The sequence below is a fragment of the Sorex fumeus genome, unplaced genomic scaffold (genome assembly GCF_029834395.1).
Source record: "Sorex fumeus unplaced genomic scaffold, SorFum_2.1 ptg000019l, whole genome shotgun sequence".
In the NCBI taxonomy this organism is placed as follows: Eukaryota; Metazoa; Chordata; class Mammalia; order Eulipotyphla; family Soricidae; genus Sorex; species Sorex fumeus.
Window position 1 is genome coordinate 6,632,671 of NW_026606076.1, and position 243,793 is coordinate 6,876,463.

Consider the following 243,793-nt stretch of genomic DNA (forward strand, 5'->3'; position numbering starts at 1 on the left):
AAGCTCTCACTATTCGCAGATGATATGATACTATACTTAGAGAACCCTATAACCTCCACCAAGAAACTCCTAGAAACAATAGACTTGTATAGTAATGTTGCTGGCTATAAAATCAATACCCAAAAGTCCATGGCTTTCATATGCAAACAGTGAGAGAGAAGAAAAAGATATGAAAAAAAACAATCCCATTCATAATTGTTCCCCAGAAAATCAAGTACCTAGAAATCAGCTTAACTAAGGAAGTAAAGGACCTGTACAAAGAAAACTACAACACGCTACTTCAGGAAATAAAAGAGGACACAAGGAAATGGAAAGATATCCCCTGCTCATGGGTCGAGAGAGTTAACATTGTCAAAATGGCAATACTTCCCAAAGCATTGTACAAATTCAATGCAATGCCTATAAGGATACCTATGCCATTCTTCAAAGAAATGGGGCAAACACTCCTGAAATTCATATGGAACAATAAGCCCCCACGAATAGCTAAAGTAATTCTTGGGAAAAAAGACAATGGGAGGAATCAACCTCCCTAACTTCAAACTCTACTACAAAGCAGTAATAATTAAAACAGCATGGTACTGGAACAAAGGCAGAGTTGCAGACCAATGGAACAGGGTTGAATACACTGACATCTCCCCTCAATCATATGATCATCTAATCTTTATTAAAGGTGCAAGAAATGTGAAGTGTAGTAAGGAAAGCCTCTTTAACAAATGGTGCTGGCAAAACTGAATGGCTACATGTAAAAAAATGGACTCAGAACTCTGCCTAACACCATGTACAAAAGTAAGATCAAAATGGATTAAAGACCTCAACATCAGACCGGAAACCATAAGGTACATTGAAGACAAAGCTGGCAAAACCCTCCATGACGTTGAAGCTAATGATATCTTCAAAGATCTCACACCACTAGCCAAGCAAGTGAAAACAGAGATAGATAAATAGGACTATCTTAAACTAAGAAGCTTCTGCACCTCCAAAGAAACAGTGACCAAAATACAAAGACAGTCTACAGAATGGGAAAGGATATTCGCTGAATACACATCTGACAAGGGGTTGATATCAAGGATATATAAAGTTCTGGTCGAACTCCACAAGAACAAAATATCTAACCCCATAAAAAATGGGGCAATGAAATGAACAGAAACTATCTCAAAGAAGAAATCCGAATGGCAAAAAATCATATGATAAAATGCTCTACATCATTAATCATCAGGGAAATGCAGATCAAAACCACAATGAGATACCATCTCACACCTCAGAGACTGGCCCACATCCAAAAGAACAAAAGCAACTGGTGCTGGCGCCAATGTGGCGAGAAAGGGACATTCCTTCACTGTTGGTGGGAATGCCGACTGATTCAGCCCTTTTGGAAAACAGTATGGACCATTCTCAAGAAATTAGAAATTGAGCTCCCATTTGACCCAGCAATACCACTCCTGGGAATATATCCCAGAGAGGCAAAAATGTATAGTCGAAGTGACATCTGCATTTGTTTGTTCATTGCAGCTCTCTTTACAATAGCTAGAATCTGGAAAAAACCCGAGTGCCCAAGAACAGATGACTGGTTAAAGAAGCTTTGGGACATCTACACAATGGCGTACTATGTAGCTGTTAGAAAAGATGAAGTCATGAATTTTACATACAAGTGGTACCATGTGCAAAGTATCATGCTAAGCAAAATGAGTCAGAAAGAGAGGGATAGACATAAAAAGATTGCATTCATCTGGGGAACATAAAGTAACAAAATAGGAGATTAATACCCAAGAATAGCCAAGATCAGTACCAGGAGGATTACTCCATGTCTTAGAGGCCAGCCGGGCACTCTAGGAAAAAGGGCAGCTCAGATAGAAAAGGGAGCACCAAATAAAGGGTGTTTGGAGGATCCTCCCAGGAGGGGAGATACACGTTGAAAGTAGACTATGGACTGAACATGATTGACACTCAATGCCTCTTTTGCAGACCACAACACCCAAAAGGAGAGAGAGAACAAAAGGGAGTGCCCTGCCACAGAGGCAGGGTGGGATGTGGGGAATGGGGGGTGAGAGGGATACTGGGATTTGTCGGGGTGGAGAATGGGCACTGGTGGTGGGATGGGTACTCGATCATTGTATAACTGAAACCCAAGCACAACAACTTGTAAGTCTACAACTGTACCTCATGGTGTTTCACTAATAAAACAAAGACAAAAATTGATGAGAAAACAAACTGGCAATAACAATAGATATAGAAAATAAATTTATGTGAACATTATTATATTTGATTGCAGCATTTTTAAGACTCTAAGAATCTTTGAAGCTTTTTGTTGCTTCAAGGTGTTTACGTATTTTTAATTTTTATTTAGTCACGTTCTTCTTAACCTTCATCACCAAAACCCATTATATACAAGTTAACATACAGGTGAGTCCAAATGCTGTGACACTGCTAAAGCTGGAGCTCAGGTGATAATCAGCAAGTACCTTTACTTATAGTAATGAAATCACCGGAAGCTTGTCACACGCTACCTGGATTACTTCCTTCTTGGCTGCACTCCTGCAGCCCCCTAACACTCCCAGTCCAAACAAAACTTATCTTCCCTAGGGGCATTCTTCTGAATGTGGGGATAGTTATTAGGGATTGACTCATCCAGTGTGCATTTTATGCTGTCTAAAAGGCTTGAGAGGTTTGCAAAGGCCTTCCCACATTAACGAACTTAAGATTTCTCTCCAGTATATGTTTTCATATGGCTAGTAAGCATTATGGGTTGAGTGAAGATCTTGCGTTTTTCTTAGATATTTAAGACTTCTCTCCACTATGACTTTTAAAATGCATAGTAAGGCTACAGTGTAGAGTGAAGACCTTCCCACATGTCATTTATGTGGCTTCTTTCCAATGTGATTTTTCTTCTGTGTTTAGTAAAACAACAAGTTTGAGTGAAAGACTTCTCACGTTCCTTCTATATATAGAGAGAGTCTGTCTCCAAGATCAATTTTCCTATGATTCTAAGGCTTGAGAGGTTATGTAGGCCTTTCTGCATTGCTGATACATGTAAGTACTCTTTCCATTATGAATATTAATGGGCTGGAGCGATAGCACAGCGGTAGGGCGTTTGCCTTGCACGCAACCAACATGGCCGACCCAAGTTCGATTCATCCGCCCCTCTCGGAGAGCCCGGCAAGCTGCTGAGAGTATCTCGCCCACACGGCAGAGCCTGGCAAGCCACCTGTGATGTATTCGATATGCCAAACACAGTAACAACAAAATCTCCAATGGAGACGTTACTGGGCCCGCTGAGCAAATAGATGAACAACGGGAGGGCCTTTACTTTACTTTACTTTATGAATATTAATGTGTGTAATGAGGAGGAGTAAATGAACGCATTCCCACAGTCCTTACATATATAAGTGATGCCCCGAATTCATCTCAAAGATGGTAAAAGTGATTCGATCCTAACGTTCTCTGCTCCAAATCCCTGGGACAGGCACATGCCCAGAACTGCAAACAGAGCATTGTTGGAACATGAGACTGTGTGACTGAGCAGGCGAGGCTCTAAGAGCAGGAAGGACCAAATAGGAAAAACACATGTCCTGGGGCCTGAGACATTTGTAGCCATCAGGGTACATACATAAGTAGCACATCCTGGTTCCCCTGATGCCTGTCAGGGGTGAATTCAGAGCACAGAGCCAAGAGGAATCCCTGAGTACCTCCATTGTAGCACGAAAATAAACATGAAAGAAAACAAAGCAGCAGGGTGGAGTAACAGGACTCTGGGTCTGTGGACAGCGGTTAGGGCTGGCAATACCGCCATCCCTTATAGTTCCTCAAGAACTGGCAGATGGAAATCCTTCGTACAGATTCAGAAATAACCTGACAATAACTGGGTTTGACCCCTCCCCTTCAACATCTTTCAAAAAAAATCAAACAAATAAGTCTAATCAGCATTGGACCCCTGGCACCCTATATGGCCGGTTCCCCAGTCCTGAGAGGAATGATCCTTGAGCACCACTAATAAGGCCCATTCAAATCAACAAAAAAATAAAACAGTGGCCTCAAACAGAGAGCAGATCAATCAGGCTAGGAACCGGATCCTCCGTCTCCTTCCTGAAACAATCAGAGACTATCGGCCTTGGAAGCCTGTGCTACATGTCACTGCACTGCGTCATCTTCTCACTCTCCTGCCTGAAGATGGTGTGGCAGAGGCCATCTCACCATCTCCTGCCTGTTTTTCCTGTGGACCCACAGGAGGCTCCGTGTAAGGACCTGAGCTGTGGGCACCAGAGGAGCACAACCAGCCCTGGCCCCCACCTGACCAGAAGTCCCTGCATTGGAGCCAGAAAGGTAGTGACCAGCCGGATGTTTGGACACTGGCTCACAGAACCATCCACGGGGAGACACTGCCAGATGTTCCTGTCTCTCAGGGGACAGAGAAGTGTGTTGTGACCCAGCTTCTGTCAGGACAGGAGCGGTTGACACCTACAGGGGAGGAAAACGCTGCGCTGCCCAAGCCCGGGACTCTACCCTGGGAACCACACAGTAATGTCCCTAAGACCAGAGACTAACTCTGAGGCCAGGAGCTCCCACGCAGCTGCAACCCCTGCAGGCCCCAGTGACCACAGCACCATTATTCACTCTGCCGTGGGGCCAGCAACAGGGACAAATCTTCAGCTGCCCTCTTGCAAAGTGGAAGGGACACAGGTCTGGGCGCTCTCTTCCAGGGACAAAGGTCACCTTCCAGGGACAAAGGTTGCCTCAGGCAACCGCAAGCGAATGTTCAAGCTCGCAAAGCAGTGCAGAGATGCGATCAAGGAAGACCTCACAGAGAGAAGAGCAGAAGTACTGGTAGATACAGCAGAAGTCGGGAAAAGTTTGTAATGCCCGCCTGTCCTCCGCCAACTACAAGACCAAGATGACTGCCCTCCGACGTCCTGATGGATCCATCACATCCTCCAGAACGGCAATGGAGAAGATTATCCATGACTTCTACTCAAATCTCTTTGATTGACATGTCCACCTGCTGACATACCAAATTCCACAGGATGGATATGTCATTCCCAATGTTCTCCCTTCTGAAATCCGACACGCCATTTCGTCAGTAAAGAAACAAACAGCACCCGGCCCAGACAAGGTCAGACCTGAACACCTGAAGAACCTGCCATCAGTACTCATCAATACACTGGCTCGGCTCTTCACACGCTACCTGTCTGAATGCAAGGTTCCGTCCCAGTGGAAAACCAGCAGGACTGTACTACTGTACAAGAAGGGAGACATCCATGACATTGGCAACTAATCACCTGATCTGCCTATTGTCTGTCATCTACAAGTTGTTCACTCAAGTCATCCTGAATAGGATTGGCAGAACACTAGATGAAGGACAACCATGCGAGCAAGCCGTGTTCCGAAAAGGATTCAGCACCATCGACCATATCCACATGATAACCAAGCTTATTGAGGTTTCTCAGGAGTTCAAGATGTCATACTGTCTAACATTCATTAATTAAAAGAAGGCCTTTGATTCTGTTGAGACAGAAGTGGTCACTGAAGCTCTAGCCAATCAGGGCAGTCAAACTCAATACATCAAGATCCCTGTAAGTTGTATTACGGATTCACTACCAGGATCTCACCATTCCACAAATAAATAATCATTGATGTCAAGAAAGGGGTTCGGCGGGGTGATACCATTTCACCGAAACTCTTCAGTGCCACCCTCGAGAACATCATGCGACGACTGGAATGGGAAGGAATGGGAGTGAAGATAGATGGTCGACAACTACACCACCTCCGCTTTACTGATGATATTGTTCTAATAACAACCAACATTAGCCAAGTAGCACAAATGCTGGTCGACTGCGACCGTGAGTGTGGAAAGGTCAGACTACAGCTGAATCTTACGAAGACAATGTTTATGAGAAACAGCCTCATTCCTGATGCCCCATTCACTCTCAACGGAACGACCATCTCCGAATGCAACAGCTATGTGTACCTAGGTTGAGAAGTCAACATGACAAATGACCTGGCACCCAAGCTGAGCAGGAGGAAGAGAGTAGCTTGGAACACCTTCAAGAGCCTCGAAGAAATAGCTGAGAGGACAAAGAACCTCCGGCTCCAGGCACATCTCTTTGATTCCACTGTTCTTCCTGCATTAACATACGCCTCAGAGACCTGGGCTCTATGCAAACAGGATGAGAATGCTATTCGGGTCTCCCAAAGAGGAATTGAAAGAGCTATGCTTGGAATGTCATGTTTCACTCAAATGAGAGAAAGAATCCGGAATTCTGACATCCGTCGACAATCAAGAATCAGGGACGCTGTCTCATTTGCCAAGGCATCAAAAATCAGATGGGCTGGTCACGTAATGAGATTTAGAGACGACTGCTGGACTAGAGCTGTTACTGACTGGATTCCACGGGATGTCAAAAGACCGAGTGGCCGCCCAACTACCAGATGATCAGACTTCTTCATCAAGATCATGAACGATCGATTTGAGGCTCTTTGTGTTCCTAGAGTGAACAGACGCCATTGGGCTACACTAGCACGCGACAGGGACAAATGGAGACCTTACTGGCGCCCACTCGAGAAAATGACGATTAACGGGAAGTCAAGTGATCAAGTGAGCTCTGAGAACCATGTAAACAGTGTGTTGTATCACAAATCTATCCAAATAATCAGGGTGTTTACTACGAACCATGATGTTACGTGTATCTAACAACTGGAATTTCTGGAGTGAGTCTACTTTGAAACCATGAATACTTTATCTTGGGGCCTGAAGTGGTAATATAGTGGGTAAGACATTCACCTTACACTTGGCTGACCTAGATTCAGTATATTAGAACATATATACTCTTCCAGGAGCTGGAGGAGATCCTGGCCAAGGGGACTCCCCATGATCACTTGTTCAAACCTGTGACCCCTGCGCCTGGCACATCCCCCGCTGAACCGCCAAAATCCTCTTGGTCCCCTGAAAGCTTTCGCCATACCTCACCTCAGCAACCGTCTTGAAATCCTGAACAGTGGAAAACAACCGCGAAAGTCCCCGCCCCCAGCTGGCGCAGCGCCACCAAAGTGCCAAGATGCGGGGCGCTCACCTGAGGCCACTTGCGTTCTGCCACAAAATCAGCCTCGCAGCTGCCCTCTCAAGCCGGGCGCAAGTTCCTCCTTTACCCATGAGACCAATGGCATTCAGAGCCAGTCAACCACCACTAGAATGGAAAGAATTTCTGAAGGGCCTGTCTATGCCATCATTTCTGCTTCTGCCAGGAGCCTTAAAGGGCCATGGTCCAGATGCAGATACCCTCTGTGTCCACCAGGTGAATCCGTGCTGCAAGGGGGATGGACTGGATAAAGGAGTGGAGAGGCAGCTGCTAGAGTGTTTGCTCATACAGTGGGGGCCTGGGGATAAGCAGAAGACCCCTGATCCTGTACTGGTAGACAAACCTTCAGCACTCTCTTGCAGGGTGGACAAAGACATGCGCCTGTGCACTCTGTTCAGGGGAACAAGGTCACTTCTGGGTCCAGATGAGCCTGAGGCACAGCCGTGCTCTGTCCCGCTGGATCTGGGCCCATCTGAGTCCTGATTTACTCTAATCCCACATCAGCACATCTGCGTGAGTCTCATCCTCTGCTCGCTCCTGTTGTGCAGGAATATATTTGAAAATGGTGCAATCTCCCACGTTTATAGAAAATAAATCCAAATAACCAAGGCATTTATTTACTAAGGACTATAATATGAACTGTGCCTGACATTTGGAACTTCTCAAGACTACTTATACTGTAAATATTCCATTTTGGGGGCGGAGTGGTCTTACACTCAGCTGACCCAAGTACGATACTTGGCCACGCTGGGCCCTGGCTGTAGTGATCCCTGAGCTGAGTCAGAAGTAAGGGCAGATCCCTACAGGGAGTGGTCAAAACTACAGCAACAGCAGGACAATTCTAAGGAAGCAAAGCAAACAAACAAAAAATCATGTGCAACGACAAACTAGCGAGGAACATTTAAATAGTAAAAGAGTGGGTTCTGAAAACTCTGTTTTCTGGCATTTCCATAGTTTCCCAGAATCCTTATTATTCTCTTTTCTTGCTATCACACATTTCCTGTGTGTACAAGTGTGTACGTGTGTGTGTGTGTATGTTTTCCTTGAGCAAGAACAAGCATTACTGAGGGGGTATTCCTAACTCTGCAGTCAGGGTTTCACTTCTGGAAGTTTTGGGGATCACTAGGATGCAGGGGACAGAACCCAAGTTGACTGTGTGCAAGGCAAGTATTTGCTGTACTTATGCTCCACCCCTTCCTACATAAATTTCTTCCAAAAATACCAGGAGTCCTGTACAAAGTCCCCCCCCCACACACACACACATATAAACAAGTATCTTCCTTCAAAAAAAAAGAAAAAAATTAAAAAACAACAAAAATCTTTACCTTCAGTATTTATCCCAATAGCTAAACGTCACCCGCTCAGGAAGAGATGAAGAGTGGAGGATGCTTTGCAACTTGACATGAGGGAGATGAAACTCGTGATCTAAAAAAAAACCCACCAATATGATGGTTGGACAGACAGCGAAGGCTTTAGGGCACTTGCCTTGACCCGGTAAATTCTCCGCATACCTATGTCCCGCAGCAACACCAGCAGGAATCATACCAGAGCTCAGAGCCAGGGAAAGCCCTGAGCATCTCCAGGGATGCCCTCCCCCCCCCCAAAGAACACCCAAACCAAAAATAGCCCCAAGAGAACATGTTCACTGGCAAACCCCAGCCACCTGCAGGTTCACTGCCCCCGAATGACCCGGACCAACAAGGCAGTCAATGAAAATGATGAACAGCAAGGGGACCCTTGCCATGGGGGGGGGTTGGGGGGGCTGTGGTTCTGCCCTTTAAATCTGGAGGTTCTACAGCTACGAGATTAGGGCCAAAACTTCAACATGGGACTGCCGGGAGGGTCGGACAACCAAGCCCCCGGCCCTGTGCGGGTCCCGCACCCCCATGCTCGGCCCCAAGCTCAGCCCCTCCCCCTGCCCACCCACCGCTGCCCCATCATGGAGCTAGAGGCCATCGTGGCTTCAGCGGTGCCCCCCCCAGGGACCACGCACTCGGACCCGCAACATTGGAACCCAGTACGGCCCCCACCGCGCCCCTAAAAGCTCTGCGTCCCCCTAAAGCCTCCACCACGCCTCAGGAAGCCTGGATGTTAGGGAACAAGTGAGAAAACAGCGTGAAGGCATCCCCCACGCTAGCACGTCGCTCACAGTGCAGAGACGGAGAGTTGCCCGTGTCCTGCCCCAAAATTGGCCTTCAAGAACCGCTTCCAGCCAGTTCCAGGCTGTCCTTCACCCACGTAACAATAGTGGGACTGACTGAACGATCTGTCAGCAAGAACACAGGTACCCAGAAGGCCCTGTCTGTGACATCACTTCAGTTCCCACCCGCAGCCTTAAAGGGCCAGGCTACTGGTGCGGAGAGATCCTTTCGGGACACCCAGGGGATACTGTGCTGCAAGGGGCAGGGCTCACAAAAAGGACGGGGAGGCAACTGCTGGGGAGGCCAGTCACACCATGGGACCCTGGGGAGTAAGAAGTGACCTGAGCCTGCACTGATCAGTCAAACATCGACCAATGCACTCACGCACGTGTCCATCAAGAAAAATGAAGCAGGTTGTTTCACTAACTGGCAGGTAGATAGCAAGAGGGGACAGTGAGTTTCTCAGGGAAGTAATAATCCAGATGGGAGTGAAAACAGTGACTCTGAAGCCATCCATGGAGAGGAACAGAACAACACTGAGAGCAGGCACCAGAGATTTGGAGAGAAACTGGAACAGGAGAAAAAGGTGGCTAAGAGTGTCTAGAACACTATAGGTTCAACGCTCTACCCTCTGACACATGGAAGTAGTTGACACCTACCTACAAGAAATGTTCCATGAGGAGGCTTCAGAAACACATTTTCAAATACAAAGTATGGATCAGGTGGAAACAGTACATTGCACTGGACTAGGTCAACTTGATCTCCATACCTGGCATCCCAAATGTTGACTAAGAGTAACCACTAATGAGTGCCAGGTGTGGCTCCCAAATAAAACATATTACCTAAAAATAAAAACTAGCATAAGAACCAATCCCAGAATGGAGGTATACACAGAGTTCAGAGTTAGCGAATCTTACTGATCATTTTATAGCCTTGCTATCTAAGTGGCTTTTAGCATTCGAGTGGCCACTAAATTGTTGGGATTTTAGTGCTTCCAAAAGTAAATGTTTCTGGGGCTGGAGTGATAGTACAGTGGGTAGTGCATTTGTCTTGCACGCGGCCAACCCGGGTTCGATTCCCAGCATCCCATATGGTCGCCTGAGTACCACCAGCGGTAATTCCTGAGTGCAGAGCCAGGAGTAACCCCTGTGCAACCCTCCCCCCAAAAAAGAAAAGTAAATGTTTCTGGTTTCCTTATCTCTAATAGTACTAAAATGAGAAAGGAGTGTGATCCAGGAATGTGACCACCCAGTACTGTCAGTAAGCACAGCTTTATGGAATTGCCTGCTGAGGTAGGGGAAAGCTTGAGTTTCCTCCCATGACTCCACCATTTGTAAAATATTTCACTCCAGGGACCCCTTTTACCCTTTAAAAAAACTGGCACAAGTTCTTCTATGCACAATAAAATGTATTTAAACTGCCTCCCATCCACGCTAATAAAGAAGATTTCCAGGAACATTTTCTTAAGATGATAGTTTTTGGAAATACACATCCTCAATACTGAGTTGAGTCTACAAAAAATAAAAATCCCAGAATACGAGATATGCAAAGATGCAACATTGGAAAAGGTGCTTATCAGATACGCTGACCTGTATTCCAACCTCAGTGCTCCACAACATATGAGAATTCCCCCAGGTATGTAGCTCTGAGCTTAATGCCAGGTGTAGGGCTTGAGCACAGCGCCCTACAATAAAACACCGAAAGGCCTGAAGAATGAAGCTTTGGCTGATTTTTTATTGAAGACGAGTCCGTGTAGCACTGTGGTTGGTCTCTGCCAAAACCCCCCAGAAAACAGGGTTTTTGGTCCATGCCAGGATCAGAGCAAACAATGGTCAAGCAGTGAACCTTGACGTCCAGAGTGAGGGGTGGTTATTTGTTTAACTTACTAAAGAAAAAGAAAACACCAATTGTTGATACAATTGTATATTAAAATCGATGAGACAGGGCTGGAACGATAGTTCAGTGGGTAGGGTAATTGATTTTCATGCGACCTATGAAGGTTCGAATCCCAGCATCCCATATGGTCACCCAAGCACCTCTAGGAATAATTCCTCAGTGCATAGCCAGAAGTACCCACTGTGCATCGCCGGATGTCACCCAAAAGGCAAAAAAAAAATGAATAAAATAAAATTTGAGATAACAAGTTTGCAATATTAATATCAATAGGTGGAGAAAACAAATTCATGTGAACAGTTATATCTGGTTGTAGGGTTGGTAAGATTGCTCATTAATTTTTAAAAGCTTTTGCTGCTCCAAGAGATTTTTCCTATTTATATTTGGTACTTATTTAGTCACATTTCTCCTGGCTTCCATAACCAAGACTGTTATTTACAAGTTAACACACTGTGAAGTTTAAATGCCGGGACACTGGCATAACTATAGCCCTGGTGATAATCACCGAGTAACTTTCCCTTATAGGATGATGTCACGGGAAGCTTGTCATGCTGGATTCTTAGCTTCTGGGCTGCACTTTTGTAGCCCCCTTCTAACCTTCCTGGTCTAAATAAAACTGGTCTTCCCTAGGGGGATTGTTCTGAACATGGGAACAGTTCTTCGGGGTCAACTCACCCCAGGCGCATTTTACAATGACTACAAAGGCTAGAGAGGTACACAGAGGCCTTCCTACATTTACAAACATGAGCTTTCCCTCCAATTTGTATTTTCCTATGGATCATAAGAGTTGAGGGTTGGGTGAAGGCCTTCGCACGTTCCTGACATATGTAAGACTTCTCTCCACTATGAATTTTCCTATGCATACTAAGGCTTGAATGTAGAACAAAGGCCTTTTTAACATGTATGGAGTTTCTCTCTGGTATGAAATTTTCTGTTTAGTAAGACATCAATTTTGAATGAAGGCCTTCCCACAGTCCTTCCATATGTAAGCTGTCTGCCATATGAATTTTTCTGTGATCACTAAGGCTTGAGGACATAATGTAGACCTTCCTGTTGCCTTACATACATAATGTTTCTTTACAGTATGAATGTTCTTATATGTAATAAGGAGTGAGAAGTAAGTGAATGCCTTCCAACAGTCCTTATATATATAAGGATTCTCTTCAGTGTGCGTTTTCCTGTGCTTAGTAAGTTCTGAGTACAAAGTAAAGGTCTTCCCACAGTCCTTACATGAGTAAGGTTTATCTACTGCATGAATTTTCCTATGCACAGAAACCCCTGAGAAGGAAGTAAAGGTCTTCAAACATTCCTTATCCTTACATGAATAAGGTTTCTCTAACTGAATTTTCCTACGCATACCAAGTCTTGAGGTCTTCCCATATTCCTTGGATGAATAGCGTTTCTCTCCTGTATGTATTCTCCTATGTATAATCATGTATGAGGATCGATCTAAGCCTTCACACATTCTTTACATGTCTACAGTTTCTCTCCTGTGTGGATATTCAGATGATCAGACTTGTGTGGCGGCTGACTCAAATTGTGTCCGTGCTGCTAACAGCCCTGGGACTTTTCCCATCTGAAGACTTCCTGCCTGTCTCAGAATCCCCACAGTGATGCAGGCACCACTGCTCACTTGAGACTGTCACAGTGCCCAGGATCAGAGACATTCCACTGAGGCTGGTTGCTTCCCTGGAGAACAGCAGAGGAGCTTTACAATTATTTCTTGATTTCTTGAGGCTCTCCATGTCAAAAAAAAAAAGTCAAACCCTGCAGGTTTGTTGTCTAACATTTCCACCATGGAAATACAATTATTGACACATATATGGCTTTTCCTAGAATGACCAAATAGTTTTGCAAGAAGTTCATGCAAAATTGACAGAAGTGTTGTTATTAACATGTGTCCATTTTTTTCTCAACTCAACAAAGAACACATTACGTGCAAATTATTTCTATACAGAAAAAGGAAGCACCACTTTCAAAAAAATAAAAATACACCCGAGACTGGGTTCAGTTGTAGCTTAGTATGGAGCTCAGGATACATGTACAAAGGCAAGGCTGAGTCCTCACAAAGCTGAGAATGCAGGGGCCATTGAAATCATCTAGCCTAATTGAATCAATGTCAGGATCAATGAGGATTTTGGGTTTTTTTGTTTATGTTTATATGTTGGGACAGTGTCACACGAAACAGTGCTCATAGTGCTTTGCAACTGGCACTTAGAAAGCAGAAATTCTTGACCTAGAGAAAAAGGCATAAAAGTTGGGACGAGAGACAGTAAAGCGGGTAAGGGAATTTGCCTTGCATGTTGCCAACCCAGATCAATCCCTGGCATCCCATATGATCCCCGAGTACCATCAACAGGAATTCCCAACTGCAGAGCCAAAAGTAAATCCTGAGCATCTCCAGATATGGTACACAAGCCAAACCAAAAAAAAATGAAGGGGCTGGAGGAAAAGCAGAGGCGGCACAGCATTTCCTTGCATGTGGCCGACCCAGATTTAATTCCCAGCATCCCATCTGCTCCCCTGAGCATCACCAGGAGTAATTCCTGAGTGCAGAGACAGGAGTAACACCTGTGCATCGCTGAGTGTGACCCAAAACGAAAAAAATAATAAATAAATTGGGCTGGAGCGATAGCACAGCGGTTGGGCATTTGCCTTGCATGCAGCCAACAAGGCCAACCCGAGTTCGATTCCTCCGCCTCTCTCGGAGAGCCTGGCAAGCTACCGAGAGTATCTCGCCTGCACGGCAGAGCCTGGCAAGCTACCTGGGATATATTCGATATGCCAAACACAGTAACAACAAAGTCTCCAATGGAGACATTACTGGGCCCGCTCGATCAAATTGATGAACAACGGGGGAACAGCAAATAAATAAATAAAGATAGAAAGAAAGAAAAGAAAAGAAAAAGTTTCAACTTGCAAACCTCACCCATTCACAGGGAATGAGCCACTGGGTGGCCTTTTCCCACCCCAACAGCCAATCACAGCACAGAGGAGAACTGGGTTTCCTGCTGCAGGGGGTCTGGGGTCCTGCCCTTTGAAGTGAATCTGAAGGTTCTACACTAGTGAAGACAGGGCCAAAGTCTCTGGAAAGAGGCAAACTCAGCCCAGTGCTGGCAGGTTTGAGAGTGCTAAGCCCCGCCCTGTGCAGGTCCCTTAGCCCAGCACCCACCCAGCTCTGAGCCTTTCCCTAGCAGGAGGTGATCCTGGCTAAGGGGACCCTCCCACGATCACTTGCTCACACGTGCGAACCCTGCACTCCGGCACAGCCCCCCTCCACTGCCCAAAGCCTCTGGGTCCCCCTAAAGACTTTTCCATACCTCAGGAACCACCTGAATGTCAGGAACGAGTGAAAAACAAGGGAGAAAGCGCCCCAAAGCTGGCCCAGCTCTGCCACTCACAGTGCAGGCGACTGGGAGGCCGCTAGTATCCTTCCACAAAATGGCGTCGACATTCCCCGTCAAAGGAACCGCCAATTCCTCCTCTACCCACGAGACCAATGGCAGCCTGAGACAGGCAACCACAACTAGAAAAGAAAGGATGCTGAAAGTACCAGTTCTGTGACATCACTTCCGCACGCGCCAGGATCCTTAAAGGGCCATGGTCTAGATGCAGAGACCCTCTGTCCCCATCTAGGTGAATCGGTGCTTTAAGGGGGCTTGACTGGATAAAGTAGTGGAGAGGCAGCTGCTGGAGTGGTGGTTCACACAGTGGGGGCCTGGGGTAAGGACAAGAGCCCAGATCCTGTACCTGTTAGTCAAACATTGAAACAATGCTCTCACAAACAGTCCATCAGGGGAAAAATTAACATGTGGGTTGATTCAAAGTCAAACAGGCAGGTTGGTACAAGGCACCTGACACTGAGTTTCGTGAGAAAGTAATCAAGATGGGGTGAAAGCAGTGAACCTGAAGCCAACCCTGGAGATGCAGAGAAGAACTGGCCTAGCACCAGCCCAAACAACTGGACAGACACTGGAAAGGGGGAAAGCCTGTTAAGACCATAAGAGAGCACTGTCCAGCCAACATGCTACCTCTTGGAAACGCCTGACCAGTGGAATCTTGCCTACAAGAAAAAACAGAGGAGGCAGTTTCAGAAACACACTTTCAAATCCAGAGTATGGACAAGAGAAGTAGTACAGTGGGCTGGGTGCTTGCCTTGTATGTGGTCAATCTGGGTTCAATCATCATAATTCCAAATGGTCCCCTGAGCACCATCAAAGTGAAAATCAAGGACAAAGCTCTGCGCACTGCCAGATATGTACCACCAAAAAACATAGCGATAGCACAGTGGGCAGAGCGTTTCCCTTGCAAGCGGCCAACATAGCGTACCCAAGTTTGATTCCTCCGCCCCTCTCGGAGAGCTAGGCAAGCTACCGAGAGTATCTCGCCTGCACAGCAAAGCCTAGCAAGCTACCTGTGGCGTATTCGATATGCCAAACACAGTAACAAGAAGTCTCAAAATGTGACGTTACTGGGCCTGCTAGAGCAAAATACATGAACAAAGGGACGACAGGTTTTTTTTGACATACATAATATATATATGGAGTAATTGTATAATACATAATGTACGGTAAAGGTCCTCCTGTTGATCATCGATTTGCTCGAGCGGGCCCAGTAACGTCTCCATTGGAGACTTTTGTTGATACTGTGTTTGGCATATCGAATACTCTCGGTAGCTTGCCGGGCTCTCCGAGAGGGGGAGGAATCAAACTCGGGTCGGCCATGTTGGCCGCTTGTAAGGCGAACACCCTACCGCTGTGCTAGGGCTGGAGTGATAGCACAGCGGTAGGGCGTTTGCCTTGCACGCAGCCAACATGGCCGACCCGAGTTCGATTCCCCCGCCCCTCTCAGAGAGCCCGGCAAGCTACCGGGAGTATCTCGCCCGCACGACAGAACCTGGCAAGCTCCCCGTGACGTATTCGATATGCCAAACACAGTAACAACAAAGTCTCCAATGGAGACATTACTGGGCCCGCTCGAGCAAATACATAATGTATATCATAGAAATTAAATATATATCAAATTTATATCTATGTACATGTATGTACACATAAAAACCTAGAGTATATTCCGACCATAAGAATGGAGGATAATAGGCAGCAAACCATTCCGGTCACTTTGGAGCCTTTTATGGCCTTTAAACAGAACTGAATCCTTTTTATCATTGGGGTGACTATGAGATTGATGGAACTTTCCTAATTCCAAATAAAATGCTTATTTTATTTCTCTGATATTATTGAACTGACGAGTAGGATCCAGGAACCGACCAACCTTGTGAGTAATCACAGGAAAATGGAAGGGCCTGCTGGGATGTGGGGAGCCTGGGGGTGCTGGGATGTGGGGAACTGACCCATATTCCCAACATTTGTCAGACATTTGAATCAAGGAGGCCCTTCCATCCTTTCAAACATCTTTCTACACACAGTAAAGTTCATTTAAACTGTTTCGAGTAGGGGTCAAAGAGACAGGACAGCAGGGCGGACATTTCTCTTGCATTACCTTTAACAGGGTCCCAGAGCAACACCAGGAGTAATCCATGAGTATTTCTAAGTGTGACTCAAAAAGACGGCGCATGCCCAGAACTGCAAACAGAGAAGCGAGTGAATGCGGGACTGTGCGACCGAGCAGACAAGGCTCTCCAGAGCAAAAAGGACAAAATAGGGGAAACACATGTCCTGGGATCTGAGCCACCATAGTTGCTAGGGTGAAAACAAGGCCAGCACACCCTAGGGGACCCATGAGTGCATCAGGTGGGAATCCAGAGCACAGAGCCAAGAAGGCCTGGGCACCTCCACTGTTGCACAAAAATAAACAGGAAAGAAAATAAAGCAGCAGTATGGAGTAATAGAACAGAAGGTGGGGCTGTGAACCCAATCTTCCCATATGGTCCCCCAAGCACTGCCAGGTATAACGCCAGAGTGCAGGGCCAAGAATAATTCCCAGAATCACTGGCTGTAGCCCGCCAAATAAAACAAAATACCCAGATGCAAGCGTTTGACCTCCAGCACCCCATATGGTTCCTGAGACATTTCAGGAGTCATCCTTAAGCACTAAGGTATGAGTACTCTTTAATCCGGGTGTGGTTCAAAAGCCAAAAACAACAAAACTGAAACAAACATGGCCACATATAGAAAGAGTTGGGCCCTCCGACAAGGAGGCACAATGCAGGATCCTTCCTGAAACAACTCAGAGACATTTGGCCCATGAAGACTGATCGCTCCTGTCACTGCATCACCTTCTCTTGTCACTCTCCTCCCACCTAGAGATGGGGTGTCTGATGGCATGTCACCATCTTCTCCTGCCTCTGATTTTCCCAAGAATCAGAGACCTGAAGGAGGAGTCAGAGCAGTGAGCACTGGAGAGGAGCACAACCCCCAGCCCTGACCATTCACACCCTCAGGCACTGGCTCACAGACCCGCCTGGGGGATACTGCCTAATGCTTCTGTCTCCCCAGGAGAATCAAAATGGGTTGGCCTCTGTGTTGCCTTTCATGACACAAGCTCTGGGCTTGGTTACAAAGGAGAAAACTCAGTCCTGTCTTGGCTTGAGGACTCCTCCCTGGGTCCCACAGAAGGCTTTCACATGCACAGCCAGAGGCTGACTCAGAGGCCAGATCACATGACTCAGCACACCCAGCAGGCTGGCAGCAGGGCTGCCCCCCACAACCATAGCCCAGAATGTGGCTCGATCATGGGGACAGCCCTTCTCCTCTTAAAATAACCCAATTTCTACACACACACATACACACTCACACACACCCTTTACCCCCAGAACTCACCTCGATAAACAGGGCTCTAGATAGGGCTTTGCAACTTGATGTGAAGGAGAAATTCCTGTTCTGGCAGACAGTAAAACTAGCAAGATACTTTCCTTCTTGACACCACTCAATCCTCTGCATCCCTACGCATCCCTATGGCCCCTAGAGCACTCCAGGAAGAATACTTGAGCCAGGAGCCAGAGTAAGCCCCCAGAGTATCTTCGGACATGCAGAGCCCTCCATTCCCTACACCAAAAATAGCCCCCAAAGGAAACTAAAACCCCTGTCACCTGCGGATCCACTGCTCCGGATGGCCCCATAATACCAGGGAAGCCATTGAAAAAGCCGGGCAGTAACAGGGTCTCTTGGCATTGCGGGAGCTGCGACTCTGCCCAAAGTGAATCTGGAGAGTTTACAGCAGCGAGTCTGGGGCCAAGGTCCCAACGTAGGTCAGCTGGAGGTCAGAATGGCCAAGCCCCTGCCCTCGGCAGGTCCCTAACCACCAAGGCCCACAGCCCCCTTGCTCAGCCCCGTACCCACACGCCGGTGCTCCATCACAGAGCTGGAGGCGATTGTGGCCGCAGGAGTCCCCCAGGATCACTCACTCACATCCTCCTCCCCTGACCCCGTAAAAGATCCACCGCACCTCAGGAACCACCTGGTATCAGGGAACAAGTGAAAAACAAGTGCAAAAGTGCCCCCAAGCTGGCGAGGACCCGCAGCTCAGTGTGGACACGGGGAACTGCCAAGCGCTCACGGGAAATTGTCCCCATTCTGCCACAATGTTGGCCTTCAGAGTCCCACTTTCTCCCAGGGGCCCTACTCTGTCCTTTACCCACGTGAACAATGGCACTGACCCAGTTTCCAGGAATAGAATCACCAGGAAGGGTCCCCTGTGATGTCACTTCTGCTTCCACAAGCAGCCTTAAAGAGCCAGACTCCAGATGTGGAGAGAACCTTTATGCCCATCCAGGTGGATCTGTGGCACAAGGGGGATGGGCTCACATAAAGCGATGGGGGCAGCTGCTGTAATGGCCGGTCACACAGTGAAGGGCTAGTGACAGGTAATAAGTCCTACTGGGCAAATATGAGCCAATGCTCTCACACTCAGTCCATCAGGAAAAAAACAGAGGGGGCTCATTCAAAACAAAAGAGGCAGATAGGGAGCAGGTGGGGCACGGGACAATGAGCTTCTCCAGGAAATCATCCATCAAGGTAGGGTGAAAGCAGTGACTCGAACCCAGCACAAGAGCAGAGAGAAACTGGCCTAGAAACAGCCCAGAGAGCTGGAGAGACGCTGGATCAGGAGCAAAGGCTCGTAAGAACATCAGAGAACACTGTCCAGTCAAAGGTCTATGATTGACAACACGCGAGCAGTGAACACTCATCCACAAGGAAAACCCAGGAGGCAGTTCCCGAACCCTGAGTGGGGCTGGAGAGATAACACAGCAGGTAGGATGTTTGCCTTGCATGCAGCCTGCCTAGGTTTGATTCCCAGCAACCCATAGGGTCCCGTGAGCACTGCCCGGAGGAACTCCTGACTGTAGAGACAGAAGTAATCCCTTTTTATTGCCAGGTGTGACCCAAAAAGCAAAAAAAAAAAATTAGTAGACCCTGAGAAACTCTGGATGTGGTACACAAGCCAAATCAAAACAATGATACTGAAAAAGTGTCATTTGCAAAACCCAGCCTCCAGCAGGGATCAAGCCATCATGTTGTCCTGCCATTTCACGACAGTCAAAGGACACACAACAACAGGGGGGCTGGGGCCCCGCCATTTGAAGTGAATCTGAAGGTTCTACACGAGTGAGTGATGCCAGGGCCAAGTGCTCTGAAACAGGGCAGAGCAAAGTTCCATGCTGGGAGGGTCGGGACAGCCAAGCCCTGCCCTCTGCAGGTCCCGCAGGCCCCAAGCTCAGCCCCTGCGCTCAGCCCTACGCCCACCTGCTGCTGACCATTCATGGAGCTGGAGGTGATGCTGGCCAAAGGGGACCACCATGATCACTCACACACACCACTACCCCTGCCCCCCTAAAGCCTCTGGTTTCCCCTAAAACATCACTCATGCCTCAGGAAATGGCTGATATCAGAAATGAGAGAAACACAAGCACAAAAGGGCCCCCCAAGATGGAGTGGCCCTGGCACTCACAGTGCGAAGAACAGGAGGCACTGGGCTCTCACGGACCCCCACTCACATCCTGACAAAAAATAGGTGTTCACAGTCCCCCTTCCAGAAAGGGCCACCATTTCCTCCTCTACCACCAGACCAATGGCGGCCTGATCAGGCAACCACAATGGGGAGAGAAAAATTATCTGAAGGTCCCTGGCCTGGAACGCCACTTCCACTGCTGCCAGAACCTGAGCCTTAAAGGGCCCTGTTCCAGATGCACAGACCCTTTTTACCCACCCAGATGAATCTGTGATCAAGGGGGATGGACTGAATAAAGGTGTGCAGAGGTGGCTGTGGAGAGTGGTGGGTCACACAGTAGGAGGGTGGGGATAAGAAGACCCCTGATTCTGTACTGCTCAGTCAAACAATGACCTAATGCTCTCACACACAGTCCATCAGGAAAAATGCAGCTGGGATGATCCAAGGTAAAACAGGACGGTTGGTACAATTCACCAGATGCTGAGTTTCTTGGGGGAGTAATTAAGATGGGGTGAAAGCAGTGACTGCAAAACCAGCCCTGGAGATGCAGAGAGGAACTGGCCTAGAAACATCCCAGAGAGCTGGAGAGACACTGGAAAAGGAGGAGAGGCTGGTAAGAACATCAGAGAGCACTGTCTGGTCAACACACTACCCCTTGAAAACACCAAACCAGTGGACTCTTGCCTAAGAGAAACACCGTTTCAGAAGCACAATTTTAAATCTAGACTATGGGGCAAGAGGTTAGTACAGTGGCTTGGGCGCTTACCTTGCATGTGGTCAATTTGGGTTCTACCCTCATAATTCCAAATGGTCCCCTGAGCACCAATGAATTGCAAAGCCAGGAGTAGGCCCTGAGCACTGCCAGGCTGCACCAACAACATCATATATTCCGACCCTAAAAATGGAGGCTAATGGGCAGCAAGCCATTTTGGGCACCTTGGAGCCTTTTTTGTCCTTTAAGCAGATCTGAATCCATTTTATCATTCTGGTGTCTACTACACTGAGGGGACTTCGCTAATTCGAAATACAACACTTAATTTTTTCTGTAATATTATTAAACTTGGTGGAGGGGATCCAGGAATGTGACCAACCTTGTGAGTAATCATAGATAAATGGAACAGCCTGCTGGGATGTGGGGAGCTGACCCATATTCCCGGCATTTGTCAGACATTTGATGCAAGGGGCCTCATTCATCCTTTCATATGTCTTTCTAAAAACAGTATTCTCTGAGTATTTCAAGATATGACCCAAAAATACGGGAAAAAAAGTTCAAAATTTAAAAACGAACTGTTTTCACGGCACTTCATTAAAGAAACTTGCCAGGGCCATTTAACTAAGATAACACTTTCTGAAACATTTATCGTTTATACTTACACAATGCTAAGTATTGTGTTTTGCCTAACCGATGTTGCTGTTGTTCCAAAATTCCAAACGGGTTCAGATCACCGTCTTCTTCGTGCAAAATTCTACCTCACAGAAAGAGGAGAAAAGAATGCAAGGTTTAAGAAGAGGACTCCCATAACGACCACCAACTGGGAGCTCTTTGGCTCTGTTGCGGCAACATGGGAAGATGCCGTCATTGACAACATTGATGAGGAATACGATCGAATGATTCAGCACCTCCATGATTGTACGAGGAATGCCGAGAGAGATAACCACAAAAAAATCCGCCTTTCTTTGAACATTCTTGAACTTATTTGCCAATGTGGCTTGGCACATGCCTCAGGCAACCACAAACGAACATACGAACTGGCAAAACAGTGCAGAGAAGCCATCAAGGATGACCTGAAAAACAGGAGAGCAGCAGTACTGGTAGATGCGGCAGAAGCTAGGAAAAGCATTCGTAATGCCCGCCTGTCCTTCACTAACTACAAAACCAAGATGACTGCCCTCCGACATCATGATGGATCTATCATATCTTCCAGAAGGGCAATGGAGAAGATTATTCATGACTTCTACTCAGATCTCTTTAATAGCCATGTCCACTTGCCCACATACCACATACCACATGATGGATATGTCGTTCCCAATGTTCTCCCTTCCGAAATCCAACATGCCATCTCGTCGGTAAAGAAACAAAGAGCACCTGGCCCAGACAAGATCAGACCTGAACACCTGAAGAACTTACCATCAGTACTCATCAATACATTGGCTCGGCTCTTCACACGCTACCTGTCTGTATGCAAGGTTCCATCCCAATGGAAAACCAGCAGGACTGTACTACTATACAAGAAGGGAGACATCCACGACATTGGCAACTATCATTCAATCTGCCTATTGCCTGTCGTCTACAAACTGTTCACTCGAGTCATCCTGAATAGGATTAGCAGAACACTAGATGAAGGACAACCATGTGAACAAGCCAGATTCCGAAAAGGATTCAGTACCACTGACCATATCCACACGATTACTAAGCTCATTGAGGATTCTCGGGAGTTCAAAATGCCGCTCTGTCTAACGTTCATTGATTTAAAGAAGGCCTTTGATTCTGTTGAGACGGAAGTGGTCATGGAAGCCCTAGCCAATCAGGGCATACAAACTCAATACATCAGGTTCCTTCGTGAGCTCTATTGCGGATTCACTACCAAGATCTCACCATTCTACAAAGAAGTAATCATCCATATCAAGAGAGGGGTTCGGCAGGGTGATACCATTTCACCAAAACTCTTCAGTGCCACCCTCGAGAACATCATGCGACGACTAGAATGGGAAAGCATGGGAGTGAAGATAGATGGTTGGCAACTACACCACCTCCGCTTTGGTGATGACATCATTCTAATAACACCAAACATCAGTCAAGCGGCACAAATGCTGAACAACTTTGACCGAGAATGTGGAAAGGTCGGACTACAGCTGAATCTTACGAAGACAAAGTTTATGAGAAACAGCCTTGTTCCTGATGCTCCATTCGCTTTCAACGGAACCACCATCTCCGAATGCAACAGTTATATATACCTAGGTCGAGAAATCAACATCATGAATGACCTGGCACCTGAGTTGCGCAGGAGGAAAAGAGCGGCTTGGAATGCCTTCAGGAGCGTTGAAGAAATAACTAAGAGGACAAAGAACCTCCAGCTATGAGCACATCTCTTTGATTCCACTGTTCTTCCTGCATTAACATTTGCCTCAGAGACCTGGACCCTACGAAAACAGGATGAGAATATTATTCGGGTCTCTCAAAGAGGAATCGAAAGAGCTATGCTTGGAATATCACGATTCACTCAAATGAGAGATAGAATCCGGAGTTCTGATCTTCATCAACGCTCAAGAATCAGGGACGCTGTCTCATTTGCCAAGGCATCAAAAATCAGATGGGTTGGACACGTAATGAGGTTTATAGACAACCGCTGGACTAGAGCCATTACTGATTGGATTCCACGGGACATCAAAAGATCACGTGGACGCCCACCTACAAGATGGTCAGACTTCTTCGTCAAGAACCGGAATGATCGGTTTGAGGCTCTGCATGTTCCTAGAACGAACAGATACCATTGGGCTACGCTAGCACGCAACCAGGATGAATGGAGAAGTTACTGGCACCCGCTCGAGTAAATCAATGAATAATGGGGATTAAGTGATTAAGTGAAGTGATTAAGACTTACACAATGCTAGCCAGTATCTGAACACATGGGAGGCAGAGATGGCATGGCGGAAGGAATTTGAACACAGCCCACCTAAATTCCAACCACAGTACCCCATAATGATCCTCAGTCCCCCAGGTAGGGATGACTGAGCTGAGAGCGAGGAGTAGAACTCAGCTGGGTGTGGCTCCAAAGAACATGAATCAGGAGGCCCTGAAGAATGAAGATGTGTCTGTTTCTCTGCTATAATCCCCCAAATCAAGGGCCTCAAAGCCAAGTCACAGGGGCTAGAGCGATAGTCCAGGGGGAGCGCTTTTTCCTTGCATGGGGCCAGCCCAGTTTCAATCCCTGCCATCCCACATGGTACCAAGAAACCACCAGGAGTAATTACTGACTGTAGAGGCAGGAGTAACCCCTGAGCATCGCTGGGTGTGAACCACAAAGCAAAAAGAGAGTCAAGCCGGAGTCACTATAAAGAATGAGACAGTGGTGAGTCTTGACAGCCCTGAGCACAGGGGATTTTTTGCCTTTTAATTCACATTGCTCCTGGCTTTCACCAGAAAATCCACAAAGTACATGTTAACATACACATAGAGTTTAAATGCCGGAACCTTTGCATAGACTTTCCCTTATAAACTGACATCCCAAAATGTTTGTTAAAGACTAAAGGATTAGTTCTTTCCTAGCTGCACTTTTGTAGCACAGCATCCCACGGTACAAAGAAAACAGACTTTATCAAAGGGGGGCTGTTTTAACATTAAAAATTGTTATTAGGGCATTGACTTACGTAATATGAATTTTCTGATGTTTCCTAAGACCAGAAATAAACAGAAAAGCCTTCCCACATTCTTGACATATATAAGATTTCACACCAGTGTGAACTGCCCTATGTACATTTAGGCCGGAGGCCTTATGGAAGGCCTTCCCACATTCCTTACAAACAAAAGGTTTCTCTCCAGTGTGAATTCTCACATGACCAGTAAGGGTTGAGGAAGAAACAAAGGCCTTCCCACACTCCTTACAAACATAAGGTCTCTCTCCAGTGTGCTTTTTCATATGTCGAGTAAGACTTGAGGATTCAACAAAGGCCTTCCCACATACCTTGCATCCATAAGGCTTCTCTCCAGTGTGAATTCTCATATGATGAGTAAGACTTGTGGGATAAAGAAAGGCCTTCCCACATTCCTTACAAACATAAGGTCTCTCTCCAGTGTGAATTCTCATATGTCGGATAAGTCTTGAGGATACAAAAAAGGCCTTCCCACACACCTTACAAACATAAGGTCTCTCTCCAGTGTGCCTTCTCATATGCCTATTAAGGCTTGTGGATGCAACAAAGGCCTTTCCACATACCTTACAGCCATAAGGCTTCTCTCCAGTGTGTTTTCTCATATGACAAGTAAGTTGTGAGGGATAACAAAAGGCTTTCCCACATACCTTACATCCATAAGGCTTCTCTCCTTTGTGAATTTTTATATGCCGACTAAGGTTTGAGGAATAAATAAAGGCCTTCCCGCATTCCTTACATCCATAAGGCTTCTCTCCATTGTGAATTCTCATATGCCGAGTAAGGAATGAGGAATAACTAAAGGCCTTCCCACATTCCTTACATATATAAGGCCTCTCTTCAGTATGAGTTTTCATAAGCCCAGTAAGGGTTGAGGATTGAGTGAAGCCCTTTTCACGTGCCTTATCTTTATAAGGTTTCTCTCCAGTATGAATTTTCCTGTGTCTAGAAAAGTGTGACGAGTAAGCAAAGACCTTCCCACATTGCTCACACAAATATGCATTCTCTCCAGTATAAATTCTACAATGTTTTAAGAGGTATGAGGGTCTATTGGAGGCCTTTGCACAGTCCTTACATGTATGTGGTTTCCCTCCTGTGTGGATGTTCATGTCATCACAAAGGGGTGACGCTGGATTCAAACCATGCCCATGCCGCCGACTCTCCTGGGGATTCTCTCCACTGTTTGTTTCAAAGGGAACATCACGGTCCTGGGAACACGGGGAAGCTCCCCCACATTCCTTACTCTTGGACAGCATTAATCCATGGTGACTTTGCTTGTGGGCCTTTCGGTGTGAAGGACTCACTATAAACAGTGCTCCTCTCCCACATTCTAGGGACTGCCCCAATGTTGGGGTTTGTGTCTGTGGAGCGAGAACAACAGACTGTGTGAACCTTTTCCCAGGGGAGGGATTCTTCAGAGTGAGGTTGCTCTCTCCATTCTGATCACCCTCAGAGGCCATCCTGCCTGCCTTGGCATCCCCGTGTGGCTCAGGGCACAAATGCACACTCGAGACTTTTTCACAGTGTGAAGGGTCAGAGACATTCCACTCTGGCTGGCTGCTTCCCTGTAGAACAGCAAACGATTCCAATTATCATTCTATGCCTTAAGACTCTCCATGTTACATGAAACTGGTACCTGCAGATTGGTTTCTAACATTTGCACGACAGCAATGCAATTCGCGACAGGTGGATGGCATTAACATGGACTAACCTAATGTTTCTGTAAGACACACGTGGAAAATTGATGAATGAGAGGCCATTAATTTGTTAAATATTTTTTTCAACTCAATGAACAGGCAGGAATAACTCTCTCCACAGAAAACTGATGCAACAGATTCAAAAGAAAAATAAAACACACTAAACTCTGGGTTCAGTTCTATCTCGCTGTGGAGCAGAGCCCAGAAAGCATTTGTGAAAAAATGCTGCATCCCACACTGCTGAGACTGACCACAGGGGCCATTGAAAATATCTCACCACAGGCAGATTCTTTTCAGGATCAATGACTTTTTCTGTTCTGTATTTTGTTTTCATTTGGGTGAGGGAATACACCATGCAGTGTCAGGGATTATTCCCGGTAGGTCTCTGTGAAACACATGGAGCAATGTGGATGGACCAGTTTAAAAGACCAGCTCCTTTCACGATTACCATTTGTAGATACTTTCAATCAAATGAAAAAGCACGGCATTTACATGAAAGATATTACAATTTTCCTTAGGTTTTGAGCAGAGATGTCAGCACCCAGTGAAGATAAGGGTCCTCGACCTCAAGGATCATACTCTGAATTTCCTTCTGGCCATTCCCGGCCCTGCACTTTAAAAATAACATGCTGGTCCACTGACATTTTCCATTCGTACTATAATATTGATTCCAAACTTGCAAATCTTACCAGCTCACTCATACTCGCTGACTGAGTTCCCAAATCCTGAAGCCATGCTTTGAGTTCTGAAACAAAACACAATATACAATGTAAGAATTATTGAATGAAACATCCTTAACCAGGCAGTACAGCTGGAGGACATCTCTATGGTTCTCACAGTCCAAAGGATCCCACAGAAAAGGGAAGGTCCCTGAGGAACATTGCTGTGAAAAGCTTGGCAATCCTACAAAACATTTTTTTTCTTTTTTGTTTGCTGAACATACGCAGTGATGCTCAGGGAACTATATGGGATGCTGGTTATTGAACCAGGTGGACAGTGTGCAGGACAAGCGCATTTCCTGCATTACTATCACTCAGAGCCAAAATAGCTTTATTATGGCCTCACTTATTAACTAAACAAAAGAGGCAAAATTTTTTGAAAGTATAGCAACATTATAAGCTCTACAAATAGGTTGGTAAGGAAAAGACAGGGGGACCAAGAAGTGAAAATTTCATGGAAATTCTGGAAGAAGAGGAAAAATAATGTAAAAGCCAAGAAATTAAAGCGCAAGATTATTCCATGACAGACAATCCGTGGGAGCAAAGAGCAGCGTGAATAGAACACAGATGCCAAGATCCAAGAACCCAAGGATATCAGGGTCAGCAGCTCGTTTCACATGTGCTCAGGGCACCCACACACTTCCCAGGGCCTGAGCCACGGAGGGTTCTCAGACACTCACCTGCACGCATGACTCTCCTCCCCGGCCTCAGGGTTCCTCCTTCCAGCCAGGAGATCACCGCAGGCTTCACCCCAGAATGCCCTGAACCTCTCAGAGATGGAGCATGGATTAGTGACAAGGAAAACGTGACAAGTAAGCCCCATGTCTCCCTATAAAAATGGAGTCAATTACGGGAAAGGCATGAACAGAATCTGTACTTCTAAAATGCTCCAGATTTGGAGTTATCCAAGAGCTAAGATTCAGGTCTGAATTTAAGAGAATATGGGGCCCCAGAAAACATCACGAATAGTATAGCCCTGGCATTGCAAAGGGCCAACAGGTTTTCCCCCCCAACGGGGGTTTGATCACAACACAGCACATAGTATTTTTTTCTCTAGTTTGGGATCTTCACCCGGGGATGCTCAAGGCTTCTCCATGACTGTGTATTCAGAAATCACCTTTCATAGTGCTTGAGCATCACATGGGATGGTAAGGATATAATGCATGTCCATATCTTGCAAGACAAGCACCGTGCCCACTGTACTGTCACTCAAGGCTCGGCATCACATGCAATGTACTGAGCCTGCATGAACTGATACCTGAGTGCAGTAAACCCCAAAGCTTAACAAATCCAAAGATGGCCAAAGACGACCAAAGCCCCAAATTGGTTATAAAAATAAACATAAAAGGATGCAGACAGACAGCACAGAAGGTCAGGCACTGGCCTTGCTCAAGGTCAATAAAAGTTCAATCCTGGCATTCAGTAGGGTCTCTCGAGTCATCTGCTTGATCCCTGACTGTATACTTCAGAGGCAAACCCTGAGTCCTGTTGAACAGAGAACAACTGGAATTGACCACGAGCCCTGAAATAGAGCAGCATCTTATGGGGTGAGGCCCTAAGAAATAAATGAACTGTGTTTGGTGCGATATGACAGCAGGCAGAACACAGACACTGCACACATGTACAGGATTGGTCCCCAGCAGCACACGATGCCCCGGACCACAACCAGGATGAATAACTGAATCGTCGATTTGCTCGAGCGGGCCCAGTAACGTCTCCATTGGAGATTTTGTTGTTACTGTGTCTGGCATATCGAATACTCTCGGTAGCTTGCCGGGCTCTCCGAGAGGGGCGGAGGAATCGAACTCGGATCGGCCATGTTGGCTGCGTGTAAGGCGAATGCCCTACCGCTGTGCTATCACTCCAGCCCGAATAACTGAATAGTCAGCCAGAAATAATCCCTAAGTGTTTGTAAGTATAACCCCAAACCAAAGCAAAACAAAATAAAAGGGAATACCCTGCCATAGAGGCAGGGTGGACTGGGGGATGGGCGTGGAAGGGATACTGGGATTAGTGGTGGTGGAGAATGGGCACTGGTGGAGAGAAGTGTAATTGATCACTGTATTACTGAAACCCAAGCACAAAAATTTGTAAGTATACAACAGTACCTCAGGGTGTTTCACTAATAAAAATGAAAAAAAAATAAAAATAAACTAAAATAAAATAAAAATAAATTAACTGAAGTTGTGGGCCAGGTGCAATAGTACTAGGATTAAGACAGCAACCTTTTTGGCTGCCAAGCGTGTTCAATCCCCAGCACCCCATGGCCCCTGAGCACCCCCCGGAGTGATCCCTCAGCACAGAGACAAGAATATTCAAGTTGTGCCCCAAATAAAAGCAAAACCAAAATACATAGAAATTATGTGTAGTACAAGAAATAATCAGTGAGCTCAGCATTGGCAGGAACCAGGAACATTTTAGAGAGACTTGAGCGATGGTACAACATGTGGGGAGCTTGCCATGCACGGGGCTAACCTGGGTCGATCCCCAACACTCCAGATTCATTAAAACCCACAAAGAGTGATTCCTATGGACAGAGCTTAGAGTAAGCCCAGAGCATCGCCAGGTGAGCACCAACAAAAAAACCAGGGAAGGAACTAGAGGAACAGCTACTGCATGGCTGTCCTCACCAGGACATTCACAGCTACTGTTGGACACACAGTCACGGCCCAGCACAGGGAGCCCACACCGGTCTGTTCAGACAAGGTCGGCCCCGCACTGCTCTCACCAATGGCTGACAGGTGCTCGTAGGTCTCCAGCATCACGTCCCTGTAGAGCTTTCTCTGAGAGGTATCCAGGCATGTCCACTCCTCTGGGGTGAAGCTCACAGCCACGTCGGAGAAGGTCACCGTGTCCTGAGCCGACATACAAAGAGGGGCAGGAGTCAGGGTCTGTCCCCACCATGTTCCCTGGGCTGTGAAGCCAGGACCCCCAGGCCCTAGAGGGGCTCGGGGTCTGTCCCCTCGGGAAGAACCAGTCTCCACCTGAACTCCTGGCAGACGGGTCCCAACTTCTCTCTAAGACAGCTACGTCTGTAAAAATGTGAGAATGCATTCAGCCAAAGAGAAGGACAACATTGAGGGCGGGACCCACAGATCCCGAAGGAAAAAAAAAAAAACAGGTTCCAAAAAGAGCCGAGATCATCGGGAAGCCCCAGATGGGGTAGGTTTCGCATCCCGCCTCCCCCAGATGGAACCCCGGTGACCAGAAGCCTCTACAACCACAGCTCGAGTATGCAGGAACTAGGACTTTTCCTCAAATCTCCCGGGACTACACCTCCCAGGTAACCTCTGATTCCGGAAGTCACACCCACAGCCCGCCCCCCAGCGCCATATTTACAGCATTCAGCCAAAGAGAAGGACAACATGGAGGGCGGGACCCGCAGATCCCGAAGGAAAAAAAAAAAAACAGGTTCCAAAAAGAGCCGAGATCATCGGGAAGCCCCAGATGGGGTAGGTTTCGCATCCCGCCTCCCCCAGATGGAACCCCGGTGACCAGAAGCCTCTACAACCACAGCTTGAGTATGCAGGAACTAGGACTTTTCCTCAAAACCGCGCGGCCGCTTGTGCGGCCGCACGACATCTCTCTACATACAAAGTGATCCATATATACAAAGTAAACCACCCAACGTCTCTCTCTGAAAATCATAGTTAAGTTTGGAGCACGGCCACAGCCCCAGAAACACAAGGACTTAATGCATAACCCAGCAGCTTGGAGCAGAAAAGTGAATGGGCTATGCGTTAATCCAGGCCATCATGACTGTCCAGAGGGGAAAGGGTGTTGCCCCATTCGCCCTCTCCTCTCTGGAAAGAAAGATGGCGGCCACATGGGAGCCTTGTGGACAGCAGGCATGAGCCTGGGTAGTGGGGGCGACTAAAACCTCATGGGAAGGGGGGCGTTCCGGTCCGTCCTTCACACCCTACCGAGGTCACCAGTTGCCCCCCACGAGCGGCTCTCCAGCACGGCCACAGCCCCAGAAGCACAAGGACTTAATGCAGAACCCAGCAGCTTGGAGCAGAAAAGTGAAAGGACTATGCGTTAATCCAGGCCATCAAGTCTGCCAGAGGGGAAAGGGGGTTGCCCCATTCGCCCTCTCTTCTCTGGAAAGAAGGATGGCAGCCGCATGGGAGCCTTGTGGACAGCAGGTATGAACCGGGGGTGTGGGGGCGACTAAAACCTCATGGGAAGGGGGGCGTTCCGGTCCGTCCTTCACGCCCTACCGAGGTCACCAGTTGCCCCCCGCGAGCGGTTCTTCAGCACGGCCACGGCCCCAGAAGCACAAGGACTTAATGCAGAACCCAGCAGCTTGGAGCAGAAAAGTGAATGGACTATGCGTTAATCCAGGCCATCATGGCTGCCTGGAGGGGAAAGGGTGTTGGTCCCTTCCACCCTCCTCCCTCTGGAAAGAAAGATGGCGGCCACATGGGAGCCTTGTGGACAGCAGGTATGAGCCGGGGCTGTGGGGGCAACTAAAACCTCATGGGAAGGGGGTCGTTCCGGTCCGTCCTTCACGCCCTACCGAGGTCACCAGTTGCCCCCCACGAGCGGTTCTCCAGCATGGCCACAGCCCCAGAAGCACAAGGACTTAATGCAGAACCCGGCAGCTTGGAGCAGAAAAGTAAACGGACTATGCGTTAATCCAGGCCATCAAGTCTGTCGGAGGGGAAAGGGTGTTGCCCCATTCGCCCTCTCTTCTCTGGAAAGAAAGATGGCGGCTGCATGGGAGCCTTGTGGACAGCAGGTATGAGCCGGGGGAGTGGGGGCGACTAAAACCTCATGGGAAGGGGGACGTTCCGGTCCGTCCTTCACGTCCTACTGAGGTCACTAGTTGCCCCCCGCGAGCGGCACTCCAGCATGGCCACGGCCCCAGAAACACAAGGACTTATGCAGAACCCGACAGCTTGGAGCAGAAAAGTGAACGGACTATGCGTTGATCCAGGCCATCAGGTCTGTCTGGAGGGGAAAGGGTGTTGCCCCATTCGCCCTCTCCTCTCTGGAAAGAAAGATGGCAGCCACATGGGAGCCTTGTGGACAGCAGGCATGAGCCGGGGGAGTGGGGGCGACTAAAACGTCATGGGAAGGGGGACGTTCTGGTCCGTCCTTCACGTCCTACTGAGGTCACCAGTTGCCCCCCGCGAGCAGCTCTCCAGCATGGCCACAGCCCCATAAGCACAAGGACTTAATGCAGAACCCGGCAGCTTGGAGCAGAAAAGTGAACGGACTATGCGTTGATCCAGGCCATCAGGTCTGTCCGGAGGGGAAAGGGTGTTGCCCCAGTCGCCTTCTCCTCTCTGGAAAGAAAGATGGCGGCCGCATGGGAGCCTTGTGGACAGCAGGTATGAGCCGGGGGAGTGGGAGCGACTAAAACCTCATGGGAAGGGGGGCGTTTCGGTCCGCCCTTCACGCCCTACCGAGGTCACCAGTTGCCCCCCTATGAGCGGCTCTCCAGCACGGCCACAGCCCCAGAAGCACAAGGACTTAATGCAGAACCCGGCAGCTTGGAGCAGAAAAGTGAAAGGACTATGCGTTAATCCAGGCCATCATGTCTGCCCAGAGGGGAAAGGGTGTTGGTCCCTTCCGCCCTCCTCCCTCTGGAAAGAAAGATGGCGGCCACATGGGAGCCTTGTGGACAGCAGGTATGAGCCGGGGATGTGGGGGCGACTAAAACCTCATGGGAAGGGGGGCGTTCCGGTCCGTCCTTCACGCCCTACCGAGGTCACCAGTTGCCCCCCGCGAGCGGCTCTCCAGCACGGCCACGGCCCCAGAAGCACAAGGACTTAATGCAGAACCCGGCAGCTTGGAGCAGAAAAGTGAATGGACTATGCGTTAATCCAGGCCATCAGGTCTGTCCGGAGGGGAAAGGGTGTTGCCCCAGTCGCCTTCTCCTCTCTGGAAAGAAAGATGGCGGCCGCATGGGAGCCTTGTGGACAGCAGGTATGAGCCGGGGTAGTGGGGGCGACTAAAACCTCATGGGAAGGGGGGCGTTTCGGTCCGCCCTTCACGCCCTACCGAGGCCACCAGTTGCCCCCCACTAGCGGCTCTCCAGCACGGCCACGTCTCCAGTGCACAGAAACCAATTTCTTAACTATCTGACTTTCAGTAGAAATACTTCCAGGTTCAATAAGTAAAATAGCAGAAATCCAAAACCAACATTTAATTCTTGAACCCAACTGTAGAAAGCAAATCACTTCACAATGCTTTTTCAGCATGTCTGATTTGGGGGGGGGGTAAACTCTAAATAATAGTGGTGAATCTTTTATTGAAACAATGAATCTAATCAAAGCAGATAGAGTGTTAACTAGAATTCATCTGCCCCACAGGGACTGGGAGGGGTGGGGGGTGGGGTTTTATTGGGGTTCTTCATGGTAAAAAATAAGTTTTGGTAAAGGGAAATGTGCTTGATATTTGCATGACTGAGACCTAAACCTGAAAGCTTTGTAACCTTTCCCACGGTGATTCAATAAAGAAAAAAAAAAATAATGGACAGGAAGGAGGGTGGTGGAGAACTGGCTCGAGGATATTTGTCAAACTCTGAAGATCTCTTTTCTGTCACTGTGAATATTATATAATTGGCACCTACTCAGTAGATAGCAGGAATATACCTAAGTGCCCCAAAGTGCTTAGGAAGTCTCCCACAACAAAAAATCCAAGATGTCAACAGTGCCAACACTGAGAAACTTTTACTAAGAGACTCTAATTCTTTAGAATTTGATGTGTCAACTGGTATTTTCATCTGACCTATTGATTTGGTTGCTAATTCATAGTCTGTTCAATGATGACCCTTACAATCAATTTGCTATGAAGTTCATCTGGTGAAATTTTTATTTCACAGATATGTAAAGTACAATAATCATTGTTTTATTATCATTTTTATAGTCTCATTTTTATTTCCTATGGAAAGTCCATCCTCATGTATTTACACATTATGCCTGATATTTTTATTTGAATTATTTGATTTTTATAAGACTTCTTTCACAGTTCTTCCTCGCTAATACCACCTCCTGTCACCTTGGGATGTGTTTCTATTGCTTAGTTGCTTTCCAGATTATATATACATTTATATGCCAGACACAGTAACAACAATGAGTATGAGAATCTGTTAAATTTTATTATATGCTAACTAACTAACTATATATATGTGTGTGTATGAGTGAGTGTGTCTAGATTTTATGTCCTTTAAGACACTGTGACTTTTAAAAATTAGGTCATTAATTTGCTTATGGAACTGTTTGATGTTTTGGAGCTTGACTATAGGTCTTGTTAAAGAAGTTTATAAGTATCACTCTATGTTTTTGTAAAAATAGATTTTCCAAAATAAAACTATGAAAAATAAAGTTTTATGGGGTATCTAAAAAAAAAAAAAAAAAAAAAGTGAGAATGCTCTACTAGAAGGTTCCTGAAGGTGGCAGACTTGCACATGAACCCAGGAATTCAACCACTGCTCCTGTGAGCACTCCAGAGAGTACAAACTGAGCATACAATCATTGTGACCCAAGTGAGTAACCCTGCTTTCATCTCAAAACACAAAACATACGCCCCCTGCATCCCACAGCCCATGCTCTAGGGAGAAGGGTACACTCAATGCCCAGCCACCGACTGAAAGCTGTTCATGCACATATGTGCCTGTTGAACTCTGATCATGGTTCAGGGCCACCCCAAATGCCTCTCAAAGTATTTTAAGTCCAACAGCTCTGATGGCCCCAGAGATCCTTTGCTCTGTCTCCCTGGGACCAGCACATGCCCAGAACCGCAAACCGAACAGCCAATGAATGCTGAACTGTGTGATAGACCAGGAGAAGCTCTCCAGAGCGAGAAGGACAAAACAGTGGAAACATGTATCCTGAGGCCCGAGTTCCTTTAGCTGCCAGGGCACAAACAGGGCCAGCGCACCGGGGACCCATGATGCACATCAGGTGGAAATCCAGAGCACAGAGCCAAGAGGAAGCCCTGAGCAACTCCCCTGTCGCACAAAAATAAATACCAAAAAATAAAGCAGCATGACTGTGTAATAGGACAATGGGATGGGGATAGTGGGTAGGGCTGGTGATACCCGCTGTCCCATAGGGTCTCTTAAGCAGTAACAGGCACAATGCCAGAGTGCAGAGCCAAGAGTATAATCCCCAGAATCACTGCGTGTGGCTCCGAAAACAAAACAAAATTCCCAGACACCAGCCTTTGATGCCCAGCACCCCATATGGTCCCTGAGACATGTCAGGAGTCATCCCTGAGCACCAGTAATCTTTGCGATGCTGTGGTCCTAAAGCCAAATACAACAAAGCTGACACAAACGTGGCCTCATACTGCAGAGAGCCAAGTGCTCCGACAAGGTGGCAGGATCCTTCCTGAAGCAACTGAGACAGACAGCCCGGGAAGCCTGACGCTCTTGTCACTTCATCACCTCATTTTGTCACTCCTACCTGGCGTCGGTGTGTCCGACGGCATCTTACCATCTTCTCCTGCCTCTGTTTTTCCCGAGGATCAGAGACCTGGAGGAGAAGTCAGATTTGTGAGCACTGGACAGGAGCAAAACCCCCAAGTTCTGACCAGCCACACCCTCGGGCACTGGCTCACAGTACCGCCTGGAGGACACTGCCTAATGCTTCTGTCTCCCCAGGAGAAGCAAAATGGGTTGGCATCTGTGCTGCCTTTCGCAACACAAGTTCTGGGCTTGGCTACAAGTGAGAAAAGTCGAACCTGCCTTGGTCTGGGGACTCTTTCCGGATCCCACAGAAGGTTCTCACAGGCCCAGCCAGGGACGGACTCTGAGGCCAGGTAATCCCATGCATCCATGCCCCCTTCAGCCACCATTTGGGTTATGATTGCATGGGGGAGCCCCTGTCTTCTTAAAAAAAAAAAAAACAGGGGCTGGAGTGGTCAAACAGTGGGTAAGGAGGTTTGCTTTGCAAGTAGTCGACTTGGGTTCAATTCCCAGCATCCCATATGGTCCCCTGAGCACCACCAGAGTAATTCTTGAGAGCAGAACCAGGAGGAACCCCCTGCATCACCGGTGTGAACCAAAAAGCAAATAAATAAAAATTTCTTAAAACTTTCTACAGGGGCTGAAGTAATAGCACAGTGGGTAGTGTGTTTGCCTTGCACACGGCCAACCCGGATTCAATTCCCAGCATCCCACATGGTCCCCCAAGCACCGCCAGGAGTGCTTCCTGAGTACAGAGCCAGTAGTAACCCCTGAGCATCGGCTGGGTGAGACCCAAAAAGCAAAAATAAATAAATAAAAAACTTTCTACAGACATACACTTTTACCAGCAGTACACGAACACACACAAGCGCGCGCACACACACACATACCCTTTACTCCCCGTACTCACCTCGATAGCCAGGGGTCTGGGCAGGACTTTGCAACTTGATGTGAAGAAGCAGATATTCCTATTCCAACATACAGTAAACCTGTTAGGATGCTTGCGTTGCTGACACTAATCAATCCTCTGCATCCCCACGGCCCCAGAGCACTGCCGGGAATAATATTTGAGGCCAGAGCCAGAGTAAGCCCTCAGGGTATCTCCGGGAATGCAGAGCCCCCCATTCCCCACGCCAAAAATAGCCCCAAAAGGAAATTATCATTTGCAAACCCCGGCCACCTGCAGATCCACCATCCCGCCCTGACCCACGAGGGCAGCCAATGAAAGAGCTGGATGGCAACAGGGTCTCTTGCCTTTGGGGGGCTGCGCTCGGTGCCTCAAAGTGAATCTGGAGATTCTACAGCAGCGAAACTGGGGCAAGGACCCAACATGGGTCTGCTGGAAGGTTCGGGAAGGCTAAGGCCCTGCCCTTGGCAGCTCCTCCACCCCAAGTCCCGCAGCCAACACGTTCAGCTCCGCGCCCACCCGCGGCTGCCCCAAAGCAGAGCTGAAGGCGACCGTGGCCACAGTAGCCCCCAGGATCACGCACTCACACCCGCGACCCCCAAATCTCACTACAACCCCCTATGAACCTCCCAAAGCTCGGCGCCCCCCCCCCCAAAAGACTCCATCATACCTCAGGAACCGCCTGGATATCGGGGAACACAAGAAAAACAAGCGCGAGAGGCTGGGGCGGTCCCGCGGCTCAGTGTGGAGATGGGGAGGCGCGGGGCACTCATGGGAGGCCACACCGGACCTGCAGCAAGACAAAATCGGCCTTCAGAGTCCCCATCCTCACTGGGGCCCTACTTGGTCCTTCACCCACGAGAACAAGGACTCTCTGGCCCGTTTCCAGGAAGAGAAGCACCAGGAAGGGCCCCGCTGTGATGTCACTTCCGGTGCTGCAAGCAGCCTTAAAGGGCCAGACCCCAGATGCGCAGAGAAGTATTATCCCCACCCAGGTGAATCAGTGGCGGGAGGGGGGTGGATTTGAATAAGGAAGTGGAGAGGCAGCTGCTGGAGTCAGCGTGGGAGCTCGGATAAGAAGTCCCCCCTGATGCTTTACTGGTCAGTCAAGTGTAGAGTCAATGCTCTCACACACAAGGCCATCAGGAAAACTGCAACAGGGTTGATCTGGGTAAAACAAGCAGTTAAGGAGTGAGTGGGGTACAGGAAAGTGAGTGTTTCAGGATTGTTAATTTTTTCTGGGGGTTTGATGTGGGCCCGCGAGGTTCTGGGGAACATTAGAAATGCCTAGAATTGAAGCTCATTTGCCACAAGGAAGGCAAGTTTCCATTTTTAAAAAAATTTAAATAAAGGGCTGGAGAGATAGCACAGCGGGCAGGGCGTTTGCCTTGCACGCGGCCAGCCCGGGTTCGATTCCCAGCATCCCATATGGCCCCCTGAGCACCGTCAGGAGTACTCCTGAGTGCAGAGCCAGGAGTAACCCCTGTGCATCACCGTGTGTGACCCAAAAAGAAAAGAAAATTTTAAATAAAAATATTATGTTCGCTCTCTGAGCATGTCAAGTTCTAACCCCCCTCTGTTTATTCTCTGGCTGAACTACTTCATAAAAGTTTCCTGTTATTGTGTACCCCACAACCTGATACCCTAAATTTTTGACGGTGTTCTCCTCCCATTCTGTGAGAATGAGGGATGTGGAAGCAAGATTCATCTCGGTACCCCACTAAGGTTCCTTCCGAAGGAATCTGCCGACAGAGGATGCTCTGATTTCTTTCCTTTTTCATGTTTTGGGGGTCACAGCTGATGATGCTCAGGGGTGACAACTGGCTCTGTACGCAGGAATGACTCTTGGCATAATTGGGGTTTCTCATGGGATACCGGCAAAGGTACCCAAGTCTGCAGAACACAAGACAGGTGCCCTAAGGGCTCTACTACTGCTGCATGCCCCAGGCTGCATGCTTAATCCTTAATTACCCCACACCTAACATGGAAGCAAACCCAAGGGTGGAAATTTTTACGCTGTGGAACCGCCCCACAGCGGCATCTCGTGACGGTTAAGCGGAACTCCCGTTGCCTGAGTTCCCCACCCTTAAGATTTCCAGCCATCGGGTTTGCTCCAATGCTGGGGCTCATTAAGAATCAAACACGCAGCCTGGGACCATAGTGGGATAACAGTGGCCTTGCATCGGTTTGGAGCTCTTGCAGCCCATAGACACCTGCACGCCAACAGAAATATCTAACAATTGGTGGGACCAACCCCTGAGCATTATTTTGTGTGGTCCCCACAAACAGATGCTTGCCGCCCTCCAGAGCCCCCCCCCACACACACACTGACTGACCCCACAAGAGTCTCTGGTTTCTTTATTAGGTGTCCAGAATTTGCTATTCCTAGTGGGTTTTGAAGCAACATAAAGAAACATGGTCTTCGTCCCCTCCCCACCCACCATACTGACTCTCTAGGCAAGTGACACTGGGTTATTGGGGAGAGGGGTCGGTGGCCACAGCAGACGTACTGCGGGCACTCGGGGACCCTACTAATGCCGGGAATTGACCTGTGTTGAGCACAAAGCATTGCCTCCCTCCCATCTTCTATCTCAAAGAACCCCATCTGAAAGGTTTCCTCTCTTGGTCACCCCCATACCTCATCACCCTCCATTTCAATAAAAGTCATTTCTCTGTTCTGTGTGTAGCTGGTGAGGTCGAAGCAAGATTCAGCTCGTTGTTACTCTGGGCCTGAGGTGAAGGAATCCGCTGACAAAGAAACTGAGGTTATGGTTTTCGTTTGCTAGATTCTGGTTGGGGGCCACACCCGGCAATGTTCTGGGATGACTCCTGGCTATTCTTTCCTTAATTACCCCTGTAGGTGTTCAGGGAACTATAGGGGGTGCCTGAGTTCGGACCCGCTTTAACTGCTGCAAGGGGAGCGCTTTTCTACCCACTTTCCTCCTGCTCTATTGCATGAGGTTTGATCGTTAATCATTGAAGCAAAACCCAGATCTGGAAATCTTCCCTGTAAACCCGGTACGCACCTCATCCCCTGCGTCATCACAAGACGGCGCTATGGAATATATTCGTCCCTTCCCAGGGTCCTTTCTCTCAGGAATGTCCACCCCGGCCCTCTCGCCCTTCCAGAACCTACTGAAGCTCCCCAGGACTCTCCAAGCTCTCTGCAGAGAGACCCCTGATCCTTGCCCAACTCTGCAGCCCCCAACACTGCCACACCAGTGCCCTGGCTTTATTTGGGGGAGGTCACAGCAGAACTAAAGGTATGGGGGGTGCAAGGCTTTCTATGGTGTAGGGGAAGGAATCCAGGTTAGCCAGGGGAAGCCAAGAGATTTCTCAGAATTCTGTCTCCTTTTCCTGACCCTTTTTCCCATCATGGTCATCCTCACACATATTCCCCCTCTATACATTTTGCTTTTTGTCGTCACACAGGAAGTTGCACAGGGGTACCGCTGGCTCGCTACTCAGGGATTACTTGTGGCGGTGCTCAGGTGACCATAGGGGATGCTGGGTATCAAACCCGTGTCGACCACGTGCAAGGCAAACACCCAACCTGCTGCACATTTGGAAGGACCCCAAACATTCTCCTACTCCCTGCCAGAGTTTTGGGGATTCCATAGATTTGAGATGTTCAAAACATTGTGCTTGTGGCACTTTTGTGGCAGCCACGAAGTACACTTTCTGCACTCCCCACTCCCTTGGCCAAACAAAAGAGGTTCTACTGAGAGGTCCTGTTCTGACACTGTAAATTTTTATTAGTCATTCAATATGAATTTGACCATGTTTCCAAAGATCAGAGGGAAACAAGAAGGTCTTCCCACATTCTTTACATACATAAAGTTTTGTTGTGTAAGCCTTTTGATACAAGCAGTATCTGAGGATGTAGTATGTGGGTGGAGATGTAAACAATGGTCTCTCCGCATTCTGTACATGTATGTGGTTTCTCCCCAGTGTGAATTCTCCTATGTACTGTAAGCTTTGAGGATCAAGTAAAGGCCTTCACACACTCCCGACATATATAAGGCTTCTCTCCAGAATGAGTTTTCACATGCATAGTGAGGGCTGAGGATTGAGTGGAGGCGATACCAAACACCAACATCTATGAGATTTCTCTCCACTCTGAATTCCCCTATGTGTAATGAGGAGTGACGGGTACCGAAGAGCTTTCCCACAAACCTCACATATAACAAGCTTTTCTCCAGTATGTATTTTCTTGTGCTTAAAAAAGGCTTGAGTGGCTGGAGAGATAGCACATCGGGTAGGGCATTTGCCTTGCTTGAGTCCTACCTTCCCATATTGTCCCTTGAGTACCGCCAGGAGTAACTCCTGAGTGCAGAGCCAGGAGTAACCCCTGTGCATTGCCAGGTGTGACCCAAAAAGCAAAAAAAATAAATAAATAAAATAAATAAAAATAAAAAATAAAAGACTTGAGTAAGAAGCAAAGGGCTTCCCACTGTACTTCCATGCATATGGTTTCTCTCCAGTACTAACTCTGCTATGTATAATAAGGTATTGGGATTGATGGAAGACCTTCCCACATTCTTGACACGTATGTAGTTTCTGTCCTGTGTGGATGTTCACATGGTCACACTGGGGTGATGCTGGACTCAAAGTCTGTCCTTGCTGCTGACATTCCTGGGGATTCTGTCCACCTCTGTGTGTTTCGAAGGAGATGTCAAGGTGTCGAGGACCTGGGAAGGTTCCCCCGCATTCCTTACACTTGGACGGTTTTTACCATGGTGACTTTGCTTATGAGAATGTCAGTGTGAAGGACTCTCTATAAACTGTGACCTCTCCCACTGTCCAGAGGCTTCTCCCCTGGGGCGGTTTGTGTCCATGGACTGAGCTGAACAGTCTCTGAGTAGCTTTTCCCAGGGGAGAGCTTCTTTGCAGCAAGGGTGCTCACTTTCTTCTGGTCACCCAGACAAGACATCCCACCTGTCTTGGCATACTCATGGGGCTGAAGATACAACTGGTCACTTGAGATTCTGTCACAGTGCACATGATCAGACAACACACCCAGGCTCCTGCTTCCCTGAAGAACAGCAGAGAAGGCTTCCAATTACTGTGCTTTGCCTGAGAGTCTCCTTCTCCAGAAAATTCTACATCAGCAGGTTGGTTTCTAACATTTAACCCCCTCGGTTGAAATTCTGACATGTGACTGAATTTTCCAAGCAATGACTGTTTCAATAAGTCGAACGAGCAAACTTGACTGATGCGGGGTCACATAGCTATATAATTTTTTTTCAACTCAATGAAAAGACACAGTAAGTGGAAATAACTCCCTCTGCAGAAAAATGAAGTACCAGTTAGACGGAAAATAAAAGGGACCTGAGACTGGGTTTGATTCTAGCTAAGTGTGGAGCAAAGGATACATGTGCGAAGGCAAAGATGCATCCCCACACACCCAAGACAGACACTGTGAAAACATCTCACCTGAAGCAGATTCCTCTTGAGGATCGATGAGGTTTTTGTTTCTTGTTCTGTTTACTTAGGTGGGGAGAGGGTCACATGGAGCACTGCGCAGGGATTCCTGCTGCTGGGGCTCTAGGGGACATGTGGGGTGCTGGGATGGAGTCCAGGTTCCTTTTCTGGTGCAAAACAAGTGCCCTTCCTAATGAAAAATCAACAGTGCTGCACCATCATGTTCTTTTCAACAATTGCCACTTGACTTTGCTGTCTATCAAATGTAAAATCGCAGTATTACACCTGTATTAAAAAGGTTTTAGGGGGGTCAGTATCATAGCAGAGAGGTAGGGTGTTTGTCTTGCACTTGGCCGACCCAGGTTCAATCCCTGACATCTATATGGTCCCTAATCATAAATAGGAGTAATTACTGAGTGGAGAGCCCAGAGTAACCCTTGAGCATCGCTGGGTGTGACCCTAAAAGCAAAAAGACAAATGAATACAAAGAAGTTTTTTTTTAGGTTTTAGAATTACTGATTTTATGCAGCAACAGCGTTGGGACAATAAGATACCTTACTGTGTGAAGTTAGCCAGAAAAAGAAACACAAACAAAATGATGTCACTCATCTGTGCAATACAGAACACTGGATGCAGAAATGTACTGTAAAGGGTGTGCTTAAATCGTCCCAGATTCCAGTGTTTAGAGACTGTCATAGAGCACAGGACCAGAGACATCCCTTCGAGGCTGGCTGCTTCCCTGGTGAACAGCAGAGGATTCCACTGATTTCTTGATTTCTTGAGAGTCTTCATGTCAAACAAATGTCGAGCCCTGCAGGTTTTCGTGTCTAACATTTCCACCAGGCAAATACAATTACCGACACATGTATGGCTTTTCCTGGAATGACAAAATGTTTTTGCAAGAAGGACATGCAAAATTGACAGAAGTGTTGGTCATGAACGTGTTTCCATTTCTTTCTCAACACAATGAAGAATACATTAAGTGAAAATAATTCCTATACAGAAAATGGAAGCACAAGTTTCAAGCAAATAAAAATGCACCGGAGTCTGGGTTCGGTTGTAGCTCAGTATGGAGCTCGGGATGCATGTACGAAGGCAAGGCTGAATCCCCACAAAGCTGAGAACACAGGGGCCATTGAAGACATCGAACCTAATTGAGTTAATGTCAGGATGAATGAGGTTTTTGGGTTTTTTGTTTGTATTTATTTGTTGGGGGAGTGTCACACGAAACAGTGCTCATAGATCACTCCTACTGGGGCTGTGCGGACCATATTGGGTGCTGGGTATAGAATCTGGTTTCCATGCCTGATCAAAGCAGTGCACTTCTCACTACACTATCACTATGGCCAACAAACCAGTTCTTTTCAACAACGACCACCTGTGCTTACATTCTATAAAAAAAAAAAAAGTATTATTTTGGTATTTAAAAAAAACAGAATGTCTTTAAATCTTAAAACTACTGAGTTTAGCACCCAACGAGGCTAAGAACCTATGACTCTTGGCATAAGGCTGTGGATTTCCTCCCTGCGGTGTCCAGAGTCTGTAGATCTGCTGACAGCAAAGGATGCCAGGTGCCCCCATTCAAGCCACATGCTTGGTCCAATGAAAATCCCACCGGCATAATAACATCTATTCTGAACATGCAAATCTTTCCAGCTCACTTGTAACCGATGATCCTGTGGTACAGCAGCAAAATGTGGTAATACTGAATCCCAAATTTTGGGTTTGAGTTATGAAATCAAACAAAACAGAATGTAAGTTACTCAGTGGATAGCAGAATGAGGCCCAGCAGTTAGCAGACGTCTTGATAGTTCTCACAGTCCAAACAGGCCCGCAGAAAAGGGTAGATCTTTTGGGTGATCACTATGAGGAGCTTGGCATTACCCAAACTAGCTTTTGGGTTTTGTATTTTGACCAGACCGGATAATGAAACCATATGGAATGCAGGGGATCAAAAATCAGTCAGCGGCCTAAAATGCAAGTGCGCTCCCTGCTATTCATGTCCTGATCCAAACTAATTTTGATATGGAACATGAGAGAACAGCAGAGAGACCATGTGCTTAGCTTGAGGCAGACAGGCTCAGGTCTCAGATCCTTGGGTACAATTCCTGAGCGCACGGCCAGGAGTTACACCTGAGACCCACGAGGAGTCATGTATTACTATCGCTGGGCCCAAAACCTAAACGACGATAAACTTCTTAGATACTCAAAACCATATAATGATCCGAAGGCAAAGATAAGCATGGTGTTAGAGAGGGCAGAGGGGGTCCGGATGCTCCAGAAGAGGGGACCCGGAATTGCAGGCTGCACAGCCACCCTGCTGAGGCACATACAGGAAGGCCAAAGGCTGAGATTTCCATGGACTATTCTACATACCTGACAGATAATGAAGATTAACGATAAAGTCAGGAAATTAAAGCGCAGATCATTCCATGATGGATAGTCCAGGGGGGTGAAGGACAGCATGAACTAAGCACAGATGCCTGGATCCAGGAGCTTGAAGCCCTATGGCCTCAAACAGCAGAGAGCCAGGCACTCAGGCTCGGAGCCACATCCCACGTCTCCTTCCTGAAACAACCCAAGACCCGAGAAGCCTGTGCGCTCCTGTCACTGCACTGGGTCATCTTGTCGCTCTCATGCCTGAGGATGGTGTGGCAGAGGGCGCGTCACCACCTCCTGCCTTTGTTTTTCCTGTGCATCAGCAGGAAGCTCCATGGAAAGACCTGAGCCGTGAGCACCAGAGGAGCACAGCTAACCCCGCCCCCCACCTGACCAGAAGTCCCTGCATTGGAGCAAGAAATGTAGTGACTTCATCACTGGCTCACAGACCCATCCGCAGGGATACACTGCCTGATGCTCCTGCCTCTCCAGGGGACAGAGAAGTGGGTTGTGACCAGGCTGCCTGTTGGGACAGGAGCGCTAGTCTCAGCCTACAGGGGAGGAAACTATAGCGCTGCCTGAGCCCTGAGAATAGACTCAGGGCCCTACAGGAAGGTACCTAAGGCCAGAGACTAACTCTTAGGCCAGGAGCTCCCATGCAGAGACGGCCCCTGCAGGTCACAGTGACAACAGGCCCATTAGTGGCTCCGCTGTGGGGCAGTCACAGGAACTCAGGATGGACAAACCTTCAGCTGTCTTCTTGCGGAATGGACGGGGTCATGGGCCTGGGAGCTCTCTTCCAGGGAAAAAGGTCACTTCTGGGCTCGGGTGAGCACCAGACAGTCCTATGTCTGATCTGCTGGACCTAGGCCATCCTGGTCATGATTTACTGTAATCCTGAATCAGCACATAAGCCTCCTCCAGCAGTTGCTCCTGTTTTGCAGGAACAGCTCTGAAAACCATGTAAACAGTGTCTTGTATCACAAAATTATCCAAATCTCCAGGGTGTTTACTATGAGCCATGATTTTATGTGTGTCTGACAACTGGAATTTCTGGATTGGGTCTACTTTTAAACCATGAATATACTATCTTGAGGATTGGTGTGATAATGCAGCAGATAAAACATTCACCTTACAGTTGACTGACCCAGGTTCAATACACTAGCACATATATGGGCTCCTGACCTCTGCCAAAAGTGATCCCTGAGCTCAGAGGTAGGAATAAGCCACAGACAAAGCAGGGTGTTTACAAAAAATACTGCAATTTCAAAAGGTAACTCTAATGGAACGAAACAAGAACAACAAATACTCAAGTGTGAATTTTTTAAAATTCTATTTATTTATTGCTTTTGGGGTCACACCCGGTGATGCACAGGGGTTCCTCCTGGTTCTGCACTCAGGAATTACCCCTGGTGGTGCTCAGGAGACCCTGTGGGATGCTGGGAATCGAAACCAGATCAGCCGTGGGCAAAGCAAACATCCTACCCACTGTGCTATTGCTCCAGCCCCTCAAGTGTGAATTCTGAGGTGCTCTTCCCAGATTGCCAGATGTGAAGAATAGTGAGTCGGTAGGTCCCATGGTCTGAGGTGTTTGGTGTTCCGCTCTCCAGAGAAACAAAGACACAGGGACCACAACAACTGATGGCAGATGGACCAGAGCACAGTGGACCTTTAATTCAGAACCGAATAGCATACTTATAGAACATCTGAGGGAGATCAAGGTACAGGACTGTACGTATTGTGATTTATCATTTACAGATGTCAAGTTTTTCAACATAGGCAATTCTTGGGGGGGTGGGGGGGGGGGATTAACTCAAGGAGATGTTCTGTCTCAGAAATTCACTCGGGGGTTACAAGATCTGTGTTGCTTTGCTCTTTCCCTATTTGTACATATTAAAGAATCAAGTTTACTTCTTATTAATATTTGCAGTTATCTGGATACACACAATAAGAAACATTCCAAAAATTACTTCTCTGGGTCCAGGAACTAATGTTAAAAGATGACGGTGCTTTTTCCACAAATTCCACATGGAGCCCTTAGTCCAGTTACCCCATGGGTTCTGGTCCTTGAGGTCATGATGCCTTGGAAACAAGACCGTACTTTATGATTTCTAGACTGTCCCATATTGAAGCCAATGTAGCTTTGATGCTTGCCCCAGGTCAAACCAGAGATTCTCGATGGGATCCAGTTTTCTGGAGTTAGAAAATACGGTAACTGAAGCCTGAGTCAAATAATTATGATGGATGCCCAGAAGTAAATATATTTTAAAGTCAATTAACCCTCAAATATCAAGCACTTCATATTAACTATTTTCCTTTTTGAAGCAAAGAACGCTGCTGTATAGTAATAGATTATAGTTTATATATGTTAGAGGGGAAAGAGAAATGCAAATAAATGACTACAGATACAAAGACCAGAGTCACCAGAATGTTTGACTATATAAGTTAAAGATAAACTCGGGGGACTGGGAGTGCTCTAAAGAGTACTGTAATCTTCTCTGAGGGGAAGGGAAGTTGGCAATTCACGGACAAAGCCTAAAACACTTAGGGTAAATATCCAACACTCATGTGTAAAGACAAATTCTAGAGTGAAACACTTAAAGCGGGTCCTTAAGCCCCCCTTTCTGTTTTTTTTTCTATGCTGCAGAAATCCATATTTCCTCTTAAATACTAGTAGTCCCTTTCATTGTTCTCACATCGTATGTGTGTGTATGTCTGTGTGTGTCCATGTGTTTCAATTTTGGACCACAACTGGCAGTGCTCAGGGGTTATTGCAGCTCTGGGATCAGGGCTCAGTCCTACTGAGGCTCAGGGACTATGTGAAATAACAGACGTAGATCGAACCTGAGTTGGCCGCTTACAAGGCAAGCACCCTACTGGCTGTACTATTGCTCTGGCCCTTTCTAAGTTAATGATTTCCACTGCATCAGGAGTGACCCTAACCAAGGCTTCCCCAAAACCAAAACACACACCAGAAATCAACTATTTCTCTCTAAAAAAAAGACACATAGGGGCTGGAGAGATAGCACAGCGGGTAGGGTGTTTGCCTTGCACGCGGCCGACCCAGGATCCCAGCATCCCATATGGTCCCCTGAGCACCGCCAGGAGTAACTCCTGAGTGCAGAGCCAAGAAGAACTCTTGTGCATCGCCTGGTGTGACCCAAAAAGCAAAAAAAAAGAAGTTTCACTTGCAAATCTCACCCACACACTTGCTCACACATGCGAACCCTACACCCCGGCACAGGCCCCACTCCACTGCCCGAAGCCTCTAGGTCCCCCTAAAGCCTTTGCCACACCTCAGGAACCGCCTGGATATCAGGAACGAGTGAAAAAGAAGTGCAAAACCGCGCCCCCAGGTGCCCCAGCTCTGTCATTCACAGTGCAGGAGACTGGGAGGCCGCTAGTGTCCTGCCACAAAACCGGACTCCACAATGCCCGTCAAAAGAGCCGTCTATTCCTCTTCTACCCACGACACCAATGGCGGCCTGAGCCAGGCAACCAAGACTAGAATAGAAAGGTTGCTGAAAGTACCAGTTCTGTGACATCACTTCCGCACCCGCCAGGATCCTTAAAGGGCCATGGTCCAAATGCAGAGAGACCCTTTGTGACCATCCAGGTGAATCAGTGCTTTAAGGGGGCTGGACTGGATAAAGTAGTGGAGAGGCAGCTGCTGGAGTGGTGGGTCACACAGTGGGGGATTGGGGTAAGGACAAGAGCCCTGATCCTGTACTGGTTAGTCAAACATTGAAACAATGCTCTCACACACAGTCCATCAGGAAAAACACATGTGGGTTGATTCAAGGTCAAACAGGCAATTTGTACAAGGCACCTGACATTGAGTTTCGTGAGGAACTAATCAAGAATGGGTGAAGCAGTGACTCTGAAGCCAGTCCTGGATCTGCAGAGAGGAACTGGCCTATTGCAACAGACCAGAGAACTGGACAAACACTGGAAAGGGGAAAAGCCTGGTAAGACCATCAGAAAGCACTGTCCAGCCAACACGCTACCTCTTGAAAACACCTGATCAGTGGACTCTTGCCTACAAGAAAAAAACACAGGAGGCAGTTTGAGAAACACAATTTCAAATCCAGAGTATGGACACGAGGGGTAGTACAGTGGCGTGGGCGCTTGCCTCGTATGTGGTCAATCTGGGTTCAACCCTCAGAATTCCAAATGATCCCCTGAGCACCACTGAAATGCAAAGCCAGGAGTAGGCCCTGAACACTGCCCGGTTGCACCAACAGCATCATATATTCCGACCCTAAAAATGGAGGTTTAATGGGCAGCAAGCCATTTCGGTCACCTTGGAGCCTTTACTGTCCTTTAAGCAGATCTGAATCCTTTTTATCATTCTGGTGACTACTACATTGAGGGAACTTTGCTATTTCTAAATACAACACTTAATTTTTTCTGTAATATTATTGAACTTGGGGCAGGGGGATCCACGAACGTGACCAACCTTGTGAGTAATCATAGGTAAATGGAACGGCCTGCTGGGATGTGGGGAGCTGACCCATATTCCCGGCATTTGTCAGACATTTGATTCAAGAGCCCCCGTCGATCCTTTCATATGTCTTTCTACACACTGTAAAGTGCATTTAAACTGTTTCCAATAGGGGCCAAAGAGTAGGTACAATAGACAGGACATTTGCCTTGCACCAGGTTTAACAGGGTTCCCGGAGCACCACCAGGAGTAATCCCTGAGTATTTCAGGGTATGACCCAAAAAGACAGGAAAAACAAAGTTTAAAATTTAAAACACAAACTGTCTTCATGACACTCCACTAAAGAACCTTGCAAGGGGCATTTGAGTAAGATAACACTTTCTGAAACATGTATCGTTTATACTTACACAACGCTAACCAGTACCTGAACACATGGGAGGCAGAGATGGCATGGGAGAAGGAGCTGGTCACACACAGCCCACCTGGATTCCAACCACAGTACCCCATAATGATCCTGAGTCCCCCAGGTAGGGATGACTGAGCTGAGAGCGAGGACTCAGCTGGGTGTGGCTCCAAAGAACATGAAACAGGAGGCCCTGAAGAACGAAGATGTGGCTGTTTCTCTGCTATAATCCCCCAAACCCAGGGCCTCAAAGCCAAGTCACAGGGGCTAGAGCGATAGTCCAGGGGGAGGGCTTTTTCCTTGCATGGGGCCAGCCCAGTTTCAATCCCAGCCATCCCATATGGTCCCCAAGCACTGCCAGGAGTAATTACTGATTGTGGAAGCAGGAGTATCCCTGAGCATCACTGGTGTGAACTAAAAAGAAAAAAAAATGTCTAGACAGAGTCACAACAAAGAATAAGACAATGGTGAGCCTTGACAGCCCTTAGTGAAGGAGATTTTTTTTTGCCTTTTCATTCACATTCCTCCTGGTTTTCACCAGAAAATCCAAAAAGTACATGTTAACATACACATCAAGTTTAAATGCCGGAACCCTGGCATAGACTTTCCCTTATAGACTGATATCACAGAAAGTTTGTTACACACTAAGGGATTATTTCCTTCCTGGCTGGACTTTTGCAGCACTGCATGCCATGGTACAAACACAATAGACTTTACGAAAGGGGCCTGTTTAGACTTTGAAAATTGTTATTAGGGGATTGAGTTATCTACTATGAATTTTCTGATGTTTACTAAGACCAGAAAGAAATACAAAGGCCTTCCCACATTCTTGACATATATAAGATTTCACCCCAGTGTGAACTGCCCTATGTACAATAAGGCCTGAGAGCCGACGAAAGGCCTTCCCGCATTGCTTACAAATAAAAGGTTTCTCTCCAGTGTGAATTCTTACATGATCAATAAGGTTTGAGGAAGAAACAAAGGCCTTCCCACATTCCTTACAAACATAAGGACTCTCTTCAGTGTGATTTCTCATATGCCGAGTAAGGTTTGTGGATTCAACAAAGGCCTTTCCACATACCTTACATCCATAAGGCTTCTCTCCATTGTGAATTCTCAAATGCCGAGTAAGGCTTGCAGATTCAACAAAGGCCTTTCCACACACCTTACATCCATAAGGCTTCTCTCCAGTGTGTTTTCTCATATGACAAGTAAGTTGTGAGGGATAAAAAAAGGCCTCCCCACATACCTTACATCCATAAGGCTTCTCTCCAATGTGAATTCTCATATGATGAGTAAGGCTTGAGGAATAAACGAAGGCCTTCCCACATTCCTTACAAACATAAGGTCTCTCTCCAGTGTGAATTCTCATATGGTAGGTAAGTCTTGAGGATACAACAAAGGTCTTTCCACATACCTCACATCCATAAGGCTTCTCTCCGTTGTGATTTCTCACATGCTGAGTAAGGCTTGCAGATTCAACAAAGGCCTTTTCACATACCTTACGGCCATGAGGCTTCTCTCCATTGTGATTTCTCATATGCCGAGTAACGCTTGCAGATTCAACAAAGACCTTTCCACATACCTTACATCCATAAGGCTTCTCTCCCTTGTGAATTCTCATATGCCGACTAAGGTTTGAGGAATAAAGAAAGGCCTTCCCGCATTCCTTACATATATAAGGCCTCTCTTCAGTATGAGTTTTCTTATGCCCAGTAAGGGTTGAAGATTGAGTGAAGGCCTTTCCACATCCCTTATATTTATGAGGTTTCTCTCCAGTATGATTTTTCCTGTGTCTAGAAAAGTTTGAAGAGTGAGCAAAGACCTTCCCACATTGCTCACACACATATGCTTTCTCTCCAGTATAAATTCTCTGATGTTTTAAGAGATCTGAAGGTCGAGTGAAGGCCTTCGCACAGTCCTTACATGTATGTGGTTTCCGTCCAGTGTCATCACAAAGGGGTAACGCTGGATCCAAACCATGCCCTTGCTGCTGATACTCCTGGGGATTCTGTCCACTGTGGGGTTCTAAGGGAACATCACGGTCCTGGGAACATGGGGAAGCTCCCCCACATTCCTTATTCTTGGACAGGGTCAATCCACGGTGACACTGCTTGTGGACCTTTCGGTGTGAAGGATTCACTATAAACAGTGCTTCTGTCCCACATTCTAGGGTCTCCTCCAATGTTGGGGTTTGTGTCCGGGGACCAAGAACAACAGACTGTGTGAACCTTTTCCCACGGGAGGGATTCTTCAGAGTGAGGTTGCCCTCTCCATTCTGATCACCCTCAGAGGCCATCCTGCCTGTCTTGGCATCCCCATGTGGCTGAGGGCACATATGCACACTTGAGACTTTTTCACAGTGTGAAGGGTCAGAGACATTCCACTCGGGCTGGCTGCTTCCCTGCAGAACAGCAGAGGATTCCAATTATCGTTCTATGCCTTAAGAATCTCCATGTTACATGAAATTGATACCTGCAGATTGGTTTCTAACATTTGCACCACACCAATGCAATTCCCGACCGGTGGATGGCATTCCATGCACTAAACTAATGTTTCTGTAAGATACATGGAAAATTGATGAATGAAGGGCCATTAATTTGTTAAATATTTTTTTCAACTCAATGAACAGGCAGAAATAACTCCCTCCACAGAAAACTGATGCACCAGATTCAAGAGAAAATAAAACATACTAAACTCTGGGTTCAGTTCTAGCTCAATTTGGAGTAGAGCTTGGGATGCATTTGTGAAGAAACATTGCATCCCACACTGGTGAGACTGACCAAACTGCTGAGACTGACCATTGAAAACATCTCACCACAGGCAGATTCTTTTCAGGATCAATGAATTTTTCTATTCTGTAGTTTGTTTTCATTTGGGAGCACGAGTACACCATGCAGTGCTCAGGGATTATTCCTGGTAGGTCTCTGGGAAACACATGGAGCAATGTGGATGGACCGGTTTAAAAAACCAGTTCTTTTCATGATTACCATTTGTAGATACTTTTGATCAAATGAAAAAGCGCGGCATTTACATGAAATATATTACAATTTTCTTTAGGTTGTGAGCAGAGATGTCAGCATCCAGTGAAGACAAGGGTCCTCAACCTCAAGCATCATATTCTGAATTTCCTTCTGGCCATTCCCTGCCCTGCACTTTAAAAATAACATGCTGGTCCACTGATATTTTCCTTTAGTATTATAATATTGATTCCAAACTTTCAAATCTTACCCGCTCACTCATACTCGGTGACTGAGTTCCAAAATCCTGAAGACGTGCTTTGAGTTCTGAAACCAAACACAATATACAATGTAAGAATTCTTCGAATGAAACATCCTTAACCAGGAAGTACAGCTTGAGGACATCTCTATGGTCCTCACAGTCCAAAGTATCCCACAGAAAAGGGGAGGTCCCGCAGAGGATCGCTGTGAGAAGATCGACAATCCTACAAGACATTTTTTTCTTTTTTGTTTGTTGAACATACGCAGTGATGCTCAGGAAACTATATGGGATGCTAGTTATTGAACCAGGTGGACAGTGTGCAGGACAAGCACATTTCCTGCATTACTATCACTCACAGCCAAAATAGTTATATTATGGCCTCACTTATTAACTAAACAAAAGAAGCCAAAAATGTTTTGAAGGTAAGTGACATTATAGGCTATATAGACAGGCTGGTAAGGAATAGACAGGGGGACCAAGGAGTGAGAATTTCATGGACTGCCAGAAGAGGAAAAATAATGTCAAAGCCAAGAAATTAAAGCACAAGATTATTTCATGACAGAAAATGCATGGGAGCAAAGGGCAGCATGAATAGAGCACAGATGCCGAGATCCAAGAACCCAAGGATATCAGGGTCAGCAGAGCGTTTCACATGTGCTCAGGGCACCCACACACTGCCCAGGGCCTGAGCCAGGGAAAGTTCTCAGAATCTCACCTGCACGCATGACTCTCCTCCCCGGTCTCAGGGTTCCTGCTTCCAGCCAGGAGATCACCGCAGGCTTCACCCCAGAATGCCCTGAACCTCACAGAGATGGAGCACGGATGAGTAACAAGGAAAACGTGACAAGCAAACCCCACATATCCCTATAAAAAGAGAGTAAATTACTGGAAAGGCATGAACAGAATCTGCACTTCTAAAATGCTCTAAATTTTGAGTTATTCAAGAGATAAGATTCAGGTCTTATTTAAGAGTGAAATTTGGGGCCCCAGAAAACACCACAAATAGTATAGCTCGGGTCTTAAAGGGGCCAACAGGGGTTTGATCACAGCACAGTACGTAGTATTTTTTTCTGTAGTTTGGGATCCTCACCTGCGGATGCTCAAGGCTTCTCCCTCGCTGTGTACTCAGAAATCACCTTGGGTGTTGCTTGAGGACCATTATGGGATGGTGAGAATAGAACGCATGTCCAGATCTTGCAAGACAAGCACCGTGCCCGCTATACTGTCACTCTTGGTTTGGCATCACATGCAATGTACTGAGCCTGCGTGAACTGATGCCAGAGTGCAGTAAACCCCAAAGCTTAACAAATCCAAAGATGAACAAAGACGACCAAAGCCCCAAATTGGTTATAGAAATAAACATAAAAGGATCTGACAGACAGCACAGAATGTCAGGCACTGGCCTTGCTCAAGGTCAGTAAAAGTTCGATCCTGACTTTCAGTAGGGTCTCTCAAGCCATCAGCTTGATCCCTGACTGTATACTTCAAAGGCAAACCCTGAGTCCTGATGAACCGAGAACCACTGGAAGTGACCACGAGCACTGAAATAGAGCAGCATCTTATGGGTTGAGGCCCTAAGAAATAAATGAAGTGTGCTGGGAGTGATATTACAGCAGACAGGACACTAACACTAACACTACACACACATACAGAATTGATCCCCAGCAGTACACAATGTCCCAGACCACAACTAGGATGAATAAACTGAATACTCAGCCAGAAATAATCCCTAAGTATTTGTAAGGATAACCCCAAAACCAAATCAAAATAAAATAAAAGGGAATGCCCTGCCACAGAGGCAGGGTGGGATGGGGAGATGAGGGGTGGGAGGGATACTGGGATTAGTGGTGGTGGAGAATGGGCACTGGTGGAGGGATGGGTACTCCATCACTGTATAACTGAAATCCAAGCACAAAAATTTGTAAGTCTACAACTGTACCTCATGGTGTTTCATTAATAAAAATTTTAAAAATTAAAATAAAATTAAATAAATAAAAATATTTAACTGAAGTTGTGGGCCTGGTGCAATAGTACCAGGATTAAAACAACAACCTTTGAAGCTACAAAGCATGTTCAATCCTCAGCACCTCATGGCCCCTGAGCACCCCCAGGTGTGATCCCTCAGCAGAGACAAGAATATTCAGCTTGTGCCCCAAATAAAAGCAAAGCAAAACCAAAATACAAAGAAATTATGTGTAGTACAAGAAGTAATCGGAGAATTCAGCAATGGCAGGAACTAGGAACTATTAAGAGGGTCCTAGGTGATGGTTTAGCACATGGGGAGCTTGCCATGCACGGGGCCAATCTGGGTCGATCCCTAATACTCTAGACTCACACAAACCCACAGAGACTGATTCCTATCAAAAGAGCTTAGAGTAAGCCCCGAGCATCGTCAGGTGAGCACCAACAAGAAAACCAGGGAAGGAACTAGAGGAACAGCTATTGCATGGCTGTCCTCACCAGGACACTCAAAGCTACTGTTGGATACAGTCACAGCCCAGCACAGGGAGCCCACACCGGTCTGTCCAGACAAGGTCGGCTCCGCACTGCTCTCACCAATGGCTGACAGGTGCTGGTAGGTCTCCAGCATCACGTCCCTGTAGAGCTTTCTCTGAGAGGCATCCAGGCATGTCCACTCCTCTGGGGTGAAGCTCACAGTCACGTCGGAGAAGGTCACCGTGTCCTGAGCCGACATACAAAGAGGGGCAGGAGTCAGGGCCTGTCCCCACCATGTTCCCTGGGCTGTGAAACCAGGACCCCCAGGCCCTAGAGGGGCTCAGGGTCTGTCCCCTCGGGAAGAACCAGCCTCCACCTGAACTGACAGACGGGTCCCAACTTCTAAGACAGCTGCATCTATGAAAATGTGAGGATGCTCTACTAGAAAGTTCCTGAAGGTGGCAGACTTGCTCCTGACCCCAGGGAATTCAACCACTGCTTCTATGAGCACTCCAGAGAGTAAAAACTGAGCACACTATCAGTGGGACCCAAATGAGTAACCCTGCTTTCAGCTCAAAACACTAAACATACATCCTCTGTATCCCACAGCCTATGCTCTAGGGAGAAGGGGACACTCAATGTCCAGCCACCGACTGAATGCTGTGCATGCACATATGTGCCTGTTGGACTTGATCATGGTTCAGGGCTACCCCAAATGCCTCTCAAAGTGTCTTAAGCCCAACATCTCTGACAGCCTGGGAGATACTTTGCTCTGTCTCCTTGGGACAAGCACATGCCCAGAACTGCAAACAGAGCAGCCAATGAATACTGGACTGTGTGATAGAGCAGGAGAAGTTCTCCACAGCAAGAAGGACAAAATAGTGGAAACACATATCCTGGGGCCAGAGTCACTGTACCTGCCAGGGCACAAACAGGGCCAGAGCACTCGGGGACCCATGATGCACATCAAGGGGGAATCTGGAGCACAGAGCCAAGAGGAAGCCCTGAGCATCTCCCCTGTGGCACAAAAATAAATACAAAAGAAACAAAGCAGCATGATTGTGTAACAGGACAGTGGGTTGGGGACAGTGGGTAGGGCTGGTGATCCCCGCCATCCCATAGTGCAGAGCCAAGAATATAATCCCCAGAATCACTGCGTGTGGCTCCAAAAACAAAAACACCCAGACACCAGCCTTTGATGCCCAGAACCTCATATGGTCCCTGAGTCATCCTTGAGCACCAGTAATCTTTGAGCTGCTGTGGTCCTAAAACCAAATATAACGAAACTGACACATGTGGCTTCAGACAGTAGAGAGCCTGGCACTCCGACAAGGCGGCAGGATCCTTCCTGAAGCAAGTCAGAGACAGACAGCTCGGGAAGCCTGACGCTCCTGTCACTGCATTACCTCATTTTATCACTCCTACCTGGGGTCGCTGTGTCCGATGGCACCTCACCATCTTCTCCTGCCTGTTGTTCCCGAGGATCAGAGACCTGGAGGAAGTCAGAATTGTGAGCACTGAACAGGAGCACAACCCCCAGCCCTGACCACCCACACCCTCGGGCACTGGCTAACAGACCCGCCTGGGGGACACTGCCTAATGCTTCTGTCTGTGCTGCCTTTCACGACACAAGTTCTGGGCTTGGCTACAAGAGAGAAAAGTCGGCCCTGCCTTGGTCTGGGGACTCCTCCCAGATCACACTGAAGGTTCTCACAGGCCCAGCCAGGAAGGACTCTGAGGCCAGGAAATCCCGTGAATCAGCGCCCCTTCTGGCCCCGTGAGAGAGACACATTTTGGGCTATGATTGCAGGGGGGAGCCCCTCTCTTCTTTTAAAAAAAACAGTGGTTAGAGTGGTCGAACAGTAGGTAGGGCAGTTTGCTTTGCAAGTGGTCGACATGGGTTCGATTCCCAGCATCCCATATGGTCCCCTGAGCACCACAGGAGTAATTCTTGAGACAGAACCAGGAGTAACCCCTTGCATCGCCGGGTGTGAACCAAAAAGCAAATAAATAAATTTTTTTTAAACTTTCTACAGGGGCTGGAGCGATTGCACAGTGGGTAGTGTGTTTGCCTTGCACGCAGCCAACCCGGATTCAATTCCCAGCATCCCACATGGTCCCCCAAGCACCGCCAGGAGTGCTTCCAGAGTACAGAGCCAGTAGTAACCCCTCAGCATCGTCTGGGTGAGACCCAAAAAGCAAAAAAATAAATAAAAACTTTGTACAGACATACACTTTTACCAGCAGTACACAAACACACGAACACACACTCCCTTTACCCCCAGTACTCACCTCGATAGCCAGCGATCTGGGTAGAACTTTGCAACTTGATGTCAGGAGGCAGATATTCCTATTCCAACACACAGTAAACCTGTTAGATGCTTGCGTTGCTGACACTAATCAATCCTCTGCATCCCCACGGCCCCCAGAGCAATTCCAGGAATAATATCTGAGGCCAGAACCAGAGTAAGCCCTCAGGGTATCTCTGGGAATGCAGAGCCCCCCACCCCCCATTCCCCACACCAGAAATAGCCCCCAAAGGAAAGTATCACTGGCAAACCCCGGTCACCTGCAGATGCACTGCCCTGGCCTGACCCAGGAGGGCAGCGAATGAAAAAGCTGGACGGCAACAGGGTCTCAAGCCTTTGTGGGGGCGGGGGGGTGGGGGGGCTGCGGCTCTGGCCCTCAAAGTGAATCTGGAGATTCTACAGCAGCGAAACTTGGGAAAGGTCCCAACATGGGTCAGCCGGGAGGGTCGGGATGGCCAAGGCCCCGTCCTCTGCAGGTCCTGCACCCCAAAGCCCGCAGCCCCTGCACTCAACCCCGCGCCCACCCGCGGCTGCCCCAATGCGGAGCTGAAGGTGACCGTGGCCGCAGTGCCCCCCCGGGTCACGCACTCACACCCGCGACCCCCGCATCCCACTAGAGCCCCCGACGAACCTCTCAAAGCTCCTCGCCCCCCAAAAGACACCATCATACCTCAGGATCTGCCTGGATATCGGGGAACACAAGAAAAACAAGCGCGAGAGGCCCCTTGAGCTGGCGCAGTGCCACGACTCACAGCATAGAGATGGGGAGGCTCGGAGCGCTCACGGGAGGTCACCCCCGTCCTGCAACAAGACAAAATCGGCCTTCAGAGTCCCCTTCCTCACTGGGGCCCCATTTTGTCTTTCACCCACATGAACACGGACTCTCTGACTGGTTTCCAGGAAGAGAAGCACCAGGAAGGCCCCGCTGTGATGTCACTTCTGGTGCTGCAAGCAGCCCTAAAGGGCCAGACTCAGATGTGCAGAGAACCATTATCCCCACCCAGGTGTAACAGTGGGGGAAGGGGGATGGATTTGCATAAAGTAGTGGAGAGGCAGCTGCTGGATTGGGGGCTCAGGGAAGAAGTCCGCTGCTGCTTTACTGGCCAGTCAAAAGTGGAACCAATGCTCTCACACACAAGGCCGTCAGGAAAACTAAAACAGAGTTGATCCGGGTAAAACAGGCAGGTAGGGAGTGGGTGGGGCACAGGACAGTGAGTTTCTCCGGGAAGTAACAAATCAAGTTGTGGGTGAAAGCAGTGACTGGGAAGCCAGCCCTGGAGAGGAACTTGCACAACCCAGACAACAGAGAGGAGCCACCTGAGAGCTGGACAGAACCTCGAAGAGGAAGAAAGGCTGCGAAGGGCATCTGAGAGCACTTTACGCATCAATGCTCTACCGCTGACAACACAGGAGCAATGGAAAGTCACTGGCAAGGAAAGTTCGATGGGGGGCTTCCGAAATACATTTCAAACCCAGAGTATGGACCAGGAGTGACCAGTACAGTGGGTTAGCACTCGCACTGAACTCGGTCAACTTGAGTTCCATCCCCGGCACCCCAAATGGTTGCCTGAGCACCGCCAGAAGTGTCAGGTGTGCTTCCAAAACCAAAAATATTACTGAAAGAGCATAAGGATCCATCCTAGAATGGAGGTATATTCTGAGCTTACAGTTAGCAAACTTTTCTGGTGAAAAGGTGTTACTTAGTCTTTTCAACAACCTAAATGATTTATGGTATCATATGACTACTAAATTATTGGGATTTTTTACTACTTCTCAAAGCAAAAAGTTTCAGGCTTTTTTTTCCGCTCTAATATTAGTGAAGTGAGAAGTGCTCTTCTTTAATTTTTTTTTTTTTTTTTGCTTTTTGGGTCACACCTGGCAATGCACAGGGGTTACTCCTGGTTCATGCAGTCAGGAGTTACTCCTGGCGATGCTCAGGGGACTATCTATATGGGATGATGGGAATCGAACCCAAGTAGGCCACATGCAAGGCAAACGCCCTACCCGCTGTTCTATCTCTCCAGCCCCTATTTCATTTTTAGTTTTTTTTTTTAAAGGAAGAATGACGACAGCGTTAAGAAAGCAAATCACAGGCTCATTCCATGGCGAACTCCCCAGAGGCCAGGGAAGAAAACCGATGCAGGAGTGACATCTGCACTTGTTTGTTCATTGAAGCACTGTTTATAATAGCTAGAATCTGGAAAAAACCGAGTGCCTGAGAACAGATGACTGGTTAAAGAAACTTTGGTACATCTATACAGTGGAGTACTATGTAGCTGTTAGAAAAGATGAAGTCATGAAATTTACATACAAATGGTACTACATGGAAAGTATCATGCTAAGCGAAATGAGTCACAAAGAGAGGGACAGACATAGAAAGATTGCATTCATCTGGGGAAAATAAAGTAACAAAATAGGAGACTAACACCCAAGAATAGCCGAGATAAGGACCAGGAGGTTTACTCCATGGCTTGGAGGCCAGCCGCACATGCTAGGGATAAAGGCAGCTCAGATAGAGAAGGGAACACCAAATAAAGCCCATTTCAACATTCTCCAATTCACCCTATAAAGAGCCTGGCCAGGGCTACTCACTTTTTGTGAATATTGTTTAGTGCATATGTATATTTAACAAAGATAAGGATACAAGGTATGTAGAAATGATACAGCAGATAAATTGCTTGCTTGCACATAGTTGACAGAATTCCGAGCCCCCGTAAGGATACCTGTGCCTACCCAGGTATGGATCACTGAGCTCAGAGCCAGCAGTAACACCTAAGTCCTGTGAGGCACGGCTCCCCCAAACCTAACACTGAAGGAAATTCTGAAGAATGAATGTATCCACTTTCATAAGGATTCACTGTAGCATTGTGGTTGATTTCTGCCATAATTCCCGCAAACCAGGGCCTCTGGGCCAAGCCAGAGTAAGAGCAAATAATGACACAGTGGTGAGCCGTGACACTGTGGACATGGGGAGGCTGCTCGTGTCCTACCACAAAATCCGCCTTCAGGGTTCCCCTTCCATGACGTGGCACAAATTTACTTGTCCTTTGCCAAGTGAGGAATAGCGCCCTGATCCCACCCAGTGTCTGCGTCAGGGATGGAAAATGAACCAAGAATACCAGTTTTATGACATCACTTGTTTCCATAAGGTGCCCAAAAAGGCACTGAGAACCTTTTTGCCACCCAGGTGAATCTGTGCTGCGATGGGGAAGGACTCGGATAAAGGAGTGGAGAGGGAGCTTCTCAAGTGGTCGGTCACACAGTGGGGGCCTGGGGGTAAGGAGAAACCCCCTGATCCTGTAGTCGTCACCTAACATTGAACCAACGATATCTAGACTATTACCCGGACCCTTGCCAAGTGATCCCTAACCTCAGAGCCAAGAGTTAACCCTGAGTACAGTCAGTTGTAATGAAAAATATAACAAAAAAGGCAAATTCGACCAAATGGGAGAACAATGATATGCAAAGACAAATTCTAGAGTGAAACATTCAAAGTGTCAAGTAGCTGGTCCTTAAAATCCCCTATTCTTGATATTTCCCTGCTACAGAAACTCAGTTTCTCCGGAATCCCTATTGTTCTTTCTCTGCTTTTGCATCTTTCTTGTGTGTGCGTATATGTATGTGTATATAGGTGTGTCTTTGTGTGATTTTTATTTTGGGGTCACAATTGACAGATTCAGGACTTATTCCTAGCTTGGCACTCAGGGATCACTCTGGTAGGGACCATATGGGATGCAGGGGATGGAACCTGGGTTGATGACATGAATGCTTAAGTGCTTACTCGCTGTACTATGGCTCTGGCCCTAAGAAAATGTGCTCCTAGCACAACCAGGATAATACCTGAGCAAATGTCCTTACCCCGTAAAAACCAAAACTATCTGGCTTAAAACAAACACCACAACCCTTGTTGGATTATCACTTGATCACTTGACTTCCCGTTAATCATCTATTTGATCGAGCGGGCGCCAGAAACGTCTCCATTTGTCCCTGTTGCATGCTAGTGTGGCCCAATGGCGACTATTTGTTTTAGGAACACGAAGAACCTCAAACCAATTGTTCATGATCTTGATGAAGAAGTCTGACCATCTGGTAGGTGGGCGGCCACACGGTCTTTTGATATCCCGTGGAATCCAGTCAGTAACAGCTCTAGTCCAGCGGTCATCTCTAAATCTCATTACGTGACCAGCCCATCTGATTTTTGACGCCTTGGCAAACGAGACAGCGTCCCTGATTCTTGATTGTCTACGGAGGTCAGAACTCTGGATTCTATCTCTCATTTGAGTGAAACATGATATTCCAAGCATAGCTCTTTCAATTCCTGTTTGGGAGACCCGAATACTGTTCTCATCCTGTTTGCGTAGAGCCCAGGTCTCTGAGGCATATGTTAATGCAGGAAGAACAGTGGAACCAAAGAGATGTGCCCGGAGCCAGAGGTTCTTCGTTCTTTTAGCTATTTCTTCGACGCTCTCGAAGGCGTTCCAAGCCACTATCTTCCTTCTGCGCAGCTCGAGTGCCAGGTCATTTGTCATGTTGACTTCTTGACCTAGGTACACATAGCTGTTGCATTCGGAGATGGTCGTTCCATTGAGAGCGAATGGGGCATCAGGAACGAGGCTGTTTCTCATAAACATTGTCTTCGTAAGATTCAGCTGTAGTCCTACCTTTCCACACTCACGGTCGAAGTCGGCCAGCATTTGTGCCGCGTGGCTGATGTTTGGTGTTATTAAAACAATGTCATCAGCAAAGCGGAGGTGGTGTAGTTGCCGACCATCTATCTTCACTCCCATACCTTCCCATTCCAGTCGTTGCATGATTTTCTCGAGGGTGGCACTGAAGAGTTTCGGTGAAATGGTATCACCCTGCCAAACCCCTCTCTTGACATCAATGATTACTTCTTTGTAGAATGGTGAGATCCTGATAGTGAATCTATAACACAGCTCACGGAGGATCCTGATGTATTGAGTCTGAATGCCCTGATTGTCTAGGGCTTCAATGACCGCTTCCGTCTCAACAGAATCAAAGGCCTTCTTTAAATCAATGAACGTTAGACAGAGTGCATCTTGAACTCCCGGAAAACCTCAATGAGCTTGGTTATCATGTGGATATGATTGATGGTCCTGAATCCTTTGCGGAACCCGGCTTACTCGCATGGTTGTCCTTCATCTGGTGTTCTGCCAATCCTATTTAGGATGACTCGAGTGAACAACTTGTAGATGACAGACAATAGGTAGATCGGGTGATAGTTGCCACTGTCATGAATGTCTCCCTTCTTGTACAGTAGTACAGTCCTAATGGTTTTCCATTGGGACAGATCCTTGCATTCAGACAGGTAGCGTGTGAAGAGCCAAGCCAGTGTATTGATGAGTACTGATGGCAGGTTCTTCAGGTGTTCAGGTCTAACCTTGTCTGGGCCGGGTGCTTTTCGTTTCTTTACTGACAAAATGCACATATGCTAGCAGCAGATGCAGCCATTGAGGGCCTCGTGGTACAATCACGAATGATCAAGTGCAACATCATTGGTCTGACCGATACAAGAAGGCACCAATCTCATCACGCCGTTTTCGACACTGGAGAAGAATTGTTCCTCGGAACATGCAATAAAAGAGGTGTCGGAGGCATTGGTGTCCTTGTCAACACAAACTTGGCCATGAGCATAGATTCATTCGAATGCCTAACAAACCGAATCAGACGTTTACATTTGAATAGATGTGGCTCACTGCCGGCAGTGTCTACGCACCAACATCGAATTATGATGAAGGAGAACTTGAGAAGTTCTACATGGAGCTGGAGACGTTCTATAAAGAAGACCACACCTTCTATAAGATCATTGTGGGTGATTTTAATGCCAAGATAGGACCTAGAAGATCAGCCGAAGAACTTCACATCGGGTCCCATGGCCTAGAATGGAACGAACAGGGTGAGAGACTGTCTGAGTTCATCATGTCAACCAAGCCCCTCCATGGTAACTAAAGATTCCAGAAGGCCGAATCTAAACGTTGGACATGGGAGTCTCCCGGTGGATGATTCCACAACGAAATAGACCACATCATATTCAATCGACAGTTTTGCCTGACCGATGTCACTGTTGTCCCAAAATTCCAAAAGGGATCGGACCACCATTTCCTTCATGCAAAATTCTACTTCACAGAGCAGGGAGAAAGGGCTGCAAAGTTTAAAAAGAGAACTCCCAGAACAACCACCAACTGGGAACTCTTTGGCACTATTGCGGCAACATGGGAAGATGCCATTGTTGACAACATTGACGAGGAATACAATCGACTGGTTCAGCACATCCATGATTGTGTGAGGAACGCCAAGAGAGAGATAGCCACAAAACAACGCCTCTCTTCGAAAACTCTTGAGCTTATTCACCAACATGATTTGGCGCATGCCTCAGGCAACCACAAGCGAATGTCCGAGCTCGCAAAACAGTGCAGAGATGTGATCGAGGAAGACCTCAAAGAGAGAAGAGCAGAAGTGCTGGTAGATGCGGCAGAAGCTGGGAAAAATATTCGTGACGCCCACCTGTCCTTCGCCAACTACAAGACCAAGATGACTGCCCTCCGACGTCCTGATGGATCTATCACACATTCCAGAATGGCAATGGAGAAGATTATCCATAACTTCTACTCAAATCTCTTTGATAGCCATATCCACCTGCAGACATACCAAATTCCACAGGATGTATATGTTGTTCCCAATGTTTTCCCTTCCGAAATCCGACACGCCATTTCGTCAGTAAAGAAACGCACAGCACCCAGCCCAGACAAGGTCAGACCTGTTGGATTACAGTTCTGAAAAATTTAGGTTTAACATTGCTTCATCATTTCTCCTCTGCTGCAAGTTGCTTAGGCTTACTGAGTAACACCCATCCCAATACCCCTGAATCAAACCCATTTCCTTAGTATTCATCTTTAACTTCCAGGTGCTCTGCTTCCCCTATGGACTAATCACCCATTTCCCCTCACCAGAACGTGTGAATTGTAAAGTTAGAGTCTTCAGGTAGCTGTGAGCTATCCTGGCATAGAAAAGTGACAGGTAAGCACCGTAACAATGACAAAATGACCCAAACATAAGCAACTGGATAAGGATCCTGCTGGGTTTAGGAAGGACTAACTTGTCCAGAGGAGTGTAGTCTTGGATCTATAGGAAATATTCCCAATAGAGCCACCCTATAAGCTTAATAGAGATCTCTTACTTTGTACATTCAAAATGAACACAAAGATTAAGTTGTCAAGATTGTTTAGATGAATATGAACTAAGCAAAATACGTCCTTAGATGAAATTCCACCCTTGAGCTGATCTTGCAGGGTGAGATTTTTGTCCAAAAAGAAGTTTCCACTGAGGGAAGGGTTTTACATCCATTGATTGTACAACCACACCTCTGTGTATTTGCTACCCCCACTCCTGGGGAATGGGCTGGAGAAATAAAGGCTGTGGGAGGAGGGCAGAGAGAGGAAATGAGGGTCAGTGGGAGACTGGTATAGATATGCAGAAGAATGGGAATGAAGAGCAACTAATCACTGTGAGTTCACGAAGTAAAATGCGGGGGTGCTGTGAAGTGTCGGTGGTCCAGAGCCGCCTCCTCACTTCCCCAGGCTTTCCCAACAGAGAGAAAGACAGACAGATGGGAATCACAGACTGATGGTGAAAACGACCCATTTAATGCAGAGTACCTACCATACATATAGAACATCTGAAGGTGAGGGTTGAGGTAAGGACATGGGTGTGACTGATAATTTACACAGATAAACATTTGGCAGAGAAAATTCTCTTGGGGAAATTAACGCAAGGAGACACTCTTGTCTCCCAGGGACATCTACATTGCTTTTACCTTTTCCCTCTAGTTGTATACGTTATCAACACTTGCAGTTGTTTGGATAAACACAGTAAGAGACAAAGATCCCAATACTTAAATCTCTGGGCTCTGAGAGCAAGTAAGGCTTTTACCTTAAATCCCAGATTAAGTCCTCAGGCCAGTTCAGCTTGTCCTTTCCCATGGGGGTCCTGTCTCTTAAGCTGTAACAGTTTGCATCAAGACCATGCATTTCTACTTTCTAGAATGTCCCATTTGGATGCCAGGGGAGTTTTGCCACTTGTTCCAGGTCCATCCAAGTCCCACGACATGACCCCCCTCTTGGGGCGTTAGGAACTATAGTAACTGAAGCCTAAGTCAATTAATTATGACCAAGCAATTATGCCCAGGAATAGATATATTTCAGAGTCAATCAACTCCCAAAACCTTGGATTGATGGTCTTTCTGTGGTGAACTGATGGTCCCACAAGCACTGCCAGGAGTAATTCCTGAGTGCAGAGCCAGGAGTAATCCCTGAGCATTGCTGGGTGTGACCCAAAAAGAAAAAAAGTGTACTGCAAGTGGAATGGGATCACATAAAGGAGTGGAGAGATGGTGGTTAGAGTGATCGCTCACAAAGTGGGGGTCTGGAAGAAGGAGAAGTCCCCCAATCCTATATTAGCAGTGACTCTATAGCCAGCCCTGGAGATGCAAAGAGGAACTGATCTAGTAACAACCCTGAGAGCCGGAGAGACACTGGAACAGGAGCAAAGGCTTCTACCCCTTAACAACACAAGAGCAGTGGATACTTGCCTACAAGGAAAACTCTAGGAGGCAGTTTCAGAAACAAGATTTCAAACCAAGCCAGGGTCTGGAGTGAGATAGCATAGTAGGCAGGGCGTTTGCTTTGCACGCAGCTGACTTGGGTTCGATTCCCAGCATCCCATGTGGTCCCCTGAGCAACAACAGGAGTAATTCCTGATTGCAGAGCCAGGAGTAACCCCTATGCATCATCAGGTATGACCGAAAAAGAACAACAACAACAAAAAAAAGAGTATGTGGCCAGAAGGGTAGTGCAGTGGGTTGGGCACCTGCCTTGAACTCAGTCAACCTGAGTTCAGTCCCTGACATTCCCCAATGGTGGCATGAGAACCATCAGGAGTATCTCTTAAGAACTGTCAGGTTTCCCCCAAAACAAAAGTATATAAAACAGAGCATATAGACCAACCCCAAGAAAGGAGGGGCTAGCAGGCAGCAAACCACACCGGTCACTCTGCAGCCTGGCTTGGCCTTTTGCACATATCTACATGGTGTTTACCATTCTGGTGAATATTAGATTGTTAGGATTTTACTGCTTCCAAAGTAAAAATCTCAAAACATTTATCCTCAATGTTTGTGTAAATCGAATGGAAACCTGAATACAAGGAGTGCAGATATGCTACAGCAAGTAAAGTGCTTCCTTGCACGCGGCTGACCTGGATACCAAATATGGACAGCACAGCGGGATGTGGCTCCCCGAAATATAACACAAAAGGGTCTGAAGAATGAAGGTTTGGCTGTATATCCGAGGTCAAAAAGTTCTCCGCAGGATCGTGGTTAATCTCTGCCATGATCCCCTGCAAACCAGGACCTCTGAGCCAAGCCAGAGTCACAGCAACGAATGAAACCACGGTGAGCCTTGACAATACTCAGCAAAACGCAATTTTTGTACCTATTTATTTAATTTTTTCCTTGCTTTTTGGGTCATACCTGGCGATGCACAGGGGTTACTCCTGGCTCTGCACTCAGAAATTACCCTTGGTGGTGCTCAGGGTACCATACTGTATGCTGGGAATTGAACCCGGGTCGGCCACGTGCAAGGCAAACGCCCTACCACTGTGCTATTACTCCAGCACCCACCTATTTTTTTTAATTTTTACTAGTGAAACACCATGAAGTACAGTTGTAGACTTACAAATTTTTGTGCCTGGGTTTCAGTTATACAATGATCGAGTACCCATCCTCCCACCAGTGCCCATTCTCAACCACCACTAATCCCAGTATCCCTCCGACCCCCAACCCCCCATCCCACCCTACCTCTGTGGCAGGGCATTCCCTTTTGTTCTCTCTCTCCTGGTTGCTGTGGTTTACAAAAGAGGCATTGAGTGGCAATCATGTTCGGTCTAGAGCCTACTTTCAGCATGCATCTCCCATCCTATAGTTCCCACCTATTTACGTTTTATTTAATTCCTTCCACCTTGCTTTATCACTAAGATTCATTGTTTAACAGTTAACAGAATATGAAATCCAAATGCCAGGGACATTGTCATAGCCATTGTCCAGGTGATAATCAGCAAGTACCTTTCCCTTATGGTATTAATGTCAAAGGAAGCTTTCACACGCACCAGGATTATTTCCTTCCGGACTGTACTTTTGTAGCAATCCCCCCACCCACTTGACAAACCTAAAACTGTTTTACCTAAGGGCCATGTTGTGACCCAGGCCACTGTTATTAGGGAAATGATAATTTACTAAGGCTTGAGGGGAATACGAAAGCCTTCCTATATTCCTTACTCACAGGATTTTTTCCAGTATTAATTCTCTTATGCCTTTAAAGGCTGCAGATGCGAATGATGAACTTCCCATGTTCTTACATATATATGTGTGTGTATATATGTATATATATGTAGATGTGTGTGTATATATATATATATATATATATATATATATATATATATAGTTTCTCCCCAGTGTGAATTCTCCTATGCATAGTAAGGCCTGTGGATCCAGTAAAGGCCTTTCCTTTCCGCACGTTGTAAGGGCTGAGGACAAACTAAAGACCTTCCCACATTCCTTACACTTATGAGGTTTCTCTCCAATGTGAATTTTCCTGTTCAAAAAGATATGCTAATTGCATGAAAATCTTACTGCAGTCCTTACATATGTAAGGCCTCAATCCTCAATAAATTTTTTTTACGTAAAGCAAAGTTTGTGGATTGAGTAAAGATCTTCCCACACCCTAATATGTTGTTTTTCGAGTATGAATTTTCCTATGTTTAAAAAGGAGTTAAGGGGAAGTGAAGGCGTTGCCAAAGTCTTTACAAACATAAGGTTTGTCTCCAGTATGAAATTTTCTGTGCCTCAAAAGGCTTGCAGAATAAGCAAAGGTCTTACCACACTCCTTACATATATGTGGATTCACTGCAGTCTGCGTTCTTGTGGACAAAAAAAGTTTGAGTAGGAAGGGAAGACCCGAGCTGGAGTGACAGCACAGCGGGTAGGGCGTTTGCCTTGCATGCAGTCGACCCATGTTTGATTCCCAGCATCCCATATGGTCCCCTGAGCACTGCCAGGAGTAACTCCTGAGTGCAGAGCCAGGAATGAACCAAAAAGGGAAAAAAAAAGTGAAGACCCTCCCACAGTCGTGACATGAATGTTTCATTCCTGTATAAACTTTCCTATGCTCAGAAAGAACCTGAGAAAAAAATGAAAGGTCTTCCCACCTACCTCACATATATAAGGGTTTCCTCCAATACGAATTTTGTGAAAACTAAGACTTCAGGGATAAGCAAAGGCCTTCCCACATTGCTCATAAATGTAAGTTATCTCTCCAGTGTGAGTTTTCCTGTGCTTCTCAGGCTTGTGGAACAAGCAAAGACTTCCCACTCCATACAAGCATATGGTTTCTCTCCAGTGTGACTTTCCCTGTGCATACTAAGGTGTATGAGTCAGATAAAGGCCTCAACAAATTCCTTACATGCATGCGGACTCTCCAGTATGAAATCTCCTGTGTATAAGGTATGAGGATCCATCGAAGGCCTTCCCACAGTCCTTACACTTAAGCGGTTTCTCTCCTGTGTGAACATTCACATAGTCCCACCGGGGTGATGCTAGACTCAAGAGTTTGTCCTCAGTGCTGACATTCCTGGGAACTCTGTCCACTGTGTGTTTCTAAGGAACGTGATGGTGCTGAGAACATGTGAAGGCTCCCCCACATTCCTTACACATGGACAGGTTCAGTTCACAACGACTGCTTGTGGGTCTGTCAGTGTGAGAGACACACTATAAACAGTATTCCTCTCCCATAGACCAGGGGCTGCTCCACTATGGAGGGGATGTGTCCGCTGATTAAGCTGAACATCCAAGGATCTTTTCCTAGGGAAAGACTTTGTCAGAATGAGTATACTCTCCCCATTTTCAGCACCCTCAGAAGAAAATGGACCTCTCTTAGCATCCCCATGGGGATGGGGGCAAAATTACTCACTTGAGCCTTTATCACAGTGTGCAGAAAGAGACATTCCACCATGGCTGGCTGCTTCCATGTAGAACAGCAGAGAAGGATTCCAATTGTTGCTCTATGCCATAAGAGTTCTCATGTCAAAAGAAATCAAATTCTGCAGGTAGGTAGCTGGTGGGGTATGAGACAATGAGTATCTTGGGGAAGTAATTAATCAAGATGGGGCTGAAAGCAACGACTCTGAAGCCAGCCTTGGGGATTCAGAGACGAACTGACCTAGTAGAAACCCAGAGAGCTGGAGGCACTGGAACAGGAGCAAAGACTGGTAAGAATATCAGAGAGCACACTCCGGGCAACACTCTACCCTTTGACAACACACAAACAGTGGACTCTCAGCTACAAGGAAAACCCCAGGAGACACTTTCACAAACACAATTTAAAACTGAGAGTGGGCTAGTGGGTTGGGTGCTGGCCTTGCACGTATCAATCTGGGTTCCATGTCCAGAATCACAAATGGTCCCCTGAGCACCATCTAATAGATGGATGGAATTTTGCTCCATCCAAACATGTTTCCTTTTTTCCTTCTAAGATTAGTGAAGTGACATGGGTGGGATCCAGGAATGTGACCAACCTTTTGAGTAATCACAGGTAAATGGAATGGCCTGCCATTATGTGGGGAGCTTGGGAGCTGACCCATATTCCCTCTTGTAAAAGATTTCATCATAGATCCCCTTCCATCCTTTCAAATGACATTCTATGCACAGTAAAGTTCATCTAAACTGTCTCCAATTGACACTAGCACAACTGTACATTGGGGAAGGGTATTGCTTGCACACAGCCAACCTGGGTTCAATCACCGTGATCCTACAGAGTCTCCTAGAGCACCAACAGAAATAATACCTGGGTGCGGAGCCAGGAGCAACCCCTGAACATTATCAGGTAGGATCCAAATAGACAATAAATAAATAAATAAATAAATATATTATCCCCCATTCCACCCCATTAAGAAACCTTGCCAGGGCCACTTTCCTAAGATGACACTTTGGAAAATATTTATCCTTTATGCATACACAAACATAACAATAACAGAGATGATACAGGGGATAAGGAGCTAGTCACACGGCCGAATCTGCATACTAAACACAGTACCTCATAATGATCCAGAGTCCCCCAGGTATGGATGCCTGAACTCAGAGCCAGGAGTAGGGCCAGAGAACATCAGTTTCTCCCAGTATGCTTTCTCTTATGACTAGTAAGATCTGAGAAATGAAGGCCTCCCACGAATAAACCTATCCCTGGATTGTGCAGCCGTGAATACAACATCTCATTCCTCACACCACTCATACTCCAAGAGTAGCGTACCACATTTGAAGTGGTTTTAAAGTAGAAGGCAACCAATCTTAGAGGGAAATATATTTTTACAGATATATATATGTGTGTATATATATATATATATATATATTTATAGAGAGAGAGAGAGAGAGAGAGGCACACAAGACTCAAGCCTTATAGTAGGCCCTCCCGTTGATCATCGATTTGCTCGAGCGGGCCCAGTAACGTCTCCATTGGAGACTTTGTTGTTACTGTGTTTGGCATATCGAATACGTCACGGGGAGCTTGCCAGGCTCTGTCGTGCGGGCGAGATACTCTCGGTAGCTTGCCGGGCTCTCCAAGAGGGGCGGAGGAATCGAACTCCGGTCGGCCATGTTGGCTGTGTGCAAGGCATGGCCTCTGGGTGAAGTACAACAATCTTTACACACTCTCCTCTAATCAAAGTTTTTTTGTGCATTTTCAGTGGTTTATTCATAAGAAACAATGCAAAATAAATTATTTCAGTTCTGCTTTGGGGCAGGGGTTGGGGTACAGGATGGAAACATCCAAAATATGGTGGTGGGAAGGTGTAATGGTGGTGAGATTGGGGCTTGAATATTAAATGGAATCAAATATTTGAACTACTTTATAAAAATAAAGTTAAACTTTTTTAAAAAAAAATTTTTTTAAAGGGCTGGAGCGATAGCACAGTGGTAGGGCGTTCGCCTTACAAGCGGCCAACATGGCCGACCCGAGTTCGATTCCTCCGCCCCTCTCGGAGAGCCCGGCAAGCTACCGAGCGTACTCGATATGCCAAACACAGTAACAACAAAGTCTCCAATGGAGACGTTACTGGGCCCGCTCGAGCAAATCGACGATCAACGGGAGGGCCTTTACCTTTTACCTTTACCTTTTTTTAAAAAATCGCAATGATGGGCTTGGACCAAAACACTGAACACAAAAAACCCGACCCCCAGGGCCCATAATCACTAGAGATGAGAAGGGGACACTCCATGTCCAGCAAGCAACTCAAAGTTGTGTGTGGACATTTGCGCCTAGAGGACTCTGAACTCAAGTTCAGGGCTGCCCCAAATTCCTCTCAAAGCAGGCAAAAGTGACCTGACCCCCAACACTTCTGCCAGATCCAAAGATCCTCTGCTCCATCTCCCTGCTACTGGCACATGCCCAGAACTGCACACAAAGCAGTGAGTGAACGTGAGACTGTGCGACTGAGCTGGTGAGGCTCTCCAGAGCAGGAAGCACAAAACAGAGGATACGCAGGTCCTGGGTCCCCAGAGTCACTGTAGCTGACAGGGCACATATGGGGCCATGTAGTCCGGGGGCTCTGATGCCCGTTAGGGATGAATCCAGAGCAGAGAGCAAGAGGAAGCCCTGAGCACCTCCAATATGGCACAAAAATAAATCTGAAAGAAGAGCGGATAGGGCTGGTGACCCTGGCATCCCATATGGTCCCCCAAGCACTTCCAGGGGCAATGCTGGAGCGCAGAGCAAGGAGAAACCCAAAGAATCTCTAGGTGTGTTCTCCAACCTTCCCAAGAAGAACAAAGCCAAATAATTCAGTCTTGGATTTGCAGCACCACACAAAGTACGAGACCTGGCAGAGGTGAATTTTGAGCACTGAGCTGGGAGTACTCCTCAGTGGAGTATGATCCAAACCCAAAGACAACAAAACAAATAAACAAGCACAAAAGCAGCCTCAAAAACAGTAGAGCCAGTGCTCCCTCCTGAAAGAACTCTAGAGACAGTCAGCCCTGAAGGCCTAGGCACTCCTGTAACTGCCTCATATCATTTGTCACTTTCTTCCTCCGTGTGGACGGTGTGTCAGACAGCGCAACATCATCTTCTCCCACCTATAATTCCCGAGAATCAGCAGGAAGCTCCATGCAAAGATCTGTGAGCATGAGAGAGGTGCACAAACCCCAGAGTCCTGACCAGAAGTTTCTGCTTTGGAGTCTGAAATTGCTCTCAGGGAGGGCAGGGCAAGCAGCTGACCTGCTCTCCTATCTCACAGGTCGTAGATCCACTAGAACTGAAAATGTTATGATATTTAAACATATAGTGCAACACAGAAGAATTAGGCCCCGGGCCAGAGTAACAGCATATTGGGGAGGGCACTTGCCTGGAACGCAGCTGACTCTGGTTTAATCCCCCACATCCCATAGGATCCCCCAAGCCCACCTGGAGGGACTCCTGCGTGCAGAGTCAGGTTACTCAGTGCCCAGAGTACTGCTGGCTGTGGCCCCAAAACAAAAACACACAAGTAAAAAGTGTATTGTGTAATTAATCGGAATAAAGAACACAACTTTCTGGACTTTTCCCAGCATAAAAGCATTTTTATGATGGCTACAGAGATAGCACAGATCACAAGGCACTTGTCTGGCACACAGCTGACGAGGGTTCAATATCCATTCACCCGACAGGATCCCCAAACCTACAGCGATCAATGACAACAGAGCCAGGGGTAAACTCCGCAGGGTGTGGCCAACCAAAAATAAATTTAGGTGCCAGAACTACAGTTTGGTAGGGTATGGGCCTTGTACACAGCTGACCTGGGTTCAGTCCCTGGCACCACACTGCGTACCAAAAGCAGCAATCACCGGGTATGACCAGAAAAAAAAAAAGTTTTTGTTCATGAGTTATCATCCACAAGCCAGTTTTGGAGAATGCAGGTCAGACTTGGGCTTTGGAGCCAAGTGGTGCTTGAGGAATCCTGCGTTGTGCAGGAGATTGTACCGTGTGGCAGTCTGTTTGCAAGGCCAGGGCCTGCACTCCTGGCCTATCACTGACCCCAAGAATTCAAAGTCCCCATAAGTACTGTGAACCTTATGAGAAGGATACAGACAGGAAACAGGGATGAGCCCCAGCTGGTGGAGGTCTAGGCAGGGCTGCTGCCACCTGGGGCCTCCCGGTGCAAACCTGACCCAGAAGTGCAAACTGCAATTTCAAAGGTTTGCAGGGGCCAGAAAGAGCACACAGTGAATGGCAGGGCACTTGTCATGCAGGCGACAGACTCAACTTCACATCCGGAATCACCAAGGAGTGATCCCAGAGCACTGCTGGATTTGGCAAAAGCCCACACAGACAATCCCCCTCCTGCCCAAATAAAGGCAAGGAGGAATTTATCTGCCAACAGCAGAGGTGTGAAATCTAGTAATATATTCGCAAGGGTGAGTCCTTTGGGTTTTTTGTTTTGTTTTGGGACCACACCCAGAAGTGCTCAGAGCTTACAGGCCAGGTTTTCAGACTATATTTGTTTGTTTGTTTGATTTTGTTTTTTCCTTTTTGGGCCACTCCTGGCTATGCGCACGGATTACTCCTGGCTCTGCACTCAGGAATTACACCTGGTGGTGCTCAGGGGACCATATGGGATGCTGGAAATCGAACCTGGTGTGGCTGCGTGCAATGCAAATGCCCTACCCACTGTACTATTGCTCCAGCCCCATGGTTTTCAGACTGTATGATTTTACTCCTATGGGTACATGATTTTATAAAAAAAAAAGGGGATACAAAATTACACTTGTGGCTGGAGTGACAGGTCAGTGGGCAGGGCATTTGATTTGCACATGGCTGACCTGGGTTTGGTCCCTGGCATCCCATATGGTTCCCCGAGCACTGCCAGGAGTGATTCCTGAGTGCAGAGGCTGAGTGCAGAGCCAGGAATAACCCCTGAGCATTGCCAGTGTGACCCAAAAAGCAGGGGAAAAAAAAAAAGAAGAAACATTGCATTTATCCCAAATGAAATTTTAAAGTCCATATTTTCTCTCAGAGCCTCCAAGTCCTTCCTTTCCTCCGAACAGCCTCTTGTTCAAAGGACTCAAGAATGTTCACATCTAAGAACTTCCAATTAAGGTATGAACAGAGGGGTAAGAGGGAACACAGCAGACTGAAGCAGACACTGTCCAACTGAAAGCCCAGAGGGCCTTCCCTGGTACCCCTTATCCACTAGTCCCCTGGCAGGGCACAGACCTCAATCACCGCCAGGTATGGTCCCAAATCTCACCTCAACTGCTCCCCAAGTAGTGAGATAGACCCAGGGAGAGGAAATCAGAGGGATAAGCACCTGCTTTACCTTTGGGGGACATGGCATGTCTCCCCCTGCATCCCAGACACACAGACGTCGAGGGGGTGAGTCTCTATCTCCAAGTTTGTAGCAAACAGGGGGGGAAAAAGACAGGAGAAATACCCCAACACCCAAAAAGAAGTTCAAAGAATGCTCGTGTGTCAAGTCAAATTCTGGAGGAGGGTTGCGGCCATACCTAGTGATGCTCAAGGGACCCTATGGCATGTCGGGGATAACCCTGGTCACTGTAAGAAAGACAAATGCCCTCCTGACTATACTACTGACCACCCCTAAGTGCGAGACATACATTTAAAACCTATTGCATCTGGTCCCTGGAAAACCCCTTTCTGCAAGTACTCACTTCAACAGCAGGGCACACCCCTGGTCTGGGAGAGACGGACAGTGAGGGATGCTTGGAATCTTGACAGGTGAGGCAGAAATTCTTTTTTCTGAGGAAATATAATCAAACAGGGTTAGCAAAGATAGTAAGTTGACAGGGCGCTTTTCTTTCAAGCAGCTAAACCGGAGTCAATATGCAACAGTGCATACACTCACCCACCCCATTCACTGCTAAAAATGATGCCTGAGCTCAGAACCAAGAGTACGCCCTGAGCACTGAGTGGTGTTGTGGCCCAAAAAACTACAATAAAATAAATTTTAAAGGGATTGGAGAGATCGTATACCAGGTGAGATGCTTGTCTTGCACTCGTCCAAACCAAGTTTGAATCCTGGCATCCCATATGGTTCCCTGAGCCCAGCCCAGAAATGATCCCTGAGTGCAGAGGGAGGAGAAGTAACTGAGTCTTGGAGTTCTACTCCTCCAGGTAAAATAATTAACTCATTTAAATGAATAAAGGGGTGTGGCCAAGACTAATGCTAAATTGCATTATTAGAGGGGTTAGGGCACACTCTAGAAGTCTCTGTGCTACTTCCTGCTAAGATCACACACTTGCTTGCAAGACCCGCTGTAGCATAGCACAGCCCTGATGCAGCCCCTGCCGATACCCCTCCTCTCAGCCCTGAGTTGTCTTAAAGTTCTGCACCTTGGGGCCTGAGTGACAGCACAGACAAAAGAGCGTTTGTTTCAAGGGCAGGAAACCTGGGTTTAATTCTGGGGATCCCTCATGGTTCCTGGCACCACTAGGAATGCTTGCTCAACGGAGAGCCAGGAGGAACCCACGTGCATCGCTGGGTGTGACCCAAAAAGCAAAAATTTTTTTAAAAAAGACTGAAAAAGTAAAGAGAAGCTCCCCACCTCCCTGTACTCCCAGAACCCACTGAATGCACAAGGAACAAGTGAAAAGCAAAGGCTCTGCCAAATGCTTCTGAGCCTCAAGCACAAAAATGTGCCCTGCCCCTCCCCCCACCCACCCCATCACTGGCCCCCGGCTCTGGGCTCACGCCAGGCTGGTCCCGGGACGCGGTGGGGGGCTGGGATCGAACCCAGCCGGCCGCGTTCCCCCCTTATGCATCTTTCTGAGTTTCTAGTCAGTAAAAACGGCCTTTCCCCCCCCCCCCCTCAAAATCAATTTTTAAATAAGATTTAAAAGCTGCTGCTTTCGGCAGCAGCTCTCCGTGCGTCCCGGGTGAGGGGCCGCCACCCCGGGCCACCGTCCTGGAGCGACCCCGCCGCTTAAAAAGGCGGAGACCGCGGAGGTTCACGCGCTCAGAGCGACCACTGGGGGGGGGGGGGGAGCAGCGGGAAACCGACCGTTTCGGACCCCCCTGCGCCCCTGGGTGCACGCTCACCCGCTCCTCACCTTCCGCACCGAAGCCGCGCCGCCAGCACTTCCGCCCCGACCTCTAAGACGCGCAGGGAATGAGCGTCCCGATTCTGTGACGTCATCGGCAGTGCGCCCAGAGCCTTAAAGGGCCAGGCTTCAAATATTCCTGACCAGGTACCTGCCTGGTCAGAAGGTTCATTTTTCCCCTTTTCTGGGATAGGATCAAGTGATCGGGACATCTGATGTTTGCCAGGTCTGGGATAGATGGAGAGTGACGGACTGAACAGATAGCATGTCGATCAGAAGTCTTTGTTTTGACGAAGGAACTAAAATTCACATACTTTGCAAACAGCCACCCAGACCTTCTCTCTCAGTCCCCACGTTCATTTATATCGCACTGAAAGTCCAGGTCTTGAGTAGCTTCAACTGTTTATTTTCACAATGATAGGAGAGAGCTAAAAATTAAGTGAATCACGTGGCTCAGAAAGGGGTCAGGGTAGCCCAGAAGGGGACTCAGGGATTGGTGATGACTGGGAAGACGTTTGTGTAAGCAGCAATTCCTGTGTCTGTATTTGTGTGTGTTCAGAGCAAAGGGTGCTCTCCAGTTATTCCTTGAGAGCTATGCGCAGCAACTCTTCAAACAGTGCTCAAAGTCTACATAGCAGTGATTCTAAATGGATCAGGCAAATCAACAGGAAGTCCCTTAAATGCTGTGCAGCTAAATAGTCTTTTAATATTTTAGTACTTGATGATTTATTAAGCTATAATTCTTCAAAATTTGAACCAGTGGGCAAGAATAACTGTACAGTAGTTGTGCAGGGGAAAGCCTCTTTTTCAGATATGTTGATCTATTGATCTATTGATTGGCTATGATGATTTGGTGTTTGTTACAGTGACAATATGAAATTTATTTAGTTTACAAGTTTACTTTTTAGCGGAGTTAGTCCATAAACATACTCGATTTCTTGTAACCATTCCACTAGGGTGCCAGATCCACAGAGGGCAAATAGGAACAATAGGTTAGGGTCCCCCCCAAAGTGAGATGGTAAACACATTAATAGCTGATTTCTTTGTGTATTCACTTTTCTTTGTTTGCATAACTATGCTTGCCTCACTATGCTTATATAAATTTACGGGGTACTAGGATGTGGGTCTGGTGAATTTAATTTTGTGGGTGCTTATGAAAAGGATAGGTGCATCAGGATGTGCTTTTCTCTAACCAACAGACTGTGCTTCTCTTGGGAGGCTGCTGCTTTGGCAAGCAGAACAGCCTGCAAGCTTGTGTGAACAAACACTCCAAATTTTGGACTTCATTCGAGATTTGATGGTGTGGGGACCCAATATCCCAAGTCCCTGGGATGTCTGTGAAGGGCGTTCAAAGGACTTGTTAGTGCTGGCAATCTTCTCTCTGGTCCAGAGAGTCAGCTCTGGGATGGTGTAGAAGGCTGGATGCAGCACAACCTCCCCTATATTCAACTTCCCCTATCTTCCCACTACTACACTGTCCTCCCATTGTTCATCGATTTGCTCAAGCAGGCCCAATAATGTCTCCATCCTGAGACTGTGTTGTTACTGTGTTTGGCATATCTAATCCGCCACGGGGAGCTTGCCAGGCTTTGCTGTGCGGGCGAGATACGCTCAGTAGCTTGCCAGGCTCTCCGAGAGGGGCGGAGGAATCGAACTCGGGGCAGCCTCAAGGGCCACGTGCAAGGCAAACGCTCTACCCGCTGTGCTATCGCTCCAGCCCAACTACTACACTATTCTGTTGGAAATATAGCTCTAAACATTCTAGGTTTAACATCGGGATGTCCATTCTCCCTTGTCACAGGGAGTTTAGGTTCATTGGATTACACCCATAACAATGCTCCTGAGGCACTCCCATCCGTCTGTTTCTTGGAATATAGCTCTAAACACTTTAGGTTTAACATTCGTATGTCCTTCTTCCCTTGCCACAGGGAGCTTAGGTTTACCACAGTGCTCCCATTCTTCTGTGTTTCTCTGTAACTTCCTTCTCTGTGCTTTGCTTTCCCAACTGGCCTGTCACCTTTTTCTCCTAATCAGACTCTGTTAATTTGTAAGGTCTAAATCCTCAGAAATCTGAGTGAAAAATTGCTTTTCTCTTCTCCTTATGACCTTGGCATAATTACTTTAGAGTAACACCCTTTTCGTATAGACATAGGAAGATAGTTAATACTCTGTAACTTGGGAGTTAATTGACTCCAAATAATGCTTCATATCTGGGCATCTGCTTTCTCAATCTAAGCCTCAGTTGCCCTTAGTTCCTAGAACCCCAAAGGCAGTGTCACAATGAGGGACGGGATGGACCTAGGGCTAGCTGTGAAGTACCCTGGCATCGAAATGGGCTAGACCAAAGCGCCATATAAATTAAGAGCAAGGTCATGGACAAATTATGTCATGATCCAAAGAGTAACAACTAGATTGGTACCATGCTAGGGTTAAAAAAGACTAATCTGGCCTGAGCACTGTAATCTGAGATCTATAGTAAGATGTCCCCAGCTTAATGTATCTATTACTGTGTCCATATAAAATGACTAATTTTACCAAGGAGTAGAATTAAGATGAATGTTTATATGGTTCCTGGACTAAGGGAAGGAAAAATGCAGCCATAGATGGCATTTCACCTTTAGGTGGGTCTTCTTGCTGAAAGAGTTTGTCCTAGAAGAAGCTTCCTGAGAGAGGGACCATACATCCATTGATTGTATGACCTTGCCTATGTGTAATTGTTACCCCATCCCCCTCATGATTTGGGAGATAACTAAGGCTGTAAGTGTCGGCAAGGGAAAAAAATCAAGAGATAATCTGAGAGGGAAAGTCCAAGAGGAATGAAGGAGATTCATGGAAAGAGAATCAGAGGAGAACTGAGACGAGATTGGAAAAAACTGCAATTGATACCAACCAGCCTGACCCTCATTGCCTCCGTCATCCACCCATGGTCGCCAGCTCTCCAAGGGTGGGGGAAGCAGCCCAAGACCATCAAATTCAGGCGGCGACGGGGAGTGGGGTGGGAGAGAAGAGAGGGGGGGCTTCATATTCATTCGTTTTTTGAAAACACAACAAGAACTGACAAACCAGTTCTTTGAAACAATTACCACTTGTGTTTGCTTTCAATAGAAGAAAAATTAAAGTACTTTATTGATATGAAAAATAATAGAATTTTTTTCAGTTTCAGTACCCAGTAAGGCTAAGTGTCTTTTACTCCCAGGGTAAGACTCTGGATTTCCTCCTTACAGTGTCCAGAAATCACAGATGTAATGGCAGGGAGAGAACCCGGACCCCACACCTTTCAAGTCACATGCTTGCTCCACTGAGGTGTCCCGCTGGGTATAATGATATTCACTTTTGAATGTGTGAATCTTCCCAGCTCACGCATATTCAGTGACCCTATTCCCAAGTCAGATTGCAGCAATGCCAAATCCTGAAGCTGTGGTTTGAGTTCTGAAATAAATCACAGCAAGTCAGGTAAGAATTAGTCGAATGACCCCTGGATGAACAGGCCGAGCAGGTGGATGACATCTCTGTGGTTCTCACAGTCCAAACAGGCCCAGAGTAAAGGGAAGATCCTTTGGGAGTATTGCTGGGAGGAGCTTGGCAATCACACACTAGCCTTTTGGCTTTTCTATTTGACTAGACCCAGGGATATCTGGGGATCATATAGCATACTGCTAATCAAACCCAGTGCAAGGCAAGCACGCTCCCCACTATACTATGACTTCAGCACAAACTAGCTTTATTATGGGCTCACTCAATGACTTTCTAACATAAAAGCGAAAGAATATTTCATAGTGGGTCAGGTGCTTGTGTAGACCAATGGCGTCTGTTTGCTCTAGGAAAACGAAGAGCCTCAAACCGATCATTCAGGGTCTTGACGAAGAAGTATGACCATCTGGTAGGTGGGCAGCCACGCGGTCCTTTGACATCCCGTGGAATCCAGTAGGTAACAGCTCTACTCCAGCGGTCGTCTCTAAATCTCATTACGTGACCAGCCCCTCTGATTTTTGACACCTTGGCAAACGAGACAGCATTCCTGATTTCTTGATTGTCGAAGGAGGTCGGAACTCTGGATTCTTTCTCTCATTTGAGTGAAATGTGATATTCCAAGTATAGCTCTTTCAATTCCTCTTTGGGTGACCCGAATAGCGTTCTCATCCTGTTTGCGTAGGGCTCAGGTCTCTGAGGCGTATGTTAATGCAGGAAGAACAGAGGAATCAAAGAGATGTGTCCGGAGCCAGAGGTTCTTCGTCCTCTTAGCTATTTCTTCGACGCACTTGAAGGCGTTCCAAGCCGCTCTCTTCCTCATGCACAGCTCGCGTATGTGTTCATTTGTCGTGTTGACTTCTTGACCTAGGTACACATAGCTGTTGCATTCAAAGATGGTCATTTCGTTGAGAGTGAATGGGGCGTCAGGAACGAGGCTGTTTCTCATAAACATTGTCTTCATAAGATTCAGCTGTAGTCTGACCTTTCCACACTCACAGTCGAAGTTGGCCAGCATTTTTACCACTTGGCTAATGTTTGGTGTTATTAAAAAGATGTCATCAGCAAAGTGAAGGTGGTGTAGTTGCCGACCATCTATCTTCACTCCAAATCCTTCCCATTCCAGTCATTGCATGATGTTCTCGAGGGTGGCACTGAAGAGTTTCGGTGAAATGGTATCACCCTGCCAAACCCCTCTCTTGACATCAATGATTACTTCTTTGTAGAATGGTGAGATCCTGGTAGTGAATCCGTAATACAGCTCACGGAAGATCTTGATGTATTGAGTTTGAATGCCCTGATTGGCTAGGGCTTCAATGACTGCTTCCATCTCAACAGAATCAAAGGCCTTCTTTAAAGCAATGAACGTTAGACAGAGCGACATCTTGAACTCCCGGGAAACCTCAATGAGCTTGGTTTGCTCAAGCGGGCCCAGTAATGTCTCCATCGTGAGACTTGTTGTTACTGTGTTTGGCATATCAGATACATCACGGGTAGCTTGCCAGGCTTTGCCATGCAGGCGAGATACTCTCGGTAGCTTGCCAGGCTCTCCGAGAGGGGTGGAGGAATCGAACCCGTCTCAGCTGGGCTGGCTGCATGCAAGGCAAATGCCCTACCCACTGTACTATCACTCCATACCACCCTGAACGTGCCAGATCTCATCTGATGAGCTTGGTTATCATTTGGATATGGTCGATGGTGCTGAATCCTTTGCAGAACCTGGCTTGCTCGCATGGTTGTCCTTCATCTAGTTTTCTGCCAATCCTATTCAGGATGACTCGAGTGAACAACTTGTAGATGACAGACAATAGGCAGATTGGGCAATTGTTGTCAATATCATGAATGTCTCCCTTCTTGTATAGTAGTACGGTCCTGCTGGTTTTCCACTGGGATGGAACCTTGCATTCAGAAAGGTAGCGTGTGAAGAGCCGAGCCAGTGTACTGACTCATGTTCTTCAGGTGTTCAGGTCTGACCTTGTCTGGGACAGTTGCTGTTCGTTTCTTTACTGACGAAATGGCATGTCGGATTTCAGAAGGGAGAACATTGGGAACGACATATTCATCCTGTGGAATTTGGTATGTCGGCAGGTTGACATGGCTATCAAAGAGATTTGAGTAGAAGTTATGGATAATCTTCTCCATTGTCCTTCTGGAATATGTAATAGATCCATCAGGACGTCGGAGGGCAGTCATCTTGGTCTTGTAGTTGGCGAAGGACAGGCAGGCGTTATGAATGCTTTTCCCAGCTTCTGCCGCATCTACCAGCACTTCTGCTCATCTCTCTTTGAGGTCTTCCTTGATCGCATCTCTGCACTGCTTTGTGAGCTCAGACATTCGCTTGCAGTTGCCAGAGGCATGCGCAAAGCCATGTTGGCGAATTAGCTCAAGAGTTTTCAAAGACAGGCGTTTTTTTGGTGGCTATCTCTCTCTTGGCGTTCCTCGCACAATCATGGAGGTGCTGAACCAGTGATCGTATTCCTCGTCAATGTTGTCAACAATGGCATCTTCCCATGTTGCCGCAATAGTGCCAAAGAACTCCCAGTTGGTGATCGTTCTGGGAGTTCTCTTCTTAAATTCTGCAGCCCTTTCTCCCTGCTCTGTGAAGTAGAATTTGCACGAAGGATTCCGTGGTCCGATCCTGTTTGGAATTTTGGGACAACAGCGACATTGGTCAGGCAAAACCGTTACAACCCCCACAGAACAAGATAAGCGGAACTCTGAGACCTTGGACTCCAGGCTCAATGGATCCAGGGACAGAGATTCTCTGCTTGCTCCCACCAACCACAGGTGACGAAGGGATTAAAATCAGGAGCCCCACCCTACCCTGCTCTGTCTGCTTCCACCAACCACCAGAGACCCAGGGGTTGGATTGCGCACAGAAGACCCACCCTACCCCTAGAGGTGCCAGATAAATACCTCACAGGCAGACCTCCACTATATCCACTACCTCCACTACCCAGCTGCCGCCACACTCCAGGACACTTTCTGGACCGCGGCCACGCAACACATCAGAAGACACTAAATACCCATCTTCCAGAAATGCCGTACCATATTTGATAAGGTTCAAATATGGTTTGAACCATGGGAAAACCTATAAGGGCGATTAGAGGCCGCCCCAAAAGCCTCTATCCCTCTCGGAGAGCCTGGCAAGCTACCGAGAGTATTTCGCCCGCACAGCAGAGCCTCGCAAGCGATCTGTTGTGTATTTGATATGCCAAAACAAGTAATTACAAAGGGTCTCATTCCCCTGACCCTGAAGGCATCACCAATATGGCAGCATTGAGACGGATGAGAGAAAGGAGAGGCCGATAAAATCTCAAGGCCGAACTAGGCTGCCACAACAAAGGAAGACAAAAATGATCGTCTGTACTTTCAATGCACATATGCTAGCAACAGATGCATCCATCGAGGACCTGATGGTACAAGCGCAAAAGTTCAAGTACAACATCATTGGTCTGACCGAGACAAGAAGGCACCAATCTCATCACGCCGTTTTCGACACTGGAGAAGAATTTTTCCTCGGAACATGTGAAAAGTGTGGAAAGAGAAGTAAAACACAGCAATATATAGGGTTTATTCATGGCGCTGGACTGAGGAAATACTCCTGGCCATGCCTGGGGACCAAATTGGATGTCGAGGATCAAACCAGCAGTGATTCCTGGGTGCAGAACCTGGAGTCACCATGTGAATCACCAGCTGGACCCCAAAATCAAACAAAGCAAAAAAATTAAGTTGGACTCATAATAAATAAGGCCCACAACTGGGGAGATACTCCAGCAAATTGGGGCTCACTTGTAACCTACACACTTAGCATTCTGAATCCCATCCATTCCTCTGGGGTGAAACTCATAGCCACATCGGGGAAAGTCACCAAGTCCTGAACCGACATACACAGGGGACAGGAATGAGGCAATCCCATCCCATACTATGGTGTAGGGCCTGACCACAGCTCCCTCAGGCATAAGACAGAAAAGTGGGAAGAATGAAGAATTGCCTGATTTTTGATTTACAATGGTTCTCGGCAACATTATGGTTGATCTCTGCCATAAACCCCTCCAAAATAGGGCCTCTGGGCCAAGCCAGAATCAGAGCAAAGACTGAGACAATGGTGAACCTTGGCAGTCCAGAGTGAGGGGTGGTTATGTATGTATGTATGTATTTAATTTACTAAATAGAAAAATCCCCAACTGCTAATAAAATTTTAGGATTAAAATTGATGAGCAAACAAACTTGCAATATCAATAGATGTAGAAAACGCTGCCGTCCCTTATGGTTCCTCGAGCACTGGCAGATGGAAATCCTTCGTACAGAACCAGAAATAACCTGAGAATCACTGGGTATGGCCCCTCCCCTTCAACATCTTTCAAAAAACACCAAACAAATAAGTCTAATGGCGTTGGACCCCTGGTACTCCATATGGTCAGTCCCCCAGTCCTGTCAGGAGTGATCCTTGAGCATCATTAATGTGGCCCATTCAAATCAACAACAACAACAAAAATAAAACAGAACAGTGGCTTCAAACAGAGAGCTGATCAATCAGGCCAGGAGCCGGATCCCCCGTCTCCTTCCTGAAACAATCAGAGTCTATCGGCCTGGGAAGCTTGTACTACATGTCACTGCATTGCGTCATCTTCTCACTCTCCTTACTGAAGATGGTGTGGCAGAGGCCATCTCACCATCTCCTGCCTGTTTTTCCTATGGACCAACAGGAGGCTCCGTGCAAGGACCTGAGTGGTGGGCACCAGAGAGGAGCACAACCAGCCCCGGCCCCCTCCTGACCAGAAGTCGCTGCATTGGAGCCAGAAAGGTAGTGACCAGCCAGATGTTTGGACACTGGCTCACAGAACCATCCATGGGGAGACACTGCCAGATGTTCCTGTCTCTCAGGGGACAGAGAAGTGGTTTGTGACTCGGCTGCCTGTCTGGACAAGAGCAGTTGAGGTCTACAGGGGAGGAAACCACAGCGCTGCCCAAGCCCCAGGACTCTACCCTGGGAACCACACAGGAAGGTCCCTAAGGCCAGAGACTAACTCTGAGGCCAGGAGCTCCCGCACAGAAGCAGACCCTGCATGCCCCAGTGACCACGGCACCGTTACTGGCTCTGCTGTGGGAGCAGCCACAAGGACTCAGGTTGGACAAAACTTCAGCTGCCCTCTTGAAGAGTGGATGGGACATGGGCCTAGGCACTCGTTTCCAGGGACCAAGGTTACTTCCAGGCACCTGTAGGCCCCAGACTGTCCCAGCTCTAACCCTCTGGACCTGGACCCATCCTGGTCGTGATTTACTCTAATCCCCCAATCAGCACATGAGCCTCATCCAGCACTAGCTCCTATTTTGCAAGAATCACTCTGAAAACCATGTAAACAGTGTGTTGTATCACAAGACTATCCAAATAACCAGGGTGTTTACTATGAACCATGATGTTACGTGTGTCTAACAAATGGAATTTCTAGAGTGAGTCTACTTTTAAACCATGAATATTATATCTTGGGGCCTGGAATGGTAATACAGCGGGCAAGACATTCACCTTGCACTTGGCTGACCCAGATTCAATATAATATAACATATATGGGCCCCTGACCCTTATAGGAAATGATCCCTGAGTTCAGAGGCAGGAATAAGCCAAGGACAATGAAGGGTGTTTACCAAAAATACTTCAACTTCAAAAGGTAACTCTAATGAAACAAAACAACAACAATGAAAATTTCTCAAGTGTGAATTCTGAGGCGCCCACACCAGGTCTCCAGATGTAAAGAATAGTGAGTTGGTAGGTCACATGTAACATGTTGGGTGTTCTTCTCTCCAAAGAAACAAAGACACAGGAACCAAAACAACTGATGGCCAATGGATAGTGCATAGTCACCCTTTAATTCAGAACCGAATAGCATATTTAGAACATCTGAGGGCGTCTGAGGTACAGAACTACACATATTGTGATCTACCATTGACAGAGGTCAAGCATATCAACAGAGACAATTCTTTGGAGGAATTAACTCAAGGACACATTCTGTCTGATACTATACTGAGAAATTCGCTCAGGGACTATATGCATCTGTGTTGCTTTTCTCTTTCCCTGCTCATACATATTAAACAATTAAGTTTACTTCTTATTAATATTTGAAATTTTCCATACACACAGTAAAGAAACATTCCAAACTTACTTCTCTGGGGTCCAGGAGCTAAGGTTAAAAGCTGGCTGGGATCCAGCTTTCTGGGGCTAGAGACTATGGCAACTGAAGCCTGAGTCAAGTAATTATGACGGATGGCCAGGAGTAAATATATTTTAGAGTCAATTAACTCACAAATATTAAGAGCTTAGCATGAATGGTTTTTCTGTTTTGAAGCAAAGCTCTATAGTGATAGATTATTGATTATATAGGTTACAGCGGAAAGAGAAATGCAAATAAATGGAGATACAAAGTCAAGAGTCACCAGAAGGTTTGACTTTATGATTTAAGGATAGATTAGGAGAGCTCATAAGGGCACTATAACCTTCTCTGGGGGGTGCAAAAGTGGAAATTTACTGATCAAGCCCAAAATACTTAGGGTAAAGACAAACTCTAGAGTGAAACATTTAAAGTGGATCCTTAAGTCACTTTTTCTGTATTTTTCTATTCTGCAGAAATTCATGTTTTCTTGTGAATACTACTCCTCTCTCTCATTGCTCTCACATCTTCTGTGTGTGTATGTGTGTGTATGCATGCCCATGTTTTAATTTTAGACCACAACTGGCAGTTCTCAGGGATTATTGCAGCTCTGGGATCAGGGTTCAGTCCTAGTGGGGCTCAGGGACTATAAAATTACTAGACATAGAAAGACCTGAGTTTGCTGCTTGCAAGGAAAGTACCCTACTTGCTGTACTGTTCTCTGGCACTTTCTAAGTTAATTATTTCCACCAAATCAGCAGTCACCCTGAACAAAGCTTCCCCAACAACACCCCCCCCCCCAGAAATCAACTATTTCTCTTCAAAAAGGAAAACAAAACTTTACACCCAGTACTCACAACAGCTGGGGGTCGTCTGGTCAGGAAGAGATTACATGTGTGGGGTGCTTTGCAACCGGACCTTAGGATGGAGAAATTCTTATGTAGGAAAAATATACAAACGCTGGGACTAGAGACAGTAAAGTGGGTAGGGAACGTGCCTTGCATGCAGCCAACCAAGATCAATTCCCGCCATCCCTTATGGTCCCCGAGTACCACGAGCAGGAATTCCCGACTGCAGAGCCGAAAGTAAACCCTGACCACCTCCAGATGTGGTACATGAGCCGAACAGAAGTAATCATAATGAAAAAGTTTCATTTGCAAACCTCATCCACCTGTAAGGACAGAGACACTGGGTGGCCCCACCCCATCAGGGCAGTCAAACAAAGGACAGAGGACAACTGGATCTCCTGCTGCAGTGGGGCTGGGGCCCTGCCCTTCTAAGTGAATCTGAAGGTGCCACACTAAGGATGCCAGGGCCAAAGGCTCCGGACAGGGCCAAGCACATTCCGGTGCTGGCAGGTTCGGGAGGGCTAAGCCCCGCCCTCTGCAGGTCCCGTAGCCCCAGGCCCACCGGCCTCTGACCCTTCCAGGAACTGGAGGAGATCCTGTCCAAGGGGATCCCACAGGATCACTTGTTCACACCTGCGACCCCTGCGCCTGGCACAGCCCCCACTGCACCACCCAAAGCCTCTGGGTCCCCTGAAAGCTTTTGCCTTACCTCACCTCAGGAACTGCCTGGACATCCTGAACAGTGGAAAACAAGCCCGAAAGCGCCCCCCTAGCTGGCGCAGACCCACCACTCACAGTGCCAAGATGTGGGGCGCCCACCTGAGGCCACTTGCGTTCTGTCACAAAATCGGCCTCACAGTTTCCCTGTCATCCCAGGCGCCGGTTCCTCCTTTACCCAGGAGACCAATGGCGGCCACAGCCAGGCAACCACAACTAGAACAGAAAGGATTTCTGAAGGGCCCATCTATGACATCATTTCTGCTTCCGCCAGGAGCCTTAAAGGGCCATGGTCCAGATGCAGAGACCCTCTGTGCCCACCTAGGTGAATCCGTGCTGCAAGGGGGATGACTGGATAAAGGAGTGGAGAGGCAGCTGCTAGAGTGTTTGCTCACACAGTTGGGGCCTGGGGATAAGGGGAGGACTCTGGATCCTGCACTGGTCAGTCAAACATTGAAACAATGCTCTCACACACAGTCCATCAGGAAAAACACATGTGGGTTGATTCAAAGTCAAACAGGCAGATTGGTACAAGGCACCTGACATTGAGTTGCGTGAGGAAGTCATCAAAATGGGGTGAAAGCAGTGGAAATGGCAGCCTTCTATGACCCTCAGATTACTCCATGGAGCACAGAAAATTCCCTAGAGGCCCAGCCAGGTGCCTCAGGAGTTCCTGAGTACCAGCACCCCCTGCAGGCAGGCAGCAGTGCTGCCCCTGGGAACTATAGCCTGGAATGTGGCTCTGCCATGGGGAAAGACTGGGACGTAGGGTAGACAAACCTTCAGCCACTGTCTTGCAGGGTGGACAAGGACATGCGCCTGTGCACTCTGTCCAGGGGAACAAGGTCACTTCTGGGTCCAGATGAGCCTGAGGCACAGCCGTGCTCTGTCCCGCTGGACCTGGGCCCATCTAAGTCCTGATTTACTCTAATCCTGCATCAGCACATCTGCGTGAGTCTCATCCTATACTCGCTCCTGTTGTGCAGGAATATATTTGAAAATGGTACAATCACCCAGGTTTGTAGAAAATAAATCCAAATAACCAAGGCATTTATTTACTAAGGACCATACTACGAACTGTGCCTGACATTTGGAACTTCTCAAGACTACTCATACTGTAAATATTCTAGTTTGGGGGCGGAGTGGTCTTACACTCAGCTGACCCAAGTACGATACTTGGCCACCCTGGGCCCTGGCTGCAGTGATCCCTGAGCTGAGGTAGAAGTAAGGGCAGAGGACTACAGGGAGTGACCAAAACTACAGCACCAACAGAACAACTGTAAGGAAGCAAAACAAACAAACAAAATCATGTGCAAAGACAAACTAGCGAGGAACATTTAAATAGTAAAAGAGTGTGTTCTGAAAACTCTGTTTTCTGGCATTTCCATAGGTTCCCACAATCCTTATTATTCTCTTTTCTTACAATCACACGTTTCCTGTGTGTACAAGTGTGTATGTGTGTGTGTGTTTTTTTTCTTTGAGCCAGAACAAGCATTGCTCAGGGGGTATTCCTAACTCTGCACTCAGGGTTTCACTTCTGGAAACTTTGGGGATCACTAGCATGCAGGGGACCGAACCCAAGTTGACTGTGTGCAAGGCAAGTATTTGCTGTACTTTTGCTCCGCGCCTTCCTACATAAATTTCTTCCAAAGTACCAGGAGTCCTGTACAAAGTCACACACACACACACACACACACACACACACACACAAATAAACAAGTATTTTCCTTCAAAAAAAAGGAAAAAATTAAAAAAAAAACAACAATATCTTTACCCCCAGTATTTATCCCAATAGCCACGGGTCACCCGCTCAGGAAGAGATGAAGAGTGGAGGGTGCTTTGCAACTTGACATGAGAGAGATGAAACTCATGATCTGAAAAAAAACACCAACATTGTGGTTGGACAGACAATGAAGTCTGTAGGGCACTTGCCTTGACCCGGTAAATTCTCCGCGTACCTATGTCCTGGAGCAACACCAGCAGGAATCATACGTGAGCGCAGAGCCAGAGGAAGCCCTGAGCATCTCCGGGGATGTCCCCTCCCTCCACCCACAAATAACCCCCAAACCAAAAATAGCCCCAAGAGAACATGTTCACTGGCAAACCCCAGCCACCTGCAGGTCCACTGCCCCCGAATAACCCGGACCAACAAGGCAGTCAATGAAAATGATGAACAGCAAGGGGACCCTTGCCATGGGGGGTTGGGGGAGCTGTGGTTCTGCCCTTTAAATCTGGAGGTTCTACAGCTACGAGATTAGGGCCAAAACTTCAACATGGGACTGCTGGGAGGGTCGGGACAGCCAAGCCCCTCACCCTGTGCAGGTTCCGCACCCCCGTGCTCAGTCCCAAGCTCAGTCCCTCCCCCCACCCGCCCACCCGCCACTGCCCCATCATGGAGCTAGAGGCCATCGTGGCCTCAGTGGACCCCCAAGACCACACACTCACACCCGCAACATTGCGCCCCAGTACAGCCCCCACCACGCCCCCCAAACCGCCACGTCCCCCTAAAGCCTCCGCCACGCCTCAGGAACACCTGGATGTCAAGGAACAAGTGAGAAACCAGCGGGAAAGCGTCCCCCACGCTAGCGCGTCGCTCACAGTGCAGAGACGGAGAGTCGCCCCCGTCCTGCCCCAAAATCGGCCTTCAAGAACCGCTTCCAGCCACTTCCATGCCATCCTACACCCATGTTACAATAGTGGGACTGACTGAACCATCTCTGTCAGCAAGAACACAGGTACCAGGAAGGCCCTGTCTGTGACATCACTTCTGTTTCCACCTGCAGCCTTAAAGGGCCAGGCTCCAGTTGCGGAGAGATCCTTTCTGGACACCCAGGGGATCCTGTGCTGCAAGGGGCAGGGCTCACATAAAGGAGGGGGAGGCAACTGCTGGGGAGGCCAGTCACGCCATGGGACTCTGGGGAGTAAGAAGTGCCATGATCCTGCAGTGGTCAGTCAAACATCAAACCAATGCACTCACGCACGTGTCCATCAAGAAAAATGAAGCAGGTTGTTTCACTAACTTGCAGATAGGTAGCAGGGGGGAACAGTGAGATTTTCAGAGAAGCAATAATCCAGATGGGAGTGAAAACAGTGACTCTGAATCCAGCCCTGGAGAGGAACAGAACAACCCTGAGAGCAGCCACCAGAGAGTTGGAGAGAAACTGGAATAAGAGTATCTAGAACACTATAGGTTCAACGCTCTACCCTCTGATAACACACAAGCAGTGGACACCTACCTACAAGGAATGTTACACGGTGAGGCTTCAGAAACACACATTTTCAAAGGCAAAGTATGGATCAGGTGGGAACAGGACATTGCACTGGACTTTGTCAACTTGATCGCCATCCCTGGCATCCCAAATGTTGACTAAGTGTGAAAGAGTGACCCCTAAGAAGTGCCAGGTGTGGTCCCCAAATAAAAATATTATCTAAAAAAATAAAACCTAGCATAGGGACCAATCCCAGAATGGAGGTATACACAGAGTTCAGTTCAGTTAGCAAATCTTACTGATCATTTTATAGCCTTGCTATCTAAGTGGCTTTTAGCATTCGAGTGGCCACTATTGTTGGGATTTTAGTGCTTCCAAAAGTAAATTTTTTTGGTTTCCTTATCTCTAATAGTACTGAAATGAGAAAGGAGTGTGATCCAGGAATGTGACCACCCTATACTGTCAGTAAGCACTGCTGAATGGAATTGCCTGCTTAGATGGAGGAAAGCTTAAGGTCTCTCCCATGGCCCCACCATTTGTAAAATATCTCACTCCAGGGACCCCTTTCACCCTTTCAAAAAACTGATACAAGTTCTTCTATGCACAATAAAAACTGTCTCCCATCCACCTTATGAAAGAAGATTTCCAGGAACATTTTCTTAAGATGATAATTTTTGGAAATACAAATTCTCAATACTGAGTTGAGTCTTCAAAATACAAAAATCCCAGAATACAAGATATGCAAAGATGCAACAGTGGAAAAGGTGCTTGTCAGATACGCCAACCTGTATTCCAACCTCAGTGCTCCACAACATATGAGAATTTTCCCAGGTATGTAGCTCTGAGCTGAGAGCCAGGTGTAAGGCTTGAGCACAGCACCCTATAACACAGAAAGGCCTGAAGAATGAAGGTTTGGCTGATTTATTTTTGCTTCTTGGGTCACACCAGGCGATGCACAGTGGTTACTCCTGGCTCTGCACTCAGGAGTTACTCCTGGCGGTGCTCAGGGGACCATATGGGATTCTGGGAATCGAATCCGGATCGGCCGCGTGTAAAGCAAACACCCTACCTGCTGTGCTATCTCTCCAGCCCTTGATTTTTTATTGAAGACAATTCCCTTCAGCATTGTGGTTGGTCTCTGCCAAAACCCCCCAGAAAACAGGGCTTTTGGGCCATGCCAAGATCAGAGCAAAGAATGGTCCAGCAGAGAACCTTGACGGTCCAGAGTGAGGGGTGGTTATTTATTTCATTTACTAAAGAAAAAGAAAACACCAATTGTTGATACAATTCTATATTAAAATTGATGAGACAGGGCTGGAACGATAGTTCAGTGGGTAGGGCAATTGCCTTCATGCGGCCGACCCAACTTCGATTCCCAGCATCCCAAATGGTCCCCCAAGCACCACTAGGCTCTGTGCATCGCCAGACGTGACACAAAAGGCCAAAACAATAAATAAAACTTATGAGATAGCAAATTTGCAATATTAATATCAATAGGTGGAGAAAACAAATACATATGAACATTGTTATATCTGGTAGTAGGGTTGGTAAGATTGTCTCATTAATTTTTAAAAGCTTTTGTTGCTTCAAGAGGTTTTTCCCATTTCTATTTGGTACTTATTTAGTCACTTTCCTCCTGGCTTCCATCACCAAGACTGTTATTTACAAGTTAACACACATGTGAATTTCAAATTCCAGGACACTGGCATAACAATAGCCGTGGTGATAATCACCGAGTACCTTTCCCATATAGGATGATGTCACGGGAAGCTTTTCATGCTGGATTCTTAGCTTCTGGGCTGCACTTTTGGAGCCCCCCAAACCTCCTGGTCTAAATAAAACGTGTCTTCCCTGGGGGCATTGTTCTGAACTTGGGGATAGTTCTTCGGGGTCAACTCATCCCATGTGCATTTTACAATGACTACAAAGGTTAGAGAGGCACACAAAGGCCTTCCTACATTGACAAACATGAGCTTTCCCTCCAGTATGTATGTATCGTAATGGTTCGTAACCCTACGGATCGTAAGGGTTGAGGGTTGAGTGAAGGCCTTCGCACATTCCTGACATATGTAATACTTCTCTCCACTATGAATTTTCCTATGCATACTAAGGTTTTAATGTAGAGCAAAGGCCTTTTTAACATGTATGGGCTTTCTCTCTGGTATGAAATTTTCTGTTTAGTAAGACATCAACTCTGAATGAAGGCCTTCCCACAGTCCTTCCATATGTAAGCTGTCTGCCATATGAATTTTTCTGTGATCACTAAGGCTTGAGGACATAATGTAGGCCTTCCTGCTTGCCTTACATACATAAGGATTCTTTCCAGTATGAATGCTCTTATATGTAATAAGGAGTGAGAGGTAAGTGAATGCCTTCTAACAGTCCTTACATATATAAGGATTCTCTTCAGTGTGCGTTTTCCTGTGCTTAGTAAGTTCTGAGTACAAAGTAAAGGTCTTCCCACAGTCCTTACATGAGTAAGGTTTCTCTCCTACATGAATTTTCTATGCACAGAAACCACTGAGAAGGAAATAAAGGTCTTCAAACATTCCTTATCCTTACATGAATAAGTTTTCTCTAAATGAATTTTCCTATGCATACCAAGTCTTGAGGTCTTCCCATATTCCTTGGATGAATAGCGTTTCTCTCCTGTATGAATTCTCCTATGTATAATCAGGTATAAGGATCGATCTAAGCCTTCCCACATTCTTTACATGTCTACAGTTTTTCTCCTGTGTGGATATTCAGATGATCACACTTGTGTGGCGGCTGACTCAAATTGTGTCCGTGCTGCTAACAGTCCTGGGACTTTTCCCATCTGAAGACTTCCTGCCTGTAACAGAATCCCCACAGTGATGCAGGCACCACTGCTCACTCGAGACTGTCACAGTGCCCAGGATCAGAGACATTCTACTGAGGCTGGTTGCTTTCCTGGAGAACAGCAGAGGAGGATTCCGATTATTTCTTGATTTCTTGAGGATCTCCATGTCAAAAAAAAAGTCGAACCCTGCAGATTTAATGTCTAACGTTTCCACCATGCAAATACAATCATCGACACATATATGGCTTTTCCTGGAATGACCAAATATTTTTGCAAGAAGGACATGGGAAATTGACACAAGTGTTGTCTTTAACGTGTGTCCATTTTTTTCTCAACTCAATGAAGCACACTTAAGTGGACATAATTTCTATACAGAAAAAGGAAGCACCAGTTTCAAGCAAATAAAAATACATCCGAGTCTGGGTTCGGTTGTAGCTCAATATGGAGGTCGGGATGCATGTATGAAGGCAAGGCTGAGTCCCCACAAAGCTGAGAATGCAGGGGCCATTGAAATCATCTAACCTAGTTGAATCAATCTCAGGATCAATGAGGATTTTTTTTGTTTATGTTTATATGTTGGGACAGTGTCACACGAAACAGTGCTCATAGTTCTTTGCAACTGGCCCTTAGGAAGCAGAAATTCTTGACCTAGAAAAAAAGACATAAAAGTTGGGACGAGAGACAGTAAAGCGGGTAAGGGAATTTGCCTTGCTCGTTGCCAACCCAGATCAATTCCTGACATCCCATATGATCCCCGAGTACCATCAACAGGAATTCCCAACTGCAGAGCCAAAAGTAAACTCTGAGCATCTCCAGATATGGTACACAAGCCAAACCAAAAAAATAATGAAGGGGCTAGAGCAATAGCAGAGCCGGCACAGCATTTGCCTTGTATGTGGCCGACTCAGATTTAATTTCCAGCATCCCATCTGGTCCCCTGCCCCTGGCAGCCCGCTGACCCCCGACTCCTGCCCAGGCACCTGCAGTTCTCCTACGTGGATGCCAACGGTGCCCGGTGAGCCGCTTACAGCTGACCTTCCTGCCCCTCTGAGCCCAGCGCCCCGCGGACCTTCCCCTGCCTGTGCCAGAACTTGGCTGCCTGGCTGGACGCGACCGCGGGGGGGGGCAGGACCGCGTGCTGCACTTGGGGGGCTGCGGGCCAGGAGCTGGGCCCAACCAGATGGCTGCGGTCGCGCTCCAGGCCCCCAGGATGGCTGCTGGGTCCCCGGAGCGGGGAGGGGGTCCTCATGTCAGCGCGCCGTGCCCCTGGCCCACCCTGCCCGCACCCCTGCAGTTCCGGAAGGGCCAGGCTTAGACCCTGCTGGAATTCAGCGCCCCCAGGGACCGGTTGTGCCGCTTCTGGATGTGGCGACCTCCGGCTCCAGACAGCCCGACCAGAAGTTCGGCTTCCAGCTGGGGCCCGTCTGCTTCAGTAGCTGACAGTCTCGGGGGTCGCAGGAGAAGGGCACAGACGGGACGCACCCCCCCCCACCGCCCCGTGCTGAGGCCTCGAACAGCCCTATTTATCTTCTCCTGCAACTGCCTCAAGGTCAGACAAGAGGAATCTCCTTCCTTCTTTAGCCCCGGGGGGACCCCAAACCTCTCCCCTCCTCACTTGGGGGCTCAGCAGAAGCTTAGCCGGAAGTTTAGCACCCCTGCACCCCATACAAAGGACTTCCAGCTCGGAGCTGATACAGACACCCCAAATCTGCCTCCTGTCCTGTCCCCCCCAAAATCTGGTGCTTCCGGACATCCTTGTTGACCACTGGATTCCCTCCTGTTCAAGGTAGACTGCTCGTTGGCTTCCCAAGACATTTGCAGGAGCCGGGCAGATGGGGGGTCCCCGATTGTGGGAACCAAAATTGGATTCCAGAAGGAAGTGGAACCCCCTGGCGGAGCTGTGTGCCCCCCCACCTCAGCCCAACTCCAGACGCTGCCCCACCCCTGCCTCTGACCCTCTCCCCTGAATCATGTAGCCAGATCAGGAGGTGGAGTGGAGTGGGGTGGAGTGGGGTTGGGGGATGACCCGGGACCCCAGTGGTGCTGCCTTCATTCTCGGGGATCCGTGTGTCAAGAGTAGGCCGCCTCTGGTGAGTTCAATTCACTTACACCTGCCAAGTTCTGGAGGGGATGAGAGAATCCAGAATCTTCCGGCCCTGCCCATGCCCTACTGGGCCTTGGGTCAGAGAATAAACTGGTGAACTGTGTTCGGGTGTCCATGCTGCCTGGGGCCCGCCCCACTCACTCTCTGTGTGGAGGCACACCCAGACGCTGCTCCAGAGCCTGCTGCCCAGAGGAAACAGGATGACACAGGAGAGGCTGTGCCTTCCCACAGTGCGATGTCTCCAACCAACTCGGTTCTAAAGATCTCCAGACCCCAGGTCCCCACATCACAGCACCCCACATTGCTGAGGGTGCCATCTTCCGTCCTGAATTTTGGGGTTCCTATACAAATGAGAAGTCCCATGTCTTCTGTTCTCCATGGAGGAAGGTGGCAGGGGCCAGATTATCACTGTTGCACTGTAGCACTGTTCTGCTGTTCATTGATTTGCTCGAACAGGCACCAGTAAACGTCGATTACGCCATGGGTAGCCTGCAAGGCTCTACCCTATGGGTGGGATACTCTGGGTAGCTTGCTGGGCTACTGGAGGAATCAAACCTGGGTCGGCCGCGTGCAAGGCAAATGCCCTACCCGCTGTGCTATCGCTCCAGCCCTTTGTTGATATAAGCCAGCAAAATAAGATTTTACAAAGTTGTTGAAACCTAAGGTGGTCAAATGTTACCATATATTGGTCAAGGCTAGTTCTGCAGCAGGGAGCTAGTATTGTTAGGGAGCGGATCTTAGGTTGCAGATCGAAATCTCCCTTTAACAACATAGAGACACCAGAGACTGCAAACAGCAAGCAGGGTTTACTGTAAGACTGGCTAGCCAGGGTCCAACCACCACGCAGGTCCGGCAGGTTGGGTAAAGACCCCGAGCTTCTTCAAAGGAGATCTTACATAGACCTTCCTTGGCTGTTACAGCAGAGCCCGCGCATTTCATAGCCAATAGATTTGTAATAACTCATACTTTTCTGATCAATCCATTTTAAAGTACATCACTCCTTAGCCTATAGTTTAAAGATCAGCGTTTGCGTCAGTACTTAGGAACATCCTGGTTTTTAAGGCAGTCCTGGATCTTGTGACATGGGTCTTGTGAGAGACATCTGGTTATCTGGTTTGACCCCCACCCTTCTGGTGACTTGCAACACGGGGCACCTGTATCTGAATTCCTTGCCCGGGGGAAGAAAAACCAGTTATTTTGCAATGCGGGTTCCTGTTAAGCTAAGCTAAATTAATTCTGGTGGTCCATTTTGGGCCTGTCCCTCACAGTATCTTCTTATCAGACATGGGGATAGGCTGCCTTAGTGACACACTTCTTTCTGATATCAAACAGTTAATAATATGATCTTGCATTTTCCTGCCTCCTCTGCTTTGCTAATTCTATTTCTTTTGTTACCTGCAAAAAAAAATCTGACTGCAAAATGGTCTGCTGATGCAAATTGCCATTCACTGGCTATCTTTCCCCACATTCTAGCGTATACTCAGGCCACGTGATGTTACAGAGGTCAACAAGACACTCCTTATTTAAACTATCTACCTGAAGGTTCTTCCAATGTTTCAATAAGCAACCCAAAGTAGAATATTTGGGAATTGATGTAGAATTTCCCGTGTCTCCTAAGTGCCAGCAATAACCTATGAAAAGGAAGGAAAAATCCTAAAATAGGATGATTCCTTGGCAAACTTCTCTCCTGGTAATTTCTCCTAAGGTGCTTCGTCCCCTTCTGCCTGAATTGCCGTGGTTCTAAGGAGTTCCAGCGCGGACATGACCACAACTGCACGCTGGCTTATCCTGGGTCAGAAAATCACAAGCCAGGACATCTCCATCAGTGATCTGCCCAATACCCCAGGCGTCCCTGGGGCCTGCCCAAGCGTCCACATGACCACGGCTTGCATGTGGAGCCATATTTAGAGTGCCTTGGGTTTCCAAGAAGCCTTGCTACTTTGAGGGGAGAAGAGAAAAAGCTCTGCTAGTTCTTAGCTTGCTACTAGTTCCATTGCTTCCAGCTGGCTGGCTTTCTTCCTCAAACTTCTTACCTGCCTTTTACACTTTTTTTCCCTTTTTCCCTTGAATTGCCTAGAGCTAAGCCTGCTGGCTGCCTCCATTAGCATGTGAATTGACCTCTAGCTGATCTTCAGTTTAGACTAGACTGGGTGGGGAAAGGATTTTCTGCCTAGGATTTGATCTCTTGCCCTACATTTTCCAGAACCTTCTTACTAGTGGGTTTTCCTCCCGTTCCTCCCATAGTGAAGGGTGACTATGTTAAGGGTTAAGTATGGGGCAATTAAGGATCAAGCAAGCGGCTTCCACAGCTGCAGTGGTAGGAGAGCCTGTGGGTGCTTGTCTTTTGAGTAAGCTGGGTTCGATTCCAGCCTTCCGATCTTTGTGTGATACATAGCTGAATCTCCTTGGGGGGGGGGGGGGTCAGTGGGTTGACCTAGCTTTGTGTATGAACCTCGAGGGGAGCAGAGGATTGAACCTGGCCTCGAACGAGCAAGGCATATGAGGGACAGGCCCCAAATGGACCACCACCTGTACGGGAGGAGTAGAAAGTCCTTTTTTGACCTGTAAGAACAGTTCGGTTGGAAGAGATCGTACTGCGGGAAGGCACCTGAGCTGCCCTGAAAAAGTTTTAGGGTGTGGGCTGTGCACAGCCTCAAACTTTTTCAGGGCAGCTCAGGTAACCCTATATGGAACCCAGGGTGAGCACAGAAGACGACTGTGCCTTCCCGCAGTACCATCGCTTCAAACCGACCTGTTCTTACAGGTCTCCAGCCCCGTCACCCCACACATCAGCGTCCCACATGTCTGACAGTGTACCTTTCTCACTCCTAGGAGAACTTTGGGATTCATATACAAATGGAAAGCCCCAAGTCCTCTGTTTTCCATAAGGAGAATGGCAGAGGCCAGATTCAACTCCAACATCTCCAGAAGTTTGGGGTGAAGGTACCTGCAGTCAGATGAACTTGGGGTGGGTTAGGTAGATCTTTTATTTAAAATGGTAATAATGAGCCTTGGCAGCCGATCTCCTTCCCGGGAAATTCTAAATACACCAATTCTGCTGAGGATTTTTTTTCTTTTTGGGTCACAGCCAACGATGTACAGAGGTTACTCCTGGCTCTGCATTCAGGAATTACTTCTGGAGGTGCTCAGGGGACCATATGGGATGCAGGGAATTGAACCCGGGTCAGGCAGGTGCAAGGCAAATGACTTAACTGCTGTGCTATCGCTCCAGCCCCACTTCTGAGGATTTTTAATTTTTATGGGGGTTTGGTGTGGGCCCGCGAGGATCTGGGGACCATTAGAAATGCCTAGGATTGAACCTCATCTGCCACAAGGAAGGCAAGTTTTCGTTTTTTAAAAATTTAAATTAAAATGTTATGTTCTCTCTCTGAGCAAGGCAAGTTCTAACCCCTCTCTGTTTATTCTCTGGCTGAACTACTTAATGAAAGTTTCCTGTAATTGTCACCCCACAACCTGACACCCCAAATTTCTGACGGTGTTCTCCTCCCATTCTGTGAGAATGAGGGATGTGGAAGCAAAATTCATCTCGGTACCCCATTAAGGTTGCATCCGAAGGAATCTACCGACATCAGATTGCGGATGCTCTGATTTCTTTCCTTTTTTTATGTTTTGGGGGTCACAGTTGACGATGCTCAGAGGTGACTACTGGTTCTGTACTCAGGAATGACTCTTGGCATAATTGGGGGATCTTATGGGATACCGGGGAAGGTACCCAAGTCTGCAGAATGCAAGGCAAGTGCCCTAAGGGCTCTGCAACTGCTCCACGCTCCAGGCTGCATGCTTAATCCTTAATTACCCCACACCTGAGGCATACAATGGCTTTAGCCAGAAGTAAATTTATTTAGTAAAGGAAGAAACGCTCATAGGGTGTTGAATGCATTTGGCTGACCCGGGTTTGATATTGGGCATTCAGTATGATCCTCCATGCCCACCAGAAGTGATTCCTGAGAGTAGAATCAGGAGAATCTCCTGAGCATCAACAGTGTGCCCCAAGAAAGGAAGAAAGAAAGAAAGAAAGAAAGAAAGAAAGAAAGGAAGGAAGGAAGGAAGGAAGGAAGGAAGAAAGAAAGAAAGAAAGAAAGAAAGAAAGAAAGAAAATAAAAAGAATGGAAGGAAGTAGAGAAAGCTATCTGCATGGCTTTCCAAACATTCCAGCCAATCTGAATCACAGACTCGCACGGCCCCTAGAAGCCCACACGGATTTCTCTGGGCATGGGCAGCAGGCCCAGCACCTCTCACCCACGGCCCACAGGTGCTGCAGGTCTTCAGCATCACAGCCCCGTAGAGCTTCCTCTGAGACACATCCAGGCACGTCCACTCCTCTGTAGTGAATCTCATGACCACATTGGGGAAGGTCACCACGCCCTAAGCCGGTACACACAGGGGGTGGGACTGAGACCATCACACCCCATCCTATGGGGCCTGAGGATGTGATACCCCAGCGCCCTCAAGGAGCTCAGGGCCTACCCTACTCCCCACTCCCATTGGAACCAGACTCCACTGACATTTCAGGGTGAAGGAAGCCAGGTCTACTATAATGACACTTATACTAGAAAATTCCTACAGGTACTGGACTTGCACACAGTCACCCCTGGGACAAAGCCAACGAACACTGCTCTGGTGAGCACTGCAGAAAGTAACAACCAAGTACAGACCCAGCAGGACCCAAAACAGAAGCAACACTGGGTTGGACCAAAACACTAGACACCCCCATGCCACACCTCCACATCCCCTGTTCTAGGGATGAGAGGGGACACTCAATGTCCAGTGAGCTACTACTCAAAGCTGTTGTGGATGTAGGACTCCTGGGTTGGCCACATAAGGCAAGCACGCTACTCACTGTTATATGGCTCTGGCGATTTCTAAGTAAATTTCGTCCCAGCACACTAGGAGTGACCCCTGAACAAAGCTCCCCTTCCCCACACTCAAATATCTTCCTTTCAGGAAACAAACACACAAAAAACGTTTACTGATGTAGTCATTCTAAGAGCCAGTATTCCCCAGTGGCTTGGTCAGTGAGGGATAAAGAGAAGGCAATTGGTTGCAATTGAACATGAGAAAGTAGAAATTCTTTTTTTTTGGGGGGGGGGGGAGTAGAAATTCTTGATAAGAAAAAAAAACAATATTGGGTTCGAAATCACCATAAAGCGGCTAGGATGCTTGCCTTGCTGACCCAGGTCAAACCTCCGCATCCCATATGGCCCCAGCAGCACTGCCAGTATAATTCCTGAGCTGCAGAGGCCAGGATTAAGCCTTGCACTTCGAGGAATGTGTTCTCACCACTTCCAACACCCCTGAATAAAAAAAGCTACTGAAACTACTCCAAAGAGCAAATTTTCAGTGGCAAATAACTCTCACTTGTGCGGAACACCCTGATGGCCCTGCCCAAGCATGTGAGCCAATGTAAGTGACACAGGGCAACTGTGACCCATTCCTTTGTGGGGCTGCCGACCTGCCCCTGAACATATCTAGAGTTTCAACAAGTGTTATGTCCAGGCCAAAGTCTCCAAGACAGGGTTGCGTGCAATCCCGAGTAGGCCAAGCCCCCCATCCTCTGCAGGTTCCTTACACCAAGGCCAGCAGCCTCTGCGCTTAGCCACACGCCCACCTTCTGTTGCCTATCACAGACCTGGAGGTGATCATGGCCGCAGGGGCCCCTCAGGATCACACACTCACACCCACAACCCCTATGTCTAGGAACAGGCCCCAATACACCCCTCAAAAGCTCTGCATCACCGTAAAATCTCCGCCACATCTCAGGAACCACATGGATATCCAGAACAAGTAAAAAACAAACGCAGAGGCACTCCTGAAGCTGGTGGGGCCTACTGCTCACAGTTCCAAAACAGGGAGGCACAGGGTGTTCAAGCATCCCAAAACCTAACACAGGAAGGCCTGAAGAATGAAGGTTTTCCTGTTTTTCCACATTCAAATGATTCAGTGCAGCATCGTGGTAGATTTCTGCAATAATTCCCAATAACCAGCACCTCTGGGCCAAGCCAGAGTCAGAGCAAACAATGACACAGTGGTGAGCTGAAACAACTCCAAGCAAAGGGTGTTTTTGTACCTGTTTATTTAGTCAACTTTTTCCTGATTTCCATCGCCAAGACCCATTATTTACAAGTTAAGAGACACGCAAGTCCAGGGGCCGGAGCGATAACACAGCAGGTAGGGTGTTTGCCTTACCCACAGCCGACCCGGGTTTGATCCCTGGTGTCCCATATGGTCCCCCAAGCACTGCCAGTAGTAATTCCTGAGTGCAAGCCAGGAGTAGTAACCCCTGAACATTGCTGGGTGTGACCCAAAAAGCAAAAAAAAAAAAAAAAGAAAAAGAAAAAGGAGACACGTAAGTCCAAGCACCAGGACACTGGCACAGCTGTGGCCCAGGTGAAAATCAGCAGGTACCTTTCACTGATGTGAAGAGAAGGCTGTCCCAAGCAGGCAGGCTTGTTTCCTCTTGGCTGCACACATTTGTAGCACACCTGATCCTCTTGTCCAAAGGAAACTTGCTTTATTGAGCGGGCATGTTCTAACCTTAGGGACTGTTATTAAGGGATCAGATCAGTATGAATTTTTCTGTGTACTAAAGCTGGAGGGGAACATGAAGCCCTTCCCACATTCCTGACATACATAGGGTTTCTCTCCAGTATTCTCATATGCAGAGTAAGGGAAGAGCGCAGAGCAAAGGCCTTCCCACATGTCTGACACTGATGAGGTTTCTCTCCACTGTGAATTCTCCTGTGCTTAGTAAGGTACTGAGATTGACAAAAGGCCTTCCCACATTCCTTGCATATGTACGGTTTCATTCCAGTGTGAATTCGCCTATGTAGACTAAGTTTTGAGGCTCTAGTAAAGGCCTTTCCACATTCCTTACATATATACGGCTTCTCTCCAGTGTGAATCCTCCTATGCACATTAAGTACTGAGCCCATAGAAAAGGCCTTCCCACATTCTTTACATTCAAACGGTTTCTCTCCAGTGTGAATTCTCCTATGTACAGTCAACGGTGAGGATGAAATAAAGGTCTTCCCACAGTCCAGACATACATAAGGCCTCTCTCCAGTATGAATTCTCATATGCAGAGTAAGGTAAGAGCGCAGAGTGAAGGCCTTCCCACAAATGTGACACTGATGAGGTTTCTCTCCACTATGAATTTTCATGTGTGATGTAAGACTTGAGGACAGAGTGAAGGCCTTCCCACATGTATGACACTGATGAGGTTTTTCTCCATTATGCATTTTCATATGTTTAGTAAGGTGTGAGGGGAAAGTGAAGGCCTCCCCACATTTCTGACATAAATAAGGTTTCTCTTCACTATGAATTTTCCTGTGCTTATTAAGATGCCCAGATTGAGAAAAGGTCTTCCCACATTCCTTACAAACATAAGGTTTCTCTCCAGTATGAATTCTTAGATGACGAGTAAGGCCTGAGGAATTAACAAAGGCCTTCCCACATTCCTTACAAACATAAGGTTTCTCTCCACTATGAATTCTTAGATGAAGAGTAAGCTCTGAGCAATAATCAAAGGACTTCCCACATTCCTTGCACATATATGGCTTCTCTCCAGTGTGAATTCTCCTATGTAGAGAAAGTTTTGAGGATTTATTAAAGGCCTTCCCACACTCCTGACATATATATGGTTTTTCTCCAGTATGAATTCTCATATGCACAGTAAGGGAAGAGTTCACAGTGAAGGCCTTCCCACATGTCTGACACTGATGAGGTTTCTCTCCACTATGAATTTTCATATGTGTTGTAAGACCTGAGGACAGAGTGAAGGCCTTCCCACATATATGACACTGATGAGGTTTCTCACCACTATGAATTTTCATATGTTTAGTAAGGTGTGAGGCAAAAGTGAAGGCCCTCCCACACTTCTGACATAAATGAGGTTTCTCTTTACTATGAATTTTCCTGTGCTTATTAAGATGGACAGATTGAGAAAAGGCCTTCCCACATTCCTTACAAACATAAGGTTTCTCTCCAGTATGAATTCTTAGATGACTAGTAAGGCCTGAGGAATTAACAAAGGCCTTCCCACATTCCTTACATTGATAAGGCTTCTCTCCACTATGAATTTTCATATGATTAGTAAGGCAGGAGGGATAAGTGAAGGCCTTCCCACATGTCTGACACTGATGAGGTTTCTCTCCACTATGACGTTTCCTGTGCATAGTAAGGTACCTTGATTGAAAGAAGGCCTTCCCACATTCCTTACAAACATAAGGTCTCTCTCCAGTATGAATTCTCCTATGTATAATAAGATCTGAAGATTGATCGAAGGCCTTCCCACATTCTTCACATACATGTGGTTTCTCTCCTGCATTTATGTGAATATGGTCACAATGGGGTAACCCTTGATTCAAGTTTTGTCCTCGCTGCTGACATTGCTGGAATTTCTGTCCACTGTAGGTTTCTAAAGGAACATCAGGATGCTGAGAACAAGGGAAAGATCCCCCACAATTCTTACACTTGGATGGGGTCAGTACATAGGGAATTTGCTTATGGTTCTGTTGGTGGGAAGGACCAACTATAAACAGTGCCCCTCTCCCAAGGTCTATGGGCTGCGCTACTGGGGGGGATTGGGCTCGAGGTCTGAGCAGAACAGACTGTGTGGAGCTTCTCCCAGGGGAGAGCTTCATTGGAGCGAGGTCACTCTCTTCCTTCCAATCACCCTCAGAGGACATCCCGCCTGTATCGCCATCTCCATATGGATGAAGGCAGGATTGCTCACTCAAGAATTTTTCACAGTGAGCAGGATCAGAGGCATTCCACTGGGGCTGGATGCTTCCCTGTAGAACAGCAGAGAAGGATTCCAATTACTGCTCTATTTCATTGAGTCACTGTTTCTAATATAACTGAGTCGGCAGTCTCATGTTCTGATTCACCATCCTGTGGTATCCTGTGGCCCTCTGGTACTTTCTGGACTGATGAGTGACCCTCATGCCCATTAGACAAATAAATGGGGCCATGGTTGGTTGGGAATCAGGAGCCGTTAATTCTTCTCACAGCATTAAGAGAAATCATGAAGGCTGAGGGGGCAGCAATTACACATAGATGTGGTGGAACAATAACAAAAACAATGTAAAGAAATGTAAAGAAACTTTTTAGGGGAATTCCCTCTAGGACATACACCCAAGGACAGAATATCATCTGGGGGCTCCAGCACTCTAGATTCCTCTTAGGGGATCTGAAAAGCGCGGGATTCCATCTAAGAGTGTATTGCTTTCTCCTTCCTTTTGCCGGTAATCCACTTAAGCAATCATATGAAATCTACTTCTTTACAATATTTCTAGTCATTTTGTGTGAGCAAAGTAAGAAATACAGGCTTTTATCCAGATCCTAGATCAAGCTGAAAGGGTGGCTTTTCCTGGGAACATCTCACTATGTTTCGCACACTACACTTCAAGTCAGGTTACTTTTTCCTCACTCCAACAGGGAGTTTATTCAGTTTTTTTTTTTTCAGTCAGTTTGTTCCATGACCGTGCTCTTAATTTATCATACTTCTTTTGGCGCTTAGGCTGTCCCTTTCTCGAAACCAGAGTAGCTCTGGGCTTGCCAGGATCCATCCAAGTTCCTTGCTACGACCCAGCTTTTGGGGTGTTAGGAACTAAGGGCAACTGAGACTTAAGCCAAGTGCGTATGATAAATATCCAAGAGGAAATATTTTTTGGAGTCAATTAATTCTGTAGGAATTGGGAATGCCGGGTGGGGTGTAACTCAACTAACCTAAGTTCCCTGCGGGGGAGAAAGAATAAACCAATGTGAAACCTCAGAAGCTTAGAACTAAACTCCAACATGGAAGTTGTGCTTTCTGACATTCCCACCACACGAATCCACCATGTGTAGGGATTTTCCATGGAAAGTCATGTTTCTGCAAGGCCTACTTGCAAAACTGACCTATGTGGGGGTCATTAAGTTCTGTAAATTATTTTCATCTCAATGAACAGACATATTAAGTGAAAATAACTCTCTTTGCAGAAAACCGAAGTACCCGTTTCCAGAAAAAATAAGAGATGGAAGTCTGGGTTCAATTCTAGATCAGTGTAGAACCCCAGATGCATGGGCGAAGGCAACGCTGCATTCCACACAGCTGGATGCCTTACAGGGGCCACATAAGGATTCCTCTTTAGCATCAATGACATTTTTGTTCGTTTTGTTTTCTTGTTTGTATTTACTTGGGGGTGGGCCACACCAAGGAGACCTCAGGGCCCAATGCTGCTGGGGATCTGGGGACCATATGTGCTGGAAACCCAGATTCCTATCCCCGGCAAAGCAAGCGTCCTTTCCACTGCATGTTAAGGAGGGTCTACAAACCAGTTCCTTGAAACAATCTAACACTTTCGCTTACTTTCTATCAAATAACAAGCCACAGTATTTCATCAGCGTGAAAAAGAATAGGAATTTCTTTAGTTTTTGAACATGTTGAATTTATCCCCACTGAGGCTATGGGCCCTTTACTCCCAGAATTAGGCTCCGAATTCCTGTCTCTCATATCCAGAGACTGGAAACATGGTGGCAGGATGGAGCCTGAAACCCCACCTTTCTAATCCTATTCTTGGTCCACTGAGCTCTCCAGCCAGCATAAAAAATACTTATTTTACATGTGTGAATCTTACCAGTTCACACTTATTTGATGAGCTCTTTCCCAAATCAAACTGTCGCAGTGCCACATCCTGAAGCTGCGGTTGGAGTTCTGAAATCAAACACAATCCAAAACCTGAGAATTAGTCAAATGCAACATACCTGAACAGGCAGAGCAAGTGGAGGACATCTCTATGGTTTTCATATTCCAAACAGGTTCAGAGAAAAGGGGTTCATTTAGAGGATCACCGTGAGGAGCTTGGCAATCACACACTAACCCTTGGGGCTTTGCTTTTAGACTGGACTCAGGAACACTAGAGGAATCATACAAGATTTTCTTTATTGAAACTAGGTCACCTGAGCGCAAGACAAGTGTCCTCCCCACTGTCCTATAGCGCCGGCCCAATCTAGCGTAGTTATTGGGCTCAACTATTCACAATTTTTTTCTTTTTTAGTCACACCCGGCGATGCTCAGGGGTTACTCCTGGCTCTGCACCAACAAATTACTCCTGGTGGTGCATGGGGGAACAGATAGGATGCTGAGGATTGAACACGGGTGGCTGTGTACAAGGCAAATGCCCTACCCATTGTACTATCTCTCTGGCCCCATAATTTGAACATAAAAGAAAAAAATTTTTTTCTTAGTGGGTTGGAGAAAGAACAGCAGGTATTGCATTTCCCTTCTATTGCATTTGTCTTCTGTGAGGCTGATCCCTGAGCACTGCCACAAGTAACGGGAGGACAGTCAGGAAACTACATTTGACAACCGCTGATGATCCGAGGTCAAATTTAGCTAGACAGAGAGGGCAAAGGGTCACAGACGAGGGTCAAAACGGTCATGAATCCCATGGGCTAGTCTACATGCTTAATAGATGAAGAACAGACAAAGCCAGAAAGCAAAAACAATGACAAAGTCATTCTGTGACTCAAAGTCCAAGGGAGTGAATGGCATAGTGATTGCAGCATAGACACCTGGATTCAGGAGCCCGAATTCCCGGAAACAACTGCATGTTTCACACCTGCTCAAGGCACCCACACACTGGTCAGCCCCTAAGCCATGGAGGGTCCTCAGACACTCACCTGAACACATGCCTCTTCTCCCCAGCCTCTGGGTTCCTACTTCCAGCCAGGAGATCACCGCAGGCTTCACCAGAGAATGCCCTGTCCCCACAGAGACAGAGGCATGGATTAGACAAGGAAAAAGCAACAGGTTAATGGCACATTTCCCTACGAAATGTGGCAAATTCCTCAAAAGTCATGAAACAGAATCTCCATTTTGATATGCTGCAAATTGCTATCAGAGATGTAGGACCCAGGTTTCCATTTAAGAGTGAATAGGAGGGCAAGGAAAATATAGGTGACATGTGTTTGGTCCAAGCACCGTATGTAACTTTATCAGGGTCACACCCAGAGATACTCAGGGGTTACTCCTGATCTGTACTCAGGACCCAGGTGGTTTTCAGTGGCAACATGGGAAGCCAAGGATTGAACCTGCCTCAACTTCCTGCAAGACAAATGCCCTCTCCTCTGTAGTTATTTCTCTGTGCTGGCACCATCTAGAATTTCCTGAGCCCCTCTAAAAGTGAGTGCAGTAAACTCATGAGCAAAATAAACCCCAAAATGGACAGACATTACAATACCATATGGGGTTTCCTGAGCCCCTCTAAAACTGAGTGCAGTAAGCTCATGTGCAAAATAAAACCCAAAAATAGACAAAGATGGCAAGACCCCCAATTTAAAAAATGTTCAAAAATCAACATATCCGGACAGAGTGCAGCAGATGGACCTTTGCCTTGGTCATGGTCAATCCAACTTTGATCCCCAACATCCCATAAGGTTCCCTGATCCAGCCAGGAGTGATCCCTGAAGCAGAGCCCAAGAGCAAACCATGAGTCATGCTAAAGTCTCCCAAGAAATACTGGAAGTGACCCCAAACACTGAAATAGAACAGGACCTGATGGGTAAAATTCTAAGAAATAAACAAACTTGTGTTGAGGGAGATATTACAGCAGGTAGGACACCTGTGCTATGCACAAATAAGGGATTGATCCCCTGCAGCCCAGATGCTCCCAGAGTACAGACAGGAGTAATACCTGACCATTCCCAGATGAAACTCCAAAACCAAACTAAAACAAACTGAAACTCTTGAATTTGATGGCATGGTACAATTATGCTGGGGGGTAATGCTCTGACCATTGAAGTTGGCAACCGGGTGCAATTGTCAGCAGCCCCAGGGTCCCTGAGCATTCCGAGAAATGATCATTTAACACAAAGTCAGGTGGAATGTGTACCTGGCCCCAAAGTCAAACCAAAACAAACACAGTGAAGTTGTGTGTAATACAAGAATCAAATTGATTTAGCACTGGAAGGAACTATTCAGATCATGGACCCTGTTAAACACACAGACCCGGCCACACCCTAGGAGTGCAAGGAGGTCTGTGCTGGCAGGGTGTACCCCATGAGGCTCTCACCGACAGCCTGCAGGTGCTGGTAAGTCTCCAGCATCACTTCCCTGTAGAGCTTTTGCTGAGAGGCATCCAGGGACATCCACTCTTCCTGGGTGAAGTTCACGGCCACATCAGAGAAGGTCACTGTGTCCTGAGCAGACAGACAAAGGAGATGGGAGACAGTGTCAGTCACCACTCTGTTTTCTCAGCCATGAGACGGGCACTAGAGGGACTCAGGACATCTCCCTTCTCCCTTGGGGTAAACCAGCCTCCATGCACATTCCTGGCTGACTGGCCTAGGAAATCAGTCGAAGGCAGCCAGGTCTGCAGCAATGTGAGGGGATTACACTAGAAGGTTTCTGGAGGTGCCAGCCTTACACAGACACCCCATGGCCAAGCCCAGCACCACTGGTCCTGTGAGCACTGCAGAGAGTAAGACCTGACAACATGCCCAGCAGGACCGAAAAGAAGCAACCCTAGGTTGGACCAAAACACTAGACATGACCTGCCCCATGATTCATCTCACATTTCTGTTCTAGGGATGACAAGGGAACACTCAATGTCCAGTCAGAAAGTCAAAGCTATGGATGGACATATATACCGGTAGGACTCTGAAATCACAGTTCAGGGCTGGGCTAAATCCCTCTAGAAGGAGACAAAAGTTACTTGACACCCAATAACTCTGTCGGTCGCAGAGATCTTCTGATCAGTCTCCCTGGGAATGGCACATGCCCGGAACAATATACACAGCAGCATTTGAACCTGAGACTGTGGTGGAGCAGACAAGGCTTTCCAGAGTGGGAAGGATAAAATAGGGGAATCGCAAGTTATGGGGTCTGCAGTCATTACAGGCCCCAGGCACCCTGGGGCCCATGATGCTGGTCAGGTGTGAATCCCAAGTTCTTTCTCTTAGAAGCCCTGAGTACCTCCACTATGACAAGAAAAAAAAATGTGAAAGGAAATAAAACAGAAGGTTGGAGTAACAGTACAGCAGGTATGGAAACAGCGGGTAGGACTGGCAATAACTGTGTCCCATATGGTCCCCCCAAGCACTGCAGGTGCAATGCCAGAGTGGGTAACTCCAAGAATCACAAGGTGTGGCCCCACTCCCTAACCACTACCCTCACCCAACAAAAAAAGCAAAAACTCCAAGACATAAGCTGTAGGATAACACTGTTTTGTCCTTCCTGCATAACCTCAGGTAGTTTAGGTTTATTGGGTTGCTCCCATCACAGTGCTCCCATTCCTGTGTTTATTTCTAACTTCTCTCTTTGTGTTCTGTTGACTTGTAAATATTGTTTTTTCTCTTCTCCCTAGGTCCTTTGCATAGTTTATTCAAAGCAATGTCTTTTTTGTATGGACACAAGAAGACATGCTTTTGTAATGTGACTCTCAGTGATATTTTCCTCCTGGGCATCTGTTCTCTCACCTAAGCCTTAGCTGCCTTTACTTCCTAGTGCCCCCAAAAGCAGGGTCCCAACGAGGGACTGGATGGAACCAGGGAAAGTGGTAAGCTATGTGCTACCCTGGCATCGAGATGGGCCTGGCCAAAGTGCCATAATGCTTAACTATAAGTTAAGAGCTTGGTGATGGACAAATGCGGTCATGATCCAAAAAATAATAACTAGATTTGGACCCTGCTAGGGTTGGGAATGATTAATCTGACCTGAGTGCTGTAGTCTGAGTCTGTGGCAAGATGTTCCCAGGAGAGCTGCCCTACAAGCCTCAATGGTATCTTACTGTGTCCATATAAAAATAACTAGTATTAATCTGTTGATAGTTATTGTTGAGGAAAGGAGAAAAACACCTTAGGAGGTATTTTGCCCTTGGGCAGTCAGGAAGGGCTTTGGAAAACCTTTTAGGGGGTATTCCCTTTGAATTAGGTGGGCCTTCAGGAAGGACTTTCTTGTTGATTTGGCTACCTGACTGGGTGCACTGTCAGCCAGAGTGCAGGGGAGTTGGAGAGGCAAGAGAACTGGAGAGAGCGAGAACAGGGTGGCATGATGGACCGTGGAGAGGCTAGCAAGGGGGAAAGAGAGAGAAGAATGTAGAAGAATAGATGAGCAAGCACGTGGAGAGAGAGAGAGAGCCCAGGCTGCGAGATGGAGCGCGGAGAGATGAGCGGGAGAGACAGAAGGTGACAGGAATGAGAGGAAGTGTGAGACCAGAATAGGAGGTTCAGAGAGACTGGGGCAGTGGCCCGGGCTCCCCCCAAATAGGGGCGACGAGGGGGAGAGCCGTCAGGACACCCCTGGCAGCCCCCAAATATTTTTTACAGTAAGCTTTGGACTGCTGTCGTCCGTCAGATCCTGGAGAGGATTGACAACTGACCACTAAAATGGGAGCCCTACTTGAGAGCCACTAGGTGTCACCCCCAAAGCTAAACACAAAAAACCAAATGAACGTGGACAAAAGTGGCCTCAGGCAGCAAAATCAGGCACATCCCACATCTCCTTCCCGAAATGACTCCCAGACAGTCCACCCTGGAGGCCTGTGTCCTCCTGCCACTGTAGCGCCTTATCGAGTCATTCTCCTCCTACCTGGGGACAGTGTGTCATACGGTGCAACACCATCTTCTCCAGCATGTTATTCTTGAGGATCCCCACCGAGGCTCTGAACAAAGACCTGGAGAAGTCAGAGTCGTGAGCACCAGAGAGGAGCAAAACGCGTATGACCCTGACCGGAAGTCCCTGTATCGGATCCCAAAACGGTCTCTCCGGCCACACCCTTGAGTACCACCTCACAGAAATATCCTAGGAAAACACTGTCAGGTGCTCCTTCCTCTTTAGGGGATGCAGAAGTAGATTCAAATCTGGGGTACACATTGTTCTCAGGGAAGGCAAGGCAAGCAGTAGACCTGCTGTGCTGTCTCTCAGGCCCCTTGGGTCCACTCTAACAGAAAATGCTATAACATCTAAACAGAAATCTAGCAGAACAGACTAATAGTTTCTGGGACCTGAGTGAAAGCACATCAGATATGGCATTTGCTTTGCAGGCAGCTGAATCTAGTTTGATCCCCGCATCCCATAGGGTCCTCCAAGTCCACCAGGAGTGATTCCTGAGCACACAGTCAGAAGTAAGCTAGGAGTACTGCTGGCTGAGACTCAGACAAAAACCAATTTAAAAAGTTCTGTTACTATGTACCAACAATGTAAAATGAATTGAAAAGAAGTTGTGTACTTAGGAGAACCAAGAACATCTAATTTCACAACTTTCTGGACATTAACTAGTGTAAAATTTTTTAATGATACCCACAGACACAGCACGGAGCAAGGGGTGCCTTCTTGGCACATCCCCGACCCAATTTCAATCACCATCACCCCACAGGGTCCTCAAGCAGTGCATACAGGGATCAATGAGCACAGAGCTTGGAGTAACCCGAGAGTATCGCCAGGCATAGCCTCCAATGAAAAATAAGTCACTAAATTTAAAGGCTGGACCTATAGTTTGTTACGGTATTTTCCTTGCGACAGCTAAACTGGGTTCTGTCTCTGGACCACCTAGCTACCAGAAGCAGCAACTACAAGGTATGACCCAAAATCCAACAGAGAAAAAGAAAAAAGGATAACTTATGCGTCAACTCCTCCCAGTCAGTTTTATAGGACCCGGTTTGGGTTTTGAAGCCACAAGTGGCAGAACTTTGGGCCTGTTACTGGCAATATTTGAGGACACTGTGTTGTGCCAGAGATTGTATCGTGGCAGGCTGCTTGCAAGGCCAGGACCTGCACTCCTGGCCTCTCTCTGACCCCAGGAATTCTAATTCTATATAAATCCTGTGAACCTTGTGAGAAGGACACAGACAGGCACGAAGGGAGGCACGGATGAGGCTCAGCTGGTAGAGGCCATCGCAGGGCTGCTGATGCCCAGAAGCTCCCTATGTGACCCTGAGCTGGAAGCACTGGCTGCAAATTCAAAGGTCTGAATTTCCGGAAGGGGCCTGAAAAGAGAGACCAGTGGTCAGGGCACTTCCTGTGCAACAACAGACTCAACTATACACCCTGAATCCCCAAGGAATGATCCCTGAGCACTGCTGGTTTGGCAGACCCCCATCTCCACTGCCAACGGCACCCAGTTAGAGCAAAGATCATCTTATTTGCCAATAGCAGAGGTGTGAAATCCAGTGATTTATTCTCAAGGTTCAGTTCAGAGTTTTGTTTCGTTTTGTTTTTTTAAATAATGTAGGAGTACTGCTATTTGTTCCAGTTCAGAGGTTTGATTTTGTTTTGTGGCCACACCCAGAAGAGCTATGAGGTTATAGGCCAGGTTTTCAAAGACTATATGATTTTACTCAGTTTTTGGTATGTGACTTTGCATAAGAAAAAGGAGAGGAAAATTACACTTGGTCTAAAAGCATCATGGTGACAGCACAGAATTTTGTTCATAGCCTCCAACTCCTTGTCCTCCTGACAAACTCTTATTGAGTATATTCCAGAATGTTTACATCTACATATTTCCAAGAAAGGTAGGAATGAAAGAGTACACCAGGCTGGATTGGATGCTGGCCAGCAGGAAGGCCTGGGGCCTTCCCTGGTATCCACTGTCCACTGTAGCCTGAGCACAGAGCAGTGAGCAGCCCTCAAGCACTGTCAGCTGTGGCCCTAAATCTCACCCCATCTGCTCCTTGAGTAGTGAGATAGACCCAGGGAGAGGAGCTCAGAGGGCTGAGCAACTGATTTACCGCTGGGGATTCAGCATGGCTCCCTTGCATCCAGAGAAGCATGGACAGAGGGGCAGAGCCCTGACCATCTCAAGTTTGTAGCAAAAAGGGCAAAACCAACAACAGCAACAGCAACAATGCACAACAACAACAAAAACAGTCGTGATGACTCTGACAAGAATGTACAACAACAAAGGTAGTTGTGATAACTCCAACCCCCAAAAATGAAGTTCAAAGGATGCTCAAGTGTAAACACAAATTCTGTAATCCTGGAGGTGAGACTTCTTCGTTGGGGGGGGCGGGAGCTGTGTGGTTTGGGCCACACGCGCTCAGAGCAACCTATAAAATGCAGGACAACAAAATGCAAGCGCCCTACCTGCACTCCTAACATTCTAGCTCTTTATTAATTTTTGATAAAGTCTGTTCATTTCTGTGCCACTTCTAGCAATGTTCAGAGGACTCTATGGGGTGCAGGGATCAAACCCAGTTCTGCTAAATGGAAAGCAAAATACCTGCTGTACTATGACTCGGGCCCTTTATTTATTTTCAATTTTTTTGACTTGAGGGACACAGATGGAGATGATAGCTCAGGGTACCTTACAGGCTAGTGAGGAACGAACCCAGGTCAGATAAGAGCAAGACAAACGCCCTCCTGACTAAACCACTGCACAGACCCCTAGATTGAGACATTTAAAACCTATGGCAGCTGGTCCCTGGAAAACCCCTTTCTGCAAGTACTCACCCAAACAGCAGGGGGCGCCCCTGGTCCGGGAGAGATGGACAGTGGGAATGGGATGGTGTTCAACAACTTGGCAGGTGAAGCAGAAATATTTTTTTCTGGGGCAAAATAAAATCATAGAGGGTTAGCAGAGATAGGGCAGCTGATAGGGTGCTTTTCATCAGGCAGCTAAGTCAGGTTCAATTTTCGAAAGCCCATAGGTTCCCCCCTGCACTTCCAGGAATGATGCCTGAGCTCAGATCCAAGAGTAAGCTCTGAGCACTGTGTGCTGTGGCCCAAAAATTACGATTAAAATCACTATCACTATCACCCCGTTGTTCATCGATTTGCTCGAGCTGGCCCAGTAACATCTCCATTCGTCCCTATCACGTGCTAGCCTGATGACATATTGGGGGCTCCTTCAGGATCAAGGGAATGAGGACCATTCATTGTTACTGTTTTTGACATATTGAGTACGCCACGGTTTAGCTTGTCAGGCTCTGCTGTGCAGGTGGGATACTCTTGGTAGCTTGCTGGGCTCTCCGAGAGGGATGGAAGCTTTTGGGGCAGCCTCTAATCACCTTTACAGGTGTTCCTGGTCAGGCATATAGGCGGGTATGATACTCTCAGTAGCATGCCGGGTTCTCTGAGAGTGAGAACTAGAGAATAAGAGGTTGCGCTTCTGGGAGCTTGGTTTTAGAATCTCTGGATCCTGGCCGTTGATGGGGTTACACGGCAGTTGGTGGGTGTAACTATCTAGCTACTGGAAGGTGGGGGAGCTGGGTAGAGGAGGCCCAGTCCCAAACCGAGCAGGCGTGGAGATCTCAGCGCCGGGTCTCGCACACCGGATCAATGTCCAGGATCCAGGGACTAAAACCAGGCTCCCAGAAGAGAACAAAGCAGAGTCTCCTGACCCCGTGCCTGGCTGTCTTCACTGGGGCCCCTTGGAGGAGCGCGGACTGAGTTTCCCTCTCTAGCCTGAGCAGAGCCCCGAGAGCTGAAGACCTCCGGGACCCAGCCAAAGCCATGCTGAGACCACTCTCCACACGCTTGGATGAGGAACCGGCAGAGGAACCCAGGTGTGCGGGACCCGAGGCTGAGATCTCCAAGCCTGCTCGGTTCGGGACTGGGCCTCCTCCACCCACCTCCCCCACCTTCCAGTAGCTAGAGAGTTACACCCACCAACTGCCATGTAACCCCATCAACGGCCAGGATCCAGAGACTCTAAAACCAAGCTCCCAGAAGAGAACAAGGCAGAGTCTCCTGCCCCCGCCCCTGGCTGTTCTCCCCAGGGCCCCTTAGAGGAGGGCGGATTCAGTTCCCCTCTCCGCCCTGAGCAGAGCCCTGACAGCTGAAGACTTCTGGGACCCAGCCAAAGCCATGCTGAGACCACTCTCCACATGCTTCGGCAGAGGAAAACAGGTGTGCGGGACAATTAAAAAATAATAATAAATTCAAATTTTCCTGTACAAAGGCACTGGAGATGTAAAGTGGGTGAGGTGCTCGTCTTGCAAGCATTTGACTCAGGCTTCATTACCAGCATTCCAAAAGTTTCCTGAGCACTGCAAGGAGTGCACCTGAGTGCAGAGGCAGGAGAAGTAAACCCACCCTGATGCATCCCCCACCTCCACTGTGTTCTCTAAAATCTCTGCATCGCCCCAGTAAAAATAAAAATGCTCCACTAAATGATTTTGAGGCCCAACCATGTGAAAAACAGGCCTCCGTCCCCCAGCTTCCAGGGCAGGAGGCTCGTACGTGGGATGGTGTTTGCCTTGCACGCACCTGACCCAGATTGCGCCCCAGTATTCCATAGCATCCCCTGACTACCAACAGGAGATCCCTGAATGCAGAGTCAGGAGTGACCTCAGAATAGCACTGGCCATGGCTCAAAAGAAAGAGCCCTTTTTAAGAAAAGAAAGAAAGTGCCCCCAGGTCCCTTTGATGAGAAAAACTGAAACTTTAGCACCTGACTCTGTAATCAGCCCAAGAAATGAAACGCGGCCAGCAAAGGGCCTGCCGGCTAGACTAGCGTCCCTCGCTTACGCATCTTTCTAAAATAAGTTCTCTTCAGCAAAAACGACCTTGTATCCCCAGAAACCAATGAATAAAGTCTTTCCGCAAAAGCACTAGACGTGACCTTGGGTGAGGGACCGCCATCCCCAGCCACTTTCATGGAGCGACCCCGCCGTGCTTAAGGCAGAGATTGTGGAGGCTGGGGGCCCTTGGAGCGACCACTCGGCGGCCGACGTGGAAAAAAAACCCCGGTCTCCCTAGCACCCTATTCCCTACTGCTCTTCTGTTCTTCACCCAAATGCATTTCAGACCCTAACGCAGAAAACCCTAATGCTTAAGGAAAAGGGCCTGGATTGAGGAAAGTAACCACACTTCAGGTCAGAGCCTAAAAGGGCCAGGCTCCCAGTATTCCAGGTCAGGAATGTTAATGTTTTTCTCCTTGGTAGGGTTGGATCAGGTGACCTGGACATCTGGGGGTCGCCAGGTCCGGGACAGATGGAAGTGAGGGCTGAAGAAATGGCATATGGAGGGGAAAGTTTTGATTTTTTTCACTAAGGGAAGAAAATTCACAACGATTCCTTTATTTATAAAGGAACTGCCAGGAACATGCCTCAGCCCTGACCCACCAACCTCCCACCCCTGCAAAAATTGCACAAAAATCACAGGGCGATAATATTCAGATATTCATAATGGTCTGTGTTTATTTATTCATTTTGGGGGGCCATGTCCAGTAATGCTGAAGATTTATTCCTGACTCTGTGCTCAAGGATCACTCAAGACTGGGCTTAGAGAACTTTCTAGGGTACTAAGATTGGAGCCTGGGTCAGCTACTTTCCCGCTGGACTATCTCTCTGAGACCCGAGATTGTTTGTATCACACCAAACTTCCAGTTCCTGGTGTAGCTTCAACTATTCATGTTCTCATAGTTATAGGAGTGGACTAGAAACTAAGTGAAACACGTGGCCCAGGAAGGGGATCAGGGACTGGTAATGAGTGGGAAAGTATTATATGTTTAAGCAAGATTCCTCTGTGTGTGTGTGTGTGTGTGTGTGTGTGTGTGTGTGTGTGTGTGTTCATAGCCTTTGGTGTTCTCAAGCTACTCTTATCTCTGTGTTCAACAACTCTTCAGTGCTTGAATCGACAGTGCAGTGAATTTGACCGGGATCTAACATGGACCAGACACATGAACAGAAGTCCCTTTACCACTGTACAGATGAGTAGGCTCTTAGTAATTTGGTAGTGGACAGAGTGTCCAGTGAAAATTAAATTATTCAATATTTGAACCTCTCGGAGAGCCCGGCAAGCTACCGAGAGTATTCGATATGCCAGACACAGTAACAACAAAGTCTCCAATGGAGACGTTACTGGGCCCGCTCGAGCAAATCGACGATCAACGGGAGGGCTTTACCTTTACCTTACCTTTTAATATTTGAACCGTGGTCAAGAACAACTGTACAGCAGATGTGCGAGAGAAAGTCTTTTTTTTTTTTCAGAAATGTTGATTATTATTTGGCTATGATGATTTAATGTTTGTTATAGTAATAACATAAAGGTTCGCTGGAGCGATAGCACAGCGGGTAGGGCGTTCGCCTTACAAGCGGCCAACATGGCCGACCCGAGTTCGATTCCTCCACCCCTCTCGGAGAGCCCGGCAAGCTACCGAGAGTATTCGATATGCCAGACACAGTAACAACAAAGTCTCCAATGGAGACGTTACTGGGTCCGCTCGAGCAAATCGACGATCAACGGGAGGGCCTTTACCTTTACCTTTACCTTTTAATTCCCTGAATTAACCCATGAGTATACTGAATTTCTTGTAACTGTTCAACTAGGGCACTAGCTCGACAGAGTGCAAATAGGAACAATAGGTTAGGGTCCCTAAAAGTGAGGTGATTAAAGATCAATAGTTGATTGCTTTGTGTAATCACTTTTTCTCACTTCTAAAACAACGCTTGCTTCCCTATGTTTACATAAATGTACTGGGTGCCAGGATATGGGCCTGCTGAGTTAAAACAAATTCTGTGGGTGCTTACAAAAACAACAAGTATGCCAAGACATGGTTTTTCCTAATCAAAAATCTGTGCTAGTGCTGTGAAGTTGCTGCTCTTGCCTAACAGGACAGCCTGACAGCTGATGTGAATATACTCCTCCAAATTTTATTTTCATGATGGTTCTGGGGTCCTTTGATCTTGACCTCACAAACTTAAAAGATTTCCTACAAACACCCACCAGTACCCCTGAAGAATGGAGGTCTGCCTGATTTTCTAATTTCAAAGGATTTGCTGCAACATCATGGTTAATCTCTGTCATAAACCCCCACAAACCAAACCAGGGTCTGTGAACCAAGCCAGAGTTGGAGAAATGAATGAGACAGTGGTGAGCCTTGACAGCCTGAAGAGAGGGAAGGATTTGGTACCTGTTTATTTAGTTCTCATTTAAGCACCTTCCTCCTGGCTTCTATCACCAAGACCCATTATTTACAAGTTTAACAGACATGTCAAGTCCAAATGCTGGGACAGTGCCATGGCTGCACCCGGGTGATAACAAGGAAGTATCTTTCCCTTATGTGCTGACGTCATGGGAATGATTATTATACCAGAATTATTTCCTTTTTTTTTTTTTTTTGCTTTTCGGGTCACACCCGGCAGTGCACAGAGGTTACTCCTGGCTTATGCACTCAGGAATTAATCCTGGCGGTGCTCAGGGGACCATCTGGGATGCTGGGAATCGAACTCAGGTTGGCTGCATGCAAGGCAAATGCCCTGCCCGCTGTGCTATCGCTCCAGCCCCGGATTATTTCCTTCTTACCTCCACATTGGGGCACCCCCACCTCCTTATACAAACAAACCATGTATTACTGAAGGGGCCTGTTCTTACTTGGGGTTTGGGATAAGGACATCAGTCATCCAGTATGAGTTTAACATTGTCTCCTAAGGCCTGAGTGGAACACAAAGGCCTTCCCACATTCTTGACATTCATAAGATTTCACACTAGTATGCATTTTCATGACTAGTAAGGCATGAGGATTCAATAAAGGCCTTTCCACATTCCTTACATGTATAAGGCTTCTCTCCAGTGTAAATTCTCAGATGCACAGTAAAGCCTGAGTACAGAGGGAAGGCCTTCCCACATGTCTGACACTGATGAGGCTTCTCTCCCCTACGAATTTTCATATGCTAAGTAAGTTATAAGGACAGACTGAAGATTTTCCCACATGTCTGACATGGACGAGGATTTACTCCACTATGAATTTACCTGTGCTTAGTAACCTATAGAGACTGAGAAAAGGCCTTCCCACATCCCTTAAAAACAAAAGGTTTCTCTCCAGTCTGCATTCTCACACGACTTAGTAAAGTTTAAGGAATTAATGAAGGCCTTCCCACACTCCTCACATATACAAGGCTTCTCTCCAGTATGAGTTTTGATAAGCACAGTAACGAATGAGGATCGATTGAACGCCTTTCCACATACCTTACATTGATGATGTTTCTCTCCAGTATGAGTTTTCCTGTGTCTAAAAAGGTATGAGGAGAAAGCAAAGGCATTCCCACATTCCTCAAGCAAATACTATTTTTTCCAGCATGAATTCCCTTTATAATTACCAAGGTCTGAGGGCTAAGTAAAGGCCTTCCCACAGTCCTTACATGCATCTGGTTTCTCTCCTGTGTGGATATTCACTTGGTCACACTGGGGTGGCCCTGGATTAAACTTCTGTCCTAGGTGCAGACAAACCTGGGGATTCTGTCCACTGTGGGTTGCTAAGGGAACATTATGGTGCTGAGAACATGGGGAGGCTCCCCCACAATCCTTACACTTAGATGAGTTCTCTTCATGGTCACTTTGCTTGCAGGGCTGTCAGTGTGAAGGACTCTCCATAAACAGTGCTCCTCTCCCAGTGTAGGGGCTGCCCCACTGAGGGGGTTCATGTCCGTGGACTGAGAACAACTATGAGGAGCTTTTCCCAGGCTTCTTGACAGTGACGTAGCTCTCTCCATTCTGTTTTTAATTTTTTTGGGGGGGTCAACCCAGCGATGCTCAGGGGTTACTCCTGGCTCTGCACTCAGGAATCACTCCTGGTGGTGCTCAGGGGACCATATGGGATGCTGGAAATCGAACCTGGGTTGGCTGAGTGCAAGGCAAATGCAGTACCCACTGTGCTATCGCTCCAGCCCCAGCTCTCTCCATTCTGATCACCCTCAGAAGACATCCAGCCTGTCTCAGCATCCCCAGGGGGCCGAGGTCCCCAGTGCTTACTCGAGACTTTGTTACAGTGCTCCACCTTAAATATCAAATGCCTGGTCCACTGAGCTATCCCGCTTGAATAATAATATTGATTACAAATTTGAGAATCTTACCAGATCACTTGGACTTGGTGACGGAGCTTCTAAATCAAACTGCTGCAGTGACAAATCCTGAAGATGTGATTTGAGTTCTGAAACCAAATAGAATAGGAAATTTAAGAATTTGTCGAATGAAGCAGTGCAGACTGAGGACATCTCTGTAGTTCTCACTCCAAACAGTTCCACAGCAAAGGGAAGATCTGATTAGAGGATCACTGTGAGGAGCTTGGCAACCCCACACTAGCTTTAAGGGTTTTTTTTGTTCTTTTACAAGACCGGTGATGTTCTGGGGACAATTTGGGATGTTGGTTATTGAATCGGGTCTACCGCATGCATGAAGAGCATACACACCTCTGACTACTAAATGTGTTATGGGCTCACTTATTCACTATTTTTTTTGTTTGTTTTTTTATAATTTATTTATTTATTGAATCACTGTGGGAAAAGCTACAGAGCTTTCAGGTTTAGGTCTCAGTAATGCAAATATCAAACACATTTCCATTTACCAATGCTTATTTTTTACCACGAACCCCAATAAAACCCCACCTCCCACCCCTCCCAATGCCTGTGAGGCAGATGAGTTCTAGTTAACACTCTATCTACTTTGACTAGATTCATTGTTTCGATAAAAGATGCACCATTATTATTTAGAATTTACCCCCCGCCCCAAATCAGACATGCTGAAAAAGCGTTGTGAAATGATTTGCTTTCTACAGCTGGATTCAAGAATTAAATGTTGTCGCGGCCGCGCGGTTTTGGATTTCTGCTATTTTACTTATTAACCCTGGAAGTATTTCTACTAAAAGTCAGATAATTAAGAGATTGGTTTCTGTGCTCTGGAGTCGTGGCCATGCCGGAGAGCCACTCATGGGGGGCAACTGGTGACCTCGGTAGGGCGTGAAGGATGGGCCGGAACGCCCCCTTCCCATAAGGTTTTCGTCGCCCCCAGACCCATGGCTCATACCTGCTGTCCACAAGGCTCCCATGCAGCCACTATTTTTTTTTTAAAGGCAAAAAATATTTTGCAGATACATCAACACTGTAGGCTGTGCAGACAAGCTGGTAAGACACAGATGTGGGGACCAAGGACAGTGAATCTTCTTAACTGACAGATTAGGAAAAATAAAGATAAAGCCAAGAAAGCAAAGAGCAGGGTCGGTCTGTGACACAGTCCGGGGGAGCAGAGGGCAGCATGAGCGTAGCACAGACTGGAGCAAAAGGCCCTGAGTGTCACCTGTGCTCAGGATAACCCCACACTGCCTAGGGCCCGAGCCATACACGCCCCTACACACTCGCTTTTCCTCCCTGGCCTCAGGGCTGCTTCTTCCAGCCAGAAGGTCACCGCAGGCTTCACCCCAGAATGCCCTGACCCCATAGAAACTAATGCCCATATCAGTGACAAGGAAAAGGCGACAGGTCAACTTCCATGTGTCCCTAATTTAACCCTGGAAAATACAGAAAAGGAATGAACAAAATCTCCATTTTCCATATGCCCAGATTGGTGTTTATCAGAGATGCAAGTCCCAGGTTTAAGAGATCTATTGAGTCATGCTGAAGACTCCCAAGAATCATTAGGAGTGAACCCACGCAGTGAAAGAGAGCAGTGTCTGATGGGGTGAGGCTGAAGTAATGAACTTCTTCAGCCCAAAGCAAGAGGACAGCAGAAGGGTGTTTGCTTTGCATGTGGCTGAGCTGGATTCAATCTCAGGTATTCCATATGGTCCCCTGAGCACCGCCAGAGGTAATTCCTAAGTACAGAACCAGGAACAATCGCTGAGCGTAACCAGGTATGACCCAAAATGCCAAAAAAAGAAAAAAAAGAAAAGAAAATGAACCTTTGACCAGAGTGTCAGTACAGTGGAGCAGGAACATGCCTGACACACAAATATACATTTCATCCCTGGAATCCATATGATTCTGAGGCACTGCAGGACTGCAGAGAGAAATTCCTAAATATATACTCAGAGTAGACTGAGTACTGCCAGGTATAGTCCCTAAACCAAATAAAAACAAAACAACAAAATAATAAATGAAGTTGCAGGCCTGGTGCAGTAGTACAACGGCTAAGGCACCAGCCTTGTACGCTGCAGGTTAATCCACAGCACCCCCCTGGGCCCCTGAGTACTGCCAGGAGTGATCCTTCAGCACCGAGCCAGGAGGAATGTGGACGCGGGCCCTGAATCAAAACCCAAAGCAAAACCAAAATGAACACACTCAAGTGAAGTGTAGCATGAGAACGATAGTAATTCAGTAATAGAAGGGAACTATTCAGAAGATGCTCAGGCATCAGTCCAGGGCATCGGGCGCTTGCCTAGCAGGTGGCTGACTCGAGTCTATCCCTTGCATCTCATTTGGATCCCAGAGTCCACTAAAGTGTTCCCTGAGTACACAGCCAGGAGTGACCCCTGAGTATCTCCAGGTGTGGCACACTAACAAAAAACAGAAAAAAGAAAAAAAAAAAGGACCAAGAGAAACAGCGGTCCCCACAGCTGTCAAACATCCTGGCTATCAGAATCCTGGCCACTTCTGGACTCCAAGGAGGCTCTGTGGGTCTGGCCCAGCACGGTCGTCCCCACATGGCTCTCAGCGATAGCCCACAGGTGCTGGTAGGTCTCCAGCATCACGTCCCTGTAGAGCTTCCTCTGAGAGGCATAGTGCAGGCACGTCCACTCTTTAGGGATGAAGTTTAAGGCCACGTTGGGGAATGTTCTGAGTCAGGTGCACAGGGGGGCAGTACTAAAGGTCCGTTGTCACCTCACTCTAGGTAGTGAGGACGGGATTCCCCAGGGCCATAGAGGGGCTCAGAGCCAACAGCCTTGGGAGAAAACACTTTACCTGTGCAACTCCGGTGGATGGGCCCAGAGATCACTCTGAGGAAGTTGGATCGGTTAAAATATGAGGACACTAAACTAGAAGGTTCCTGGGAGTGTGGGTCTTACACATAAACACCCTAGGGTCAGTCCCAGCAACACTGTTCCAGTGAGCAGTGTAGAAAGGAATACCTGAGCATAGCCCAGCAGGACCCAAAAAAGCAATGCTGGGTGAGGCCAAAAATACTAAACACACAGGCCCTGCACACCACAACCTGTGATCACTAGGGACGAGAACAGGACACAGTGAGTGACTCAAAGCTGTGCAAGGACACATGTGCCATAGGACTCTGAACTAAGGGTTCAGGGCTGCCCTCAATCCCTCTCAAAGCAGGTAAGTGTCTTAATCTGGAAGACCTCTGCTGGCCCCAGAGATCCTTCACTCCAGTTCCCTGGGACAGGGACATGCCCAGAACAGCACACACAGCAGTGAGAGAACATGAGACTATGTGATTGAGCAGGCAAGGCTCTCCAGAGCAGGAAGGACAAAACAGGGGAAATTCATGTCCTTGGGCCCGAGTCACTGTAGCTGCCAGGGCCCATATGGGGCCAGCACATCCCATAGGCCCCTAAGTCTGTCAGGGTGAATCCAGAGCACAGAGCCAGGAGGAAGTCGTGAGCACCTCCCCTGTGGAACAAAAACAAATAAGAAAAGAACCATAGCAGCAGGATGGAGTAACAGGACAGTGGGTCCAGGGATAGTGGATAGGACCGGCGATCCCCACCATCCCCTCAGTCCCCCAGCACTGCCAGGTGCAATGTCGAGTACAGAGCCAGAAGTGACCCCTGAGAATCACTGGGTGTTACCCTCTCATCACCTCACAAAAAAACAAAAACAAACAAAAAGCCCACAACAAACCTAAATGAATCAGCCTCTTATTCCAGCACATCAAAGGCTTCCCGAGACCTGACAGGAGGAATTCTTGAGCACAGAGCTGCGAGTATACTCCTCAAGCATTCTTGGGTATGGTCCCCAAACTCCAATACAATAAAACAAAGAGGGACAAAAGTGTCCTCAAAGAGCAGAGAATTGGTCAATCCAACCAGTAGCCACATCCCAGGGCTCCTTCTAGAATCAACTCAGAGACAGATGGCCCTGGAAGCCTGTGCACTCCTGTCACTGCATTGCCATCTCGTCGCTCTCCTCCTACCTGGGGATGGTCTGCGAGATGGCACGTTACCATTGTCTCCATCTTCTAATTCCCTAGGATCAGCAGGAAGCTCTGTCCAAAGACCTGGAGGATAAATCCAAGCTGTGAGCATCAGAGATGAGAACCGTCACAGGGCCCTAACCGGAAGTCCCTCCTCGGGCGCCAGAAATGTCCTCCTGGCAGGCCACACCCTTCGGCATGAGCTCAAGACCCTCCCAGAGAAGACACTGCCAGATGCTCCTTTCTCTCCAGGGGATGCAGAAGTGGTTTGGTAACTGGGCTACCCATGGTGAGGACAAGGCAAGCAGCTGAGTTGCTGTCCTATCTCTCAGGTGCCTTGGGTCCACTCTAACGAAAAATACTATAATATCTAAACCAGAATCTAGTGTTACAGATGAAAATTGGTCTGGGAGCCAGAGTGACACATCGGGGAGGGCACTTGTGTATGCGGGTGACTCATGAAGGTGCTTGGGGGACCCTGCACTGTGCCAGAGATTGCCCCATGGCAGGCTTCCTGCAAGGCCAGGGCCTATGATCTGGCCTATCTCTGACCCAGGCATTCAAATTCTATATAAATCCTGTGAAGCCTGTGAGAAGGACACAGACTGGGATGACCAGAGGAGGGGGGTGGCCAGAGATGAGGTCTGGTAGAGGCCATGGTAGGGCTGCTGGGGCTTGACGGCTCCCAGTATGATGCCAGTATGCAGCACAGGCTGCAATTTCAAAGATTTGCAGGGGCCGGAAAGAGAAACCAGTGGGCAGGGCACTTGCCATGTATGCGGCCGACTCAACTTCACATCCTGAATTCCCAAGGGGTGATTCCTGAGTCCTGCTGGGTCTGGCAGAAATCCCCAATGCCCCCCCAAACACACAACCAAATAAAAGTGAAGAGGAAATTATCTGCCAAAGGCAGAAGTGTGAAATCCAGCAGTATATTCTCAAGAGTCAGCCCTTTGTCTTTGTTTTGGGGCCACACCCCGCAGGACTCAGAGCTTACAGGCCAGGCTTTACAGACTGTACAATTTTACTCCTTTGGGTACGTGATTTTGTGTATGAAAGAGGAGGAGAAAAATTACACAGCCTCAGAGAAATCTTCATGGTGAACGTCTGTAATTTTTCTCAGAGCCTCCAACTCCTCCTTTTCCTCCTGACAATATTTCGGTTGAAAGTTTTCCAGAAAGTTCACATCTAAGAACTTACAACGAATGTATCAGTTGAGAGGCAGGAGAAAGTACACCAGGCTGGAGCAGATGCTGGCAGGTGTGGCCCCAAATCCCACCTCATCTGTTCCCCTAGTAGTGAGATAGTCCCAGGGATAGCAGTTCAAAGGGTTAAAGCACGTGCTTTAAGGTACGGGACATGGAATCTCAGAGACACATGGACAGAGGGGCAGAGTCCCTGACCATCTTCAAGTTTATAGCAAAAAGAGGAAACCAGAAAATAAAAGGCAAGAGAGATATTCACAAAGCCCAAAAAAGAAGTTCAAAGATTCTCACTGTCAAGACAAATTCTGGAGTGAGACTTATTTTCTGGGGGAGTTTTATGTCACACCTGTCAGTGTTCAGAGGACCCTATTAAGTGCTGAGGATTGAACCCAGGCAGGCTGCGTGCAAGGCAAGAACCCCACCAACTGCACTATCACTCTAGCCCTTTATATATTTATTTTTAATTTTGGGGGGCGGGGGGTTGCCCACACTGGAGATGCTCAGGGGACCCATGGGATTCAGGGAACCAAACCCTGGTTTGCAGGAAGATAAACGTCCTCCTGGCTGTCGAACTGCACCAGCCTCTAGTGTGAGATATTATTAACCTAGAGCAGCTGGTCCCTGGAAACCCCCTTTCCGAATGAAGTCATTCCAACAGCAGGGGGCGCACCTGGTCTGGGAGAGATGGTCAATGGGTAGGGCTATGACGAGAAACTTAACAGGTGAAGCAAAAAATCTTTCTGCTGTGGAAAAAATTAATAGGGTTGGCAGAGATACTACAGTTGACAGGGTGCTTTTCTTTCCAGCAGTTAAGCCAGGTTCAACTCTCAAGAGCAGATAGGGTCCCTCTGAGCACTGCCAGGAACAATGTTGAGCTCAGATCCTAGACTAAGTCCTGAGCACTAATTGTTGTGAACCAAAATCTACAATTAAAAAATAGTAAATCAGGGACTGGAGCGATAGCACAGCGGGTAGGGCGTTTGCCTTGCACACGGCCAACCTGGGTTCAATCCCCGGCATCCCATATGGTCCCCCAAGCACTGCCAGGAATAATTCCTGAGTGCAGAGCCAGGAGTAACCCCTGTGCATCACTGGGTGTGACCCAAAAAGCAAAAAAAAAAAAAAAAAAGTAAATCAAAAATTTTCTGTGCAAAGAGGCTGCAGACAGTACAGCAGGAAAGGTGCTTATCTTGCAAGCAGAAAAATTGGCAGGGAAACTGAGGCTCCCTCTAGCTCTGACACTTTCTCTTTGATTGTGAGCCTGAGAGATACGTGAGTGGGGAGGTCGCTAGCCTGGCACCCTGACACCCCATGGGGTCCCCGAGCCTTGAACAGGAATCCCTGAGCGCAGAGCCAGGAGTCAGCCCTGAGCACCAATGCGTGTGGGCATCAAACACATATAAGAATAATTTAAAAAGAAAATACTTTCTCTTGTTTGTTCCATTATTTTCGTTGTTTCTGAAACTTCCCAAGTGATCTTTACTCTCTATAGAGCTCGTTTTCTTACCAACCCCGGCTTCTTCTGACCACCCCACTTTTCTTTTTCAGATTTTGGGGTGATCACTCCTGGCTGTGCTTGGAAACCTTGTATGGTCGTGAGGATCGAACCAAGGTCTGCTGTGTGCAAGGCCAGTGCTCTCCCTGTGCACGACTACTGCCCCCCCTTATGCATCTTTCTAAATAAGTTCTCTTCAGTAAAAATTCCATTTCCCTAAAAACAATTAATAAGATAAATCTTTCCAGAGGAGCGCTTGGGGCGTCCCAGGTGAGGGGCCACGACCCCGGTCACCTTCAAGGAGCTACCCCGCCACCCACAAGGTGGAGACCACAGAGGTTCAGGGCGCTCAGAGCAACCACTCGACGGCCGGGAGGAAACCGGGCCTCCAGGACCTCCTGTAAACCCTGGGTACCCCAAAACCCGCTCCATAAGGCTCCCCAAACTCGGAATCACTAGCAGCTGACTGGAACTTCTTCCCAGAAAGCAAAGCCACCATGGGTGGAGGGTGGGGTGGGAAAGACCTGGGTTCCATGATGTCACCTGCATTTGCGGTCACAGCCTTAAAGGGCCAGGGGCCGAGTATTCCTGACCAGGTACTTTTTGGTAAGGAACTAAAAATTTTTTTTTCTGTTTCTTGCTTTCAATCAGGTGAGTAGGACATCTGGGGGTCGCCAAGTCCAAGATAAATGAGAGTGAGGGACTGAACAGTCGGCATATGAAGCAGTAAGTCTTTATGTTTTTATTCAAGGAATAAAATTCACAAAGATTTTTTTGCCAAGAGTCTCCAGGACCAAGCCTCAGCACCATTTTGTCCTTCCCATTATTCCCAAGGATCAGCACTAGACTCAAAACAAAGACCTGGAGGAGAAGTCAGAGCTGCGAGCCAAGAAAGGACAAACCTCTAGCCCTGACCTGGGAAGTCTCTGCCTTGAACCCAGAAATGCCCCCATGGCAGGCAACCTCAGGCACCAGGTCACAACCTCACCTGGGGAGACATTACCAGATGTTCCTTCCTCTCCCAGGGATGCATAACAGGCTGGAATTCAGGCTGTCTGTCAGGACAAGAACACTGGAGTGTACAAGAGAGGAAATTGCAGCCCTGAGACCTGGGACTCCTTCCCGGACCCCACAGGAAGGTCCTTATGTGCCCAGCCAGGGGTTGACTCCTAGGTCAGGAGCTCCTTTGATTAAGCACTCCCTTGAGCTTCAAAAATGCGAGGAGGAGGAGGAGGAGGAGGAGGAGGAGGAGGAGGAGGAGAGGGAGGGGGAGGGGGAGGAGAGTGGGAAGGGGAGGAAGAGGAGGAGGAGGGGGAAGAAGAAGAGGAAGAGGAAGAAGGAGGAGGAAGAGGAGGAGGAAGAGGAGGAGGAGGAGGAGGAGGAGGAGGAGGAGGAGGAAGAAGAAGCCACGGGGACTCAGCATGGACAAACCTTTAGCCTCGTTCTGCTCACACAATTATCGTGTGTGTTTGTGTGTGTTTCAATTTGGGGCAACAACAGGCAGTGCTCAGGGCTTATTCCAAGCTTCACACTGAGGGATCACCCCTAGTGTGGCTTGGAGGACCACTGGAATTCCAGGAATTGAACTTGGATTGGCCTTGTGCAAGTGCCCTCCCCACAATACTACCACTCCTGCCCCTTCTAAATAAATTTCTTTCGAACACATCAGGATTGATCCCTTAACAAATATCGCCCCCCCCCCCCCAAAAAATTATCTTGCTTTAAAAACAACACCTTTACACGTAATATTCACCCCATACATCTGGGGCTTGCCTAGTCAGGGTCAGGGAGTTGATGAAGAATGGAGGGATGCTTTTCAACTTGACTTCAGGGATCAGAAATACTCAGAAAAAAAGATACCAAAGTGGGGCCGGTTAGATAGTTAAGAGTATATGGTGCTTGGGGCAGGAGCGATAGCACAGCGAGTAGAAAGTCTGTCTTATACGTGGCCAACCCAGGTTCAACTTCCAGTAACCCATATGATCCCCTGAACACTGCAAGGAGTAATTCCTGGGGGCAGAACCAGGAGTAAACCTTGAGCATCGCCGGGTGTGACCCAAAGAGCAAAAAACAAAACAAAACAAACAAAAACAAACAACCCCCCCAAAAAAAAGAGGAAACGGTACTTCCCTTATCGATAAAGATCAATTCTCAGCAACCCATATGAAACCACGATCACTGATGGAAATTATTTCTGAGGGTAAAGCCTAGAGCCTGGAGCAAACTCTGAGCACCGATAGGTATGTCACCCGCCCCTCAGAAAAATAACCTCAAATAGTCAGAAAAGTAAATATTCATTTACAAACCTTAGCCACATGCAAGAACCACTTCCCTGGGATGGCCTGCCTCCTTGCAGCAGTCAATGAAAATAACAGGCATCAACTGGGTGTCTCGACATGGGGGAGGCTGAGCAGTTGCCCCTCAAAGTGATCTGGCGGTTCTACATACGCATGTCTACACCAAAAGGTGCAGGACAGAGCCCAGCACAGCCCTATGTTGGGTGAGTTGGGACGTCAAAGAAAGACTCCCTCCATTGGCACGTCTCACACCCCCAGTCCCGCAGCCTGCACCCTCCATGCTCAGCTCTGTGCCCAGGCGACACTGCCCCACTGCGGGGTTGGAAGCGAAGCTGCCCCCAATGATCATGCACTCAGACCTGCGACCCCTGTGCTCGCTAAATCCCCTCACTACATACACCAAAGCTCCACATCCTCCTAAATCCTCCAGAGTAAGTCGGACCCCAGGAACCGCCTGGACGTTGGGGGTGGGAGAGTGAGAAGCAACCACAAGAGTCCCCACAAGTTGGCATATCCCCGTCGGTAACAGTATGGAGACTGGCAACAATACGTCCTGCCACAAATTGGACTTCAGTGTCCCCCTTCCACAGTGCGGTATTACTTTGTCCTTTACACACATGCCCAAAGGTGGCCTGATCCACTTGACATCATCAGGAAGGAAATGTGACCTTGAAGACTCCCGTTTGTGATGTCATCCCATTCACCAAGGAGCCTTAAAGTGCCAGGGCACACAGTTCAGGGCAGCGAGGTACAGAGAAGTACCCTGATCCTTTACTGGTCAAACATTGAACCAATGCTCTCATACACACATCCATCAGGAAAAAGAGTAGCAGGTTGATTCAAGGTAAAATAGGTGAGTAGATTGTGAATGAGTCATGGGACAATGAGCTTCTCCATCAAACAAGACGGGGATGAAAGCAGTGACTCTGAAGCCAGCCCTGAAGATGCAGAGAAGAACTGGCCTAACAGCAACCCAGAGAGCTGGAGAGACACTGGACAGAACAAAAGGCTGATAAAAACATCAGAGAGCACTGTACAGTGAATACTCTACCCCTTGAAAACATGCAAGCAGAGAACTCTCACCTATAAGGAAACCCCAAGATGCAGTTTTAGAAACACGTTTTCAACACAGAGTATGGGGCCAGAGGTTAGTACTGTGGCTTAATGGCTTGTGTTGAACATGGTTTCCCTGAGTTCCATTTCTGGCATCCAGAACAACTCCAGGACAAACTCCTAAAGCTTCCAAGTATGGCATGATTTACATAAAACATACTTCAGGGGGCTGGAGAGATAGCACAGCGGGTAGGGCGTTTGCCTTGCACGCAGTCGACCCAGGTTCGATTCCCAGCATCCCATATGGTCCCCTGAGCACTGCCAGGAGTGATTCCTGAGTGCAGAGCCAGGAGAAACCCCTGTGCATCGCCGGGTGTGATCCAGAAAGCAAAAACAAAAAAAAAACATACTTCAATAAATAAATCCCATGTACAGACCAATCCGAACAATGGAGGCACATAGGAGCTAATATGCACCAAACTATACCAGATCATTTTGCAGACTTCATCTTTTGGACAGATCAAAACCAGTTTTAATCATTGTAGTGTCTAGTGGAGTTGAGATTTTACCCTGCAAAATGCAAATGCTTTGTCTTCTTTATTCCTAATATAACTGAAACGAGGAGGGTGGAATCCAGGAATGTGACCACCCTTATTGTTAGTCATCACAGTTGATGTTATTACCTGCTGAGATGGGAGTTTGGGGCTCTCCCAGGTTTCCACCATTTGTAAAACAATTTGTTCAAGGGGCCCCTTCCATCCTTTCGTAGAACCATCAGAAGTCTTTCTATGTAAAGTCACGTTGATTCCAACTCACTACAATCCACCCTATTAAAGAACACTGGCAAGGCCATTCTCCTATACTTTTCAGAAATATTTATCCTCAGTGCTTAGGTAAATCTAATGAACATCTGAATACAAGGACTGCAGAGCTGATATTGTGGGTAGATGCTTGACTGCACAAGGCTGATCTGAATTCCAAGCTGAGATCCTCATAAGGATACCTGTGTCCTTCCTCGCAGGTATGGATGAGCTCAGAGCCAAGAATACAGCCTGAGGAAAGCAGGTGTGGCTCCACAAACGTAACAGAAGGCCTGAAGAATGGAGGTTGGCCTGTTTTTCCAATTCCAAAGGATTCACTGCAACATCCTGGTTCATCTCTACCATAAAACCTGCAAAGCAGGGTCAAGCCAGAGTCCAATCAAAAAATGAGACAGTGGCATTTCTGACTAGGGGGTGTTCTTTGTACCCATTTACTTAGTTCTTATTTAATTAATTTCCACCTGGATTCCATCACCAAGACCCATTACTTACAAGTTAACACTCACGACAAGTCAGAACGCTGAAGTAAATAATGGTAATCATTACCATGCCAAGGCATGTGTAATCATCAGCAGCTATCTTTCCCTTACAGCACTGGTCATTTTAAACTAATCACATGGTAGCGGGCATATTTCTTTCTCAATTGCACTTTTGCAACTCCCGATCAACCTCGTCCAAGCAAAACTTTTATTTTTTTGAAGGGGGTTGTTCTGACCTTAGGGTTTATTATTAGGGGATGGAGACCTCCAGTATGAATTTTACTGTTTCCTAAGGCTTGAGAGGAACAGGAAGACCTTCCCACATTCTTTACACACTTAAAAAGTTCTCACCACTATATATTTTCATATGACTACTAAGGTCTTAGACCACTCGGCCATGGGGCTAGAGTGATAGCACAGCGGTAGGGCGTTCGCCTTACAAGCGGCCAACATGGCCGACCCGAGTTCGATTCCTCCGCCCCTCTCGGAGAGCCCGGCAAGCTACCGAGAGTATTCGACATGCCAAACACAGTAACAACAAAGTCTCCAATGGAGACGTTACTGGGCCTGCTCGAGCAAATCGACGATCAACGGGAGGGCCTTTACCTTTACCTTACCTTACCTTACTAAGGTCTGGGACTGGAGCCATAGCACAGCGGTAAGACATTTGCCTTGCACACGGCCAAACCGGCCGACCCAGGTTCAATTCCTCCACCCCTCTCGGAGAGCCCAGCAAGCTACCACAAGCTACCGAGAGTATCTCGCCAGCACGGCAAAGCCTGGCAAGCTCCCCGTGATATACTCGATATGCCAAACATAGTAACAAGTCTCACAATGGAGATGTTACTGGGCCCGCTTGAACAAATCGATGAACAATGGGAGGACAGTGCTACATGCTATTAAGGTCTGAGTTCCTGGTGAAGGCCTTCCCACATTCCTTACAAACATAAGGCCTCTTCCAGTTGACAAAACAGTGAAGGCCTTTCCACATGCCTTACATTTATAACATTTCTCTCCAGTGTGAATTTTCCTATGTACAGTTATGTGGGAAGCTGGCCCTTTAACTGACCAAGGCCTAAGTGCCTGTATGGTCATCCTGACCTACGACCCCACAGCAGGCACAGCCTGTGCTATGTATGGTCATCTTGACCTACGTGACCCCGCAACAGGCAAAACCAGTGCTATGTATGGTTATCTTGATGTATGGTTATCCTGAGAGAACATCTGTCATGGCTGTCAGTAATAACAAGAAGTAACTATCTCGTGTCTGGTACGTGATGCATGTAAATTTTATGGACATGGCTCTTTGTGTATCTACCTCATGTCTGGTAAATCATATGGACATGGCCCTTTGTGTAATCACCTCGTGTCTGGTACCAGATACACATAAACCTTGTAATGCATGATAGGTGAAAACAAACCTTCCTAACCATATATGGGCATGACCTTTAGTGTAGCTGCCTCACTAATGGATATATACCCTGATTGCCCCCAATAAAGTCTGTCCCTTTTTCTCTCTTGTTTCTGAGCTGCATTCTGTCTCTTGTGTCTTGTGTTCATTCGGTCGGTCCTTCCCTGCACCTACGGATCCTAGGGCCACCTCCGCGGGCCGGAGTGGTTTTGCGGGCCCTCCGCACAGTTAAGCATGGAGGGTGTGCTAAAGGCCTTTCCACATTCGTGACATACACAAGGCTTCTCTCCAGTATGAGTATTCATATGCCTATTAAGGGATGCCAAACAAATAAAGGCCTTTCCACACACCTTACATTTATAAAGTTTCTTGCCGGTGTGAATTCTGCTACAGAGTAAGCACTGAGGATGGGCTAAAAGCCTCCCCACACTCCCTACACACATAAGGCTTCTCTCCAGAATGAATGTTCCCATAATATGAAAGTCTTGAGGGATAATCAAAGGTCTTCCCACATTCCTTACAGATGAACGGTTTCTCTCCTGTGTGATTTTCCTTGTGCTGAGAAAGGCTTGAGCAATGAGCAAAGGCATTTCCACAGTGCTGACAGGAATAAGTTTTCATTCCTGTATGAATTTCCCCGTGGACACTAAGTTGTGAGGACAGAATAAAGGCTTGTCTACATTCCTCACATACATGAACTCTCCTATGCATAATACTTTTTTTTTTTTTTTTGCTTTTTGGGTCACACCTGGTGATGCACAGGGGTTACTCCTGGCAGTGCTCAGGGGACCATATGGGATGCTGGGAATCGAACCCGGGTCGGCCGAGTGCAAGGCAAACACCCTACCCGCTGTGCTATCTCTCCAGCCCCTGTATAATACATTTTGAGGGGGAAGTGAAAGCCTTCCCATAGTGTATCCACATAAATGGTTTGGACCTTTGAATTATCACACTTAGATGACATCTGATTCAAAGGTTTGTTCTCCCTGGTGACCATCCTGGGAATTCTGTCCACTGTGGGATTCTAAGGGGACATCCCAGTGCCGAGGACATGGGAAGGCTCCCTCACATTCTTTACTCTTGGACGGGGTCAGTTTATGTTGACTTTCCTTGTGAGACTGTCGGCGTGAGGGACTCACTATCAACGGTGCTCCTCTCCCACAGTCCCGGAACTGTCCCCTTTGGGGGTTTTGTGTCCAAAAACTGAGGACAACAGCGGAGCTTTTCCAGGGGAGAGCTTCTTCAGAATGAAGTCTCTCTCCCCATTCTGATCACCCACAGAAGACATCCTGCCTGTCTTCGCATCCCCATGTGGATAAGGGCAGGACTGCTCTCTCAAGACATTGTCACAGAGCACAGGATCAGAGACATTCCAACGGAACTGGCTGCTTCCTGTAGAATGCAGAGGAGGATTCCAATTATTGTTCCATTTCTTGAGTCTCCCTGTCAAAAGAAACTGAGGCCTGCAGGTTCATTTCTAATATTTCCACCACAAGGAATGCAATTCCTGACACGTGGATGGCTTTCACATGGAACGACCCAATGTTTCTACCTAGAGGATGCACAGAATTGAAGAATGTGCAGTCATTAATTTGTTTAAATTTTTTTCAACTGAACGAACAGATAAATAAAATGGACATAAGGCCGTCTGTAGAACACTGAAGAAGTAGTTTCAAACAAAATAATATAAACCCGAGAATGGGTTTGGGTTGTAGCTCAGTGTGGAGCCTGTGATGCATGTGTTAACGCAAGGCTGCAACCCTGCCCCACCTAGAAGGACTACAGGGTTCACGGAAAACAACTCGCCACAAGTGAATCCTCTCTAGGATTAATGAGGGTGTTTTTGGTTTTTTTTTTTGTAGTTTGTTGGATAATACTGGGTTGTTTTTTACTTCTCCCGCAGGGAGCTTAAGGTCTATTGAGCCGCTCCCAAAACAGAGCAACTGAGGCACAACTATAATCCTATATTGCTTTTTCTCTTTCTTTTATGTCATTTGTATGGTTTATTTAGCAATGTCCTATTTGTATAGACACAGGAAGACAACTGATGCTATGCTATGTAACATGCGAGTTAATTGACTCCAAAATAATATTTACTCCTGGGCATCCGTATTTACTTGACCTAAACCTCAGCTGCCCTTTGTTCCTAGCACTCCAAGAGCAGGGTCCCAATGAGTGACTGAGGAACCCAGGGAGCTATCCTGGCATCGAGATGGGCCAGGCCAAGCGCCATAATACTTAACTATAAGAGCATAAGGTAAAGGTAAAGGCCCTCCCGTTGATCGTCGATTTGCTCGAGCGGGCCCAGTAACGTCTCCATTGGAGACTTTGTTGTTACTGTGTCTGGCATATCGAATACTCTCGGTAGCTTGCCGGGCTCTCCGAGAGGGCGGAGGAATCGAACTCGGGTCGGCCATGTTGGCCGCTTGTAAGGCGAACGCCCTACCCGCTGTGCTATCGCTCCAGCCCATAAGAGCATAGTCATGGACAAACTATCATGACCCAAAAGAGGTAACTGAGTAAGGACCCTGCTAGGGTTAGGAAGACTAACCTGAGGACTGTGGTCTGGAATATATACTAAGATGACCCCAGGAAGAACCAAACTCTAAGCTTGATATATCTCTTACTGTGCTCATACAAAATTACATTGCTAGAAATATTAAAAGTAAATGTTCTACAACTATTTAAGTGGTTACCAGCTGAGGGGGCCGGAGCGATAGCACAGCAGGTAGGGCGTTTGCCTTGCACATGGCAAGGCAACCCAGGTTCGCTTCCTCCACCCCTCTTGGAGAGCCCAGCAAGCTACCGAGAATATTCTGCCCGCACAGCAAAGCCTGGCAAGCTATCCGTGACGTATTCGATATGCCAAAACCAGTAACAACAAGTCTCACCAGGAGATGTTCCTGGTGCCTGCTCGAGTAAATCAATGAACAATAGGACAGTGGACAGTGGACTAGCTGTGGAAAGAAGCAAGCAACAAACTCTGGATGGAATCCCGCCCTTGAGCGGATCTCCTCGTAATCTGAAGTGATCTCCTTAGATGAGATTTCTGGAGGAGTGGCCTTACCTCTCTTTGTTGATTTGTGAATGTTGAACCCCACCTTTGTATCCACACCCTACATGATGTCTATATGAACTGTGCTGCAAGGGACTTGGGAGGTCAGGTCAGATGGTTAGGTTGCCACGGTTAGAAGGTTGGGAGAAGTCAGAAGATTATGAGGTTACGAGGTCGCCATGGTCACAGGGTTAGAAGCGGTCAGAAGAAGACAAGATCAGAGACCGAAGACAATGGCAGCAGACTAGAAAGAAAGAGACAGAGAGAGTGAGACAGAGCACAACAGCATGGACAGAAGACAGAGAACTTAAGAGAAGAGCACAGGTGCTGGAGCAATAGCACATCAGGTAGGGCGTCTTCCTTGTACACAGCCAACCCAGGTTCAATTCCAAGCATCCCATATGGTTCCCCAAGCACCACCTGAGTGCCCTGAGCCAGGAGCAATGCCTGTGCAATGCCGAGTGTGACCCAAAAAGGAAAAAAAAGAAAAGAAAAAGAGAAGAGTACAACGCCAAGGTTAGAAGTGCAAGACGGAAGTTAGAAAAGGACAGACTTCCGGGACTGGAGGAGAGACACAGACCTGGAGAGGAGAGGCTGAGACCGGAAATGAAGACCAGAGGAGAGATTACAGAGACCAGAGAATGAGAGACTAAAGAGAAAGACAGAAAAGAGCACAACACACACAGAAGCAGAGCACAAAGGAAAAAGATAAAAAGAAAGCACAGAAATGAGGAGGAAAACTGAGACTTTGGAGACTTTGAGGTTTGCAAAGAGACTAGGATGACAGAACTCTGATGACTGAGACTATGACTGCGCCATAAAGGGAGAAGATAATGCTGGGGAACCCGCCAATCGCTCATCCTTGGCCCACTGTCACAGTTCCTGGGGAGGCCACTCCCGCCCATTCCACTGAAAGCCGCCTCTGCGTCCTGCCCGTGCCCTGCCTACACACGGGCCTGCCTTTGCAATAGCCCACTGTTTCTCATGTCTTATGTATTGTATTGCGTGCTGAGTTGTGAGAAAACTCACCAGGAGTATTTATTTTGAGGGGGGCACACCAAGCAGTGCCAGGGATCCCCGATGGTGAGTACCATGAGACTAGCTGGAGTGCTGGAGATGAAGCCCAGGTTTCCATCCTTGCAGAAAACAAGTCTGTTTCCAAAGCACTATCACTCATGGCGACGAAAAAGTTCTTTAAAACAATTAACTCCTGTGCTTACTTTTGATCCAATGAAAAATCACTTTTTCTTCAAAATTAAAGACAGTAGGAATTGGGGCTGGAATGCTAGTACAGTGGGGAGAGCATTTCCATTGCATGTGAAGATATCAGTTTGATCCCTGATATCCCACATGGTACCCTGAGCACTACCTGGAGTACGTCCTGAGTGATGGGCCAGAAGTAGCCTATCCGCATTGCCGTACGTGAATGAAAAAGCAAGAAAATAAAAATAATAGGTATATCTTTAGATTTTAAAACGACTGATTTTAGCACCCAGTGAGCCTACAGACCCTCGACTCCCAGCATTAGGCTGCAAAGTTCCTCCCTGCAGTAGCCAGAACTCTACCTTTCAGTCACATTCTTGTTCCAATGAACTCTCCTGTCGACACAATATTTATATTCAACGTGTGAATCTTACCAACTCACTAGTATTTGGTGACCCAAGTCCCAAGTCAAATTGCTGCAGTGAAAACCCCTAAAGCTGTGATTTAATGTCTGAAATCAAACATAATACACAATGGAAGAATTAGTAACAGAACATAGTTGAATGAGATCCATTGTGGGGAATGCTGGGAGCAGTTTGGGAATCCACAAAAGGGCTTTTTGGGTTTTTTTTTTAACCAGACCTGGTGATACCTGGGGACCATATGGGATGCTAGGGATTCAACATGGGTCTGCCACGTGCAAGGCAACTACCCTCCCTGCTGTGCAATCTCTGTCTCAAATCAACTTTGTTACAGGCTCATGCATTCACTATTTAAACAGAAAAGCAAATGATATTTCTTAGTGCATCAGAGAAAACAGCAGATTGGGCATTTATCTTGCATGAAGCTGACAAGGTCTGATCCCTGAGTACCACCAAAAGTAACCTCTGAGAACTCCCAGGAATAAATATTGAAAAATTGCGGGCCCAACGCCAAAAAGACAAAAAAAAAAAAGTTAATATACTGAAAAAACATGCTAATGATCTGAGGGCAAAAATAAGCATGAAAGAGAGGATAGGGGCTGGAGCGATAGCACAGCGGGTAGGGCGTTTGCCTTGCACGCAGCCAACATGGCCGACCCTGGTTCGATTCCCAGCATCCCATATGGTCCCCCGAGCACCGCCAGGAGTAACCCCTGAGCATCGCCGGGTGTGACCCAAAAAGCAAAAAAAGAAAACAAGAAAGAGAGGGTAGAGGGGGTGTGTCCACCTGCTCCAGAAAGAAAAACCACCACTGGAGGCTGTACTACAAACTGGTGAAGCACAGACTCAGGGGCAAGGGCTGTGAATCCCATGAATATTCTACATGCCTGACAGATAAGGAATAATGAGGACAAAGTCAAGAAAGAAAAGTGCAGAATCATTGAATGACAGGCAGTTGTGAAGTTAAAAGCAGTGTGAGCGGCACAGATGCCTGCATCAAGAAGACAGAGGCCCTCCAGGTCAGCAGCGGTTTTCGCATTCACTCAGGGCACCCCCACACTGCCCACGGCCCGAGCCATGGAAGGTTCTTAGACACTCACCCGAACCCACGCCTCTCCTCCCCAGCTTCAGGGCTCCTCCTTCCAGCCAGAAGATCACTGCAGGCTTCACCCTGAAAAGCCCTGGCCCCACAGAGACAGGGTATTAATTAGTGGCAAGGAAAACGTGACAAGCCAACCTCATGTGTCGCCAACAAAATCAGGCAAATTCCTGAAAAGGTTTGAACAGAAACTCCACTTCTGATCACGATCACGACCATCCTGTTGTTCGTCGGTTGCCTCGAGCAGGCCCCAGTAACGTCTCCTTCGTCCTAGCCCTGAGATTTTTTAAAAAGTGCCATATTCAAGGCTCTTTCAGGGTTAGGAGAATGAGACCCATCATTGTGACTGGTATTTGGCATATTGGGTACGCCACGGGGAGTTTGCCAGACTCTGCCATGTGGGCAGGTTACATTCAGTAGCCTGCCAGTTTGTCCAAAGTAGGAATGAGATAATAAGATTCCGGGAGCTGGGTTTTATAGTCTCTGAGTCTTGGCCGTTGATGGGATTACATGGTGCCAGGGGGCCAGTTGGTGGGTGTGACCCCTGCCTACTAGAATTTGGAGGATCTGGGTGGAGGATGCTCAGCCCCGATCCGAGCAGGCTTGGAGATCTCAGCCCCGGGACCAGCATGCCTTTGTTCCTCTGCCGCAACCTTCATGTGTGTGGAGTGGTCTCAGCATGGTAGTGGCTGGTTCTGGAGGTCTTTGGCTGCCAAAGCCCTGGTCGGGGCGGGGAGGGAAACTCAACCCGCTCCCCTCCAAGGGGCCCCGGCGAGGACAGCCAGGCGCGGGGGCAGGAGACTCTGCGCTGTTCTCTTCTGGAAGCTGGGATATGCCTGATATGCCCCAAATTGGTAGTTACCAACCACATAAGCCCCAGATTTTAATTTCAGTCTGAAATTGAGTCATACTGAAGCCCCCCAAGAAGCATTGGGAGTGACTCCAAGCACTGAAATACAACAGCACCTGATGGAGTGAAGCCCTAAAAAAAGAAATGAACTCATGCTCAGAGTGATACTCCAGCAGGGCGGGCACCTGGTGACACACACAGATGGATTTGATCCCTGGCAACCATATTGGCCTGGAGCATTGCCGAGAGAAATTCCTGAATATACACCCAAGAGTAATCCCTGAGCATTGCTGGGTGTAGGCCCCCAATCAAATCAAAACTGAACCAAATAAAAAAAAAAAAAGTAGTTACAGGCCTGATAAAGTACAACAGCAGGTAAGGCACGAGCCTTATAGGTGTTGATCACAACACCCCCATGGGCCCCTGAGTACTGCCAGGAGTGATCCTTCAGCACAGAGTCAGGAGGAATGTGGACTGTGGCCCTGAACAGAAACCCAAAACAAAACCAAAACAAGCACAGTCAGGTGAAGGATAGTACAAGAAGTATATTTTCAGCAATGGAAGGAACTATTCAGAGGAACCCTAGTGATAGTACAGGACGAGGGGCGCTTTGCCATGCTCATGAGTGACCTGGGTAGATCCCCAGCATCCCAGGAGGAAGCCTGACAACTGCCAACTGTGGCCAAATAACAAACACAGAAAAAAAGAAAGAAATATGTGAAACAGTTATCTGCATTGCTGACAATAATCCTGACCCATCTGAATAACAGCCCTTTGGGAACACACAGCCCAGTCCTGATCCCAGGGGCCAATGCAGATCCCTCAGGGCACATTGGCCCCATGATGCTCTCACCAATGGCTCGAAGGTGCTGGTAGGTCTCCAGCATTGTGTTCCTGTAGGGCTTCCTCTGATCAGCATCCAGGCACTTCCACTCCTCCAGGGAGAAGCTCGTGGCCACATCGGGGAAGCTAACTACGTCTTGAGCCAACACACAGGGGGGTGTGAGTCAGGGCTCATCTCCAGCCCATCCCCAGGCTCTAAGTATGGGACCCCCTCAGGGCTCTAAGGGGGCTCAGAGCAGCTCCCTTGGGAGGAACCAGCCTCGATTTCTTTCTCTCCATGGTCCTCCTGGCTGACATGGGGAAGTGACTGCAGACATCACACTAAGGCAGTCAGATCTGGTAAAATGTGAGGACGCTACACTAGAAGGTTTCTGGAGGTGCCAGTCTTGCACACAGCCACCCCAAGGCCAATGCCAAACCACTGGTCCAGTGAGCACTGCAGAGAGCAACAATTGAGCACTGAACCAGCGGGACCCAAAATACAAAGCTGGTCTGGCCCAAAAGATGAAACATACACAGAATCGGCAAACCAACACCCCCCGTTCTAGGGATGAGACGGGTACACTCGATGAGCAGCCAGTGACTCAAAGCTATGTGAGGACATGTGTGCCTGCGGGACTCAGAAATCAAGTCTTAGGGCTGCCCCAAATCCCTGTCAAACCAGATAAAAGTGTACTTTCTGGTTGGCCTTTTCTGATCATCATGTGGTGATGATCAGGTGTTGCTCCTGGCTCTGTACTCCAGATTTACGACTGGCGGAGCTCGGGGATGACGGTGATAGACCCTGGACCAGCCAGGTTGGAGGCAAATGCCCTACCACTGTACTAGCTCTCTGGTCCCATGTAAAGTATCCTGACCTCCAACATCTCTGTTGGTCCCAGAGTTCCTTTGCTCTGCCTTCCTGCGACAGGTTCATGCCTGGAACTTAGCACACAGCAACATGACACTGGGTGACTGAGCAGGAGACATGCTCCTGAGTGGGATGGCAACAACAGGGGAAACATATATCCTTATTGGGGACTGGCCTTGGTAGTCCCTGCCTGCTTTCCCTGAGAAGAGAAAGAGCAGGGGGAAAACTGGGCATGTGGGGGTGCCATGCCCTTGCAGCTGACTCTGAAAAGGGGGGCTGAAGGGAAGGCTGCACCTAGTGATCCACCTTGGCCCGGCCAGGAGCCATGTTCCCATTCCTGAGAGAGCTCAAGGAACTGCCTGCATACACAGCTGCAAAGCAGAATAACAGATAACGTAGTTTCCTCATCTCATAACCCTTGGCTTTCCCACGGGGTGTTCACGGCATACTATAAAAGAAAGTGAGCTTCGGAATAAAGTTGCTGTATGTTTCATACAGTCCTCCCTGGCCCGCCTTTAGCTCTCATTCCCTCTTTACGGGTGAAGTTCAAGTTGGCTGCGCAGGACGCAGCATATCCTGGTACCCACAGTCATTGTCGCTGCCAGGACATATATGGGGCCATGTGGCTGTGAAGGCCCCAATTCCCGTCAGAGGTGAATCCAGAGCACAAGAGCCAAGAGGAAGCCCTGAGCACCTTCACTGTGGGATAACAACAAACACAACAGAAAACAAAGCAGCGGATGGAGTTACAGTATAGCGGGTACAGGGAAAGTATTTAGGATTGTCAATCCCCGCTTCCCATCCGGTCCCCCAAGCACTGCTAAATGCAATGTCAAGTGCAGAGCTAGAAGTAACCCCGCAGGATCACTAGGTGTGACCCTCCCATCACCTCACAAAACAAGAAACTGAAGAAGTCAACCTTGCATCCAACCTTGCATCCTGATAGGGTCACTGAGACCTGACAGGAGTGATCCTTGAGCATTGAATTTGGAGAACACATTGAGCACCGCTGGCTGTGGCTAAGCCCAAATACAGCAAAACAGACAAGCAAGGACAAAGTGGCCTTAAACAGCAGAGTCGGGCACTCAGACCAGGAACTATATCCCAGGGCTCCTTCGGAAACTCAACAAACAGAAGGCCCTGGAAGTTTGTGTGCGCCTGTCACTGCAACATGTCACCACATCGCTCTCCTCCCACCTGGGGACAGTGTGTCAGATGACGTGTCATCATCATCTGCAGTTTCTGTAGTTGTGGAGGATCAGCAGGAGACTCCGTGGAAACCCCTGGAAGAGAAATCAGAGCCATGAGCACCAGAGAGGTGCACAACCCATGTCCTTAACCAGAAGTCCCAGCACTGGTACCGGGAAAGCCCTGACTAGTGTCATCCTCAGGCACCAGTTGACAGACCCACCCAAAAGACAGTGCCAGATGCTCCTTCCTCTCCAGGGGACACAGAAGTGGGTTAGGATCCTGTAGGGGACTGGTACTGATAGCCCCTGCTTGTCTTCCCTGAGAAGGGAAAGAGCAGGTGAAAAACCAGGTGTGTGGGAGCACCTTGGCAAGGGGACACTGAAGGGAAGGCTGAACCTGATCCACCTTGGCCGGTGGCTGGGCCAGGAGCCATATTCTCATTCCTTAGAGAGTTCAAGGAACTGCCCACATACGCAGCCGCAAAGCAGAATAACAGATAATGTAGCTCGCTCAACTTACAATTCTTGGCTTTCCCACAGAGTGTTCACTGCATACTATAAAAGAAAATGAGCTTTGGAATAAAATCACCGTGTGTTTCATACAGTCCTCCCTACCCCATCTTCAGCTCTTATTCCCTCTCTCCAGCCAAAGTTCAAGTTGGCTACACAGGACGCAGCAAGTGGCACCCAAACACAGGGACCAGAGCACGAGGGCGTCGAAGAAGAGCCCCCAATGAAAAATGATGCATCATAAGTATTTTACAGAGTCACTTAAAGAGTTTTGGGGTACTGTGTAAATTTTAACAGCGAGTAAAATAGGGCAAGCTTCTAGTCACCAGCAGCTGTTTGCGCAGACTTTGCAGATGATGTTAAGAACAAAAGTCTTAAGGGGCTGGAGCGATAACACAGTGGGTAGGGCGTTTGCCTTGCATGCAGCCAACATGGCCGACACAGGTTCAATTCCCAGCGTCCCATATGGTCCCCTGAGCACCGCCAGGAGTGATTCCTGAGTGCATGAGCCAGGAGTAACCCCTGAGCATCGCCGGGTGTGACCCAAATAGCAAAAAAAAAAAAAAAAGAAAAAAAAAAAGAACAAAAGTCTTAAAAGTGCAAGAGAAGCAAATAGAAGGATTTCTTGAGCATGTAAGAAAAGTTTGTCCTTGGTTTCCTATGGAAGATATCTTGAATGAGAAAACATCAAGATAGGTAGGGCAAAGGCTTCAGCAATAATATAATAATAGTGGTCCAGCTGATACGCCAGCAGATGCTTTTGCACTTTGGCAATTTATAATGAATAATCTTAGCTTTGCTGCTGTTCCAGAGTTGAAGATGCAGGAAAACACATTCCGTAGTCCTAATCCTGTATCTTCTGCTCCTTCTCTTAATGCAGTGACGTCTACCCTGGGACACTCCCCTCTGTAATTTCTTATAGGTCAGTAGAAACTGAGTCTATGCGTGATGACAATCAGGAAGCAACAGAACAGAGGGAGGACAATGGAGAGCAGGTGCATGAGTCACAGGCTCCCAGGAGATCTCCCAGTGCTGACTCTGGGGATGTTAGTCCCCAGTTATGGGAACAATTGAAAAAACTTGGTCTACACCCTATAAAAAGCTATGAAGAGAAAACTACTCAGTCTTTAATTGCTGACAAACATGCCAACCTTTCCCCTTATCAAAAGGCCACTGATTGGCAAAAGAACAGGGCAAGGATGTGACTGGTTTCTCTATATTTCCTGTCCATCTTAACCAGCAAGGTGGTCGGATACAAGAGCCTCTTCCTTTCAAAGAGATCACGATCACGATCAACCTGTTGGTCGTCAATTTCTTCGAGCAGGCACCAGTAAAGCCTCCTTCTTCCTAGCCCTGAGATTTTAAAAGAGCCATTTCAATGCTCTTTCAGGATTAGGAAAATGAGACCCATCATTGTTACTGGTATTTGGCATACTGAGCACGACACGGGAAGTTTGCCAGACTCTGCTGTGTGGGCAGGATACTTTTGGTAGCCTGCCAGGTTCTCCAAAGAAAAAATAAGATAATAAGAGCTGGGTTTTATAGTCTCTGCGTCTTGGCCGTTAATGGGACCAACCTGGCGCTGGCAGCAGCTGGTGGGTGTGATGCCTACCAACTGGAAGATGGGGGGTCTGGATGGAGAAGGCCCAGTCCCAATCCGAGAAGGCTTGGAGACCTCAGCCCCAGGACCCGCATGCCTGGGTTCCTCTGTCAGTTCTTTCATGCATGAGGCCCATCCAGACGTATGGAGAGTGGTCCCAGCATGGCTGTGGCTGGCTCCGGAGGTCCTCAGCTGCTAGGACTCTGCTTGGGCCGGCAGGGGAAGAAACTCAACCCTCCCCCCTCCAAGGGGCCCCAGTGAGGACAGCCAGGCGCGGGGGCAGGAGACTCTGCGCTGTTGTCCTCTGGGAGCTGGCTTTTATAGTCTCTTCGTCTTGGCAGAGATAAGTTAAAATTGGCATGCTCTCAATATGGTCCTTATACCTTATACCTTATACCGTGCCTTATGCCTTATCTGTCATGGAAAATTTAACAGAAGACAATTTGTGCCCTAATGACTGGAAGCAATTAGAGACCCTTCCTAGTTCAAAACAAGAGCTTTGTGAAACAGTGCAAAAATAAAATTAGTTCCGGTGTTTTCTTATACTGTCTTGTACTATTAAGTTTGGTGCCTATAAACGGTTTTGTGTGTGTGTATGTATGTATGTATGTATGTCTGACAGCGTGTTTGTATTGTGAAATTGTTAAAGTGTCTAGTGTGAAAATTTTATGATTTGAGATAATTAAGAACTTTGAAAATTTGGGCTGGAGCAATAGCACAGCGGGTAAGGCGTTTGTCTTGCACGCGGCCTATCCGGGTTTGATTCCCAACATCCCATATGGTCCCCTGAGCACTGCCAGGGGTAATTCCTGAGTGCAGAGCCAGAAGTATCCCCTGTGCATTGCCGGGTGTGACCCAAAAAGCAAAAAAAAAAAAAAAAAAAAAAGAACTATAAGAAGCCCAAAACCCATAAGGATGGGTCCCCTCTAAATTTATTTTGCCAGCTTTATATTAACAAAAGCACTTTTCTGACCCATTTTTAACAAGCAGGAAACAGGCTGGTTAGGCTGGTAAATAGGGGACCATCCCAATTGGCTAACGGGGTTAAATTTGCCCTGGAGACTGTCCCATCCTCTCTCACTCCATCAGTTTTCCCCCTGCCATTTTTGAAAGGTCAGATCAATCGATCAAATATATACGTGTGCACATATTCATGTGATGTTCATTATCTGTCTGTCTGTGTTGAGTACTCAAATGCTAGAATCAGGTTAAAATCAAAAGTAAAAATCCTTAAACCTGGGCAAGCAGCATCATCACAGAGATCAGAGTGATGTGCAACCCAGCAATTTAAAAGGTCTGGGTGTTTTTTGGAACTTGTTAAACCAGGTTTAAACAAAAATTTCTCATCAGAATATTGAACCTACAGAGAAATTGAAATTTTCAATTTAGAATTTATTAGAAAAGCATTCATGGTTGTTAACAGTTGAAATCCTTTTTTCCTTTTTCAGAGGTTCAGAATCTGTATTTTCTAGAAGGTAAAGGTAAAAGTAAAGGCCCTCCCGTTGATAGTCGATTTGCTCGAGCGGGCCCAGTAACATCTCCATTGGAGACTTTGTTGTTACTGTGTCTGGCATATCGAATACTCTCGGTAGCTTGCCGGGCTCTCCGAGAGGGGCGGAGGAATCGAACTCGGGTCGGCCATGTTGGCCGCGTGTAAGGCGAACGCCCTACCCGCTGTGCTATCGCTCCAGCCCTACCTGCTGTGCTATCGCTCCAGCCCTATTTTCTAGAAAAGAGCTGCTAAATTAGAGCCTGAAACTAAAGTGAAATAAGAGCTCAGAGAATGCAAGGCCTTATCTTACAAGCCTCTGTGAATCTTCATGGAAAATTTAGGCCATTTTTACAATAAAAGAAGTACAGAAGTCATGAAGACAAAGCTTTCACATGTTTTCATAAAAATTGGGTCCAAGTTTTTCTTATGCTCCTATGTCAATATATGTACATTTGTTTGCATCTGCACTGGATTGTTAAAATCAGAATTGAAAAAGTTGTGGTACAATACCCAATAGGAGAGAGAGAACAAAAGGAAGTGCCCTGCCACAGAGGCAGGGTGGGATAGGGGAGATGGGGGGTGGGAGGGATACTGGGATCCGTGGTGGTGGGAAATGGGCACTGGTGGAGGGATGGGTATTTGATCATTGTATAATTGAAACCCAAGCACAAAAATCTGTAAGTCTACAGCTGTAACTCATGGTGTCTCACTAATAAAAATTAAAAAAAAAATTGTGGTATCTAAAAACAGGTTCAAAGAGTAATGGTTTGGTTCAAAACATGAGTTTCTAGAATTATAAAATTGGTTGCAAGACTTATCCTGCCAGTGTTTTACCTGATCTCTGAGACTTTTGGTAACTAAAATTTCTAGAGCTATTTAGCAAAGAGTTAGAATGGGTTAATTTCAGCTTTCAGCATGAAGCCACAGCATTGTGCCTTATAATAAACAAGAAATCAAATGGCTACACATCGGCAAGGGGTTGATATCAAGGATATACAAAGTACTGGTTGAACTCCACAAGAAAACATCCAACCCCATCAAAAAATGGGGCGACAAAATCAACAGAAACTGGGGCTGGACCGATAGCATAGCGGGTAGGGCGTTTGCCTTGCACGCAGCCAACATGACCGACACAGGTTCGATTCCCAGCACCCCATATGGTCCCCCGAGCACCGCCAGGAGCAATTCCTGAGTGCATGAGCCAGGAGTAACCCCTGAGCATCGCCGGGTGTGACCCAAAAACCAAAAAAAAAAAAAAAAATCAACAGAAACTTTCTCAAAGAAATCCGAATGGCAAAAAGACACATGAGACAATGCTCTACATCATTAATCATCAGGGAGATGCAGATCAAAACAACAATGAAATATCATCTCACACCACAGAGACTGGCCCACATCCAAAAGAACAAAAGCAACCGGTGTTGGCACGGATGTGGCGAGAAAGGGACCCTCCTCCACTGCTAGTGGGAATGCCGACTGGTTCAGCCCTTTTGGAAAAAAGTATAGACAATTCTCAAAAAATTAGAAATTGAGCTCCCATTTGACCCAGCATTACCACTCCTGGGAATATATCCCAGAGAGGCAAAAAAAAAATATATAGTCGAAGTGACATCTGCACTTGTTTATTCATTGCAGCACTCTTTACAATAGCCAGAATCTGGAAAAAACCGGAGTGCCTGAGAACAGATGACTGGTTAAAGAAACTTAGGTACATCTACACAATGGATACTATGTAGCTGTTAGAAAAGATGAAGTCATGAAATTTACATACAAGTGGTACAATATGGAAAGTATCATGCTAAGTGAAATGAGTCAGAAAGAGAGGGACAGCCATAGAAAAACTGCATTCATCTGGGGAACATAAAGTAACAAAATAGGAGACTAACACCCAAGAATAGCCGAGATAAGTACCAGGAGGTTCACTCCATGGCTTGGAGGCCAGCCACACATACTAGGGGAAAAGGCAGTTCAGATAGAGAAGGGAGCACCAAATAAAGGATGTTGGGAGGATCCTCCCAGGATGGGAGATGCATGCTGAAAGTAGACTATAGACCGAACATGATTTCTACTCAATGCCTCTTTTGCAAACCACAGCACCCAAAAGGAGAGAGAGAACAAAAGGGAATGCCCTGCCACAGAGGCAGGGTGGGATGGGGGGGAAGGAGGGTGGGAGGAATACTGGGATCAGCAGTGGTGGAAAATGGGCACTGGTGGAGCGATGGGTACTCGAACATTGTATAATTGAAACCCAAGCACAAAAATTTGTAAATCTACAACTGTACCTCATGGTGTTTCACTAATAAAAATTAAAAAAAAAAAAAAGAAATCAATTGGCTGTTTCAAATGCTGGAGTCATGGGCTTTAGCTTTTTTGTCCTTTTCTGGAGAAATTGATAATCATTATCCCGCTGATAAATTGCTACAGTTTTCTTTGCAAACTCAATATATTTTTCCTAAAATAATTGTAAATATTCCTTTAAATATTGCTTTAAATGTTTTTACTGATGGTTCCTCAAATGGCTTTGCTGCCTATACTGTGGGTGAAGAAACTAGTTTTCCCCACTACCTTGAAAGCTACTCAGATTGCAGAACTTCATACAATTTTTATTTTAGCTATCATTAAAAATTTTAACCAGAGGTTGAATATATATACTGATCGCCAATATGTTGCAAAAAGAAAAAGGGGGGAGATGGTGGTGAATTATAGACTCAAGCCACATAATGTGTTAAGTCATGCCCTCCTAACCTTAAATATTCTTAATTTGGATCAAGGTGGCCTGTCGCCACTAGACAAACTTTGGAAACATGTTCCTGAACAGTGCCAGACGCCTGAAGTCCTTTGGAAGGACCCAGTGACCAATCAATGACATGGCCCCAATTCCTTGCTAACCTGGGGCTGGGGTCATATTTGAGTATTTTCCGGATCCCAACATGTAGTGAGATGGATAACAAAGAGATTCATCAGGCCGGTGGAGAGAAAAAGGAAACGGCCTTTGAGAAGGCTGACAAGGTGCATGAATAGGATGACCCTGAGTCCAGCAACCGCCCCGAAGCAGAGTCAACTGACTGCTTCCCTGGTGAAGGGGGCCATGGAGCGGCTTCATAAAGCAGGAACCAGCCCAACACCATTTTCCTCATTCCAAGCATTGTTGGCTCTGAGGACTGTTAAAGTAAATGGGGAATTGTATTGGACCTTCATTGCAGATCCTCCTGTTCTTCAAGTGGCTACCTTGGGTGGGGACAAGGTTCCGATTTATACGAATGTTACCAAAATTGTAAGAGGCTATTCAGCCGTTCATTTATCTTAGGAAAAGGTATCCATAAATTTTTCCGGCATTAGTTATTTAACCCCTATATGTCTGCATAACAACAGGTCACAGAATGGTGTTTTAGGATGTCTTGCCTCTGAGAAATTTGGTGTACTACAGACCGTGACAAGAGACCTGGCCAGGGACTACAATTTCCTTCAGTACCGTACATATTCTTGTTACTAGTGTGATGTTCCAGAACTCTGCCATCCAGAATGACAGCCAGCAGCTTTTGCCAAGATCCCTGCTTCCCCAAGAGTGAACTTCCTACCCAGGAGGCATGGATGCCCACCTGCCATGTTGCTGAGCCCAGAATGCCACCTTTTACATTTCTGAGAATATTACATGGATTTCTTGGCAGCAGCAGGCAACGACTATAAGTGTGGCCATTTTTGGATGACTGACTCCCCTTGGGGAGTGCTTAATGAGGGACTACAACAGAACATTTGGAAACTGGCCTTGGCCATGACTAAGGACAACTACTTGTGGCCTCACAATAAATTCATGACAATAAAGAAAACTTTGAACTGCAGGGGGACAGTGATGTAAATGTTCAGATGTCTGTAAATGGGATTCACTGTCGCTTTCAGGGATCTTTAAAGGCCTGTGTCCCTTTTCCTTGGAGAATAATGATTGGTAAGGTAAGTATCAGTAGAGCGGATCATGGATGGAACATTGTTTGTCAAAATTGTACCTTGACTAATTGTATTATGGGCATAGGGCCTGAGAATCAAGTTCTGCTTGTCCATCAACCAGCTTTCTGTTTATCCCCACTAATGTATCTGAAGATTGGGTAGATGACAGTGGAGTGCAATTATGGAAGGACTTAACACCTAAGGTGTTAAGTAAGGAGAAGAGATTTGTTGGCTTCTTTCTTGCTTGTTTCAATTACAGTTACTGTCTCAGCTGCCACTGCTGGAGTTGCTTGGGCCAGAGAAGTACAAACTGCCCATGTTGTCAATTCTCTTAGCAGAGATGTTAGTAAAGCTTTTCGTATAAAAGAAACCCATACATAGAAAGATTGAGGAAAGATTGAATACGATATGTGACACTGTACAGATGATAGGAGATGAAGTGCTTGCACTGAAAGTTACAAGCCTCAAATGTCCTAAGAGTTTTCAACGGATTTGTGTACCCACAAAAAATAGGATACTCCGTACCCTTGGGGGAAAAAAATTAAGTTTATGTAAGAAAAATAGGGGGGAAAAGTACATTTGGGCCAAAAGAAATCTAAATGATGAAAGTCTATAATTTTGCTCAGAGACTCCAATCCCGCATGTCCTCCTGATAGCCTCTTGTTGAAAGTATTCCATATCTAAGAACGTTCAACGAAGGTATGAACAGGGGGGGAAAGGCGATAGCATACAAGGCTGAAGCAGATGCTGGCCACATGGAAACTCGGGGGCCTTCACTGGTACCCACTCTCACTGGTACTGTGAGCAGAGCAGGGCGTGGCCCTCAAGCACTGCCAGGTGTGGCCCCAAACCCCACCCCATCTGCTCCCCGAGTAGTGAGATAGACCGAGGGAGAGGAGCACAAAGGGATGAGCACCTGCTATACTGGTGGGGGACATGGCACGTCTCCCCTGCATCCAGAGACACATGGACAGAGGGGCCGGGTCCCTGACCAGCTCCAAGTTTGTAGCAAAAAGGGGGGAAACCAAAAAATGAGGCAGGAGAGAAGCTCACAACAGCCAAAAAACAAGTCTAGGAGACACCTGGCAGTGCTCAGGCAACCCCCAGCTCAGGATGCTGGGGAATAAATTGCTTGGCCCCATGCAAGTCAAGTGCCCTGTCTGCTCTCCTCTTGTTCCGGCCTTTTCTTTATTATCTTTTGTGGTACTTGGGCCACACCTCTCAATGCACAGACAATCCTATGGGGTACAGGGGCATTGAACACAGGCCTGTCCTGAGCAAGACCAACTCCCTCCTGGCTGTACTAAGGCTCCCACCCCTAGAGTGAGACATTAAAACCTAGTACAACAAGTCCCTGCATACCCCGTTTCTGCAAGTACTCACCCAAACAGATGAGGGAGCCTCTAGTCCAGGAGAAATCGACAATGAGGGAATGCTCTGAAGCTTAGCAGGTGAAGCACAAAGTCTTTTTCTGGGGGGAAAAAAAATCATGCAGAATTAGCAGAGACAGTAAGTAGATAGGTGCTTTCCATTCAAGCAGCTAAGCCGGGGTCAATATGCAAGAGATCATCGGTTTTCCCACCCAGCACTGCCTGAGCTAAGATCCAAGAGTAAGCCCTGGGACTGGAGTGATAGCACAGTGGGTAGGGCGTTTGCCTTGCACGCAGCTGACCCGGGTTCAATTCCCAGCATCCCATATGGTCCCCTGAGCACCGCCAGGAGTGATTCCTGAGTACAAAGCCAGGAGTAACACCTGTGCATTGCCAGGTGTGACCCAAAGGGCCAAAAAAAAAAAAAAAGAGTAAGCCCTGAGCACTTGCCAGCTGTGGCCCATAATACATTAAAAAAAACAGCAGGTGGCATCACTGGACGGCTACATGCAAAAAAATGGGCTCAGAACTCTGCCTAACACCATGTACAAAGGTAAGATCAAAATGGATTAAAGACCTCAACATCAGACCAGAAACCATAAGGTACATTGAAGACAAAGTTGGCAAAACCCTCCATGACATTGAGGCTAATGGTATTTTCAAAGATGACACGCCACTGGCTGAGCAAGTGAAAACAGAGATAGACAAATGGGACTATCTTAAACTAAGAAGCTTCTGCACCTCCAAAGAAACAGTGACCAAAATACAAAGACAGTCTACAGAATGGGAAAGAATATTCGCCAAATACACATCTGACAAGGGGTTGATATCAAGGATATACAAAATACTGGTGGAACTCCACAAGAAGAAAACATCCAACCCCATCAAAAAATGGGGCAATGAAATGAACAGAAACTTTCTCAAAGAAGAAATCCGAATGGCAAAAAAGCACATGAGAAAATGCTCTACATCATTAATCATCAGGGAGATGCAGATCAAAACCACAATGAGATACCATCTCACACCTCAGAGACTGGCCCACATTCAAAAGAACAAAAGCAACCGATGCTGGCGCAGATGTGGCGAGAAAGGGGCACTCCTTCACTGTTGGTGGGAATGCCGACTGGTTCAGCCCTTTTGGAAAATAGTATGGACGTTCCTCAAAAAATTAGAAATTGAGCTCCCATTTGACCCAGCGATACCACTCCTGGGAATATATCCCAGAGAGGCAAAAATGTGTAGCCGAAGTGACATCTGCACTTGTTTGTTCATTGCAGCACTCTTTACAGTAGCCAGAAACTGGAAGAGACCTGAGTGCCCAAGAACAGATGACTGGTAAAAGAAACTTTGGTACACCTACACAATGGAGTACTATGTAGCTCTTAGAAAAGATGAAGTCATGAACTTTACATACAAGTGGTACAATATGGAAAGTATCATGCTAAGCGAAATGAGTCAGAAAGAGAGGGATAGACATAGAAAGATTGCATTCATCTGGGGGATATAAAATAACAAAATATGAGATTAATACCCAAGAATAGCTGAGATCAACACCAGGAGGATTACTCCATAGCTTAGAGGCCAGCCGGGTATTCTAGGGGAAAGGACAGTTCAGATAGAAAAGGGAACACCAAATGGAGGGTGTTTGGAGGATCCTCCCAGGAGGGGAGATGCAGGTTGAAAGTAGACTGGACTGAACATGTTCGCCACTCAATGCCTCTTTTGCTGATCACAACACCCAAAAGGAGAGAGAGAACAAAAGGGAATGCCCTGCCACAGTGGCAGGGGGAATGGGGGGATGGGGGTGAGGGATATTATCCTAGTGGTGGAAAATGGGCACTGGTGGAGGGATGGGTATTTGATCATGGTATGACCGAAATCCAAGCACAAAAATTTGTAAATCTACAACTGTAAAAAAAAAAAAAAAAAACAGCAGGTGGGGTTCTTGTCTTGCACGTGACTAACCCAGGTTTGATTGCCGGCATCCCATGTTTCCCTGAGTACCACCAGAAGAGACCCCTGAGTGCAGAGGTAGGAATAACCTCTGAACATTGCCAAGTGTTCCCTCCCCCTCAAAAAAAAAAAACACTAAAAATTATTTAAAATAAATAAAGGTGTGGTAACCAATGATCATCCTACATTCCATTATGGTACAGTCTGGGGTACATCCTGGAAGTCACCAGGCTACTTCCTGCTACGTTTGCACACTTGGTTGCACAAACCCCTCCGGTCTAACACAGTCCAGATGCTACACCCGCTTCCACCCGGTCTTTTATAGCTCGGCATCTCCGAAGATGCCAAAAATTTACTGCAGGAGCATGGAATCTGGGAAAACCAGTCAGCCAGCCAAATACTTCCTAGTCCCAAGCCAGTGAAGAGGGTCGTACACTGGAACAGCATTTGCCTTGCATGAGGCTGTCCAGGACTGAGCCTTGGCATCCCATAGGATCATGAATACGGCCAGGAGAAATCCCCTCGTGCAGAGCCAGGAGGGACCCCTGAACACTGCTGGACGTCGATCAAAAAATCATGAAACAAAACATCGTTTTTTAATTAAAAAAAAATCGCCTTCCCCCACCTTCCGCGGAAACTGACCTTTTAGCCCTGACTCCTTAATTACCCTCATGCATGAAAGTGGGACAGCAAAGGACTGGCCTGGGAACATTCCTGGGCCGACCCCCAGCCCCAGCCTTGTGACCACCCTGGGGGCTTCCAAGTGTCCCTGCAGGGAACTAGTGGCCAGGTGGCCTGCGCCTCCCTCTCGCTCTCACTCTCTCTTTGGTTGGGGGCCAGAGCGATGGGTCAGCAGGGAGGGCGCTGGCCTCGCTGTCCAGACACCCTATGGGGGTCCCCCGATCCCCCCCAGGAGGGATCCCTGGGCGCAGAGCCTGGAATCAGCCCCGAGCACAGGCGGGCGCCCTCCCCCCCCACCCCGCGGAAGCAGCGCCCCCCAATCTGCACCTTTCGGCGCGCCGGGACCCCCCAGTCCGCCCTCGGGACCCCCTTCCCCGCTCCTACCCCACTCCTCACGCTCCGCAATCACGGCTGCAGACTGGAAATTCCGCCAACCGCAAAGACCCCCGGAGAAGCCCGGGACTCTGTGACGTCACCTGAACTTCCGGTCAGAGTTTTAAAGGGCCAGGCCCCAAATATTCCTAACCAAGGTATTTTCTGATCAGGAAAGTCCTTTTTTTTTTTTTCTTTTTTCCCCGTTTCTGGTCTTGGATCAGGACAGCCGGACATCTGGGGGGGGGGGGGGGTCGCTAGGTACCGGATAGATGGAGAGTGAATACATGGCATCTGGAGCCAAAGTTTTTGTTTTCTCTAAGGAAATGAAACTCACAAAAATGTCCTTGCAAACACCCATCAGCACAGCACCCCAAACCTGACCCGCCCCCCTTCCAATCACCACCACCAAAAAATAATGCTCAGAAATGACTGGGCGTTAATATGCAGATATCATAATGTTTTATGTCGATTGATTTGTTTTGGGGGAGGCACGTTCTGTAGTGCTGAGGACTTATGCCTGACTACTCAGGGATCACTTCATACTGGGCTCAGGGAACCCTCTGGGGTTCTAACCATGGAATCTGGGTCATTTACCTCCTAGCTGGACTGTCCTACCCCTGATTTTTGTTTACATTGCACTGAACTTCCAAATGCTGGAGTAGCTCCAACTGTTCATGTATTCTGTTACAGGAGTGAGCTAAACACTAAGTGAATCACATGCCCAGAATGAGTCTCTGGGGTGACCCAGAATGAGGTTCAGAAACTGGTGAATGAGAAAGTATCATATGTATAATCAGTACTCTTGTATATGTGTTTGTGAGTGTTCATAGCCTTTGGTGTCCTCTAGCTACTCCTAATTCTGTGCTCGGCAACTCTTCAAACAGTGCTCAAGTTCGACAATGCACTGAGTTCAACTGTATCTAAAATGGATCAGCCGCATGAACGAAAAATCCCTCCCCTGCTCTGCAGCTAAGTAATCATTTAGTAGGTTAGTAGTGGATGAATTATGCAGCAAACATTAAATTCTTCAAAATTTGAACCCGTAGTCAAGAATTGTACAGTAGGTGTGCGGGAGAAAGTCTTTTTTCAGACATGTTGAGCCCTGTTCAGCTATGATTTTTTGTTTGTTATAGTAAAATATGAAGGTAGTGAGTTTAGAAGTTTACATTTTAGTTAGCGGAGTTACTTGATAACTGTATTAGTATACTTAATTTCTTGTAATACCTTCACAAGGGCGCCTGCTAGTCATGGAGTAAAATAGGAACAATGGGTAAGTGTCCACAAGAGTGATGTAGTTGATGATCAATAGTTGACTCTTATGTGTAATCACTTTTTCTCTTTTTTATCATTGCTTGCTTCACTATGCCTACATAAATTTACTGGGTACCAGGACATGGACCCAGTAAGTTAAATTAATCTTGTGGCTGCTTATAAAAATGAGAGGTATGCCAGGATGTGGTTTTACCGAATCAAAAGCCTGTGCTTCTCCTGGGAGGCTGCTGCTCTTGCCTAGCAGGACAGCCCGCCTGCTGGTGTGAATACACTCCTCCAAATTTTATTTCTTGATGTCTCCAAGTCTCCTTTGATCATGACCTTAAAAGCATTGGGGCTCAGGTATTCTAGGGGAAAGGGTAGTTCAGATAGAGAAGGGAGCACCAAATAAAGGGTGTTTGGAGGATCCTCCCAGGAGGGGAGATGCATGGTGAAAGTAGACTATGGACTGAACATGTTTGCCACTCAATGCCTCTTTTGCAGACCACAACACCCAAAAGGAGAGAGAGAACAAAAGGGAATGCCCTGCCACAGAGGCAGGGTGAGGGGGGTGGGGGTGGGGGGATATTATCCATGGTGGTGGAAAATGGGCACTGGTGGAGGGATGGGTATTTGATCATTGTATGACCGAAACCCAAGCACAAAGATTTGTAAATCTACAACTGTACCCCATGGTGCTTCACTAATAAAAAAAAAAAAGCATTGGAGCTCATGTGGGATTTGATAATGGACCCCAGCACAACAGGTCCCTGGCTGTGAACGGCCACAGAGACTCTTCAAAGGAGCTCTTTGCCTTTGCTTTGTTATTTGCTTTGCCTTTGGCTAGTTGCCCAGGGTGTCAGCCGAACCGATGCCCCCAAATCTCTTAGATTTGGCTCTCAAGAGTCCTCTGTTCCTCACTGGGGAGTCACTAGCGATCTTCTTTCTGACCCTGTAAGTCACTGTCTGAAACTGTGTGGAAGGCTGGACACAGTGGTACTGCCCCGAGCAGGTCCAGATGTGACATGTTGAAATTGGACCACAGGGGGCATTTCAAACATCTTAGCACAAACACATTAGTCTCAGGATCAATGAGTTTTTTGTTCTTTTTGTTTTCTTGTTCATATTAACTTTGTCAGAGGGCATACCAAGCAGTGCTCAGGGATGAGTGCTAGTGGGGCGCTGGGAACCATAATGGAGTGTTGAGGATGTAGCCCAGGTTTTCACTTCATACAAAGCAAGTGTCCTTCCCACTGCTATCACTAGGGCCCACAAACCAGTTCTTTGAAACAATTAACACTTGTACTAACTTTCTATAGAAGGCAAACTTACAGTATTCCATTAGTATGAAAAATAATACATTTTTTTTTGCTTTTTGGGTCACACCTGGCGATGCACAGGGGTTACCCCTGGCTCTGCACTCAGGAGTTACTCCTGGTGGTGCTCAGGGGACCATATGGGATGCTGGGAATCGAACCCGAGTCGGCCGTGTGCAAGGCAAACGCCCTACCCACTGTGCTATCTCTCCAGCGCCCCCCCAAAAAATACAATTTTTTTAGGTTTCAAATTGACCAATTTCAGTGCCCAGGGAGACTAAGGTCCTCCACTTCTGGCATTAGGTTCTGAATTTCTTCCTGAGGTGTCGAGAGACCATAGATGTGGTGGTGGAGATGGAGTCTGTTCCCTCACCTTTCAAGTCACATTCTGGCTCCACTGAGCTATTCTGCCAGCATAAAAATATGTCTATTCAATGTGTGAATCTTGCCATTCACTCCTATTTGGTAACCTCATTCTCAAGTAAAATTGCAACAACACCAAATTCGGAAGCTGTGGTTTGAATTCTGAAATCAATTACAGCAAGCAAGGTAAGATTTAGTCGAATGGCCCCTGGTTGAATAGGCTGAGCAGGTGGAGGACGTCTCTGTGGTTCTCACAGTCCAAACAGGCCCAGAGCAAAGGAAAGGTCCTTTGGGAGGATTGCTGTGAGTAGCCTGACAATTCCCAAACTAAATTTTGGGGGTTTTGTATTTGACCAGAACCAGTGATATTTGGGGGAGCCTATTAGATGCTGGGGATCAAACCCTGGTCGGTCATGGATAAGACCAACGCCCTCCCTGCGGTACTGTCGCTCCACCCAAACTAGGTTTGTTATGGGCTCACTCATTCACTTTTAAACATAAAGGTGGAAGAAAATCTCTTAGTGGGTCAGAGAGAGAACAGCAAGTAGGCACACAGGGTGACAGGGATTGATCCCTGAGCACTGCCCAAAGGATCACCTGAGGACCGCCAGGAAAAAAACCTTCAGTAACACGAGGTTCCACAACAAAATAAAAGTATTTATTTCAGTATACTCAAAAACCATCCTAATGATCCGAGGCAAAGATGGGCAGGGTGAGAGGTGGTTCTGCTTCTCCTGAAAAGGGCACCCCAACATTGCAGGCTGTGCAGCCAGGCTGGTAAGAGACAGAGGAAGATGAGGCACATAGAGTCCCAAGTCTCACGAATGCATGACAGATGAAGAAGAATGGAGTAAAGGAAAGAAAACAAAGCACACGAGGGAATGGAGCAATAGCACAGCAGGTAGGGCATTTGCCTTGCACACAGCCAACATAGCCGACCCTGGTTCGATTCCCAGCATCCCATATGGTCCCCCGAGCACCGCCAGGAGTAATTCCTGAGTGCATGAGCCAGGAGTAACCCCTGAGTATCGCCGGGTGTGACCCAAAAAGCAAAAAAAACAAAACAAAAAAAAAGCACAGGATCATTCCATGATGGACAGTTTGGGTGAAGGAAGGGCAGCGTGAGTGCAGCAGATGCCTGCATCCAGGAGCCTGAGATCCCCAGGGACAGCAGCACGATTCACATGAGCTCAGGGCACCCACACACTGCCAAGGGTCTAAGTCAGGGAGAGTCCCCAGACACTCACCTACTTACACACCTCTCCTCCCCGGCCTCAGGGCTCCTTCCAGCCAGATAACTGGAATGCCCTGTACCTCACACACACCGAAGCCTAGATTAGTGGCAAGGAAAAGGCGACAGGCCTAACCCATGTGCCCTTCATATAACCAGCCAAATTACTAAAAATACACAAGCAAAACAACCTCCACTTTTGCTGCCTTGCATGCAATTGGTCCAATTCTACCCCTGGAATCCCATATGGTCCCCAGAGCAATAGCCAAGAGTGATGAGTGCAATGCATAACCCAGAGTCACCCCTGAGCATCACAGTGTGTGGCCCCAAAATGAAACAAAACAAAAGAAGTCATAGCCATCCAAAAGATGAATTTAGGGGCTTACAGATAGTATAATGAGTAGAACACATTTCTCCAACACACATTCCGATTTGATTTCCAACTTCAAATTGGTTCTGTGAGAAGTGTCAGGAGAAATTCCTGAATGCACAGTCAGGAGTAAACTCCGAGTATCACCAGGAATGGCCCACCAACAAAAACAAAACCAAACAAAAACTAAATGAAAGAGTCTGGTGCTATAGTACAGTGGCTAATGCACCAACCAGCTTGCAGCCTTCTGACTAGGGTGCAAATCATTGTACCCCCATGGTTCCCTGAGTACTGCCAGGAATAATCCTTCAGTACAGAGTGAGATAGAATGTGGAGTGGGGACCCTAAAACACAAAAACCAAAACTCTGAATTTGCGTATAGAGAATAAGTGTATTTATTTAGTAAGTAAAGGAACATCTGGGCTGAAGCAATAGCACAGTGGGTAGGGCGTTTGCCTTGCACGCAGCCAACATGACCGACACAGGTTCGATTCCCAGCATCCCATATGGTCCCCCGAGCACCGCCAGGAGCGATTCCTGGGTGCATGAGCCAGGAGTGACCCCTGAGCATCGCTGAGTGTGACCCAAAAAGCAAAAAAAAAAAAAGGAACATCTGCATGATGCCACATTCAGAACACATCTGCATGAGCCCGCATCCAGCAACACCCCTGTTGTGCAGGAATATATCAAAAAACTGTGCAAACAGTGTGCAATATAGGAAAATTATCCTAATATCCAGGGTTTTTATTATAGACCAAGATGTGAACTGTGTCTCACAGTCAGAGAACATCTGGAGTAAGTCTACTTTTTAAAGATGAATATTATACCTTGGGGGCCAAGGTGATGATACAGTAGACAAGGTCCTTGCCTTGCACTTGGCTAACCCAGGTTTGATACCCGAGCACCCTACATGGGGTTCTGACCCTTGGGAGAAATGGTCCCTGAGCTCAGAGCCAGGAGTTAGCCATGAATACTGCAAGATGTGGCCCCCAAATAATGCAACAAAAGGTAACTAACAAAGCAAACAAAACCAAAAATAAATTCATGTGCAAAGACAAATTCTACAGTGAAACACTTAAAGGATTGAACAGTAGACCTTAAATCCTGTTTTTTTTCTTTTGGACTTATTCTATAATGCAGAGGCTCATGTTTTATTCTGAATACTTATTCATTTTTCTCTGCTCTCACATCCTTTGTGTGTGTCTGTCTGTGTGTGTGTGTTTCACTTTTGAGCAACAGTCAACAGTGCTCAGGGATTATTTCTGGTTCTGGGATGAGGGATCAGTCCTGGTGGGGTTTGGGGACCATATGAGATGCCAGACATACCAGATATACATAGAATCTTGGTTGGCCGCTTGCAAGGCAAGCGCCCTACGTGCTGTACTCTTGTTCTGGCCCTTTCTAAACAAATTATTTCCAGCACAGTAGGAGTGAGCCCTTGGCAAAGCCCTTATACTCTCCCTCCCCCCAAAAATCGAATATCTTCCTTCAAATATCTTATTTTACCTGCAGTACTCACAACAACAGCTGGGGGTAGCCTGGTCAGGAAGAGATGAAACGAGGAGGTTGCTTTGCTCCTTGACTTTAAGAAGTATATATTCAATTATTTTTCTTTTTGGGTGACACCTGGTGATGCTCAGTGCTTTCTCCCGGCTCTGCACTCTGAAATAACTCCTGCTGTTGCTCAGGGGATCATATGGGATACCAGGAATCGAACCCAAGTTGGCCACATGCAAGAAAAACGCACTACCCGCTGTACTATCACTACAGCCCCTGAAGCAGATATTCTTGACTGGGAAAAAAAAAAAAGAAAAGAAAGTTGGAGCAAGAGACAGTAAAGAGGGTAGGAAGCTCTTGCACACTGTAGACCCAGATCCATCCCTACCTCCCTTAGGGCCCGTTAAGTCCACCAGCAAAAATTCCTGCGTGCAGAGCCAGGAGGAAGCCCTGAGCATTTTCAATGTGGTACAGAAATCAAAACAAACATAATAAAAAAGGAGTTTCATTTTGAAACCCCACCTACCTGCCAGTGGCGGCGCCCATCACAGCAGCCAGTGAAAGGGCAGATGACAACTAGGTCTCTTGTTTTAGGGGGTTGGGGCCCTGCCCATAAAAGTTTTGAGGTTCTACCCTTGTGATATCCAGGCAAAAAGCTCCTGACAGGGACCAGGGCATCCTGTGTTGGTGTTAGGACCAAAGACCACCCCTCAGTATTCAGAGAGACAAAGAGTCCAGCGGGAATGCAAATCACACATCGAGATTTTATTATTCCAGCTAGCTGGGGCTGAGACATCCTGACTCAGCAGGTTGGAGCTCGACCCTGAGTGCTTACAGCCAAGGGCTTATATGGTCATCCTGGGCACACGAGCCCCAGAGGCAGGTTCGAAGAAAAACAATTCCAAAGGCAGGAATAACTTCAAACATTTCAAAAATGAGCAAAGGCATACAAGAGCAATATATCAAGAAAACATTCCCAATTAAGAAGACACTCCAGGGGCTGGAGCAATAGCACAGCGGGTAGGGCATTTGCCTTGCACACGGCCAACCCAGGTTCGATTCCCAGCATCCCATATGGTCCCCTGAACACCGCCAGAGTTGATTCCTGAGTGCAGAGCCAGGAGTAAACCCTGTGCATCACCGGGTGTGACCCAAAAAGCAAAAAAAAAAGACATTCCAATTTCCATACATCAAGGAAGCAAAGCATTCCTATACATTGAGGAAGCATTGTATCAGCTACACATAGGATAAAAGATACGGTGTCTTGACTCCTGATTCTCCAGCTCTGTGTGGTGCAATCTACATGGGCTCATCTTGCCAGCTCAGTCCAGCCCCAACACCAGAGCCAGGAGTAAGCCCTGAGCATCTCCAGGCATGGATGGCCCCCTTGCCCCCAAAAAATCCACCAAAAATAGCCCACAAAGTAAATTTTCATTTGCAAACCCTAACCACCTGTGACGACCACACCCTCAGGATGGCCCTGGACATCATGGTAATATATACATGACTGACAGCAACATGGTCGCTTGTCTTTGGGGAGCTGCAGCCCTGCCCTCAAAATAAATTGCCGGGGCCGGAGTGATAGCACAGCGGGTAGGGCCTTTGCCTTGCACGCGGCCGACCTGGGTTCAATCCCCGGCATCCCAAATGGTCCCCCAAGCACTGCCAGGAGTAATTCCTGAGTGCAGAGCCAGGAATAACCCCTGAGCATCGCTGGGTGTGACCCAAAAAGCAAAAATAAATAAATAAATAAAAATAAATCTGCCTTCTATTTTATTTTTTTAGAGGACACACAGCCGATGTTAAGTGGTTATTCCTGGCTGTGCACTCAGGAATCAGTCCTGGTGGTTCTCACAGGATGGAACCTGGGTCTGTAACATGGAAAGTAAAGGCTCTAAGTGCTTTGATATGATATCGATATTGATATCAATATCAATATCCTCTAAGTAAGACTGGCAGATCGACAGTAGTGATGTCGGGCCAAAGGTCAGTCAAGTGCAAGACAAGTGCCCTCCCCACTGTCCTACATCACCGGCCCAATCTAGCTTTGTTATGGGCTCAACGATTCACAATATGAACCTGAAGGCAAAAAACTTTTTTTTAGTGCATGGAAGAGAGAAAGCAGGTATGGAATTTGCCTTCTGTGAGGCTGATCCATGAGTACTGCCAGAAGTAACCTAAGAACTGCAAGGAAAAACCTTGAGCATCACTGAGCCCAAATACAAAACAAGTAAGAAATTCTTACTATATTTGACAACCACTGTAATGATCTGAAGGCAAAGATAAGGAGGACAGAGAGGACAGAAGGTCACCCAGCTGCTCCTGGAAAGGGCACCCAAGGCTGTACATTGGAGGCTGTACACACAGGCTGGTAAGGCGCAGACCGGGGGTGGGGCATAGGGTCAAAAGGACTGTGGACTATTCTACACGCCTAACAGATGAAGAAGAACAACAGTCAGAAAGCAAACTGCATGGTCTTTCTGTGACAGACAGTCCAGGGGAGCAAAGGGCAGTATAACCATGGCACGGACACCTAGATCCAGGAGCCCGAGGACCCCAAAGTCAGCAGCGCATTTTACAAGTGCTCAGGGCACCCACACACTGCCCAGGGCCCAAGCCAGGGAGGGTCCCCAGATGTATGCACTTGCACACACGCCTCTCCTCCCCAGCCTCAGGGCTCCTCCTTCCAGCCAGGAGATCACCACAGTCTTCACCCTGAACGCCCTGCTCCCAGAGACACGGATCAGTGACAAGGAAAAGGTGATAGGTTAATGTCACATGTCCCTACAAAATCAAGCAAATTCCTGCAACAGGGAGAAACATAATGTCCATTTCCAGTATGCTTCAGATACGTGGTTATCAGAGAAGTAGGACCCAGGAAATTCCGCAAACAATATACCCCTGGCCTCATGCCTAGGTGACATGCATTTGATCCCAGCACTGTATGTAGTTTATTGGGACCACATCTGTCTATGCTCAGGGGTTAGTCCTGACTCTATACACATGTCTCACCCTGGTGGTGCTCGGTGACCATATGGAATGCCAGGGATTGAACGTTATCAACTTCATGCAAGACAGTCATCCACCCCTCTGTACTATATATCTGTCCTGGCACCCTGTGGAGTTTCCTGAGCCCCTCAAGAAGTGATCGCTGAGTGCAATAAACCCAAGAGCTAATAAATCCCAAAATGAACAAAGATGGAAAGAACCCCCAATTTTTAAAAAATGTTTTAAAAATCAATATATATGGAAAGAGAGCACAGCAGATGAACACTTGGTTTGCTCATGGTCAATCCAGGTTTGATCCATAACATCCCATACGGTCCCCTGAACCTCCAGGAGTGATCCCTGAGTGCAGAACCCAGGAGCAAACCCTGAGTCTTGCTAAAGTCTTCTAAGAAATATTGGAAGTGCCCCCCAAATACTGACATAGAACAGGACATGATGGGCTGAGGTCCTAAGAAATAAACTTGTGATGGGCCAGGGGGGTGGAGGGGGTAAATATTATTGCGGGTAGGACACCTGCACCATGCACAACACGGGTTTGATTCCCCACAGCACATATATTCCCAGAGCACAGCCAGGAGTAATCCCTGAGCATTCCCGGGTGAAACCTCAAAACCAAATCAAAACAAAGCAAAATTCTTAAGCTTAACCTCATGGTGCAATAGTACTGGGGGTCAGACACAAACCATCAAAGCTGGCAACCGTGTTCAACCATCAGCAGCCCCAGGGTCCCTGAGCACCCCAAGGAGTGATCATTTAGCACAGAGCAAAGTGGAATATGAACTTGGCCCCCAAATAAAACCAAAACCAAAACCAAACAAAGTTGTATGTAGTACAAGATGCAAATTGATTTAGCACTGGAAGGAACTATTCAGATCATGGCCCCTGCTGAAGACGCAGACTGGCCACACCCCAGGAGTGCAAGTAGGTCTATGGCAGCAGGGTGTGCCCCACGAGGCTCTGAACCGACAGCCCGCAGGTGCTGGTAGGTCTCCAGTATCACGTCCCTGTAGAGCTTCCATTTTTCCAGGGTGAAGTTCACGGCCACATCCGAGAAGGTCACTGCATCCTGAGCCAACACAAACAGGGGGTGGCAGTCACAGACAGTCCCCACCGTATTTTCTGGGCCTCTCCCTGTTTCAGGACCTCTCCCCTGTCCCTTCGAGAGGAACCAGCCTCCACGTACATTCCTGACTGACAGGCCCAAGAAATCAGTGTAGCTCCCATTTGACCCAGCAATACTACTTCTGGGAATATATCCTGGATATGCAAAAATGACAGTAGAAATGCTACCTGCACTTGTATGTTTATTGCAGCACTATTTACAAAAGCCAGCATCTGGAGAAAATCCGAGTGCCTGAGAACAGATGGCTGGTTAAAGAAACTCCGGTACATCTACACAATAGAATACTATGCAGCTGTTAGAAAAGAAGAAGTCATGAAATTTGCATAGAAGTGGATCGAAATGGAGAGTATTATGCCAAGTGAAATGAGTCAGAGAGAGAGGGACAGATATAGAACAACTGCACTCATTCGTGGAATATAAAATAACATAATCGGAGACTAACACCCAAGGACAACAGAGATAGGGGCCAGGAGGATCATTCCATGGCTTTGGAAGCTGGCCTCACATGTTGGGTGAAAAGGCAGCTTGTTGGGGTCTCAGCAGCCAGCCTGAGACTTTGACCAAATTCTCTGCCCTTGGAAACAGGAGCCGGACTTGTTCACAGGGGCCCAGGGGCTTGCTCCAGCACTGCACACAGGTAGGCACTCTGGTTGAGGATGAGGGATGTAACAGTTACCATCTGAGCCTGACGAGGTAAATGTGATAGATGTGGATTGCCCCCTGAAATGTATGTATAAAAAAACCTGTGTGAGAGCTAATAAATGAATTGCTGCTTGACAACCAGCTTTCCCCCTTCCACGTGATTCTTTCTCTGAGGCGGCTGTAGCCCGCAGTGTGTGGAGGGTCAGGGCAGAGGCTTCTCTCCTACCCATTCCCTCTCCTATAGGGAGTAAGTCCGGTGACTCTGGGGGATCATACTCCAGTGTGCCGGGGTCAACTGGTAGCTGAGATAGAGAAGGGACCAGCAAGTAATGATGCTTGGAGGGCTCGCTAAGGATGGAAGATGTGTCCAAAGTAGACACTGATAAGATTTCTTTCCAGCATGAATTTTCTTGTGACCACTGAGGCTTGAGAGTCGAGAAAAAAAAAAAGCTTTCCCACATTCTTCACATGTGTAAGATTTCTCTCCTGCTTTTATGTTCATATGGTCACAACAGGGTAAATCTTGACTCAAAGTTTCTCCTTACTGCTGAAATTCCTAGAATTTCTGTCCATTGCGGGTTTCTATGGGAACATCACGGTGCTGAGAACAAAGGGAGGCTCTCCCATATTTTTTATATTTGGATGGGATCAGTCCATGATGACAATACTTGTGGGCCTGTCGGCATGAGGGACTCACTATAAATAGTGCTCCTCTCCCACAGACCAGGGGCTGCCCCACTGTGGGGGTTTGTATCCGTGAGAAGAAAAAAATAGACACCGAGGAGCTTTTCCCAGGGGAGGGCTTCTTTGGAGCGAGGTTGCTCTCTCCATTCTGATCATCCTCAGAGGAAATCCCGCCTGTCTCAGCATCCCCATGGGGCTGAGGGCATGAGTGCTCACTCCATGGTCAGAGACATTCCACCTGGGCTGGCTGCTTCATTGTAGAACTTCAGAGAAGGATTCCAATTATTGACATAAAAAAAATTGAGGGGCCGGAGTGATAGCATAGCGGGTAGGGCGTTTGCCTTGCACGCAGCTGACCTGGGTTCAATCCCCGGCATCCCATATGGTCCCCCAAGCACCGCCAGGAGTAATTCCTGAGTGCAGAGCCAGGAATGATCCCTGAGCATCGCTGGGTGTGACCCAAAAAGAAAAAAAAAATTGAGCCCTTCAAGTGTGGTTTCTAACGTTTGCACTACATGAATGCAATAGCCAACATGTGGGTTGTTTCACCATGGAATAAATTAATGTTACTGTAAGTTCACTCTATCACTGTCATCCTGTTGGTCTTCAAATTACTCAAGCGAGCACCAGTAACGTCTCGTCTTTTCCCAACAACTGGAGGCTCTTTCAGAGTCAGGGGAATGAGACCTATTGTTGTTACTGTATTTAGCATATCGAATATGCCACGAAGAGCTTGCCAGGCTCTGCCCGTGCGGGTGAGATACTTTCGGTAGTTTGCCGGGCTCTCCGAAAGATAATGTTATTGTAAGTCAGAAAAGCAAAACTGATGGATCTGGGGGGTCACAAATTCTATTATTTCTTTTTTCAATTTAATAAAGGGGCACAAATAGAATTAACTCCCTCTGCAGAGAACTGACACATCAGTTTCAGGAGAAAGTGAAATACACTCGAGTCTGGGTTCTAGCTCATTGTGGAGCCTGTGATGCACATGTGAAGGCAATAAAGTATCATCACACAACTGAGACAGACCACTGTGTCATTGAGAACATCTCACACAACTGAGACAGACCACCGTGTCATTGAAAACATCTCACCAAAGCTGATTTCTCTCCAGGATCAATGACCTTTTTGTTCTTTTTGTTGTAGTTTCTATTTACTTTGGAAGAGGGGCCACACAAAGCAGTGCTCAGGGATCACTGGTAGTGGGTCTCTGGGGACCAAATGGGTTGCTAGGGATGGGCCATCCATTCCAATGTAAAGCATCTGTCCTTCTCACTGTTCTTTTAAACAATTACCGTTTTCTATCAAACAAAAAAATCAAGTCTTTTTATGCAGTAAAAGAAAAAATAGGAATTTCTTTAGGTTTTTTTCTTTTTACTTTTTTGAGTCAGACCTGGCGATGTACAGGGGTTACTCCTGGTTCTGCACTCAGGAATTACCCCTGGCAGTCTCAGGGGACCATATGGGATGCTGGGAATCGAACCCGGGTCGTCTGCATGTGAGGCAAACACCCTACCCACTGTGCTATTCCTCCAGCCCCCAGGAATTTCTTGAGGTTTTGAGCAGTGATTTCAGCACCAGGTAAAGGGCCCTCTACTTCAAGTTCACTCTTGACAGTGCTCAGCCCTCCACCTTAAAGATCACATGCTTGTTCCTCTGACTATCCCACTGGCATAATTATATTTATTTCAAATTTATGAATCTTACCAACTCATTCGTATTTGGTGACCAAGTTCCCAAATCAAATTGATGAAGTGCCAAATCCTGATGCCATGGTTTCAGTTTTGAAACCAAACACAATACATAAAGTAAGAATTCGTCAAAAGGAATGTAGTTGAATTAGGCAGTGCAGGTGGAGGACATCTCTGTGATTCTCACAGTCCAAACAATTCCATAGCAAAGGGAAGATCCATTTAGAGGACTGCCGTGAGGAGCTTGGCAATCCTACACTAGCTTTTTGGTATTGTTTTTTGAGCAGACCCGGTGATTTTAGGGGGGGACCATATGGGACACTGGTAATTGAAGCAGGTAAGCTGTAGGCACGGCAAGCACATTCCCCACTGTGCTATCACTCAGGCCCAAAGAAGCTTTGCTGTGGACTCACTTATTAACTATTTAAAATAAAGGCAAAAAATATTTTCAGGTACATTGCAGGCTGTGCCATCAGGCTGATAAGGCACAGACAGAGACCGAGGGCTGTGAATCTCATGGATTGACAGATGAGAAAGAATAACAAGAAAGCCAAGAAAGTAAAGCACAGGATCATTCATGATGGACAGTCCAAGGGAGTGAAAGTGTGCACACACACCTCTCTTTCCCGGCCTCAGGTCTCCTCCTTCCAGCTAGGAGATCAGTGCAAGCTTTACCCCAGAATGCCCTGCCCTCACAGAGACAGAGGCATGGATTAGTGACAAGGAAAAGGTGACAGGTAAACCTGACATAACTGGGAAAATTACTGAAAAGGCATGAGCAGAATGTCCATTTCCAAAACGCTTCAGATTTGTGGTTATTAGAGAGATAAGACCCAGGGCCTGAAAAACATCACAAATTGTGTAGCACTGTCCTTGCACATGGCTGACATGGGTTTGATCGCAGCACAATATGTAGTTTGTTTTTGTCTTGTTTGGGGTCTCTCCTGGGAATGCTCAGGGGTTTCTCCTGACTCTGTACTCAGGAATCACCACCCACTGGTGGTGCTCGGGCACCACATGTGATGCCAAGGATTGAACCCATGACCACTACTTGCAAGACAATCACCTTTGCTGCTGTACCATTTCTCTAGGCCCGGCACTACATGGAGTTTACTGAGTCACTGATGAATCATCACTGATTTCAGTAAAACCAAGAGCTTAATAAATCCAAAAATGGTTAAAGATGGCAAGAGCCCCATTTTTCTTTTTAGTTAAAAAAAAACAGTATCCAGACAGACCACACCCAGGTGGGGTACTTGCATTGCTCTCAGACAATCCAGGTTCTATCTCTGACATCGCCTAGTGTCCCCCAACCCAGCCAGAAGTGATCCCTGAGTGCGGAGAGCCCAGGAGTAAACCCTGATCCTTGCTGAATTCATTCAAGAACCATTAGAAGTGACACTGAGCACCGAAATAGAGCAGCATCTGATGGGGTGAGGCCTGAAGAAATAAATGCCCTTGTGGTAGAAGAGATATGATAGTGTTGTTTCTCAATCAAGTGATCAGTGGGGGACACAGAGACAAGCAAGGCTTGTGGAATGAGGAAGCGTAGAGGGCCAAGAGTTCTCTCAGATGGGGGCCGGAGAAAGAGTTCAGCAGGTAGGGTGTTTGCCTTGCATGTGGGCGATTGGGTTCAATACCCAGTAAACCCCTGACCCAAAAAGCAAAAAAAAAAAATCTCTCAAATGGCGCTGATCAAACCCAGCAAACTCCTTTTATTGTAATACAGTACGCTAGGGCACATCACCAAATCCGTGTGGACAAAAGCTATTGATCTTAACAAGGCACAGACTTGCTCTGTCAATGATTAATCTCCAGACCCCATATTTCAATCATCTACATTTCTGTCTAGACAGGATGTCCCCTCTAATTTTACCTAAACATAGCATAGCATAATCAATCAAGGTCAAGGAGCAGCTGCATTGTGACATGCTGACCCCAGCCCAGTTCAATCACAGTTCCAAGCTGCTTGCAGCCATGACACTGCAAAACAGTGTCTGTTGGAACTTTCTTGTGACACTCATCGGGCTCCAACATCTCCCCCTTTTTGTTTTGCAGCCAGTTTAGCCATCATGATGACATGTGCAGTGTGTTGTTGTTGGGTTATTCTGTTTTGTTTTCTGAATTTTTGTCAGGCTATGTAAAAAAGAAACAACAACAGAACAATAAGTACAAACATACCAATAAAGCCTACCACAAGGCCTAGAATATGCTTCTTAGGATTTAGTTGAGTGATCCCATCTAATGGCCCATCCCAAATGGTATCAGGTCCCCAGACTTGCAAGTGGTCCTGAAATACAGAGTGAATGTTAGTTTGCAACTGTATAATTTTGTCGGTCATATTTTTATGGTTTAAAAAATGCTTTTTAACCTTTTCCCATGGAAACTCAGTCTCATTATAAGGTACAGGAATTATACAAAACGCAGAAGTATTCCAGTCACATTTTAGAGACTTTAAGTCTTCTTAAACTCAGTAGCTGGTCACCGAGTAGGGTAACAATTTGTGTAACATCAGCCAGTTCCTCTTGTAATCTTGCATCAATTTGTCGCTAGGCTGTTTGCTGTCTCTCAGGATTCTCATGCCATTTCTTAACAAAATCAGTGGTCTGAGATCCTTGCTGCTACACAATACCAGCCATTGCTGCCGTAGCAGTGATGGCAATGAGTCCCATCACGATCACGATCATCCTGTTGTTCGTCGATTTCCTCGAGCAGGCACCAGTAACGCCTCCTTCTTCCTAGTCCTGAGATTTTAAAAGAGCCATTTCAATGCCCTTTCAGGATTAGGAGAATGAGACCCATCATTGTTACTGGTATTTGGCATATTGAGCACGACACGGGAAGTTTGCCAGACTCTGCCGTGCGGGCAGGACACTTTTGGTAGCCTGCCAGGTTCTCCAAAGGAAAAATAAGATAATAAGAGCTGGGTTTTATAGTCTCTGCGTCTTGGCCGTTGATGGGACCAACCTGGCGCTGGCGGCAGCTGGTGGGTGTGACATCTACCTACTGGAAGATGGGGGGTCTGGGTGGAGAAGGCCCAGTCGAGTAGGCTTAGAGACCTCAGCCCCGGGACCCGCATGCCTGGGTAATAATAGCAATTATGAGGCCTACAAATCTCTCTGTGCATCGTGCCAGGTCAGTGACCAGCCAGCAAAGAATGTTGGTAGCTGGACTGTCTTCCCAGAAGTGGTTAAGCCGCACAGGCATCCACACCCCCACGCAAGCTCTAAGGAAATAGATGCTTTCTTATGCTGTGAGACTCATGGTGTTATTAATACAAGTGAACATAGAGCAATCAGTGCAAGATATTACTACTCATGCTACTCTGTCCATTATCCACTGTCCTCCCGTTGTTCATCGATTTGCTCGAGCGGGCCCAGTAACGTCTCCATTTTGAGACTTGTTACTGTGTTTGGCATATTGAATACATCACAGGTAGCTTGCCAGGCTTTGCGGCGCGGGTGAGATATTCTCGGTAGCTTGCTGGGCTCTCCAAGAGGGGCAGAGGAATCGAACTCAGGTCGGCCATGTTGGCTGCATGCAAGGCAAACGCCCTACCACTGTGTTATCGCTCCAGCCCTATCCCAGCTAATTCTCCTTTTAAGTATGATATATGACAGTGGAACACAAGCCTGTATATAGCGGGTAAAATTTCTATCAAAATGTAAAGTATGTTTTGTTCTGACATTGTTATGTTGGATATAGTCTGTCCAGGCCATCACGAATCCAAAAGCATTCCCTATTTTCCACAGATTATTTTGCTTCTTATGCCCAGGAAAGAAGGGTGTAGGAGGCACAAAGCCACCTCCATGCCACACTATGCCTATATTAGAGTTAATTATAATTTGGGACAATTCAGAGCCTTGTATTTATTGCTCCTCAGTTCAGAACCTTGTTAGTTCCTTTTCCCCAGGCTGAGCCCACTGGTCTCCAATCAATAATTTTCCCATAAGGAGAATCAATATAGATTCTAGCTTTTTCTCCTCTATACTGCTTCCAATATAGCCAATTTCCTAATTCAGTAACTCTAGGGAGTTCACATACAGGCAAAGACGGTAGAGTATCATAGTTTTCACTTCCCATATCTAAAAATCCATTTGCGGGGCCGGAGCGATAGCACAGTGGGTAGGGCATTTGCCTTGCACGCGGCCAACCCAGTTTCAATCCCCGGCATCCCATATGGTCTCCCCAAGGACCGCCAGGTGTAATTCCTGAGTGCAGAGCCAGGAGTGACCCCTGAGCATCGCTGGGTGTGACCCAAAAGGCAAAGAAAAAAATCCATTTGCTGAGAGCAATAACAATGGCTTTTTATCAGATTTAGTAGAATTGTGACTTTCAGCCATCCAATATTGTATGTGTGTTTTTAAACAATGACTCCCATTACCAACGCAGATAGGCATCCCTTCCACCCCAATAACATATTCAGGAAAATTTGTGCCTTCTTCTTTGGGTTTGATTGGGCCTCTATCATCACATGGGCCAGGCAGCCAAGATGTTTCATTAGTGTAAATAGGTGTGGATTGTCCTGCCATGATACTCCCCTTAATAAAGGCGGGTTAGGAAGGTAGGTCCAGGATGTCATGTTAGTTGTCAAGGGACTTACCAGCATCATAATTAGTGATGACATAGCCAGGAAGAGTGTCTATGGTGTTCTTGGGGTCCAGGTCAATATCAGCATTCCTTCTGCTTGAGATGACAGTGCCTTCAATTGTTCCCAGGTAGAGTACTTTGCATCCTGAGTTCGAGGGAGAAGACTACGAGGTATTCTGTCTTGTTCATCAAGGGGTAGTCTTTTCATTCTCTTCTCCACTTGCTCCAGTGGAGTGGACATTTATTAATTTGAGCCTCTTTGAGGGGCACCAAAATTTTTCTTTATTTGTGAAAACAAAAACAAAGCCTCTTCCTCATTGCATGATATTTACAGGGACCCACGTATTAGTAATGGGATTATTATAATATGCCCTTTGGTAATTATCGGAGGGGTTTCCTTCACTTCTTGGGAATTTTCCTCCGTATGCTGTTTTTGGTCATTATTCCAATGTATTTCAGCCACAGTTTGAGTTTCAATTAAATTTAAAAAATGTTTGGGCTGAAGCAATAGCATAGAGGGTAGGGTGTTTGCCTTGCATGTGGCCGACCCAGGTTCGATTCCCAGCATCCCACACCCACATCGTCCCTTGAGCACTGTCAGGAGTAGTTCCTGAGTGCAGAGCCAGGAGTAACCCCTGTGCATTGCCGGGTGTGACCCAAAAAGAAAAAAGAATTAAGGTAAACAGTGCTCTAGCTATTTGTTTCCAGGGATTACCAGTATATATTCCCCTTTTTTGTTTTAAAAGCATGTCCTTTAATGTCCTGTTAACTCTTTCAATTTTTGTTTGTCCTGTACTATTGTATGGAATGCCTGTGATATAGATGACATTATATGCTTTAAAGAATAATGACAATTTTGAGGAGGTATAGGCAGGTGCATTATCAGTTTTAATTGTTTGAGGGACACCCTTTGCAGCAAAGTCCTCCAGAAGGTGTGTTATTATTGAATTTGCACGTTCAGAGGTTAATGCCATTGCCCATCGATAATGGGAAAAGGTATCTATAGATTGATGTACATACTTACGTTTTCCAAATGCTGATACGATAGTTACATCCATCTGCCATAACTGATTAGACCCCAGTCCCCTGGGATTAGTACCCAGTGGCATATAAGGGGCATTGATGACATGACATGTAGAGCATTGTTGCACAATTTCCTTTGCCTGGGCTTTTGTCATTGAAAAGTTTGTTTTTAAAGCTTTAGCATTGGGGCTGGAGCGATAGCACAGCGGGTAGGGCGTTTGCCTTGCATGCAGCCAACATAGCCAACACAGGTTTGATTCCCAGCACCCCATATGGTCCCCTGAGCACCGCCAGGAGCAATTCCTGAGTGCATGAGCCAAGAGTAACCCCTGAGCATCGCCGGTGTGACCCAAAAAGGAAAAAAAAAATAATGCTTTAGCATTCTGATGATGTATCTTATGAGAACTTTTTGCACAATCCCCTGCCACCGCATCAGGCTGTGTTCACCTGGGCCCCTCGGAGGAGAGCGGGTTGAGTCGCCCTCCCCACCCCAAGCAGAACTCCGGTAGCTGAAAACCTCCAAAACCCAGCCAGTCATGCTCAAGGCCACTCTCCACGTGCTCTGACGAGCCTCACGCACCAAGGAATCGGCAGAGGAACCCAGGTATGCAGGACCCGTGGCTGAGATCTCCAAGCCTGCTTGGATCAGGGCTGGGCCTCCTCCACCCAGACCCCCAGTTTTCCAGTAGCTTCGCAGTCACACCCACAAACTACCCCCGGCACCATGTAATCTCATCAATGGCCAAGATCCAGAGACTATAAAAACAAAGCTCCCAGAAGAGAGCGAAGCAGAATCTCCTTTTTTCACATGGCAGAGCCTGGCAAGCTACCTGTGGCATATTCGATACGCCAAAAACAGTAGCAATAATAGGCCTCATCTTCCTAACCCTGACAGGGACCAATGGAGACATTATTGGTACCCGCTCCAGCAAATTGATGAACAACAGGATGACAAGTGATTATAAGTGAAGTGATTAATTTATCAGCCACATCATTCCCATGGGCCACAGGCCCCTGCAAGTTGGAATGTGCACATATGTGGGTAATATATAATGGATGAATTCTAGCATGCAAAAGATCCTGTAATGTTTTAAATAGTACTATTAACTCATTCTGTGTCAGAGGAAGAGCAACTGTAATTAAATGCTTTATAGTCCAAGCTGCATACTATGAATCAGTAACGATATTTAAGGCTTCCTCAAAGTCTTGTAATAAGCAAATTATGGCATACCATTCATTTTTTTACAGATTTATATGGAGTATCAATTTTACATGTTAAGGAAAAATTAGTATAAACAGCTTTACATTGATTGTTAGCATCAGTTTTTTAAAAAGTAGGAGCAGAAGGAATCGGTCCATTTTTAACTGTATTTGGCAATATCCAATTTGTAAAACTAAAAAATTGAAACATCAGGGCTGAAGAGACAGCACAGCAGATAGGGCATTTGCCTTGCATGCGGCCAACCCGGGTTCAATTCCCAGCATCCCATATGGTCCCCTGAGCACCGCCAGGAGTAACTCCTGAGTGCAGAGCCAGGAGTAACCCCTGTGCATCACCAGGTGTGACCCAAAAAGAAAAAAAAATTGAAACATCTTATGCTTAGGAAAGATGTTATGAATTATTCCCAAGTAATTAGTACAGGCAATTTGCCAATCCTCATTTAATCCCCATAATGTTTTATTTGATCATTGGTTAATGGAACTATTATCTCTGCAGGGTCTTAACCTATTGTCCGCAGCGCAAACGACCTTTAGATATAATTTTAGATATTTTTAGTAATATATGATGAGAGAGTTTTATCTGCCTTGTTTGGAAGGAAACTTCATTCTACTATAGTATTGCCTTGTATCAATATTCCAGTAGGGGAGTGTGAAGTATGTAATACCATCAGGCTGATTTTAGAAAAAGGCATAAATCTATTTAATTGAACTTGTTGCACAAATTGTTCTATTATGCCAAGCTCCTGTTCTGCTTCCTTTGTAAGTTCACGGGGGCTTGTCAAGGCAGTATTGCCTTCCAAAGTGTGAAATAAATTTTGTAAGGCATAAGTTGGAATTCCAAGAGATGGTCGAAGCCAATTAATATCCCCTAATAATTTCTGAAAATCATTTAATGTTTTTATATTATCTCTTATAATTTGTATCTTTTGAGGAATAATTGTTGTTTCCCAAATACCAAATACTAGGTATTACCAGGGAGGCATTTTCTGGACTTTTTCAGAAGCTATTTGTAAGCCCGAGATTCTAATTCATTAAAGGTCTGTTTTTATATAATTTTTATGCCCTGTTCTGGTGGGACAGGCAGCAATAGATCAATCATGTAATGAATGAATTTGGCATCTGCAAACTTTTCTAAGGGCTGGTTTACAAAATATTGACACATTATCGGGCTATTTATCATTCCTTGAAGCAATACAGTCCAGTGGTATCTTTTACTAGTACTCTCATTATTTAAAGAGGGAAAAGTAAAAGCAATTTTTGGCATATCATCGGGTTGCAAGGGAATGGAGTAAAAACAATCCTTAAGATGGATAGTTATTATCCTCTTATGTTGAGAAATGAGAACCAGATTAGGAAGGCCCAGTTGTAATGGGCCCATTGGTTCCAATATACTCATTAACTTTTTGTAGATCGGTCAACATTCTCCTTTTTCTGCTTTTTTTTTTTTTTACTTACAAAAACCAGGATATTCCATGGGCTCTGACTAGGTAGGACATGACCCTGTGTTAATTGTTCCTTAACCAATTAATGTAGGGCAGACAGTTTTTCCTGCTTTAAGGACCACTGCTCAACCCAGACAGGGTCTACTTTTTCCCAAGTAATGGGAAGAGTGACTCAGGGTGAAAATTTTTTACAAGCAGTGGCCCCTATCAAAAACGTCTTTCTATGGACATTTTAAAAAAAATTTTATTAGGGGCTGGAGCAATAGCACAGAGGGTAGGGCGTTTGCCTTGCACGCAGCCAACATAGCCGACATAGGTTCGATTCCCAGCATCCCTTATGGTCCCCCTGAGCACTGCCAGGAGCAATTCCTGAGTGCATGAGCCAGGAGTAACCCCTGGGCATCACCGGCTGTGACCCAAAAAGAAAAAAAAAATTATTAGTGAGACACCATGAGTTACAGTTGTAGACTTACAAATTTTTGTGCTTGGGTTTCAATTATACAATGATCAAATACCCATCCCTCCACCAGTGCCCATTTCTCACCACCACAGATCCCAGTATCCCTCCTAATTCCCCATTATTCTAGTAAATCTATCCCCCATAAGGTGATAGCAATGTCTGCAATATATGGTTGTATTGTAGCCACTGCGTCATCTGGACCAGTACACGTTAAAACATTAACATTTTATGCACATAAGTTATCACACCCAAACCTGAAAAAGTAGCATTCACAGAACATTTTTTCCATTCCTGCGGCCAATGGTGTGAGGCAATAAATGACACATCTGTTCCCAAATCCACCATGCCTTCTATTCTTGCCTTCCCTTCGAACATCACCATTAGGGATGGATGAGTTTTTGTTATAAACATTTGCCAGTAAATTTCCGAATTGGTGCTTCCAAAAACCCCTTCTCTTTCCTTATTTTGGTGCTTTCCTGGAATATATGGCAACAGGAGCTGTGCAACTCTTTCTCCTTTTAATAATTTTATTGGTACCATTACCAATATCATGATATGAATTTCTCCTGTGAAATCACTATCTATAACTCCAATGTGGGTATTGACACCCCTACAGGTTAAGCTACTCCTTCCCAATACTAATCCCACTGAACCTTTTGGCAAGGGGCCATATACATTAGCTGGCACCTTATGTACAATTTTAGGTTTAAAATGAAAATCCTGAATAACCAATATATCTCCTGCAGCACTGCCTTCCGTAGTTCTCTTCAGGTCTGCATGAGTTAATTTTTTGTGTGTCAGCTTCTTTGCTGACTGCTTCAGAACTATAGGTGGTTGCTGCCTTTTGGATATTGGGGGGAGGAGGGTCTTATAGAATACCAGAGGGTAAAAGTAGACTGTTTAATTTTTGATTCCCAGATTGTTGGGGGAGGCCCGGGCTAAGCCCTGCTTCCCGTTTCCCAAGTTATCAGAAATGGGATTTCCAAATTTATCTTTTTTTAGATCTACATTCATTAGTCTAATGTCTGCCTTTCCCACATCTAAGGCACATACCAGGAGGCTCCCCTTTTTTGGCCACAATTAAGTTTGCGGCAGTCCCTTTTTAAATGTCCAATTTTGCTACACTTAAAGCATTTCATTTGCATTCCTTCTTTGAAGGCTAAGGCTATCAGTTGGGCTTGATGAGTTGGAGATCCTATGTCCCTAGAGACTCTAATAAAGTCATCTACGGTATCTTTCCCAGACGCCTTGGCCGACTGAATAGCCTTTCTGCATTCAATATTAGCATTCTCTATAGCCAATGTGGATAACAGCATATCTCGAGCCTCTTGATCTTGGATTGTTCTTTTTAAAGAATCCCCAAGATGGGTCAGGAAATCTATAAATGGCTCAGCATTCCCTCACACTATTTTTATGAAGGAAACAGAAGGTTTTCCTGAAGCATCATTGAGCTACCAGGCTTTAAGACAGATTTTTTTCAATGCAGTCAATATGGTTTCAGGTATTGAAAACTGAGCATCTGTCCTGCGCCCGTTAATTGATCTATTGCTACTGGGGCATTGGCGGGGAAGGCATGTTCTCTTAGCATGTTTCTCAGCCTCCTCTTTCCACCAAGCTCTAAATTGTACGTACTGAGGGCTTTCCAAAATTGTATTGGCCATATTCTGCCAATCATTAGGTATCATAGTATTGGTTTCCACAAAAGCTTCCAAGATGCCCATCACATGGTTAGAATTAACCCCATAAGCGCTGGTGGCTTGTTTTAGCATTGAAAGGAATTTAAAAGGATGGACTCAAAATTCACCTCCCACTTTTCTGCATCATCATTAAATGTGCGTCTCACGGGGAAGGCAACAGTGCGGCTTCTCCCATGTTTTGGGACAATTTTGGCAGAATTTTCAAGCATGATATTCTGTAACTGCTGAAATTACAAATCTCCTTGATTTCCCTTTTACTTTAATCAGTTCTTCCTCTAAAGGGGGGGGGGGCCTGAGGGTTCCAGCGGCAGGTCACTCACGATGTCTGGCACCATTATCTCTCTAGGTGGATATACCTGTTTTGTTCCCATTGTTTTTTTCTGCATCTGTGCAATTTTTTGCATGATCTTCTCTAACCATTTGCTAACCCTTTCAATATCTTCACAGTCCCTAATTCGGCCTAGATCTTTTTCACCACTAGATGTCCCTATCTCTTCATCACATAAGCGAGTGCCGAGTTTTTCATCCAGTTTTTCCTCCTCATCCTCGATAATAGGCCGAAAGGCAGTAGCCATGCATTTTGAGGCAGCAGTGTCATCACACATTATAGCAAGCAGGACACAAGTGTTGCACATACATACAGGTTTGATCCCCCAATATCCCATATGGTCCCAGAGCATAGCCAGGAGTGATTCCTGACATCACCAGAAATAATCCCTGAGCATTCATTGCTGGGTGTAAACCCCAAACCAAATCAAAGTCAAAAAATAATAATTTGATGACCTGGTGCAATAGTCTACAGTTGGCAACAAATCATAGAGGAAAAATATATATATATATGCCTCTCAGAGAGCCCGGCAATCTACCGAGAGTATCCCGCCCACATGGCAGAGCCTGGCAAGCTACCTGTGGCGTATTCGATATGCCAAAAAACAGTAACAATAATGGGTCTCATTCCCCTGACCCTGAAAGAGCCTCCAATATGGCAGCATTAGGAAAGACAAGTAAGGAGAGGCTGCTAAAATCTCAGGTCTGGGACGAATGGAGATGCTCAAGTAAATCAATGAACAATGGGATGACAGTGTTATAATGATACAGAGGTGCAATAGTACCAGGAGTAAGGCACTAACCTTTTAAGCTGTCAGATGAATTCAATCCTCAGCAACGCCATGGTCCCTAAGCACTCCCAGGAGTAATCCTTCAGCATAAAGCCAAGAGGAATGAGGACTGTATCCCCAAAACAAAGGAAAAACAAACCAAACAAAGACACTGAAGTTATGTGTAGTACAAGAAGTAAACTGATTTAACAATGGAAGGAAACTATTTAGAGAGCCTGAGCAACAATCCAGCACCTTAGGGAGCTTATCATCCTGGGTGGATCCCAATCACCCCACAGAAGAGTCCCACAAACACACAAAGAGTGATTCCTGAGTACAGAGATAAGAGTAAGCTCTAAGTATCCCCAGGTGAGCATCATGAAGAAAACCATGGAAGAAACTACAGGAACAGCTACCACACAAATGTCAAACATCCTGGCCCATTGGAATCACACATACAGTTGAACAAACAGCCATGGTTTGGCTCACTGGAGTCATGACAGATTGGGTTTGTCCAGATACAATCAGCCCCATACTGCTCTCACCAATGGTCCGCGGGTGCTGGTAGGTCTCCAGCATCACATCCCTGCAGAGTTTCCTCTGAGAGGTGTCCACGCACATCTACTCTTCCGGGGTGAAGCTCCTGGCCACATCGGCGGTCACTATGTCCTGAGTCAGCACGCTCAGGGATTGGGAGCTAGTGCCTATCCCCATCCCATTCATTCCCTTTGCTGTGAGGCCAGGACCCGAGGGCCCTAGGGTGTCTCAGGGCCTTTCCACTCAGAACCAGTCTCCATGCGCACTCCTAGCTGATGGGCCCCAGAAGTCACACTAAGGGAACCTGGACCTGCTCAAGTGAGAGGATGCTATACTAGAAGGTTGTTGGTGTCAGTCTTTGATGACCGCCCCAGGACTAATTCTAGCACCACTGGTCCAGTGAGCACTGCAGAGAGTAACACCTGAGCACAGACCCTGGGACCCATTAGAGGGTCCCTGGGTGCAGCAAAATCCACTGAACACAGATCCCTGTACCTCCACAGCCCGTGATCACTAGGGATGAGAACATGATAACCCATATCCAGAGAGCGACTCAAAGCTGTGTGTGGACATGTGTGCCTATAGGAAATCACAGTTCAGGGTCATCCAAATCCCTCTCAAAACAGGTAAAAGTGACTTTATCCCAACACCTAAACTGGACTCAGATATCGTTTAGGTCACCTCCCTGGGACCAGTGCATGCCCGGAACTGCACATACAGCAGTAAGCGAACGTGAGACTGTGTGACTGAGCAGGGAAGGCTCTTCAGAGAGGGAAGGACAAAACAGAGATAGACATGTCCTGGGGCCCGAGTCATTGTAGCTGCCAGGGCACATATGGGACCAGCACACCCCTGGGGTTCTGATGCCTGTCAGGTGGGAGTCCAGAGCACAGAACCAAGAGGACTTACTGAGCATCTTCACTATGCACAAAAATAAACACAAAAGAAAACAAAGGAGCAGGATGGGTTTAGGGACAGCACATAGAGCTGCCGATCCTGTGTTCCATATGATCCCTGATGCACTGCCAGGTGCAATGCTGGCGTGCAAAGCAAAGAATGATTTTGAGAATCACTTGGTATGCACCCCCAAATTAAACCAAAAAAAAAACCCTAGGGGCCAGGTTTGGACCCCCAGCAATCCGTATAGTTGCCAAGATCAGTCAGGAGCGATCTTTATGCACTGAGCTGTGAGTACTCCTTGAGCACCACTGGGTCCAAATACAACAAAACAAATGACACAAAAGTGGCTTCAAACAGCAGAGTGGGGCGCTCCAATCTGAAGTCTCATCCCAGGGATCTTTCCTGAAGAAACTAGAGAACCGAGGAAACCCGTGTGTTCATGTCACTGCCTCGTGTCATTCTGTCACTCCCCTCCAACCTGGGGAGAGTTTTTCAGAAGGTGCATCACCATTGTCTCCCACCTCTGTTGTTCTGAGGATCAGCAGGAGGCTCTGGGCAAAGACCTGGAGAAGTCAGAGCAGTGGGTGAGAGGAGCACTTCCCCGCCTCCCCACCTCCTCTGACCAGCCACACCCTCAAGCACCAGCTCACAGACCCACCTTGGGGAGACACTGTCAGACGCCTGTCTCCTCTGCAGATGCAAAATGTGTTGGTATCTGTCTTGCCCTTCGGGACAGGAGCTATGGGCCCAAGCTACAGAGGAGGAATCGGTAGCCTTCAGACTCCTCCCTGGACCCCACAGAAAAGTTCCGAGAAGCATAGCCAAGGGCTGACTCTGAAGTCAGGAGCTCCTGCGTGCCAGCAACAGGCCTGCCCTGGGGAACCATAGCCTGGAATGTGGCTCTGCCATGGAGCAGTCACAGACTTGAAGTGAACAATCCTTCAGTTACATTCTTGTAGGGAAGACAAGGACACGAACCTGCACTCTCTCCCGGGGACCAATGTCATTTCTGGACCCAGGTGAGCCCAAGGCACAGTCCTGCTCTGCCCCACTGGACCTGAGCCCATCTGGGTCTGAATCACTCTAATCCGGAATCAGCACATCTGCATGAGCCTCATCCAGCACTCACTCCTGTTGTGCAGGAATATATTTGAAAACTGCACAAACAGCCGGTTGTATAGCAAAATAATCCAAATAACCAGCGAATTAGCTAAAAACCATAGTATGAACTGTGTCTGACAGTAGGAACTTCTTGAGTGAGTCTACTTTATTTATTTATTTTGGCTTTTGGGGGTCACACCCGGCGATGCTCAGGGGTTACTCCTGGATCTGCACTCAGGAGTTACTCCTGGCGGTGCTCAGGGAACCCTATGGGATGCTGGGAATCGAACCCTGGTCGGCCGCGTGCAAGGCAAATGCCCTACCCGCTGTGCTATCGCTCCAGTCCCGTGAGTCTACTTTATACTGTAAATATTCTCTCTGTGGGGCCAGGGCGATATTGCATTGGATACAAGTACAATACTCAGGTACCTTGGCCGCTGGCTGCAGTGATCCCTGAGCTCAGAATCAGGTGTAAGGCCTTAGCACTATAGAGAGCAGCCCAAAACACAGCAACAACAAAATGGCAACTCTAACGAAGCAAAACAAACAAAATAGAACTCATGCGCAAAGACAAATTCTAGCGAGAAACATTTGAAAAGTCAAACAGTGGGTCCTTAAAACCCCATTTTCCAGCATTTCCATGGTTTTCCCTGAATCTTACTTTTTTTTTTCCTGTTCTCACATGTTTTCTGTGCACATGTATATGTGTGTTTGCATATGTATGTGTAAATGTTTCATGTTTGGGCCAGAATTGGCAGTGCTCATGAGGCATTCCTAGGTTTGTACTCTGGATTCACTTCTGGCAAGTCTGGGGGTCACTGGAATGCAGGGGACAGAACCCAGGTTGTCAATGTGCAAAGCAAGTGCCCTATTCGCAGTACTGCTGCTCCAGGTCTTTCTAAGTAAATTTCTTCCCAAAATACCAGGAGTAGTCCCTGACCAAATCTCCCCTTTCCAACAAAACACCAACTATCTTCCTTAAGGAAAAAAAAAAAAAACAACTAAGTGCTTTACTTGCAAAATAGCTGGGGGTCGCCTGATCAGAGAGAGATGAAGAGTGTAGGGTGGGGGTGGTGCTTTGCAACTTGACGTGAGGGAGCAGAATTCCTGATGTGCCAAAAAAAAAAAATTATTGTGGTTCGACAGACAGTACCATGTATAGGGTGCTTGCCTTGATGACCTGATCAATCCTCTGCATCTCATATGGTCCCCCAGCACTGCCAGGAATAATACCTGAGCTCAGAGCTAGAGTAAGCCCTGAGCATCTCTGGGTATGCAACCCCCCACCCACCCCTACCCCTCCACACACACACACACACACACACACACACACACACACAAACCCAAATAACCAAAAAGCCCCAAAAGTAAATTTTCATTGGCAAAACCTGACCACCTGTAGGTCCATTCCCCTCACATAACCCCGGTCCATCACTGCAGCCAGTGAAAAGGATGGATAGCAACAGGGTCTCGTACCATTAGCAGGGCTGTGGTTCTGCCCTCAAAGTGAACCTAAATGTTCTACAGTAGCGATATTAGGGCCAAAGACTCCAACAGTGGGTCAGCTGCACCCCAAGACCACAGCCCTGCGCTCAACCGCCATCCACCTGCCACTGCCTCATCGTGGAGCTGGAGGAGACCCTAGCCGCAGGGGTCCTCCGGGATCACGCACTCACACCCGCGACCCCGGCTCTCCAGTACAGCCCCCACCGCACCCTGCAAAGTTCCACATCCTCCTAAAGCCTCTGCAACACCTCCGAACCACCTGGGGAATGGGGACGAAGTGAAAAACAAGCGCAAAATCACCCCCCAATCTGGCCCGGCCCACAGCTCACAGTGCGGAGATGGAGAGGCACGGGGCTGCTCTTGTCCTGCGACAGAATCGGCCTTCAGGGTCCCCCTTCCACACTGACCACTACTTGTTCCTTCTCCCAGGTAGCGGGCTGACCCACCTGTCTGGGTACAGGCCAGAAAATGCGCCAGAAGACCGTGTCTGTGATGTCACACCACACCCATTCCACTATGGAACCTTGAAAGAGCCAGGCACCCTGCGCTGACAGATATTATGCCCACCCAGGTGAATATGTGCTACAGGGGGGATGGGCTCAGATAAAGGAGTGGAGAGGCAGATGCTGGAGTGGCGGTCACACAGTGGGGGCTGGGGGTGAGAAGTGCCCTTATCTCGTACTGGTCGGTCAAACATTTAACCAATGTTCTCGCACATTAAGTCCATCAGGGAAAACGCAAGTGAGTTGATTCAAGGTAAAACAGGCTGGTAGGTTGTGGGTAGGGCACAGGACAATGAGTTTCTTGGGGAAGTCACCAATCAAGATGGGTGAAAGCAGGGACTCCAAAGCTAGGCCTGGAGATGCAGAGAGGAACTGGCCCAGAAAACTGGAGAGATTGGACAAGAGCAAGGGCACTGCACAGTCAACGCTCTATCCCTTGACAACGTGCGAGCAGTGGCACTTGGCACACAATTTCCAAACCAGAGTATGAACCAAGAGGAATAGTCCGGAAGCTTGACACTTCCACTGAACTTGGTCATCCTGAGTCATTCCCAGTATGCCAAATAGTGGCTGAATAAAACCTAAGAATTGCTAGGTATGGCCCCCCAAAAAGTATATTTGAATAAATCCCAGCCTATCGACCCATCTTAATGAAGGGATACATTTAGTGGAAGGGCAGCAAACCATACAGTTCACTATGTAGCCTTACTTGGTCTCTTGGACAGATCTGAATTGTTTTTATCATTCTGGTTACTACTAGATTGTTGGGTTTTAACTGCTTCTGAATGCAAGTTTTGTTTTCTCCTAAAACTACTGAAATGATGAGGGTGGGGTCCAGAAATGTGGTCACCTTTATTGTAAGGAATCACAGCCTGCTGAGATGGCTGGAGCTTGCGGGTTCTCCCAGGTTCCCAACATTTGTAAAATATTTAATTCCTGTAGTCACTCTCTTCTTTTCCAAGAAGTTGCAAATGTCTATGAACAGCAAAATTCATTTAAACTGCCTCTAACCACCCTATTAAAGAGCCATACCAGGGCCATTTTTATAAGATGATACTTTTCTGGAATATTTTTCTTCAATGCTTAGATCTAAGAAAATATAAACATAAAAAATGCAAAAATGGGCCGAAGCGATAATACAGCGGGTAGGGCGATTGCCTTGCACTCGGCCGACCTGGGTTTCAATTTCCGGCATCCCATATGATCTCCCAAGCACCGCCAGGAGTAATTCCTGAGTGCAAAGCCAGGAGTAACCCCGAACATCACTGGGTGTGACCCAAAAAGCAAAAAAAAAAAAAAAGTGCAAAATGATACAGCCCATAAAGCGTTTGCTTTCACAAGGCTGACCTGGATTCTAAGTCCAGTACCCCATTTCCCACCTCTCAGGTGTGTCCCTGAGCTCAGTCAGTGTAAAGTCTGAGCACAGTAGGGTGTGGCTCCCCAAAACATAATACAGGAATGCCTGAAAAATGAAGATTTGCACGTTTTTCCAACTTCAAAGGATTCACAGAAGCATTGTGTTTGATCTCTGCCATAAATTCCCACAAACTTGGGCCTCTGAGCCAAGTTAGAGAGCAAAGAATGACAGTACAGTACAGCTGGTAATGTCGTCACCTTGCTCCTGGGTTCCATAACCAAGACCCATTATTTACAAATTAACATAGATGTGTAGTCCAAATGCCAGGATACTGGTATGGCTGCAGTCAGGATGATAATCACCAAGTGCCTTTCCATGATGATACTGTCATGGGAAGCTTGTCACACACTAGCAGGACTATTTCCTTCTTAGGTGTACTTTTGTAACACCCCTGACCACCTTGGCCAAAGCATACTTGTTTTACTGAGGGGGTCTGTATTGACCTTACGGACTGTTATTAGGGGATCAAGTCACCTAGCATAAATTTTACTGTATCTACCAAGCCTGGAGGGAAATAGGAAGGCCTTCCCACATTATTAACATACAGATTTCTCTCGAGTGTGCAATTTCATATGAATTCTAAGGCCTGAAGACAGAGTAAAGGCCTTTCCACATGTGTGACATTTATGAGGTTTCTCTTCAACTATGAACTTTTCTGTGCTTAGTAAGATACCAAATTACAGAGAAGGCCTTCCCACAATCCTTACAAATATAAGGTTTCTCTTTAATGTGTGTTTTCTTATGACTACAAAGGTTTGAGGAATGAAAATATGTCTTTCCACATTCCTCACATGCAAAAAGTTTCTCTCTAGTATGAAAACTCCTATGCTGATGAAGGCTGGAAGTGCTACTGAAGGCCTTCCCACACTCCTTACAAATATATGGTTTCTCTCCAGTGTGAATTCTCCTGTGTAAAGTAAGTTTTGAGGATGTGCTAAAGGCTTTCCCACATTCCTGACATACATAAGGCTTCTCTCCAGTATGAGTTTTCAGATGCTCAGTAAGGACTGACCGATGAGTGAAGGCCTTTCCACAAGCCTTACATTTATGAGGTTTCTCTCCAGTGTGAATTCTCCTATGAACAGTAAGTCCTGAGGATGTGCTAAAGGCCTTCCCACATTCCTGACATACACAAGGCTTCTCTCCAGTATGAATTCTCCTGTGATTCAAAAGGCTTGAAGAATAAGCAAATGCCTTCCCACATTCCTTACAGATATACGGTTTCTCTCCAGTGTGATGTTTCTTGTGTGTACAAAGGCTTGAGTAATAAGCAAAGACCTTCCCACAGTCCTGACATGAATATGGTTTCTCTCCAGAATGACTTTTCTTGTGACGAGAAAGGTTTGAGTAGCAACTGAAGGCCTTCCCACAGTCCTGACAAGCGAAAGTTTTCGTTCCTGTATGAATTTCCCTGTGGACACTAAGTTGTGAAGACAGGGTAAAGGTCTGTCCACATTCCTCATATGCATGGGGTTTCTCTGCAGTATGAAGTCTCCTATGTGTAATAAGGTTTGAGGGGGAAGTGAACGCCTTCCCACAGTCCTTACACATATCCAGTTTCACTCCACTGCGGATCTTTGTACTATCATACCAGGAAGTTGCCTGACTCAACTTTTGTCCTCGCTGTTGACAATCCTTGGGATTCTGAACACTGTGGCTTTCTAAGGGAAGATCAAGATGCTGAGAACATGGGAAGGCTCCCCCACAATAGTTACTCTTGGATGGGTTCAGTCCATGGTGTCTTTGCTTGTTGGCACGTTTGCGTGACTGACTCACTATAAATGGTATTCCTTTTCCACAATCCAGGGGCTGCCCCACTGAGGGAGTTTGTGTCCTAAAATTGAGGACAACAGATTGTGAGGAGCATTTCCGAGAGGAGGGCTTCTTCAGAGTGAGGTCACTCTTTCCATTCTGATCACCTTCAGAAGATATACCACCTGTCTTGGCATCCTCATGGGTATGAGGGCAGGACTGCTCACTCGAGACTTTGTCACAGTGCGCAGGATCAGAGACATTCCACCTGGGCTGGCTGCTTCCCTGTAGAATAGGAGAGGAGGATTCCAATTACTTTGCTATTCCTTGAGTCTCCCTGTCAAAAGAAACTAATGCCGGCAGGTTGGTTTCTAACATTTCCATCACAAGGAATGCAATTCCTGACATGTGAATGGCTTTTCCATGGAAAAGCTAATGTTCCTACATGGTGGATTCACAAAACAAAAGGATACAGGGTGATTAAGCTGTCAACTCAATAAACAGATACATTAAATGGAAATAAGTCCCCTGTAGAAAACCGAAGTAGTTTCAAGCAAAATAAAATACACCTGTGTCCAGTTCGGTTCTAGCTCAGTGTGGAGCCAGTGAAGCGTGTGTGAAGGCAATGCTGCAGCCACATACAGACAAGAAGGACCAAGGATCCACTGAAAACATCTCACCACAAGTTGGTTCCTCGCCCGGATCAATGCATGTTTTTTTTGTTCTTCTTGTTTTGTAGTTTATTTCATTTGAGGGGCCCACACCAAGCAGTGTTCAGGGATCACTGTTAGTGAGGCTCTGGGACCATATGGGGTACTGGGGATGGAGCCCAGGTTTCCATCCTTGTGTAAAATAAGTCCCCTTCCCATTGTACTATCACTAGTGCCAACAAACCAGTTCTTTCAAACAATTAAACTTGTGCTTACTTTCAGTGGAATGAAAAATTACAGTATTTCTTACATATTAAAGATAGGAGGAATTGGGGCTGGAATGATAGTACAGTGGGAAAGGTGCTTGTGTAGCATGTGGCAGACCCAAGTTTAAGCCCTGGCATCCCACGGGTACCCTGAGCACTGCCAGGAGTAATTCCTGAGTGCAGAGCTAGGAGTAACCCCTCAGCATTTCTGCGTGGGAATGAAAAGGAGGAGGAGGAGGAGGAGAAAGAAGAAGGAGGAAGAGGTAGAAGAAGGTGGAGGAGGAGGAAGAAGAAGAAGGAGGAGGAAGAGGAAGAAGGAAGAGGAAGAGGAAGAAGAGGAAGAAGAAGAAAAATATCTTTAGATTTAAAATGACTGATTTTAGCACCCAGTGAGACTACAGACCCTCTACTCCCAGCATTAGGCTCCAAAGTTCCTCATGCAATGCCCAGACTTTCACCTTTCAAGTCACAATCAGTTCCCGCGAGCTACCCCACCGGCATAATATTTATATTCAACACGCAAATCATACCAGCTCACTCCTATTCAGAGACCCCATTCTCAAGTCAAACTGCTGCAATGCCAAATCCTGAAGCTGCAGCTTGAGTTCTGAAATCAAACACAATACAAAACGGAAGAATTAGTGATGGAACATATTTCAGTGAGATCCACTGCAGGGATTGATGAGAGCAGCTTGGGAATTCACAAAATGACTTTTTGTGTTTTGTTTTTTTGACCAGACCTGGTGTTACCAGGGGGGACCATATCGGATGCCACGGATTCAATCTGAGTCGAACATACGAAAGGCAAGTAAATAGTACTTTGCTGTACTATCACTCTAGCTCAAATTAGCCTAGTTATGGGCTCACTCATTCACTGTTTAAAAAGAAAAGCAAAGATATTCTTAGGGAGTTATAGAAAACAGCAGGTAGGGCATTTGCCTTGCATGAAGCTGACAGGGGCCGATCCCTGGGCACCACCAAAAGTAACCTCTGAGAACTGCCAGGAAAAAACTCTGAAAATCCCCAGCTCAAAATTGAAACAAAAAATTTCAGTTCATATTATGACAAAACATACTATTGATCTGAGGGCAAAGAAAAGCATGACAGAGAGAGCAGAGAGGAATCCAGTTGATCCTGAAGAGGGCATGCAGACTTGGGAGGCTGTACAACCAGGCTGGTAAGGCAAAAACTTGAGACAAGGGCCATGAATCCCACGGACTATTCTACATGCTGGACAGATGAATCACTTAAATCACTTAATCCCCATTATTCATCGATTTATTCGAGCGGGTGCCAGTAACGTCTCCATTCATCCCGGTTGCGTGCTAGCGTAACCCAATGGTATCTGTTCGTTCTAGGAACATGCAGAGCCTCAAACCGATCATTTAGGGTCTTGACGAAGAAGTCTGACCATCTTATGGGTGGGCGTCCACGTGATCTTTTGATGTCCCGTGGAATCCAATCGGTAATGGCTCTAGTCCAGCGGTTGTCTGTAAACCTCATTACGTGTCCAGCCCATCTGATTTTTGATGTCTTGGCAAAATGAAGAATAATGAAATGAATGAAGACAGATGAAGAATAATGATAAAGCCAAGAAAGTAAGGCATAGGATCATTCCATAAGGGACAGTACAATGGAGTGAGGGGCAGTGTGAGTGCAGCACAGTCACCTGGATACAGGAGCCCGAAGCCCCCGGTTCAGCAGTGTGATTCACACACGCTCAGGGAACTGACACACTGCCCAGGGCCCCAGCCAGGGAGAGTTCACAGACACTCACCTGCACACACGCCTCTCCTCCCCAGCCTCAGGGCTCCTCTTTCCAGCCAAGAGATCACTTCAGGCTTCACCCCTGAATGCCCTGCATCCCACAGAGATAAAGCATACATTAGTGACAAGGAAAAGGTGACAGGTCAACCCTATGTCCCTAATAAAATCAGGCAAACTCCTAAAAAGATATGAACAGAATCTCCCAGATTGGAGGTTATCAGAGAAATAAATCCCAGGTTTTAGTTTCAGAGTGAAATTGAGTCAGACAGAAGTTTCCCAAGAACCACTGAAAGTGAACCCAAGCACTGAAATAAAACAACGTCTGATGAGGTGAGGCCCTAAGAAAGAAATGAACGTGTGGTCGTAGGGATAGTTCAGCATGAAGGGTACATGCCTGACACACACATACGTGTTTGTTCCCTGGCATCCATACAGTTCAATAGTACTGCCGGGAGAAATTCTTGAATATATACCTAGGAGTAATCCCTGAGCATTGCTGGATATAGCCACCTAACTAAATCAAAACTGAAGAAAAAAAATCCAAAGAAACAAAAAAAAATAAAGTTGAAGGCCAGGTGCAATAGTACAGTGGGTAAGATAAGCCTGTGAATTAAACCACAGCACCCCCGTGGGTCCCAGAGCACTGCCAGGTGTGATCCTTTAGCACAGAACCAGGAGGAATGTGGACTGTGGCCCTGAGTCAAAACCCAAAGTAAAACCAAAACAAATACACTGACGTGAAGGGTAGAACAAGATGCAAATTGATTTAGCAATGAAGGAACTATTCACAGAACCTGAGTGACATACAGTGTGTAGGGTGCTTTGCCATGCACAAAGCTGACCCAGTAATAGCTGACAATTGCCTAGTACAGCCAAATAACAAAAACAGAAAACAACAAGTTCAAAAAAAGAATTATCCGTATAGCTGATCGCTGTTAAAAATCCTGGCCTGGGGCTGGAGCAATAGCACAGCGGGTAGGGCGTTTTGCTGCCGACCTGGGTTCAATTCCCAGCATCCCATATGTTTCCCAGGAGTGATTCCTGAGTGCAAAGCCAGGAGTAACCCCTGAGCATCCCCGGGTGTAACCCAAAAAGCAAAATAAATAAATAAATAAAAAATAAAAATCCCTGGGGCTGGAGCAATAGCACAGTGGGTAGGGCGTTTGCCTTGCACGCAGCCAACATGGCCAACACAGGTTCGATTCCCAGCATCCCATATGGTCCCCCGAGCACCGCCGGGAGTGATTCCTGAGTGCAGAGCCAGGAGGAACCCCTGAGCATCGCCGGGTATGACCCAAAAAGCAAAAATAAAATAAAATAAAAATCCTGGCCTGTCAGAATCACGGCCCCAATTGAATACAGCCCAGCCCAGCCCAGCCCCCAGGTGCCCACATTGGTTCGTCCAGGCAGTCGGCACCCATGCTGCTCTCACCAACGGCTCGCAGGTGCTGGTAGGTCTCCAGCATCACGTCCCTGTACAGCTTTCTCTGATCGGCGTCCAGGCACATCCACTCCTCTGGGGAGAAGCTCACAGCCACATCGGGGAAGGTAACTGCGTCCTGAGCCAACACACAGGGGAACGGGAGTCAGGGCCCAACTCTACTCCATTCCCAGGCTGTGAGGATGGGACACCTCAGGACCCTTAAGGGTCTCTGGGCCTCTCTCGAGAGAGAAACCAGCCTCAATTTCTTTCTCTCCATGCGCCTCCCTAGCTGACGTGGAGAAATCACTCCAGACATTACTCTAAGGCAGCCGGATCTGTTAAAATATGAAGAAGCTAAACAGGAAGGTTTCTGGAGGCGCCAGTCTTGCACACAGCCACCCGCAGGCCAATCCCAAAACACTGGTCCAGTGAGCACTGCAGAGTAACAACTGAGCACTGAACCAGCAAGATCAAAAGCCCATATCCCTCTTCTAGCGATGAGAAGGGGACACTCGATGTCCAGCAACCAACTTAAAAGTGTATGAGGACACATGTGTATGTAGGACTCGGAACTCACCATTCAGGGCTGCCCCAAATCCCTGTCGAACCAGATGGAAGTGTCTTTGTTTGGTTGGCTTTTTGATTATCCCCTGGTGATGATCAGGTGTTCCTCCTGGCTCTGCACTCTGGAATTACTATTGCTGGTACTCAGAGGACCATATGGGATGAAGATGATTTATCCTGGACCGTGCAGAAAATGCCCTAGCGCTGTGCTAGCTTTCTGGCCCCATATAAAAGTGTCCTGACATACAACACTTCTGGCGATCCTGTCTGGCTCCCTGGGACCAGCGCATACAGGAGCATGACACTGTGTGACTGAGCAGACGAGGCTCTCAAGAGCAGGATGGACAAAATAGGGGAAATGTCCTGGGGCCAGAGTCATTGCAACTGTCAGAGCATATATGGGGCCAGCAGGCCACAGGGACCTCTATGCCATTCAAGGATGATTCCAAAATACAGAGCCAACACAAAGCCCTGAGAAGCTCCACTATGGGATAACAACAAAAACAACAGAAAACAAAACAGCAGGATCAAGTATTGTTACAGCGGGTCCAGGGTCAGCAGGTAGGACTGTCAACCCCCACTGTCCCATATGGTCCCCCAAGCACTGCAGGTGCAATGTCAAGTGCAGAACCAGGAATATACCCTGAGAATCACCAATGTGAATCTCCCAGCACCTCACAAAACAAAGAAACTGAGGAAGTCAATCTTGTACCCACCACAGCTCGTAGGGTTCCCAAGACCTGGCAGGAGTGCTCCTTGAGCACTGAGTTTCGAGAACTCATTGAGCACCATTAGGTGTCGCCTCCAACCCAAATACAACAAAACAAACAAAGAACAAAGTGGCCTCAAACAGCAGAAATTCGGACCCTCAGGCCAGGATCCACATTCCAAGTCTCCTTTCTCAAACCCAGAGACACACAGCCCTGGAAGCCTGTGAGCTCCTGTCACCGCATCATGTCGCCACATCATTCTCCTCCCACCTGAGGACAGTGTGTCAGATGGCGTGTCACCATCGTCTGCAGCTTCTGTAATTCCTGAGGATCAGCAGGAGGCTCCGTGGAAACACCTGTAGGATAATCAGAGCCATGAGCACCAGAGAGGAGCACAACCCCTGGCCCTGACCAGAAGTCCCAGCATCGGAGCAGACAGGATCTGGCCAGCCTCACCCTTAGGCACAGTTCATAGACCCACCCAGGGAGACACTGCCAGATGTTCCTTCCTCTCCCGAGGACACAGAAACGGCTGAAATCCAGGCTGCCCATCACTCTCAGGGTAGATAAGGCAAGTAGCTGACCTGCTGTCCTATCTCTCAGACCCTGGGTCCACTCTAACTGAAAACGTTATAGTATTTAAATAGAAATGTAGCAGAATAGATGACAATATTTAGGTCCTGGAACCAGAGCAATAGCACATAGGGAAGGGCAGTCGCCTTACTCATAGTTACCCCCGCATCCCATAAGGTCCCCAAAATCCACCAGGAGTGATTCCTGAGTGCAGAGTCAGGAGTAAGCCCAGACTACTGCTGGGTGTGGTGCCAAACCAAAAACAGACACAAGAAAAAAAAATGTGAGTTGTGTACTGAGTAGAAAAAAGAACATCTAATTTCACAACTTTCTGGACTTTACCCAGTGCAAAAGATTCTTTATGATGGTCACAGGGATAGCACAGAGCATGGGGTGCTTGCCTGGCACATATTTCAACCAAGTTTCAATCCCCATCGGCCCAAAGGGGTCCCAAGCATTGCATGGGGTGATCAATGAGCAGAACCTTCTATTTCAGAGGAGACCTCAAGGAGCAACCCTTGAGTATCACCAGCCATGGCCTCCAACCAAAAATAAACCAATAAATTTGGGGGCTGGAGCTATAGCACACTAGGGTATTGGCCTTACATTTGGCTGACCTGTGTTCAGTCCCCAGGACCCCACTGAGTACTATAAACAGGAACCACAGGGTATGACCCAAAAAACAAATAGAAAAAGTAGAATTTATTAGTCAACCCCCACCAGCCCACTTTGTAAGACACAGGTTTGGGTTTTGGGGCCACAAGTGGAAGAACTTTGGGCTTATTCCTGCGGTGCTTCAAGGACCCTGTGTTGTGCCAGGATTGTCCCATGACAGGCTGCTTGCAAGTCCAGGGCCTGTACTCCTGACCTATCTCTGACCCAGGGATTCATATTCTATATAAATCCTGTGAACCCTGTGATATGACACAGATTGGCAAGATGAGGGTCCAGGGATGAGGCCCAGAGGGTAGAGACCATGACAGGGCTGCTGGCACCTGGCAGTTGCCAGTATGACTAAGGCCGTAGCACAAGCTGCAATTTTAAAGGTTCCAAGGGGCCAAGAAGAGAGACCAGTGGGCAGGGCACTTGCCATGCATATGGCAGACTCAATTTCACATCCTGAATCCCCAAGGAGTGATCCCTGAGCACTGCTGAGTTTGGCAGAAACCCCACCTCAACTCCTCTAACCTCCCAAATAAAGCCAAAGAGGAAGTTATCTGCCAACAGCAGAGATGTGAAATCTAGCAGTATAATCTCAAGGGTCAGTTATTTGGTTTGTTTTTGTCTGGGGGCCACACCTGGCGATGTTCAGAGCTTACAGGCCAGGTTTCACAGGCTACACGATTTTATTCATTGGAGAGTGTGATTTCATGTAAGAAATATAAGAGGGGAAGTACACTTGACCCAAAAGAAATCTTATTGGTGAATTTTGCTCAGAGACTTCAACCCCTTCATTTTCCTCCTGACAGGCTCTTGTTGAAAGTCTTCCAGAATGTTCACACCTGAGAACTTCTAATGAAGGTATGAACAGGAGGGCAGGAAAGAGCTCACTGGGCTGCAGCAGATGCAGGCTAGCTGGAAGCCCAAGGAGCCTTTTCTGGTACCTTCACTAAGCACAGTGCAGGGCGCAGCCCTCATGCACTGACACGTGTGGCCTGAAATCCCATCCCACCTGATCCCCAAGGAGTGAGATAAAAAACCCAGGGAGAAAAGCTCAAAGAACAGAGCACCTGCTTTAATGGTGGGGGATGTGGCATCTCAGAGACACATGGACAGAGGGGCAGAGTGCCTGACCATCTCCAAATTAGTAGCAAAACATGAAAAACAAAACAAAAAGGCAGAAGAGAAGCCCAAAACTGCCCAAAAAAGTACTTAAAAAATGCTCATGACAAAAAAAAACGCTCAAGACAAATCCTGGAGTGAGTTTTTTGGGGGGGCAGGTTTGTGGGAGACACCCAGCAGTGCTCAGGAAACCCTACGGGGTGCTGGGGATCGAACCACTAGGCCACATGCAAGGAAAGTTACCTGTTTCCTCTCCTACTACTCCAGTCCTTTCTTTATTATCTTTTGTGGTATTTGGGTCACTCCTCTCGATGCTCAGACAATCCCATGGGGTGCCAGGGGATCGAATCCAAGTTGGCCCTGAGCAAGACCAATGCCCTCCTGGCTGTACCCAGAGAGTAAGACATTTAAAACCTAGTGCAGTTGGTCCCTGCAAACCCCGTTTCTGCAAGTACTCACCTGAACAGAAGGGGGAGCCTCTGGTCTGGGAGAAATGGACAACGGGGGATGCTCACAAGCTTGACAGGTGAAGCAGAAATTCTTTCTCTGGAAAAAAATAAAATCATATAGAGTTAGCAGAGATAATAGAGTTGACAGGGTCCTTTTCCTTCAATCAGCTAAGCTGAGGTAAATATGTAAAAGTACATAGGTATGTAAACGTAAAAGTACATTTCTCCACCCCAGCACTGCCAGGAACTATGCCTGAGCTAAGATCCAAGAGTAAGCCCTGAGCACTTGCCAGCTGTGGCCCCAAAACTCACTGTATCACCACTGTCATCCCATTGTTCATCGATTTTCTAGAGAGTGCCCCAGTAACGTCTCCATTTGTCCCAGCCCTGAGATTTTAGCAGCCTCTCCTTACCCATCCTTCCCAACGGTGCCTTATTGAAGGCTCTTTCAGGGTCAGGGGAATGAGACCCGTTACAGTTACCCCTTTTGGAATATCGAATGCACCATGGGGAGCTTGCCAGGCTCTACTGTAAGGTCCAAAAATTACAATTAAAAATAACAATAATAGAGGCTGGAGCGATAGCACAGCGGGTAGGGCATTTGCCTTGCATGAGCTGACCTTGGTTCAATTCCCAGCATCCCAGATGGCCCCCCCAAGCACCGCCAGGAGTAATTCCTGTGTGCATGAGCCAGGAGTAACCCCTGTGCAACTCCAGGTGTGACCCAAAAAGCAATAAATAAATAACTAACAATAATAAATTAAAATTTGGGGGGGCTAGAGCGATAGCACAGCGGGTAGGGTGTTTGCCTTACATGTGGCCAACCCGGATTCGATTCTCAGCATCCCATATGGTCCCTTAAGCACTGCCAGGAGTAATTCCTGAGTGCATAAATCAGGAGTAACCCCTGTGCATCACTGGGTGTGACTGAAAAAGGAAAACAAAAATGTAAAAAAATAAAAAATAAATTAGAATTTTCCAGTGCATAAGGGCTGGAGAGATAGCAGTTAAGGTTCTTTTGCTGCATGTGGCCAACCCAGGTTTGATTGCCGGCATCCTATATGGTTCCCTGAGCACCATCAGGCATGATATCAGAGTGCAGAGGTAGAAATAATCCCTGAGCATTGTTAAGTGTCTCCCACCAAGAATTTTTTTAAAACTTACTAAAAATTAATTATTTGAAATAAATAAAGTTGTGGTAGCCAATGGTGATCCTAGATTATATTATGAGAGGGTTTGAGGCACACCCAGCAAGTACCCCAGCTACTTGCTGCTAAGATTGCACACTTGGTTGCAATATCTCGTGTGGCCCGACACAGTCCTGATGCAACCCCCTACCTCACCAGACTACTGCATTCTCTTTAAGCTCTGCATCTCCCCAGATCCCAAAAGCGTACTGGAATAGCATGAAACATGTGAAAATAAAGGCTCCGCCAAATACTTTTGAGCCCCAAGCATGAAAAAAAACGTGCACCCCCTGCATCCCACAGGGCAGGAGTACATCCCACAGTACATTGGGAGGGGCAGCGTTCACCTTGCATGCAACTGACCCCAGACTGAGTCCCAGCACCCCTTAGGATCCCAAGTACTACCTACCAGGAGTGTCCCCTGAACACCGCAGTTATCTTTCAAACAATAAACAACACTTTTTTTTTTCTTTTTGGGTCACACCTGGCGATGCACAGGGGTTACTCCTGGCTCTGCACTCAGGATTACTCCTGGCGGTGCTCAGGGGACCATATGGGATGCTGGGAATCGAACCTGGGTCGGCCGTGTGCAAGGCAAACGCCCTACCCGCTGTGCTCTCTCTCCAGCCCTAAACAAAACTTTTTAAAAAAATTTTTTTAAAAAAATTTTTCAATCAGCCTAATCAGTGGCTGAATAAATAGCAGTACTCCTACATAAAAAAATTTTTTTAAAAAAGTTATTTTTCTTTTAGGGGCTGGAGCAATAGCACAGCAGGTAAGGCATTTGCCTTGCACGCGGCCGACCCAGGTTCGATTCCCAGCATCCCATATGGTCCTCTAAGCACCGCCAGGAGTAATTCCTGAGTGCAGAGCCAGGAGTAACCCCTGTGCATCACCAGGTGTGACCCAAAAAAGAAAAAAAAAAGTCTGGGTTCCAGGGCTAGAGCGATAATACAGCACGTAGGGTGTTTGCCTTGCACACGGCCGACCTGGGTTCGACTCCCAGCATCCCATATGGTCCCCTGAGCACCGCCGGGAGTGATTCCTGAGTCCAGAGCCAGGAGTAAACCCTGTGCATCTCTGGGCGTGACCCAAAAAGAAAAAAGAAAAAAAAATTTAAATGACCACCTCCCACCCCCTGTCTCCCAACACACACACACACACACACACACACACACACACACACACACACACACACTGACAAGGGGAACCAACGCTTTTGCCCTGACCCCATAAGTACCCTAGCGAATGAAAGGAGGCCAGCAAAGGGCAGGGCAGATCTGGGGACATTCCTAGGACTTTCCCCAGCCCCATACCTGTAACCACCTGGGGGCTCCGTGCGTCTACAAGGGAACTAATGAAGAGGTGGCACGAGCACGCCCCACCGGTGAGGCTCCCTCTGGCTCTGCCCCTTTCTTTCGCACCAGCCTCGGGTCCAGATATCCCACAGGGTGTCCCCCGCCCCAGCCTCCCAGGAAGGATCCCTGAGCTCAGAGTCAGCCCGGAGCAATGCAGGGGACAGCCCTAAAACCGTTAAAAAAAAAAAAAGTTTGAGGGGGCTGGAGCAATAGCACAGCAGGGAGGGCGTTTGCCTTGCACGCGGCCGACCCGGGTTCGATTCCCAGCATCCCATAAGGTCCCCTGAGCACTGCCAGGAGTGATTCCTGAGTGCATGAACCAGGAGTGACCCCTGTGCATTGCCAGGTGTGACCCAAAAAGAAAAAAAAAAAACGTTTGAGGGGGCTGGAGCAATAGCACAGCGGGGAGGGCATTTGCCTTGCACGCGGTCGACCCGGGTTCGATTCCCAGCATCCCATAGGGTCCCCTGAGCACCGCTAGGGGTAATTCCTGAGTGCAGGAGCCAGGAGTAACCCCTGAGCATTGCCGAGTGTGACCCAAAAAGCAAAAAAAAAAAAAATTGTTTGAAATGAAAATACTTTCACTTCTGTTTGTTCCAATGTTGCTGCCTCTGCTGAAACTTTTCGAGCCACTTTTGCTTTTCCCAGCTCGTTTTTTTTTTTTTCTCACGCGTCAGCCCTGAGCACCGCGGGTTGCGGCCGGCGCCCGCCCCGCGGGATTAGCGACCCCCCTTAAGCATCTTTCTAAATAAGTTCTACTCAGTAAAAACGACCTTTTTCTCCCTCAAAATCAATTTATAAACAAGATAAACCTTTCGGCAGGAGCGCTCGGTGCCTCCCGCCACCCCGGGCCACCGCCCCCCAGCGACCCCACCGCCCACAAGGCGGAGACCCGGGAGGTTCAGGGCGCTCAGAGCGACCACTCAGCGGACAGCGCGGAAAACGGCCCTCCGGGACCCCCCTATTCCCTGTCGGGACCCCCTCACCCGCTCCTACCCCAGTCCTTAGGCTCCGCCACAAAGTCGGCTGACTGCAACTTCCGCCAGGAACCTGGAAAGGCTTCAAGGGGAAAAAAAAAATCCGATTCCATGGCGTCACCTACATTTCCGGTCAGAGTCTTAAAGGGCCACGCTCCAAATATTCCGGACCAGGTACTTTCTGGTCAGGAAAGTTCTTTTTTTTTTTTTTTTTTCCTTTTCTGGTCTTGGATCAGGTCACCAGGACATCTGGGGCGTCACCAGGTCTGGGGTAGTTGGAGAGTGAAAATCTGAACAGATGGCATATGGAGCAGAAAGTCTTTATGTTTTCACTGAGGGAAAATTCACAAAGATTCCTTTGCAAACGCCCACCAGGACCACGCCACAGTCCTGACACACCCCACAAAAATATTGCTCAGGAGGGTTGGAGCAATAGCACAGCGGGTAGGGCGTTTGCCTTGCACGCAGCCAACCCGGGTTCTATTCCCAGCATCCCATATGGTCCCCTGAGCACTGCCAGGGGTAATTCCTGAGTACAGAGCCAGGAATAACCCCTGTGCATTGCCGCATGTGACCCAAAAAGCAAATAATAATAATAATAATAATAATAATAATAATATATTGCTCAGGAATTAGTGGGCGTTAATATTCAGATGTCATGATGTTTTGTGTTTATTAAATCGCTTTTGGGGGTCACCTTCAGTAGTGCTGAGGACTCATTCCTGAGTGCTTAGGGATCACTCCGCACTGGCTCAGGGAGCCCTCTGTGGTGCTATGGATGGAACCTGGGTCAGCTACTTTCCAGTTGGACTATCTCTGAGTCCTGATTTTTATTTTAATCCCACTGAACTTCCAGTTGTTAGAGTAGCTTCAACTGTTCATGTTCTCACAGTTACAGGAGTTAGCTACAAACCAAGTGAATCACGTGGCCCAGAATTGGGGATTTAGGGCTAGCCCAGAAGGGGGCTCAGGAATTGGTTGACGAATAGGAAAGTATTATATGTGTAAGCAAAATTCCTGTTTGTGTTTGTGTGTGTGTGTGTGTGTGTGTGTGTTCATAGCCATTTGTGCTCTCAAGCTACTCCTATCTCTGTGTTCAGCAACTTATCAAATAGTGCTCAAATTAGACAATGCAGTGAACTCAACTGGGATCTAAAATGGATAATCCACATGAACAAAATGTCCCTTCACTGCTGTATAGCTAATTAATCTTTAAGTAGTTTAGTAGTAGATAAATTATCCAACAAAAATTAAATTCTTTTAAAAATTTGAACCAGTGGGCAAGAACCAGTGGGCACAGCAGGTCTGCAGGAGAAAGTCTTTTTTAGAAATGTTGGCCTATTTTTCGGCTATGATGATGTTTCTTATAGTAAAATATAAAGTTTACTTAGTTTAGAAGTTTATTTTTTAGTTAGTGGAGTTATTTGATAAGTAAACTAGTATACTGAATTTCTTGTAAAAACTCCACAAGTTGTGGAGTAAAAATAGGACCAGTTGGTTAGGGTCCCCAAAAGTGAGGTGGTTAAATATCAATAGTCGATTGCTTTGTGTAATCACTTGTTCATACTTCTATAACAATGCTTCTTTCACTATCTCACATAAATTTACTGGGTGCCAGGATATGAGCCCAGTGAGTTAAACTGATATTGTGGGTTCTTATGAAAATGACAGGTACCCAGGTTGTATTTTTTTTTTTCCCTAACCAAAAGCCTGTGCTTCTGCTGGGAGGCTGTTTCTCTTGCCTAGCAGGACAGCCCGCCAGCTGATGTGAATATACTCCTCCAAATTTTATTCTTTTGATATCTCTGGTGGTCTTTGAATCTTAACCCCACGACATTTGTAGCTTTGTGAGAGAGAGCAAGAAGGACAATTCCTCCCATAGAGGTAATCAAGGGGTGTGTGGTGGAGGCTATTGGGGAATGGTGGGAGGGGAAACAGGGGACATTGGTGCTGGGAAGTGTGCCGTGGTGGAGGGATAGGTACTGGATCATTGTATGACTGAAACCAATTATGAACAATTTCTTATGGTCTATCTCATTGGTATTCAATTTAAAAAATTTAAAATAATAATAAAAAATTAATGTGGAGTACATGTTCAATTCAATCTACTCCACTCTCTACTCCCAATCTGTTTAATCAATCAGCTGAATATATAGCAGTACTTCCACATTAAAATTTTTTTACGGGCCCTAGTGATAGTGCGGGCTGGAGAGATAGCACAGCAGGTAGGGCGTTAGCCTTGCACGCGGTCTATCGGGGTTCGATTCCCAGCATCCCATATGGTCCCCTGAGCACCGCCAGGAGTAACTCCTGAGTGCAGAGCCAGGAGTAACCCCTGTGCATCGCCAGGTGTGACCCAAAAAGCAAAAATATAATAATAATAATAAATAAATAAGGTAAAGGTAAAAGGTAAAGGCCCTCCCGTTGATCGTCGATTTGCTCGAGCGGGCCCAGTAACGTCTCCATTGGAGACTTTGTTGTTACTGTGTCTGGCATATCGAATACTCTCGGTAGCTTGCCGGGCTCTCCGAGAGGGGCGGAGGAATCGAACTCGGGTTGGCCATGTTGGCCGCATGTAAGGCGAACGCCCTACCCACTGTGCTATTGCTCCAGCCCGCACTATCACTAGGGCCCACAAATCAGTTCTTTGAAATAATTAACACTTGTACTAACTTTCTATAGGAGGCAAACTCACAGTCTTCCATTGGTATGAAAAATAATAAAATTTCTTTAGATTACTGATTTAGGTTACTGATTTCAGTGCTTAGTGAGACTAGGCCCTCTACTCCCAGCATTAGGCTCTGGATTTCCTCCCTGTAGTGCTGAGAGACCATAGATGTGGTGGCAGGGATGGAGCCTGGACCCCACTTGCAAGTCACATGCTTGCTCCACTGAGTTATCCCACCAGGCATAATAATATTTCTTTTGAGTGAGTGAATCTTACCGGCTCACTTGTATTCAAGTGACCCCATTTCCAAATCAAATTACAGCAATGCAAAATCCTGAATCTGTGGTGAGTTCTGAAATCAATCACAATAGGCAAGGTAAGAATTAGTTGAATGACACCTGATTGAATAGGTAGAGTAGGAACCATCTCTATGGTTCTCACAGTCCAAACAGGCCCACAGCAAAGGGAAGACCATTAGGAGAATCACTATGAGGGCTGGAGCGATAGCACAGCGGGTAGGGCGTCTGCCTTGCACGCAGCCAACATGGCCGACCCGAGTTCGATTCCTCCGCCCCTCTCGGAGAGCCTGGCAAGCTACTGAGAGTATTCGATATGCCAGACACAGTAACAACAAAGTCTCTAATGGAGACGTTACTGGGCCCGCTCGAGCAAATCGATGATCAACGGGAGGGCCTTTACTTTATGAGGAGCTTGACAGTCCCCAAACTAGCTTTTTGGGTTCTGTTTTTTCACTGGACCTGCTGATGTTCTGGAGATCATATGGGATGCTGGGGATCAAGTCTGAATCAGACACAAACAAGGCAAGGGCCCTCCCTGATGTACTGTAGCTCCAGCCCACACTAGCTTTGTTATTGTCTCACTCATTCACTATACGTACATAAAAATACTTTTTAGCTGGTCAGAAAGTGAACAGCAGATAGGACATCTGCCTTGCATAAGCCTGACAGGGGCTGATCCCTGAGTACTGCCAAAAGCCACTCCTGAGAATGGCCAGGAAGAACACCAAACCCCAAAACAAAACATAAATAAATTTCTTAGTATACTCAAAAACCATGCTACTGATCCAAGGGGAAAGTTAAGCATGGTGACAGAGAGGGCACAGGAGGTCTAGCTGCTCCTGAGAGGGCACCCAGACACTGCAGGCTGTACAGCCAGGAAAGTGAATGCAGATAGGGGGACAAAGGGTACCAAATCTCATGGATGCATGACAGATGAAAAAGAATGGAGCAAAAAGAAGCAAGCAAAATGCGGGATCATTCTGTGATGGACAGTCCAGGGGACTGGAGGGCAGGTAAGTTGTGCATGGATCATGGGACAATGAGTTTCTCGGGAAAGTTGGGGTGAAAGCAGTGATTCCGAAGATAACCCTGGCAATGCAGAGTGGAACTGGCTGAGCAGCAGTCTAGAGAGCTGATGAGAGACTGGAACAGGAGCAAAGGCTGGTAAGAACATCAAAGAGCACTGTCCGGCCAACACTCTACCCCTTGACAACACACAGCAGTGGACCCTCACCTACAAGGAAAATTGCAAGAGGCAGTTTCAAAAACCAACTTTTGGGAACAGTATGCAGCCAGAACGGTAGTGAAAGAGGAAGCCTCGGTTTACCCTTGACCGCTACTGTGAGCAGTTCCACTTTTGGATGGCCCATCCTACATTTTTTGACTCCCTGAAAATTCCTAGGCTTTTCTGATAAACAGGGAGTTAACAATTGTTCATCATAAACTGCCCCAGAGTCTTAAGCTCACAGGGAGACTAAGATAATGAACAGTCCCTGAAGGAGATGTCCAGAAAGATTCCAACCAGCCTGACCACCCTATAGATTCCCTGCATTCTCTATAACACTTATTGATTGATAAGAATTGCAAGGAGCCTTTAAAAAGGACTACACCAACTTACTTTTAACTTAGTCCTACACTAAATTCCTCCACATTTGGGAAGCACCTTTTCTTTTCTCTTATACTTTCCAATAAACTTCTCTGCTTTCCAACTCTCAATCTGAGTATCTTTATTTTTATTCTAGAAAATATTGAAGAACTCAGGAATCACAAATGAAGAGAGACCTGGTGCCACAGCTTCCCCGCATCTGCATTAGTAGAGCGTTTGCATGCTTATCTTGCATGCCATTGACCTGTGTTGGATACCCTGAGCACCATCACAAATGCTCCGAGTTCAAAGCCAGGAAGAACTCGTGAGCACTGCCATGTGCTGTCCCAAACCAGTGGTCTGTGTGTGTGTATGTATTTATTTATTTACGATTTTCCATATGGACCAAAGTTTTTTTTTTAATTTTTATTAGTGAGACACCATGAGGTACAGTTGTAGACTTACAAATTTTTGTGCTTGGGTTTCAGTTATACAATGATCAAATACCCATCCCTCCACCAGTGCCCATTTCCCACCACCACGGATCCCAGTATCCCTCCCTATCCCCCCATCCCACTGGAAAGTATCATCGTTTAATATGACTGTGGCATTTCACCCCCTATCCTCCCATCCCACTCTGCCTCTGTGGCAGGGCCTTCCCTTTTGTTCTCTCTCTCCTCTTGGGTGTTGTGGTTTGCAAAAGAGGCATTGAGTGGCAATCATGTTCATGGACCAAACTTTAGAATGGTGACAAACATTGAGTTAATGGGCAGAAAACCATCTTGTCGTTTTCTAGCCTTCCTTGACCTTTTGGACAGATCTAAACAGTTTTTAGCACTCTTATGACAATAGATTGTTAGAATTTTACTGCTCCAAAAGTGAAAACTTGTTTTTTCCTAATCCTACTGAAATGAGGGAGTTGGAATCCAGGAATGTGGCCACTCTTTATTGCTCAATAATCACAGATTAATGGAATTAACTGTTGAGATGGGGAGTCTGGGGTCCCCCTGATATTTCCACCACTTTTAAAACATTTCATTCAAGGGTCCCCTACCATACTTTTCAAGAACTAACATTCATCTTTCTATGCACAGTAAGATCCAATTAATCTGTCTCCAGCCCACCCCATTAAAGAACATGCCACAGTCATTTCAAACGATGATACTTTCCAGAAATATTAATCCTTAATGATTGTGTACATTTATTTTTTATATAGGAGTATAGCTATTTATTCAGCCACTGATTAGGCTGGATTGTGTAAATTTAATGAAAACCTGAATACAAGGAGTGCAGAAATGCTACAGCGAGAAAGGTGTTTGCTTGAACACAGACGACTTGAATACCAACCCCAGTACATAATAAGGTTGCCTGAGCCAACCCACTTACGGTTGGCAGAACTCAATGTGTCTCCCAGAATATAACACAGGAAGGCCTTAAGAATGGAGGTTTGGTTGTTTTTGCAATTTCAAAGTGATGTAGGCAGGCAGATAGGGAAGTCCCCTTCTCAAGGCAATGGCAGTAAATCTCCTGGGAAGTAATAGCCCTAACCTCATGGAAAAGTGGCGCCAGTCTGGAACAGATCCTAAGGAGGCTGGACCAACTCCCTTCTGCTTTCTGCAGAAGCTCCTGCAGAAACAAAAGTCAGGAAAGGAGTTTCAAAGAAGACCATCACCACTCCCAACACCCTTGGTAACCTCCCTAGCAACGGACTTTTACCTAAGTAGAAGCCCTACATGGGGGGGAGAGGGGAGCAGGTTGGAGAAACCCTATAAAGGCCACCTTGAACAAAGGGAGGGTGTGCACATGCTGCCTGAGCCCCTGTGCTGCTTCTGCCTATGTGGCCAAGCACATGTGGCGGCTGAGCACATGTGTTGCCCAGATCCCCCCTCTTGAGATGTACACTTTCATGCATTCCTGTCTAATGCTGGGATGTGTTTAGGGACTCTCCCCACCCTTGGAGAAGCTCGTGTTCTCTCGAGAATATTACTCTCCCCTCTCTCCCATTTCCTCTCCCTCCTTCCTTTCAAAACCTCCAAATAAAAACTGTGTCATATCTGCACTTGTTTGTTCACTGCAGCACTCTTTACAATAGCCAGAAACTGGAAGAAACCTGAATGCCCAAGAACAGATGACTGGTTAAAGAAACTTTGGTACACCTACACAATGGAGTACTATGTAGCTGTTAGAAAAGATGAAGTCATGAAATTTATGTACAAGTGGTACAACATGGAAAGTATCATGCTAAGCGAAATGAGTCAGAAAGAGAGGGATAGACATAGAAAGATTGCATTCATCTGGGGAATATAAAGTAACAAAATATGAGATTAATACCCAAGAATAGCTGAAATCAGCACCAGGAGGATTACTCCATAGCTTAGAGGCCAGCCAGGCATTCTAGGGGAAAGGGCAGCTCAGATAGAGAAGAGAGCACTAAATAAAGGGTGTTTGGAGGATCCTCCCAGGAGGGAAGAGGCATGTTGAAAGTAGACTATGGACTGAACATGTTTGCCACTCAAAGCCTCTTTTGCAGACCACAACACCCAAAAGGAGAGAAAGAACACAAGGGATTGCCCTGCCACAGAGGCAGGGTGGGATGGGAGGGATGGGGGTGGGAGGGATATTATCCATGGTGGTGGAAAATGGGCACTGGTGGAGGGATGGGTATTTGATCATTGTATAATCTAAACCCAAGCACAAAAAATGTAAATCTACAACTGTACCTCATGGTGTTTCACTAATAATAATAAAAAAAATTAGTTCAGAAAAAAAAAACTGTGTCATTTCACTGCTTGTATACTCCTGAAATTTCTTTCTGCGAGGTGAGACAAGAACACAGTAACCCTGGATCCCGGGTGGCAGAGGCAGATGGGGAGAAAGTGACTGTCTTTCTCCTCCCCACTTCACATGAGCCACCCGTGGGGCCCACCCACATCAAAAGGATTCACTGCAGCACCATGGTTGATTGATCTCTGCCATAAACCCCACAAACCAGGGCCTCTGAGCCCACACCAGAGTCAGAGAAAGAATGACAGCTGAGTGAAGGGTGGTTTTTGTACCTGCTTTAGTTCTTATTTAGTCACCTTCCTCCTCGTTTCCATTACCGAGACCCATTATTTATAATCAAACATACAATGCAGTCTTCTGCCCCCGCGCGTGGGTGTTCCTTCCCGGAGCCCCTTGGAGGGGAGCGGGTTGAGATTTCCTCCCCGCCCTGACCAGGGTTCCGGCAGCCGAAGACCTCCAGGACCAGCCACCATCATGCTGAGACCACTCTCCGCACCCATGAAGGTACTGGCAGAGGGACAAAGCCATGCGGGTTCCGGGGTCGAGACCTCCAAGCCTACTCGAATTGGAGTCGAGCATCTTCCACCCAGATCCTCCAAATTCCAGTAGGCGGGGGTCACACCCACCACCTGGCCCCCTGGCGCCGTGTAATCCCATCAGCGGCCAAGACTCAAAGACTATAAAATCCAGATCCCGGAACCGCGCGGCCGCATTTGCGGCCACGCGACATCTTATCAGAACTTTTTTTTTATGACATCTTATTGTCTCATTCCTACTTTGGACAAACTTGCAGGCTATCGAATGTAGCCTGCCCACAGGGCAGAGTCTGGCAAACTCCCCGTGGCGTACCAAATATGCCAAATACCAGTAACAATGATGGGTCTCATTCTCCTAAATAGCCTTGAATATAATCTCAGGGCTAGGATGAAAGAGACGTTACTGGGGCCTGCTCGAGGCAATCGACGAATAACAGGATGATGAAATGAAAAAAATGAAAATACATGTGAAGTCCAAACGCTGGGTCATTGCCATAGCTGTGACCAGGCTGAAAATCAACAAGTATCTTTCCTTTATAGTATTGGCACCACAGAAAGCTTGTCACATGCTACCAGAATTTCCTTCTTGACTGCACTTTTGTAAGACCTCGACCCCCCTGACAAAGTAAACTTATTTCATCTAGGGGGCTCAGATAAAGGAGTGTAGTGGAGCCGCTGAAGTGGTTGGTCACACCGAGGGGATGGGGGTTGGAGAAGTCCCCTGATCCTGTACCAGTCAGTCAAACATTGAACCAATGTTCTCACACACAAGTCCATCAGGAAAAATGCAAGCGGGTTGATTCAAGGAAGGTAGGGAGAAGATGGGACATGGGACAATGAGTTTCTTGGGGAAATAATCAATCAAGAGGGCTTCTTTGGAGTCTGGACGTTCTCTCCATTCTGGCCACCCTCAGAAGACATTTGCCCTGTCTCAGCATCCCCATGAGGATGAGGGTAGGACTGGTCACTTGAGTCTTTGTCACAGTGCTCAGGATCAGAGACATTCCACCCACGCTGGCTGCTTCCCTGTAGAACAGCAGAGGAGGATTCCAATTACTGCTCTATTAAGAGTCTCCCTGTCAAAAGAAATTAACCCCTGCAGGATGGTTTCTAACATTTGCACCATACGAATATAAGTCCCAACACTTAGATGGTTTTTCCTGGAACGATTTAATGCTTCTGCAAGATGGATGCACAAACTTAAAGGATGCCCGCATTAAGCTGTGTAAAATTTTGTCAGCTCAATAAACATATACATTAAATGGAATTAAGGCCCTCTGCAGAACACTGAAGAACTACTTTTGATAAAATAAAATACACCCGAGTCTGAGTTCTGTTCTAGCTCGCTGCATAGCCTATTCCATATGCAATGCTGTATCCCCAGATGGACCAGCAGGGCCACTGCAAACATCTGAACACAAGAGGATTCCTCTCTAGGATCAATGACTGTTTTTGTTCTTTTGTTCTGCAACTTGCATTTATTTGGAGGGATCACACCAAGAGGTGCTTAAGGATGACTCCTAGTGGGCCTCTGGAACCATATGAGGTGCTGAGGATGAAGCCCAGATTTCCATCTCTGTGCAAAGCAAGTGCCCTTCTCAGTGCACCATCACTAGGGCCAACAAACCAGTTTTTTAAAACAATTACCACTTGTGCTTATTTTCAATGAAAAATCACGGCATTTTTTCAGTCTTAAAAATAATTGGAATTGGAGCCAGAGTGATAGTAGAACAGAGATGGCATTGGCCTTGCATATGGCCAAGTCAGGTTTTTTTTTTAATTTATTTTTTATTTTTTTATTGATTCACCATGAGGTACAGTAACAAAGCTTTCATGCTTGAGTTTCTATCATACAGTCATCAAACACCCATCCCTTCACCAGTGCACATTTTCCACCAGCAAAATCCCCAGTATTCCCCTTTCCCACCATTCCACACTTCCCCCTGCCTGTGTGGTAGACAATTTGCACAACCCTCTCTTTCTCTAGTTACCTTCAATATTTCGAGACCAGACCCAACACCACTCACACATGCTGAAAAGACAATGCTAGACTATGTGTTTTGTATTGTTTGTTATGGATGCAATATAACGTCGTGCACTGCAAGAGCGGCCATGCACTCAAGGAATTCTAAATTTTTAATTATTAGGGTCTGAAGAGGTCGTTGCAGCAAGTTAGTTGGGTCCGAGGTTCATTTGTGTGTCTCTGGATCCTGGCTGTGTGGGAGCTTAAGTAGATGGTGGCCAGGTGTGGCTTCATCTCAGAGTCCCATCAAGGCAGGGGAAAGGAGGAATGCCCGCTCCTCCCCTATTCCGTGAGTCCTGGCATTTGGCACCACGTCACTCATACCTGGAGCTTATTGCTGGCTTCTAGAAAATGGCGACCACCGGAGTTCCTAGAGGGCAAGCTGTGGGACAGCACCTGCCCCCATCTGGAACTGCCCAGTGGAAACGGCCTATTGCAAAGTCCAGGGCCATCTCTGTTTCAAGTTGCTTGGGTCCAAGGTTCATTTGTACATCTCCCAACTCGGATTTTATTCCTGGCATCCCACATGGTCCCGTGAGCACCACCAGGAGTAATTCCTGAGCGTAGAGCCAGGAATAACCCCTGAACATCGCTGGTGTGACACAAAAGGCAAATTAATTAACGAAAATTTTTTAAATAAGTTAAAATCATAAAATAATGTTAAAAAAAGCAAATAATGATGATGATGATGATGAAATTTCTTTCGATTTTAAAATGGCTGATTTTAGCACCCAGTGATGCTGTGGGCTCCCTCCTCCCAGCATTAGTCTCCAGATTTCCTCCCTGCAGGGCCCAGAGACCATATATGTGGTGGCAGGGATTGAGCCCAGATCTCCACCTTTCAAGTCACATGCACTGTGCACTGAATATTCCTCAGCATAACATTTATTTCAAGTATACAAAATCTTACCAGCTCACTCAGATTTGGTGACCCCGTTTCCAAATCAGACCGCAGCAATGCCAAATCCTAAAGCTGGGATTTGAATTCTGAAATCAAATACAATACTCAATAAGAATCAGTCGAATGTCAAATGGAAGATACCTAGATGAGGCTGAGCAGATGGATGACATCAGTTCTCATATTATACAGTTCTCATATTCCAAACGAGCTGACACCAAAGGGAAGGTTTGTTGGGAGGATCACTGTGAGGAGCTTGGAAATCCCCAAACTAGATTTTGGGTTTTTATTTTTCACCAGACCCGGTGATGATCAGGGATACCATATGGGATGCCAAGGATTCAACCTGGGTCGGTCACATGCAAGGTAAGCACGCTCTCTGCTGTACTATCTCTGTGGCTTAAATTAGCTTTGCTATGGCTCACTCATTCACTCTTTAAACATAAAGACAAAAAATAATTCTTAATGGAAAGGAGATAACAGCAGGTAGGGCATTCTCCTCACATGAGGCTGACAGGGGCTACTTCCTGAGCACCACCAAAGTAACCTGAGAACAGCCAGGATAAAGGCTGAGCATCCTTGGGCCTAAAATAAGTAAATAAATAAATTTGTTAGTATCGTAAACTACCATGATGATCCGAAGACAGATATATGAATGACAAGAGGACACAGGGGCGTCCATCAACTCCTGAAAGTGACACCCCAAAATTACAGGATGTACAGCCAGGCTGGCAAGGCTAGAAGGGTGGGGGGAAGGGCTAAGAATCCCATGAACTGTTCCACATGCCTCAGAGATGAAGAAGAACAATGATAAAACCAAGAAAGAAAACACAGGATCATTCCATAAGGGACAGCCCAGGGGAGTGAAGGGCAGCATGAGCGCAGCACAGATGCATGGATCCAAGAGCCTGAGGTCACCAGTGTCAGCAGTGTCTTTCACACAAGCACAGGGCACCACCATACTGCCCAGGGAGGGCCCGAGCCAGGGAGGGTCCTCATACACTCACCTGCACACACACTTTTCCTCCTGGTCTCAGGGCTCCTCTTTCCAGGCAGATCACTGCAGGATTCCCATGCCCTTGAATGCCCTGAACCCCACAGAGACAGAATATGGATTAGTGACACAGAAAAGGTGACAGACCAATCCTCTGTGTCCCTAATAAAACTCAGCAAAATATTTAAAAGGAATGAACAGAATCTACACTTAAGTTATGCACCAGATTGGTGGTTATCAGAGAGGACATAAAACCCAGGATTCAATTTAAGAGTGAAAATAAAATGAGTCATGCTGAAGTCTCCCAAGAACCACTGGAAGTGACCCCAAGCACTGAGTGATGTCTGACTGTGTGAGACCCTAAGTAAGAAAGAAATTAGTGACCACAGGGTTAGTCCAGCAGGGTGGACACGTGCCTGACACACACATATACGGAGTCCTGGATCCACATCATGGTCTTAGAGCACTGCCAGAAGAAAGTCCTCAATATATAGCCAAGAGCAATCCCTGAGCAATGACGAGTGTAGCCCTAAAATCAAATCAAAACAGAAAACAACAACAACAACAATAAATGAAGTTGCGATCCTGGTGCAGGAGTACAGTGGGTAAGGCACCAGCCTTGCAGGCTACTAACCAAGTTAATCCACAAACCCACCACATGGGCTCCTGAGCACTGGTGACCTTTCAGCACAGAGCCAGGAGGAATGTGAATGGTAGCCCCAAATCAAAATCCAAAGTAAAACCAAAATGAACACATTGAAGTGTAGTATAAGAAATTAATTCAGCAAAGGAACTATTAGAGTGATGGTAGGGGGCACAGGGCACATGACTTGCATGTGGCAGATCCCAGTCTATCTCCTGCATTCCATTTGGCCCCAGAGTCACCAAGAGTGTTCCCTGAGTACAGAGCCAGGAATAACTCCTCAGTACCTCCAGGTGTGGCCCAATAACAAAAACAGAATAAAAGAAAGGACCAAGAGAAACAGGGATATGCATGGCTGTCAAACATCTTGGCCATGAGAATCACGGCCCCTGCAAATTCACAGCCCAAGTCCAAGCCCCAGAATCCCACACAGGTCTGTCTGGCAAAGGCTTCAACCTGTGGCTCTCACCGACGGCCCGCAAGTGCTGGTAGGTCTCCAGCATCACATCCATGAAAAGCTTACCCTGAGAGGCATCCAGGCACGTCCACTCCTCTGGGGTGAGGTTCACAGCTATGTTGGGGAAGGTTACTGCATCCTGAGATGGGAAAACAGGGGAACAGCACTCAGTGCCCTGCCCACCCTGCATCCAAGGTAATGAAGACAGAACTCCTCAGCCCCATAGAGGAGCTAAGGACCTCTCCTCTTGAGAAGCAGCTTCCACACACAATTAGAAATCAGTCTAAGTTGGCCAGATCTGGTAAAATGTTAGGATTGTTGTCTTAGAAGATTCCTTGAAGTTCAGGCCTTGCACAAACACACCCCAGGGCCAATCCCAGCACAACTGCTTTCATGAACACTGGAGAGGGCAATACCTGAGCACAGACCCAGAGGAACTGACAAAGCAAGGTTGGGTGAAGCCAAAAACCCTACCCACACACACACCTTGCACCCCACAGTTCGAGATCACTAGGGATGAGGAGGCAACATTAACTGGTAATCGAGTGATGCAAAATATGTTGTAGGACACATATGTACCTGTAGGACTCTGAAACATGGTTCACTGTTTCCTCGAATCCCTCTTGAAGCAGGTAAAAGTGTTTTGATACTAAAGACATCTGCCGGGGACTGGAGCAACAGCACAGCGGGTAGGGCATTTGCCTTGCACACGGCCAACCCAGGTTTGATTCCCAGCATCCCATATGGTCCCCTGAGCACCGCCAGGGGTGATTCCTGAGTGCAGACCCAGGAGGAACCTCTGTGCATCACCGAGTGTGACCCCCAAAAAAGCAAAAAAAAAAAATAAATAAAGATACCTGCCAGACACCTTTGCTTCATCTCCCTGGGACCTGTGCGTTTGTAGAATTACACACAGCAACGAGTGAATGGGAGACTGTGATGGCACATGCAAGGCTTTCTAGGGTGAAAAGGACAAAATATGGGAAATCTATGTCCTGGAGCTCTAGTCATTGTAGCTGCCAGGGAACATACGGGGCAAGCATGCCCTGGGGGTACCCTGATGCCCATTAAGGGTGAATCCGGAGCACTGAGTCAAGGAAGACCTAAGAAAATCCACTGAGGAACAAAAAATAAATACAAAAGAAAAGAAAGCAGCAGGATGGAGTAACAGTACAGCAAGTACAGGGGCAGCGGGTACGGCTGGCAATCCCCACTGTCCCATATGGTGTCCCAAGCACTGCCAAGGGCAATGTCAAGTGCAGAGCCAGGAGGAAGCCTGAGAATCATGGGGTGTGTTGCCCACATCACCTACCAAAACAAACAAAAATATCTGTAGAAAACAGCCTTGTGCTCCAGCACCTCATAGTGTTCCTGAGACCTGGCAGGACTGAATATTGAGCACTGTGCTTATATTAATTCTCAAGTACCATTAGGTGTAGCCACAAACACAAATACAACAAAACAAACAGGGAAAATGTTGCCTCCAACAACAGAGAGTCGGTCACTCTGAACAGGAGCAACATCCCAGGGCTCTTTCCAGAATCAACTCAGAGACAGAGGGCTCTGGAAGCCTATGCACCCCAGTCACTGCATCACCTCATCTTGTCACTCTCCTCCTACCTGGGGACAGTGTGTCATGGAGTATCACCATTGTCTCCAGCTTCTAATTCCCGAGAATCAGCAGGAAACTCTGTCCAAAGACCTGGAGAAGTCAGAACTGTGAGCATCAGAATCAATCTAATAAAAATCTGAATACAAGGAGTGCAGAGATAATACAATGGGTTGGCACCTGATTGCACAAGGCTGATGTGGATTCCAAGCCCAGTAGCCCATAAGGATAACTATTATCCTCGCAGGTATGGATTCCTGAGCTCAGAGCCAGGAGTATGGCCTGAACAAAGCAGGTGTGGCTCCCCAAAACGTAACACAGGAAGTCCTGAAGAATGAAAGTTTGCCCATCCTTCCAATTCCAAAGGATTCACTGTAACATCCCGGTTGATCTCTATCAAACAACCCCATAAACTAGGGCCTCTGAGCAAAGCCAGAGTCCGGCCAAAGAATGAGACAGTGGCAGCTCTGCCAGAGGGGTGGTTTTTGTAACCGTTTATTTAGTTCTTATTGAATCACCTTCCACTGGCTTCCATCACCATGATCCATTATTTATAAGTTAAAATACACATCAAGTCCAAATGCCAGGACACTGGCATAGTTGAGGCATAGGTGATAATGAGCAACTACATTTCCCTTATAGTACTGACGTCACCGGGAACTTCACACAGGCTACCAGAGTTCTTTTTTTCTTGGCTGTCCTTTTGCAATCTCCCAACAATCTTTTCCAGGCAAAATATTTTTTACTGAAGGCAGCCTGTTCTGACCTTGGGGATTATTTCGGGATTGAGTCATCCAGTGTGAATTTTATCACATTCTTTACTACTTGAGAGTGCTCTCTAGAGTGTATTTTCAGATGCATTCTAAGATCTGAGTGCCCGGTGAAGGCCTTCCCACATGTCTGACATTGATGAGGTTGTATGATCCTCTACAAAGTGCTTATTTAGGTACCAAGTTTCAGAGAAGGCCTTCCCACGTTACTTACAAACATAAAGTTTCTCTCCGTATGAGTTTTCCTATGACTAAAAAGGTTTGAGGAATGAGAATATGCTTTCCCACATTCCTCACATGCAAAAAGTTTCTCTCCAGTATGAAATCTCCTATGCTGATGCAGGCTGGAGGTGCTACTGAAGGCTGTCCCACATTCTTTACATTTATACGGTTTCTCTCCAGTGTGAATTCTCCTATGAATGGTAAGTATTGAGGATCTTCCAAAGGCCTTCCCACATTCCAGACATACATAAGGTTTCTCTCCAGTATGCGTATTCATATGCTCATTAAGACCTGACACATGAGCGAAGGCCTTTCCACATGCCTTACATGTATGAGGTTTCTCTCCGGTGTGAATTCTCCTATGAATAGTAAGTACTGAGGATCTGCTAAAGGCCTTCCCACACTCTTGACATACATAAGGCTTTTCTCCCGTATGAGTTTTCATATGATTAGTAAGGACGGATCCCTCAGTGAAGGCCTTTCCACATGCCTCACATTTATGAGGTTTCTCTCCAGTGTGAATTCTTCTATGTACAGTAAGAATTGAGGATGTGCTAAAGGCCTTCCCACACTCCTGACAAACATAAGGCTTCTCTCCCGTATGCGTTCTCTTATGCTTAGTAAGTACTGATCCATCAGAGAAGGCTTTTCCACACGCCTTACATTTATGAGGTTTCTCTCCAGTATGAACTGTACTGTGATTCATAAGGCTTGAGGGATAATCAAAGGCCTTTCCACATTCCTTACAAATATATGGTTTCTCTCCAGTGTGATTTTTCTTGTGCCTAGAAAGGTTTGAGGGATAAGCGAAGACCTTCCCGCAATCCTGACACGAATATGGTTTCTCTCCAGAATGACTTTTCCTGTGATGAGAAAGGTTTGAGTAGCAAGTAAAGGCCTTCCCACAGTCCTGACACGTGTAAGTTTTCATTCCCGTATGAAGTTCCCTGTGAACACTAAGTTGCGAGGACAGAGTAAAGACCTGTCCACATTCTTCACACGCATGAGGTTTCTCTGCAGTATGAACTCTCCTATGTGTAATAAGGTTTGAGGGGGAAGTGAACGCCTTCCCACAGTTCTTACACATGTAGAGTTTTTCTCCGGTCTGGATGTTTGGACTGTCACCCCGGGGTGACACCTGACTCAAAGTCTGTCCTTGCTGCTGACAATCCTGGGCATTCTGACCACTGTGGGTTTCTAAGGAAACATCACGATGCTGAGAACACAGGAAGGCTCCCGAACAATGGTTACTCCTAGATGGGTTCAGTTTGTGGTGACTTTGCTCTTGGGTGTGTTGATGTGAGGGACTCTCTATAAACAGTGCTCCTCTCCCACAGTCTAGGATTTGCCCCACTGTGGGAGGTTGTGTCCAAAAACTGAGGACAACAGACTGTGAGGAGCTCTTCCCAGGGGAGGGCTTCTTCAGAATGAGGTTTTCTCCATTCTGATCACCCTTAGAGAACATTCCGCCTATCTCTGCATCCCCATGGGGCTGTGGGCACGATGGCTCACTTGAGACTTTCCCACAGTGCACAGGATCAGAGACGTTCCATGCAGGCTGGCTGCTTCCCTGTAGAACAGCAGAGAAGGGTTCCAATTATTGTTCCATTCCTTAAGAGTCACACTGTCAAAAGAAACTAATGCCTGCAGTAGTGGATATCAACCCTATGTGTTTTAGGCTTCACTGGTGAACTGCCCCCTTCCTCCTCCCAGAGAAGCTTACCATGCCCTTGTTAACATCCCTAATTTGGTTAAAGTCTACCTTCAACCTTTCCTTTTGGATGGATATTGACCCTAAGTGCTTTAGGCTTCCTCAGTGAATTGCCCCCTTTCTTCCTCCCAAAGAAGTTTAACATGTTCTTGCTAGCATCCCTAACTTAGTTCAAGTTTATCTTTAAAACCTTTCCCTTGTATTTTACCGCTCATTGTCACAGTTCCTCAAGTCAGTCTTGATTACTTGTAAGCCAAAACGTTCTGATAATTCTGAACTTGTATTTGTACTGCTTTGTATTTAAAGTGCTGTATATTTGTTATATTTTACTGGAGAGCAATGTTCTTTGGTTAAACACAGAAAGACCATTAATGCTATGCTCCTAATATTGGGGAGTCGGTTGACCCTGAAAGGCATCTAATCCTGGGTATAATTACTTGGTCATAATTACTTGACTCAGGCATCAGTTGCTGTAGTTCCTAACACTCCAAAAGGGAGGTCCCGCTGTGGGGATGGGATGGACCCGGGGTGAGTGGCAAAGCTACCTGGCATTGAAACAGGACATTCTAGAAAGCATAAATGCATGGTCTTGATGCAAACTGTTACAACTTAAGAGACAGGATCCCCATGGGGAAGGACAAGCTGAACTGGCCTGAGGACTTAGTCTGGGATTTATGGTAAAAGCCTTGCTTGCTCTCAGCCTGGAGCGATTGCACAGCGGGTAGGGCGTTCGCCTTACAAGCGGCCAACATGGCCGACCCGAGTTCGATTCCTCCGCCCCTCTCGGAGAGCCCGGCAAGCTACCGAGAGTATTCGATATGCCAGACACAGTAACAACAAAGCCTCCAATGGAGACGTTACTGGGCCCGCTCGAGCAAATCGACGATCAACGGGAGGGCTCTCAGCCTAGAGGACTAAGTGTTGAGATCTTTGTCTCTTACTGTATTTATCCAAACAATTGCAAGGATTGATAACATGCAACTAGAGGGAAAGAGAAAAGCAATGTAGATGTTCCTGGGAGACAGTGTCTTTTTGAGTTGATCTCCCCAAGAGAATTTCCTCTGCCAAATGTTTGCCTATGTAAATAACCAATCACACCTAGTTCCTTACCTCAACCACCTTTCAGATGTTCTCTAAGTATGCTAGCAACTCTGCATTAAACAGGCCATTTTCACCATCAGGCTGTGGTCCCCTTCTCCCTGTCTCTCTGTTGGGGAGCCCTGGGGAGGTGGGGAGGTAGGGAGGGAGCTCTGGGCCACCGAACACAACATGCATCGCAGCAGCAGCCTCTGTGGTTTACTTTGTGAACTCACACTACAGGTTGGTTTCTAACATTTCCATCATAAATAATGCAATTCCTGACATGTAGATGGCTTTTCCATGGAAAAGCTACTGTTTCTACATGATAGATTCACAAAACAGAAGGACGCGGGGTCATTAAGCTGTCAATTCAATAAACAGATACATAAAATTGGAAATAAGTTTCTCTGTAGAACACCAAAGAAGCAGTTTCTAGGAAAATACACCTGAGTCTGGGTTCGGTTCTAGTCAGTGTGGAGACCATGAAGCACTTGTGAAGGCAACGCTGCAACTAGACACAACTGAGATGGACCACAGAGGCCACTAAAACATCTCACCACATGGGGTGTAGGATCAATGAATGTTTTTTGTTCTTTTTCTTTTATAGTTTGTATTAATTTTGAGGATGGGACACCAAGAGGTGCTCAGGGATCACTGCTGGTGGGTGTCTAGGAACCATATGTGGTGCTGGAGATGGAGAAGCCCAAGTCTCCATCCTTGTGTAAAGCAAGTTCCCTTCCCAATGCACTTTCTCTAGGGCCAACAAACCAGTTCTTTTAAACAATGACCTCTTGAACTTACTTTTATCAAATGAAAAATCACAGTATTTCTTCCATATAAAGATAGTAGGAATTGGGACTGAACGACAGTACAGTTGGGATGGTATTGCATGTGGTGGATCCAGGTTTGATTCCTGGCATCCCAATGGTTTCCTGAGCTCAGTCAGGAGTAATTCCTGAGTGCTAAGCCTGAACCAACCCCTCAGCATTTGTGTGGGAATGAAAATGCAAAAATAAAAATACTAATGGGGGGCTGGAGCGATAGCACAGCGGGTAGGGCGTTTGCCTTGCACGCAGCCAACATGGCCAACACAGGTTCGATTCCCAGCATCCCATATGGTTCCCCGAGCACCGCCAGGAGTGATTCCTGAGTGCATGAGCCAGGAGTAACCCCTGAGCATCGCCGGGTGTGACCCCAAAAGCAAAAATAATAATAATAATAATAATAATAATAATAGGAATATCTTTACATTTTAATATGACTGATTTTAGCACCCGGTGAGACTACAGACCCCCTACTCCCAGCAATAGGCTCCAAAGTTCCTCCTTGCAATGCCCAACCTCCACCTTTCAAGTCAAAATTTTGTTCCTGTGTAATTTTGTATCCCGCCAGCATAATATTTATATTCTACGTGCAAATCATACCAGCTCACTCCTATTCGGAGACCTCTTTCCCAAATCAAACTGCTGCAATGCCAAATCCTGAAACTGTGGCTTGAGTTCTGAAATTAAACACAGTAATAAATGGAAGAATTAGTAATGGAACATCTTTGAATGAGGTCTGTTGTGGAGATTGTTGCAAACAGCTTAGGATTCCCCAAATTCGTTTTTTGGGGGTTTTGGGGCTTTTTTTTTTTTGGCTTTTTGGGTCACACCCAGCAATGCACTCCTGGCTTTGCACTCAGGAATTACTCCTGGCTGTGCTCAGGGGACCATATTGGATGCTGGGAATTGAACCCGGGTTGGTCACACACAAGGCAAATGCCCTAACTGCTGTACTATCACTCCAGCCCCTGGGTTTTATTTTTTAATCAGGGTTTTGTTTTTTAACCAGACCTGGTGATACCAGGGGGACCATATGCAATGCAAGATATTCAGCCTACGTGGGATGCATGAAAGGCAAGTACCCTCCCTGCTGTGCTATCTCTCAGGCTCAAATTAGCTTAGTTATGGGCTCATTCATCCACTGTTTAAACTGAAAAGCAAAGACATTCTTAGTGGGTTAGAAGAGAGAAGAGCAGGTAGGGCATTTACCTTGCATGAGGCTGATAGGGGCTCATCCCTGAGCATAAAACAAATGTTACCTCTAAGAACCACTAGGAATAACATCTGAAAATTCCCCAGTCCGAAAGGGTGTTGCCCCATTCGCCCTCTCCTCTCTGGAAAGAAAGATGGCGGCCACATGGGAGCCTTGTGGACAGCAGGTATGAGCCGGGAGTGTGGGGGCGACTAAAACCTCATGGGAAGGGGGGCGTTTCGCTCCGCCCTTCACGCCCTACCGAGGCCACCGGTTGCCCCCCGCGAGCGGCTCTCCAGCACAGCCACAACTCCAGAACACAGAAACCAATTTCTTAACTATCTGACTTTCAGTAGAAATACTTCCAGGCTCAATAGGTAAAATAGCAGAAATCCAAAACCAACATTTAATTCTTGAACCCAGCTGTAGAAAGCAAATCACTTCACAATGCTTTTTCAGCATGTCTGAGTTGGGGGGGTGGGGTAAACTCTAAATAATAGTGGTGAATCTTTTATTGAAACAATGAATCTAATCAAAGCAGATAGAGTGTTAACTAGAATTCATCTGCCTCACAGGGACGGGGAGGGGTGGGGGGTGGGGTTTTATTGGGGTTCTTCACGGTAAAAAATAAGTATTGGTAAAGGGAAATGTGTTTGATATTTGCATGACTGAGACATAAACCTGAAAGCTTTGTAACCTTTCCCACAGTGATTCAATAAATAAAAAAATAAAAAAAAAAAATTCCCCAGTCCACTACAGGAAAAAAAAATCTGTTAATATACTGACAAAATGTGCTACTGATCTGAGGGCAAAGATAAGCATGACACGGTTTGATTCCCAGCATCCCATATGGTCCCCCGAGCACCACCAGAAGTAATTCCTGAGTGCATGAGCCAGGAGTAACCCCTGTGCATCGCTGGCTGTGACCCAAAAAGCAAACCAAATAAATAAATAAGATAAGCATGACAGAGAGAGGGAAGAAAAGAGTACAGCTTCTCATGAACAGGTCACAATGACACAGGATGCTGTACAACCAGGCCATTGAGGCACAGAAAGGGGGACAAGGGCCATGAATCCCAAGGACTGTTCTACAGGCTTGAAAGACAGGGAAGGATAACAACAAAGACAATAAAGCAAAGCATTGAATAATTCCATAGTGCAGGGGATGAAGGCAGCGTTAGCGCAGCACAGATACCTGGATCCAGGAGCCCAAGAGCCCGGGGTCAGTAGCGCATTTCACACTCGATCAGGACACCCACACATTGCCCAGGACCCCACCCAGAGAGGGTCCTCAGACACTCACCAGCAGACATGCCTCTCCTCTCCGGCCTCAGGGTTCCTCCTTCCAGCCAGGAAATCATCGCAGGCTTCACGCTGGAACTCCCTGAAACCCACAAAGAGAGGCCTGGATTAATGACAAGGAAAAGTGACAGGTCAACCCCATGTGTCCCTAATAAAATCAGGTAAATTCCTGAAAAGGTATTAACAGAATCTCCACTTTTGATTTGCCAGATTGGTGATTATCAGAGGCATAAGCACCAGGTTTTAGTTTCAGAATGAAATTGAGTCATGCCAAAGTCTCCAAGAAACACTGGATGTGAACCCAAGCACTGAAAAAAAAAAATCTGATGAGGCGAGGCCCTAAGAAAGAAATGAGGGGCTGGAGCAATAGCACAGCGGGTAGGGCATTTGCCTTGCACGCGGCCAACCTGAGTTCGATTCCCAGCATCCCATATGGTCCCCTGAGCGCCGCCAGGAGTAATTCCTGAGTGCAGAGCCAGGAATAACCCCTGTGTATTGCCAGCTGTGACCCAAAAAGCAAAAAAAAAAAAAAAAAAAGAAAGAAAGAAATGAACTTGTGGCGAGTGTGATAGTCCAGTTTGGCAAGCACGTGTCTGGCACACACATATGGGTCTGTTCCCTGGCATCCATATATTCAGCACTGCTACAAGAAATTCCTGAATATATTGCCAAGAGTAATCCCTGAGCATTGCTGAGTGTAGCCACCTAACTAAATCAAAACTGAAGAAAAAAAAAAGAAAAATGAAATTGTAGGCATGGTGCAGTAGTACAGCGAGTAAGACACCAGCCTTGTAAACTGCTGACCCTATTTAGTCCACCGCACCCCCATGGGCCCCTGAGCACTGCCAGGAGTGATCCTTCAGCACAGAGCCAGGAAGAATGTGAACTGTGGCTCCGAATCAAAACCCAAAGTAAAACCAAAACAACAAATATACTGAAGTAAAGGGTAGTACAAGAAGTAAATTAATTTAGTGATGGAAGGAACTATTTTGAGGAACCTGCGTGACAGTACAGCATGTGGGGCGCTTTGCCATGCACATGGCTGACCCAGGCAGATCCCCTGCATCTCAGGAGGAAGGCCTAACAATTGCTAAGCGTGGCCAAATAATAAAAACAGAAATAAAGAAATGAACTTGAGAAACAGTGATCCACATTGCTGTCAAAAATCCTGGCCCATGAGAATCACAGCCCCTGGGGAACACACAGCCTAGTATAGCCCCAGATGTCCATGCAGGTCAAGCAAGGTACAGTCAGCCCCATGCTACTCTCACCGACGGCCCGCAGGTGCTGGTAGGTTTCCAGCATCACGTCCCTGTAGAGCTTTCTCTGTCTGGCATCCAGGCATGTCCACTCCTCCTGGGAGAATCTCACAGCCACATCAGGGAAGGTAATTATGTCCTGAGTCAACACACAGCGGGACAGGAGTCAGGGCCCATCTCCACCCCATTCCCAGGCTATGAGTATAGGACCCCTCAGGGCCCTAAAAGGGCTCAGGGACTCTCCCTCGGGATGAACCAGCCTCGATTGCTTTCTCTCCATGTGCCCTACTGGCTGATGTGGAGAAATCACTCCAGACATCACTGTAAGGCAGTCGGATCTGGTAGAATGTGAGGACACTATACTAGATGTTTTCTGAAGGCATCAGTCTTGCACACAGTCACCCTAAGGCCAATCCCAAACCACTGGTGCAGTGAGCAGTGCAGAGGGTAACAACTGAGCACTGAACCAACGGGACCCAAAAGGCAAATCTGAGTTTGGCCCAAAACATGAAACACACACACACACACACACACACACACACAGTACCCCCACACCCCCTGTCCTAGGGATGAGAAGGGGATACTTGATGTCCAGAGAGTGACTCAAAGCTGTGCGAGGACATTTGTGCACGTAGGACCCAGTACTCACAGTTCAGCGCTGCCCCAAATCCCTGTAGTAACAGGTAAAAGTGTCTTTTTGTTGTTGTTGTTTGCTTTTTTTTCATTAACACTCGGTCATGATAGGTGTTCCTCCAGCTTTGTACTCCAGAATTTCGACTAGTAGTGCTTGAGGGACCATATGGGATAAAGATGATTTACCCTGGACTGGCTGGGGGCAAGGCAAGTGCCCTATTGCTATACTAGCTCTCTGGCCCCAGGTAACAGTGTTCTGACCTCCAACATCTCTGATGGTCCTGGAGATCCTTCGCTCTGTCTCCCTCAGACTGATGCTTGCCCAAAACTGCACACACAGCAGAATGAAACTGTGTGACTGAGCAGGCAAGGCTGTCCAGAGTAGAAAGACAAAACAGGGGAAATGCATGTCCTGGTGCCCAGAGTCACTGTAACTGCCAGAGTACATATACATATAGAAGCTAATGGCCCCTGGAACCCCAATGCTATCAGGGTGAATCCAGAGGACAGAGTCAAGAGAAAGCCCAAAGCACCTCCTCTATGTTATAAGAACAAATACAACAGAAACAAAGAAGCAGGATGCACTAATAGTACAGCAGGTAGTGGTCACCAGGTATGACTGTCCATCCCCACTCTCCCGTATGGTCCCCCAGGCAATGCCAGGTGCAATGTCTAATGCAGAACCAGAAATATATCCTGAGAATCACCAATATGAACCTCCCATCACCTTACAAAACAAAAGAAACTGAAGAAGTCAACCTTGTACCCACCACAGCTCATAAGGTTCCTGAGACCTGGCAGGAGTGCTCCTTGAGCATTGACTTTTGAGAACTCATTGAGCACCACTAGGTGTCACCTCCAACCCAAATACAATAAAACAAGCAAGAACAAAGTGTCTTTCACACAGCACTCACGCCAGGAACCACATCCCAAGGCTCATTTCTGAAATTCAGAGACACACGACCCTGGAAACTCGCAAGCCTGCGAGCTACTGTCACCGCATCATGTCACCACATCACTCTCCTCCCACCTGGGGACAATGTGTCAGATGGCATGTCACCATTGTCTCCAGCCTCTGAATTCCCAAGGGTCAGCAGGAGGAGGCTCCGTGGAAATATCTGGAGGAGAAGTCAGAAATGTGAGCACCAGAGAGAACAACCCTGAGCCCTGACCAGAAGTCCCAGCATTTGCGCCCAAAAAGGACCTGGCTGCCTCACCCTTAGGCACCGGTCACAGACCCACCCAGAGAGATACTGCCAGATGTTCCTTCCTCTCCTGAGGACGCAGAAGCGGGCTGGGGTCCAGGCTGCCCATTCATTGCTCTCAGGAAGGCAAAGCAAGCAGCTGACCTGCTACCCCATCTCTCAGGGCCTTTGGGTTCACTTTAACTAAAAATATTATAGCAGCTAAACAGAAATCTAGAAAAATAGATGACAATTATATCCCAGAGCCAGAGCAATAGCAGATAGGGGAGGGCAGTTGCCTTGCACGCAGCTACCCTGCTTTGCTCCCCTGCATCGACAAGGCCACCAAACTGCACCGAGAGTGATTCCTGAGTGCAGAGTCAGGTGTAACTCCAGACTACTGCTGGGTGTGGCCCCAAACCAAAAACAGACAACACCAAAAAAAAATGTGAGTTGTGTACTTAGTAGAAAAAAGAACATCTAATTTCATAACTTTCTGGATTTTACCCAGTGTAAAATATTTTTAATGATTGTCACAGGGATAGCACAGAGCACAAGGCAGGCACTTCAACTATGTTTCAATTCCCATCAGCCCAAAGGGTCCCCATGCATTGCATGCGGTGCATGGGGTGATCAATGAGCAGAGCCCTCTATTCCAGAGCAGACCTCAAGGAGCAACTTTTGAGTATCTCCAGGCCTGGCCTCTAACCAGAAGAAAAAAAAATCAGGGGCTGGAGAGATAGCACAACGAGTAGGGCGTTTGTCTTGCACGCGGCCAACCCGGGTTCGATTCCCAGCAGCCCATATGGTCCCCTGAGCAACGCCAGGAGTAACTCCTGAGTGCAGAGCCAGGAGTAACCTGTGCATCGCCGGGTGTGACCCAAAAAGAAAAAAAAAATCAATAAACTCAGGGGCCGGAGCTATAGCCCAGTAGGGTATTGACCTTGCACATGGTCCACAGGACCCCACCAGGTACCATAGACAGCAACCACGGGGTAGAACCCAAAAAAATCCCAAAAAAAGTAGTATTTGTGGGGCTGGAGCAATAGCACAGCGGGTAGGGCATTTGCCAACCTGGGTTCGATTCCCAGCATCCCATATGGTCCCCTGAGTACCGCCAAGGGTTATTCCTGAGCGCAGAGCCATGAGGAACCCCTGTGCATTGCCAGGTGTGACCCAGAAAACAAAAAAAAAGTGGTATTTGTTTATTATTCAACCCCTGCCAGTCAGCTATGTAAGACACAGGTTTGGGTTTTGAGGTCACAAGTGAAAGAATTCAGGTTTGTTCCTAGAGGTGCTTGGGGCACCCTGGGTTGTATCAGAACTGTACCATGGCAGGCTACTAGCAAGGCCAGACGCCAAAGTCAAATTATATATCAATTTAATGAATCTTTGCTAAGGACACGACTGGCATGATTGTGGTGCAGGGATAAGGCCCACCTGGTAGAGGCCATGGCAGGGCTGCTGGCACTTGGCAGCCTCCAGTGTCATGCTGAACACAGGCTGCAATTTCACAGGTGTGCAAGGGCTAGAAAGAGAGGTCAGTGGCTAGGCACTTGCCGTGCATGCGGCAGACTCAACTTCACACCCTGAATCCCTAAGGAGTGATCCCTGAGCACCACTGGGTTTGGCAGAAGCCCCCATCTCGAAGTCATGAAATTTGCATACAAGTGGTACTACATGGAAAGTATCATGCTAAGCGAAATGAGTCAGAAAGAGAGGGACAGACATAGGAAGATTGCATTCATCTGGGGGATATAAAGTAACAAAATAGGAGATTAATACCCAAGAATAGCTGAGATCAGTACCAGGAGGATTACTCCATAGCTTAGAGGCCAGCCGGGCATTCTAGGGGCATTCTAGCTCAGATAGAGAAAGGAGCATCAAATAAAGGGTGTTTGGAGGATCCTCCCAGGAGGGGAGATGCATGTTGAAAGTAGACTATGGACTGAACATGATTGCCACTCAATGCCTCTTTTGCAGACCACAACACCCAAAAGGAGAGAGAGAACAAAAGGAAATGCCCTCCCACAGAGGCAGGGTGGGATGGGGGGGATGGGGGGTGGGAGGGATACTGGGATCCATGGTGGTGGAAAATGGGCACTGGTGGAGGGATGGGTACTTGATCATTGTATAATTGAAACCCAAGCACAAAAAATTGTAAATCTACAACTGTACCTCATGGTGTTTCACTAATAAAAAAAAAAATTAAAAAAAGAAGCCCCCATCTCCACTCCCCCCCCCCCCACAAATAAAGGCAAAGAGGAAGTTATCTGCTGACAGCAGAGGTGTGAAATCCAGCAATATATTTTCAAAGTTTAGTTCTTTGGTTTGTTCTTGTTTGGGAGTCACCCAGGCAGGGCTCAGAACTTACAGGCCATGTTTTTCACAGATTACACAATTTTACTTATTTGGGTTTGTGATTTTGTATAAGAAAAATAGGGAGGAAAGTAAACCTGGTCCAAAAGAAACTTAATGGTGCAAGTCCATAATTTTGCTCAGAGACTCCAACTCCTTTTCCTCCCGACAGTCTGTTGTTGAGTGTATCACAGAATGTTCACAACATAGAACTTCCAATGGAGGTATGAACAGATGGGCAGGAAGGCAGACCAGGCTGGATCACACAAGGCTATCAGGAAGCCTGGCAGGAGGGCCTTCCCTGGTATCCACTGTCCACTTGCTGTTTGAGCACAGAGCAAGGCGCAATCCTCAAACACTGGCAGGTATGGTCCAAATCCCACCCGATCTGCTACCTGAGTATTGAGATCGACCCAAGGAGAGGAGTTCAGATGGGTGAGAACCTGCTTTACCAGTGGGGATGCCTTATCTCAGAAACACATGAACAGACAGGGAGAGCTCCCTGACCACCTCCATGTTTTCAGTAAAACTGGGGAAAAAAAAAAAAAAAGCAGAACAGAGATCTACACTGCCAAAAAGTACTTTAAGAATGCTCAAGTGTCAAGACAAATCCTGGAGCGAAATTTTTTTTGGGGGGGGAGGTTTGTGGGAGACACCCAGAAATGCTCAGGGAACCCTATGGGGTGCTGGGGATCGAACCACTAGGCCACATGCAAGGAAAGTTACCTGTTTACTCTTCTACTGCTCCAGTCCTTTCTTTCTTTACTATCTTTTGTGGTATTTGGGCCACTCCTCTCGATGCTCAGACAATCCCATGGGGTGCCCCAGGGGATCGAATCCAAGTTGGCCCTGAGCAAGACCAATGCCCTCCTGGTTGTACTAAGGCTCACACCCCTCCAGTGAGACATATAAAACCTAGTGCAGTTGGTCCCTGCAAACCCCGTTTCTGCAAGTACTCACCTGAACAGAAGGGGGAGCTTCCGGTCTGGGAGAGATGGACAATGGGGGATGCGCACAAACTTGACAGGTGAAGCAGAAATTCTTTTTCTGGAAAGAAATAAAATCATATAGAGACAGTACAGTTGATAGGGTGCTTTTCATTCAATCAGCTAAGCTAGGGTAAATACGTAAGAGCCCCAGCACTGCCAGGAATTATGCGCGAGCTAAGATCCAAGGGTAAGCCCTGAACACCTGCCAGCTGTGGCCCAAAAATTACGATTAAAAATAACAAATAAGGGAGGCTGGAGTGATAGCACAGCAGGTAGGGCGTTTGCCTTGCACGTGGCCCGACCCGGGTTTGATTCCCAGCATCCCATATGGTCTCCTGAGCACGGCCAGGAGTAGTTCCTGAGTGCATGAACCAGCAGTAACCCCTGAACATCGCCAGGTGTGACCCAAAAAGCAATAAATAAATAAAATAAATTAATAGAGGCTGGAGCAATAGCACATGGGTAGGGCATTTGCCTTGCACACAGCCGACCCGGGTTAGATTCCCAGCATCCAGCATCCCATATGGTCCCCCGAGCACCACCAGGAGTAATTCCTGAGTGCAGAGCCAGGAATAACCCCTGTGCATTGCCGGGTGTGACCCAAAAAGCAAAATAAATAAATAAATAAATAAAATTAATAAAGTTGTGGTGGCCAATGGTGATCCTAGATTGTATTATGAAAGGGCTTGGAGCACATCCTGGAAGTGTCCGGGCTACTTCCTGCTAGGTTTGCACACTGGGTTGCAGGAACCCAACACAGGTAATTCCTCCGCCCTAGCCAAAGTACTGTATTCTCTTAAAGCTCCGATCCTCCCGGACCCCCAAAACCTGCTGAAGTAGCATGAAACGTGAAGATCAAAAGGTTCCACCAAATACTTTTGAGCCCCACATTGCAGGAGGGTGGTACACTGAAGGGGAGAGGGGTGCATTCTCCTTGCATGCAACCGACTCAGATTGAGTCTGGGCAACCCATAGGACAGGAGCATCACTAGCAGTGATCCCTGAACACTACCGATGTCTTTCAAAAAATAAACAAAACTTAAAAAAATAAATAAATAAAATAAAAAATAAAAAACGTGAAAGTTAGAACACCTCTCAGTCCCTCTCCCGCCCCCGGGGCCCCTGCAACGGTTTGCGGGTAAACCGAAGCTCCCTCTGGCTCTGACAGGATAAACCGAAGCTCCCTCTGACTCTGACACTTTCCTTGATGGGGGCCAGAGGACAGGTCAGCGGGGGTGCGCTGGCCACTAATCCTGACACCCCATGGGGTCCCCCAGGCCTCCAGGAGGGATTCCTGACCGCAGAGCCAGGAGTCAGCCCTGAGCACCCTAAAACACAATTAAAAACACATTTTAAAAGAAAATATTTTCCCTTCTGTTTGTTCTTCCTTTTGTTGTTTGTGAAACTTTCCGAACGACTTTTGCTCTTTAAGCTCGTTTTTTCGCTCATCTATCAGTCCTGAGCACCGCTGGGCGCCGCCAGGGCCCGCCCCGCAGACAAAACCCTTATGCACCTTTCCCTTGTTTCTCTAAAAACAATTAAGAAATGAGATAAACCTTTGGGCAGGAACGCTCGGTGCGTCCCGGGTGAGGGGCCGCCAGCGCCCCGGCCCTTCCCGGAGCGACCCCGCAGCCCCTCCGCGGAGGTTCAAGGCGATCAGAGTGACCACTCGGCTGCCTGCGAGGAAACCGGCCTTCCCGAAGCCCCCTGTTGCCCCTGGGTACCCCCTTCCCCGCTCTCCCCGACTCCTCACCCCAAGCAGCGAAGGTGGAATTTCTGCCACGAAAGCGAAGACCCCCCCCTCTAGGGAAAAAGACCCGAAATTCCGTGACGTCATCTGCATTTCCTGTCGGATCCTTAAAGGGCTAGGTTCCAAGGATTCCTGACCAGGTACTTTGTCCTCAGCAAAGTTATTTCACCTCCCACCCCCTCCACCCCCTGTTTCTGTTTGGATCAGGTGGCCCTAACATCTGTCGGGTGGCCAGGTCTGGGATGGATGGAGAGTGAGAGTCTGAACAGATGGCATATGAAGCAGAAAGTCTTTTATGTTTCCACTGTTACATTGTAGCACTGTCCTCCCCGCTGTTCATCAATTTGCTGCATCAGGCAACAGTAACATCTCACAACAAATTGTGAGACTTGTTACTGTTTTTGGCATATGGAATACCTCACGGGTAGCTTGCCAGGCTTTGCCATGGGGGTGAAATATTCTCAATAGCTTACCAGGCTCTCCGAGAGTGGGGAAGGAATCGAACCTGGGTCAGCCGCGTGCAAGGCAAACGCCCTACCTGCTGTGCTATCGCTCCAGCCCATGTGTCCACTAAGGGAACAAAAATTCACAAATTCCTTCCCTGTGAACTCACAAGGACCACACCCCAGTCCTGACCTAGCAACCACCACCACCCTAAAAATATTGCTCAGAAATTACTGGGCATCAATAGTCAGATATCATGATACTTTGTGTTTGGGGGGGCCACGTTCAGCAGTGGTGAGGACTCATTCCTGACTGCTCAGGGATCACTTGCTCAGTGGTGCTGAGGGGTGCTAAGGATGGAACCTCGGTCAGCTACTTTCCAGTTGGACTGTCTCTCTGAGCCCTGATTTTTGTTTTCATTGCACTGAACTTCCAGTTATTAGAGTAGCTTCAACTGTTCATGCTCTCACAGTGACAGGAGTGAGATACAAACTAAGCGAACCATTGGCCCAAATGTGGGGTTCAGGGCTGGCCCAGAAGGGGGCTCAGGAATTGGTGATAAATAGAAAAGTATTACATGTGTAATCAATATTCCTTTGTATGTGTTTGTATGTGTTCATAGCTATTGGTGCTCTCAAGCTACTCCTATCTCTGTGCTCAGCAATTCTTCAAACAGTGAATTCAACCAGTATCTAAAATAGATCAGCCGCATAAACAAAAAGTCCTTTCACCACTATGCAGCTGAGTAGTGTTTTAGTAGTTTAGTAGTAGATGAATTATCCAGCAAAAATTAAATTCTTCTAAATTTGATTCAGTAGACAAGAACAGCAGTTGTTCAGGGGAAGGTCTCTTTTTTAGACATGTTGACCTATTCAGCTTTGATGATTGATATTTGTTATAGTAAAATAGGAAGTTTAGTTTAGAAGTTTACTTTTTAATTAGTGGAGTTATTCAAAAAGTATATTAGTATACTGAATTTCTTTTAACTGCTCCACAAGGGCACCTGCCAGTTATGGAGTAAAATAGGAACAATGGGTTAGGGTTCCCAAAAGTGGGGGTGGTTAATGATTAATAGTTGATGGTTCTGTGTAATCGCTTTTACTTGCTTCTATAACAAAGCTTGCTTCGCTCTGCTTAAATAAATTTAAATAAATTTACTGAGTGCTAGGATACAAGCCCAAAGAGTTAATTTTGTGGGTGTTTATGGAAATGACAGATGCACCAGGATATGGTTTTTCCTAACCAAAAGCCTGTGCTTCTGCTGGGAGGTGGCTGCTCTTGCCTAGTAGGACAGTTCGCCAACTGGTATGAACAGTCTTCTCCAAATTTTATTCTCTTGATATCTCTGGTGGTCTTTTAATCATAACCGCACAACATTTGTGGCTGATTCAGGATTTGATGGTGGACCCCAGTACCCCATTTTCTGGGGATGGCCATAGAGATTCTTCAAAGAATCACTTTGCCTTTGCTTTTTTCAAACCTTTGCCCAGTTGCCCAGGGTCTCAGCTGAACTAATGTCCCCAAATCTCTTAGATGTGGCTATCAGGACCCCTCTGTTCCTCACCAGGGAGTCACTGCTGATCTTCTCTCTGGGCGTGTAAAGTCACTATCTGAGACTGTGTGGAAGGCTGAACGCAAGCTACTGCCCCATCAGGCCTGGAGGTGAGACATCACCATGGACAATTGTGCCATTTAAAACCCGTGCAAGCACATTACTCTTAGGATCAGTGAGTTTTTTGTTCTTTTAATTTTCTTGTTTGTCTTTATTTGGGGAGAGGGCACACCAAGCAGTGCTCAGGGATGAGTTCTACCGGGGTGCTGGAGACCATACGGGGTGCTACGGATGGAGCACAGATTTCCATCTCATACAAAGCAAATATCCTTCCCACTACACTATCACTAGTGCCCACAAACAAGTTCTTTGAAACAATGAACACTTGTGCTTATTTTCTGTAGAAGGCAAACTCACAGTCTTCCATTGGTATGAAAAATAATAAAATTTCTTTAGGTTTAGAACTTACTGATTTCAGTGCCAAGTGAGATCAAGGCCCTCCACACTCAGCATTCACTGTCACTGTCCTCCCGTTGTTCATCGATTTGCTCGAGCGGGCCCAGTAATGTCTCCATTTTGAGACTTGTTGTTACTGTGTTTGGCATAGTTACAGGTAGCTTGCCAGGCTTTGCCGTGCGGGCAAGATACTCTCAGTAGCTTGCCAGACTCTCCTAGAGGGGTGGAGGAATCGAACCCAGCTTGGGCGGGCTGACTGCATGCAAGGCAAACACCCTACTGTTGTGCTATTGCTCCAGCCCAACACTCAGCATTAGGCTCTGGATTGTCATGACGGGTCTGGAGCCCGGAACGCTACCTTTCAAGAAACAATGCATTGTAGTCTGAGTATCCCTCAGCATAACATTTATTTCAAATACGCGAATCTTACCAGTTCATATGGATTCGGTGATTCCATTCCCAAACCAAACCACAGCAATGTATATCCTGAAGCTGAGGTTTGAGTTCTAAAATCAAACACAATATGCAATGGAAGAATCAATCCAGTGTTGAATGGAATGTTAGTTGAATGAGGCTGAGCAGGTGAAGGAATCATCTTTACAGTTCTCATATTTCAAACAAACCAAAAGCAAAGGGAAGGTTCCTTGGGAGGATCGCTGTGAGGAGTTTGGCAATCCCCTAACCAGCTTTTGGGTTTTGATTTCTCACCAAACCCAGTGATGATTGAGGAGCTATATGGGATGCCAGGGATTCCATCTGGGTCGGCCATGTGTAGGGCAAGCACCGTCCCTGCTGTACTATCTCTCAAGCACAAATTAGCTTTGCTATAGGCTCACTCCTTCAAACTTTATTTTTTTTAAAAGGTTCCTGATGACATTTTATTTATTTATGTATTTATTTATTGCTCTTTGGGTCACACCCGGCGATGCACAGGGGTTACTCCTGGCTCTGCACTCAAGAATTACTCCTGGTGGTGCTCAGGCGACCATATGGGATGCTGGGAATCGAACCCGGGTCGGCCGCGTGCAAGGCAAACGCCCTACCCGCTGTGCTATTGCTCCAGCCCCATCTCCTTCAATCTTTAAACATAAAGACAAAAAATATTTCTTAGTGGTTGGGAAGGAACAGCAGATAGGTTATTCGCTTCACATGAAGCTAACAGGGCTTGATCCCTGAACTCTGTCAAAATTAAGCTCTGAGAATGGCCAGGAAAGAGTATCCCTTGGACCCAGCAAAAATTAAATAAATAAATAAATAAATTTGTTAATATAGTGAAATGCCATGTTAATGATCCGAGGACAGATAAAAGAATGACAGACAGAGGGGCTGGAGCTATAGCACAGCAGGTAGGGCATTTGCCTTGCATGTGGCCAACCCGGGTTCGATTCCCAGTATCCCATATGGTCCCCCGAGCACCGCCAGGGGTAATTCCTGAGTGCAGAGCCAGGAGTAACCCCTGTGCAACGCTGGGTGTGACCCAAAAAGCAAAAAAAAAAAAAAAAAGAAGTTAGCCTTGGGTCCATGGCATCTCATAGGGTTCCCAAGACTTGGCAGGAGTGATCCTTGAACACTGAGCTGGGAGTACTCCTCAAGTACTGCTGGATGTGGCCCCAAGCAAGAGTCAGGCACTCCAATCAGGAGCCACATCCAAGATCTCCTTTCTGAAACAACTCGGGAGACAGATGTCCCTGGGAGTCTGTGCATTCCTGTCACTGCAACCTCTCATCTTGTAACTCTCCTCCTACTTGGGTAAGTGGATCACATAATATGTCACCATCTTCCCCCACCTCTATAATTACTGAGTATTTACAGGTGGCTCCGTGTAAAGGCCGGGAGGAAAAGTCAGAGCCATGAGCACCAGAGAGGAGCACAATCCATATGGCCCTGGCCAAAAGTCCCTTCATTGGAGCTGAATGCGCTGACCGACCGCACTCTTGGGCACCAGTTCACAGACCCACCAGGAACGACCGCCAGACGCTCCTTCCTCTTCAGTGGATGCAGAAGTGAGTTGGAATCCGGGCTGCCCGTTGCTTTCAGAGAAGGCAACGCAAGCAGATGACCTTCTGTCCTATCTCTCAGGCCCCTTGGTTTCTGTCTAACTGAAAATGTTATAATATCTCAACAGAAATCGAGTATTAGAGGTGAAAATTAGTTCCAAGAGCCAAAGCAACAGCACATCGGGAAGGGCACTTGGCTTGCACAACGCTGACTCTGGTTTGATTCCTGAATCGCACAGGGTACCCTAAGCTTACCAGGAGTGATTCCTGAGCTCAGAGTTAGAAGTAAGGCCAGAGCATTGCTGGCTGTGCCCCCAAAACAAAAGCACACAAAAAAGTGACTTGTGTGCTTAATAGAAAAATGAGGTCTGGAGCAATAGCACAGTGGGTAGGGCATTTGCCTTGCACACAGCTGACCCGGGTTTGATTCAGCATCCCATATGGTCCCCTGAGCACTGCAAGGGGTAATTCCTGAGTGCAGAGCTAGGAGTAACCCCTGTGCATCGCCAGGTGTGAACCAAAAAGTCAAAAAAAAATGAAGGTTTAATTTCACAATTTTCTGGACTTCACCCAGTGGAAAACCATTTTTATGATAGCCAAAGAGATAGCACAGAGCATGGGATGCTAGTCTGGCATGCAGTCAACTCAGGTTCACTCTCCATCACCCAATAATGTCCCCAAGATGAGCATGGAGTGATCAATGAACACAAAGCTGGAGTAATCCCTGAACACTGGCAAGTGTGGCCAGCCCGGCAAGCTACCGAGAGTATTCGATATGCCAGACACAGTAACAACAAAGTCTCCAATGGAGACGTTACTGGGCCCGCTGGAGCAAATCCAACCAAAAATAAATTAATAAATTTAGGGGCCAGATTTATAGTTTTGTAGAGTATTGGCTTTGCACAAGGCTAATCTGGATTCAATCCACACACCCTTTGGCACCATGAGTAGCAACCACAGGGTATAAACCAAAACACAAAAGAAAAAAAAATTAGTTTTTGAGTCAACCACGACCAGCAAGTTTCGTAGGACACAGATTTGGATCTTTGAGCCACAAATGGAGGAATTTTGGCTTATTCCTGGAATACTTGGGGGACCCTTCACTGTGCCAGAGATTGTACCATGGCAAGCCAGGGCCTGCACTCCTGGTCTCTCTCTGACCCCAGGAATTCAAATTCTATATAAATCCTGTGAACCTCATTATGACACAGACTGGCATGACAAGGAGCAGGGATGAGGCCCAGATAGTAGAGGCCATGGCAGGGCTGCTGGCACATGGCTGCAGTTTTCAAAGGTTTGCAGGGGCTGAAAATAGAGGCCAGTGGGGAGGGCCCTTGCCATGCATGGGGCAGAGTCAACCTCATACCCTGAATCCCCAAGGAGCAATCTCTGAGCATTGCCGAGTTAGAGTAGCCCCTCATCTCCATCCCTTCCCCTTCAAACACAGCCAAAGAGTAAGTTATCTACAAGGGCAGAGGTGCAAAATCCAGAATTGTATTCTTAAGGGTCAATTCATTGGTTTGTTTTTGTTTTGAAGCCACATCCGAGAAAGCTCAGAATTTATAGACCAGATTTTCAGCCCGTATGATTTTATTCCTCTGGATATGTGATTTTATATAAGAAAGAGAAGAGAAAGAATCACATTTGAGGGGGCTGGAGCAATATCACAGCGGGTAGAGCACTTACCTTACACGTGGCCGACCCAGGTTCAATTCCCAGCATCCCATATGGTCCCCTGAGCACTGTTAGGAGTAATTCCAGAGTGCACGAGCCAGGAGTAACCCTTGTGCATTGCTGAGTGTGACCCAAAAAAGCAAAGAAAAAAAAAAGAATTACATTTCGTCCAAAAGAAATCTTATTGGTGAAAGTCCATAATTTTGCTCAGAGACTTCAATTTCATCTTTTCCTCCTAAAAGCCTCTTGTTAAAAGTATTCCAGAATGTTCATATCTAAGAATTTCCAATGAAGGCTGAGCAGAGGTTCAGGAGAGAGGTCCAGGTTGAAGTGGATGCCAGTCAGCTGGAAGCCAGGGCTCTTCTCTGGTACGACTGTCCACTGGTCCCCTGAGCACAGCACAAGATGCAGCCCTCAAGCACCACCAGGTGTGGCCCCAAATCTTACCCATCTACTCCCCGAGTAGTGACATAGACCAAGGGAGAGGAACTCAGAGGGTTGAGCACCTGCTTTACCAGTGGGGGACTCGGCATGGCTCCCCTGCATCCAGAGACAGGTGGACAGAGCGGGAGGATCTCTGACCTCTCCAAGTTTGTAGCAAAAAGGGGGAAAGAAAAGGCAGGAGAGACAACCCCAAAAGAAGCTCAAAGGCCTGGAGTGATAGCACAGCGGGTAGGGCGTTTGCCTTGCACGCAGCCAACATGGCCGACACAGGTTCGATTCCCAGCATCCCATATGGTCCCCCGAGCACTGCCAGGAGCAATTCCTGAGTGCATGAGCCAGGAGTAACCCCTGAGCATCGCAGGGTGTGACCCAAAAAGCAAAAAAAAAAAAAAAAAAAAAAAAAAAAAAACAAAAGAAGCTCAAAGAATGCTTATGTGTCAAGACAAATTCTGGAAGGAGACTTTTTTTTTCTTTTTGGTTTTGGGGCCACACCTGGTGATGCTGAGGGGGCCCTATGGTGTGCCCAGGATCAAACCTGGATCATCCATGAGTAAGACAGGTCCTCCTGGCTGTCCTGCACCAGGTCCTAGCGTGAGACATTTAATACCTGTTACAGATGGTCCCTTCTGAAAGTACTCACCCCAACATTAGGGACCGCCCCTGGCCTAGGAGAAATGGACAGTCAGAATCTTGATAGGTAAAGCAGAATTTTTTTTCCTGGGGAAAAATAAAATCATATAAAATTAGCAGAAATAGTAGTTGATAGGGTGCTTTTATTTCAAGCAGCTTAAGCTAGGTTCAACACACAACAGCACATAGGGTCCCCACTTCAGCACTGCCAGGATTGATGCCTTACAGATCGAGTCAATAAGTCCTGAGTACTTGGTGCTGGGGCCCCAAAACTAAGATAAATAAATAAATTTCTGTGTAAAGGAACTGGAGAGATACTACAGGGGGTGAGCTGCTTGTTTTGTACACAGCCAACCCATGTTTGATTGCCAGCATCCTATATGGTTCACTGAGCACTGCCAGGAACCCTGAGTGCAGAGGCAAGAGGAATAACACTGAGTATTGCCATGTATGCCATCCCAAACTAATTCACTTAAATGATTAAATAAAGGTGTGGTAGACAATGGTGCTCTTAGATTGTGTTGTGAGAGGGCTTGGGGCACACCCTGGTAGTGTCCAAGCTACTTCCCACTAAGTTCACATACCTGGTTGCAAGACCCCTGTGGCCAGGTGGGTATCTGTTGGGTTTAATCCGAAGCATCCCATATGGTTTCTGAAGAACCACCAGGAGTGACTCCTGAGTGCAAAACCAGGAGTACCCCCTGGACATCACCAGACATCTGGGTGTGACTCTAAAAGCTGAAAAGAAAAGAAAGTTTCCCATCTCCCTGGACTCTGGAAACTACCGGATAAGTGGGGAACATGTGAAAATTAAAACACTCTGCCAAAATCTTCTGCGTACCAAGTAGAGGAAAGCACCTCCACCCTCACCAGGAGGGAATGGTAGTAGAGCTGGGTGGGTGGGTGCTTTGCATGCTGCTGACCAGGGTATGGGGGACCCTGAACACCCGTCAGGAGTGCAGAATCAGGAGTGACCCCTGATCACAGTGGTGAGGTTCAAACTCTCCCCCGTAAAAGAAAAAAGAACGTGCCCCCAGTCCCTTTGACTTTGACTCCTCTGTAATCAGCCTAAAAAACGGAATGAAAGGTGGCCAGCAAAGGGTTAGCCTGGAGACAGTCCCAGAAAGATCCACCCCTCACAACCCTTATGACTACCCCAGGACTGCGAGAGTCCTTGAAAGGGAGCACTAATGATGCAGGGGCCAAAGCATGCCCCAACAAATCTTCAGGGAAACTAAAGCTTTCTCTTTGGGTAGTAGGCCAAGGGATAACTCAGTGGGGAGACTGCTGGCCTGGCTCCAGAACACAAGAGGGTCCCAGGAGCCCACCAGAGGGCTCCCTAACTGCAGAGCCAGGAGTCACCCTGAGCACTGCCGGGTACAGGTCTAAAACACATGTAAAAATAAACTTTTTTAAAAAATAACTTTCTCTGCTACCTGTTCAGTCATTTTCGTTGTTTCTGAAACTTTCCATTCTTTGCTCTTCAAACTCTTTTTTCGCCTTGATCCCGTACACGGGCATTTTCAGTCAGAGCCTTAAAGGGCCAGGTCCCAAGTATTACTCAACACATCCCATCTTTTTTTAAATTTTGGGGTGATTCTCAGGAGTTACTCCTGGCTCTGTGCTCAAGGGGCACTTCTTGGGGGTGCAAGGCCGCCACTCTCCACGCAGGACTAGCGTCCCCCGCTTTTGCATTTTTCTAAGTAAGTTCTCTGCAGTAAAAACTACCATGTTGGGGCTAGAATGATAGCACAGCGGGTAGGGCGTTTTGCCTTGCACGCGGTCAACCGGGGTTCGATTCCCAGCATCCCATATGAGCACCGTCAGGAATAATTCCTGAGTGCATGAGCCACCTACCTTGTTTTTCTAAAAACAATTAATAAATAAGACAAAGCTTTCAGCACGAACTCTTATTGCGTCGGGGGGGAGGGGCCGCCAACCTCGGCTACTTCACCAAGCGACCCCGCCGCTCACAGGGTGAAGAGCTCGAAGGTTCAGGGAGCTCAGAGCGACCACTTGGAGGTCACCGAGGAAACCAACCTTCCAGAACCCCCCCTATTTTCCAGAGTAGCCCCTCCGCCTTCCTAAGCTCCCACGAGTTCCTCAAACTCAGCAGCAACGGTGGCAAACTGGACCGTCCTTCCCTAATGCAAAGACCCCTGGGAGAAAGACCCGAATTCTGTGATGTCACCTGCATTTTCAGACAGAGCCTTAAAGGGCCAGGTCCCAACTATTACTGAAGAGGTACTTTCTGGTCAGAAAGGTTCATTTTTTCCCTATTTCTGGGCTTGTACTAAAGTAGAGAAGGCGCGTGCTTTGCACTTAACTGACCCAGCTATCCAAGCACCCCATAGAGTCCCCTGTTCCTTGGGAGAAATGATTCCTGAGTTCAAAGCCAGGAATTAGCCATGAACACTGCAGGGTGTGGCCCCCCAAATATAAAAACAACAAAAGCTTACCAAGTTAAAAAAAAAAAAAAAGCTCAGGGCCAGAGCGATAGCACAGCGGGTAGGGCGTTTGCCTTGCCTGCGACCAACCTGGGTTCGATTCCCAGCATCCCATATGGTCCCCCAAGCACCGCCAGGAGTAATTCCTGAGTGCAGAGCCAGGAGTGACCCCTGAGCATTGCTGGGTGTGACCAAAAAAAGCAAAAAAAAAAAAAAGCTCAATCGCAATGACAAATTATACAGCGAAACATTTAAAAGGTTGAACAACATGCCCAATTCAATCAGCTAATCAGTGGCTGAGTAAATAGCAGTACTCCTACCAAAATAAATAAATAAATAAATAAAAGGTTGAACAAAAACACACACACAAAAATAAATACATAAAAATAAAAGGTTGAACAATGGGTCCTTAAACCCACTTTTTTTTTTTTTTGGCTTTTCCTATGTTGCAGAAGCCCATGATGTCGTCTGATTACTTATTCTTCTCTTTCTCTGCTCCCACATCCTTCCTGAGCCAAGCCAGAGTGAGAATAAAGAATGAAAGTGGACGGGGCTAGAGTGATAGCACAGTGGGTAGGGCGTTTGCCTTGCATGCAGCCAACATGGCCGACACAGGTTCGATTCCCAGCTCCCCATATGGTCCCGTGAGCACCGCCAGGAGCAATTCCTGAGTGCATGAGCCAGGAGTAACCCCTGAGCATCGCAGGGTGTGACCCAAAAAGCAAAAAAAAGAAAAAAAGAATGAAAGTGGTGAAAAGTGGTGAGTCTTGACAGCTTCAAGTGATGGGTGTGAGGGACAGACTCAAAATGGACTACCACCAGAATTAATTTAGCTTAGCTTAATAGGAACCTGCATTGCAAAATAACTTGTTTTTCAAGGAACAGGTCTAGATAAGCTTTTTCAGATCCACTTTATAGGAGCCTGCACTGCAAAATAGCTGGTTTTTCTGCCCCTGAGCAAGGAATTCAGATACAGGTACTCGAAGGGTGGGGGTCAGACCAGATAACCGGATGTCTCTCACAAGACCCATGTTGCAAGACCCACGACTGCCTTAAAAACCTGTCAGTTCCTAAGCACCGACGCAAAATGCTGATCTTTAAACTATAGGCTAAGAAGTGATGTACCCTTAATTGCATTGGTTAAGAAAGCATATGTTGTTACAAATCTATTGGCTATGAAATGCGCGGGCTTTGCTGTAACGGCCAGTGAAGGCCTATATAAGATCCCCTTTGAAGAAGTTCTGGGTCTTGCCTCACCTAACTGACCTGCGTGTCTGTGTAGGCGGCTTGACCCTGGCTAGCCAGTCTTACAATAAACCTTGCTTGCTGTTCGCAGTCTCTGGAGTCTCTTTGTCGTTAAAGGGAGATCACGATCTGCGCCCTAACATTTGGAGGCCCCAGCGAGATCTCCTGACGGCAAACGGGCCCAGAGAGCGGGTTTTGAAAAGGCCTTAAAAAAAATTCTGGGGAATATTCCATCTGTTTTCTGGGGGGGATGGTGTCCCCTTCTGGACCGCGGCAGGGAAGTAGCTAACCCTGACTGGGAGGACTTGGGGGGGACATAGTGTTTCCTCGGGTCCTCTTCTGTTCTGGAGGCCTCATCTGTACTGGACCGCGGCAGGGAAGTGGCCAACCCTGACTGGGAGGACTTGGGGGGACATAGGGTTTCCTCAGCCCTCATCTGTTCTGGAGGCCTCATCTGTTCTGGAAAATCCGACACCAGGAGAAGACCTGGAAGAACTAAACCCTCCGGAGGTGAAAATCACGTGCACGCCCTTTGGGCATATTCGGGAGTCCCAGGGTGACTGGTGAGTGTGGTGCGAACCCGTGTGAGAGAGTGGACCGGTCCGAGCGAGTGCAGGAGTGTGATCTGTGCGTGTGTCCTTAGTGTGTGTATTTGTCTTATTATCTTTGTTAAGATTGTTTGATACGGGTCAAAATCAATCGACCCCCAATGCTTTAATTCTTGATCACTCCTCTGAGATCCACAGGAAAGCTCAGGATCTGGACTTGATGATCAAGAAAGGTAGGTTTGACAATTATTGTTCATCAGAATGGCCTTCCTTTGGTGTGGATTGGCCCCCAAGAGGTTCCTTCTCTCCAAACCTTGTGGCTCGGATAAAGGAGGCAATCTGTGGAAGATCTGCTGTGAAGGTATGCTCCCTTGGAAATCTCTAGGGGGACTGGGGGAGGAATGTGATAACCTCTGTGTGAATGTGTGTGTATGAGCACCCTGATAGGTCCTCCTGTCGGGTGTGATTTTGTAGCTCCACGACCTGGCACTCTTAAAGTCCCTCTAAAGTCACGGAGCTCGAGTGGGCTGCCTGCGATTCCACGGAGAACATACGGTCAATGGTGGCACTGGCATAGCTGCCAGTCGCAAGTCACAACGCTGAACCACTAAGGCTAAGTTCTCCAAGGCAAGCATCTGAAAGGTCTCTGCAAAGAGGCACCCCTCCTTTGTCTGTCTTGAGTCATCGTCCACTATGGGAGGAATGGGAGGAAAGCCCACTAGTGAGAAGATCCTGGGAAACTAAGGCAGATCAATTTCTAGGTAGAAATCCCTTTCCCCAAGCATTATAACCAGCAGAATCAGCTAGAGGTCAATTCAAATGCTAATGGAGGCAGTTAGCAGGTTTAGCCCTAGGCAAAGTGAAGCAGAGGGGGAAAAAGAGGTAAAAAGACAGGCAAGAAGTTTGTGGAAGAAAGCTGAAAGCGTCAGCAGGGAGCATTGGAATATGTGGCAAGCTAAGAAAGGCAGAACTTTTCTCTTCTCCCCTTAATAGGCTTCTTGGAAACCAATGGCACTCTAGGAATGGCTGCACAAGTGCAAGCCATGGTTGTGTGGACGCTGGGGAGGCAGGACCCAGGGACGCCAGGGGTGACTCAGAAATCTCTAAAGGAGACGTCCTTTAAAGAGAGATTTTTCTGATGGACTGGCATGCAGTTGTGGTCATGTCCGTGCTCTCTCTAGAACCACAACACTAGAAACTATTAGGAGAAGAGCTTGCTAAGGAATTATCCTACCCTAGATTTTTCTTTTCCCTCCCTTTCATAGGTTATTGCTGACACTTAGGAGGTATGGGAAATTCTACATCAGTACCTAAATATTCTCCTTTGGGTTGCTCGTTAAAACACTGGAAGAGCTTCCAAGTAGGTGGTTTAGATAAGGAATATCTTGTTGACCTCTGTAACACCACGTGGCCTGAGTATAAGTTAGAATATTGGGAAGGATATACAGTGAATGGCAGTTTGCGTTACCAGATCATTTTGCAGTCAGATCTTTGCAGGTAACAAAAGAAATAGGATTATCAAAGCAGAGGAGGCAGGAAGATGCAAGATCATATGATTAACTGTTTGGTATCAGAAACAAAGCCTATCCCCACATCTAAGAAGATACTAGCTCCCTGCCTCAGAACTAGCCTTGGCCAAAATATGGTAATATATTTGCCATAGTTTATTTTGCCGGCTTATATCAACAAAAGCGCTTTCTTGACCCATTTTTAACAAGCGGGAGACTGGCTGGGAAATGGGGAGCAGAGTTCCCAATCAGAGATAAGGTTTCTTTGCCCTGGGGACAGTCCCTTCCTTTCTCAGTCCATCAGTTTCTCCCTGCCATTTTTTTGAAGGGTCAGATTGATCGATCAACTACAGATGTGTGCACATGTATGTGTGGTGTTTTAGTCAGTTCGTTGTCTTGTTTGTCTGTCTGTCTGTCTGTCTCTCTATGTGGAACACTAGAGTGTTGGGACCAGGCTGAAATCAGAAGTAGAAATTCTAGAGAAGTCAGTGATATGCAACTCAGTGATTTAAGGAATGCAGTTGTTTTTGGAACTTGCTAGACAAGGTTTAAAGGAAGATCTCTTATCAGAAGGTTGAGCCTACAGAGAAAGCAGAATTCTCAATCTAGATTTCTTATAAGAAGAACGTTAATGATTATGTGATTAACAGTTGAAATCCTTTTGAACTTAAGAATCTTGTACTATCTAGAAGAGCTATGGAACTAGAGCCTGAAACTAAAGTAAAATAAGAGTTCAGAGAAAGCAAGACCGTATATTACAAGCCTCAGCTAACTTTAATGAAAAATTAGGCCGCTTTTACAAACTACAGAGGTACAGAAGCCATTAAAATGAAGTTTCCTTATTTTATAAACAGTGGCAATTTATAGGATAACAATTGGATTTGTCCATTCTCCCTTGACACAAGGAGCTAAGGTTTATCAGGTTACACTCATCACAGTGCTCCTGAGTCACTTTCATTCCTTTGTTTTTCTGTAACCACTTCTCTATGCTCTCCTCCCCAACCAGTTAATCAGCTTTCCCCCTAGTCAGAATCTGTTAATTTGTAAGATCAGATCCTACTAGGACACTGAACTTGTATTGTAAATTGTGAGTCGATCTGCTAAGTGAGAATCTGTCCTAGAAGAATGTCCTGACTAGTTTGGATGAGGTTAAACATTTTTCCCTTTCAAACTGCCTTCAGTAAATAATTTCAGTATACTGCAAGAGGCAGCTTCCCTTATCTCACAGAGCAGATCTCAGATGCTAGGCAGGCCTGATCTTTGGGATGTAGGTTCCCAGCTCTAGCCAGGCTAGTCTTCGGTGTGCAAAGCTCAGATACTTGTCTTTGGGAAAGGTTTCAGTTTGGTTTTGTATCTTCTTTCTGGAGGCCAAAATTACTGGCCTGCAGATGTAAAGAAGCAATGTATGTTTTGCTGCCTCAATGTTCTTTCTCCTTTTGATGACATCACTGTATTGCCCCTTTAGAAGTACCATGAGATTTCGGGGCTCTCTACTAGGAGATCTGAGAGAACAGGGGAAAACATGCTTGAGAGAACCTGAGTTTCTTTTATGGGATATAATGAGACTGTAAGAATGGGTGGCTAGGAGAGGCAGAAGAGATATGAGAGTTAATGGAGAGAGGATTGGAATAAACTGCAACTAAGATCAAGAAGCCTGGCCATAAGGTTTCCTTCCTTTTCCTGCCCATCTCCATCTACCTCCTTGGAGTGGGGGAAACTACAGAACGCGGGCGGTGGGAAAGATAGATTGTTGCCATCCTTTTTGTGCTCACACAGCAATTCAAATATTTTCTTATGCTGATATCAAAGTTTGGTAAAAAAAAAAATCCAAAGGGCTTTTTCTGTGTCTGAAAGCATGTTTGTATTTTTGTGCAATTGTTAAAAATGTCTGGTATAGAAAGTTCATGATTTTAAATAATTAAGGTACAAGAACTATTGAAATTGAAATTAAGACAAAGAAGGTTTTATCATGTTTTATAAAAATTTATTGTTTATAGGTCTTATGCTGTTATATTAATGTACATATTTGTATCTGCATTGGTTTAGAATATTTGACCTAGAAGGAGTTAAAATAACTATGACACATGAAAACAGGTTCAAAAAGTAATGGTTTAGTTTAAACATGAGTTTCTAGAGTTATAAAATTGGTTGCAAAGTTTGTCCTACCAGTGCTCTATATGATCTCTAAGACTCTTGGTAACTAAAATTTCTAGAACTACTAAGAGTTATAAAATTGGTTCAACTCAGATGCCAGCCTTCTGTAATAGTTTCTGAGAATAGAGAATTGCATGGAAAATGTGGGAAATTTTAGTATGTTGTTAATCAGCCTGTCTATTGCTTAAAAGTGCATGCTATTATTTTGATAATTTTATTTCATGCCAAGCTTTGTCTCCAGGTACCAACCTAGTCCTGACCTTCACAGAACTTTGTACCTAAGTGTGAAATGCTTTCTGTTTCATGGTCATCTATGAGTGTTTTAATCTTTTTGTATTTGTGTTTTCCTAGAAATCAGAATTCTAAGATGTCTCTTGGTTAATTTCTAATGTGAAGTGAACTTTTGCCCAGTGAATGTATGTTGTAAGAACTTTAGTTGTGAGCATCTCTAAAGCCTTTTGCATACCTATAGAACTGATATAATGCTTTTGAAATGGTACTTCAGAGTAAAAGGTAAGGTAAAGGCCCTCCCGTTGATCGTCGATTTGCTCGAGCGGGCCCAGTAACGTCTCCATTGGAGACTTTGTTGTTACTGT

At 46.9% G+C, this 243,793-nt stretch overlaps 4 protein-coding genes and 1 pseudogene across 5 annotated transcripts; 1 reads left to right on the plus strand and 4 right to left on the minus strand.

The window, feature by feature from the left end:
• The first annotated feature begins 36,405 nt into the window (after nucleotides 1–36,405).
• Nucleotides 36,406–36,517, plus strand: LOC130022561 (uncharacterized; annotated as a pseudogene).
• A 57,892-nt stretch (nucleotides 36,518–94,409) lies between these two features.
• Nucleotides 94,410–103,834, minus strand: LOC130022484 (zinc finger protein 883-like). The gene is made up of 4 exons (XM_056113257.1): nucleotides 101,854–103,834; nucleotides 100,832–100,841; nucleotides 99,456–99,588; nucleotides 94,410–94,534 (listed from the first exon to the last, which is right to left on the minus strand). Exons 1-4 carry the CDS (start codon nucleotides 103,395–103,397, stop codon nucleotides 94,410–94,412), a joined length of 1,812 nt encoding a protein of 603 aa, XP_055969232.1. The 5' UTR covers nucleotides 103,398–103,834.
• Nucleotides 103,835–103,875: 41 nt separating this feature from the next.
• On the minus strand, nucleotides 103,876–235,373 carry LOC130022486 (zinc finger protein 560-like). Its single transcript, XM_056113258.1, has 8 exons — nucleotides 235,306–235,373; nucleotides 226,320–226,406; nucleotides 222,848–222,935; nucleotides 221,197–221,323; nucleotides 219,927–220,007; nucleotides 218,032–218,108; nucleotides 103,958–104,015; nucleotides 103,876–103,886 (listed from the first exon to the last, which is right to left on the minus strand). The coding sequence occupies exons 3-8, from the start codon at nucleotides 222,878–222,880 to the stop codon at nucleotides 103,876–103,878; spliced, it is 387 nt and encodes a 128-aa protein (XP_055969233.1). The 5' UTR covers nucleotides 222,881–222,935; nucleotides 226,320–226,406; nucleotides 235,306–235,373.
• On the minus strand, nucleotides 184,853–194,916 carry LOC130022101 (zinc finger protein 253-like). Of its 2 annotated transcripts, XR_008792261.1 has the most exons (7): nucleotides 194,817–194,916; nucleotides 192,273–192,358; nucleotides 190,738–190,864; nucleotides 189,316–189,396; nucleotides 188,069–188,145; nucleotides 185,314–186,907; nucleotides 184,853–185,261 (listed from the first exon to the last, which is right to left on the minus strand). XR_008792261.1 is itself a non-coding variant. In XM_056112832.1 (6 exons), the coding sequence occupies exons 2-6, from the start codon at nucleotides 192,303–192,305 to the stop codon at nucleotides 185,510–185,512; spliced, it is 1,716 nt and encodes a 571-aa protein (XP_055968807.1). In that variant the 5' UTR covers nucleotides 192,306–192,358; nucleotides 194,817–194,916; the 3' UTR covers nucleotides 184,853–185,509. The 2 variants fall into 2 exon arrangements, 1 of the variants encoding a protein (XP_055968807.1); XM_056112832.1 differs by having other exon boundaries at nucleotides 184,853–186,907.
• LOC130022102 (zinc finger protein 345-like) lies at nucleotides 213,400–215,135 on the minus strand. The gene has a single exon (XM_056112833.1). The coding sequence runs from the start codon at nucleotides 214,901–214,903 to the stop codon at nucleotides 213,767–213,769; it is 1,137 nt and encodes a 378-aa protein (XP_055968808.1). The 5' UTR covers nucleotides 214,904–215,135; the 3' UTR covers nucleotides 213,400–213,766.
• Nucleotides 235,374–243,793: the final 8,420 nt, after the last annotated feature.

Coding starts and splice junctions, on each gene's coding strand:
- LOC130022484 (XM_056113257.1), bottom strand. CDS start 103,397: ATGCACAGGAAACGTCATAGTGGAGAGAAACCTCATCAGTGTCAGACA. Junction 94,535..99,455: donor CTGTGGGCCGTGGGTGAGAG/GTGCTGGGCCTG, acceptor CGAGACTGTCAG/CTACTGAAGCAGACGGGCCC.
- LOC130022101 (XM_056112832.1), bottom strand. CDS start 192,305: ATGGTGACACGCCATCTGACACACTGTCCTCAG. Junction 188,146..189,315: donor GAGGAGAGGCGTGTGTGCAG/GTGAGTGTCTGT, acceptor GTTTGATTTCAG/AACTCAAGCTGCAGCTTCAG. Junction 186,908..188,068: donor CTCTGAATAGGAGTGAGCTG/GTATGATTTGCG, acceptor CCTATTCTACAG/GGAAGCAGCCAGCCCAGGTG.
- LOC130022102 (XM_056112833.1), bottom strand. CDS start 214,903: ATGTGTAAGAACTGTGGGAAGGCGTTCACTTCCCCCTCAAACCTTATT.
- LOC130022486 (XM_056113258.1), bottom strand. CDS start 222,880: ATGGTGACATGCCATCTGACACATTGTCCCCAG. Junction 218,109..219,926: donor GAGGAGAGGCATGTCTGCTG/GTGAGTGTCTGA, acceptor GTTTAATTTCAG/AACTCAAGCCACAGTTTCAG. Junction 104,016..218,031: donor CTCCGAATAGGAGTGAGCTG/GTATGATTTGCA, acceptor GCTGTTCTACAG/GGAAGCATCCAGCCCCAGTG.